The sequence below is a fragment of the Ranitomeya variabilis genome, chromosome 8 (assembly GCF_051348905.1).
Source record: "Ranitomeya variabilis isolate aRanVar5 chromosome 8, aRanVar5.hap1, whole genome shotgun sequence".
NCBI lineage: Eukaryota > Metazoa > Chordata > Amphibia > Anura > Dendrobatidae > Ranitomeya > Ranitomeya variabilis.
The window spans coordinates 35,954,887-36,197,011 of NC_135239.1; the positions used below are offsets into that span (position 1 = coordinate 35,954,887).

Consider the following 242,125-nt stretch of genomic DNA (forward strand, 5'->3'; position numbering starts at 1 on the left):
ATGTTGTGCACGTGTGATCTCTGCTCTGTTCACTCCTATGGGCCTAACGACTAAATTGGTTTAGTCCGTTCCATAAACGAGATTGAAGAATTGGTTACACATTCCCAATACTACTTATTACTACATTCATTAAGGAAGCTTAGGATTTCCATTCTCTGGATTAGGGTCCCTTTCCACTTGCGAGAGAAAAAACGGTCCGTAATCTGGACTGAAAAAACGGATGTAACGTATGCGATTGTCATGCGAGTGTCATGCGAGTGCAATGCGATTTTTAATCGCATCATCCGTTTTTTGTAATCGCATCATCCGTATGACATCCGTATTACTGTCCGATTTGTACGCACCGGTGTCCTTTGAAAAGCCGGCTGGCTGTCCTCATGAACAGCAGCCTGGGAACTTTTTCCCACGCTCGAGGTCATATGAGGACAACCAGCAGGGGGCGCATCACCGCGACTGAAGGTAACTATAGGTCATTGACCTACATTTCCTTCATTCCCCAGGCCTTACAAGCACGAGCACAGCTGCATTAGCAGGGCTCCTGCTTGTAAAATATTTTAACCCCTTCAGATGGATTACCTCGTGGGACGTGACAGGTCATCTGAAGGTATGTATATTGTTGGTTTATTATTTTTCCAAGCGAGGGTCTTCACATGGATTGAGAGAGCAATAAAATATTAAAACAACCTGTGTGTTTATTTCATTAAAATACTTTTTAATAATGTGTGTGTGATTCTTGAACCCTTTCATACAATTGGATTAATAATGGATAGGTGACATAATTGACGCCTCTCCATTATTAATCTGGCTTAATGTCACCTTACAATAGCAAGGTGGCATTAACCCTTCATTACCCCATATCCCACCGCTACATGGGAATGGGAAGAGAGTGGCCAAGTGCCAGAATAGGCGCATCTTCCAGATGTGCCTTTTCTGGGGTGGCTGGGGGCAGATGTTTTTAGCCACGGGGGGGCCAATAACCATGGACCCTCTCTAGGCTATTAATATCTGCCCTCAGTCACTGGCTTTACCGCTCTGGCGGAGAAAATTGCGTGGGAGCCCACGCCAATTTTTTCCGCCATTTAACCCTTTATTTTTGCAGCTACAGCACCCAAATTTTGCACATACACACATACACACTACTAACATTAGTAGTGTGGAATATGCAAAAAAAAGGGGATATGAGATGGTTTACTGTATGTAATCATGTCTCATATCCTGTCGGGTTGGGGAAGGAGAAATGAAAAGCCGGCAATTGAATTACCGGCTTGTCACAAATAACGCGCTTAATTAAATCTAAATACAGAATATATATATATGTGTCTCAATGACATATATATATATATATATACACATATATACATACTGTATATATGTTTTACCGAACATTTGAGCACATAAATCCATTAGATGTCGGTTTTGCAAGCCTGCGAGAAAATATCGCCGTACGGATGCCATACGGATTACATACGGAGGATGCCATGCGCAAAATACGCTGCCACACCCTGACTACGGATGACATACGGATCCCTATTTTGGGAACATTTCTCCGTATTACGGCCGTAAAAAACGGACCGTATTGTCTTACGCTGAGTGTGACGCCGGCCTTTCAAAGGACACCGGTGCGTAAAAATCGGACAGAACTCGCATGGTGCGAGTGCTGTGCGATTTTTTTCTCGCACCCATTGACTTGCATTGGCGAGTCTCGTCCGAGAATCGCAGCAATACGCAGCATTAGGGTTGAGCGAAACGGGTCGATCATTTTCAAAAGTCGCCGACTTTTGGCTAAGTCGGCGTCTCATGAAACCCGATCCGACCCCTGTGCTTGTCGGCCATGCGGTACGCGACTTTCGCGCCAAAGTCGCGTTTCAATGACGCGAAAAGCGCCATTTCTCAGCCAATGAAGGTGAACGCAGAGTGTGGGCAGCGTGATGACATAGATCCTGGTCCCCACCATCTTAGAGAAGGGCATTGCAGTGATTGGCTTGCTGTCTGCGGCGTCACAGGGGCTATAAAGGGGCGTTCCCGCCGACCGCCATCTTACTGCTGCTGATCTGAGCTTAGGGACAGGTTGCTGCCGCTTCGTCAGAAGCAGGGAGAGCGTTAGGCAGGGTCCACTAACCACCAAACCGCTTGTGCTGCAGCGATTTCCACTGTCCAACACCACCTTCGGTGTGCAGGGACTGTGGAAGCTATTTTATTTTTTTTTTCCCCTCAGCGCTGTAGCTCATTGGGCTGCCCTAGAAGGCTCCGTGATAGCTGTATTGCTGTGTGTACGCCACTGTGGAAACCAACTGCTTTTTTCAAAGCACATATCCTCTTGTTCCTTCCTTTCTGCACAGCTATCTTTTTTGTTTGTCCACACTTTTTATTTAATTTGTGCATCAGTCCACTCCTATTGCTGCCTGCCATACCTGGCTTAGATTACTGCAGGGAGATAGTAATTGTAGGACAGTCCCTGTTTTTTTTTTGTTTTTTTTTGTGGGAGATTAAGATTGGCATTTCTGCTACAGTGCCATCCCTGTGTGTGCCATCTCTCACTGAGTGGGCCATAGAAAGCCTATTTATTTTTTCCGTGATTTGTGTTCTAAATTCTACCTCAACACAAAAACACTACATCAATCAGTGGGAGAAAAATATTGGCCTCAGTCAGGGCTTGTGTGCCACTGCTGTGTGTGCTATCTCTCATTCAGTGGGCTATAGCAAGCCTTTTTTTTTTTTTTTTTTTTTAATATTATTTGGTTTCTAAAGTCTCCCTGAAAAAAAAAAAAAAACCTAAAAAAACAGTGGGAGAGTAATATTGCCCTTTCAGCTTGTGTGCCAGTCTTGACTCCTGGGTGTGCCACCTCTCTCCCTCTCATTCAGTGGGCCATAGAAAGCCTATTTATTTTTTTTTTAAAATATTATTGGGTTTCTAAAGTCTCCCTTAAAAAACAAAAAATACATAAAAAAACAGTGGGAAAGTAATATTGCCCTTTCAGCTTGTGTGCCAGTCTTGACTCCTGGGTGTGCCACCTCTCTCTCTCATTCAGTGGGCCATAGAAAGGCTATTTTTTTTTTGTTTTTTTTAATATTATTTGGTTTCTAAAGTCTCCCTGAAAAAAAAAAAAAAACATACAAAAAACAGTGGGAGAGTAATATTGCCCTTTCAGCTTGTGTGCCAGTCTTGACTCCTGGGTGTGCCACCTCTCTCCCTTTCATTCAGTGGGCCATAGAAAGCCTATTTATTTATTTTTTTAAATATTATTGGGTTTCTAAAGTCTCCCTTAAAAAACAAAAAATACATAAAAAAACAGTGGGAGAGTAATATTGCCCTTTCAGCTTGTGTGCCAGTCTTGACTCCTGGGTGTGCCACCTCTCTCTCTCATTCAGTGGGCCATAGAAAGGCTATTTTTTTTTTGTTTTTTTTAATATTATTTGGTTTCTAAAGTCTCCCTTAAAAAAAAAAAAAAACATAAAAAAACAGTGGGAGAGTAATATTGCCCTTTCAGCTTGTGTGCCAGGCTTGACTCCTGGGTGTGCCACCTCTCTCCCTCTCATTCAGTGGGCCATAGAAAGCCTATTTATTTATTTTTTTAAATATTATTGGGTTTCTAAAGTCTCCCTTAAAAAAAAAAAAAAACATAAAAAAACAGTGGGAGAGTAATATTGCCCTTTCAGCTTGTGTGCCAGGCTTGACTCCTGGGTGTGCCACCTCTCTCTCTCATTCAGTGGGCTATAGAAAGCCTATTTTTTTTTTTTTTTTTTTTTTTTTTTTTTTTATATTATTTGGTTTCTAAAGTCTCCCTGAAATAAAAAAAAACTTAAAAAAACAGTGGGAGAGTAATATTGCCCTTTCAGCTTGTGCGCCAGTCTTGACTCCTGGGTGTGCCACCTCTCTCTCTCTAATTGTGGGCCATAGAAAGCCTTTTTTTTTTTTTTTTTTAATATTATTTGGTTTCTAAAGTCTCCCTGAGAAAAAAAAAATAAAAAATTAGGTGGGAGATTAATATTGACATTAGTGCTTGAGTGACAGTCCTGCGTGTGTGTCATCTCTGTGATTTTGTGCCACAGAAAACAGAGTGTGTAACATTGTGCCTGATTTTCCTTGTGGTCTCACCAACCTGTTAAGGGATATTGAAATCATACTGAAGTTATAGCTCACCGTGTAAGTTGTTTGACAGCAACAAATAAAGTTACTTTGGTTAAGATTTTAAAACAATGAGGAAGTCTGGTGCAAGAGGTCGTCGTGGGCGTTCATTGTCAGCTGGTAATGATGGTAGTGGTAGTGGAGCATCAGGTGGTCGTGGGGATAAAAATATTCCACCTAAGTCTGGAGCTGTGGAGCCAGTTTCGTCGTCAGGCTACACAAGGCCTCGAACGCTCTCTTTTCTGGGAGTAGGAAAACCGCTTTTAAAGGCGGAGCAGCAACAGCAAGTTTTGGCTTACATTGCAGACTCAGCCTCTAGCTCTTTTGCCTCCTCTTCCGAAACTGGTAAATGTAAAAGCAGCGCGTCGCTTGTGGATGTTCACGGTCAGGGACAAGTCGCTTCCTTGTCCTCCTCAGCAAAAACTACAACAAGAGAGAAGGATGCAGCAGGCGACACAACGGGTCACTCCATGGAGCTCTTTACACATACCGTCCCTGGCTTAGAAAGTGAAACATTTAACAGGCCATGCCCATTACAAGTATATTCTGACATGGAGTGCACTGATGCACAGCCACAGCCAGAGTACTATGCTGCTCCTTTGACTCAGACCACCACATTGCCCTCTCAGGGTACAGATCCACAATCAGACCCTGATGAGACTATGTTGCCCCGCCACGAACGCTATACCACCGACCGACACAGTGACACAGACGAAGTTGCACACGAGCTCGAAGAGGAGGTAATAGATGACCCAGTTATTGACCCCGATTGGCAGCCATTGGGGGAACAGGGTGCAGGCGGCAGTAGTTCAGAAGCGGAGGTGGAGGAGGGGCCGCAGCAGGCATCAACATCGCAACAGGTTCCATCTGCCGGGCCCGTATCTGGCCCAAAACGCGTGTCAAAGCCAAAACCTGTTGGAGCACAGCGTTGCCATCCGGTTAAAGCTCAGTCTGCAATCCCTGAAAAGGGATCCGAGTCTAGGAAGAGTGCAGTCTGGCATTTTTTTAAACAACATCCAACTGATCAGCGCAAAGTCATCTGTCAAAAATGTTCAACTAGCTTAAGCAGAGGTCAGAATCTGAAAAGTCTAAATACTAGTTGCATGCATAGACACTTAACCACCATGCATTTTCAAGCCTGGACTAACTACCAAACGTCCCTCAAGGTTGTAGCACCCTCGGCCAATGAAGCTAGTCAGCAACGCAACATCCCTTCCGTCACTGTAAGGCCACCATTTTCCGCACCACCGGCAGTATCTGTGCAGGTTTCTTTGCCAGCCAAAAGCAGTCAGGGTCAGGGAATCACCAGTTTTGTAGGAGGAAATATTGCATCTAGGGCACCGGCGGAAACAATACCGTCTCCAACCGTCTCTCAGTCTGCCATGTACACCGGCACACCCGAAAGTTCCACGATCTCCAGCTCTCCAGTCCAGCTCACCCTACATGAGACTCTGGTTAGAAAAAGGAAGTACTTATCCTCGCATCCGCGTACACAGGGTTTTAACGCCCACATAGCTAGACTAATCTCGTTAGAGATGATGCCCTACCGGTTAGTTGAAAGCGAAGCTTTCAAAGCCCTGATGGAGTACGCTGAACCACGATACGAGCTACCCAGTCGACACTTTTTTTCCAGAAAAGCCATCCCAGCCCTGCACCAGCATGTTAAACAGCGCATCGTCCATGCACTCAGGCAATCTGTGAGTACAAAGGTGCACCTGACTACAGATGCATGGACCAGTAGGCATGGCCAGGGACGTTATGTGTCCATCACGGCACACTGGGTGAATGTGGTGGATGCAGGGTCCACAGGCGACATCAATTTAGGGACAGTTGTGCCTAGCCCACGGTCTAGGAAACAGTTGGCTGTAGGCGTTCGCACCCCCTCCTCCTCCTCCTCGTCCTCCTGCAGAAGCTACAGCTCTTCCACAGAACGCAGTCTGCCAACCACTCCATCGGCAGATGACACTGTTGCACACCAGTTGTCCCATTATGGGCCAGCTACTGCCAAGCGTCAGCAGGCTGTATTGGCTATGAAGTGCTTGGGCGACAACAGACACACCGCGGAAGTTCTGTCCGAGTTCTTGCAACAAGAAACACAGTCGTGGCTGGGCACAGTAGATCTTGAGGCAGGCAAGGTAGTGAGTGATAACGGAAGGAATTTCATGGCTGCCATCTCCCTTTCCCAACTGAAACACATTCCTTGCCTGGCTCACACCTTAAACCTGGTGGTGCAGTGCTTATTGAAAACTTATCCTGGGTTCTCCGACCTGCTCCTCAAAGTGCGTGCACTTTGCTCACATATCCGACGTTCGCCTGTACACGCCAGCCGTATGCAGACCTATCAGCGGTCTTTGAACCTTCCCCAGCATCGCCTAATCATAGACGTTGCAACAAGGTGGAACTCAACACTGCACATGCTTCAGAGACTGTGCGAACAGAGGCGTGCTGTTATTTATTTGTGGGAGGATACACGGGCAGGCAGTAGGATGGCAGACATGGAGTTGTCAGGTGTGCAGTGGTCTAAGATAGAAGACATGTGTCAAGTCCTTCAGTGTTTTGAGGAATGCACACGGCTGGTTAGTGCAGACAACGCCGTAATAAGCATGAGCATCCCCCTAATGCGTCTGCTGATGCAAAGTTTGACGCACATAAAGGAGCAGGCGTCTGCACCAGAGGAAGAGGAAAGCCTTGATGACAGTCAGCCATTGTCTGGTCAGGGCAGTGTACAGGACGAGGTAGCGGGCGAAGAGGAGGTGGAGGACGAGGAGGATGATGGGGATGAGTATATTTTTAATGCCGAACCTTTCCCGGGGGCACAGGAAATTGGTTGCGTGTCACGGCCGGGTTCTGGTTTTTTGAGGGACACAAGTGACGTAGATTTGCCTGCAACTGCCCCTCAACCAATCACAACCGGAGATTTGACAACTGGAACTTTGGCCCACATGGCGGATTATGCCTTACGTATCCTAAAAAGGGACACACGCATTACGAAAATGATGAACGATGACGATTACTGGTTGGCCTGCCTCCTTGATCCACGCTATAAAGGCAAATTGCAAAATATTATGCCACATGAGAGCTTGGAACTAATATTAGCAACCAAACAATCAACTCTTGTTGACCGTTTGCTTCAGGCATTCCCAGCACACAGCGCACGTGATCGTTCTCACACGAGCTCCAGGGGGCAGCAGACTAGGAGTGTTAGGGGTGCACACATCAGAAGTGGCGTTGGACAGAGGGGTTTTCTGACCAGGTTGTGGAGTGATTTTGCTATGACCGCAGACAGGACAGGTACTGCTGCATCAATTGAAAGTGACAGGAGACAACATTTGTCCAGTATGGTTACTAACTATTTTTCATCCCTTATCGATGTTCTCCCTCAACCGTCATTCCCATTTGATTACTGGGCCTCCAAATTAGACACCTGGCCAGAATTGGCAGAATATGCATTGCAGGAGCTTGCTTGCCCGGCAGCAAGTGTCCTATCAGAAAGAGTATTCAGTGCTGCAGGTTCAATATTAACCGAAAAAAGGACTCGTCTGGCTACCCAAAATGTTGACGATCTAACATTCATTAAAATGAACCACAACTGGATTTCGAAATCTTTTGCCCCACCTTGCCCGGCCGACACCTAGCTTTCCTATGAAAAGCTCTTGCCTGTGAATTACTTTTCTAATGTCTAATTTGCTGCAGCTGATTGTACAGCATACGACATGTTTACACCTCCCTAAATGGCAAAACTCCCCACACGGGGCCGTGGTATCGCGACTTGGCGCAAGCACCCGTGAGACTGCTGTTTGTCTGAAGAGGTGGGTGTGCTCGCTTTTGGTTGACGGCATTGCTACTGGGTCCCTCATAGTACAATGTAGTGTCTCTGGCGGTGGTGGTGCGCACCCAACGTCAGACACACCGTTGTAACATGAGGGGCCCTGGGGCGGTCCCGCCGGCCTCAAGAGAGTTCCCCCCTACCCCAGCTCAAAATGTGCTCTACCACGTCCAAAATTATGTCGCACAGCTCCACCAATCTTTAGTCTATTCGCTGACATCATTCAATGTCTGGCACTGACAATACAAATTTGTAGACATCTATGATGCAACTTAAAGTAGTCTGTGTCTGTGTCCTATATTGGCACCATTAAATAGTTACTGCCAAATTACTATGTCAGAAACTCAGTAGATGAGCCCACCCCTGTACCTAAGTATGCCACCTTTTTTTTTGTTTTGGTTGTTTTGCGAGACATTAACATCTATTTATATTTTGGGAGTACTGGGACAGACACTCCTTGCACTACTCCTCCACTCACCACCAAGCTGCCTGTGTATCCATGTAACCGCTGTAAAGCTGCCATGAGCCTATTGTTTGTTATTTTAGGCCTTTGATAGCCTGTCTGCGGTCCCTACTTTAAATACTCCTCCACTGACCACCAAGCTGCCTGCCCGTGTATCCATGTAACCGCTGTAAAACTGCCATGAGCCTATTGTTTGTTATTTTAGGCCTTTGATAGCCTGTCTGCGGTCCCTACTTTAAATACTCCTCCACTCACCACCACCAAGCTGCCTGCCCGTGTATCCATGTAACCGCTGTAAAACTGCCATAAGCCTATTGTTTGTTATTTTAGGCCTTTGATAGCCTGTCTGCGGTCCCTACTTTAAATACTCCTCCACTGACCACCAAGCTGCCTGCCCGTGTATCCATGTAACCGCTGTAAAACTGCCATGAGCCTATTGTTTGTTATTTTAGGCCTTTGATAGCCTGTCTGCGGTCCCTACTTTAAATACTCCTCCACTCACCACCACCAAGCTGCCTGCCCGTGTATCCATGTAACCGATGTAAAACTGCCATGAGCCTATTGTTTGTTATGTTAGGCCTTTGATAGCCTGTCTGCGGTCCCTACTTTAAATACTCCTCCACTGACCACCAAGCTGCCTGCCCATGTATCCATGTAACCGCTGTAAAACTGCCATAAGCCTATTGTTTGTTATTTTAGGCCTTTGATAGCCTGTCTGCGGTCCCTACTTTAAATACTCCTCCACTGACCACCAAGCTGCCTGCCCGTGTATCCATGTAACCGATGTAAAACAGCCATGAGCCTATTGTTTGTTATTTTAGGCCTTTGATAGCCTGTCTGCGGTCCCTACTTTAAATACTCCTCCACTCACCACCACCAAGCTGCCTGCCCGTGTATCCATGTAACCGCTGTAAAACTGCCATGAGCCTATTGTTTGTTATTTTAGGCCTTTGATAGCCTGTCTGCGGTCCCTACTTTAAATACTCCTCCACTCACCACCACCAAGCTGCCTGCCCGTGTATCCATGTAACCGCTGTAAAACTGCCATAAGCCTATTGTTTGTTATTTTAGACCTTTGATAGCCTGTCTGCGGTCCCTACTTTAAATACTCCTCCACTCACCACCAAGCTGCCTGCCCGTGTATCCATGTAACCGCTGTAAAACTGCCATGAGCCTATTGTTTGTTATTTTAGGCCTTTGATAGCCTGTCTGCGGTCCCTACTTTAAATACTCCTCCACTCACCACCACCAAGCTGCCTGCCCGTGTATCCATGTAACCGCTGTAAAACTGCCATGAGCCTATTGTTTGTTATGTTAGGCCTTTGATAGCCTGTCTGCGGTCCCTACTTTAAATACTCCTCCACTGACCACCAAGCTGCCTGCCCGTGTATCCATGTAACCGCTGTAAAGCTGCCATGAGCCTATTGTTTGTTATTTTAGGCCTTTGATAGCCTGTCTGCGGTCCCTACTTTAAATACTCCTCCACTGACCACCAAGCTGCCTGCCCGTGTATCCATGTAACCGCTGTAAAACTGCCATGAGCCTATTGTTTGTTATTTTAGGCCTTTGATAGCCTGTCTGCGGTCCCTACTTTAAATACTCCTCCACTCACCACCACCAAGCTGCCTGCCCGTGTATCCATGTAACCGCTGTAAAACTGCCATGAGCCTATTGTTTGTTATGTTAGGCCTTTGATAGCCTGTCTGCGGTCCCTACTTTAAATACTCCTCCACTCACCACCAAGCTGCCTGCCCGTGTATCCATGTAACCGCTGTAAAACTGCCATAAGCCTATTGTTTGTTATTTTAGGCCTTTGATAGCCTGTCTGCGGTCCCTACTTTAAATACTCCTCCACTGACCAGACCACTGCTGCCCGTGTACCCCTGGAACCAATTATAAAGTGCCTACAGCCAGCCCATTTTCTTATGTTAGGCCTTTGAAGCCTGTCTGCGGTCCCTACTTTAAATACTCCTCCACTGACCACCAAGCTGCCTGCCCGTGTATCCATGTAACCGCTGTAAAACTGCCATGAGCCTATTGTTTGTTATTTTAGGCCTTTGATAGCCTGTCTGCGGTCCCTACTTTAAATACTCCTCCACTCACCACCACCAAGCTGCCTGCCCGTGTATCCATGTAACCGCTGTAAAACTGCCATGAGCCTATTGTTTGTTATGTTAGGCCTTTGATAGCCTGTCTGCGGTCCCTACTTTAAATACTCCTCCACTCACCACCAAGCTGCCTGCCCGTCTATCCATGTAACCGCTGTAAAACTGCAATGAGCCTATTGTTTGTTATTTTAGGCCTTTGATAGCCTGTCTGCGGCCCCTACTTGCAATACTCCTCCACTGACCACAATGCTGCCTGGAGTGCCTGCCTGTGTATCCATGTAACCGATGTAAAACTGCCATGACTGCCTACTGTTTGTTATTTTAGGCCTTTGATAGCCTGTCTGCAGCCCCTACTTGCAATACTCCTCCACTGACCACACCAATGCTGCCCGTGTACCCCTGGAACCTATTTAAAAGTTCATAGAGCCTAGTTATATATTTTATTTACTATTAATAAGGCCATGATGGACTACGCTGTACCACGCTACAAGCTAACCAGTCGACACTTCTTTTGCGAGAAAAGCCATCCCAACCCTCCACCAGCATGTAGAAGACCGCATTGTCCATGCACTCTGGCAATCTGTGAGTACAAAGGTGCACCTGACAACAGACGCATGGACCTGTAGGCATGGCCACGGAAGATTACGTGTCCATTACGGCGCAATGGGTTAATGTGGTGGATGCATGGTCCACAGGGGACAGCCTACTAAGTCTGTCTGCAGTCCCTAATTCAAATTGTCCTCCACTGTCTAAATCGGAGCTTCCACCTTCTGGCTTTCGGCCTATAGTATCAGAAATTAAACTGCATTTGGCCTTCAACTTTGGTTAGGGCCTACTAACGGCTTCTGCCCCTCCCTGGTGTTGCCCTCAACTAAATAAAGCTGAGCTTCAACCTTCTGCTCCAAATTACCATTTTAAAAAATGCAATAGGCTTTTCCGGCCTACTAAAGGTGTCTGTCTGTGTGCCCCTGCCTGGTGTTGTCCTCAACTAAATAAAGCTGAGCTTCAACCTTCCGGCTCTCATTAAGTGGTTTAAAAAAAAAAAATGGTGGTTAGGGCCTACTAACGGCTTCTGCCCCTGCCTGGTGTTGCCCTCAACTAAATAAAGCTGAGCTTCAACCTTCTGCTCCAAATTACCATTTTAAAAAATGCAATAGGCTTTTCCGGCCTACTAAAGGTGTCTGTCTGTGTGCCCCTGCCTGGTGTTGCCCTCAACTAAATAAAGCTGAGCTTCAACCTTCTGCTCCAAATTACCATTTTGAAAAATGCAATAGGCTTTTCCGGCCTACTAAAGGTGTCTGTCTGTGTGCCCCTGCCTGGTGTTGCCCTCAACTAAATAAAGCTGAGCTTCAACCTTCTGCTCCAAATTACCATTTTGAAAAATGCAATAGGCTTTTCCGGCCTACTAAAGGTGTCTGTCTGTGTGCCCCTGCCTGGTGTTGTCCTCAACTAAATAAAGCTGAGCTTCAACCTTCCGGCTCTCATTAAGTGGTTTTAAAAAAAAAAAATGGTGGTTAGGGCCTACTAATGGCTTCTGCCCCTCCCTGGTGTTGCCCTCAACTAAATAAAGCTGAGCTTCAACCTTCTGCTCCAAATTACCATTTTAAAAAATGCAATAGGCTTTTCCGGCCTACTAAAGGTGTCTGTCTGTGTGCCCCTGCCTGGTGTTGCCCTCAACTAAATAAAGCTGAGCTTCAACCTTCTGCTCCAAATTACCATTTTGAAAAATGCAATAGGCTTTTCCGGCCTACTAAAGGTGTCTGTCTGTGTGCCCCTGCCTGGTGTTGCCCTCAACTAAATAAAGCTGAGCTTCAACCTTCTGCTCCAAATTACCATTTTAAAAAATGCAATAGGCTTTTCCGGCCTACTAAAGGTGTCTGTCTGTGTGCCCCTGCCTGGTGTTGCCCTCAACTAAATAAAGCTGAGCTTCAACCTTCTGCTCCAAATTACCATTTTGAAAAATGCAATAGGCTTTTCCGGCCTACTAAAGGTGTCTGTCTGTGTGCCCCTGCCTGGTGTTGCCCTCAACTAAATAAAGCTGAGCTTCAACCTTCTGCTCCAAATTACCATTTTGAAAAATGCAATAGGCTTTTCCGGCCTACTAAAGGTGTCTGTCTGTGTGCCCCTGCCTGGTGTTGTCCTCAACTAAATAAAGCTGAGCTTCAACCTTCCGGCTCTCATTAAGTGGTTTTAAAAAAAAAAATGGTGGTTAGGGCCTACTAACGGCTTCTGCCCCTCCCTGGTGTTGTCCTCAACTAAATAAAGCTGAGCTTCAACCTTCCGGCTCTCATTAAGTGGTTTTAAAAAAAAAAATGGTGGTTAGGGCCTACTAACGGCTTCTGCCCCTCCCTGGTGTTGCCCTCAACTAAATAAAGCTGAGCTTCAACCTTCTGCTCCAAATTACCATTTTGAAAAATGCAATAGGCTTTTCCGGCCTACTAAAGGTGTCTGTCTGTGTGCCCCTGCCTGGTGTTGTCCTCAACTAAATAAAGCTGAGCTTCAACCTTCTGCTCCAAATTACCATTTTAAAAAATGCAATAGGCTTTTCCGGCCTACTAAAGGTGTCTGTCTGTGTGCCCCTGCCTGGTGTTGCCCTCAACTAAATAAAGCTGAGCTTCAACCTTCTGCTCCAAATTACCATTTTGAAAAATGCAATAGGCTTTTCCGGCCTACTAAAGGTGTCTGTCTGTGTGCCCCTGCCTGGTGTTGTCCTCAACTAAATAAAGCTGAGCTTCAACCTTCCGGCTCTCATTAAGTGGTTTTAAAAAAAAATGGTGGTTAGGGCCTACTAACGGCTTCTGCCCCTCCCTGGTGTTGCCCTCAACTAAATAAAGCTGAGCTTCAACCTTCTGCTCCAAATTACCATTTTAAAAAATGCAATAGGCTTTTCCGGCCTACTAAAGGTGTCTGTCTGTGTGCCCCTGCCTGGTGTTGTCCTCAACTAAATAAAGCTGAGCTTCAACCTTCCGGCTCTCATTAAGTGGTTTTAAAAAAAAAAATGGTGGTTAGGGCCTACTAACGGCTTCTGCCCCTCCCTGGTGTTGCCCTCAACTAAATAAAGCTGAGCTTCAACCTTCTGCTCCAAATTACCATTTTAAAAAATGCAATAGGCTTTTCCGGCCTACTAAAGGTGTCTGCCCCTCCCTGGTGTTGTCCTCAACTGAACAAAGCTGAGCTTCCACATTCTGGATTTCGCCCTATACTATCAGATATTAAACTGCATTTGGCCTACTAGTGTGGTTAGGCCCTTGAAACAGTGTCTGCTGCTCATGGGTTTGCTACTCCACTGAACAAAGCAATGCCGCCTGTTTAGTCCTGTTACCAATTTTGAACTGCATTTAGCCTACTTTATTCTTTGGCCCTATATCTGTTTCCTCCTCATCCTGCCCATTGCCCAGCCACTGCTAAATGAGTCTGCTGGTACATTGACCTAGACCACTACATTCCCCTTGTACTCTACACAGCCAGAATCTGTCCCTGCTGAAAGTAAGGTTCCCCTTCCCGCATGTTATACCACCTTACACAGGGACAAAGAGGAAGGTGCAGATGAAAGTGCAGGTTCCTTCATCAGGTGGGGGGGCATACTCGTTGGCGACGTCACTGGCACAGGGCCCCTCAGAGTACGCAAAAGTGTCGCTGCTGGTGGGAGGCGCCCCCGCCATGCAAACACACCGCCGTACTTTGAGGGGCCCTGTGCCAGTGGCAATGCGAACGAGTGGGCCCCCCCCTGCTTGCTCAGGATCACAGCACTTGCAACTTTTAAATACTTACCTTTCCCTGCAACACCGCCGTGACGTAGTCCGCATTTCCTGGGCCCACGAAAAACTTGAGCCAGCCCTACTCCCCCCACAACTTTCCCCCAATTCCCTATGCCCAACTATTATTATACAGTTAATTAAGATTGGCAAGCTTCAGAAACAAGAATGGATGTTTTTGGCATTAAAATGGGCATAGGTGTTTTCCTGGCCTCCACTCACTGCCGACTATGCTTCCCCATTGACTTGCATTGGGTTTCGTGTTTCGGTCGATCCCCGACTTTTAGCGATAATCGGCCGACTGCACTCGACTCGACTCTGGACAAAATCGGGTTTCCCAAAACCCTACTCGATCTTAAAAAAATGAAAGTCGCTCAACCCTACGCAGCATGCTGCGATATTTTTCTCAGCCGATCTAGATTTTTCTCAGTCCGATTTCAGCTGAGAAAAAAATCGCAAATGAAAAGACACCTATTGAATAACATTGGTCCGAGTGCAATCCGATTTTTTATCGGATTGCACTCGTCTGTTTTCCTCGCAAGTGGAAATGAGCCCTTAGTTGCGGTTCAGGCGGTCCCAGAGAGCCTACATTTGTCATTGATTCTGTGAATAGGAGATAAATGTATTTAGTGGGACAACTCCTCTAAATTGAGAATATCACTTTGCATCCAAAGATATATATGTCACTGAAATCTCACGGGCACTGACAAAATCTGAAAAATTGGGAAATGTAACACACTGCCACGTTCCAGATGCAACAGCTGAAAATATTTAGGGAGTTGCCCAACAAGTAATAATTTAGGGTCTGATTCATCATTTGCATTTTTTCCCCCCAAGTCCTTTTCTTTAAATTGTCTTGTGTCATATATTGGTTTTGTCATATATTGTCATATATTGTGTTCCTGAATTTGGTGGAAAAAAAAAAAGTTCTTTATTTTTGTTTTAAACCTTTTTTGTGACTTTTTAGCACAAAAAAATCCCATGCTCCACTAAAATTTCACAAAAAATGCAGAAAAAATTACAGTCGTACATAAAATCACAGAAGGATGGGGAGGAATGGGTGGCTGGAGTACATTTGCAGAAACATATGGGGACTTTAAAGGGACTCTGTCACCTGAATTTGGCGGCCCCTGTTTACGGTCCGATAGGCGGTGTTTTCTGTTCTTTCATTCACCCCTTCCTTTCCCGCTGGCCGCAATATTGTCTTGATTTTGATTAGGTTTCCTCCGTAGAACACAATGCAATCTTGCCTTGCGCACGCGCAGTATGCTTTGCCCGACTGTCGGCAAAGCCGAAAAGCATTAGTGCGCATGCGCCGGCGCACTATTTCCCGGAAGTATTTCGCTGTGTTCCGGGACATAGTGTGCCGGCGCATGCGCACTAATGCGTTTCGGCTTTGCCAGCAGTTGGGCAAAGCATACTGTGCATGCGCAAGGCAACATTGCGTTGCGCACACGTGTTCTACGGAGGAAACCTAATCAAATTCAAGACAATATTGCGGCCAGCGGGAAAGGAAGGAGTGAATGAAAGAACAGAAAACACCGCCCATCGGACCGTAAACAGGGGCCGCCAAATTCAGGTGACAGAGTCCCTTTAAAAAAAATAAAATCACATTTGATTAATTAGCCCAAAACATCTGGAAACACCAAACCATGGCGACAATGACAAATGCATAAAAAAAAACAAAAAACAGGCGACCATAAGAAATTGACATTAAGATAAGGAGCAAATAAAAAAAAAGTTGCAAATTAAAATAGGAAAGAAACACCAGAAGGTAGACAGGAAAAAAGGTGCAAAATGATCAATCAGGCTCTTAGTCGGTTGGGTCTGCGAAGCTGAAATAGCTTTTAATAAGAATAATTTAATCCCTTCACAATCGATTTACGACATTGGACGTGTACCTGCCTTTGATGCGAGATCCGACACAGAGCCCACACCTTTCCCCGCACCTGATGGCTTAGTCAAGCTGAATCACTTCTATGTATAGCACAGGCGATCGGACGATTGTAGCTTCAAGTCTCCAAAGGGGACTACTTAAAGGGAACCTGTCACCCCCCTCAGGCGTTTGTAACTAAAAGAGCCACCTTGTGCAGCACAAATGCAGCATTCTGACAATGTGGCTCTTTTAGTTATGCTCCTTGCACACGCTGAAATAATCACTTATAAATTGTGCCCCCTCATACCCTGAAATCGCCACGGAGGCGGGTCTTTCCTTCCTAATCAGACGCAGCACAGCCGTCACTCCGGGCGCCTCCTCTTGCTGTATTATCGTCCCCGGCGCCTGCGCTGTAAGTACAAAGGGCAGCGCAACTGCGCACACCCGGAAAAAAAACAACTTAATGCGCAGGCACCGGGGACGATAATGCTGCAAGAGGAGGCGGCGCCCGGCGCACAGGCCCGGAGTGACGGCTGTGCTGCGTCTGATTAGGAAGGAAAAGCCCGCCTCCCTGGCGATTTCAGGGTATGAGGGTTCACAATTTATAAGTGATTATTTCAGCGTGTGCAGGCATAATAACTAAAAGAGCCACCTTGTCAGAATGCAGCATTTGTGCTGCACAAGATGGCTCTTTTAGTTACAAACGCCTGAGGGGGGTGACAGGTTCCCTTTAAGTCATAAAAAAAAAAAGTTTAAAAGAAAACTATAAAAGTTTAAATCACCCCTTTTTTTGGTCACCACAACATTGCAATAAAATGCAACGAAAGGCGATGAAAAGATCGTATCTACCTCAAAATGGTATCAAGTAAAATGTCGGCTCAGTGTGCAAAAATAAGCCCTCACCCAACCCTAGATCCCGAAAAATTAGAATGTTTCAAGTCTTGGAAAATGGCGACCAATGAGAAAACCTTTTTCATACAAATTTGTGGTTAATTTAAATTGGTGAAAAACGCTTTACTGACACGCTGCAGGTTTGCAAAAACGTTCTGATGGTTCAGATCTGCAAAGAAAAAAATCAGCGGCGTGTGCACGAGGTTTCAGAAATCTCCTTCGCATTGGTGGGGCTGTAAAACGCTGCATTTTTTACCCTTGAAAAACAAAGTGTGAACAAAGCCAAAGAGTAAATTCTGAGGTGGAGTAACTTTACATTGTGAATTTGCAGAAAGCCACAAAATCCATGTAAAAGGTTAAAAAAATCACATTCTATCATTTTTTTTTATCCATAACACATAGCTGTAACCCCTCTAAGGAATAATTTGGACAGACTTGTTCAGTGCTCACAACTTTTTATATGAGGTGAATGTTTATGATTACGCTTCATATCTAATTGGTGACTCCCAGCGCACTCAGAGCCTGTTCTATAGTAATACTCCTCTGCACAGTGATTCTGGGACTTGTAGTACATTCCCTACAGGAGGTTGCAGCTGGGTTTCACAGTCACGTGACCAAGATCCGGCTTCTGCACAGCATCATCTATCACTTCCGGGAGGCGCGGCAGCCTAACAACCGCTATGATTGGCTATACGGCGACCACGTGATTAATTGCGCGCTGACTTCCGGCAACAGCTGCATCGTCACGTGATCTGGACTGTAAGTGGCTCCTTCTGTGTGTTCTATGTATCTGCTCCCTAGTCATGTGACCAGTGCCTTGCTGAGACTTGTGGTGCTGTGTGAGCCGGTGGAGATGCCGCCTTGTTACAGACCGTGCACTGTGTGAGTGCCTAGTCACTGAGCACGCCCCACTAGTGTCTGTGGGCTGCAATGGCTTTGTGTCTGCAAGTGGTAGAATTGGAAATCTCCAGACTAGAGATCTTGTAATCCTCCTGTATCTGTTGGAAAACCACAGCTCCCAGCATGCCTTCCACGACCAGGCTGTCAGGGCATGCTGGGAGGTGTAGTTTGCAGCCAGGAATTATATTGCAGCACCAGTCAGGACAAGTTTGGACCTTCTGTCAACCAGCGACTCCCACATTTAGGAAGATTTTGCCAAATTCACAATTTTATCCCCTTCTCATGAGATCCTACCAGTCAGACCCTCAGCAATCAGTAAGTCATCCCCTGTCCTATTGATGTAGGATAACCTGCAATTTTGGGAAAACTCTTAAAGGAATTGTCCATTTCTTAATAATTTTTATTTATTTACATTTCTTAATGTATAACAGCAGGTAATGTAATATAAATAAAACAACCAGTACTCACCAGCTAGTTGCTCCAGCACTAACGCTGTGACACCCCATCTTCCCCAATCTTAGTTTACTACGACATCGCTGCTCTCCATGTGACTGCTGCAGCCAATCACTGCTCTCCATGTGACTGCTGCAGCCAATCACTGCTCTCCATGTGACTGCTGCAGCCAATCACTGCTCTCCATGTGACTGCTGCAGCCAATCACTGCTCTCCATGTGACTGCTGCAGCCAATCACTGCTCTCCATGTGACTGCTGCAGCCAATCACTGCTCTCCATGTGACTGCTGCAGCCAATCACTGCTCTCCATGTGACTGCTGCAGCCAATCACTGGCCACAGTGGTGATGCATGTATGGTATAAGACCACTATAAACAGTGATTGATCCTTAAGGGCAGGTTCAGAGTTTCATCCAGAAACCTGACTATTTTTTTTCTCACTTGTCCTCCGTATACAATCCGTTTTTTAATGCAGCAGCCATTAATCATTTATAAGGCTAAGTTCACATTTGCGTATATGTGCGCAGCGCATCATCTGCATGTGCAGTGCATGCAGACCCAGCGTTTTTTATCCGTATCCACTTATGCATGATGGCAAAAAAACGCTGCATGTGCATGCGTTTTTTGTTTGCGTTGTTTATGCGCATGCGTTTGATATTTCCAGGAGGGAGTGTCTCAGTGGGCATGTTCCTGGACATGCACAGTCCGAAGTACACAAGCGCATCGAACGCATACATACGCATGTCCTTGCGTACGCATGCGTTCCCATAGACCAAAGCAAAACACAGTCCAGCTCACCATAGTCGACATCCCTGGAAACTCGGAGCACGGAACCGCTGTGTCAGGGCGTAGACAAAACAGGAATAAAAGGAGGAGATCCAGCTCAACGATGTAGTGAAAAAATCCGTAACTTTATTCACTTCGAATCATATAATGTGGAGGATAAAAACATCAGCAGCAATAACAATAAAAACAAGATCAACGCGTTTCTGGTGGCAAAGCACCCTTAATCATGATGTCACATGATATCATGATTAAGGGTGCTTTGCCACCAGAAACGCGTTGATCTTGTTTTTATTGTTATTGCTGCTGATGTTTTTATCCTCCACATTATCTGATTCGAAGTGAATAAAGTTACGGATTTTTTCACTACATCGTTGAGCTGGATCTCCTCCTTTTTTTCCTGTTCCCATAGACCGCAGTGTTGTTTTTTTTTTAACGCACTCATCCGCATGCCTGTGCATATTTGACGCCTCCAAAAATGCAACATATTGCGTTCGCCGTGCCCAGCCGCACACCGCGTAACGACACATGCGTACACAAAAGCAAGCAAACACATGTCCATGCGTACACCATGTTAAATATATGGACGCATGACGCATGCGGATCAAATGCTGTGCACAAAGACGCAAATGTGAAACCAGCCTAAGACTCTTTTGTTTCCTATGTTACAGAATTGCAATGTATCCATAAATATTGGATGCTATACTGTTCCTCCTTATAGGATCAGATTTTTTTTTTATTTGTGCACCCATAGACTTGAATGGGGGAGTGTCAGATATACAGAAGAAGATAGTGCACTAGTCAGTCAGTGAAAAAAACAACTGGTCTGAGTTTTTTCAGGCTGAAAATCTGCTCATGTGAACGAGCCTATAGGCAGGGAAAGCAATGAGACGTGATAACGTGTGAGTGATAACGACAGTCCTATTATTGTTTTGGTTATTGTAGGTTCAACAAAGTGAATGAATGGAGGCCCGAGATGACCTTAAGTTTCAAGGTAAGACAACACGTTCCAGAAACTCACAAACTTTTTTTTTCCCCCCCGATACTGAACATGTAAACGTGACCAAAGGCTGGATTCAGACCGCCACATTTCGCTAATCGCAATGTCTGGACTGACAGAGGGTCTCCTGACCCAAATTTACCACCTCAGGCTTCGGTCAAACGGCCATAGAGTCCCTCATCCGAGAGAATCGGACCAATTATGCTAATGATACTGATGAAACTCTTGTCTCTTGGATGAGAGAACTGGAGCACACTGGGAGGAGAAGATGAAGAACAACATTTCTCCATCTTTTCCATTCTGTGAGTCTGTGGAAATCAGACTGCACTCCGCTGTCATGTGAGTGCAGTCCGATATTTTCCAAGCACCCATAGACTTGAAAGGGTAAGTGTCTTCCGATTGTAAAATGAAATCATAGCATACTGAGATTTGTTTTCACTGACAGATTCTGTTACTGAAAAAAAAAATCGGGCATCAACAATGCTCCATTGAATAACATTGGTCTGAGTCCTATTCGATAAAAAATCGATTAGCACGCGTCCGATGTATATGCCGGTGTGAGTGTGCCCGGAAAGGCATAAAACGAGGCTGAAAGCTTGGAGGAGACCCATAGTCAGTTCAGACATTGTTGTCTGTATATAGCTATATACATCCCAGCCTTAAGCAAAATTAAGGAATAAAGGAGCGGCACCTGATGAAACGTTCTTATTCCTAAGAGTACTGTACAGCTAAGCTGCAGTCACAGTTTATAGCAGCTTTTTGGCTCCGCTTAATTAGCATAGAGCTAACACTAAACGAGAAATTGGATCAACTATCCTACTAGTGGCTTAAAGGGAGTCTGTCGGCTGTTTTAACTCCTCTAACATTTTTTTGTACCCTTCTCCTGACTGATGACTTTCAATAATGAGATCCCTTTGCTGTGTTGTAAGCTGTTTTCGGACCATGGCGTTTGCTGTAAAATGCAACTAAGAAACTGTCAGGAAAATCCTTGTAGAACTTCTAAACTTAATATGGATTTAACCTGAATCTTTGTAAATGATGGCGGTCGTTCACGGACTACTACGTAACATGAGTGCAATGTGATTGGCTAATTCTGAACAGAAACTCATCCCTAATTATAAGAGGGTGTTCACACTTATGCAACCACATTATTTTAGTTTTATATTCACTGTACAAGGCTGCATATCAGAAGTTAGAATGGACTTTTATTTGTTTGTATATAAAATTATTACCAAATCTACATTTATTTATTCTTTTAATTGATTTTCTGCTCTCTTTTTATTTTAGAATTTGATGATGCAACTAATCTATTAGCTGCAAACCCTGACGCCACTACTGTTAGTATTGGTGATCCAGAGGAGACTCCAGGTGACCAGCAGGGACACCGATCCAGAGAAGAAGAAGATGATCTCGTAGAAGATTCTGATAAAACAGAGGTAATGACTAGTGAGTGAATGTCCTCAGATAAGGTGTTATCCGAGCATGCTTGAGTGGTAACCACATGTCTTTGGCGTGCTCGAACACTACGTTCGAGTCCCCGCGGCTTTTCGACAGCTGCAACACATGCAGGGATTACCTAACAAACAGGAAATCCCTGCATGTGTTGCAGCTGATGATTCAAACTTATTTTTCGAGCATATCGAAGACACTTGGTTAGCACCCGAGTATGCTCAGATAACACCTTACCTAAGCACGTTCGCTCATCACTAGTAATAACAGATATTAGCCTGAGTCCTAAAGAATTCATTTTGCCTGATCTGTCTGATGACACACAGATCTACATCTCTGGACCAGATATCACCTCCCTACTAACCAGAATCCCTCAATGTCTGTCCACTATTTCATCCTTCTTCTCCGCTAGATTTCTGAAACTTAACATGGACAAAACAGAATTCATCATCTTTCCCCCATCTCACGTGACCCCCCCAACGAACCTATCCATTACAGTAAATGGCTGCCCACTCTCCCCAGTCCCACAAGCTCGCTGCCTCGGGGTAATCCTTGACGCTGATCTCTCCTTCAAACCACATATCCAAGCCCTTTCCACTTCCTGCCGACTTCAACTCAAAAATATTGCACGAATCCGTTCATTCCTCAACCAAGAATCTGCAAAAACCCTAGTCCATGCCCTCATCATCTCTCGCCTTGACTACTGCAACCTTCTGCTCTGTGGCCTCCCCTCAAACACTCTCGCACCCCTCCAATCTATTCTAAACTCTGCTGCCCGACTAATCCACCTGTCCCCCCGCTATTCTCCGGCCTCTCCCCTCTGTCAATCCCTTCACTGGCTCCCCATTGCCCAGAGACTCCAGTACAAAACCCTAACCATGACGTACAAAGCCATCCACAACCTGTCTCCTCCATACATCTGTGACCTCGTCTCCCGGTACTTTCCTACACGCAACCTCCGATCCTCACAAGATCTCCTTCTCTACTCCCCTCTTATCTCCTCTTCCCACAATCGCATACAAGATTTCTCTCGCGTATCACCCCTACTCTGGAACCCTCTACCACAACACATCAGACTCTCGCCCACCATCGAAACCTTCAAAAAGAATCTGAAGACCCACCTCTTCCGACAAGCCTACAACCTGCAGTAACCACCGATCGACCAAACCGCTGCATGACCAGCTCTACCCTCACCTACTGTATTCTCACCCATCCCTTGTAGATTGTGAGCCTTCGCGGGCAGGGTCCTCTCTCCTACTGTACCAGTTATGACTTGTATTGTTCAAGATTATTGTACTTGTTATTATGTATACCCCTCCTCACTTGTAAAGTGCCATGGAATAAATGGCGCTATAACAATAAATAATAATAATAATAATAATAATAATTTTGCCAGTATCGTGCCAAGGCTTCCACAGCACTGTCAGATTATACATTGCAATGTGTGAATGGAGTAGTGACATTAAAGGGATTGACACAAAGCATACAAATCAGTAAGCGATGTTCTCCTACTAAAAGAAGTAGTAAGTCCTGATCTCAGATTGGTCCATGGCTTTAAAGAGAAATTCCTATAATTAACATTCATGGTGTATTTCAGCAATGGACATGTATAGATTGCTGAGCAGGTATCATAGAAACCTAGTTCTCCCGATAGGTTGGGCTCCAGATGTGGGCTATGGATATCGCATACATTTCCTTGTGGTTGATACCACTTTAATGAATAACTAGGAGTTTTGGAAATAGAAAAAAACAGTGCGCACTATAGTGATTAATAAACTGGGGTCCCTTGGTTCGGAAACCAGGGGTAATGTATGCTTTCTCACAGCTGTGCTCTCCAGTATCCCCCATGAGTAAGGCCTGGAAGCTGCTTAGTAATATTTACTTAAGTTCCATCCTATGCCGGCACACCATCGCAACTTTCTGCTTGAGGGTATTCACTTTATTCTGTATAACAATATCTTTGAGTTTAATTCTTCATTTTTCAAACAAACCAGAGGCTGCTTCGTAGGGAGAAGGTTCCCATTTACATACATAAACCTATAGATGGGGTTATTCTAAGAATACTTCATATACAACAACCCACATACAATATAACACTGTACCGTCGCTACATCGACGATTTATTCTTCTTATGGAAATGTAATTAGACAGAGCCTGGGGACTTTATTGGACGGTCTCAATGGCAATTAGTTCAGATTTATTCTCACTTACCATTTCTCTGCAGCTAAATCAAATTTTTAGCTCTGTTGATATTTTTTGATATTGATAGGATGATACAACTTGTACCTTTGTCAAGAAGATTGAGGTCAATAGGTACCTGGACTTTGGGGGTGCACGTGGCATGGCTGAGGAACATCCCAGTTCAACAGAATCCGAACATCGGCAGTAGTTTTACAATTCAAGTTTTCAGAAAATCCGGCACTCCATAAAATCAATTTCTTAATTTGAAGAAATGAAAATTGGTACATGTCATATGCGATTCAGGGTTACCGCCCTTATTAATAGGGTAACAGTTCAAGGGCAAGTACCGAGACTTGTCATTGACGCACTGAAAAATGCACTGAGCATCTGTTTCACCTTTTCCTAGGACCTTTATGCTGCTTTGCTAAGTGCAGTTTTGCCAATCATGTTTCTGATTTTCTGCAGTTAAATCTTATCTATTATATTCTTATATTTATGTGTTCATACAGATGAACTGTGACCCTGGGTTCTGGCTTACTGGCACAATGGTCAATGATTGAGGAATTACAAATACTAAAGTTCCGGATCCATATTCCCCCAGGGTGCTTTATAGATTATATCTTTTATTTTTTATCCTCTGTGGTATTGTGACTCTTGACCCACATGCATAACGTCATTTCCTTTACCTGTGTTATCTGTACATAAATCCCTTTGTTTGCTACTACATTATGGCCGGAGAAAGGCACTGGCGGAACGATGCACCTTTTTTTTTATATGAATGTACAAATAAATACTTTGAAGTGAAACCTATTCTTTCCGCTATCTGCTGGCAAGTCCAGATAAAGCACATAAAAATCATGGCAAACGACAGCTAGTCAGTATCGCCTTGCAAGCCCCATATGAACCCCCAGCCTAACTATCGTCATACCTTATACATCCGGTGTGTTTATTTCACAGCTGCTTGCAGGACAGAAGAAGGTCGCCCCATTCTGGACATTCGAGTATTATCAGACATTTTTTGATGTTGACACCTACCAGGTGAGTAAGAAAAGTATTGGTTGTCAGGACATTTTATTATTTTCCCAGCCTTTATTGCAATATCTATTGGTAATTGCAGGTTCTTGACAGAATAAAAGGTTCTGTTTTACCCATCCCAGGAAGGAACTTTGTAAGGCTGTATGTACGGAGTAACCCAGATCTTTATGGTATGTATGAAAGGATATCGACACTTTTGAGAAAAATATATGTATTTCTCTATCGCCTTTCATTGGGGGACACAGGAACCATGGGTGTATGCTGCTGCCACTAGGAGGCTGACACTATGCAAATAAAAAAGTTAGCTCCTCCTCTGCAGTGTACACCCTACCGACAGGAAGTAGGATATTCAGTTTAGCTTAGTGTCAGTAGGAGCCGACACGGGTCTTTCATTAGACCCTTATCTACCTCAATGTGCGTCGTTTCTTTTCAGGTTTTTCCAGAGGGATACAGGGTGAACAGTCACACCTGTAGTCCCACAATACGGACTATGAGTACGGCGTGTACTGCCACCCCGTATCCTCATAGATCCCACAGCAGGACCAAGATCCTAGCACACAAGCGTGCTCAGAAGTCCGGTCCTGGCTCCGTCCCCCACCCACTCACCCACCAGAGCCTGTTGGTTGGAGGAGACGAGGACATCCATCAGCTCCCTGGACGTCTGGTATTTTCCCCCGGATGGAGGTTAGTAAGGACGGCGTGGGATGTTATAGGTGAGTATTCCTACCCTCGAGTGCCCCTAGGTCCCTCCTCAGTTCCAGGGTGGTCGTTTGGGGGTCCCCTGGGATTTCTTTTTCCAGGCTGCCTTGGCCTGGTCGGCGTTTCCCGTCCCTTTCATTGTGTATCGGCCGCCGGGGACACGTGGGGCGGGGGCTGTCGCTCCATTCGCGTGGCCGCCGCGCTTCGGCGGCTGCTCTGTTCTCCGGTGCGGTGGCCTTGCAGATGATCGCGCTGCCTTTGTTCCCCGGCTGCACTGTGTTCTGGCCCGGCGCGGCGGCCGTGCAGGCAGCCGTGCCGCTTCCCCGTGGCCGCACTCTCTCTGCCCGGCGCGGCTACCTTACGGTAGCCGCGCCGCTTTTCCCATGCCTACGGCCGCACTATCCCTTTCTGACTCGGCGCTGCTGCCTCGCAGGCAGCCGCACCGCTTTCTCCTCCGGCCGCACTGTGCCTTTTTATCGTGGCGCGGCGGCCTCGCCGCCTTTTCCCGGCGTCCGCACTTCACCCACCGCCGCGGCCCTTCCCGGCGTCCGCTGGCCTCAAATTTAGGCCCCGGCTTCTACCGGGTCCTACTTCCGGCGACGTAACTCCTCCCACTTCCTTTCCCTCAAGCGAGCTTTTCTCCCGCCCGACAATCATTGGTGAGCTCGCCCACCGGCGCCATCTTGGTGCTCCTGATGCGCAGCCGCAGTTCAGCGCCAGGAACGTTTTTCTTTGCAGCTTATGACCGCGTTTTTTTCCGGCGTCCTCGCATGCAGCAAGCTTCGGACGAAGGGGTGCCCCAGATGTGACTGCCTGTTCTCCTAGGGGCTATAGTTCTGGAGGAACATCTTCCAAGCCAGGCAGCCTTCCATCTGGAAACCGCAGCGTCTGCCACGAGTAGCCCTGCATTGCAGACTGACACTCTCCCCTGCCCCCCTGTCGACTAACCTTCAGACATTTTTCTAATGTGCCTTAGTGAAACACTTTGCGTGTTCTTCTTATAACCGCAGCTTCCCTCAGGCAGGCCTGCAGCAACCCACATTATGTTCACCGCCCAGGACCCCCCCGCTGCTCCGCATCAGAGCGAAGTCCCCACCTCAGGCTGGGCCTCCTCTCTGTCTCTATCAATAGCGGATCTCACACGGGTGTCCCAGACCCTTGTGTCCGTGCTCGATCAGTTGCCCCTGCAGACTTCCGTAGTAGCCAGCGGGTCGCAAGAAGCTCCGTCCGAGACTTCCAATACAGGCCGCGAAAGATCCAGACAGGAACGCCGGTCTGAGTTCTCTTCTCGGTCCATCTCGCCTCACGGTCCTTCTCTGTGGTCGACTTCCCCCTGGTCCTTTCCCCCGGAGTCAGGCGAGGCTTTCTCTGATGCACCTTCGGAGGATAATTTGGGGCCGGATTCGAACCAAATCGCTAACAAGAGGGATATGGTTCAAAGCCTCATTGGAGCGACCAATCTGTCCTGTGGCATCAAAGATTCCTCTACGGAACCCGCAGATCAGGCGGTTTCGTTTAGACGGTCTAAACTACCTCCCAAGGTATTCGCTCCTCATCCTGAATTCGAGGAGCTTCTGACCAGAGAAAGAGAGAGTTCGACCAGACGTTCTCAATGAGGCAAGCGTCTTGGAGTCTCATATCTCTTTCCTCCGGATCTCATCGCCAACCGGAATGAGAGGCGATAGAGAACTCCCTCTCCCTCTGTGGACCCGCCGGCTGCTAGACTTGCCACCGACACAGTCCTCACGCTGTCCGGTGGGGCGGCTCTGAAAGATCCCATCAAGAGGATCATGGAATCCTTCATGAAGTTCGGCTTTCGAAGCTGCCGCATCATTCCTATGCCCGGTTTTTTCGCTTCCACTTGGGTTTCGAAGTCTGTATCCGAAGGGGCTAAAGCCGGATTCAAGCCGGAGCTCCACCAGACCGGCTGGCGGAACTTGCCACCCAGCTTACTCACGCCGGGGTATAATTTGTTCCCTGGACGTGGCGTTTTCTGCTGCTCAAGCGCCCACGCATTGTTCGGCTCAAGAGTCATCAAAGAAGTCCCTTACGAGCCTGCCTTTTCAAGGATCACGTCTTTTCGGTTCCAAGCTGGACCAAATTATTAAGGATTCCACTGGCGGCACCAGTTCCTTTCTCCAGACCTCGCCTACTTCCCATTAGGCGGCAACTTCGGTCTGTTCAGCCTTTTTCGTCATTTCACGGCATCAGATTCCTCTTCGCAATAGCAGAGGCCACAGGCACGTTCAGAGAAGAAGGTATTCTTCGGACTCACTCCTTCCTGGCGTTCCCGCTACTCCTAAGGTGGATTCTGAAGGGCTAGGACTGGAAGTTCCACCTAGGCACGACTTCCAACTAGACCCCAGCCCGTTTTCCCAGGCTGGGCAGTCGTCTCCTCTTCCTCAGAGACGTCTGGGTCTCCTCAGTAGAAGACGCGTGGGTCAGGGAACTTGTATCCTCTGGATACAAAATAGATTCACTTCACGGTCCCGGGATTGTTTTCTTCGAATCCCAACCTCCAAGAGACCCCGCTCCAGTCCCGGGTTTCTTTGCAGCCATCGTTTCCCCCCTTAAATCCGGGGTAATCGTTCCCGTCCCAGAACAGGAACGGTTCACAGGCTTCTCTTCGAATCTCTTTGTACCGAAAAAGGACAACAAGGTTCGTCCCAGTCTGGATCTCAAAATTCTGTACAGGAAGTTTTGTCTGAGACACTTCAGGATGAAATCCCCTCGTTCAAGTAATCGCTTCCATGGAGGCTCAGGAATTTCGGTTTCAGGCTCCCGAAAGTCTATCCATCCTCCCCGACACTCTAGCCATGGCGGGTGGCTCATCAACAGGAAGAAGTCCCGTCTTATCCTTTCTCAGCGACTCGTATTTCCGGGCATGTTCTTCGACACTTGTCGGTCCAGAGTCTTCCTTCCCGAAGACAAGATATCCCTCCTTCGTCGGGAAGTTTCAAGCTCCAGGGTTCTCGGCTTCCCTCCTTTCCGATGGGCCATGATGGTCCTGGTGAGGTTGGTTGCAACATCGGAAGCGTTTTCCCTTCGCCCGTTTCATTCAAGACTTCTTCAGCAGGCTATTCTATCACAGGGGGACAGGCCTGTCTTCTCCCTGCATCGTCCGATCCGGTTTTCTCCCGGGTCAAACAGTTCCTCGACTGGTGGCCGAGGTCACGTCTCTTATCCCAGAGCAGATCCATCACAGCAGATCCTTCCTTCCAGTTCTCTGGTAGGTGGTGACGACGGATGCCAGCCTGCTCGGCTGAGGCGCGGGGCTTTGTCACCTGTTTTTTTCAGGGTTGTTGATCGGCGCAGGAGTCCTGTCGATCAATGTTCTCGAGGTCCGGATCATCTTTCTGTTTTTCCTTCACTGGATAAGGTTTTTCAGGAGCCTGCCAATTTGGATCCAGACAGACAATGCACAGCTGTGGCATATGTCAACCACCAGGGGTGGACTCGGAGTTTCTCTGGCCTTGGCCGAGGTTTCCAGGATCCTCCTTTGGGCAGAGGCAACGGTCCTGGTGCGGCCCGCAGTGCAGGTCCCCAGCGTGGACAATTAGGCCGCCGTCTTCCTCAGCCACGAGGGTCTCGCGGCAGGGGAATGGCCCTTACTTCAGGAGGTCTCCATTCGGATTGCTCTTCGTTGGGGGACTCCGGAGGTGGACCTCACGTTGTCCCGATTGAACAGGAAGGTCCCTCGGGTCGTCCCAAGGTCTTGACGCTCTGGCCATTCCTTGGTTGCAGTTCGTGCTCCCCTATCGGTTCCCACCCCTTCCCTTGCCTTTCAAGCTGTTGAAAAGGATCAAAGCGGAAGGGGTGCCGGTCATTCTGATCGCCCCGGATCGGCCCAGGAGTTCTTGGTTTGCGGAGACCGTCAAACCCGATCTGCTGTCTCAGTGTCCGATCGGCCATCCGAATTATCGGTCGCTCAATTTAACGGCGTGGCTGTGGACACCACAGTTCTAAGAGTGTCCGGCCTTTTGGCCCAGATGAGTCACACTATAATCCAGGCTAGGAAGCCTTCGTATTCCAGGATCTACTATTGTACCCGGAATGCTTACTTTCGTTGGTGCGAGTCCAACCGCTTTTCACCTATGTCCTTTTCCCTGCCTTCCATTTTGGTTTTCCTTCAGGCAGGACTGGATTCGGGCTTCGCTCTTAGTTCCCTAAAGGGACAGGTTTTTTGCGCTCTTCTTCCCTTTCAGAAGACGTTATCTTCTCAGCCACAGGTTAAGACCTTCCTTCAAGGAGTAGCGCACAATGTCCCTCCGTACAGGGCCTCTGTGGATTCAGGGGATTGAAAGCTTGTGCTGGACGTTCATAGGGGTTCTCCCCTTTGAGCCTCTCAGGGAGTTTTCCCTGTCAGTTCTATCTCGGAAGGTGGCTTTACTTGTGCCCATCACTGCGATCTGCCGCGTTTCCGAGTTGGTGGCCTTTTCTTGCCAACCTCCTTTCTTGATTTTCCACCAGGAAAAGGTGGTCCTAGTCCTCCGCCTTCCTCCTTCCCGAGGTGGTTTTCACCTTTCCACCTCAACGAGGACATCGTTCTACCTTCTCTTTGTCCAGCTCCGACTAAGGTTCTGGAGCGATCGTTGAACAGGCTGGACCTCGTCAGGGCAGGGAGGATCTCCCTGGCTAGCATGGCCGCTTTCCGAAAGATGGACTCTCTTTTCGCCATCCCTGATGGCGCACGTAGAGGCCTGCCGGCTTCCGAGGCAACTATTGCTCGCTGGATCAGAACGGCAATTTTGGAAGCTTACCGGGTCAAGAACAGAGTGCCCCCTCCTGAGATTAAGGCTCACTCTACCCGGGCAGTCGGCGCTTCCTGTGCGGAACGCCACAGGGCTTTCGCTCTACCGCTTTGCTAAGCGGCGCCTGGTCTTCCATCATCACGTTTCGCTGAACTTTACAAGGTCCATACTTATGCTTCGGCGGACGCCAGCCTGGGCAGGAGGATCCTGCAGGCGGCAGTGGTGAGTCCTCTGACCTGATGGAAGTCTGTTTTTCCCACCCCAGGGACTGCTTTGGGACGTCCCATGGTTCCTGTGTCCCCCAATGAAAGGCGATAGAGAAAACAGGATTTTTGGTTGCTTACCGTAAAATCTGTTTCTCGGAGCCTTCATTGGGGGACACAGCTCCCTCCCAGGTTGAACAGCTCTGTTTATTGTGTTATACTGTTTACGTTTGAGTTCTTTGCATACTCTGAGTGTTTGAAGCTGTTGATCTGTGGAGCGCTGCGGAATTTGTTGGCGCTATATAGATGCAGTTTATTATTATAATATTATTCTTTCTCTTTTACACGTTGCTTCTCCTACTGCTTTCTCACTAACTGAATATCCTACTTCCTGTCGGTAGGGTGTACACTGCAGAGGAGGAGCTAACTTTTTTATTTGCATAGTGTCAGCCTCCTAGTGGCAGCAGCATACACCCATGGTTCCTGTGTCCCCCAATGAGGGCTCCGAGAAACAGATTTTACGGTAAGCAACCAAAAATCCTGTTATTTTTCCTTGAAAACAATTACTTTTTATTTACTAAAATGTCAGTCTGCAATCTTCATTCCTTCATTAATTTTTCAGACCCCTTTAAATGTAGTTTGCAGTCTGATTCAAGTTTCAGATTTATCTGATGTGGGAGTGTCTTTCTCAGTAATATAGGCTGGATGTGAGCTCTCTGTGTATGCAGGGTGCTGCTGTCTTTCCTTGCTTTCATAAATCTGCCCTGCTTCAATGCTGTTCTTTCCCCTTTATGCGCTTTCCTCCTTGTCTTTGTCCTCTGAGTCACTTTCTCCCCTCTCCACTGCAGATGTGTCTACAAACCCACTTTCCCCTTTTCCTGCTATCACTAATAGATACAGAAGCTCTGAAGAATTTCTTGCATTTTTTTTTTCAGAGCACACGGCTGGATAAAGGTCTTACATACACTGTGAAGCAGCAAAATGATAGAAAATGTGTGATGAAAACTATTTAGAAAGTTGCTTATCTTTGTATTTAGGAAGCAGATAATACAGCAAATTCTGTGAAAATGTGTACATAGCCTTTTAAATTCATTGAGATGTCAGTGTCACTACTGTACACTGTAAAGCAATTCAGGAAAAGCACATTATGAACAAGGAGAGATTTTTTGGAATATCGCTAATTTACGTTCACCGTACCCCTTTTATTGTTATTTGATTTCCCCTGTAACTGGGGCTGGCATAGTAACTCCCTTTACAGGGAAAATTCATCCTCCTGGCTGCAGAGCTGATTTAGTCTAGTAGCAGCCAGCAGCTTCTGTTTTTTGATCCCTGGGTCCGGAGGAGGAAGCACTGTCAGCACTTGCTATTACTGTATACATACCGTTTGTTCAGGGCTGTGTATACAGCGATCAGGAACATAGGGATGGTTTTAAACCCTCTCTGCCTTTTCTATGGTGAGTCTGGCTGTGTCTGACAGCCGGCTCCTCGCTCGATTGCATGCATTTGCTTTACTATACAGTGGCATTTTAGAACATCACTGCAGCAACAATGCAGACCACCCAGTCTCTTATAGTATATGGGTGGTTCTAGAAGTAGCTCATAACATACATTTTTAAATTCTTTAAGAATTTTCTTGTTAAATTTCTGACACATTAGGCAACTTACATTACTGTATCTTTCTTTATAAGGTCCCATCTGGATTTGTGCCACACTAATTTTTACCATCACAATCAGTGGGAATCTGTCCAATTTCTTTCTCCACTGGGGAAAACCTCAATACCACTATGTGCCAGAGTTTAGAAAAGGTGAGTTTCAACTAAATAAAATCCAACGTGGACTGGACTTCAAAACTGAGAATTGGAAATGGAAGATAGTAATATGATATTTGTGTAAGAAAAAACCTGCTAGGTAGTTTATTATTGGACTTAAAATCCATGATTCTATCTAGGACATTTGTTGAAGTGTCATTAATGGAAATATAAAGATTTTCCAATTTGGTAAAGTAAAGACTGAATATAGTAGAGTTTGGCTTAAATGGTATTGGCTGGAGTACCCCTTTATCACCTATTCATTGGTGAGGTGATAAATGCAAGCTATTGGGGTCTGCAGCTCCATTGAGGTCTGCAGCTCCATTGGGGTCTGCAGCTCCATTGAGGTCTGCGGCTCCACTGAGGTCTGCATCTCCATTGAGGTCTGCATCTCCATTGAGGTCTGCAGCTCCATTGAGGTCTGCGGCTCCATTGAGGTCTGCGGCTCCATTGAGGTCTGCGGCTCCATTGAGGTCTGCATCTCCATTGAGGTCTGCATCTCCATTGAGGTCTGCATCTCCATTGAGGTCTGCAGCTCCATTGAGGTCTGCAGCTCCATTGGGGTCTGCAGCTCCATTGAGATCTGCATCTCCATTGAGATCTGCATCTCCATTGAGGTCTGCGGCTCCATTGAGGTCTGCAGTGCTATATTTATAGTCAATAGTTTCTTCAAAATCAGAGACAATGGCGGATTTGACGTTTTCCACCGCTGCTCTACACTACTCTTTACAAATGGGGTATTCTTGAGTATGTTGCCCATCTATTAATGATATTAACAAATCATCTGCCTTTGCCTAAGGTGGGTCCTCATCGAGGAAAAGAAAGCCCCCTATGTCGTCGATATGCCCTAACAGGATATAAAATATGTCTATGTGAGACATCTTTAAAAATATGATAGATGGGGGTGGAACAAACATAACAAGTGAGTCCTTAAAATTTCACATGAAAATCAAGGGACCAGAGTGAGTCTTATTTTGGACATGATATAGAGTTATATAACTAGGGAATAACTTATACTCTTGGTCCAAACCTTTTAAGGGTAAGAGAGGAAGATGAGAACCATCAACAAGACCGGAAAATACAATCACAAAATCTTTCAATGGGTTATTCCCATCTCAAGAAGTTATCACTCATGATTGCATATCGGTGAGGGACCTACTCCCTAGAATGGGTGTTTTCGCAGCTGGGTCGAGATGAATCGGTGGCCGGATATGTGCATTCAGTCTCATTCTCTATGTGACTGCTGAAAAAAAGTTGAGCGAGCGTTATACTTGGCTGTCTACAACAGACCCAAAGAGAATGAATGGAGCAGTGGTGTGCATGTCCGGCCATCGCTTTATTCATTGTGGGGTCCCTGCGGTCAGACTCCTGTTGATCAGCAAGGTATCACCTATCCTAAGGTTAAAGGATACGTTTTTCAGATAGGAATAACCCTTTAATATGTCACTGGCAAGACTAAAAACCAAAACCGAGAACGGTTATTACTGACATCAGGGGCAGAACCGGCCTGACTATAATATTAATAACATCGGCACTGGAGAATCTGCTCTCCAACCATCCACAGTCCTATACAACCTGTGCTCTTAATCATCGGGATACTCATGTGATGTTTGTCTTTTACGGGGTTTACTATGGCTCTATTCATAGGGAGAAGGATTGCATAGTGGTGCATTGTTCGGCCGGAGAGGTCATTGTGGCAGTATCTGGCACCCTATGGTGCACTGTTTATAAGGACCTTGCTTGTTGCACCCAAATATTACTGACAGATATCCTATCTATTGTGGCGCTAACGAGAAAGGATCTGCCAGGTACTCTAAGGAAGGTAAACGGGCCTTATTGTATGTTATTGTCATTTCCTGGTGTTCGGATTAAAACGCGCTGTGCAGTAACAGCTGAGAGGAGGGGGTGTTCAGAGATGGATCCCCCATTGATCTAATACTGATGGCCTATGTTAAAGATGAGCCATCCATTTTAAAAACCTTGGTGGGGCTCTTAAATTAATTCTTCTGCAAACTGCGCACTACATTCACTTTAGTAAGGGGGTAGAGTAATAGAAGAACAGAGAGGGACAGCTAACATAAGAGGAAAGCACGATCTGCCCGTGTCTCTATAGCGGGAGCTTTCTGGTTCAGACCTGTGATCACAGCAGCATTAACCCTTACTTAGTCTTTCTATATCGGTGTGTGACGGGAGACATGTGTAACGTTAGCTAGGAGGGTGGAAGATGGAGCGACTGGGAGGAAGTTCCAATGTGTTGTTAACATGGCAGACAACGATAACATCTTTATTTTAGGTCTGCTGCACAGATTGTCTAACTTTGAAGGAAAAGACTCTACATACGTATTGTATGTAAGAATCTAAGAGCGATGGGAAGATTTATTTATTTTTTTCAATAGGAGTATGCTTTAAATGAAGCTTGTCAACACAAAATGACTGTTCAAACTAAGCGTAGATGCTAGGAGCACCCTTGGCGTGGCTGAGCAGTTCAGTGCACCTTCCCAACTATTTGTTTTTCATCTGTCTGTGCCCTTCTCTGACTACTGGAAAGTTAGAGGTGTCAATCATGGAAGAGGAGGGTGGAACGGTACACTGAACTGCACGGTCAGTCCAAGGTGCAACGAGCGTCTGCGTTTGGTTTGAACATTCGTTTTGTTCTGACAATCTCCCTTTAACAGTTTGATTTCAAGGTATTGTTTGTAACTCAACTAATATGACTGGCCATGCAGAGCCGGAATCAGTCGGTGACTAGTCACCTGTTGCCAACCTGTTCTGCCTTTTTTTTCTTGCAGTATCCATTGCTGCCACTGCCATCTATGCCTATGCCTGGCTGGTGCCACTGGCTCTCTGGGGTTTCTTATCCTGGCGACACAGTAAAGTAATGAGCATGGTGTCGTATTCCTTCCTGGAGATTGTGTGTGTCTATGGCTACTCCCTCTTCATCTACATCCCCACTTCTGTGAGTGAACACTAGTACTGAGTAAGCCGTACCGTAACTGGTTAACCAGATCTGCACTATTTAATTACACAAGCGAAGCCCCCAGGCAAAAAGATGACGACGTAAACTCTGCAGAGATCGTCGCCTTACAGTGGGAGCAGGTACTACAGAGCTGCCCACACCGTAGGGTGCAGCCGCTGCAACAGTCATTACCTGCAGCCGTAAATGTGAGACTATATAATAGGAATATACCGAGGTGCAGACTACAGAACGGACAATACTGCGTCACAGGACACAACGTAAAATCTATTTTGACGTTAATTACTGGATCTATCCTTGCTCTGTACCATTCTGGTTTATTCCAATTCATCCGTTCTCTTTCTTTCACATAGATATTGTGGATTGCCCCTTCTGAAATTCTACGCTGGGTCCTCATGTCTTTAGCCATGTGTCTGTCTGGGGCTGTCTTGATGCTGACCTTCTGGCCGGCTGTGCGCGAAGATAATCGAAAGATTGCCATCTCCACACTTGTGGCCATCATGAGTCTTCATGTGCTGCTGGCGGTTGGTTGTGGGGTAAGACAACACAACAAATTCAGGATTGATGTGGCTAAAGCAAGTATTTGAAGGACTTCGAGCTCCTGGCCACGTGTGCCGATAATGGTTTCTTCATAGGAGCACAGTAAGAGCACACTTATCGCCTGCAGATTGGCTATGACTAGTATGTATAGGTAATTTATCTAGGGATGCCTCTACTAAGGAGGTTAATAGTGAACTAATGCCTCCCATATAAATTAGATTGCTGTTGGATAGCTTTTCTGAATCTCCCACACACGAATGCTTGTGTTATGATAGTGTAGCAACTCACATGGGAAAATGGGTAAAGCTAAAAACTGCAAGACCCTGACGGTTCCTGTATAGACTAGATATCCTGACCCCGCAGTCCCTAGTGGTTCCTGCGTGAGCTGAGATAGCTCTAACCACAGACTAGAAGATGCCAACTCTAACCTATGCTGCCTAAAAGGCCGTCAAGCTTTTCACATTCCTCCTAAAGAACAGAAGGGCAAAGCAGAGTGTTACTCCATGTGCACACTTTGCGGTGTGCTCTGCGGGTTCTCCCGCAGCGGAATTGATAAATCTGCAGGGCAAACCCGCTGCGGTTATCCCTGCAGATTTATCGCGGCTTGTTCCGCGGTTTCCGCTGCGGGTTTCCGCCTATACTATTGATGCTGCATATGCAGCAATATGCAGCATCAATAGTATAATGTTAAAATAATAAAAATTGGTTATACTCACCCTCTCTGACGTTTCGATCTCCTCGGCGCTGCACTCGGCGGTCCGCTTCCAAAGATGATGTGCGATAAGGACCCTTCGTGACGTCACGGTCATGTGACCGCGGCGTCATCACGGTCATGTGACCGCGACGTCACCGCAGGTCCTGTTCGCACATCAACCCAGACCGGACGCCGCGGGCAGCGCTGAGAGGTGAGTATAACATGATTTTTTATTTTAATTCTTTTTATTACACCCAAATATGCTTCCCAGGGCCTGGAGGAGAGTCTCCTCTCCTCCACCCCGGGTACCACCCGCACATTAACCGCTTACTTCCCGCAACGTGGGCACAGCCCCATGCGGGAAGTAAGCGGTTCAATGCATTCCTATGGGTGCAGAATCGCAGCGATTCTGCACAAAGAAGTGACATGCTGCGGGTTGTAAACCGCTGCGTTTCTGCGCGGTTTTTCCCGCAGCATGTGCACTGCGATTTGCGGTTTCCATAGGGTTTACATGTTAATGTAAACGCTATGGAAACTGCTGCGGACCCGCAGCATCAAAATCGCGGCGGTTCCGCGGTAAAAACCGCAAAGTGTGAACATGGCCTAAATGACCTACATAAGGGAAAGTGTGCTGAAAAAGGAAAAGATCCCAGAGTGAGTAGAATAAACCGCAAAATACAAAATAAAGAATTAAATATGTATTGTTAGAGAATACGCCATCTGCTTCCTAAAAAGAAACAGAAGATAGGTGCAGATTATAGAACAAAAATAGCAAAGAGATAGGTGCAGATTATAGAACAAAAATAGCAAAGAGAGAACCTATCTAGCTGGTTTTTCACTGACTGGCTTAAACTACAGCAGTATGGCTGGACATCCAAATGAGACTATCACCAGCAGGAAATACCAGCAAGGGGAAAGTATATGAAAGGTGATAGGGCAGACAAATCAGCAAATGAAAACAGATGTTCCTCTTAACAGACTGCAGGAAGGATAACAGAAACTAAATATCCGGAGAAATTGTGTATCTGCTGTGGCTCGGTGGACAGAGAAGCCGACCACAAAGCATAGTCTCAAGGGTTTGAACCCAGAATCGTGACAGCTTGGCTCAGCCAAACACTTCAGAGCTGCCAGATTCCCCTGGTAGCGGCTAAGCTCCCAACCAAGCAAAATGACCAGGCGATTGAATTCCGACCACCTGATGGGACAGTCAGGAAGCCACCATAAACAGTAGATAGTCCGCCAATTGTGCCCAAATTGTTTGGTTTGGTTGACTTTTATCTATTGTTTAAAGGGGATATCTGGGATTTTTTTTTAAAGTTATGTAGTTGCTAACAGAGGCGACTACCTGTCTGTTACACCCGGCGCCGCTCCTGCCAGAGATTCAGCTACTCCCTGTCAACAGAGCAGAGGTTTCACTTCCTGTTGACAGAGAGGGACTACTGGTGTCATGTCATGCTGATTGACAGCCTTCTTTCTGCGCCTAATTGGAGGAAGCCAGCTGTCAAACAGCATGATGGAGGAGGATGCTGAATCTAGCGTAGGCATAACAAGACGGAGAGGGGGTGAAACTCAGTTTGAAGCATGGTCATGGCCGCTGGAGCTAGCGCTGGCTTAGTTTTATAAGTAATAAGGTCCTCAGGATCACCAGAAGATGTAGCTGTTAAAAGGGGATGATGTGCTGTGACATGGAGGAGAAGGCAGGAATGGACATACCATTGGTGCAACCTGTGTACCCGCACAGGGCCCCAAGAGGTAAGGGGGCCCCTCTCCACCTCCAAAACGTGAAAGTGTGCATTCTGATGAGCTATTGGACTGGACAGGACCCATATATTGTTCTTGCACAGGGGCCCTTTTCTGTCTGTCTTTCAGTGAGAGAAGGGTAAGCACAGTGCAAAGAATTTTTAAAAAATGGAGATATTACAGAGCTATTTTGACAACTAAAATTGGGTTTTTAAAGAATTACTTTGTTTCAGACAACCCCTTTAAATGTTATATTCTTCATGCGTGCTATTTTCCACTGTACAATTATAATATATATCTTTTTTTATTCTTTTTAAAGCAATATTTCTTCGATCGGCCACAAAGTGAGCATGTACAACACCCTGTGATATCTATAATCAACGTGACCAAAGCGACCCCCCAGAGTCGCTGATAGAAGGTATTGAAGCTCTGTCGTTTTCTAATTACACCATTATAGTGTGCACTTTTGCTACCTATTATTCCTAAGAACAAATGAAGCTGCTTTGCAAATATTCTTGATAGAAAATTCCTTACTGTTTTGGGCATTCAGCTCCTATGCAGACAAATGCAACACTGTGGTTACAGACTATAATCAAATTACGTATAATCCCTTTTATCTGATCATCCTACTTCATGCAGATCTGCCTATGGTATGTTGGCAAAAAGGTTTGCCCAATCAATCTTTATTCACTTCCATGCAAACCACACAGGTCGGAAACGCAGCAGATTTTCTGTTCTGCTATATCAGCACGATGAAATGTCATCCATATGCTGCCGATTCAACATCCAGAACCTGTCAATTTAGCCCTTTGAAATCCAGTGGTTGAAATCTAGGTAAAAACTGCAGCATTTTTGTAAAGGATTGTCTGGATTTCGATGCAGGGGATTGGGCCTGATGAATTCCTGGACAGTGGGAATGCTCCTTACTCACCCGATGGTAGGAAAGATCCGTGGACCATTATCTAAGTTGTATGGCCAGAGATGACACGGCTTATAGACGTGCATATAGTATAATCATGGTGCATTGAATAAATGCGGTTTTCTTTCCAAAAAATTGTCTTACACTTCTGTTTTCATTTTCATTTTCAGGTGTCATCACAGTCTCTTCACAGTGGGAAAAGTTGGGTCGGAACTTCGGTCTTATTTGGTGGAGGGATGCTCTATGCTGGGTCTCCCGTCTGTCACATGATGAGCTGCTATGGGTTCTCCTTGTGCTTTTCAGCATTTTAAATAACAATTTATTGTGTTTTTTTATTAAATATGATCCAGAAGGAGAATAACAATGGAACACACTACAAGCATGTAATTTTTCATCATGTTTTCTTTTGTGCCGAGAGTGTACGGAGGTGTGATTTGCATAGGGTGATAATGACTGTATTTTTACTTTTCATTTACTTATTTATTTTTTATTTTTTTTGTTATGTAATTAGCAAGCATTGGTATCTATTCCAAATATTAAAGTGGTTTTCCTTGACTATACATATTTAGAATAAGCTATGGATTTGTGATCGATGGGGGTCCTATCTTGGCACTCTCACTGACCTGAGTTGAATGTGTGTACATACAAATGATGGGGTTACATGTCGTATTTTGCCAGCGACATGGGTTTATGTGCTATATTCCTCTGCTACATCGCAAAATGATGCCGGTGGATAAGATTCTTCGTCTGCAAAGTCACAATAAAAATCTAACTTTTTGCAACTTGCTTGTCGCGGTGTCTTGCAGGTCGCTCTGCGAGCCGATTCATGCTGCGATATAATAGCTGCATAGAGCGATCATTGATCGCGTGACCGTTCGCATCCAAGGTCGCCACGTAGCCCATTCATAGGGATCAGCACGGACCATTTAGTCATAGTCGAACCTTAGACTCTTCAATGATTACCAGCACATTGATGGCTTATACTAAGTATATCCATCAATGTACATTTCCAGAAAACTGTTACAAAGGACATTTATATAATATGTCACATATTTATTACTATATGTCAATTAGTTTAATTTTTTTCTTCTAAGCAGGCCTAAAAAATTAAACCTGTGATCGGACTCTTTCCTGAAAATTTTTCTTATAGGAGGCCCAGTGAGTCTCCACCAATATTAATTTAGACTTGAGAGCAGCTGAGGAAGATAGGCTCAATGTATCGACAGCCGTGATGGATGTCCTCAGAAGATCGCTATAATTATATTGAGAGTGTCTGTTGAATCTGATCGTATATTAGGTCAATGTAACTTGTCTAATAATCATATAATAAAACAATATTCTATCCTGAATGAAGGGACTCTGTTGTTTCATTTCATAAGACATAGATCTCCCTGAGAATCTGCCTTCAGATGATGAAAAGTGGCTGACAGTGTCAGTCAGTACATGTCTCACAATGGTAACTCTCCTCTATTAATAATAATTACTGGAGGCAGATTCTCGGGAAGATCTATGTCCGGCCCATAGATCTTAACTGCTCATTTACATATTAAGAAAAACTTGGATTTCTCTGGGGTAAAACATCAGATCGCAGATATCAAGGTATCATTTTATTCAACTTTGCACTTCTATATAGATGACTTAGTAGGGTTGATCATACTGACAGATTCCCTTTAAGTGATAATAGTCCTACTCAACTTTTAGACTTTGCAGCAGGTAGTGAAGAGGCTGGTTGGCATCCATTACTCGTCAGAATAGTCTGCATTCATGCAATTATTTGTCTGTGCGGTGTGCTGACGCGGCGTCATTAATCACCAATGTCTCTATACTGGGAAATGTACGCAAGAAACCAGAATCCGGTAACTGTAGGCAGCTCTCAAGTCTCCCATCAAGATGTAAGCATGCATCAATTAGTGTGATGTCTGCAGAGTCCCTGTAACCAGGAGGGTCTCTTCTTAGTTAATGACAGTAACTCTACACAGCAGCTGTAAGCGAAGCTGTCAGCCGGGATGAGGTTTCGCTTCCACAATCCTCCAGGTGTAATTATCCAGCTCCTGTGCTCCAATACCTGCACACAAGATTTCTATAGACTCCTATGAAATGAGTTCAGTGACTGGCAGGTAAGATACGGTCTTATATATTTATATATGGTGTATGGAGAAAAATAGTTAAAAAGTTGCATAAACAACTTCCTAAACTTTCACCATTTGCAGAATAGACATTTTCCATTGTTACCCTTCCACCATTTTCAGCCCTAGTAAATCCCATGACCGGCGGAGAATTTACATCCAATGTATTGTCATATCGCTCCATATTAGTATTGTTTGTGCAATTTTATATTATTTTGTTTGAGACTAGATTATATTTCCGTAGCTATGAAATATTTGCTTACATTTATAATAGCTTAAAATTGGTGTATGGTTTTGATCCACGGAGAGAGACACCAATTAGCAAGTTTTAAAGGGCCGTAAAATGTTATTTGACCGATCTGAAGGAAAAAAAGGGAAAATTATTGAATTTAGTAATATACATTAATTATGAAATCGGCACACATGTCTTAATTTTAGTGGCCCTTTTTCTGCCTTGGCCGCTCCACCCTCTCGTTGGTTGTGACACAAGTTTCGTCACGTGATGAAGGGGCGAAGCTTATCTAATGTACTGACCCTGACAACCAACCTCCTGACATTACTGACACAGAGAGGAGGGAAGCTGCCAGGACGCTGGGACTTTGATGCAGATTTTATAATTAAAGTATATTAGTAAGTTTATTTTATTTCTATTTGCACAACGTTAAAATAGCTTTTTATGTCCCTACGCGTCTACGTAAATATATACTGAATGTACAGAGTAACCTGCATCAAATGGAGCTGATTGTCATATATATAATTTAATTAGGATATATTCTTTTGTAATCTCTGCTTCTGCTAAATTCCACATGACATGCATGTCTATATAATTGCATTATCAGACTCTTTGGATCATAGATTAACGCATTTTTACTGTATAGTTCTACACTTAAAAAAACAAACATGTCGTACGTATAAGGAAAAATTCACACGCCTTTGAAGTGTGGACCATCTTCGGATTGCAATGCTCCTCTCAACCGGCAGCTCTGCTGACCTGGAGCTAACTGCCTCATAGTGTACACTATATAGAGAATAGTATTGGGACATTTTAATAACTGAATTAATGCTTTACATTCAGTCCATTGTCCCCTTTGTATAGCATCCAGCCCCTCGCCCCCCCTCCAGTGTATAACATCCATTTGGGGAAGACCCTTTGCTTTTCCCCATGACTGCCCTAAGTGCACAAGGTCCATACAGACATGGTTGGGAGGGTTAGGTGGAAAAAACATCCAGCAGAGCTCAGCCCCATCCAACAGTTTTGGGATAACCTAGATCGCAGATTTTGAGCCCGGCCTCTTCCCAACATCAGGGTCTGACCACACAAATGCTTTTTTAGATGAAGCGGCAAAAATTCCCACAGGAGCCTCCAAAATTTTGTAGTAAGTCTTCCCAAATATTAGGAGCTGTTGTAACTGCGAAGGAGCCAACTCCATATTATTGTCTAAGAATATAACATGGGGGGTAGTAAAAGCTCCTATGGGTGTAAGGCCTCCTTCACATGTCCTGGTGATGGGTGAGTTCCGTGGTTCGTGTCAGTGTGCCATCTGTGTGTCCGGGTGCTGCCAGTATGACATGTATGGAATCAAATTCAGCATAGAAATTAACTAGTTTTATGTATTAAAAATGTTCAAAGATAGACAGCGATGAGGAACATGATATATAGAAATATGTTTGTGTGATTTCTAATCAGTGCTTAGTGTGCTTATTTTTCTGCACTTCTATTTATTTAAATAAATAAAAATGGTGTGGGATCCCCTTTAATTTTCATAACCAGCTGAGGGAAAGCCGATATCTGGGGGTGATGTTAATATTCTAGGAAGGGGACAATAGCTATAAAGGTTGCAAGGCTATTAATATAAGCTTACAATTGTTTGCTTAGCCTTTACTGGTAATTACAAGGGGACCCCATAAAGTAACGTGGGTCTCCCCATATTTATTAACCTGCAAAGACTAAACAGACAGCTGCTGTCTGATATTAATATCCTAAGAATGGGCCATGGATGTTGGCCCCCTCTCAGACTAAGAACATCAGCCCTCAGCTGGCCAAGAAATGATGCTTTCATTAGATGCGCCAATTCTGGTGCTTAGCCTCTGATCTTCCCACTTGCCCTGGTGCAGTGGCAAGTGGGGTAATAGTTGTGGGGTCGATGTCAGCTGTTTTTTTACATCAATGTTGCGACCGCATGCCAGCCAGAACACAATGAGCTGAGCATGAGAGCGCAGATGCGTGTGACCGGCGGTGACATCATTAAGGATACCGACGGTCACAGGCAGCGGTTCTTATGCTCAGCTCAGTGTGTTCTGGCTGGCGTCGTAAGCTGTCCCATCACTGATGGGACCGCTCAGCAAACCATCTGGATCATTGCGGAACATGAACATTAGTGGATTATCGGAGGAAAGGTAAATATTAGTGATGAGCGAGTATGCTCGTTACTCGGGTTTTCCGAGCATGCTCGGGTGTTCTCCGAGTATTTTGGGAGTGCTTAGAGATTTAGTTTTTGTCTCCGCAGCTACATGATTTGCGGCTGCTAGACAGGCTGAATACATGTAGGGATTCCCTAACAAATAGGCAATCCCTGCATGTGTTCAGGCTGTCTAGCTACTGCAAATCATGTAGCTGTGGAGACAAAAACTAAATCTCCGAGCTCTCCCAAAATACTCGGAAAACCCGAGTAAGGAGCATACTCGCTCATCACTAATATTTTCCTTTCCTCCGATAGTAAATATACCTTTGCTTTTTTATTGTTTGGTGAATAAATGGGTAAAAGGTCGGGGAGTGTTTATTTCAATCAAAGGATTTTGTGTTTATTTCTATTAAAGGACTTTACTCTCTGTGTCTTTATTAAATTTGACTATGGTGTTAGTAATGGGGGTGTCTTATAGATGCCTCTCCATTACTAACCCATGGGCTTGGTCAGCGAACACAAAAATGCTGACATCAAACCCAGAACTATTACCCCACTTGCCAAATCATCAGGCAAGTGGGAAGAGCGAAGGCTAAGCACCAGAATTGGCACATCAAATGGAAGGACCATTTCTGGGGAGGCTAAGGGCTGATGTTTTTGGTCTGGAAGGGGCCAATATCCATGGCCCTTCCTAGGCTATTAATATCCCACAGCTGCCTGTTTAGCCTTAGCTGGTTACCAAATATAGGGGGACCCCAAGTCATTTTTTTCTCATGGGGTCATCCCTATAATAACCAGTAAAGGCTAAGCAAACAGCTGTGAGCTGATATTAATAGCCATAACCGTTATGGCTATTGGCCCCTTCCCAGAATATTAACATCAGCCCCCAGCTGTTGACTTTCCCTTAGCTGGTTAGGAAAATTAAGGAGGACCGCACTCCATTTTTTTTTCTTTAATACGCGCTACACAGCGGGTGATACAAGTCTAATCAGCGTTGCCTGGTCGCACTGATTGCAGGGACAATAAGAGAGTAGCACTTTGTGACTATTACAAGATAATCTACTATAAAACGTAGATAGATCTGTATAAATCTGCAGTCACAAATATAAGTATAGTTTATTTTGATAGTGTTATATATATGTAGGATAACATGTTTTCATGATTGTGTTTACATTGTTTGCAGTAAGCCTAAAACAGTGTTCAAAATAATGTTCAGCTCTTTAGGGTATGTGCACACGTTGCGGATTCTGCTGCAGATTTTTCCGCAGCGGATTTGGAAAATCCGCAGTGCAAAACCACTGCGGTTTTCACTGCGGATTTTCTCGCGGTTTCTTCTGCGGATTCCTCTGCGGGTTTTCAACTGCACTTTCCTATTGGTGCAGGTTGAAAACCGCTGTGGAATCTGCACAAAGAATTGACATGCTGCGGAAAATAATCTGCTGCGTTTCTGCGCTGATTTTTCCGCAGCATGTGCATAGCGTTTTTTTTTTCCCATAGGTTTATATGGTACTGTAAACTTGGGGAAAACTGCGGCGGATCCGCAGCGTGTGAAAAATCCGCAGCGTGTGCACATACCCTCAGGGCACAACCAGTGTGACTAAAAACCTGCATCAGCAAAGATTTTTGCCCTGTGTACTGTGAAAGGTGAAAGCCACTATGCAGCATAAATTAACATAAAATCCACACTACATGTCAGTTCCTGGTGCAGATCTTTTTCACAGCATGTGCATGAGATTTCGTAAAACTGACATCCATTTTGCTAGTGCTGAAATAAGCATCTGCATGCAAATCCACCATGTATGGGTTTCTTAACACGTTGCATATTTTTCTGTGTATCAATCCAGCTGAAAAAAATGAAGCATTTGACGGTACCAGCAAAAAGAATAAGATTTCTAAAATCTCATGCACACGAAGCTTATTATTTCCTTGCAGATTTGATCCACCAGTGCTTTTTTAAAAAAAATAAAAATCTGCAGCATGCCAATACTTTCAGTGGTTTCACAGCGTGTTTCGCCCATTCAAAAACACATCAAAACACCTGCAGAAATACAGAAAAAAATGCTTCTTTTATGCAAGGTTTTTGCTGACAATACTTTTTTTTTTTGCATTCGAAAAACCTGTTGCAAATACTGAATGTGTGCACATACCCTATTGGTTCTGGGTGGACTATGGTTTACATTTATGAAACTGATTTGGTGCAGGAATTTTGCCCTGACAAAATCAGCACCAAATTTTGCAGATTTTGTTGTAGAAATACTGATTATTTGCCACTGTTTTTACCCTCTGCGTTGCAAAGCTACGTTCCCACGATGAGTAATTCCAGACTTTTTGATGTTGCAGTGCGGCGCCCCCGCACCGCCGCAGGGCCGAGGGGTACCCGGAGCCGGGCCTCTAGTTCTCAGTCTCAGGGTTGTCACGGTGGCTAGACCCGGTCCGTGGCCCTGTCTGTCAGTGGGGGACGTCCGTTGCAAATAGGTGCTGTTAACGGTGGTATAGCGGTGCAGTTGTGGGGTGCAGGTCGCGGTAAATAACGAGGACACCAGGTTGCAGTCTCTTTACCTCTTTACTGGAGATCTCTGAGTCCTCAGTCCAGAACACGGTTCACCAGGCTACGCAAGTCCGGCCGGTCCAATGGCACCTCCAGAGTTCTCCTCTCAGGTGGAAATCTGTGCCTTCCTTCTAGCGCTATGTGTTGTAGTCCTTCCCTGCTGTGCTCACGGAAAGTAACCCCACAACGGTTGTGTCTGTTTCTTAAGTTCCCTCACAACTCGATTTGATGTTCCTCTGTAATCCACCCCTTCCCTGTATTCAGGTTGGAATGGCACCCGTTTGTCAGGTAGGCCTGGAGTTCTTCCGGGACCCTAGAGTCGCCCCTCTCCCGCAATTGCCCCCCAAGACTTCATAGGTGATATGTGGTAGACAGCCCGCCTGAGACCGACTGTCCTGCCGCTGTTTGGAGTATGGCTTGAAGCTGTATTCTAATCCACTCCCTCGGCGTTCCGGCCACCGGTATTGCGCCTCAGCAGGGTGCTGCCTCTTTCAACAAAACCCCTGCTGGTATTCTCCTTCTGCTTGATCTCGTTTCTCACTCAGCACAATCTATCTCGCTTCTAGTCCTTTCTTGAGTCCCGCCGCTTCCAGGAGCCTGCGCGGACCCGTTACGTTCTTTCAATGCCAAGCCTCTGCCAGGATCCCACCCCTGGCAGAGACCCTACAGTCTCTCCCTTCACAACACCCCCTGCCACAGGGTGTTGCTCCGTTCAATCCCGTCAGCGTTCTGTCTAACTTCCTGCCTGACCCCCAGTTTACCCACTATGGTGGGGAGTGGCCTAATGAATAGCACCCTTAGCTCCCCCCGGAGGCCCAGCTGTGAAACATATTGGTGTCTGTGATACCTGATTGGAGGAACTCCTTCGGTGCCATCGAACGTACCATGGCTCCCCTTAGCGGCGAAGCCACAGCACTGCAACGACCAGGACTCTGGGGCGCTGCAGCAGCATTTCTGCATCTATAAAGCAAAAATTATTTGCATTTTTTTCGTTGCGTTTTTAATGCGCTTTAACACGTGTTTTTATCTTTACAGTTTTTGTCTCTTTTTGCTATGTTATACTTTAAATAAAGCTGCTTCGTTTTTTATATTGCTGATATTCGGCTTTGGCAAACTTTACTGATATAGTCTTGTGCGAATTATACATCTTTTTAGTGCATTTCAGCAGGGGAGTCGCACTTGATTACCTGCGGATTTTCCGCATCTAATGCAATTTGATGGGGAATATCTTCACATAAAACTCTGTATACTCACAAGAGAAATTGACATTTTGTGGATTTGAAACAAGCACTGTGGGTCGATTTACACTGCGAAAAAAAAAACATAAAACACATCCACTTTGCTGAAACTGTAAGACACAGATTTTTGTAAAGCGAAAATATGTAGCATCCAAAAGTCACCAAAAACTTGTGGGAACACATCCTCGGGCCGGTTTCACACATCCGTCTTTTCTGGTACTAGAGATCATAGTGTGTGTGTCTGTGTGTGATACTTGCACACATGTGCCGCATCAGTACCACACGGATGGGTGCCAGAGAAGCAGCGGTACAGCAAGCGCTGTTCCCCGCTGCCGGGAGCTGAAGTCAGCTCTCATCATTTTCCCATGCTCTGCATATTTGCAGGGTTGAGGTCACCTTTGTATTGTTAGATGACATCAAGCCCACGGATTAGTAATGGAGATGTGTCTGTAAGACACCTATCCATTACTAATCCTATAGTTGTATGGTAAATAATGACACAGCCAGAATAAAGTCCTTTTTATTCTGGTCGTGTCTTTATTTAACAGATAACTATAGGATTAGTAATGGATAGGTGTCTTATAGACTCCTCCTTATGACTAATCCGTGGGCTTGATGTCACCTGACAATACAAAGGTGACATTGACCTCACAAATATAAATCCAACTTGCCACCACTACAGGGCAAGTGGGAAGTGCTGGGCAAAGAGCCAGAATTGGCACAGCTAATTGACGTGGCTTTTCGGGGCGGCTGCGGGCTGCTGTTTTTAGGCTGGGGGGTCAATATCCATGGCTCCTTACCACCCTGAGAATATCAGCCCCAAGCTGTCTGCTTTAGCAAGGCTGCTTGTAATTTAAATAATTAAAAAAAAAAAAAACAGCGTGGGGACACCTCTATTCTTGACAACCAGCCTTGCTAACACTGACAGCTGAGGATTGCAGCCCCCAGCTGTCAGTTTTCCCTGGCTGGTTATCAAAAACACGGGGGAACCCAAGCCGTTTTTTTCATTTATTTACAGTGCAGGCAGTGGGTGAGGAATACTCCCATCACCCGCCTGCGGCCACTGTTATTAGGGGCAGCCGGTGTAGGCTGATGGGAGTAATAGCCCCATCAGCCGTCGCCTGATGTCATTGTTCTCACTTGAATATAACTCTCATCATTCTCCCCTGTTCGCGCTGATTGCCGGCAGAGCAGGGAAGAATGATGAGAGCTGTCTTCAGCACCTGAGAACAGTGATTACTGTACCGATGCTTCCCTAGTGTCTCTGTGTGTCATACGGATGACATCTCAGTGTGTCATTCGTGTGCATGACGTTTTGTGGCCTGTGCTGGCGGTAAAAACGGACATTTCTATGTGTGGGTCACACGGTCCATGAAAACACACGGACATGTGCACAGCAATGTAGATTTCAGTTGGTCTACGTGTGTCACACGTGCACATGGATGGCACACTGGGATGTCATCAATGAGACGTGTCCTGGTGCCTGAGAAGCAGCGGTACAGTTAACGCTGTTGCCCGTCGCCAGGTGCTGAGGACGGCTCATCATTCTCCCCTGCTCTGTCAGCGACCAGCGTGAGTAGGGGAGAATGATGAGTTATATTAAAGTGATAACAATGAGAGCAAGCGGCGGCTGATGGGACTATTACTCCCATCAGCCTACACCTGCTGCCACTAGTAAGCGACAGCAGGAGTAGCTGATGGGAGTATTCATCACCCGCTGCCTGCACTATAAATAAATAAAAAATCCAGCGTGGGTTCCCTTGTATTTTCTATAACCAGCTAGGCAAAACTCACAGCTGGGGGCTGCAAATCTCAGCTGTCAGTTTCAGCAAGGTTGGTTATCATGAATAGAGGAGTACCAATGCTGTATTTTTTAATTATTTAAATAAATTTAAAAAAAATGATTGGGTTCCCCCCATTTTTGACAACCAGCCTTGCTAACGCTGACAGCTGAGTTGCAGCGCCCAGCTGTAAATTTTGCCTGGCTGGTTATAGTAGATCAGGGGAACCCACGCCATTTTTTTTTCATTTATTTATAGCGCAGGCAGTGGGTGAGAAATACTCCCATCAGCTGCTCCTGCTGTCACTTATTAACGGCAGCAGGTGTAGGCTGATGGGAGTAATAGTCCCACAGTTGCCACACCACATGTGTGCCGCAAGTATTACATACACAGACACTGACATCTCCAGAATCGTTTTTCTGGAACCGGAAATGTCAGGACATTTGAAACCGGCCTCAAAGGGTGAAATCTGGAACCTTACTTGCTGGAAATTTACAATTCTCACCATGGATTAAGTTACACTGCAGAGTTTTCACCCAGTGCATGAATGAGATTCAGTAAAATATGTAATTCTACTGTGATGTTTAGCAGATGACTTGATATCTTTTTTTCTTAGATCCTCCTCAGACGTCAGCCTCTCCGATCCATCCAGGCACCCTCTGGTTAGGTCCTACATGTCGTCATATGAAGTAAGTCGAATTGTGCTGAAGTGTCAGAAGGAAAGAGATGATGCCCTCCGAAGAGAGGAATCAGCCAGAGACAAGCTGAAGCTACTTGAGGTGTCTTCACGTTCCCAGATACAGGAATTGAAAGCCAAGCTTAAAGAAGTGACCAACGAAAACAAGAATCTTCACCGAACTGTGAAGAAACTTAGATTAGACCTGGGCCTAGAAGGGAATCCAAGATTTAAAGGCAAAATGACCAAGGACATCATCAAGGAGCTATATGAGCAGGAAGACCAGTGTTCTCATCTGAAAGAGGACAACCACCTTCTCTCCGTGCAGCTCCGAGAAATGGTTCCTATCATTGTACAGACACAGCAGCAAAAATCCGAGATGCAGACTCAACTCAAGGACATGGAGAGAAAAATGCGAGATCTATCAAAAGAAAACACCCAGCTGGCTCAATTTTTGCAGGAAAGCAAAAAAGAAAGAGAGGACTTGGAAAGGGCTCACTTGAGGCTCAAGAAATCTATCGAAGATGCCAAGACGGTTACGAGCCGGTCTATACAAACAACCACGACCATTCCCGTCACTTTACCGACCACTTACAAGAAAGTCTCCAGAGAATCCAGCAGCTCGCAAGCTTCACAAGTTACACAGGAGAAAAGAAAAGTTTCATTAGAAGCAAGTATCTCGCCACCGATATCTGCGGGAAACGCCCAGAAACCATACTACAGGACTTTACATAATCAATCCTGACAAACAGATTCTGAAAGGTTCTTCCGTTTTTAAGATATTGTCTGGAATTGGAAAAACATGGCTGCCTTTTTCCAGATACAATGCCAGCCATACCTACAGGTTGTGCCTGGTATTGCTGCTCTACAACATTCACTTCAATGGAGCGCAGCCTCAATATAACCAATAAAACAGACATAACTTGAGTTGTGCTGTTTTTCTAAGAATTCAGATATGTATTTCTAGAGAGGTAGACATCCCTTATACGTTTTGAAATTAATAAAATGTACTTAAAATGAACTTTATCAAACTTTGTATTTTGCATATATTAAAAAACAGAATTGAACAAAACGATTTATGCTGCCTTGGTCCGGTGTCCAGGCATTGGTGACAGTAGGACAGGACAGACTTCACTTCTGAGGTCGGCATACTGGACCTGGGATTCTTCAAGACTCTGACGATTACTAAGCCCACCATCTTATGAGGCATTATCATGATGCACATCATGGCATCACGTGAGCTTAGAGAAGATTAGAGATGCCCAGAATGATGGGTTAAGGATGCCAGCCGCAGAGGTGAATAATGTTTTGATACGACTGTCACAGAGGACTAGACTGGACACTGGACCAGGGCAGTGAGATTGTTTTTAATAAACTAATGCCTTTTCATCATTTCCAACCAACAGATTTATGGCGTATATACAAGGTATGCCAAAATGTGTAACAGATCAGAACTCAATTCTGAAAGACAGAGGATCTCATGACTGCCATGCATTAAGTCACATTGACCATTCTACTGAAATTCAAGGGAGTTACAGAAAAAGCCAACTACTACTGTACACCCGACACTTCCTAACTAAATTAAATGGGGGAGGGCAGAATTTGTGAGTGGTGGTATGAGAGCCGTTAGACCCCATTCTCCTTATCGGTGAGGATCTCTCGACCTTTGAGATGTCAGCAAATAACATAGTCTAAAGGTACCTTCACACTCAGCAACTTTGCAATGAGAACGACAACGATCCGTGACGTTGCAGCGTCCTGGATAGCGATCTCGTTGTGCTTGACACGCAGCAGCGATCAGGATCCTGCTGTGATATCGCTGGTCGGAGCTAGAAGTCCAGAACTTTATTTCGTCATCAGGTCGGCGTGTATCGCCATGTTTGACATGAAAAGCAACGATGTCAGCAATGTTTTACATGGAGCTAACAACCAGCGAGAACGAGAAGTGAGTCGCCATTACGTCACAGGATCGCTCCTGCATCATTCTGGAGCTGCTGTGTTTGACGTCTCTACAGCGACCTAAACAGCGACGCTCCAGCGATCGGCTCGTTGTATATATCGCTGCAGCGTCGCTGAGTGTGACGGTACCTTAAGAGGATATCATAGAAATGTACTTAACTGTTATCTTTTTTTAAAGACATCTACGACCTGTCTAGAATATGCAACTTTTTTTTTTGCGACTTATGTAGAATTACATTTTAAGAATGTCGTACTTCACGACAATAAAAGGTAGACCATGCCCCATTTTATCTTCAATGTTAAATTTTGGCATAGGTACTAAAAGAACGTTGATAATTTCGTTTAAGGCATTTACAATAAAGACATGTCACAATTTGCATTAAAAAAATTCCCCCAAACACGATAATAAATGTCCCTCTTTAGGCTTTCTCTTCAAAGGGTGTTTGGTACCTTTCTGTGGATCAGCTGGTTCATAAACGTGAAGAATTAATTCAATGGACAGATAGGGTCCGATTTATTAAGACTTGCATTTCACACGCACATGCTACACCAATCCTACTGGGCAACAAGGCGTCAAATTCATTAAAAGGCGCATGCCACTCAAAGACTTTGGTGGCATGTGCCTAGGTGCACCTCTCCAGAAATGCAACTCCAGTCATGACTGGAGTGGCATATCCGGGGTATAAAACACCGTCACTTTTAATTAATTGGACAGGCAGGTGTAGCCACAACCTGTTTGCTTCCCAGCATCACCTATTTTAGTAAAGCGGATTCTAACTGGTGCCAAAATTTTCAAAATTTTTGCCCAACTCAGCGTGAGACAAAAATTAGGTGACTTTTCAATCGTGTAATGACAATTTTGTGGTGTAAAAGCTTTGATGCATCGGCCACAATGAATCAAACCTTTCATTTGTTCTCAATGACACATGTACAACACGCCATCCATCCCCAGTAATTACGGTACATTTGTAGGTCATCATACCACAATTAAATGGTTGTGTCCTAGTGACTAACATAATGTAACTTCCAGTCTGTGATATTATTTTCCTCCTCTACAAGCTACCAACTTGAAAAGTTATGAACTAATTACAGACCATATTTTGGTTCATATGAGACCGCCCTAATCTACATATAAGTTTGCCTGGAGGCCAGCAGATGGCTCTTCAAATGTTCCGTCTTGTTCCTAAAACTTCAGATGATTTGCCAAAACCGATACATGAGAATCGTGTTTCTGTGATTGTCCCACGATAGACAGTTGCTGACGATAATCTGCTGGTGGGATCAGATCCTCCGAGTACAAGTACTAGCATAAGACATGTTAATTATTGATGCAGCTGCCTGGAAAGAGATGAGCGGAGCTAATAGGAGCTGAAGAGACGCAGTGATGAGACAACCCACCTGGAAACATTACACATAGCTACTGACCTAAAATAGTAGGACAAGAATAAAACAAATAGACTAATGAGAATGGACAGGGGTTTAGCAAAAATTAGGTTAAGTGCACACTGTCTTTAAAGGGACCCTGTCACCCCCAAAATCGAGGGTGAGGTAAGCCCACCGGCATCAGGGGCTTATCTACAGCATTCTGGAATGCTGTAGATAAGCCCCCGATGTATCCTAAAAGATGAGAAAAAGAGGTTAGATTATACTCACCCAGGGGCGGTCCCGGTCCGATGGGTGTCTCGGTCGGTCCGGGGCCTCCTATCTTCATCAGATGACGTTCTCTTCAGGTCTTCATGCTGTGGCTCCGGCTCCGGCGTACTTTGTCTGCCCTGTTGCGGGCAGAGCAAAGTACTGCAATGCGCAAACGCCGAGAAAGGTCAGAGAGGCCCAGCGCCTGCGCACTGCAGTACTTTGCGATGCCCTCAACAGAGCAGACAAAGTGCGCCGGAGCCGCAGAGCGAAGACCAGAAGAGGACGTCATCGTAAGAAGATGGGAGACCCCGGACCGGGACGCCCATCGGATCGAACCGCCCGCCCAGGAGAGTATAATCTAACCTCTTTTTCTCATCTTTTAGGTTACATCGGGGGCTTATCTACAGCATTCCAGAATGCTGTAGATAAGCCCCTGATGCCGGTGGGCTTAGCTCACCGTCGATTTTGGGGGTGACAGGTTCCCTTTAACAGATAGGCAGAGAAAAAGTTGCTGGAGCAGCGGCGGACATACCATTGGTGCAACCTGTGCAGCCATCCAGATAAGAACAGGTGAGCGCTACCATGAGTCCTGTGTCATGTCAGCAGTAAAGCCTCCTGACACCATGCATGTGTGGGGTTGTTTTTCATCACTGGAGGGGGCTCACTCCAAATTTTGCCTAAAACACTGTAATGAATGAAATCTAAATATCTTCCAAGAGCAACTTCTCCCACCGATCCATGAGGAATGTGATGATGAATAATGCTTTCTCCAACATGATGGAGACCGTGTTACAAGTCAAAAAGGGACAATCACGTGGCTTGGAGAGCAAAACATTACAGTTTTGAGTCCATGTCCTGAAAAAAACCCAGATTTCAATACCATTTGGACTACCAAAATCACAAAGATTGTGATTAACTCCAAGCACTGATTAGGCAAAAGATTGTGTCGCCATCAGTCGGGATAGCCGATATCCAGCTGTCAGAGCAAATTGTATAATATAAGTATAATAGAAACACGTCACCACTTCCGTATTTATCACCCACTCCTGGTTTTGGCTTACAAATACTGAACGTGTGAACGTGGCCTTAGAATTTGGCTTTGCTTGCTGAATATCACCTGGCCATATGTCTGCAAATTACACAGGAGCAGTTATAAGAAAGCAAACAAAACTGAATCCTAAGACCATGTTCACACTTTGCGTTTTTGCTGCATTTTTTGTTTGCTGCTTTTTTTATGCATCTTTTAAGCTGTTGACCACCCTCTCCTACTCTCTAGGGTCCAGTCACTTGGTATTAAGGACACTGCTCTCTCCTGGCTCTCTTCCTATCTTTCTGACCGCTCCTTCAGTGTTCTGTTCTCCGGCTCCACTTCGTCTCCTCTTCCTCTCACTGTCGGGGTACCTAAGGGCTCAGTCCTTGGCCCCCTTCTCTTCTCGCTCTACACGGCCCCAATTGCACAGACCATCAGCAGATTTGGCTTTCAGTACCATCTTTATGACGATGACACACAACTATACACGTCATCCCCTGACTTTACCCCCGCTGTACTACAGAACGCCACTGACTGTCTGTCCGCAGTCTCCAACATCATGTCCGCCCTCTATCTGAAACTCAACCTCTCCAAAACCGAACTTCTTCTGCTCCCGCCATCTACTAACCTCTCTAAATCTGACATTTCCCTCTCCGTGGGTGGCACCATAATAATAACACCCCGGCAGCAGGCACGCTGTCTGGGTGTTATGTTTGACTCTGATCTCTCCTTCACATCCCATATACAATCTATTGCCCGCTCATGCCGCTTACACCTAAAGAACATCTCTAGAATGCATCCTTTTCTCACCATGGAAACAACAAAAACCCTCACTGTCGACCTGATCCACTCCAAACTGGACTACTGTAACGCTCCATTAATTGGCCTCCCCCTCACTCGACTTTCCCCTCTCCAGTCCATCCTTAATGCAGCAGCCAGGGTTGTCTATCTAGCTAATCGTTACTCGTACGTGTCCGCTCTTTATCTTTATCAAGCGGTGCGGGAAGCACGCGAAACGCGCGTCGGGGCTGTTTGGGGGCCAACTAACACCCCACCTGGGGTCTTCATTCTTCTGCCTGCTGGTAACTCCTCTCTGTATAACCGCTCTGAATGTAACGGCATTACTTATCAGAAAGGGGATCTTACCTCAGTAATATGATGCACTTTTGCACAGGCACCTTAAATGTATATGGATCTACTTATTTAATCAGGCAGTAGTAATGAATTACCCCTTTATTTGTTACCGTTTGTCTCCTTTTTCTGTATTTGTTCTTATTTGGCTTTTGACTGATTGTGGTGATCTATTGGGCCTTTGAACTTTCAATAAAATTTGTATTTATTAATTGCACCTGATTACTCTTGTTCCTCTTGTTTGTATATGACTTTCTGAGTGGGCACTCTGCTTTTGCTTCTCTGATGGGCTACTTATAGCTCGACCTTGAGACAAGAATATGTCAGAGGTATTTGTATTTAATAAAGATTATTATTATTATTAGCTGTGTTTTACAGTACCAGCAAATGCGCACACATTGGTTTTATTTTGACTGATTTGGAAAACTGCTGCGTTTTTGCAAACTGCAGCATGTCTCTTCTTTCAGTGTTTTTTCACTCATAGGAAACAAAGAGCAAGTGCAAAAATGCAGCAAAAAACTCAGGTATCAATTTTTGCTGCATTTTTGGTGCAAACAACTAAGGCTACTTTCACACATCAGGTTTTTTGTTTCAGGTAGAATCCGGCTAATGTTCCAAAAACCGGATCCGTTGCAAATAGTGAAAAAACTAATCCGGTTTGTATTTTTAACATGGAGTTTACGAGAGAGAGAGAGAGACTCTGCATGATTTCACTGTGCTCTTTTTTCGCCGGACAAAAAACGTTCCTCTGGACATTTTCTCCGTCCGCCAGAAACGACTATTTGGACGTATCCGGAAAAAAACAGATGAAACGTCTGGCCATCAGGCGCAATCCGGCGCTAATACAACTCTATGACAAAAAAACGGATCCGTTTTTTCAAAACTTGCCGGATTGTGCCTGAAAGAAAAAACCTGAGGTGTGAAAGTAGCCTAAGGGTATGTGCACATGTTGCGGATTCTGCTGCGGATTTTTCCGCAGCGGATTTTGAAAATCCGCAGTGCAAAACTGCGGTTTTCACTGCGGATTTTATCGCGGTTTCTTCTGCGGATTCCTCTGCGGGTTTTCAACTGCACTTTCCTATTGGTGCATGTTGAAAACCGCTGCAGAATCCGCAGAAAGAAGTGACATGCTGCAGAAAATAATCCGCTGCGTTTCCGCGCTGATTTTTCCGCAGCATGTGCACAGCGGTTTTTTTTCCCATAGGTTTACATGGTACTGTAAACTTTGGGAAAACTGCTGCAGATCTGCAGCGCCAAATCCGCTGCGGATCCGCAGCAAAATCCGCAGCGTGTGCACATACCCTAAGGCAGTTAAATCAGGCTTTTTTTTACCCACTAAACTTTATCAGCAAGCACGACAAACAGCAAAAACGCAGCAAAACCTGCTTTTTGTAAGCAGGTTCTTTTAGGGTATGTGCACACGTTGCGGATTTCCTGCGGATCCGCGTTTTTTGAGGTGCAGAAACGCTACAGATCCACAATTGATTTACAGTACAATGTAAATCAATGAGAAAAAAAACCCGCAGTGCTAATGGTGCGGAAAATTCAGTGCGGAAACGATGCGGATTAAAAGAAGCAGCATGTCACTTCTTTTTTGCGGATCTGCAGCGTTTTTGTACCCATTCCATTATAGATATCTGCAGGGGTAAAAAACGCTGGAAAACTGCTAAAAATCCGCAGCAAAACCACACCAAAAACACTGCGGATCTGCACAAAAAACGTGACAAATCCGCAGCTGCGTTTTCTGCCAAGAGATGCAGAATCCACACCAGAAATTCCTAAGGCTAATCCGCAACATACATACATAGCCTTACTGTCAAGAGAGCAGGAAAAAGAATACAGCAGAAACGCAACGTGTGAACATAGTCTTACAGTGAGTGCTTTACACATTGTTAGGAGTCAGTCAGCAGCAGCGTCTAAAGATTTCTCCAGGGGTGGACAACCCCTTTAAGAGGTTAAATGCAGCTCATTATTACCAAATATATAACTCAAAGACAAACTCCACAGTGTTGTGTCTTGTAAAACAACTGGGCCTTCAAGAAAAAGATACTCGCAGAATGTCACTAGTTTCCTCGTGGCTGTGTTACATAAAGTTTTGCTTGTTCAAATCATCAAGTCGGCGGATAGGGAGGTCCTAACGTTCTATCAGGCACGTCGTTGGACAGCCCTGTGGGAGGTTTTCACGCAGGCAGTGCTGAGGACAGACCCCCGGGAGGACCTTTCTACTTTCATGCCGCGCTGACTGTTTGAATGTGAGAAGCAGCAGAAACATGAATGTGACCGGGGAGAGAAAGGTAACAGAGGCGCGTCCTCAGGGTGTGCGGGCCGGTAGGAGAACTGCAAGTCCCAGCCACGCCATAGAAGCTGATGCTCGGACACAGCTCCTGCAGGCTGTACAATGCCGACTGTGTCTTCCCTGTCTGTAGTGACAGCCATTGTGAAGAACTATAGGGAAGTGGTACCACGTGACCTACCAGGGGTCAGCACCCCAGCTGTCAGGGCATGCTGGGAGTTGTAGTGCTACAACAGCTGGAGAGCTTCCAGTTGCTGACCCTATTTAGACTATAGCTGGTCCTCAAGAGCCACCAACAGGTCATGTTTTCAGGATTTCCTTAGTATTGCACAGGTGATTGAATGCTTGCATGTACAGGTGATGCAATTATCACCTGTGCAATACTAAGGAAATCCTGAAAACATGACCTGTTGGTGGCTCTTGAGGACCGGAGTTGGGGAACTAGTGGCACTAATCTGTCAGACAGTGGTGTGAATCTGGACCCGGGGAACAGATGTGTTGTAAATCTGGACCTGGGGAACCGATGTGGTGTGATCTATTGAGTTCTTTCCTCTGAGCCATAAGTAGACTTGTTTCCATATTGCACAATGCAATCTGCATACATTATTATATAAATCTTTTAGGCCTCTTTCACACTTCCGTGTTTTTCCTCCCGTCGAAATCCGTCGAGTTTTGAAAAAACAAGATCCTGCAAATTTTTGTGCAGGATCCTGGGTTTTTTTCCCCATAGACTTGTATTAGCGATGGATGGCCATCCGTTTCATCCATCGTGCACTGGATCCGTCAAACACTGGAGTCCAGCATGCCCAGAAGGATTTTTAAGTCAGGCAAAAAAACTCTCTTTCTCTTTCTCTCTCTGATAAAAAAAAAAAAGGACTCCTCTCCTGGATCAGCAGTGTGGGTGCAGCGACTCCAGGTAGTCACATGACCAAATGTCGGACCTGTGAAAGCTGCGTCAGTCACGTGATGTAACTAGTGGGAAACACCGTGCCGGTCCAGGAGATGAGTTAATGGTTAGAACTTTAGCATTTAAGGAGTTGTCTTATAGTGGACAGTCCTTTTAAGATGAGTATTTTAATATCTGGCATGAAAACGTTTCAAAAGTTTATTATACAGGGTTCCTGAAATGGGTTTTCATAGTAAGTCCACCAGCCTCACCAGGACTAAGATTAATAATGTATGCGGTTGTATTGTGAAATCTGATGATGGATTGAAGGAGTAGTGACTGTTTCCACCATTACATTAAAATGGAGGAAAGGGAAGAACCCGGAGGAAACCCATGCAAATGCATACAAACTTCTTGCAGATGTCGTCCTTGGTGGGATTTGGACACAGGACCCCAGCGCTGCAAGGCTACAGGTGCTAACCACTGAGCCATCATACAGTGCTAGCCACTGAGCCACCGTGCTGCCCAATAACAGCTGTGGACCCCTTCCAATGAATTATTCCGGTTCTTCGCATCTAATCCTATCACTGCTTGTTTCCATCGCAGGTGTTGAGATGGAGAGTGGCCGCCAGCCTTGCCTGGGCCGTTATCTTGTTACCACTTTGCTGTTTGGCCTTCATCTGTCTTAGCAAATTCCACATTTTCCATCCGGCACAATGTCTAACAGGTAAGTGATTCGTGTGTAGACAAGTCAAGGAGGAAAATTATCAGACTAAATGTGGCAGAAAACAAGCCCTATATTATGTGTTTTACACACTTTTTATCCCTGGTCCTTCAAGGGGGAATGGGTTAAAGGCATATTTGAAGACTATCTAGTCTAAGAAGACTACAACAGTGTTGGTAAACATGACCTGTTATTTCATAGGATGCTGATATCTCTTTTCTCCAGAAGAAGGTGACTTATCCATCCTTGATGAATGGCAGATTCTTCTTGATTGATTTTGTTTCCTGTTGCCTCATGACGGCCCCTCCAGATTTTGATTGCACCAATTAGATTTTTTGGGCTCGTAGTTATTGATTAGGCACTTCCTGTTAGGTTTGAAGAGACGACAGATATCGGACCTATGATTAGATTTTTATCAGCTGCCATTCTAGTTGTTATGATGTAGATCTATTGTTTTTGAACACCTTTAAATGGTTTCCCTACAATTACTACTTGTATTAAGGATGAGCAAAAAAAAAAAGAAGCAAAATATACATTTATTTTTTTTGTCGTTCGCTTCCATGACTTTATGCGGTGTGCTTTGCTCAGGAACTGTATGACCTTTGCCTCATGATGACTGTTGATCACTGCATTGGATTTGCAAGTCTGTCAAGAAAGTTTCATTTTCAGTAGAGGGATGTCATGATGAGACAATTCCTTTAAGCTGCTATATGATACATTATTTTTCTTTCTTTAGTGAAATCGTTTCCTTTGTAAAAATTCCTTCCATGCAGGGAGAGTTATGAAGTAATATAAATGGTGGTGTTCTATTTACTATTCTTACGGTAAAAGGGTTGTCTTTTATTAAATAGGTAAATTTGTAAAAACAAGCACTCTACCTTTTATGAAAAATCCTTCCCGTTTTAATGAATCGAGGGATTTTTAATTCTACGGTAAGGAGCGCCTGGTTGCACACTCTTTGCTATAGAACTTGCAATCACTGCCCTGAAGCTGATCAGATCGCTGGGTCCAGCAGCTTCTGTGCCCCTGCGCTCGACCTCCATGCTGCTCTCCAAACTGTCAGTCATTAGGAGCGCACATCTTCCTTTTTACTGGCGAGCAGAAAGCAAGGACGCTGGACACCTCAGAGTATGAGAAGACTAACTGTCGCATGGTTTGTTTTCCTTTAGACTCTATAAAGGACGCTCTCAGTAGTTCCACGTTCTTTTGTCTGCTGCTCCTGTGCATACTGCAGACTGTTCAGTGCACTTTCAGCGTGCAGTTCCATTCAGGTGAGACAATGGGGCATCATATCATACTTCTATTGGGAATCTAAATGAGTGATTGCATTTCATAAAACTTATCACACACCATAGAGACAGTTTGGAAATGTTGTTTGCTGGGTCTCTGGGGGCTGAACCCTACAATGATCGCACAAATAATGGCGCTGCAGCGTTCAGCACTGGATTTTGTGCCTTTATCTGTGATCGGTTCTATTTGGGTTGACATGATTAGCTCCATACTCCCTATCCCTGCCTACCTGAAGAGGATCAAGCGGCGATGATCAGTCACCACCTTTATTTAGGCTACTGGTAAAACTTATGAGCAGAACTACATAGTTTTATATACAAAAAATGTCTCCTGCCTGCTGTTTCTTTACACATGATGCCTTTGTGCACTGTGTGATTCATGTTTGAGCTTCGGGCAGTCTGCGTCTTCCTATATGATTTATATATATAAGGTTGCTCTCATCCGCAGTGGTGCCTATCATCCCCAGTTCTCGACTCTCCCTTATTGGACTCATCCTGCTTCCACAACACATGCTTCACTCCGTCGTGCACGCCACTATGGGGGTTCTGGTGTTTTGGTGCTGCACTGTCCTGGGTCAAACTCAATATCGGGGCCTGACTGTTCCTTGCAATTCGGACCCCAGGTGAGTTAGGAAATTATGGAATTAATACGTGTTAGAAATGAGCGAGCGTGCTCAGATAAGGCGTTATCTGAGTATGCATGAGTGCTAACCAAGTATCTTCTGCGTGCTCGAAAAATATGCTTGAGTCCCCTGCGGCTGCATGTCTCGCGGCTGTTCGACAGCCTCAACACATGCAGGGATTTCCTGATTGTTAGGCAATAACTGCATGTGTTGCCACGGTCTAAGAGCCGCGAGACATGCAGCGGGGACTCGGAACATATTTTTCGAGCACACTATATACACTCGGTTTGCACACATTTGCCTGCTCGGAGAAGACCTTATCCGAGCTCTTTTGCTTGTCACTAATACCGTAGATGTATATTTAGGATATTTTGTTGTATGTTTTTGTTTCTTTTTATCCCTTTCAGTGGTCATGAAGATAAAAGTCAAGCAATGTGTCTGAATGAGCGATACCTCTTCCTGTTGCTGACTGGAGGGTTTATGGGATACAGTTACAGCCTGCTGTGTTTTAGGCACAATATGAACTGCTTGTCTTTTCCTTCTGTGCAGGTAAGAACTAACACGAGGCGTCTGTAGCACCCCAAGCTGTAAAATTATCATGTTATTTGACCTGTACATGTAGAATAGCACCAATGAGAATGTCGGCTCATTCCACAATGTGCAAGCCGCTAACAGTAAAATAATGTTATGACTTTCAGGATTGTGATAATGCAAAAATTTGATGTCACCGTAATTCTAATGACCCAAATAATTCTTTTTTCCCATATCCTCTCACTAAATGATGCTATACAAAAAAACAACCATGTTGAATTATTCATAAATTATTTAATAACTATATATTCTATTCTTTTTTAGCAATTCAAGTATTTGCAGTTCCGCCAGAGTGTCCCGAATCTTCTTAAACACAGCTGTGTCCAGTCTTTGTACCTGGCGCGGAATTTCACAGCCGTCTATTTTTTCTTGGGTATGTTTTGCAATGTAATCCCATATATATTTCTCTATCGCTTCATTGAGGGACACAGGAACCGGGGGTGTATGCTGCTGCCACTAGGAGGCTATGCCCCAAAAAGTTAGCTCCTCCTCTGGCAGTGTAATCCCATATATATTTTACTTGCATACATTTCACATAAATTTGGTCTTTTATTCTAGGTTATATTCCACGGAAATGGATTCAATCATTCTTAAACCTCCAAATGGATCAGTGAGTATTTTTTTTGTTTTGCTTTGTTTTGTTCTGGCTTTAAAGGGTCATTCCCAAAAAGTAAATGATCTGCTATTTGATATGGGATAACGTTCTGCTCGCTGGGGATCTGGACCTCCAGGGATACTGACAATAGGGCTGTGCAGTCCCATCCATCAGTAATGGAGCTGAGGTTCTCATACTTGACCCAACGCTCCATTTTTTTTTTTTATATGGGACAGATGGAAATACTTGAGCGAAAATAAAGCCCGAACATTCAGACTTCGCTCCACGAAGGGGTCTAACTGCTGGGACCCCCAGTGATGAGCAAATTGTTCCTGATCTTGGTGATAGGAGATAACTTGTGTTTGTTTGTTTTGTAATAACTTCTATGTCTACAGATAGTTTTGACATAGGGGTGCGCAATTTATTATTATGAGGGGTGCGCAATTTATTATTATTATTATTTATTTTTATTTATTTATGTTTTGTTAAGGGGGGTGCAATTGTACTGCTCCAAAGGGCGCAGTAAAACTTAGAGGGGACATTTAAGGCTACATTCACCCCCCCCGTTCAAACATTCTGTTTGGAAAGAAAAGACTAATTGCATTGTTGTCCAAGATGGAGCTGTTGCATAGGGAAGCAGAGGAACCCCATTGATTATTATGGGATCTTTATGGATTCTGTTTTGTGTCACGTTTTAAAATGGAATAAATTCTGCAGGATACACTTTATTTTTTTTCTGTTCCAAAAATGAACACAAAACAGCCCAGATGGACCCCTAATATCAGTGAGGTCCCACTGCTTTCCCTTTGTGTCATTTAAGCAACCAATTTGTTTTGTGCATTCATTCTGTGTCTGTCCCTCAAAATGGAAGAGGCAAACGGAAATGTGAACATAGCCCAAGCCATTTTTGGCTTATAGACTGTGTATAATAGATGAGGGGGTTTTCATTTTTGGAATTTCTATTTATGATAATGACACTGGTGAGAGTAGACATTAAAGGTGGCCGCACATAAGTGCCATCTCCTTTTGTAGAGTTACAGGAGTTATGGAAATAGCTGAGCATTTCACACCTGGCATAGACTACAATGGTCAGAGCCGGTCGCCTGCGCAGCCACCTCCCCACCTTGTTTGCTTTGTATATGGAGTGCAGAATTGAAAAAAGACCCGAAATATTGAGATTATGAAGATGGCCCCTCTGGCGACCTTTGACTTTTCTCTTTATTTTTTCTACAGACATTTGCCCCCACTGGATACTATTCGTGGACTCCTTGACGTGTCGCTGTTTTACCAGATTTGGCTTTCTGGAGTGTTTCTGCTCACCACCTGGTATATCGTGTGGCTGCTCTTCCAGATCTACGCCACAGAGGTCAGCAGGGTCTATGTGATGAATTATTATGATGAAATGCGTGTCATTTTATGTAGATAACCTCCATGGGTCCCTTCGCTATTTTGTGAATATTGGGCCTCCTTTATCTGCACCAGCATATGGGAAAAACCAACCTTGTGCTACTCAGTACAGCAAAATAGTAATTTTGCTTGTCATGGGCAATAAGGACATTTTTTTTTTTTTTTTCAGTTCAATAGTTTTGCTATTGAGCCCCACAGAGCGGCATTTCTGTAAAGCAGAGGTCCCCAACCGCCGGTCCGTTGGGGTTTTTCAGCCGGTCCGCGGCGCCCCTGTTCAGCGGTCACGTGGGACCGCTCATTAGAGAAATGAATAGGCGGCTCCACCTCCCATAGGGGCGGAGCCGCATAATTCATTTCTCTAATCAGCGGTGCCGGTGACCGCTGATAGAGGAAGAGGCTGCGGCACCGAAGACCAGCTGTCCGGGGGAAGGAGCGGGACGCCGGGAGCAGGTAAGTATCGCATATTCACCTGTCCTCGTTCCACACGCCGGGCGCTGTCTCCATCTTCCCGGCGTCTCTCTCTCCGCACTGACTGCAGGCAGAGGGCGCGATGACGCATATAGTGTGCGCGCCGCCCTCTGCCTGATCAGTCAGTGCAGGGAGACGCCGGGAAGATGGCGCCGAGGAGCTGCAAGCAAGAGAGGTGAGTATGTGTTTTATTATTTTATTGCAGCAGCACAGCTATGGGGCAATAATGGTGCAGAGCACTATATGGCACAGCTATGGGGCAATAATGGTGCAGAGCACTATATGGCACAGCTATGGGGCAATGGTGCAGAGCACTATATGGCACAGCTATGGGGCAATAATGGTGCAGAGCACTGTATGGCACAGCTATGGGGCAATAATGGTGCAGAGCACTATATGGCACAGCTATGGGGCAATAATGGACGGTGCAGAGCACTATATGGCACAGCTATGGGGCAATAATGGACGGTGCAGAGCACTATATGGCACAGCTATGGGGCAATAATGGTGCAGAGCACTATATGGCACAGCTATGGGGCAGTAATGGTGCAGAGCACTATATGGCACAGCTATGGGGCAATAATGGTGCAGAGCACTGTATGGCACAGCTATGGGGCAATGGTGCAGAGCACTATATGGCACAGCTATGGGGCAATAATGGTGCAGAGCACTGTATGGCACAGCTATGGGGCAATAATGGTGCAGAGCACTGTATGGCACAGCTATGGGGCAATGGTGCAGAGCACTATATGGCACAGCTATGGGGCAATGGTGCAGAGCACTATATGGCACAGCTATGGGGCAATAATAAACGGTGCAGAGCACTATATGGCACAGCTATGGGGCAATAATGGACGGTGCAGAGCACTATATGGCACAGCTATGGGGCAATAATGGTGCAGAGCACTATATGGCACAGCTATGGGGCAATAATGGTGCAGAGCACTATATGGCACAGCTATGGGGTAATTATGAACGGTGCAGAGCACTGTATGGCACAGCTATGGGGCAATAATAAACGGTGCAGAGCACTGTATGGCACAGCTATGGGGCAATAATAAACAGTGCAGAGCACTGTATGGCACAGCTATGGGGCAATAATAAACGGTGCAGAGCACTGTATGGCACAGCTATGGGGCAATAATGGTGCAGAGCACCAGGGAAACAAGCATGGTGCTCCCACTCATTCTGAACCTATGGTAAGTTGAATCACATTCTCATTATAAATGTCATAATTATATGATAAGTATGCACTAAGCTCCATCCCTCCATAACCCCACCCCCATATGACCAAAGCCCCGCCCCTGCCCCACCCCCACCGGGCCATGGAAAACTGGTCTTGCTTAAAGCCGGTCCCTGGTGCAAAAAAGGTTGGGGACCTCTGCTGTAAAGTAAACGCTCCAAGTTAATACAGTAAATGTTCTTGTTTTTATTCAGTATATATCTTATATCGGCTTATTTTGAAACTCATCAAAACCAATTCAGGATAAATGTATTTAATAAAATAGAATTTCTATAATTATATTGTCTCAACTTTTCTAGGCTCGCAGGTTTCCTGTGCAGACAGCCTTTCCTGAAGAAGCAGAAAAATGTCTTCCCAACATGTTGAGCTGTAATTCTCCTCTACTAAAAGTGAGTTTTTCTTGTGACGTTGCTAAAATATTCACATGCACAGTCACACGCAAACACGACAGGCATTTGGGGTGGGGGGCAAACTGGTCAATTGCCCAGGGCCCCCACTCTCTTAGGGATCCCCAGCATGTCTATTCTTATGTTAAAACTTCTTAATTACCTTTGGTGACCTGACGGTTATGTGACCATGATGTCACCAACGGTACATTACCTGCAGGAGTCTAGAGGAACTAAAGAGGAGACAGGCTGGTGTTAGTGGGAACAGGGAGAAAACTGGGGAATTTCTCAGGGCCTCTACTCTCTTAGGTCCTCCCGCAGGATTTCTATTCTGAGGTTAAGACTTCTTAAGAACCTTTGGTGACATCACGGTTATTTGTCCATGATGTCACCAAAGGTCCTTTTAACTGCAGGAGTTTAGGGGAACTGAAGAGGAGACAGGGCAATATGTACCATATGTGCAGTGTTTGTATATACGTGTGTGTGATATTAGGTTTGAGTAAATGCTGATTATTTTTTTTTTTTATTTTTTTTTGTTCAAGAATAAATATTGATTGTTGTTCAGTGGAAAAAAATAAGACATCCCCCTGAAAATAAGCCCTAACTCATCATTCATAGCAATAAATAATATAAGACACGGTCTTATTTTCTGAGAAACACAGTATACACACATATATCTATAGCGTATGCACGTCATCACAGGAGGTTGCCACTTGTAAATCTGATGTACAGTGACTCCTTTCTGGCTAATGGCCACTTGGAATCTGTATATAATACTACAGTAGCTATGTAATGTCACGGTTATTGGACACTTTCCCTGTCATTGACTCCTCAAAAATATCTGGATTTCAATACATGGACATCCATGTTCCATTCCACATTGTTGCATGCCAACACATGCCTAAGATGCACATTCTTGCGATCGGAGGCTGGTTACTTGCAGCTTACTGACGGCTGCAGTATGCCTCCGATTCCAGAAACGGATGTAGGTTGGCCGTCGATATGACCATCGCTGTGCCGCCTGATAGAAGCGCTCTGACTGCTTTTGCAAATAGAGATGGACATCAGTGATGCAATCTAGGGTCAAATGGAAGCAAAGAAATTTTATGAAGTGGGAAAAAAGTCCCCTTGATGAACTTGTAATCAAGTTTTGGTGTAGGCCCTAAATATCTATTATTAACTGAAGTGCTCATTATGTAATTTGTCTTCACTGCCTCTTCTGTACTGACTCCTAGGAGAAGCACTTTAATTCCTGTTATACATTTTTCTTGTCCTCTCCAGTATCTGGCCTTCCAAGATTTAATGCTCCTTTCTCAATATTCTCCATCTCGACGACAAGAAGTGTTCAGCCTCAGTCAGCCCGGTATGTGCTTCGTTCTTACATTTTTTTAAAGCCATCTTACTTTCTCTCCTCATTAGAATTACTGACAACCAGACTCTTATTTGACAGGAGGCCATCCTCACAATTGGACCGCCATCTCTAAAGAGTGCTTGAGCGTCTTAACCAATTTGACATCAAGACTTGTCGCTTACCAGGAGGCTGCTGCAAGCAATGGACGTGTTCGACTCTCATCATCCTCTTTAGAGACCAGGAAATCTTCCAGCAGCTCGGGTATGTCCTCAGATGTACACGCTACATTGTTTGCTAAAGCCATTGCTTCTCATTTAAGTGACCATAGGTTATGCTATGATTAACCATAAGATATACTATAAGTGTCCGATAGATGGAAGTCCCACCTTTCCCCAGAATAGTGAGGCGAATAAATAGAGGCGACTTTTTCTCCATTCTCATCTATAGAACTTGGGGAAACATCTGTAACTTTCCTAGAACTATGTAGAAAGAGCTGCGGTTTGGATACGGCAAAATCTCTAAAGTTGGAATCCCCTTTTTAAAAATGTGCCCTATATGTCTTGGGGATAAATATTTCACATTGTAAACTCACCCATTTTTTCTTTTCTGAATGTTTCTACTTCTGCATATTTGGTTTATTTGATTGGATCTTAATTCATTTTTAAGGCACCTCTTTCATCAGTGACACTGTTGACCCTTCTCCAAACATTGTTCCAACTCCTCGCACCCCTATACCCTCACTTCTGAAGCCGGGTGCTTCTCTCAAAGCAGCGTGGGAGCCCGGTAGTCCTTTTGCCTCCCCTGCGATTGGTCACATCACTGGTGTCATAGACCAAAACTCTCCATGGCATGGATCCGTACAGAGCCCACAAGTTATGAGAAGAGGCGCAAAGCTATGGACTTGTGGCCCAGGTGGGGTACACCTACTTTGTGGTTTGCATACGCAGTCTTGGTCCTAGGTCTTCACAAGTATTTTGTATCTCTTTAAAGACCTCAAAAGCATCAGCTCAGAAGTTTCTCCAGCCTCTAAAGCCAGCAGTAGCCCTACTGGAAGTGACAGTCAGCGTGTCCTCTATGCATGGCTCCAGAACATAAAGGAGCAGGTAGGTACCAGACGTGTTATGCTGAGCATACAAGCCGCAGGTTCCCTGACTACACGATGGGTACAACCAGCTAGTGAACGCTTGTAAAAAGCAGGGGCATATGATATTACACAGGTGGAGGGGACACATCTTTGGGGCAAAGCGCACACCATGTATACCAGGCAATATGGTTTTCTGTTTTTTTTTTTGGAGAATTAGTTCTTGATGTCCACTCTTGACAACCTCTCCATACACACCCCTCCTAGCTTGGATTGTGTGGTTGGTGGTAATGGATGAACTCATCCCAGAAGTTGGTTGTCCTTTCGGTAGGATGCCAATCAGTCTAATAAATGTGGCCCTATAAATCTTTATTTTTAAGCGGTTATGTCTCAAAGGTGTACCCTTCTTTAAAGAGCGCGGCTCATGCTTTTCTACCTGCAGTGACCAAGCTTCAAATGATTGCCCGTCTATGTAATTCATAGACTTGACAGGTCTGCCAAAACACAAGCCTCTGTTACAGGGCAGCTTTCTGTTTTGGCTCATAGAGGGGGTGGGTCCCAGTGATGGCATTCCCTGTTATGAAGTCCATATCCTGTAATGTGACTGTTTGTAAATGCTTATGGGAGTAACATTTGTATGTTTATCATCTACAGTTCTGTTTGTATATTGTGTAATGCATTTTCATTTTATTTTTTTTTCTTAGATCAAGCATTTTTTGGCAAAACGAGTTTTGTTCACTTATTTGTTCAGAAAGGTAAGCAGGATGGGGGTGAGTGGGGGGATCTGCTGTTGACACTGTTATAGGGGTAATGTCCCCCAACTCTGTACTAATACATCCCACCCCCCATACATAAATATTCACTGCTCCACAACCCATCGTCCCTCCAACCTCTCAGTGCCGACTTCAGTACATAGAGGTGGACGGGACTATGGGCGTAGGGCGCAGTGAATATCCATTTTCTTTAGCAGCGGGCACAGTGTTAGCTGCATCCGCTGACTCCTGTGACCTGCTCCTCTGCCACTCTGACTCCCCCACCTCCCCACCACAGACAGACTATAAGATAAGGTATATCTGGACTAGAAGACCCCCCCCCCCCCCCCTTCCTTGCACACCCCACTTTCCTTCAACATTTTGGAAGAAAAAAGTGTGTCTAAGGCTGCTTTCACGCAAGCGTTGGCACGGGGCCGACGCGCGTTGTGAAAGTGATGCCCGACGTGGGCAGCGGAAGCAGTCTTATGATGCTTCCGCTGCCCCATTGTAAGGTCCGGGGAGGAGGGGGTGGAGTTACATGTAAAGTTTTTTTGTGCCGATGGTCCGCCAAAACACGACGCAACCGTCGCACGACGGTTGCGACGTGTGGCCATATGTCGCAATGCGTCGCTAATGTAAATCTATGGGGAAAACGGCATCCTGCAGACAACTTTGCAGGATGCGTTTTTTTTCTCCTAAACGACGCATTGCAACGTACAGCAAACAACGCTAGTGTGAAAGTAGCCTTATAGTCAGAAAAATACAGTATATTTTTAGTAGTGTGTCATAATCTGAAGCAACTACCACAAACCCCCTTTTGAGTTTACATAAGTATGTCCTCCAAAACTCTTAAGTGGTGGTCTTGACGGGGGTTTAGTATTTTGTGCTAGTTCTGACATACCGCAGAAACCTGTAAAGTGTATCTGTTATTTATATGTCGGCTCAACTTTTTTTTTCTCTCTCCCCTATACAGCATCCAGAAGCCTCTAGCCAAGAAGTGTTCGCTGATTCACAAATCCACATTTGGGCTTTGGAAGGTCAGAGAGATAATCTTATACTCCATTATTTTATTCTGTCTGCTCGTCAGAAATGTCTGTTTTAATAAATAATTATGGAGGACACTTTGCTCCAGATTGCATCTTGTGCCTTTCCTCTGTTACTGCTAAAAGGTTACGAATAAATTGACATCTGGGTGTTGCCAGTTTGGGGCGTGCTCCTACTTTGAGACTGTCCAATCAGTGCCTACTTTAAAGACACCTCCTTTGACAAGGGGAATGGTTTCCCCCCCTCCCAGTTGTCAGTTTATTTAAAGGGAACCTGTCACCCCCAAAATGGAAGTTGAGCTAAGCCCACCGGCATCAGGGGCTTATCTACAGCATCCTGAAAGATGAGAAAAAGAGGTTAGATTATACTCACCCAGGGGCGGTCCCGCTGCGGTCCGGGTCCAATGGGCATCGCCGTCTGGGGCCTCCCATCTTCTTACGATGACGTCCTCTTTTGTCTTCACGCTGCCGTTCTGGCTCAGGCGTACTTTGTCTGCCCTGTTGAGGGCAGAGCAAAGTACTGCAGTGCACAGGTGCTGGGCCTCTCTGGCCTTTCCTGGCGCCTGCGCACTGCAGTACTTTGCTCTCTCCTCAACAGGGTAGACAAAGTACGCCTGCGCCGGAGCCACAGCGTGAAGACAAGAAGAGGACATCATCTGATGAAGATGGTAGGCCCCAGACCGCGACGCCCTTCGGACCAGACCGCCCGCCCAGGTGAGTATAGTCTAACCTCTTTTTCTCATCTTTCAGGATACATCGGGGGCTTATCTACGGCATTCCAGAATGCTGTAGATAAGCCCGTGATGCTGGTGGGCTTAGCTCACCTTCCATTTTGGGGGTGACAGGTTCCCTTTAAACATTTCTAGGAATAATAACTGGAACAGCGCCACATAGTGGTATGAAAAGGATGTTCAAGAGTTGCTGTTTCATGAAGAATGCAAGTATTTATTACAATATATAAATCAGGACTCGTCAGGTCCTCGTTAAACCTTGGGTATATGGGAACCATTGCAGTCTGTTTCCATGTTGGCGATCTTGCATGGGTTTAGTATCGCTCCTACATGTGCTCCTTATTTTCTATGCGACATAAAGCACGATCATAAATGTATATGAAGTACAGATCTGTTACATAATCCCTCGTGCGGTATAGTAACCCCCTGTTTCTGGTCTTTTTCAGCCATGTCTAATCTGGTGGTAGCATCCTTCTCAGAAGACAGAATGGGGGTTGTGCAGACCACCCTCTCCACCATACTCTCCACGCTTCTTGCTCTACAGGAGGTGAGGTTGTCACTAGTGCTGCTGCCTAAGAATTAAAAATGCAGAGGGAAGAAGTATAGTTATAGAACGTATAGCTGCTAAAAAGGCAGAGTTCTCACCTTGTGAGTTGTGTGCGTCATAACAATCAATTTTTAAAGGGTTGTCCCCCAAAATAACATCATATTCCAAGGATGGGGGATAATTTGGTAATTGCTGGGGGTTTGACAATTTGGACTCTCAGCATTTCAGAGATTGGACTCTCAGCATTTCAGAGAATGGACTCTACTGACCCCTGTCCTGAATGAAATCTAAGCAAGCATTCTCTGCCTCTTCTCCTTTCATGGGTTTGGAAGTAAAATACAATGATTGATTATTTCTGCCAGTCTCATAGACAATGAATGAAGCGGAGGTCGAACATGTGCACCTTCACCCCGTTGAAGACAGGACTCGTCAGACATCGGTTACGGGATCATTGGATGTCAAAGTGGTTGCACCTCTAACGATCAGCAAATTATTGTGACAGACTATTGTCATACACTCTTTAAAGAGGACTGTGGGCTATGCTTATGTATCTGTTTTAATTAATATTTCTAATTCTCATGAATTAACAAATTAGATCTTTGCAATGTGCCTTTCCTCCGTACTAGAGATGAGCGAACGTGCTTGGATAAGGTGTTATCTGAGCATGCTCGTGTGCTAAGAGTGTCTTCAGCGTGCTCTAATATTATTTTCAAGTCCCTTTGGCTGCATGTCTCGTGTCTTTCACAGCTGCAACACATGCATGGATTACCTAACGGTAATCCCTGCATGTGTTGTGGGTGTCGAACATCCGTGAGACATGCAGCCACAGGGACTTGAACATAAGAGTATCTTCAGCATGCTCTAATACTATCTGCACTCGAGCATGCTCAGATAACACCTTATCCGAGCACACTTGCTCATCACTACGGAGTACATCGAGTGTTGCAGTACTATGCACGTGCTGCTTATCACATACATCTTGTTACAGCCTGTGAAGAAGGAAAAATGTATCTCCCAAGTTGTCAAATTATAAAAGATTTGCTCTGGCACCTCTTACTTCTGAATCGGGAGGTGAGCACTGATGATCTGCCTCCTACAGGTGCTGCTTCTAATAGATGGGACAGGTGTATGATTCCTTCCTGGCAGCCATCAGCGCCGCTTATCTGTCAATATGGAAGTGAGCAGTGTCAGAGCTACCCTTTAATACATTTCCAAAGATAGTGTTAGTGGAGTAATACAAAAAGCTAAAACTGGACTCTAGAATTGCTGCTATAACTGTCAGACTCTTCTAACAATGTGCTGCTATTTAGTGATCTGTTTTATTCCAGGCTGTAGAAAAGCATTTTAAACTTCCATATGCCTCCAGCAAACCAACCAGATTCACTTGGAGCCTAGTAGATTCCTCCTACAAGACGCTAAGGTTCGCGGTCAGATCCACTCTGAAGACTGCAATCTACAGGATCACCACTACATTCGGAGAGCACCTACAGTAAGTATCCGATATGGCAGATGGGCTGTTGGTATAGACTTTCACTGGATTAAACCCGGACCTGTTTCCCCTCTCCAGCGCTGTTCCTGTATCTTCAGAACATCGGAAAAAACTGCAGCAATTTCTTGACTTCAAGGAATAACAAAGTGACATGTGTGATATCCTGCACATCCGCCAAGTTACCTGACCGCATCTGACATCACAATAAAAGTATTCCCTGTAAAATATACCACCAGCAATTCTTATTGTGACCTTTATTTATTTGTCATGTTCTGTCTGAATCCTCATGTTTCCTATCGGTCTTTTTGAACTGTTTTAGTCTAAGTCTTGTTACTTTTAAAAAATAAAGTGCCATGAACTTTTCAATATTAAAAGTGAACAGTTTTGAAGCTTATGATGTGTTTTATATTATTATTATTTATTATTATAGCGCCATTTATTCCATGGCGCTTTACATGTGCCGAGGGGTATACATAATAAAAACAAGTACAATATTCTTAAACAATACAAGTCATATCTGGTACAGGAGGAGAGAGGACCCTGCCCGCGAAGGCTTACAATCTACAAGGGATGGGTGAGAATACAGTAGGTGAGGATAGAGCTGGTCATGCAGCGGTTTGGTGGATCGGTGGTTACTGCAGGTTGTAGGCTTGTCGGAAGAGGTGGGTCTTCAGGCTCTTTTTGAAGGTTTCGATGGTAGGCGAGAGTCTGATGTGTTGTGGTAGAGGGTTCCAGAGTAGGGGTGATACGCGAGAGAAATCTTGTATACGATTGTGGGAAGAGGAGATAAGAGGGGAGTAGAGAAGGAGATCTTGTGAGGATCGGAGGTTGCGTGTAGGTAAGTACCGGGAGATGAGGTCACAGATGTATGGAGGAGACAGGTTGTGGATGGCTTTGTATGTCATGGTTAGGGTTTTGTACTGGAGTCTCTGGGCAATGGGGAGCCAGTGAAGGGATTGACAGAGGGGAGAGGCCGGGGAATAGCGGGGGGACAGGTGGATTATTCGGGCAGCAGAGTTTAGAATAGATTGGAGGGGTGCGAGAGTGTTAGAGGGGAGGTCACAGAGCAGGAGGTTGCAGTAGTGAAGGCGAGAGATGATGAGGGCATGGACTAGGGTTTTTGCAGATTCTTGGTTGAGGAATGAACGGATTCGTGAAATGTTTTTGAGTTGAAGGCGGCAGGAAGTGGAAAGGGCTTGGATATGTGGTTTGAAGGAGAGATCAGCGTCAAGGATTACCCCGAGGCAGCGAGCTTGTGGGACTGGGGAGAGTGGGCAGCCATGTACTGTAATGGATAGGTTCGTTGGGGGAAAGATGATGAATTCTGTTTTGTCCATGTTAAGTTTCAGAAATCTAGTGGAGAAGGATGAAATAGTGGACAGACATTGAGGGATTCTGGTTAGTAGGGAGGTGATATCTGGTCCAGAGATGTAGATCTGTGTGTCATCAGCATAGAGGTGATACTGAAAGCCGTGAGATTCTATGAGCTGTCCCAGGCCAAAGGTGTAAATGGAGAAGAGCAGGGGCCCTAGAACTGAACCTTGTGGGACTCCGACAGATAGGGGGCGAGGTGAGGAGGTGGTGTGTGAGTGGGAGACGCTGAATGTCCGGTCTGTTGGGTATGAAGAGATCTAGGATAGGGCCAAGTCTGTGATGCCAAGGGATGAGAGGGTCTGTAATAATAGGGAATGGTCCACTGTGTCAAAGGCAGCCGACAGGTCGAGGAGGAGGAGGACAGAGTAGTGTCGCTTGCTCTTTTATTCTTTTTTTCTTCTATTTATCTGTAATCCAGTGTATAATCCACAGCAGTGTCTTCTGTGGTGTAGCAGTTTAGTGTGGAGAAGAGTTGACCTAGCGTCCTGACTAGTGATGAGCGAATGTGCTCAGATAGGTGTTATCTGAGCATGCTCAGGTGCTAACTGAGTGTCTTCGGCGAGCCTGAAAAATATGTTGAGTCCCCGTGGCTGTATGTCTGCTGTTAGATGGCCAAAACACATGCAGGATTGCCTAATAGCCGCGAGACATGCAGCCCGGGACTCAAACATATTTCTTTATCGCTTCATTGGGGGACACAGGACAACCATGGGTGTATGCTGCTGCTGCTAGGAGGCTGACACTATGCAAAAAAAAAAAAAAAAAAGGAAAAGGCGTAGCTCCTCCCCGGCAGTATACACCCACCGACGGGCACCAAGCACCTCAGTTTGTGCTTAGTGTCTGTAGGAGGCGGACCTGGATCTTCAGATCCGCTGCTAATCTTGATTCCTTTACAGGTTTTGTTGTTTTTATTAACCTTTTGGCTTTCTTTTTCAGATCACAGCATTCAGGGATTCAGGGTGCAATCTTCCACCCTGCCTCCCCAGGAGGGCGGCTGAGCGAGCAGTGTGGTGTCGTCCGCATCGCAGCTCTCAGACGGCCGGCAGGACATTATCCCCTGTCACCCTCCCAGGTGCTCCAGGGTCTTTATGGTGGCGGTCCTTGCCAAACAGTCCCCCTCACCCCTCTCCTCGGAGAGGGCTGAGAGGAAGACGGTGGTCACCAGCGGTGACCCTCCCCCTTGTCTTTGGGGTCGAGGCCGTCTATTGGACGAAGGATTCCGTTTCCAGCGACCCCTCTCTCATTGGGCCCCTGGACGATCCTCTCTCCCTCTACAACCGGAACATGCAGGTACAGCGCTTCAGCAGCCGCTCCCCCTGTGTAGATGTGCAGCGCTCTCACACAGAGTCCTGGCCGTTTTATTTTCACTTTCACCGCTGCGGCCGGCCACGCTCCCTCCCATAGGCCACGCCCCCTCCTCGGGCACGCTTTTTCGGCGCTCTCTTCCTCCTCCATTCAGGAGGGCTCTTACATCTCGGGCACGCCCTTTCCTTTCGGTGCGACCCTATCCGGAGCCTTGGCTTATTCCTCGCAGCACAGCACCGCCCCTTCTTCACCGCTGGCACTTCCTGCCTCAGCAGCTCCGTACACAGGAGAATCGTGCTTTGGGGGACACAGATTGCTCTGCGGTGCGGTAGGATTGCGACGCTATATTTGCCCCCTCTGTATTATCCAAGCCACTGTAGGCCCTTTAGTCTTTCCTATAGTATAGTGCGACAGAATATCCTTATGTCCAACTCTTCTGGAGCCGTCCATACCAAACCTACCATAACTCACTACGCCTGTGCTCGTAAGATAAAGTGGTCAGTAGGCCAATCGTCGCCTCTCTGCCAGTCCTGCAGGCCTCCTGCCATGTCTGCCCCACAGGAAGCTTCTGACTCTCGGGATGGGGGCCATTGCTATCTCGCAGTCGGTCTCTGATTTGACTAAGGGTGCGTTGACATTTGCGTTGTTGGGCGCAGCGTCGTCGACGGATACCGACGCATGCGTCATGCGCCCCTAACTTTAACATGGGGGGGCGCATGGACATGCGCCGGTATGCGTTGTCAAGCGTTTTGTGACGCATGCGTCATTTGGGCGCAACAGTCAGGCCGCAGCCGACGCTACATGATGCAGTTTTTTGAGCGTCAAATTTCATGTAACTGTCGGACGCATGCATCACAAAATGCTGCGTTGTGCATGCATTTTGCGTTGCGTCGCCGACACTGCGCCCAACAACGCAAATGTGAACGAAGCCTTAGGTATCTCAGTCCCTGGTCCAGGCGCTTGAACATCTTCCACAGCTTCCTTCAGCCACCAGTGCTCCGACCGTCTCCCGTGGCGAGTCGGCCGCACCTGACCCTGAACCACAGGGAGACAAATCAGCCAGCCGCTCCAGAAAGAGGACTCTGTCTGGCTCTTCGTCTGGTTCTCCGGGTCCCTCTGCAGCGCTCAAACTGCTCTCCTCCACCCAATTCCCCTCTTCGGAGGAGGACATTGGGTCTGATGTGGATTCCCAGTCCGGTTCTGACTCCGATTCAGACCAGGTTTCTAGCATGCAGGCTGTCGTAGATAGTCTTATTTCGGCTATATCGCAAACCCTCAAACTAAAACAAGACGAGGCTTCCTCCCAGGATTCCTCTGTCTCTTTTAAGCGGGTGAAGCGTCCCTCTCGCTCCTTTCCTACCCATGAGGAGTTTGAGTCTACCCTGTCTAAACACTGGGAACATCCTGAAAAACGTTTTTCGGGTAGAAAACATCTGGACGTGCTCTATCCCTTTAGCGCCGATCTTCTCTCCAAGTGGGCTGAATCTCCCAAGGTCGGTCCACCGATCTCCCGCCTTTCCTCCAAGACGGTTCTCTCCTTACCGGACGGCGCGTCGCTTAAGGACGCATCGGACAGACAAATTGAGGCACTGGCCAAATCAGCTTTCGAGGCAACGGGTGCTTCCCTCTGCCCCAGCTTCGCTTCCACCTGGGTGGCTAAGGCCATCTCTGCCTGGGCCAAAATTCTCCGTCGGGGCATTTTGGCTACGGCGTCCCCTTCCGAGCTGGCTGACCTCGCAGACCAGTTTAACCACGCAGGGAAATACCTTCTCACTGCCTCCCTAGATGCAGCAGCCTGTTCGGCCAGGGCAAGCAGCAACATTGTCGCTATTCGCCGTATTCTTTGGCTCAAAGCATGGAATGCAGATGCTACTTCCAAAAAGTCTCTCACCAACTTGGCGTTTCAAGGTTCCAGGCTTTTTGGCGCTCGTCTGGATCAAATTATCTCAGACGCTACTGGGGGCAAGAGTACCTCTCTCCCCCAGTCCAAGCCAAAACGCTTCTTTAACCCAAAGGGTCCTCGAACGTTTCGCCCCTTTCGTCCGTTTGCAGCCTCAGATTCCTGATCGCAACAAGAGCGACCCGCTACCACGGGCGAACGTAGAAAACCCTCTTACAAGCCAGCTCCCATGTGGAGATCCAGGGCTCCACCTCCCAGGTCTTCCAGACCTCGTTCCAACAGATACCGTTCCAAGTGACGGGTCGCCCCCACCTGGGAGTCTTTCCAGGGTGGGAGGCAGGCTTCTTCTCTTCAAAGACACCTGGCTGTCAGTGATCAGCGACGCCTGGGTCAGAGAGATTATTACCTCCGGGTACACGATCGAATTTTCTACCCTCCCGGAAAATCGCTTCTTTCTCTCTCGTCCCCCAAAGCAACCGTCCCATTTACCCGGCTTGCTTCAAGCCGTAACGTCTCTGGTCACCGCCGGGGTCGTAGTTCCCGTTCCTTCCGAAGAACGTTTTTCCGGGTTCTACTCGACCCTTTTTGTAGTCCCGAAGAAGGACGGGTCTCCTCGCCCTATCCTGGATTTGAAGCTTCTGAACCGCCACGTTCGACCTCGCCACTTCAGAATGGAATCCCTGCGGTCAGTGATCGCCGCCATGGAACAGGGGAGTTCCTCTGCTCGGTCGACATTCAAGATGCGTACCTTCATGTCCCCATATGCGTACGGCATCAGAGATTCCTTCGGTTTGCAATCGAGAACAATCACTACCAATTCACGGCTCTTCCCTTCGGTTTAGTGTCTGCCCCCAGGGTTTTCACCAAAATCATGGTGGCGGTCATGGCTCTCCTTCGTTCCAGGGGGATCCTCGTTATCCCCTACCTGGACGATCTGTTGATCAAGGGGTCCTCTCGTCTAGACTGTGCCCACAGTCTCCAGGTCTCCCTGGACACCCTGACCCGTCTCGGCTGGATTATCAACCAGACCAAGTTATCAACCAGACCAAGTCCTCTCTGATTCTATCCCAACGACTGTCCTTCATGGGCATGGTGTTCGACACGAACTTAGCTCGGGTCTTCCTCCCAGAGGACAATTTCTCAGTACTCCTCAAAGCGGTCCGCCTTCTCAAACGTCCAGCTCCTCAGTCACTTCGTTTCTGCATGGGAGTCCTGGGAAAGATGGTGGCCTCCATGGAGGCTGTTCCTTTCACCCAGTTCCACACCCGCCCCCTCCAACTATTCCTCCTATCCACCTGGAACAGGTCCTTGGACTCCCTGGACCATCCCGTCCACCTTCCTCTCCAGGTCCGTCAGTCCCTAACCTGGTGGACGCTGTCCTCCTCTCTCCTGAGAGGAAGATCTTTTCTTCCCCTTCAGTGGCAGGTCATCACCACTGATGCCAGCCTTCTCGGGTGGGGAGCAGTCTTCCGACAACACACGGCTCAGAGCCGTTGGACCACCCAGGAAGCTCTCCTTCCCATTAACCTTCTGGAGATCAGGGCAATCTTCCTTGCGTTAATCCGCTGGCAGTCTCTTCTGACGAATCTTCCCGTCCGCATCCAGTCGGACAACGCCACGGCCGTGGCGTACTTAAACCACCAGGGCGGGACTCGCAGTGGCCAAGCAATGGCAGAAGTGGCAAAGATTCTTCGGTGGGCAGAACGCCACGTTCCGGCCATATCAGCCGTTCATATCCCCGGGGTCAAAAACTGGGCAGCCTACTTTCTCAGTCGCCAGGGCCTAGCAGCGGGCGAGTGGTCTCTCCACCCTGCAGTCTTCGATCAAATTTGCCTCCGCTGGGGTACGCCAGACGTCGATCTTATGGTGTCCCGGATGAATCACAAGGTCCCTCAGTTTGTCGCCAGGTCCCGGGACCCTCTTGCCGTCGGCCTCGACGCTCTGGTAATTCCATGGTCCCAGTTTGTTTCCCTACCTGTTCCCACCCCTCCCCTTAATTCCAAGGGTGGTAAAGAAGATCAAGTTGGAAGGGATTCCAGTCATACTGATAGCGCCGGACTGGCCAAGGCGGCCGTGGTACGCTGAGCTCGTAAACATGCTCGCGGACACTCCTTGGAGACTCCCGGATCGGCCAGACCTCCTCTCGCAGGGACCTCTCGACCACCAAAGTTCTCAGTCGCTGAGTTTAATGGCATGGCCTTTGAGGCCGCAGTCTTGAAAAACTCTGGTCTTTCTCCCCAGGTCATACAGATCATGCTCAGAGCCAGAAAACTGGCTTCTTCCCCTATCTACCATAGGTACTGGAAAGCGTTCTTCCGGTGGTGTGAAACTAATGAAGTTTTTCCAATGTCCTTTTCTCTTCCGGATCTTCTCGGTTTCCTCCAGTCTGGTCTCGATTCGGGCTTATCCCTCAGCACACTCAAGGGACAAGTGTCCGCTCTGTCGATTCTCTTCCAGAGTGACCTTTCCTCCATTCACCAGGTTCGGACTTTTCTACAGGGAGTGGCGCATATCGCCCCTCCTTTCCGTCCTCCCTTGGGACCTTAACCTGGTCCTTGGTGCTCTTCAGGCTGCTCCCTTTGAGCCTCTACATGACTTGCCTTTTTCCCTTCTCTCTTGGAAGGTCGCCTTCCTCATTGCCATTACATCTATCATGATGGTCTCCGAGTTGGCAGCCCTGTCATGTCGTTCCCCCTTCCTGATTCTTCATCAGGATAAGGTCGTTCTTAGACCGGTTCCCGAATTCCTTCCCGAGGTGGTCTCGGCTTTCCACATCAACGAGGACATTGTCCTTCCATCTTTTTGCCCTTCTCCGGTTCATCCCTTGGAGAAGTCCCTTCACAAGCTTGACGTGGTCAGGGCCATTCGGGTCTATCTTTCTAGAACCGCTCCTTTTCGTCTATCCGATTCTCTCCTTGTCGTTTCTGAGGGTCATCAGAAGGGCTTTCAAGCGTCTAAATCCACTATATCGCTCTGGATTCGCTCGGCAATTTCAGAATCGTACAGTGTTCATGAGGCACGTCCTCCTCCAGGGGTGCGAGCTCACTCCACCAGAGCTGTCGGAGCTTCTTGGGCTGTTCGCCACCAGGCCTCCGCCTTACAAGTTTGCAAGGCCGCAACCTGGTCGTCTTTGCACACGTTTACGAGGTTCTATCGGGTTCATACCCAAGCCTCGTCCGATGCAGGTCTTGGTAGGAAGGTACTGCAGGCGGCGGTCGCACACCGGCCGACCCGGGACCTTTTCTCTTTTCCTTTCTACCCACCCTTTTCCGGGGCTGCTTTTGGACGTCCCATGGTTGTACTGTGTCCCCCAATGAAGCGATAAAGAAAGAGGGATTTTTGGTACTTACCGTAAAATCTCTTTCTTGGAGCCTTCATAGGGGGACACAGCACCCTCCCTACTTGTTTGTTCTAGTACTGTGTTTGGGGCCTGGAGGCCCTAGTTGAGTTGGTACTTTACTATTTTAGTTCTGTCGTTTCTCCTACTGCTTTTTGCACTAACTGAGGTGCTTGGTGCCTGTCGGTGGGTGTATACTGCCAGGGAGGAGCTACGCCTTTTCCTCTTTTTGCATAGTGTCAGCCTCCTAGCCGCAGCAGCATACACCCATGGTTGTCCTGTGTCCCCCAATGAAGGCTCCAAGAAAGAGATTTTATGGTAAGTACCAAAAATCCCTCTTTTTCGAGCTTGCCGAAGACTCTCCGCACCTGAGCGTGCTCGGATAATACCTTATTTAATCATCACTAGTTTTTATCAATGTGCTGGATCAGATTTTCATCAGTCTTCGTTTAGCGTATATTTTTTACCATCAATGTTTCATCAGTGATTTTCTCATACGCAAAAAAAAAAAAAAAAAATTTTCAAAAGTTCTATCCATTACAGTTTTTAAAAATGGATGGTACCTGTGTGCTGTCTGTGTTTTTCACCGGTCCCTAGGCTTGCATTGGTAACTTTTACTTTGTGACTTAGATAAAACACGGACACCTCTCTAGTCAAAGAAAAACCACGACCGTGTGAAAAGTACCATAGGCTATGATGGGTTCATGTTCTACCTGTGAAAAACACAGGACATATAGAAGAAAAATGGGCAGCTGAATGAGGACTTGCAATTGATTTTTGACTTGCATAAAAGATATGATCTCCATACAAATTTATGGGTTTTTTTTGTTTGTTTTTTTGCACTGTTCAATAATTGGCAACGAACATTCTGATATTTAGGAGATGAACGTTCTGGAGGAGGCTGTATTTGGACAGAAGAGTGGAAGTCAGTTTTGTTTCTATCGTTTCAAAGAGTTGTCTAATAATCATGGTTGGGTAGGACTCTTGAAGCTGTACTTGGAGTTTTACTCACCCTCCCCAGGTCCATCCCTGAGAGTCCGTCCGTTGCTCCTTATCTGTTATTGTCTGCAGCGCTGACGTCACATTGACAGCGATGCAACCAATCTGTGCCATCATCTTGGGCAGAGCCGCTGAACTCTGCCTGCGTGGACAACAACAGAGGCCAGGAGCAGCGGCTGAGACTCGGTGCAGAACCTGAGGAAGGTAAGTAAACCAAAGATGTTTTTTTTTGTTTTTTTAAAACCAGACACAGACTGGTTTTCTGGAAACTGAAAACTTATTTAAATAGATATTGACCTATTGAGGCTGGTATACTTACTTTACTAATCCATGTCAGATTGGTTGGATAATCCTGATTTTTAAAATGAGTATTTTGAGTCCAGCACTGTTAAAAAGGAGCTAATCGCCATCCTGACATGGGTTTTAAAAGATCTCTTTTAAATATTGTATGTAGTTTTGTATTGTGAGGCCTGGCAACAGGTCAGCTTTAACACAATTCTCTCTATCCCTCTTGACATCATGTCATCACTGTATTATTAGCTGGTCTTATTGGCACACCTTGGGGCGCTATGACCAAAGCCTCATTCAGACGTCTGTTTATCAAGTATATGTTTTTAAAGTCATTTTTATAGTTAGAAAATGTAATAGTCTATAAAGCTGTCCATGTTTTTAAGGACTGCTTGTTCCCAAAAAAATTATGATGACTTCAGTTTTTGACCGAAATCTCAGACCAAATTTACATTCAAGTCTATAGGTTCGTGAAAATCAAGGACAGTTCATGGATAGCGGTCCCTGATTAGATAGAATAAGCGTTGTAATTTATATGTACATGTGTGAAAAATACTTATAAAACACTGATTGTAAAACTATAAGGCCACGTGCACATGGTCAGTATTTTACACCAGTATTTGCAACCAAAAAACCAGGAGTGGGTGGTAAATACAGAAGTGGTGTATATGTGTCTATTAGGTCGGGATCACATATACGCGAGATACGGCCGAGTCTCGCAGGTGAAAACCCAGCTCTGGCGCCGGCACTCTGGAGCGGAGCGTGCAGCGGCACAGCAATACATGGAGCTGCACGCTCTGCTCCGGAGTGCCGGCGCCATAGCTGGGTTTTCACCTGCGAGACTCTGCAATATCTCGCGTATGTGTGATCCCGGCCTTATTCTTTTCCTCTGATTGTTCCACTCCTGGTTTTGGCTTACAAATACTGATGTAAAAATACTGAACGTGGCCTTGCAGGGACCACACCCTGAAGATACCTGGACCATTTTTTTTGCATACTTGAAAAATAACTACATGAATCTTTTGAGATCCCATAAACAAAAGCCGTGTTAACCTAAATTTGGCACTTTTTTTTTTTTTTTTTTAAATGTGAGTTTTTGAAATACAAAATTTGAGTTTTGGGGTATGTTCACACTTTTTTTATTTTATTTTTTTAAAATAGGATTCCCAGTAAAGCCCATAGTGCACATATCGCTATTGTGTTATTGACTTTTTTTTTCAGCATGTCCATTCTAGAGACACTTCTGCTTAAAAGAAATTGCTATTTGAATGAATTGAAAGCAGAAAACAAAGCACAAAAACAGTGTAAAAGACAAAAACGCACCAAAAAAAAAAAAATGCTTCAGGCTTGTAAGACATATTTTCAGGCCGTAAAATCTTTAGCAAAATACTGTACTAGGTATTTAAGCCTGGAATTATACCTGTAGTTTTCATTGCAGTGTTTAATATGGGGCTTTTTTTAGGAGAAGCTAAGATTCCAAAGAACAAGTTCAATTTTGGCTTTAGCATACAAAACTGCATCAAAACTAAACTTTAAAATGCCGTGAAAACTAAGGCTACGTTCTTATGTTGAGATTTTGGTGAGGTTTTATTATGCTGTGAATTTTGTGGAAAAAATGCAAATAGACCATTTTACTTAATGGGTGCAGAAAATCTGTAACATCACAAACTCATGCAAACCACAAACTGAGTAGTTGTCTTGCAGTACTGCATAATGTGTACTAGGGGGCGCAGGTATTCTTCTAAAAAAAAATCGTATGAGCACTCTTACGGTTTTTGTAAATACAGGGCACACAGAGGGGAATGTATAAGTAGGAAAGATGTAGAGAAGGAAGGAGGATGATCCATTAGTGAAAAGCCGGGAACAAACTGCCTTTTATACAGCAAAGGTAGGATTTTATGTATTGTTTTAATTTATCGTGAGACTATGGGATTAAACCCTGCACAGGGATCAGAACTGAACTAATACTACATTATGTAAGCTGTATCTGAAAATACACAGCACGGCAGCAATTCTAACGGCACAGTTTTGCCATGTATCCTACTCTCACACAGTCCTGTAGAGACGTACGGGGCAGTATAATGTCACATTTGTATAAAAAGTACATATAAAGTCACAAACTCTACTTTTCATATAACACATCTATAATAAATGTCATTGGTGTAACTTTTGTGCGGTGATATAAAATAATTGCACTCCAGAACTCAATGGGAATGTTGCAAAGACTGTCCATGTCATACCACAGCCATGACTACAGGTGCTACTCACGAAATTAGAATATCATCAAAAAGTTAATTTATTTCAGTTCCTCAATATAAAAAGTGAAACTCATAGAGTCATTACAAACAGACTGATCTATTTCAAGTGTTTATTTCTGTTAATGTTGATGATTATGGGTTACAGACAATGAAAACCTAAAAGTCATTATGTCAGTAAATGAGAATAATTAACAAAAAACACCTGCAAAGACTTCCTAAGCATTTAAAAATGTCCCTTAGGCCGGGGTCACACATGCGTGTTTTACGGACGTAAGAGCGCAGAAACTACGTCCGTAAAACTCGCATTACATACGGCACAATTATTCTCAATGGGGCTGCTCCTATCAGCCGTATATTACGGATCCGTAATATACGGCTTTCTACGGCCGTACAAAATCGCAGCATGCTGCGTTTGTCAGCGTATTGCGCAAATAATACGCCAATGAAAGTCTATGGGGGCGAGAAAAATACGGATTCCACACGGACCAGCAGTGTGACTTGCGAGAAATACGCAGCGGTGTTAGTGAAAAGTCGGTAATTCAATTGCCGGCTTTTCATTTCTCCTGCACAAACCCGACAGGATATGAGACATGATTACATACAGTAAACCATCTCATATCCCGATTTTTTTTGCATATTCCACGCTACTAATGTTAGTAGTGTGTATGTGCAAAATTTCAGCGCTGTAGCTGCTAAAATAAAGGGTTAAATGGCAGAAAAAATTGGCGTGGGCTCCCGCGCAATTTTCTCCGCCAGAATGGTAAAGCCAGTGACTGAGGGCAGATATTAATAGCCAGGAGAGGGTCCATGGTTATTGGCCCCCCCGTGGCTACAAACATCTGCCCCCAGCCACCCCAGAAAAGGCACATCTGGAAGATGCGCCTATTCTGGCACTTGGCCACTCTCTTCCCACTCCCTGTAGCGGTGGGATGTGGGGTAATGAAGGGTTAATGCCACCTTGCTATTGTAAGGTGACATTAAGCCAGATTAATAATGGAGAGGCGTCAATTATGTCACCTATCCATTATTAATCCAATTGTATGAAAGGGTTAAAAAACACACACACACACACACACACACGATTAAAAAGTATTTTAATGAAATAAACACAGCGGTTGCTTTAATAATTTATTGCTCTCTCAATCCATCCGGAACACCCTCGCTTGGCAAAATAATAAACGCACAAGATACATACCTTCTGATGTCCTATCACGTCCAACGAGGTAATCCATCTGAAGGGGTTAACTAATATTACAGGCACGAGCTGCGATAAACCACTCGCTCGTGCCTGTAATCCCCGGGTGCTGAAAGGAAAGCTAGATCTGTACTTACATTGAGTCGCGGTGATGCGCCCCTGCTGGATGTTCTCATGAACTGCAGCCTGGGAACTTTTTCCCACGCTCCAGGTCATATGAGGACATCCACCAGGGGGCGCATCACCGCGACTGTAGGAAATGTAGGTCAATGACCTACATTTCATTCATTCGCCGGGGATTACAGGCACGGAGCACAGCTGCATTAGCAGGGCTCCTGCTTGTAAAATATTTTAACCCCTTCAGATCATGGATTACCTCGTGGGACGTGACGGTTCAGCTGAGGGTATGTATCTTGTGCGTTTATTATTTTGCCAAGCGAGGGTGTTGCTGATGGATTGAGAGAGCAATAAATTATTAAAACAACCGCTGTGTTTATTTCATTAAAATACTTTTAAATCATGTGTGTGTGTGTTTTTTAACCCTTTCATACAATTGGATTAATAATGGATAGGTGTCATAATTGACGCCTCTCCATTATTAATCTGGCTTAATGTCACCTTACAATAGCAAGGTGGCATTAACCCTTCATTACCCCATATCCCACCGCTACAGGGAGTGGGAAGAGAGTGGCCAAGTGCCAGAATAGGCGCATCTTCCAGATGTGCCTTTTCTGGGGTGGCTGGGGGCAGATGTTTTTAGCCACGGGGGGGCCAATAACCATGGACCCTCTCCTGGCTATTAATATCTGCCCTCAGTCACTGGCTTTACCACTCTGGCGGAGAAAATTGCGCGGGAGCCCACGCCAATTTTTTCTGCCATTTAACCCTTTATTTTAGCAGCTACAGCGCTGAAATTTTGCACATACACACTACTAACATTAGTAGTGTGGAATATGCAAAAAAAATGGGGATATGAGATGGTTTACTGTATGTAAACCATGTCTCATATCATGTCGGGTATGGGAAGGAGAAATGAAAAGCCGGCAATTGAATTACCGACTTTTCACAGATATCGCGCTGAATGAAATCTAAATACAGAATATATATATATGTGTCTCAATGACATATATATATATATATATATATATATATATATATATATATATATATACTGTATATATGTTTTAATGAACATTTGAGCACATAAATCCATTAGATGTCGGTTTTGCAAGCCTGCGCAAAAATCTCGCAGTACGGATGCCATACGGATTACATACGGAGGATGCCATGCGCAAAATACGCTGACACACCCTGACTACGGATCAATATTTTGGGAACATTTCTCCGTATTACGGCCGTAGTACGGACGTATAATACGTGGCGTATTGTCTTACGCCAAGTGTGACCCCAGCCTTAGTCTGTTTCAGTAGCTCCACAATCATGGGGAAGATTGCTGACGTGACAGATGTCCAGAAGGCAGTCATTGACACACTCCACAAGGAGGGGAAGCCACAAAAGGTCATTGCTAAAGAAGCCGGCTGTTCACAGAGTGCTGTATCCAAGCATATTAATGGAAAGTTGAGTGCAAGGAAAAAGTGTGGTAGAAAAAGGTGCACAAGCAACCGGGATAACCGCAACCTTGAAAGCATTGTTAAGAAAAGGCCATTCAAAAATGTGGGGGAGATTCACAAGGAGTGGACTGCTGCTGGAGTCATTGCTTCAACAGCCGCCACACGCAGACGTATCCAGGACATGGGCTACAAGTGTCACATTCCTTGTGTCAAGCCACTCATGACCAATAGACAACGCCAGAAGCGTCTTACCTGGGCCAAGGAGGAAAAGAACCGGACTGTTGTCAGTGGTCCAAGGTGTTGTTTTCATATGAAAGTAAATTTTGCATTTCATTTGGAAATCAAGGTCCCAGAGTCTGGAGGAAGAGTGGAGAGGCCACAATCCAAGCTGCTGGAGGTCTAGTGTGAAGTTTCCACAATCAGTGATGGTTTGGGGAGCCATGTCATCTGCTGGTGTAGGTCCACTGTGTTTTATCAAGACCAAAATCAGTGCAGCCGTCTACTAGGAAATTTTAGAGCACTTCATGCTTCCCTCTGCTGACAAGCTTTTTGGAGATGGAAATGTCATTCTCTAGCAGGACTTGGCACCTGTCCACACTGCCAAATGGGCCAATACAAACAACAGTATCACTGAGCTTGACTGGCAGCAAACTCGCCTGACCTTAACCGGGTATTGTCAAGAGGAAGATGAGACACCAGATCCAACTATGCAGACGAGCTGAAGGCTGCTGTCAAAGAAACCTGGGCTTCCATAACACCTCAGCAGTGCCATAGCCTGATCGCCTTCATGCCACACCGCATTGATGTAGTAATTGATGCCAAAGGAGCCAAGACCAAGTATTGAGTGCATTTACCGATCATACATTTCAGTAGGCCAACATTTCGGATTTTAAAATCATTTTTCAAGCTGGTGTTATAAAGTATTCTAATTTACTGAAACAATGACTTTTGGGTTTTCATTGGCTGTAAGCCATAATCATCAACATTAACAGAAATAAACACGTGAAATAGATCACTCTGTAATGACTCTATAATATATGAGTTTCACTTTTTGTATTGAAGAACTGAAATAAATTAACTTTTTAATTATCTAATTTAGTGAGAAGCACCTGTAATTTCAAGGCTAACACAATTGACATCTTGAAATGAGAAATGTGACTTGTGTAGAAAGACTTCTAACTATTTTATAGGGGCTTTTATGGTCTTCATTAGTGATGAGTAGTGATGAGCGAATATACTCGTTGCTCGGGTTTTCTCGAGCACGCTCAGGTGGTCGCCAAGTATTTGTTAGTGTTCGGAGATTTAGTTTTCATCGCGGCAGCTGAATGATTTACAGCTACTAGCCAGCTTGATTACATGTGGGGATTCCCAGGCAACCCCCACATGTACTCAGGCTGGCTAATAGCTGCAAATCACTGAGTTGAGGCGATGAAAATTAAATCTCCGAACACTAACAAATACTCGGCGACCACCCAAGTTTGTGTGGGAAAACCCGAGCAACGAGTATATTCACTAGTGATGGGCGAATGTGCTCAGATAAGGTGTTATCTGAGCATGCTCTGGTGCTGAGTGTCTTCGGTGTGCTCGAAAAATATGTTTGAGTCCCTGCACGTGCATCGGATTTCCTAACAAGCAGACAATCCCTGCGTGTGTTGCGGCTGTCAAACAGCCGCGGGGACTCGAGCATATTTTTCAAGCACACCAAAGTCACTCGGTTAGCACTCGAGCATGCTCACTCATCACTTGTAAGTATCCCTCCAGTGGGTGAATTGAGGCTAAATATTTTCCTGGAGGCAGACATAGTGCCTGATATTGCTGTTATTGTCATCCCACCATCACCCCATCTTTATTAAATAGCTAAATTAGTAACCTTGCAATTGTCACACTGCTGACTTGGGCTATTTCAGAATTTTACCTCCTGTCCTTCCAATAAGAGTTTTTCAGCAGGTTCCTTATCATCAGAGCCAGGAATACAATAACAGGTAACACCTCTATATACAGCTGATAATTCAGTACCCACTGATTATAATAGGCCATGTCACAGCTGCCCCTGTTATCCCTCCTTCCCCAATGATCTCTTCATTAGACATTTCAATGCAAAATATTCATTGCTGCTAATCTGCATGTGAATTTCCTGAAAAAAAACAAAACATAAAGTTGGAGTCTAAAAGACCTCTGTGGCCGGCGTGAAAATGGCAAGATTTCAATTTTTATTTTTAATACAAATTGTGATATGGGAAAAAAATCTAAAACAATCCATTTAAAAAAAAAAAAAGTGATTTCAAATTATATATTTTATTCTGTTTTCTCTACATTACTATCGAGTAGCCATCTTGTGGAAAGTATAGCAAGTCCAAATGCACTTCAGTGCTCTCTATTTGAATCCAGTGCCCCATTCACTTCTATGGTAAAATTAAAAAAAAGTCAGGTCCATTTTTGCTTTACAGGGTAACTGTCTCCACTATTCCAAAGCAGACATCTAAAAAAAAATTCCTGTAGAATTCAGTGCTGCTGTTTTTTCTATCAAATCAATGAATCTAAATAACATAAAGACAGTGTGATCATTGACTAACAGACATATTGATGAGATCTCAGGTACTGTAGTGTGAATGGTACCCTACTGCCGCATCTATGTACCATTTGTAGGTGAGCAAGAAATATTGGACAGATAAAAAAAGGCGTGTGACTACAGGATCTGACTACACGGGATTTGTTTGTAGTCTGTTACCATGGAGACGCAAAGGCCTGTTAGCAGCTATAATAAGATATTTGCTTAATTCTTTTATTTAGATTTCCATTGGAGGAATACAAAATGTCACTGAACTCTTAGCCTAGGGTCTAATTACCTGGAATAGCTTGTTGGCACTCCTACGACATATACTACCAACCAAGTCCCTGATTTTTTGGATTCAAAGTTTACATGGAAGACTATATTCTGTACATTTAGCAGCAGTTGGAGAAACCTCCTTCAGTATAATAATGGGGTCCAGTGTCTCTCATTATTGGGTGTGGGCTATGGATGGAGGGGTGTGTGCATAATTCTGCTGATGATGAAAGGGGTCCTCCTTCAGTCCCTACTCCCACCATCTGCAGACCCTTCTTTCTGCGTATGTGCTGTGCATTCGAACCTGGTAAAGGAGGGTTCTCTCACAAGACATGGAAGTTTCCTGCTATTAGGGTGAGGATCATATTATCACAGGACCAGTAACACTACTGCGCTGCATCACTACAGTAGCATGAAGGGTAAGTCGGAACCAGTGGGATTCTCCTCGAATTGCATTTGCGCAGATATATTGTTTGTTTCAAGTTGCAGTCAGTTTCCCTGCAGTCCCATGCAAAACAGGAGATAACAGTTGTGTAATGTCATGATGGGTTATGTCAAATGGCAACCACAATTCAGCTCTAGGAAATATAAAGATGTATCAGTGCTGAAATGCTAATGGAAACCATCACTCAGATGTAGTGTATATATACAGATGTGGCCGTGCTGAATTTGTTGGTAATCTGTTTCATGTGTACATTGAGATAACTCACTGATTTAGAATAGTGAGTTATGTATGAAATAAAAATGTAAAAAAAAAGCAGCAAAAAAATGCAAACCTAAAAAAAACACAGAACATGGATTGTAAATCTAAAACATCACGTACAAGAGGTGAATAAACATTTTCTTCTCAAGTCCAGATGCTGTAACTTTTTTTGGCGTCTTTTAGATTAATGTGTATTTGCTCATAAGATTAATACAGTATGTGCAACATAAAAAGAAAATATAGAAAAAAAATGAAAAAAAAAAACATTAGCCACATACTAAAGCCTCGTTCAGACATCTGGGAATCACGTACATGTTTGTTTGTTTTTTGCAGAAAGAACACGTACGCATCAAAGTCTATGCTACTATACACGCATCCGTGTCTTTTTTGTAGACCCTGTGTTTGCAAAAATAAAAATCATAGGCACGTGTCTGTTTTTGATTGGAGTCACAGATCAGAATTATACATACAGGGCTATAGGTCTGGGAAAATCACAGATGGCGTCACATCCGTGATTTACATTGTAAGGTTTAAGAGAAACTTTGCAGTTTATTTCTTTTTTAATGCGTCAATATCTCTGATGGTAATAACTAAAACATGATAAAACTTAGTTTTCTGCATGCGTGAAAACTCTGGGACGTCTGAATAATGCAGTATTTTGGCTAGATTCAGCTCGCGTCTGATTTGCAGATGTATTTGGGACATTTTGTGAAATTGATGAAAGTGTGTTGAATTTGAATCATTTTTTAAGATGAAACTGTCGGCAAAATAAAATAGCGCAGTCCGATTTTTTTTCACAGACTTGCATTGCCAATTTAGATCCCACCCTCATTTTGCATAGACTAATTGGTTCACAAAAAATCACGGATATGAACAGCCGCCATAGACTATCATAGGCTTGAAAAACACGAATAGCACTCACTCGAGAAAAACTGACTTTTTAATGAGTACTTATTTGTGATGTTACAAGCCCTGCAGTACCTCAGAGTCCATGGCTAAAATAAACCCCTGCGCCTTGGGTTCCTTAAAATTTATGTCCCTGAAAAAAATAAGTAAGTGCTTCTCAAATGCATTTAATTTGTCTAAATGAAGTGTATCGTGGGCTAAAGTGGTTGGTAAGTGTCCATGACCTATAATGGCCAGGGTCCCAGTTTCCTCTAAATTTGCTCAATCTACAGCATTCTATGTAAGAATATTTTCCACTTTATAAGGTAATGCCTTTTAACCCCTTCCTGACATCCGCCATACATATACAGTGCAAATCGGAATTGGGTGCATAAAGCTGGTGGCTCAGGAGCTGAGACCGCTTCGTAAATAGTTGCTGTTGGCTCTGTTACAAATCCAGTTCCTGCCTTTGATAGCAGCGACTGGAGCTAGCTCTGAGTACTGCCATTTAACCACTTAGATGCCACTGTCAGTCTCTGATATGAGGCATGTAAGTGGTATTAATCCTGGTGACACACCAGTGTCAAGTTGTTTACTTATGGCCGCCATCTTTGTACTCCAAAAAACTAAAAAGAGAATTTTTTAAACAAACAAAAACAAAGTTTAAATAACTTCCTTCTTACAGTACAAAAATATTATATTATTATATAATATATCTATAAATGTGCTGTGCATATATATATATTTATGCTATTGGTATCACTGTATCAATGTATAATCTAGCAAAATATAAAATTACTCAACCCATATAGTAAATGCCATAAAGAAAAAAAAATCTTAAAGCTAGACTTGACATTTTTCTGATGCCACACCGCCTAAAACATGCTGTAAAAGCAGTCAAAACATCATATATAGCCCTAAATCATACCTATAAAAACTACAGCTCACCGCACATGTTCTCACAAGGCTCCGTCAATGGAAAAATAAGAAAAAGTTCAGAAAACAGCAACACACACCATTTTTCTATTTTGCAAAGTTTTTTTTTAACCATGAAAATATAAAAAAAAAAAAAAACAGACTTTGGTTTGTCACCATTTCAATGTCCATGTAATTTTTTCCCTGTTTTTTCTTACTACATTATATGTATACAAAACAATTGGTGTCATTGAAAACTACATAGGGCTATGACAACAGGAAAAAAAAGTAACAACCCTTTGAATAAGAGATGGAAAAGATAAAAAATGCCCCAAAAAAGGTCACTTCAACGGTAAGAGGTTAATAGCTTATAAAGACCAGGCAAAGATCTGTACCCGGGCCTTGGCGCACCATTGCTATAGTATGTTGCCTCAGTGAGGCACCATTTTCTCCACCAGGAAGATTCTTGGTGAATTAATCACAATAATAAAACATGCCTCAAGTATGGCATAGTGTCATATCCTCATATATCCAGTATAAATGTGTATAAAATCAGAGGCACATGTCGCCATAATGCCCTATTCACAATATAGATGTGTAGGCGCCATTTTACATCTATGTACAGCACAGATAAGTAACGCAGCAATGTGCATGAGGCCTTAGTCTTTGTATCACCTTTTGTTACACTGCTATGTATATATTTTGGCAATAACCAGAATTTGACTTAGGTCAAACTCAGAGGTCCATGTCTCTCCGTCCCGAGTGCGTTCACATACCGGCCACATGTACCTATGAGGCCACCATGGCCTCTGAGGCCGTCAAGCTTAGGTCAGGAGACCCATGGCCAGTCCACGCATTTCGGTCCGTACTCGGACTATGGTACATGGATTTCTGGATTTGGCCTTTATTACTAGATAGTTGCTTGAATAGCAATTCTTAAACACTACGCATATGTTTTACCACAGCACAAAGGGGAAAGAGAGCGCTATTTCCAAGGACAGCTTGTTCTAAAACAATTGTAATATTTTCTGAGGTCCAATTTGTGAAAAAATAATGGAGATAGATTTCTAAGTTGCCTAGCAACCAATCAGATCCTGGCTTTCATTTTTCAAAGGGCCACTGTAAAATGTAAGCAGGTCTCTGATTGGTTGCTAGGGACAACTGCTTCATTTTTCTGCTTTGATAAATCTTCCCCGTATCCATAGTCTTAAGCTACGTACACATCACAGTTTAGGTGTACATTTACATATACGCTCGGACATGTATGATTATTATATTTATATATTTGCTATCTATCCCCATATTTATATCATGTGGGGACTATAATCTATATCACCGGTCCTTGTCTCGTTTGGTTCGGTGTGGCGGCCATTTTGTATATTTTTATCGTTGGCAGTTTTTGTCGGGTAATAAAGAGATTAGAAAATAAAGTACAGCGCAGCATGACGGATAAATAATGTACAGATTTGGGGCTTTATGATATTTTTCGGCAGCTGCAGCTCTACAATTATGGCTTCTCCTGATGCTTTTTAATATGACGCAACGCTGCGGAGACACAGAGAGAGGGGTTTATAAAGCTGTTTATTTACAATATGAGCTCATTGATTCCGTCGGTCTCCGGAGAGCCGCCACGGTCAGGAATCTGTGTGCAGAGTCCCCGTGTCTGCTTCCTTTGTTTGTTAGGTTGTCAATCGGGGGTCCTGCTAAAATGAGGACATTAATTCAAATCACTTTTCCCTTTAGTATAAAATAGAGCAATATCGCATATTGGAATTTTACACCAATGCTTATTTGCCAAAATTAAAGGGAACTTCAAAAATCTGGCATCAAGGGTGCTGGATTAATAAATGTTCTGGATTAACTGACAGTTATTGAAAAGTCTATAATTCTTCCTCCAAGCCCAAAATAAAATCATGATGTAAAATCTGCTCTTATTTTATGTTTTTTTTTGTATATTTTTTTAATTTTGTTTTATTAAAGGGGTTGCTGGTTAAAACAAGTTATCACCTATCCACATAATAGGTGACTGTGGAGGTCCGACTGCAGGCACCGGCACCGATTAGCAGAACAGGGAATTATTATTCTGGATGGGGCATTAGAACGGAGATGCCCGACCACTGCTCCTTTCGTTCTCTGTGGGGCTGATCGAAAAAGCCAAGCTCAGCGCTCGATAGCCCCATAGAGAGTGAATGGAGCACACGTTGCATCTGCTCACTGCTGCTCCATTCTTACAGGGATAAAAGTGTCACATTCTGCCAAAAAGGTGCTGGTCTCAAGGGTCGGACCCCTACTGATCAGCAAGTTATCACTAGTGATGAGCGAATGTGCTCAGATAAGATGTTATCTGAGCATGCTCGTGTGCTCGAGTGTCTTTGGCGTGCTCGAAAAATAGGTTTGAGTCCCCGCGGCTGCATGTCTCGCGGCTGTTAGACAGACTCAACACATGCAGGGATTTCCTGTTTCTAAGACAATCCCCGCATGTGTTGCGGCAGTTGAACAGCTGTGAGACATGCAGCCGTGGGGACTCAAACCTATTTTTCAAGCACGCTGAAGACACTCGGTTAGCACTCGAGCATGGCGGATAACACCTTATTCGAGCACGTTCGTTCATCCATAGTTATCACCTATCCTTTTGGGTAGGTGATAACTTGTTTTCTCTGGCCAACCCCTTTAGTGTCAAAGAAGTCTCATATTTGGTTATCTTTGTGACCTAGCAGAATTTTTGGACTCTTGGATTGATGGTTAAAGGAATGTTACTCTACATTGGTATTAAAAGTTTTAATAGGATAGATTCAAAAAGATTTACAGTATTTTTGCACTTCTTCTTTTACATATAAATTACAATGCAGAGACAAGATGTCAGGGCTAATAGACTGTCTACCAGTATAAGGTTAAATGGCGACATGTGTCACGCGACATTAACATCGCAATGCGACATCTCATCTAATTTTTTTATGGTTTAGCATTGCCACCTACAGTGGCTGTGACACTGAGTTCTGTATGTTTCCAAATATGTTGGAATTTCTGTTTAGAGGCGACTTACTTGCCATAGACTTCAATGTAAGTTGCATGCAACTTCGACGTGCATTTGACTTGTCTGCGATTTGTCCTTTTTTTCACAGCTCTAAATTAGTTGCGTGAGAGCAAGTTGTAGACAATTTGGAGATATGTTTTTTGGCTGCATATCTTCTCTGAGAATTGCCACCACATGACACGCTGCTGTGTAGCCCCTGCCTAAGGCCATGTTCACACTCTCAGTATTTGGTCAGTATTTTACATCAGTTTTTGTAAGCCAAAACCAGGAGTTGGTGAAAAATTAATAAGTGGTGACTATTATACTTTTCCTATTAATGAAAAAATGAAATGAATGCTGTCACCTCAAAAATATTATTTAAATGAACTTCTTAGCCCCTATAAAAATCACACCTCTGGTTTATGAAACATTGCCTTTAATGCGAATAAAAGCAGAACATCGGATATATTAACGAGGGTTCTCAGTGCACCCTTGGTGTGACCACAAGCTCTGAGTGCACCCCTCAATTACCATGCTCCGCCACATCTCCCTTTGTGGATTGACAGCACTAAGCCAGAGTGTATGCAAAAAATAGCGGGCACCACAAAGACAATTTTAGTCAGGGATCAACCATATGCATATATAGAGAACAATTAAGATCAGACAGAAGAAAAGATATGCATATCAATGGGATCAACCATAAAAAAATAATAACTTTATTGATACGAACAGTAGGGTAAGACAAACATTTAAAAACATTTAAAAAACAAAAGGCAGACACATAGCTGATAAGCTATGTGTACCCCCCAGAAAAATTGAAACAAATACCCTCAAGCACTTGACAATTTATAGTGTGCCAAACATAGAAAATACACATGTGCAAATAAAGCAATACATATTCATCTGCGTCCAAATCTTTATTTGTTTGGGGCTATCTGTTTTTGATGCCTGTATAGTATAGCTATGAAGGAACAGATGAATGACCTCGGGGAGACCAAAACATCCAACACTGCGGAGACACCATCACGTGTTTCTCAACGCAGTGATCCAGGATCACTGCGTTGAGAAACACGTGATGGTGTCTCCGCAGTGTTGGATGTTTTGGTCTCCCCGAGGTCATTCATCTGTTCCTTCATAGCCTTTCACCAGGCACTGCTCCTAATAGCCAGTTTCCTACTCCACACTGATGAGGGGCAAAAACCCCGAAACAGCTGTTTGTGGATGGATACCATGCTTGGCATAGGTGGTCTTCCTTTATTGGATATTCTCCTTTATTGGATGCTGCCCTTCCCGTGGTTGTTCCTTCCCGGAGAAAGGCCTGGCTATTCATTGCTTGCGTTGAGAAACACGTGATGGTGTCTCCGCAGCTTACTTTACATGTTTAGTATAGCTGGTAGCAGATGAATATGTATTGCTTTATTTGCACATGTGTATTTTCTATGTTTGGCACACTATAAATTGTCAGGTGCTTGAGGGTACCGTATTTTTCGGACTATAAGATGCACCGGACCATAAGGCGCACCCCAAATTTGGGGTGAAAATTGCAGAAAAAAAGATTTTTTACAAGATGGGGGTCCGTCTTATTGTCCGAATTTACAGTATCTTACCTGAGGGCTGGTGGTGGCAGAGCAGGGTCACAGGAGGCATGGTGGCAGCAGAGGTGGGGTGATGCGGTACGGCGTGCACCTGAGTAGGGTCCCTTCCTGCTTAGGTGGGCGACGCCACGGCCTGGTGTCCATGGGAGGGTGGCAGCAGTGGTTACCGACAGAGGTGCTGGGATGAGGAGGCACAGTGAGAGGTATGGCGTGAGAGGGGTCCCTTTCCCCGGTGAGGTGATGGAAGGATCTCGTGGGCACATGGACTGGAGATGATGGAGGTAGTGGTGTACATTGTGAAGCGAGTATTCCACAGGAGCTCAGATGTCTGAGTCCTTGCCGCTTCCCGGCGCTCCTCAGCGCAATAATTATTTCAGAAGCCGATAATAAGTGAGGAGCTCCGCTACCGAGACACAGCCGCCATGACCGGACACTGCAGGAAAAGCGCCTCTGTACTGCTGCAAGCCCTGCTGGAGGCGGAGTTCGCATCTCGGCTTCAGGAAAATGGCCGCCGCGATCCCCATCTGCGCACGCGCGGCATCCCGCGGCCATTTTCCTGAAGCCCCGGGCAGCAGAGCGCTCTATCTGCACACGCGCGGCCTCAGGAAGATGGCCGCGCCCACCGATAACAACAGGATTCACCCGGCTCTGCTGCCTTACCGGGCTGCTGCATCACCTCACCGGGAAAAGGGACCCCGCTCACTGCGCCTCCTTATCTCCGCACCTCTGCTGCCACACCTCTGCCGCCTCACCTCTGCCACCGCACCTCTGCCACCACGGTAAGCCTGCATTGCGACTATTAGACGCACCCCCCATTTTCCCCCCTTTTTTGTGGGGGAAAAAGTGCGTCTTGTAGTCCGCAAAATACGGTATTTGTTTCCATTTTTCTGGGGGGTACACGTAGCTTATCAGCTATGTGTCTGCCTTTTGGTTTTTAAATGTTTTTAAATGTTTGTCTTACCCTACTGTTCGTATCAATAAAGTTATTATTTTTTGATGGTTGATCCCATTGATATGCATATCTTTTCTTCTGTCTGACCTTAACACTTAGCCAGAGTGAACGCTGCCGGAAAGTGACAGTATTACTGTAGTAGCCAGCACAGGACTCTTTCATCTCTGCCACAGTCGCTCGCTGTCAGTGTATCAGTGTCTGCAGATTTATGCTAGAGGGATTGTGACAAGCAGACAGCAGATGGTGGTGTGTTAGGAATGAATTAGTGTAGAGGAGAGAAGGAGGTCTTAGGAGGACCAGAGATTACGTGAGGGAAGATATCGGGAGATTAGTTCAGAGATATGCGGAGGAGACAGGTTACGGATGGCTTTGTAGGTTAGTATTAGTAATTTGAACTGGATACGTTGAGGGAATGGGAGCCAGTGAAGAGATTTGCAGAGGTGGAAGCAGAGGAGTAGCGAGGAGAGAGATGAATTAGTCAGCTGGCATAGTTGAGGATGGACTGGAGAGGTGCAAGGGTGTTCGTGTGACGCCCCAGGGTCCTGGTTGTCACAGTAACATTGCTTTCCTCACGGGGAGAATGATGTCATGCTTGGAAGCGATGAAAGATCTCTTTCATTAAGTAATCACATACACACAACATGTTCATACTCCAGGCCAAAAGGGGGAGCTCTGAACCCGGATTAAGGGGAACTTCCCTATATTCTGGTCTGGAGGGAAAGGAATTGAGTCAGTCTGTCAGAGGACAGAGAAGAGAGCAGTCAGACCTTGAGTGTCAGAAAGACTGAAGAGGCCATGTAGCCAGAGCTGCTGCAGCTCCTGGACAAAGAGAACTATGAAGAAAAGGACAGTTTGTAGAAAGTGTGCCGGAGAGAAAAACACAGGAGTGAGACACCAGGGGAGGAGAGCTGCGACTGGGCTACCTTCCTGGAGAGCGCAGATACTGATAGCCGGAAGACCGAGGTTGTGTCGGACTCTAGGAGGCACAGCAGAAACTGGCAGGACAGCTAGATTATAAATCACCTGTTCGCCTTAATACCCAGGAGGCACAGTGGCACATAGAGCCCGGGTCGTGATAGAGACCCTATAAAAAGGCTCGAGTCTCCTGTCATACGGGTTGTGTCCTAACCTATATGGGGGACAGAGGAAAACTGTGAGGACCTTATTAGAAGCCATAAGCAGTAAGGGACTACAACACCACCACGTTTTGAAGAAGACTTTTATCTCCACCTGGTAAAGGGGACTCTGGATTCGCTTCAATGCCGGCTGGACCCTGACTGTACCTGTGATCTGGTGCCCTGGACTGTGGTTGCCTGAAGCTACAGTAAACCAGGTAAAGAGACTGCAAACCTGTGTCCTCGTTCTTTCCCCAGAGGACCCCTTTAAGCAGCGTTGGTCCCTACTGACCAAATACCACAGGTGGCGTCACGAACACAAACTTTATTCTAACCCCCTTTAAAGACCATCCCTTTAACATGGGCACCCAGGGCCACGGACCAGGTTGCCGCCACCATGACATCCCCCTTTGAGTCGACCAGACCCGGTACTGAGTACCCCACGGCCCTGGCGAGTGACTCATTAGCAGGGAGGCCACAGAAAAGGATGTTGCAGTAGTCGAGGCAGGAAATGATGAGGGCATGCACAAGCATTTTAGTAGATTGAAGGTTGAGGAAAGGACGGATTCTGGAGATATTTTTGAGCTGAAGGCGACAGGAGGTTAAAAGAGCTTGGATGTGCAGTTTGAAGAACAGGGCAGAGTCAAAGGTTACTCCGAGGCAGCGGACTTCCGGTACGGGGAAAGCGTGATGTCATTTATTGTGATAGATCAGGTAAGGAAGATCTGTGAGATGGAGGAAAGATGATAAGTTCAGATTTGTCATTGAGTTTGAGGAAGGGAAAGGAGAAGAAGGAGAATATGGCTGATAGACACTCTGGGATTATATGACCTTACCATTTTGTTTGCCAAAAGTAAAAGAGGGAAAGAAGGAAAAGGAAATTGCGATTAAGGCTGTTTGCTGAAACGCATTGGTTGGTCCATCCAGGTGGTGGTTGGTGTTCAGTTTTTATGTCTTTGCAAAAAGCTCTAATAAAGTTTCTACATTTTCGAATGTCGGTTTCACTGGTTTTCATCGCTGGAGGATCCCCCTTTTCCTTTTTTCCCTATACTATTTTGTTTGTGCCAATACTTCTCTTTAATTCTACATGTTGTGGTGATGAAAATAATGGTTCTTGTATGCGCCAAGTAATACAATTCATTCTCTTACAAAATCTGAGTGCTGGTGATTCTGCTGGAAGCCTAAATCTGCAACAGTATTTATGCTTTTTCAATTAAAGGGGTTCAATTAAGGATGGGAACTGCATTAATCTGAAGAACTTGGCCATGTCTCATACATTTAGAAATGCGTAGCCACAGGCGAGGCACTGTTCTTTTCCTGTCACGCCCCAGCACAGAATGAGTCCTGACTGGGTGTTGGTGCTGGTGCTGTGAGGGTATTGCACCTGTGAAGGCTGCCTTTTGCAGATGGTATTGGCTGGCCAGGATCACAAATTTAACAGAATAATAAAGGAGACTTATGTTCTAACATGGGGACTTTACTGAACTTGATAAGGGTTATATACAGGGGATAGCAGGTACACAAACCACGGTCTTCCCCTGTCACTAGCCCCTCCCTCTGTGGACTAGTCCCAACTCTTAACTTTCACTTACCCTGCTGTCTGTTGCTGGGCAGAACTCCCTTATACTACACACTTCATTAACAATACTTATATTATGCCTTTCTCTATCACATCCCACATTAGTATACATTATGTGTATTACACTTCAACAGTTATCACACTCTATGTCTTAATACATCAAACTGGAACATATCACATAACATAATACATACGGTATATATATAAAATGTACAAAACTATTCATTTAACGCGTTTGGTGTCTTCAGGGGTAGGAAAGAAATAGTTCAGTCCACACCCCTTACAAATGGAAAGGTGGCTAAACAAGTGCACCTTCTTATATAGCTTGTAAGGGAGTTCCAAACGTTACCAAGCACAAGTGTGTATGCCTTAAGTTTCTAAGATGGTGCAACTCCATTAAGGTTTAGTCTGGGAATATCAGATTTGGAGTTCATAATGTAATATTGCTGTACTCCCCTTTAACAGTGTTGATCTTCAGGTAGATGGGTAACGCACCAAGGTATACATACCATAGAAGCCTTTGATGAGAAGGGGCTCTGCCCTTGTTAAATATTAAGGGGTTCTCTGCTCAATAGGCAAAACATTAAAAAGACAGTAAACTCAACCCAATACTCCAGGTTCTGCCTTGGAACTACCTCTTTTGAGGACTTTGCTAGTCCGGGAGCAATGACACCAGGAATCCAGAACCACCAGAACTTGTAACGCTGCAGACAATCATCTGGCATCAGGTCAATGTTGGTTGTTGACATCACTGCTCTTGGGGTGGCTGTGACTGTTGCATCAGGGAGTGGAGTGCAGGGATCAGTATGTTTTAACCCCATGGATGCCCACAGGGAAATGTACCTATTAAGCTGAGAACCCCTATAAAATCAGAAGCAGTTACACCAAATAAACCCTTTAAATTTGCCACACATGTCTAAAATGAGAGCAATGTATTAAATATATTGTGTAGAAGACATAATGTCAATGGTTTTTTTTATATATTTTATTGCTCTCCAGCCTAGCTCTCCTTTATTAAAAAGCCTTTGCCTCCAAATCTAGGGGAGCTTTTCTTGGGCTAAACTTTCTCTCTTAAAATGTTGTGAGATGTTATTATTGATGACAGCCAGGGAGATCTGGACAATGTTAAAGTACATGGCCTTTAATTTTGTCTCTACAATTGTCATAAAGCGAAAATTGTTCTTGTGTGATTTGTTCTGTACCGAATTGCATGTTCTTTTTTATTTTTTTGAGAAATCTTCCCTAATGTATTTAATAACACATCTTATTGAGAATGTCGAAATGTAAGAAATCTGCTGTTAATTTCTGCCTGTTGTTTTATAAAATTGAGATCAGACTGTATTTACATTTTACGAGCGCTGCTCTAATCCTGTCCTTACAATTTTCTCCACATTGAAATCAAAGTTTCGGGTTTATGTTTTAAATTAAACTGAACAAAAGTTTCATTTATTTGTAGATGGAGCTAATGATTTGTTTGGACGATGTGTGATTTTTTAATTTTACTAAAATATATAATTTGAAAAAAAAGTTACATTTTCATGTCTTCGATCACAATGATTCTTTTGTGTTAACTCTGATGACGTTTTTTCCTGGAATTTTTTTTTTAACTGGTTAAAAAAAAATGAATTTGTCACCTAGGTTGGAATTTGTCACATACATGGGCAGTCAGACTTGTTAGATCATGTTGACTTGTGGTTAGGTCAAAACTAGAGCACAAGAGACCTGAATATTGCATCGAGGCTTTCGCCATGATTATATAATTAGTAGGTATTTCCTGCAGTATAGTGGTTTCAGAGCCTCATCTTGACCAAATAAAATGGGGCACTGGGCAAAATAAAATAAAAAAAATCCTAAAGTTTTATTCTAAGACACTGATACACTGTACATTGGCCGCACAATACTGCCATTGGGTATCAAAATTATTTAATTATATAATTCCTAAAAAGTGACAGGGTTAATGATGGAGTAAGGCAGTAAAGGTTTAAATCCTCCACTCCTAGGTTGCTTCTTTGAGTTGAGTTTTTGGGGTGTCCCTAGGAAATGGAAGCACTGAGCAATTTCCTGGTTCTCCTCTCGATAAAACCAACAACTCTATAGTCAACCCTCCCAAGCTAGATAAGATGGGGCTCAATAGCAAATATCAAAAATGATTTTCTATGAAGGCACCAGGTCTTGGTAGCCAACAAGGTCAAAGGGGCCAGTGTTTGTTTTCCACATTCTTGGATACTAGGTCTGCATTTGTTATGAAGAAGCAAGTATTTTACTGCTTTTCTCCAGCTAGGGCTGAGCCCATTAGACTTCTATGGTGTGTACACCCTGGTGCGTAACCCATCTACTGGTACTCTTCCATTGCCTCCTTCTCAATTATCCAACACAAAGATCAACACTGTTAAAAAGGAATAAATTCAGTTTAGTCCAAATGTAAGATTCCAAGATTAAATCTTATAAGGGTTGTACCATCTCGGACATTTAAGACATATTCACTTGTGCTTGGTAACGTTCTGAACTCCCATACCAGTTATTGGAGAGAGTTACACATGTTCAGTCACCTCTCCATTAACAAAAGCATGAGACAAGGCCAAGTTCGTCCTATAAATGCAGGTACCATCTATCAGACACCTGGCACATAACCTTTGGGTTATCTCTTGAAATTGCTCTAGAAAATGAAGTATTTCTCCCAGAAAATTATTGCAATTAAACATGTTTTGTTATACACATGTCTATTTCCTTTGTGTGTATTGAAAAAAGCAAAACAAAATGCTAATGTTGCCATCTTACCAAATTTGTTTCCAAACTTTGTTACAAGTCCATCTCCAGAGACCTTGATGTTTCTTTGTCCACAGTGCATATCATAGGCTACGTTCACATTTGCGTTGTGCGCCGCAGCGTCGGCGCCGCAGCGCACAACGCAAACAAAAACGCAGCAAAACGCATGCACAACGCTGCGTTTTGCGCCGCATGCGTCGTTTTTTTCATTGAATTTGGACGCAGCAAAAATGCAACTTGCTGCGTCCTCTGCGCCTGGACGCGGGCGCCGCAGCGACGCATGCGGCGCAAAACGCAAGTGCGCCGCATGTCCATGCGCCCCCATGTTAAATATAGGGGCGCATGACGCATGCGGCGCCGCTGCGGCGCCCGACGCTGCGGCGCTGGCCGCAAATGTGAACGTAGCCATAATGAAGAAGTTTACAACCCATGGCATTGTAGCCAATCCACGTGGACGGCACGGCAGAGTAAAATTGATGAAAGATTGCAATGCAGAATAGTCTAGATGTTGGATAAGCAGCCCCAATTAAGTTCTAAAGAAATTCAAGCTGTTTTGCAGGCTCAAGGTGCATCAGTGTACAAATTATCCATCCACATTTGAATGATATGAAACACTATGACAGGAGACCAAGGAGGCCCCCACTGCTGCCACAGAGACATAAGAAAGGTAGACAGAATAAGGCCTAGAAAGAAAAAAACACAGTGCCTACAGTCAAATATGGTGGAGGTTCAAAGATGTTTTGGGGTGGTTTTGCTACCTCTGGCACTGGGTGCTTTGACTTTGTGCAAGGCATCATGAAATCTGAAGATTACCAAAGGATTTTGGGTCGCAGCTGAGGCAAAGAAAACTAAATCTCCGAGCAGTCACAAATACTCGGAGACCACCCGAGCGCGCTCGGGAAAACCTGAGGAGCGAGTATATTCGCTCATCACTAATAACAATCTATGTGTGATTGCATTAATTTTCTGCAAGAAATAAATCATTTTCTGAAACAATTTCAAGGGTGCCAACACTTTTGGCCATGACTGTATGTTGGTACATACAGATTACATAATGCATAGTTACATAGGTTGAAAAAATACCTAGGTCCATCAATTTCAACCTTTCTCCACCAATTATTTATGTGTGTTACTTTATGTATTTATTCTTTAAGGTACACTGTATATAGAAATTGGCTGCAAAAGTATTTACACTTTTAAAAAATTTGGCGTCATGAATCTATTAAAAAATAGTACTGAGTCTCTGGTTTTATAGCTCAAGATCATATCTGTAATGTGAAAATGCCATACGTCATCGCTTAGGGCTATGCAAGTTTTGCCAGTTGTTTGTGTGAAGTCACTTCTTTACCATTTAATTTACTAGATCTCGGTTTGTACTTTCTCTACTTGTTATTTATTTAGTTATTTTTGTTGTTGAGATTTTCTGCTAATTTGATTTATATTTAAACTTTCTATTAATGGGCTCATTATGGAAAAGAGCTCTCGTAAAATCTAAAAATGGGTATACATACTTGTGCCTTGGGCTAAAAGTTTCCAGACTAATTCTGAAGGACTCCTTCAAATATCCTTGGAAAAAGTATCTAGCAAATTGGTAAAAGCTACAAGCTGGTGTAGTACACGTCAAAAAGTGAATGTATAGCTACCAAGCACGAGACTGAGAAAGTACGGTGCCTTTAAGTGACGATCCCTTTGTATTGAACAACCAGGATATTAAATTCTGGAATAACCCAGTTATATGCTGGAAATACATAAGACGGTTACTGGTGTTAGAATATGCATGGGCAGTGATGTAATGTCAATGAATGTGTCAGAATTTTAATATTGTTATTTCTGGAAAACAAACAAACATCACAAAAAAATGCTTTTAGTAATGGAGCTCAAATTATGATTTCATGAGAAGGAGAATTCTAATGTCAAACTGCAAAACAGAATGGGGGGATGGAGAATTTTCCTTTCATGGTGCAATAAAGAATGAAAGGGAGACCTTCCCTGCCTTGGTGTATTTGGCACATGTACTAGGCAAAGTTCTGACATTAATAGCTTATTCTCAAACCTTCCAACATTTGAAACCCAAATGGTCCACTGTCCCCATGAAAGAACAATTCTGGATTTTTCATTAAAACACTCTATCATTCTATTCCTTTTGTATTCCTCCTGGAAGTGCGTCGATAAATTATATACCTCCCTGTCATCAGTGTTTGTCCCTGCACAGTCTGTCACTGACCAGTCTGTGGGTGGATGTACCCTATTATCAAGGTAAATGATGATACCCAGTTGTCAACATAACCCTACATTACCAAAAGGAATAAAAGAAGAACAGCACAAAACAAATTGTGATTAATGGCTGGCAAAAAATCTGTGAGCTCCCCTGATACTGACGCTCTTTTCCGTTTTTCTTTGAGTGATTCAGTTGCAAAGATAATGAAATCCCCTGCTTCTCCAGTACTGGTTAACTGGTGGTCTGAACAGTCTATCCCAGCAGTCCTGATGATTTGAAGCATTCGTGTGACCACTGCAGCCAATCACCGTTTTTAGCTGTCATGGTAGAATGGTCAGAATGTGACGGATGATGTCATGATTGGTTGCAGTGGTTACCGAGGGTATTCATAATGTTATAACGTCTTCAATGAAGGACAGCTAAAATCTACGCAACTACTGAGGTGGTGGCTGATGATCATTAGGAGATTTACCAGGTGAGTATGTTATTTTGATACTTTAATGCATCCCCTGTTTTCTGGCAAATTTTAAAACATTTTGTTCAATTCTCACCTTTTGTACACTATGTGGACATTGCGGATAATTTTTTTTCTTACTTAAATGCATGCAATTGGGCCTAAAAATCATTTTTTCCCTGTAACTCATTCTGCAGCCAGCAATAGACAGAAGATATAGAAGGCAAACAGCGCAATTTGTTTAATTAAAACCAATTGCAATAATGATTTTTTTGGCCCCAATAGAATGCATTTACTGTAAGTAAGAAAAAAAAGTCTATAAAGTTGAACAACCCCTTAAAGTTGGGTTTGGACACTCTTGATCTCTATCTTTAATCCCCTAATGCACTTGACCAATGGTCAGTCCTTTGTTACATTGAGTCAGCATCTCTCCCTGAAGACACTGATCACAGCATATTGTATATTTCTCTTCTCGGCTCTTCCATTCGGACAATGCATTAGCATCATGAAGTCCTAAAAAATAATTTTAAGTCCTAAAAAGTAAGTTTTTTTTTATCAAATACCATTAACTGGACATATGTTGATGGTGGTCAAGGTTGAGAATAAAACCTAAATGCCATCGTCACCACTTCCGTCTCATATGACAATGATGAAATTGAATTGTGTCATCCTATTTTTGTGCAAATCTGAGAAGGCAGAAAAGACCAGTGACATTTTGGAAAAGGGATATATGACGAGTTTAAATAATGTTAACGAGGAACAGATGAGAGGGATGTGTATGTTCTGAGGTGTGGGCTCCTCGAGAGCCGTGTTTGATCCCATGCCTGTTCCAACACTTTTACAATTAAACGCACAAAATGAATAGCATGCATTGGCTTTATGACCTTCCTATTAATAACAGCACTTAGCACCCTGCTAACCTTTCTACCACTTTTACTGGAAGATCCCTCGTAAGCCCATGACATAAACCCAGAAGCAGCAGTCTCCTATTAACAGGTGCCTTGAAGGCACCAAAGCCTTTTGATCATTGCATACAAATCAGCATCCAGTACAGTAAAATTGTTTTTGTACGCAATTAATTATGAGCATTTGAAGGATTCTGGAATGCAGAAGATAATACCTGAAGTCCCCTTTTAGTAAGACTATCTCGGTCAGAGGCCACACGTGGTTTGATTTTCCCCGTGAACGATCTAATGTTTTCAAGGCACATTCATGACAAAGTGTCTGCCCATGGACTTGTAGTTGTAAGCGTGAGTCTAATACAGTTTGACAGCCAATATTCATGAGCCATGTGTTCTTGATTAAGTCATTTGGGGCATTAAAAGCTGATAAAAGTGGCATATTTTACAAAGCCTGACCGAACCAAATACAAGGCAGCACTTAGAGAGTAACCCAAGCAATTTGTAGAGCAAAAACAAAACACCGCAGATTACGAATATGGTTTTTGTGCCAACAGAGCATAGGGCAATGTGGTTTTCTGATTTCAATTTTTACTATGGCTACTCTAGTGACCTGGCTCATCAAAATCGACATTTTTTAAATTAGTCGAAAAATATACCATATTTACATAAATTTGTACAGTATAGGTAATATTGCTGTCTATACACGTGACTGACATAAGGGGCGATATTAATGGTTTATTGTTTGTATTAGAAATAAGTGGACAGCAAAGTTTCTAATAAATATTAATGGTGGAAATATAAAAAAAAAATGTTTTACATTAGTTTGACAAACGTTCCAATATTTTTTGCTATTAGGACATCCAGCGATAAACGAGTCAAGATCATTCCAAGCGTAGCAAAGAGCAGAACGATCGGGAATTGCCTAACATTGGGAATACTATGTAATACTATGATTATTGTCGTAATAATACTTTGCCAAAAAAAATTGGTAAGGATACAATCTCCAGCTAATGCAATAGACTTTTATAGAGGGGGATGATTGTTTTATGCACCATGGACATGGCCTAAATTAAATGTTCACACAGCATATAATAAAGGCTGGATCTTCATTTTATACCAAGGGCAGAATACTAGAAGTGCAAATGTCAGTCATCTCTTCCCAATTCATCAGTGATCTCCCATTCACAACTGCAGCCATTTTGCTTCTGGCCACTTACTCGTTGTGATGACCTTGGGTTGGCGTTAGCATTGAGGAGGAATCTTGCCGTTGACCACTGACTGTATAACTTATTGATACTTACAGTGTCAACCAAAAGTTTTCCTTTTTAAAAACAAAAAGTGTGATTACTTCTGTCTGGTTGTTGTGATACCATTTTTCTGGTGATGAATTGAAAGTGAACGAAGTTGTCATCGTGCAAGACTTTAATTTTAACCAAAATGCTTTAGATTATAGGTATGGTCATTTAATTAAAGGGGAACCTGACAGCCAAATGTTTTGCATATACTATTTATTGATAACAACATACAGAGTAATTCATTGTTTACAATGCCATAACTTAGTGTTTTGTAGCATAACCTCTTGCTTTAATTACTGCACCGCACCGACGGGTACTGAAGCCACTCGGGTATTCAAGACATCCTGAGTGATCTTCCTCCATTTCATTATTGCTTTGGGTACGGGCCCCAACTCATCGCCCAAACTCATCCCAAAGGTGCTCTATATTATTTAAATCATGTGATCGGCTTGGCCATTGCAATGGGTGAACGTTTTTCTTTGCTAACCAATTTTTTACTAAATTGGATGTGTTCTTAGGATCATTGTCTTGCACGAATTTCCAGCCCCTGCCTACCTTGGTTTTACCATGTGGCAGCATTACATTCTCCAGTGTATCCTTATACATAATAGCATTCATATTTCCAACAATTCTTTGCAGAGGGCCAATAGCAGATGCAGAAAAACAGCCCCAAATCATGACATTGCCACCACCATGTTTCACTGTAGGTGTTTGGTACCTTACATCATTACGTTTTCCAGTTGGGCGGTATATAGTGCTTACCATCACTATTAAACAGACTGAACTTGAAATCAACCAACCACAACACCTTCGACCAATATTTCTCTTTCCATTGGCTATGTTCTTTGGCAAACTCAAGTTGGACTTTCTGGTTCTATGCAGAGAAGAAAGGCTTCTTGACTTGAACTCTTGCATTCAACCCTACAGCTCTTAGCCGTTGTGCCACAGTTTGGTGACTCACTTCGAACCCATAGTCTTCGTTCATTTTATGCGAAATCTGTACAGCACTTTTATGGACATCAGATACTGACTTTTTCTTAATAATGTGATCAACTTTGGGGAAGTTTTCCCGTGGTCATCCACTTCTATGTTTGTCAGCTGTTTCATAATCTTCTTTTTCTTTCTGTATTATATGTGACACTTGACTCTGAGCACAGTTCAATCCCATAGCTCCTCTTTTTGGCTTTTGCCTGACTTCACTCTCAGAATAATTAGCTTCCTGACATCTGGTGATAAATTTGGCTTTGTCTTTGCCATGTTTTCACTGAAAAACACTCGCACAAAAAATTTTGTTAGCCAATATTCCACTACCCATTGCAAAATATGCAAAACATTTGGCCCAGCAAATGTTGAAAACTAACACATAAAGGGATAAACAATGACAAATACAATTTTTATCCTTATAGCTGATAACAACTTGTTTCCGGTTTGCTAAATCACCAGGAAAATGGCATTACAACAACCGGATAGAAGTAATCACACTTTAAAAAAAATGCAAAACTCTTGGTAGCCGCTGTATATCTATAGCCTTTGTTTCTTCTGCCATAAATTATGCACAGATATCAGACACATCTCAACATCAACTATCCAAAGAAGACTACAAGTTGAAGGGCTTTATGGTTTAATTTCTGCAAAGAAGCCACTACTGTGGACTGCAAAGAAGAAATAGAGACTTCTTTTAGCCATACCACAAAAGGACAGGATATTAGATCAGTGGAAATCTGTACGATGGTTTGACAAGTCAAAATTTGCGATTTTTTTACACCAACCGTAAGAGAAAGGGAATATCCACCTCACTCTCAAAGTCAATATATTCAAGATACATTATTGACTGGTAAACATCAAAGAAGCTTGAACCAGTTGAAAACATATTAGCTACAAAATAAAGGTCGTAGTATATCTCAATCACTGAAATGCAGGATATGAAGGCATGAGTTTATTATATAGGGAGAAGTTAGAGGGGTCCATCAATCTGGGGAATAACAAGGAGTAACGCAGGCACATCCCATGCCATCCTCCAGCACCTCCATTTTATTTGTGAATCCAGACCAATTATTAACTTTGATGTCTTCGTGAAGTGCAGAAAAGGTGAGCGGATGGTTTCAACATGTGTGTGAGGCACAGAGGGGGAGGTGCAATAGTGTGAAGATGATATGCTGGTGACAGTGTTGTTAATTTATTCCAAATCCAAGGCTCACTTACTCAGCATGGCTACCACGTTACTCTGCAATGACCACCTTTCCATCTGGTTTGCACTTAGTCTGCCCATCATTTGTGTTGTGACAATGACCCAAAACATACCTTGAAGCTATGTAAGGGTTATGTGACAAAGAGGGAGAGGGATGGAGTGCTGTGACAGTGTTATGCACTCTGCTCCACGTCAGGTTTTACAAGTGGCCTAGTATGCTCCCATGACATCATGCCACACACAGTGTGGGAAAGACTAAGTGCAACACGAATGGATGAGGGGAAGGAAGCCTAAATGCTGGGGAATGGGGGAGTGGAGACCCCTAGGCAGATCTTATAACACCCTGCCTGCCCTACCGTCCCTACATGGGTTCCACACCAATCGCCGAGCAGGAAACCTAAGCCCTGAATATCCCTAGAGCTAGGCCCTGGATAATGAGGAGGTGATGAGCACTGGTCAGTCTCCACTGATAACTAAAGACAAAAAGGGAGACAAACAAGGAGAGAGAAAGTTAGCTTGAGCAGACTCCAGAGAGATAACACCAAACGTCCTCAAAGAGCAACTGAGAGGAAGTTAGCCAACAGCTACAGCTCCCAGCCTTCACATGGTAAAAGTGAATATCGCCGGCGACTCCCTGAAGCAGACTGGGAATTTATAAACACCAAGATCCAAGTGTGTCAATTAAAGCCAGAAGGAGGTTGCCGCTGGGTCCAACAGTCAGAAGGATTAAGAAGGTGTCTGCAATGCCAAAGGCAGAGACCTTCTGCAGCCAGATGTAGAGTGACTGTCTGTTGCATCCGATACAGGAAAGATATATATCTTTGTACCGTGTTAGCCAGTAGATTTAAAAATATTTAGAATTCCGAGTCCTCAGTGGTCGATACCTTTTAATGGCTAACTGAAAAGATGGTAACTGCAAGCTTTCGAGACTACTCAGGTCTCTTCATCAGGCATTTTTCTAGGCTATTTAAGGCCCACTAAGACATACACCTGTGTCTTGTATTAAGACTCTTAATCCTGTTTATCTTGCTGTGCACTTCTATCTGCTCCTGGCTTGCATCTGCTTTGGACTTTTTTGCATCCCGTCAGTCTGTGGCCTCCAGTGCTCCAAGTCCTCTCTGCCCATGTGCCTTCCTGAGCATGCATGAGTGTTGCTATGTATGTTGTGAGTGTGCATTTGAATACATGAATATATCATAAGCAGGGCCGTATTTAGAGTTTCTGCTGCCCTAGGCACTTTTAGTGCTGCCTCCCCCTTTGGTGAGTATGACACTATCGGCAGTGACATTGGCAAGAATCGCTGATGTGAAAGTCGCCTTTTGCAGCAGATCCGGCAGTTTTTCTGCATCTTCTGCGTAATGGATGACTTACAACAACACTGCGTTCGGCCTCATTCATTCCCTATAGGATTTGCGGCACTTGTCGTGATCTGGCAAATGCGGTACTATACCCCCCCAACTTTTGATGAAGGGAAGGAGGTCTAAAATTTGCGGCGCACGTAGTGTGCCGCGGCAAATTTTAGGCCACGCCTCTGACCACACCCATTTCACAACTAGTCACACCCATATCCACGTCCCAACTACAGCCATTTAGCACTGCTGATCACGCTGCTTCATATACAATAATTATAAACAAAAAAACATGGCCACACAGTGCTCCATACTGTATAATGGCCACACATGATGCTCCATACTGTATAATGGCCCCACATGATGCTCCATACCGTATAATGGCTACACATGATGCTCCATACTGTATAACGGCCACACATGATGCTCAATACTGTATAATGGCTACACACAGTTCTCCATACTGTATAATGATCCCACATGATGCTCAATACTGTATAATGGCCACACATGATGCTCCATACTGTATAATGGCCACACAGTGCTCCATACTGAATAACGGCCACACATGATGCTCCATAATGTATAATGGCCACACACAGTTCTCCATACTGTATAATGATCCCACATGATGCTCAATACTATATGATGGCCACACATGATGCGCCATAATAATCTTTAATCTTTATTTTTATATAGCGCTAACATATTCCGCAGCGCTTTACAGTTTGCACACATTATCATCACTGTCCCCAATGGGGCTCACAATCTAAATTCCCTATCAGTATGTCTTTGGAATGTGGGAGGAAACCGGAGTACCCGGAGGAAACCGACGTAAACACGGAGAGAACATACAAACTCTTTGCAGATGTTGTCCTTGGTGGGGTTTGAACCCAGGACTCCAGCGCTGCAAGGCTGCTGTGCTAACCACTGCGCCACCGTGCTGCCCTAACGGCCACACATGATGCTCCATACTGTATAATGGCCACACATGATTCTCAATACTGTATAATGGCCACACACAGTTCTCCATACTGTATAATGATCCCACATGATGCTCAATACTGTATAATGGCCATACATGATGCTCCATACTGTATAATGACCCCCCCCTGTATGCATGGCTCATCTCCCTCCCATCCCATATGCATGGCTCATATCCCCCCTCCTGTATGCATGGCTCATATCCCCCCTCCTGTATGCATGGCTCATATTCCCCCTCCTGTATGCATGGCTCATATTCCCCTCCTGTATGCATGGCTCATATTCCCCCCTGTATGCATGGCTCATATTCCCCCCCCCTGTATGCATGGCTCATATTCCCCCCCTCCTGTATGCATGGCTGATGTTCCCCCCCTGTATGCATGGCTCATATTCCCCCCCTCCTGTATGCATGGCTCATATTCCCCCCCGTATGCATGGCTCATATCGGTCGGGAGATGACCCACGACTTAAATTAAAAAAAAAAAAAAACAACCTTGCTCAGGTGCCGCCCCCCGCATTGTCCCGCCCTAGGCACGTGCCCTCAAGTGCCTAGTGGCAAATACGGCCCTGATCATAAGAGTATCTAAATGTCATATTTGCCAACTCTCCCCAAAGGTCCATGTGTCTCAGAGAAAAAGAGAGGAGTTAGAAAAACTCTTCTGTGCTGCAAAAAGAACCCAGAAAGCACCACTATTAAAAATTGTCTGTGAATGGTGCTGATCAGACTCAGCCCTGAGTCCAGACTCACAATCACACAATGGAAATGGGGTGCAGAAGCGGTGTGGCTTCTAAAAGGGCATGTTTATGCTTTAAATAAAATTAGTGACACTAGTAGAGCGCCAATTCTTCTGAAAGTATTATTTCTAAAAGTTGTTAAGTTTGGCAAATGTGTTTCCAAAATAAATGTAAGAGTGATAAAATTTTACGGAAGATTTAGTGCTTTTTTATGTATATTAGGCACATTTATATGTTTGTGTTTATATATTTATATATATATATATTTATTCGCATAGATATAACTAATACAATCTGTTTATTCTCAGAAGCTTGGCCTGTCTCCGGCAATATGTGCACTCATCATCACGATCTTTTATATTCTGCAATAACGTTTGTTGGACAGGATTACTTAATATTTTCTATTTGAAACATATTATCTTTTTCTGTTTGAGTTTATCACTATAGGGAATTAAATGGGCAATTTTATGTTTAGAGTAAAATAACTTTAACCGAGATAAATTCTTTGAAACCCAGAAGTATTGAAGTTTATGTAATCCAACACAAACAGAAAAGACAAGCTTTCAGTGGTAATAGGCATAAATGATATCCACATGCCGGTATCCAAGACAAGGTACACATATACAACCCTGCTTCATGAATCAGACCATGCAGAGCTCTGGAACTGGTAGGAATGCTGGCGACTCGAGGAGTTCTGAGGCCAGCCGAGGATTTACAGCCAAAACGAGCTCCATTTTTATACTTGCATGAGTGGTCGTGAGGATAAATGTTGAGTAAAATCAATGAATAGACAATAGAGAAATAGGAAACATGCAACAAATTGTCAGCAAGTTGGCTTTGTGGTTTTTATAGACTCACATCTCACAGGGTCATCACCTCTATCTACCATTTTCCCATGGTTGTGTAGCTTTTTCTCTGACACATCCAAAATTGTCACTTAGAATTTATGTGCAGACTGGACGTATGATATTGATACTATTAGGTAGGTACTATGTGTGCAGCCATATGTCACACCTATGGTAGTGATAACAGTGGAAGTATGCCAGATCTCTGGAAGACCATGCCACTTGATTCCTCCTTGACTGTGGTATTTCCTGATGAAGGAGTTCTTTGAAACTCAGAAACGAGTTGAATAAAGACCACTTTTAATAATACCTTTGGACTACATGATTCAGCAGCTCAGAATTTGACCACGTTCTCTTACATTGTATTATCACTTGACTCCTCATGGCATATGTGGAACGAACATATCCTGCAGGGCTGTACACAATTTGGAAGCATTCTCATCAATTTAATCCCTAGTGGGGCTCACAAATTCCCATAAAAGTGAAAAAAACACTAAGACCAATTTGTTAGAAACCCAGTAAACCAATGACTCTGTATTTATATAAGTTGAAAAAAAAACACAGGCCCATCAAGTTCAACCTTCTTTACCCAGTTTTACATTCTCTATCGCCAGACGCCATTTGTTGCGAGAAAGGTATCCAGCCCTTTTTTAAATGTTGATATAGTAACTGTCATTACTATCTCTTGCGGTCAACAGTCCGACTGGTCTAAGGGTACCGTCACACAGTGCCATTTTCATCGCTACGACGGCACGATTCGTGACGTTGCAGCGTCGTATGATTATCGCTCCAGCGCCGTAGACTGCGGTCGCACGTTGCAATACACGGCGCTGGAGCGATAATTTCATGACATATTTGCGATGTAGAAGCCGTTGGTTACTGTGCGCACATCGTATACAACCTGTGTCACACGATGCAATCATGCCGCCACAGCGGGACACTAGACGACGAAAGAAAGTTTCAAACGATCTGCTACGACGTACGATTCTCAGCGGGGTTCCGGATCGCAGTAGCGTGTCAGACACAACGATATCGTAACGATATCGCTAATACGTCACGAATCGTGCCGTCGTAGCGATGAAAATGGCACTGTGTGACGGTACCCTAACTGTAAAGAACCCTTTCCTATATAGCTGCCAGAATCGCCTTTCCTCCGCAAATAATGAATGCCCCCCGGCCCTTTGTAAGGTCTTTGGAAGTAATGTCACATGCCAATCCTTTGTATTGACCACACATGTATTTATACATATAAATGAGATCTGGTCTGAGACATCTTTTTTTCTAAGCTAAATAAGTCCAACTTTTCCAACTTCTCATTACAGGAGAGGCCTCCATCCCTTGTAATAATCTAGTTGCCGTCTTTGAACTGACTATGACTTTTGAATTTCCTTTTTAAAATGTGGAGTCCAAAACTGGATCCCATATTCTAGATGTGGCCTCACCAGTGATTTATAGAGAAATGTATAGTATGAAAGTCTTGAGGGTACTGTTTCTCCCGGTGGAGATGACCAGCTTCCAATTTAACATTAATATGAATTCATGTTTGTATAAAAATAAATGACATTTTGGTTCACTATGGAAGATATCTATAATTTTTGGTGACTTTACAAGTTTATACTCAACAAATGTCCTGCAGATCAGCTTCTATTAACCTGATAGGAGCTGATCTGCAGTACCCGGCAGTGACCGCTACGCATTAAACAGACCTCTGCTGTTCAGCTCCTTTCAGTGTTAACATCTGGCCACCGTCAGAGCTAATATTAGCAGATTGCTATGGGTGTTGGGTTTTGGACCAATCTGATATGGTTGATCTATCCTAAGGCTGGGTCACTAGTGTGTTTTGCCTGGACAACCTCTTTAACTATAGGGGATACAGAAGTTGCACACACCTGGTCCTTAGGTAATGCCAATGTTTCTTCTCTGTATGTCTTCACTGCTGTTTATTATCCCTATTCTGTGTGATTGCCATATGCATTATTTCCCTATGGTGATATCACTGTGTGCATTATTTCCCTATGGTGATATCACTGTGTGCATTATTTCCCTATGGTGATATTACTGTGTGCAGTATTTCCCTATGGTGATATCACTGTGTGTATTATTTCCCTATCGTGAGATCACTGTGTGCACTATTTCCCTATGGTGATATCACTGTGTGCATTATTTCCCAATGGTGATATCACTGTGTGCATTATTTCCCAATGGTGATATCACTGTGTGCATTATTTCCCTATGGTGATTTCACTGTGTGCATTATTTCCCTCTGGTGATATCACTGTGTGCATTAATCCTTTACTGTGAACTCACAGTGTCTAATACCCATATACTGTGGCATCACTGTCTGTTATTCCTGTTTTGAGGATTTTCACTGTTTAGGGATCAACTATTGTACTATGTAATGATCCCTATATGGTTATTTAATATTTAGGTAATTCATTAGTTCATTTGACTCCGTCCTGTGACTTTTTTAGGATATTATTGTTGGATATCATTGTATTTTTGCAAAGGAACTTAAATTTATGCCTCTGGGTTTATATATATAATTATGGTGCAAAGAGAAATAACGTTCTTGACCAAGTAAAATTATTAGTGCCGGACACGGGAACTCCAATTAATATTTTCTGATGTTTAAGGTTGAAATACACATTAGGTGTCAGATGTATACCCACTTATGTAGTATAATGTTTAGAAACTGTTGAGCTGCCATGTTGGCCATTCTTGGTTGTTATGCTTGGCATTACCATACCCAAAAAGCCTTTCAGTTGACGTAAGCACCTTGAGTCTTGGCTCTAGGTTACGGCCAATATTTCTAATCAGTCTGCACTTCTTGAAATCTGTTTTAATCCAATGATGATGAGGATGATGATGAAAGGTTACGATCAAAATTAAAAGGTTCTATCCAATTTCAGGGATTATTAAGGCACAATGATTTACCCTGTGGAAAAGTAAACAAGCGATTCATGGAAATCTGACCCTTACGTTATTTTTATGCTCGTGGAGTGACCATGACATGCAAATCTTTGTACTGTATACCTTAGAGAACTTGCTGTTTTACTCCCTTTGATAATGCATGTTCCTTCTGAATGGAAGGTGACGGATCAAGAACATCAACACCCACCGGACCGGACTTCCCCGCAGGTGAGTATAATAAAAGTTATTTTTCTTCTCTTACAGGTCGGGTTGAGGCTTATATACAGCATTATAGAATGCTGTATATAAGCCCTGAAAGGTGATGGCTGTATCTTCTGTTGGCCAAACCTGGTGCCAGATTTGCTTTAAGTAACATGTTGCGTTGACTCCTTAGAAGAACCTTCTGCCTGCCTAATCTCCTCTAACACTGTAGATCTATGCAAAATAAAGTTGCCAGGGGTCCATAGATACGAATACACATTAAAGGTTCCATGGAGATTCATTATCTAGAACTAGAAAACTTTTTATCCATGGGAGAAAGAAAAACGGACTATTGAGTGCATTAGTGCGTAATTACCGGGCTGTTTGAGGGATTCATTCTGATCAATTACAAGCAGTTTCTCTGACTCTGTTGTACATTAGTTCACTCTGTGCGGTTGCTGTGTGTTTCTTATTAATGCAGTGATTGTTCGAGTCGAGCAGAGCCAGTTCGTTGGGCACTGATTCTCGCTGTTTGATGCTGTGTGGCTTTAGCCAGTTTCACTCTATTAAAAACATATTTTTTTAATCAGGTTTCATTTAACTTGAAACATTAAAGTCTCTAAGCTCATTCTTCTCTTCAGTGGAGATTGGGAAAAATTTAAGAGAATGGTATCCAAAATCACACAGAAAAACCTGGAGTTTATAAGTTGTGCTTGCTCATACCCCTATCATGCCCATTCCAAACTGGAGCATTGTCTCTGAATTCCTTTCTTCTCTTTAGTCTTTAGTGTTTTCTTTCGATTGTTTCTGATGCGTAAATAAGACTTTTCAGCATCATATAATGATCGAGTGGAGAATGTGGGTGTAAATACAACAATCTTAGATTGTTAGTGTTGCAAAGAAATGTTTAAGTGTGTTGGGAAGAGCTTTCCTTATCAGAAGGACATATAGAAGCTTCAGACCATAGTTCACACGTCTGTGTTTCATAGTCTGAGCACGGACCATGATATCTATACTTAATGACAAAAGACTGACCTTCACTTCCAAACAAAACTGGTGTGTACGGGTACATACTAAGAGTAGCCATCTCTATACATAACTAACAAATAAAGTTGCACTATGTAGTTCTATATTATGTAAACATGAAATATATGACATATGAATTGAATTACTGACCTAGATAATAGGAAAAAATATAGATACTTAGCACATAATTTGGCCAATTCATGCATGCCCAGCAGCCACCGACAAGGCAATCCCATTTTACTCCGCATGTGCTAAGTATCTTCATTTTTTTCCCATCGCCTGCAGCAGTAATGCAATAAAAATGTCATATATTTCATGTTTACCTGCTCTAACATCCTCTTATATCTAAGGCTTAACTTTACTTGTGACGTCTGGCCCTTAAAATTACCTAAAGAGACACAAACAGGTCTTGTACCCTTTTATTGAATTATGAGTTATGAAAATCTGTCTACATTTCCCTTCAATTATATGATGTAACAGATGGACAGAGGTTTACGTATTTTACCAATTAAAACCATGACATTTTACTGTCCTACTTAACTTGTATGGGGACAAGTCCACTCTCCTTAAGTCCAAAAGCAAGAAAAAAAATTGTGCTTTTTGGCTAAAAGGAGCAATCAAAGTGTATCAAAGACTCATAGTTAAAGGGGTTATCTCAATATCATAAATGGTTAAAACTACAAAGTACTTGGAAAAACAAGGAAAATTGCAATTTACTTATTAAAAATCCTCTCCATTCTCAAGAACAGAGGTTCTTTAATTCTTTTGCTTAGGTTGCCATCCGCCTCTGCAGTATAACAGTGGTGGATGGCGTTCTAGACAAAGAGGACAGCACTTACAAGGTCTTTGCCCTAGAGCTTGTAAATGATGTCCTGAAGCTGACCACATTGCTGGATCAAGCTAGCTTCACTGCCCCTGAGCTGCAGGACAAAGTTGTGCTCTTCTGATGATTGAAGATGATACAACCCCTTAAAGGGAACGTTCTCTCCTGACATCCCAGCAGCTATGTTACCGCATATGTACACATAATCCATCAATCACTGGGGAGCATGGTGGAGGAGCAATTTCAGTTGGGATTTGCCATGAGAACTAATAGGACATTGGACTTGTCCCTATATTATGCTGCCCTCATATAACGCAGCGCAGTATGAAGACAGATCCTCTATAACAGTATTCTGGACAACACGACATTTCCTGCATGCCGTAGCTTTGAGTGTATGTTTTGTGATAGGACTAATTGAGATCTAAATATGCCCATTTTATGTCCAATCTCTCAAAGTGGAGAAGAATTTTACGCAATTTCAATCTCTACTAATCATCCTCCCTCTTACCAAACTCTCCCCGCTCCAATCTGTTCTGAATGCTGCCGCCAGGATCATATTCCTCACCAACCGTTACACCGATGCCTCTACCTTGTGCCAGTCATTACACTGGTTACCCATCCACTCCAGAATCCAGTACAAAACTATTACCCTCATCCACAAAGCGCTCCATGGCTCAGCACCACCCTACATCTCCTCCCTGGTCTCAGTCTACCAACCTACCCGTGCCCTCCGTTCTGCTAATGACCTGAGGTTAACATTCTCAATAATCAGAACCTCCCACTCCCGTCTCCAAGACTTTACACGTGCTTCACCAATTCTTTGGAATGCACTGCCCAGGTTAATACGATTAATCCCCAATCCCCAGAGTTTTAAGCGTGCCCTAAAAACGCATTTGTTCAGACTGGCCTACCGCCTCAACGCATTAACCTAACTATCCCTGTGTGGCTCATTAAAAAACTTAAACCATAATCAGGTTCCTCGCATCATGTTCTCATACACTTTATGCATTTAATAGCACTCTGTGTCTGTACTGTTACATATTTAAGCTGTTAACTAGTTCATGCAGCATTACATGAACACCCTAAGCTGTGTCCAATATGGAAGTGAGCATGTATGATAGAGGAATACCAAATGGGCTTTAAGTGGGAACCCTTGAATGTAAGGATACTGCCTATATGGGACGAGGGCAAAACATCAGTTTGTTTTCTGTGGGAATGCTTTGACTATCATCACACTGGTCATGGTGGGTTCTGAGTGTCATTACAATGGAGGTGAAGGGGCACTAGATGTGGCTCGCGACCATCTCTTACAGTTAAATATGGCTCTCAAGGTAAAAAAGGTTGGGGACCACTGCTCTATATTGTAGATATATCTTACTCTCCTTTGTGATTACCCCAAATTACCTTTGTGCACGACTAGGTTATAGCAGGAATGTATTTGTTTTATCACATATACAGTGGGTACGGAAAGTATTCAGACCCTTTTAAATTTTTTACTCTTTGCTTCATTGCAGCCATTTGGTAAATTAAAAAAAGTTCATTTTTTCTCATTAATGTACACTCTGCACCCCTTCTTGACAGAAAAAAACAGAAATGTAAAAATTTTTGCAAATTTATTAAAAAATAAAAACTGAAATATCACATGGTCATAAGTATTCAGACCCTTTCCTCAGACACTCATATTTAAGTCACTTGCTGTCCATTTCCTTGTGATTCTCCTTGAGATAGTTCTACTCCTTCATTGGTGTCCAGCTGTGTTTAATTAAACTGATAGGACTTGATTTGGAAAGGCGCACACCTGTCTAAATAAGACCTAACAGCTCACAGCGCATGTCAGACCAAATGAGAATCATGAGGTCAAAGGAACTGGCCAAGGAGCTCAGAGACAGAATTTTGGCAAGGCACACATCTGGCCAAGGTTACAAAAGAAATTCTGCAGTACTCAAGGTTCCTAAGAGCACAGTGGCCTTCATAATCTTTAAATGGAAGAAGTTTGGGACCACCAGAAGTCTTCCTAGACCTGGCCGTCCAGCCAAACTAAGCAATTGTGGGAGAAGAGCCTTGGTGAGAGAGGTAAAGAAGAACCCCAAGATCACTGTGGCTGAGATGAGGTAGGGAGATGGGAGAAAGTTCCTTGAAGTCAACTATCACTGCAGCCCTCCACCAGTCAGGCCTTTATGGCAGAGTGGACCGATGGAAGCCTCTCCTCAGTGCAAGACATATGAAAGCCCACATAGAATTTGCTATACATGAAGGACTCCCAGACTATGAGAAATAAGATTCTCTGGTCTCATGAGACGAAGATAGACCTTTTTGGTGATAATTCTAAGTGGTATGTGTGGAGAAAACCAGACACTGCTCATCACCTGCCCAATAGAATCCCAACAGTGAAACATGGTGGTGGCAGCATCATGCTATGGGGGTGTTTTTCAGCTGCAGGGACAGGATAACTGGTTGCCATTGAAGGAAACATGAATGCGGCCAAGTACAGAGATATCCTGGATGAAAATCTCTTCCAGAGTGCTCTGAACCTCAGACTTGGCTGAAGGTTCACCTTCCAACAAGACAATGACCCTAAGCACACAGCTAAAATAACACAGGAGAGGCTTCAGAACTACTCTGTGACCATTCTTGACTGGCCCAGACAGGGCCCTGACCTAAACCCAATTGAGCATCTCTGGAGAGACCTGAAAATGGCTGTCCACCAACGTTCACCATCCAACCTGATGGAACTGGAGAGGATCTGCAAGGAAGAATGGCAGAGGATCCCCAAATCCAGGTGTGAAAGCTTGTTACATCATTCCCAAGAAGACTCATGGCTGTACTAGCTCAAAAGGTGCTTCTCAATACTGAACAAAGGGTCTGAATACTTATGACCATGTGATATTTCAGTTTTTATTTTTTAATAAATTTGCAAAAATGACTACATTTCTTTTTTTTCAGTCAAGATGGGGTGCAGAGTGTACATTAACCCCTTCCCGACCCATGACGCCACGTAGGCGTCATGAAAACCCGTGCCAATCCGACCCATGACGCCTATGTGGCGTCATGGAATGATCGCGTCCCTGCAGATCGGGTGAAGGGGTTAACTCCTATTTTACCCGATCTGCAGGGAGAGGGGGAGTGGTGCTTCAGCCCAGGGGGGGTGGCGTCACCCCCCCGTGGCTACGATCGCTCTGATTGGCTGTTGAAAGTGAAACTGCCAATCAGAGCGATTTGTAATATTTCACCTAAAAAACTGGTGAAATATTACAATCCAGCCATGGCCGATGCTGCAATATCATCGGCCATGGCTGGAAATACTGAAGTGCCCCCCCCCACGCCCACCGATCGCCCCCCCCGTCCTCCGTTATGGGGTCCGGTCCCCTCCGTCCGCCTGCCGGCTCCCCCGTCCTCCTGTCCGCTCCCTCCTTGTGTGAATAAAGCCCCCCTGTGGTCCGATCACCCCCCCTGTGCTCCGACACCCCCCCCCCCCACCACCCCTTCATACTTACCGATCCTCCCGGTGTCCGGCCGTCTCCTCGCTGGGCGCCGCCATCTTGGAAAATGGCCGGCGCATGCTCAGTGCGCCCGCCGAATCTGCCAGTCGGCAGATTCCTTACAGGTACATTTTGATCGCTGTGGTAGGTTCTATCACAGCGATCAAAATAAAAAAAATAATAAATAACCCCCCCCCCCTTTATCACCCCCATAGGGACAATAATAAAATAAAGAATTTTTTTTTTTTTTTTTTCCACTAGGGTTAGGGTTAGAACTAGGGTTAGAACTAGGGGTAGGGTTAGGGGTAGGGTTAGGGTTACGGGTAGGGTTAGGGATAGGGTTATGGCATGTGCACACAGAGCGGATCGGCCGCGGATCCGCATCGGATCGGCCGCAGATCCGCAGCGGATCGGCAGCGGATCGGCCGCGGATCCGGAGCGGATCCGCAGCGGATCCGCAGCGGATCGGCAGCGGATCCGCAGCGGATCGGCCGCGGATTGGCAGCGGATCCGCAGCGGATCGGCAGCGGATCGGCAGCGGATCCGCAGCGGATCGGCAGCGGATCGGCCGCGGATCCGCAGCGGATCGACAGCGGATCCGCAGCGGAACGGCCGCGGATCCGCAGCGGATCGGCAGCGGATTGGCCGCGGATCCGCAGCGGATTGGCCGCGGATCCGCAGCGGATTGGCCGCGGATCCGCAGCGGATTGGCCGCGGATCCGCAGCGGATTGGCCGCTGCGAATTCGAAGCAGTTTTCCATCAGGTTTACAGTACCATGTACACCTAAGGAAAACCAAATCCGCTGTGCCCATGGTGCGGAAAATTCCGTGCAGAAACGCTGCGTTGTATTTTCCGCAGCATGTCAATTCTTTGTGCAGATTCCGCAGCGTTTTACACCTGTTCCTCAATAGGAATCCGCAGGTGAAATCCGCACAAAAAAACACTGGAAATCTGCTGTAAATCCGCAGGTAAAACGCAGTGCCTTTTACCTGCAGATTTTTCAAAAATCGTGCGGAAAAATCTCACACGAATCCGCAACGTGGGCACATAGCCTTAGGGTTAGGGTTGGAATTAGAGTTAGGGTTGGAATTAGGGCTAGGGTTTGAAATAGGGTTAAGATTAGGCTTGTGGTTAGGGTTACGGATAGGGTTAGGGGTGTGTTGGGGTTACAGTTGTGGTTAGGGTTGGGATTAGGGCTACGGTTGGGATTAGGGTTAGGATTAGGGTTGGAATTAGGGTTACGGGTGTGTTGGGGTTAGGGTTGTGGTTAGGGGTGTGTTGGGGTTAGGGTTGTGATTAGGGTTATGGCTACAGTTGGGATTAGGATTAGGGGTGTGTTGGGGTTAGTGTTGAAGTTAGAATTGAGGGGTTTCCACTGTTTAGGCACATCAGGGGTCTCCAAACGCAACATGGCGCCACCATTGATTCCAGCCAATCTTGCATTCAAAAAGTCAAATGGTGCTCCCTCCCTTCCAAGCCCCGACGTGCGCCCAAACAGTGGTTTACCCCCACATTTGGGGTACCAGCGTACTCAGGACAAACTGGGCAACAACTGTTGGGGTCCAATTTCTCCTGTTACCCTTGCAAAAATAAAAAATTACTTGCTAAAACATAATTTTTGAGGAAAGAACAATTATTTTTTATTTTCACGGCTCTGCGTTATAAACTTCTGTGAAGCACTTGGGGGTTGAAAGTGCTCACCACACATCTAGATAAGTTCCTTCGGGGGTCTAGTTTCCAAAATGGGGTCACTTGTGGGGTGTTTCTACTGTTTAGGCACATCAGGGGCTCTGCAAATGCAATGTGACGCCCGCAGACCATTCCATCAAAGTCTGCATTTCAAATGTCACTACTTCCCTTCCGAGCCCTGACGTGCGCCCAAACAGTGGTTTACCCCCACATATGGGGTATCAGCATACTCACAACAAACTGGGCAACAAATATTGGGGTCCAAATTCTCCTGTTACCCTTGTGAAAATAAAAAATTGCTTGCTAAAACATCTTTTTTGAGGAAAGAAAAATGATTTTTTATTTTCACGGCTCTGCGTTGTAAACTTCTGTGAAGCACTTGGGGGTTGAACGTGCTCACCACACATCTAGATAAGTTCCTTGGGGGGTCTAGTTTCCAAAATGGGGTCACTTGTGGGGTGTTTCTACTGTTTAGGCATATCAGGGGCTCTGCAAACGTAACATGATGCCCGCAGACCATTCCATCAAAGTCTGCATTCCAAAACGTCACTACTTCCCTTCCGAGCCCCGACATGTGCCCAAACAGTGGTTTACCCCCACATATGGGGTATCAGCGTACTCAGGAGAAACTGGACAACAACTTTTGGGGTCCAATTTCTCCTGTTACTCTTGCAAAAATAAAAAATTCTGGGCTAAAAAAATATTTTTGAGGAAAGGAAACACATTTATTATTTTCACGGCTCTGCGTTATAAACTTCTGTGAAGCATTTGGGGGTTCAAAGTGCTCACCACACATCTAGATAAGTTCCCTTGGGGGTCTAGTTTCCAAAATGGAGTCACTTGTGGGGAGTTCCTACTGTTTAGACACATCAGGGGCTCTGCAAACGCAACCTGATGCCCGCAGAGCATTCCATCAAAGTCTGCATTTCAAAACGTCACTACTTCCCTTACGAACCCCGACGTGTGCCAAAACAGTGGTTTACCCCCACATATGGGGTATCAGCGTACTCAGGAGAAACTGGACAACAACTTTTGGGGTCCAATTTCTCCTGTTACTCTTGCAAAAATAAAAAAATTCTGGGCTAAAAAATATTTTTGAGGAAAGGAAACACATTTATTATTTTCACGGCTCTGCGTTATAAACTTCTGTGAAGCATTTGGGGGTTCAAAGTGCTCACCACACATCTAGATAAGTTCCCTTGGGGGTCTAGTTTCCAAAATGGAGTCACTTGTGGGGAGTTCCTACTGTTTAGACACATCAGGGGCTCTGCAAACGCAACCTGATGCCCGCAGAGCATTCCATCAAAGTCTGCATTTCAAAACGTCACTACTTCCCTTCCGAACCCCGACGTGTGCCAAAACAGTGGTTTACCCCCACATATGGGGTATCAGCGTACTCAGGAGAAACTGGACAACAACTTTTGGGGTCCAATTTCTCCTGTTACTCTTGCAAAAATAAAAAAATTCTGGGCTAAAAAATATTTTTGAGGAAAGGAAACACATTTTTTATTTTCACGGCTCTGCGTTATAAACTTCTGTGAAGCACTTGGGGGTTCAAAGTGCTCACCACACATCTAGATTAGTTCCTTGGGAGGTCTAGTTTCCAAAATGGGGTCACTTGTGCGGGAGCTCCAATGTTTAGGCACACAGGGGCTCTCCAAACGCGACATGGTGTCCGCTAATGATTGGAGCTAATTTTCCATTCAAAAAGCCAAATGGCGTGCCTTCCCTTCCGAGCCCTGCCGTGCGCCCAAACAGTGGTTTACCCCCACATATGGGGTATCACCGTACTCAGGACAAACTGGACAACAAAATTTGGGGTCCAATTTCTCCTATTACCCTTGGGAAAATAAAAAATTCTGGGCTAAAAATCATTTTTGAGGAAAGAAAAATTATTTTTTTATTTTCACGGCTCTGCGTTATAAACTTCTGTGAAGCACCTGGGGGTTATAAGTGCTCACTATGCATCTAGATAAGTTCCTTGGGGGGTCTAGTTTCCAAAATGGGGTAACTTGTAGGGGAGCTCCAATGTTTAGGCACACAGGGGCTCTCCAAATGCGACATGGTGTCCGCTAACGATTGGAGCTAATTTTCCATTCAAAAAGTCAAATGGCACGCCTCCCCTTCCGAGCCTTGCCGTGCACCCAAACAGTGGTTTACCCCCACATATGAGGTATCGGCATACTCAGGAGAAATTGCCCAACAAATTTTAGGATCCATTTTATCCTGTTGCCCATGTGAAAATGAAAGAATTGAGGCTAAAAGAAATTTTGTGTGAAAAAAAAGTACTTTTTCATTTTTGCGGATCAATTTGTGAAGCACCTGGGGGTTTAAAGTGCTCACTATGCCTCTAGATGAGTTCCTTGGGGGGTCTAGTTTCCAAAATGGGGTCACTTGTGGGGGAGCTCCAATGTTTAGGCACACAGGGGCTTTCCAAACGCGACATGGTGTCCGCTAACGATGGAGATAATTTTTCATTCAAAAAGTCAAATGGCGCTCCTTCCCTTCCGAGCCTTACCATGTGCCCAAACAGTGGTTTACCCCCACATGTGAGGTATTGGTGTACTCAGGAGAAATTGCCCAACAAAATTTAGGATCCATTTTATCCTGTTGCCCATGTGAAAATGAAAAAATTGAGGCTAAAATAATTTTTTTGTGAAAAAAAAGTACTTTTTCATTTTTACGGATCAATTTGTGAAGCACCTGGGGGTTTAAAGTGCTCACTATGCTTCTAGATAAGTTCCTTGGGGGGTCTAGTTTCCAAAATGGGGTCACTTGTGGGGGAGCTCCAATGTTTAGGCACACGGGGGCTCTCCAAACGTGACATGGTGTCCGCTAAAGATTGGAGCCAATTTTTCATTCAAAAAGTCAAATGGCGCTCCTTCCCTTCCGAGCCCTGCCGTGCGCCCAAACAGTGGTTTACCCCCACATATGAGGTATCAGCGTACTCAGGACAAATTGGACAACAACGTCCGTGGTCCAGTTTCTCCTTTTACCGCTGGGAAAATAAAAAAATTGTTGCTAAAAGATCATTTTTGTGACTAAAAAGTTAAATGTTCATTTTTTACTTCCATGTTGCTTCTGCTGCTGTGAAACACCTGAAGGGTTAATAAACTTCTTGAATGTGGTTTTGAGCACCTTGAGGGGTGCAGTTTTTAGAATGGTGTCACTTTTGGGTATTTTCAGCCATATAGAACCCTCAAAATGACTTCAAATGTGAGGTGGTCCCTAAAAAAAATGGTTTTGTAAATTTTGTTGTAAAAATGAGAAATCACTGGTCAAATTTTAACCCTTATAACTTCCTAGCAAAAAAAAAAATTGTTTCCAAAATTGTGCTGATGTAAAGTAGACATGTGGGAAACGTTATTTATTAACTATTTTGTGTCACATAACTCTCTGGTTTAACAGAATAAAAATTCAAAATGTGAAAATTGCGAAATTTTCAAATTTTTTGCCAAATTTCCCTTTTTTTCACAAATAAACTCAGAAATTATCGACCTAAATTTACCACTAACATGAAGCCCAATATGTCACGAAAAAACAATCTCAGAATCGCTAGGATCCGTTGAAGCGTTCCTGAGTTATTACCTCATAAAGGGACACTGGTCAGAATTTCAAAAAACGGCAAGGTCATTAAGGCCAAAATAGGCTGGGTCATGAAGGGGTTAATGAGAAAAAATGAACTTTTTTGAATTTACCAAATGGCTGCAATGAAGCAAAGAGTGAAAAATTTCAAGGGGTCTGAATACTTTCAGTACCCACTGTAATTGCCTAATTTTAGACTTTCAATTTAAAATCTAAAAGTTTTAGATCTCGACTGAATATTGGATTTCAAACAGTGATGCAACTTATAAAAGGCTTTTTTTTGCAGAAGCTTTAAGTTATAAAAAATCTTTTAAGACCAGAAGCCCAAAGACCACTAGTTTTACATGAGCAATATATTACCATCTGGATCCTATAATACAACGTCGTGTGCACAGAAATTGTTTGCAAATCAGGATTCAGTTGGTCAAATCCTAAAGATCCAGCTGAATCTAATTTTTGCTTTAATTTCTAATTCGTAGCAGGATCCTGGGTTTTGTATATTCCTAAAAATGGTAAAATGTGCAATTTCAGATGGTAAGAGCAATTGATTTTGCATCTGTAGCGGAGTAGCCTCTATGTCAATATTTACCCAGCATTTACCGGAGGCACTTATTTTTAATACAATTTTTTCAAAAGTACAAATAGTTGCATAGAAGCTGAGAATAAAGGCCCCCATCCACATTAGACTAATGTCAGCTGAACTCGACAATATCGACTGATCTGGCCGACAGTTTAATGTGTAATGGGGTGCTGGCTGATAAGTGGTTGGGAGAGTTGTCGATCGGACAAATCCTATTTCAGACTGCCTTTTGCATTGTTCTCCCGAGATAGCTAGATCAGCTTTGTAGGGCAAGCAGGGGGTTATATAGTCTGTCTCTACATAGGTGGGTGCATAATTAGTTGGGTCAAAAGGGATGGTAATATGGGGGTGATTTATAGAAAGATGGAGGTGGGGTTTGGGAGGCCCTTAATCAATACGGGGGGGATGTAGTACCGCAAAAGGTTCCACCTGCCCAACCCTTTTTATTTTGGCTTTCTATTTTACTAAAAAAAAGTGAAAGAAAAAAAATTATCTTGGTAACAAGCGACATAAGTAGAGTTGCTTTTGATGTCATTTCGACTTGGCAGGGCGAAGGGGTTCTTGGAGTTGGTGGAAAATTGCGGTGGGGGTTGTACATCAAGTAGATGACACCCTTCAGTTGTGTTTGGAAGTTGGTAATGGAGGTTTGAGTTTTGTGACTCTTAAGGGTGAGGTCCCTGGGGAGTACATGGCATGGAGAAGGTTTTCCGGCGATAGAGGTGCCCCCAAGTTGGCGATCGCGGCTGGGGGTAATGCCGAAGACTTAAATATTCGGGTACCGACAGGCCTTTGGAGCTCCAATAACCTCCTTTAACCTAAAGTGATTATTGTTATGTTTGGTATACTAAAGGCCGACTTGGCCAATTTGATCCAAAATGTTGAGTTTGGTTTTATTTCGGGAAAAACTGGGAGTTAAATAGCAAGGTATTTTATAGAAGGTGATTGAAGAACAGCCTCTATAATACTTAAGTGAAGGGATTCTCCACTTTTGATCGATTCCTTTTTGATAAAGACTCTCCAGCTACTAAGCTGATCATATGCAGAGGGCTGGTCTTGAGATCTCTAGAAATCAGCTATCATTGGTGTTGGACCCCAGAAGCATGTGTCCAGTTCTCTGGTAGCTCCACCAATGGTGTAATGATGGCGATGATAATGTGTGCAAACTGTAAAGCGCTGCGGAATATGTTAGCGCAATATAAAAATAAAGATTATAATAGAATTGATCAGGTGTATATAATAGAATTTCTTGTAGACGTTGACATTTTGTGAATCCTACCCATTAGTCTAGTCGGCAAAAAGCCCTTCAAGCCATGTTATCAAAGAGAAATCTTAATATAACCAGATAACTCTGGTTATTATAAACTTAACAGTCATGGACACCACTGGGGACATTTTTTTACTTAAATGGATGTATTTTGGAGTAACAATAATTTTTGCCATCAGCTTTCACTAAAAATGTTGCCCTTTTTAACTTTTTCAGGCTTTTTGTTTACCTGTACGTTGCTTGCTGCAGAAAGAGTTAGCTGGGACTTTTTTAGTGAGCTCCTTCTGATAGTAGAGTTTGTTAATGCTTCATTTGTCTTTTTCTTTTTCTGGGCTCCTCTTCACTTTGATGTAGTCTGTGGTCATAAATTATCTGAAAGGAGCTCAATAAAAGTTAGATAAAAGAGTTATTATTATTATTTATTTATATAGCACCATTGATTCCATGGTGCTGTACATGAGAAGGGGTTACATACAAGTTACAGATATCACTTACAGTAAACAAACTAACAATGACAGACTGATACAGAGGGGCGAGGACCCTGCCCTTGTGGGCTTACATTCTACAGGATTATGGGGAAGGAGACAATAGGTTGAGGGTTGCTGCAGCTCCGGCGTTGGTTAGGCGGTAGCTTCAGTAGTGGTGAGGAGGCAGCGGGGTCAGTGCAGGCTGTAGGCTTTCCTGAAGAGATGGGTTTTCAGGTTCCGTCTGAAGGATCCGAATGTGGTTGATAGTCGGACGTGTTGGGGCAAAGAATTCCAGAGGATGGGGGATATTTGTGAGAAGTCTTGGAGGCGATTGGATGAGGAGCGAATAAGTGTGGAGGAGAGAAGGAGGTCTTGGGAGGACCGGAGATTATATGAGGGAAGATATCGGGAGATTAGTTCAGAGATATATGGAGGAGACAGGTTATGGATGGCCTTGTAGGTCAGTATTAGTAATTTGAACTGGATACGCTGAGGGAATGGGAGCCAGTGAAGAGATCTGCAGAGGGGGCAAGCGGAGGAGTAGCGAGGAGAGAGATGAATTAGTCGGGCAGCAGAGTTAAGGATGGACTGGAGAGCTGAAAGGGTGTTAGCAGGGAGGCCGCAGAAAAGGATGTTGCAGTAGTCAAGGTGGGAGATGATGAGGGCATGCACAAGCATTTTAGTAGATTGACGGTTGAGGAAAGGACGGATTCTGGAGATGTTTTTGAGCTGGAGGCGACAGGAGGTGGAAAGAGCTTGGATGTGCGGTTTGAAGGACAGGGCAGAGTCGAAGGTTACTCCGAAGCAGCGGACTTCCAGTACGGGGGAAAGCATGATGTCATTGATTGCGATAGATAGGTCAGGTAAAGAAGATCTATGGGATGGAGGAAAGATGATGAGTTCAGATTTGTCCACATTGAGTTTGAGGAAGTGAGAGGAGAAGAAGGAGGATATGGCTGATAGTCACTCTGGGATTCTGGGCAGCAGAGCGGTGACGTCTGGGCCAGAGAGGTAGATCTGAGTGTCGTCAGCATAGAGGTGGTACTGGAATCCATGGGACTTTATGAGTTGTCCCAAGCCAAGTGTATAGATTGAGAAGAGTAGGGGTCCTAGAACAGAGCCTTGGGGGACTCCAACAGAGAGAGGATGGGATGAGGAGATAGTGTGGGAGTGGGAGACGCCGAATGTGCGGTTGTAAAGGTACAAGGAGATCCAAACAAACTCCCATCAGAATGAGCTCATTTACGGATCCTCAGTTAACTCATTCTGCAGCGCAACATTTTGAATTAGAATTAAACCAATTGCAAAAATATTTTTTATCCTGATATACTTGTTAGCAAGTAAAAAAAAAAAAAAAATCAGTTTATATCCCTTTTTAATATATATGCTGATAATACATTTGGATATACTATCCCATACATTTAGTTATTTATAAAGTATACTATTTTAAATTGATTTTTGCCCATTTATTTGTCTTATATCAGTTGATGTGATCCCATAAAATTAATCAATCCTCCCAAAAATTCTAAGAATCTCTATTATATGTAGATTGCTAAACATTCTCACATTGGTGCTCTACTAATTATATTTCTAGTCCGAGATGTATGGCCATGTAATTAACAAATTTAATGCTGCACGTTTTAGAGCAGTGCTGACAGATCGAGCACAGGGCTGAAGCGTTAAAGGTACGTCATTCATTCGGGACACAGAAAATGCTACCAAGTATGAAGAGCTGAATGCTATAAGGAAATTCTGAGCTCATCTGGCAGATTCTAGAACGGTACTTTAGAAGTTTTCTCTGTTAAGGTGAAGAAAACATCTTAATTAGAGAACTTCGGTTCTGATTCTTACTGAAAGTTCCCTTGATATATGACTTGCAATTAGTGCGTAGACAGTTTTCTGTATTTCGATTGCTGATTTATGACATGTAGATCATGGGAAAATAAATATATAAAGCACAAAAATCTGAATAAAACAACAGCAAATGTTTTTAATGTTCCTTTCTAAGAAAAATAGATAGTTGTGGAGAAACCGAGTTAGTGACTGCCATCTAGGCACCAAATATCAAGAAGGTCCAAAGGATGAATGTTTGGACTCCATTTGACTTTGTTTTTGGATATGTTCATCTTTTACCTAACTCAATAGCCTTCTTGTCTCTCCACTCAGCACTCCATTAAAGGCTTCCATCTGAATACACGAAAGACGGTGTTCAGAATTTCCTCTTAACGAGACCATTCAATGCCAGAAAGGAGGCAAACTGCATTTGGACTCCATTTAATCTTCTTTCCATGTGTCCATGTTTCAGGCTACAATCCCCCGATGAGTTTTTGGTGAGTTTTTTTAAACTATGTATTTCCGAAAAAATGCAAGTAACCTATTTTACTTAATGGGTTCAGAAATGCTGCAACATAAAAAACTCACCAAAAGCTGATCGTGGGAACGTAGCCTGAAAAGATGGACACATAGAAAGGAGATGAAATGGAGTCCAAATGGAGTTTGCCTCCTTTCTGGCATTGAATGGTCTTGTTAAGAGGAACTTCAGAACACTGCTTATTGGCTATTCAGACGGAAGTCTTTAATGGTGTGCTGAGTGGAGAGACAAGAAACATGTAAGCTTCTTCTTGATGATGATGTTTTGGGTTTTTTCAATGCTCTTATTCTGAAGTAATACATTTTGATGAAACTAGATACCGAATGTTTTCAATTCAAGACATAATTTGCCAAACCCTCCATACCTTCCAATAGCTCTGACGTTGCTCCAACATAAGGATGTTTTTATAGAGCAACAATGCCGAAGATTCAGCCTAAGTAGAAAAAAAGGTAAGTACCAAGAGCAGTTCATGCTCAAAAAACATAGACCCGTGTCCTTTTATTATTCTATGTTTTCTTTTTTCTTTTGATTTTTCAATTTTTTTATTTTTAACTATGTCGCCAATAAAATAATGTTTTAATATACTTACCTTTTTACTGCGGATGCTGGATCTTTATCATTGTTGCTATATCTTCACCCAGAAGTTGGTCTGGAGCCTCCATGCACCACATCTCCCATCTAAGGCATTTTTTCTACAGTTGGTGAGCCAATATACCTTTTTTAATTTTTTTGTACAATGTTTTTATAGAGCCCAAATGAAGACCTCAAGCCAAGATAGAAATGCGTTGCTCTTGCATCAATAAAAGTCCATGCACTAATTCACATTGCTCGTCTGGTGAATTGAGGTTCCTATGCCATTGTGTCACGAGTGTGTCACGTCATCCTGGGAGATCTAGGGTTAGAAGATCACTACGTACTGTGAATCGCAGATCTTCCATATAACCTGTGTGTGTGTTTGTGTCCCATAATAAATGGATTTGGTTTCCTTTGGTTACCAACATTTTCTATGCTGGTCAGAAACTTGCAGCTCCATTTCAGCTACTTCTGATCTGGTCATTACCTCTCCCTATAAAACCTGGTCAGACTTTCTCTGCTTTGCCAGTGAAAAATTGCTTCCTTGCTCCTTGGAGGATATGTGCTGAATTGGAGATTGTTGTTGCTATTGATGATTGTTGCATGCTGTATTTGGGTGCATGCTTTCCTTAGTGTCCTAGTCCCATCGGGTTGATTCATTCCTATCTTTCCTATATACCTCTCTACCTTTGGTGAGAGTTTGTATGTTTGTTGCTTTGTTATCCCTGTTTTGTCTTTGTGTCTTGTCTACCTAACATTTCTGTCCCATGCCTCATGGAGTGAGGGAAGAGACAGATCAGAGTTTAACAGGAGCATAGTAAGGTTGGAGACTCAGGCCTCTCTACCTTCAAGAGTACCCCCGGGACAGGGATAGTTAGGGTCCCAGTTCCAGAGACAGACAGTTTGAGGCCCAACTTCCTTACTGAAGACCATCACTGTGTGACACATTGTTTCCTCTGTGAGCCTATACAATTCCTCCTAGAACTGATCCTCCTATTTTTACCTTCCATTAAGAAATACCAGGGTACCTTTTTATCTATTTTAACTACACTGGAACCATGCTGTGTATGCCTCAAAATTTGATGCTACCATAAGTCCCATTATTGAAGTACAGTCTTTTTGGTTCCTTCCAATACAGAACCCATTTCTTGAGCCGCTCCCTTCAGGATGAAATTCACTAATTGGATTTTCTGAATTCTTTTCACAGTTCAACCAACTTGTGTAGCTTTAGTATTGCTACTACTGACTACTGACATGTATAAAGCATATGGCAGGGTCATATATTATTCTTTTTTTTGCATTCAATAGATCTTGATCTATATGGTGCCAACAAGACCACAATAACGAAAAAATTAATTCCCTTACATCCCAGGTTGTGGTGAGTTGTAGCTGTCATATTTGCCAACGGCTGCCATTCAATTAATTTGTCGCCAACCCCTGTCTGTGAAGATGTCTTACACAGTCTGGTTTATTTGGATTCTCACGTTCCAGAAGTGCTCCGTCATGTTTCCATATTACGGGGGAACTGTGGCACTGTCAGACACCATGCTGCCAATATCACTTCATGCAATAGTACAAAGTCCTCTGGCGGACCACAAATAGAAATCACTACCTTCGTAAGCCATGAAAAACTCAAAACATGGGATCACACTTGGCAGCGCCGTATATATTAAAGAAACAACCTCTAATTTATGGCTCCCTGCACTGGACCTATAGAGCTAGTAAATCAGAATAACTGCGTATGTGGAGGTTTTATGAGGCAATACGTTAGTTTTCTGTACAGTAAAATTAAGAGTGCTCCTGTTTTATATTCATGCACTTAGGTCATTTCTTCTCTTTGGCTTCTTGTACACAAGGCTGATGATTGAGCTTTAGCTGGTGAACAGGTAAACTGGCACGATAGGAGAGATTATTATTATTTTTTCATTGGAGGTGCAAGTCAAAGTAATTTTGATAGACCTCACAGGAGCTAAGTGAAAAGTTCCTTTAACGTTGTATTATCTTTTTCATGGTTGTATCAGTAGAAGTGTCGTAAAACAAAAAAAAATCCACGGCACTCAAGAACCGATCAAATGTAAACAAAATATATTGTTGCGCTTTAAACATGGTTTGTGATTTGATGGGTTAAGAAGTCTATACTTGCCAACAGTGCTGATTTTTCCAGAATGACCCTTAAACGGAACCTGTCACCATCATATCGGCCAGACCTGGTGACAGGTTGCCTTTAAAGGGGTTATCCAGGACTAAACTATTTTTTTTAATATGTACCAAAAAACGAACAGGCAGGTAGTTACTAACTAGTTAGCAACTACCTGCCTGTTATTCTGGCGCCAGCTCAGAGTGGTTACTGACCGCTCCTGCCACTGATGCAGCTGCTCCATGTCAACAGAGCAACTCTTTGTCACGAATTTACAGCGACAGAGAGAAGCCAGAAGCCCGCAGCGTCTGCTTTCTCCTGCACTGATTAGAAGCACTTCACCTTCATACCTGTTTCTTTTAGCAGTGCAGGGGTTAATCTGCTCAGTTGAGAGCTCCTCTAAGCTTTCCTGCATTAAGGCTCTCAGCTGTCCACTGTTAGCCGCTCCCATCTCCTATATAATCTGGGCCCTGGCAAGCACTCATTACCAGAGTTAGCTCAGTCTTGAACAACATATAGCCCCTATAAAAAAAATTGCACCTTTAGTGTTCTAATTGCTGCCTCTGTTCTGCAGAAAAGGTGCACCTTGGTGTGTCCAATAGGCTCAGTGCACCGTTCCCCCCACTGGTTTTAGTGCTTGCTCCAGGCAAGACAGAATGGTCAATCACTAGTGAGGAAGGTGGGGAAATGTAAAACCAGTGTATGAAACGCTGAACTGAGCCTTTTGGCAATGCCCATACAATGCTTATGCATCAGTTTCTGCAAAGCACTTGCATTTGCCATATGGGGAAAGTGCAGCCCTGCTACACAGAGTGGGGTCACATTTTTAGCAATGTCAGTCACTCTTGTGTCTTTTACCACCCAACCATTTACCTGGTGTAAATTTCACTGTTCTCCTAAATCTGGCATAGTTTATTTAATGTTCCTGTGACACTCAGTTCCTGAGATATGACCTTCACCACCCTGAATATAAATGAACACTTTTTATCCACCTGGGTGTGGTCACCAAGATGATGCCTACATAGAAAATTAACACCTACACCAATAAGATTTACAGTACTTAAAGGGAAGAGGAGACATATTCTCAGGAACGGAGAGGCAAGGGAACGTAAGAAAATTAACATCTGATTCAGAAGAACACTGGCATTTACAGCTTCTAAAATGTCTTTTTTAATGGCAAGTGACAAGTTCTTTTTAATTTAAAATTGTACATATTTTGTTTTCAAGGAGTTGGAACATAACATTGGCTTGCAGGTTGTTGAGTGCTTCACTTTCTTTGCTGTTATACTTTTATGGTGCTATGCCCCTATGTACATCCTTCTGAATCTATACGCTCTTTGCTCTGGGAATAGCAGACAATGACAATGAGAACGCTCCTTCCATACGTTCACGTCACTCTCGTTGGCATGTGAGTGGAAAATGGGACAAACTGCTCACAACTTTTTAATTTATTCCACTGGAAAGAAAACACATACAGAAAATTCGGTTTTGACAGTGAAACCTTGACACACCCAAATCTAAGAGAGAAGAACTCAAACTAATGGAAGAAGTGAGGCAGCGTGTGACCTGTTGAAAGCCAAAGATGGCACTCTCTAAAGGGGCATTTAGTGGGTCAATCAAGACAATCAGGGGCATTTATTAAGCTAAGTGGGCCATTTTTGCACCACCAAACCTATCGTACATGCCATGCACCAGATTAATTAGGTGTTTCAGACACTTTTTGTACATCACTAGACAGTTTTATACGGTCTACAAAAGGGGACAAAAATAATACTTTTATACTTGGAAAGTTGAATACAGAGCAGATACTTAACCTCCCCGAGTACAGCATCGGCTGTCCACAATTCTACAGTGTTTGTTTGGTCTGCAGCGCACATCACTGCTGCAGACAATCAATGAACTCAGTGGCTCGTTCCACTTACAACAGCAGAGCTGCTGAGTTTAGTGATTGGCTGCAGCCAAAACATGAAGGCCAGAGTAGCTGAGGAGAGCCAACATTGGACCTGTTGAGGGTGAGCACCTACCCTGTTTGTTATTTTACAGTATAGGGAGTCATTCAGATGTCCATGAAATACAGTCCTTGTATGAACTGTGATGCACGGACAGGACGCAGGTCTCCTGATGTAGATTCAGCAGTCCCATATATGCCTTTGAGGCTGTCAAGTTCCGTTCAGGTTACCCACAGCTAATCTATGCATTGTGGCCTGTACTTGGCCCATATTTCAAAGACATCTGAATTTTTGGCTTAAAGGGTTTGTCCAAGTTTGGAATAAAAAACTTGCACTGCACACTGTCAGGATTCTCCGGTGCTGGCAGCATGAGTGCATAGTCATATGACCGCAAATATGCGATTTGGATAAATGTGGTCCCATACTGTATCCTCACCCATCCCTTGTAGATTGTGAGCCCTCGCGGGCAGGGTCCTCTCTCCTCCTGTTTCAGTTGTGACTTGTATTGTTCAAGATTATTGTACCTGTTTTTATTATGTATAACCCTCCTCACATGTAAAGCTCCATGGAATAAATGGCGCTATAATAATAAATAATAATAATAATGCCGACTCGATTTGCTCAGCTTCGCTCAATTCATTTGTATTGTAAGTCTAGATGGAATGTGGCCAGAAGAATACATACCATATACTTGCGGTCACGTGGCTGCCCAGTCTTACCGCCAGCATCAGAGAATCCTGACAGCATGCGATGCACGCGTTATGAAGATTCAGCAGGAGAGCTGTAAGTACAGGGCCCGCCTACTGAACTTGCAACTCATTAGCATACAATTTCAACTATGGATTTCTCTAAAACAGCAAAACGGATTTCTACAAGAAATGTAGGATTTTACTCAGCTTCAAAGCGTCTTTACATACATGTTCTTTTTAGGGGATAAAACCCTGATGACAGGTTCTCTTTTTAAAAAAAAAGTGTCCCCTTGCAGGAGCCAAAACTATCATCTGTTATCTGTTTTCAAAATTTGTAAGCAATGGTATGTGCACAGGATGTCTTTTTCAGGAACATACCTCCTGGACCCTACTAAAATTGTGCTCCATAAACATTAAAAATAATGGACATAAGCACAGCAATCTAAAAACGATGTACATGTTCCATCTTTTGTAACTTCTTTGGGCATCAAAAGTTGTGAAAACTGACCTGACCATTCTTCGGGCAGAGGCCGACGCAATCTTATATATTTATGACTAACTATTGAACCTATTCTACACATGGGTGGCTGGCGAACAATTTTATTGGAACATTTTTGTCTCTCTCCTCATGCTCTCTCTATCCCTCCTTACCGTCTCTCTTTCTCCCTTTCTCTTCTCACTCTCTCTTTCACTTTCCTCACCCTCTTTTTCTCTCTCCACACCCTCTCTCTATCTCTTCTAACCCTCTATCTCGCTCTTGCTCTTCTCCCTCTCTTCTTCCTCACCCACTCTCTTCCTCCTCTCTCCTCACTCTCTCCATCTCTCTCTACTAACCCTCTCTCCTCACCCCCTGTCTCTCCTCACCCTCTCTCTCCAAACCCTCTCTCTCCTCACCCTCTCTCTCTCCAAATCCTCTCTCTCCTCGCCCCTATCTCTCTCCTCACCCTCTCTCTCCTCGCCACCTCTCTCCTCGCCACCTCTGTCTCCTCACTCTCTCTAATTCTCTCTCCTCACCCCTCTCTCTCTCTCCAAACCCTCTCTCTCCTCACCGAATCTCTCTCTCTCGTTATCATCTGTCTCTCTCCTAACTCTCTTTCTTCACCCCCTCTCTCCTCACGTGCTGTCTCCTCACCCGCTCTCTCCTCACCCTCTCTCTTCACCCTCTCTCTCTACTAACTCTCTCTCCTCATCCCCTCTCTCTCTCCTCTCCCTCTCTTTCTCTCTCCTTACCCTCTCTCTCCTCACTGCCAGTGAAGCTGCTCCAACCAACGTCCTGGAGATAATGATGCCGTTGTGTGCATGAACCAGAGGCTTTGGTCAGAAAGACACATCTCCGGTTATATTATAGATGTTTTAAATAAGGTGTCGGCAGCAAAGCTGCCACAAAAATTACAAAAAGACACTTCAGTAAAAAACTGAGTTTTCTGTTTAAAAAAAGATGCAGGGACGCCGGCGTCTATGTCCTAGGTGTTCCGTTTGCCTACAGCATCACCACAGGGGAAATTAGGGATTACCCAGAGCCCATGTAAATCAGTGGGTTGTCTATGTGATGCAGGACAGGACGAAGGCGGCCATATACGTTAGATAGAAGTAGGATCATTTTGCTGGTACTCTAATACGCTGCCAATTAACCATAATCTCGGCCAACGTCTCTGCGGATGAAATTACAATATGTCTTATTACCTTGAAACCTTTAATATAAGTTATTAGAGTAGAACTTATATTAACACTTACAGAGGGCATCAGTGATTATCTACTTGGAGTATTACCATCTGTATGTGTTTGATTATCGAAGGTATAAAGCAACCACAAAGGAAAAGCAAGTGATTCTCTTTCCTTGTGCGTCTGATATTGTCGGAGCCGATTATAAACTTCATTGGTGTTGCGGTTTTGGCAACTGTGGAAGCGGCTTTCAGCTGTTTGACATGTCTTGTAGCCGTGTTATATTCTAGAAACATAGTTGTGGAATGATCGGCCTGGCACATCTGCTTTCTATTTCATGCTCATTCTGACGTGAAAACCTCTTATTGCCTCTGTGCTCTAGGTAGAAAGCGAGTGTGGAATCATTACAGAGGATTTTTCTCTGAATTGGAAAAAAAAAAGAAAAGAAACAAACTTCTGATTGTGACCAGTTCCAGGTAGTGACGCATGGTAATAATATGAAGCCAGGGGGGTCGGATACTTTTGCATATCATATCTTTATGTTGTGGAGGAGGTAACTGGCGTTGGATGTGATCTTCATTCCTGCAAGTCTAAAGGGAAAGGTACGGTCGTAACCGTTTAATAACTATACAATGCATATATTCAGGTTTTTTTTAATTGGGGACAATAAGTGCCCGATTAGCCAATGTTCTGCATAATAGGATGGTCATAGAAATCTGTACATGATGTTGAAAAATAGAAATTATTTATTTTAAAGAAATGCTTTTAGAAATCGTGCGGCTCGCTTTCCTAATCGTTTTTATCTGCTTTGACTTCTGCTAATAATCTGAAAAAAAAAAAAAAAATCCAGATTGTTATTTTGCGGCAGAAATATCTTCCAAATTATCGGAATCTTCTTATGACACTGATGCCATAAACATGATTTAAAATTAATAAACATCGTATATAGTTTCACTCAGACGTCCATTTTTCACATCTTTCAGGGATGCCACACATCCCCTTATAGTCTATGGGGCTATTCAGATAAGTTCTGGTCAATTAGACATTAAAACAGGTATTGACAAAAAATGTAAATGCATCTGTTATGTAAAATATTGAAATCTAAACCAATTGCACCGTCGTTACTTAAAAAAAAAAAAGAATAGGACAAGAAAAGCTTGTTAGTTTCTTATCGTTAAAATGATAACATGCAATGGGTCATTGTATTTGGGTGGCATGTACATGTCTAATATTGAACTACTACAAGAAAAAAAGGATATAAATTGTCCCAATGCAAAACAGATCAAATGCAGACGGGAGACAAACCAATGCAAGTCAATGGTGTCATTCACATGAAATCACGCAAGGTGACTGTTGTGGGCTTCTATGGCAAAAAAACACATCCTAACTGACTTTTCTGACCCTTTATGTTTTTTTTTGCAAAAGTAAAACCTTGTGGCCAAGCAACAACTTTATCACGACTTACTCGAAATTGCAAATTGCCATGTAGCCGGCAACTAATTTTAGCGCTAAGGCAGAAACATAAGTTCTTTGCGGGAAATCGCTGTTGTGATGTCATCATCACAGTACCATGATGATGTAATGGCAGAGCCCATACAGTGGCACACTGAATCCATACCTGTGTGATATCTCCGACTCCTTGTTACGATGATCATTCTCCATAGAGTCAATGCTAATGTGGTTTGATACGTTTACCCTACAGCATCTGATGAAGCTTGCCAAAATTTATTTTTTGTCTTGTTTCCATTAAAGTCCTACAGTAAAAACATGACTTTTATGAGTTCAGTAGTACAACTATAAACAACTTGAAGATTGCACAATATCACCATACAAAAATATATACAGTACATATGTATATGTTAGAGATGAGTGAAACTTCAAATTCACCGACAAATTTTCCCTGAACGTTTGATTTGCGGGGAATAAATTTGCCACAAATCTCAATACTGCAAAGCCTGTAATTACCCTTAAAATAGGTGTATAAACACAAGGTGCAAGCTGGGTGCACTGCTTGTGGTCGAGAAGAATTCCTTGTGCTAGAGGAGCTAGCAAGCTGTAAGGCTGGGTTCACATTGTGCTAGTGGCGTCCGTTAGACGGACTACGTTACACCGCAGCATAACGCGGTGTAACGTAGTTCGTTAACGCCGCCATTACTTCCTATGTTGGACGCATCGCTAGCGCACGCCCATAATGGGCGTGCGCTAGCCATGTGCCGTCATTGAGTGACGGACCTTGGACCGCGGGCTGCAGAGTTTCCGGGTCCGTCACTGCTAGCGCAGATAGAGCTAGCAGATGCTCTATCTGCGCTAGCGATGTGACAAGTCGGCACTTGTGTTAACAGCAGCCCGTTAACGTATGTGCTGAACGGGCTGCTGTTAACGCAGTGTGAACCTAGCCTAACTCATTGGGCCCTATCCTATATGCTTCACTGAAATGACTGTAAGCTGCCAAGTAAAAGTTTGACTGTTTTAGCGTATTCAGTGTCCCCTGGAATGTTTGCTGCAAAGGTTCTAGAAGATGAAAGCCTGGAGCCAGTGGAGGCCTATGGGCCACAAGTAAGTGTGATGCACCCAACACATAGCAGCACGATGGACTAAGACACAATTTTCCTGTAGGGTTGCAGAGCATGCAGAAGCAGCAGCTCACCCACAACTACCTCACTCAAGCACCTTACATGCGTACAGGTCTAATATTAAATTACTACAGCAAAGAAGTGTGCAAAAAAATTAAAAATAAATAAAATGTATAACAACACGCACACTTTGCGAGGTAGACAGTTGGATTACAATTTCTGGATTCTGGAGATTTGGGATTTGTATTTTAAAAAAAATGTATTCCGTGCCTGTGACACACAAGCCTAGGTTTCAAGATTCGTCCTTACTAAAAACATAAGGACAGAGTATTAAACTTCCCTCCTGGTTTATAATTGCAGTGTGTGAAAATAGAAAAAATGCTTTTATTCAGGAGCTGTGCAGTTACTGCGGTAAATCACAGATCAATTAATCTGCAGTCACACTGACTCTGCAGCTACAGAACTTCCCTATCTCACTTGAATCTTTGGATTATTATTCACACACTGACTACTATTCCCATTTTTAATGTGCTTCACTATTGCAGTAGAACAACGTAATCCAATTTTTCCCTTATTTTTGTCCCTATGTAGAATGAGCTGTGTGCTCTGACCCCTATTCCTATGGTATAAAAGCATAAAATGGCGCTGTCTGGCCGGCCCTTATCTTTTATACTGTTATACTGGCTGTGATAGTCCCCCCAGTTGAGTGCGCTAGACTATGTGATAAGCTGTATTTAGCTATAAGGCATCTGTGACATTTCAGCTTTGCGTGAACTGGCACTGGGCTTTTTTTTTGGGTTGATTCGCCTGAAATGAATAGACTTTTTTAATTTCAAAGTGACCTGCGAATATCAAAACATTTGACTCTAAGTTAGTTCTCCTTGGATTGGTTTTATCATCTCTAGTACATATATTGTACATTTTTATTGTATATTTATATATGAATACATATATATATTAGCTGCCTGAGGAATGAGGAAAAGTTAGGTATACAGCTGTAGCACATAGTAATACAATGTTTTTGCAATCAAAAAGTTGGCAGACTGTTAGTATTAAAGCCTGGTAGGGAAGCCGCATATTTTAATTAAAATGTAATAAATAGAGGACATCTCATAAAGCAGTTTCTTTTGTACATATTGATTTAATAAATATATTTTATATTAGTTGGTAAGCAAAATGTAACTTCAGGCAAAAACTAAAAATGTAGGCTTCATGTTTTATCCTCAATATATTATCTGGTCTGTCTGTAAGGAGGGTGCGTATGGCACATTGGTGAACTTGGGCTGACCGTTGCTAGTCTGCCAGAGAAGTCAGATATCATTTGTGATGTGCCTATGTTATGGTCGATGTGCAGGGACAGTCATGCTATTACCATGTTTCACGTGCCAGTCACAGTCCCTTTAAAAGTATGGATTACTGTCTGATTATAGAGGCCAAGAGGTCTCTATAGTCAGTGATTATGGGTGACACTGTATGTTTCTGTTGCAGGAAAAATCCAACTTTTTGTATTACGCTGTGTTTCGGCACATTTGGCACAACTGCAAAGAGCATATGTGATCCTGCCAACTTTATGGCAACTGTGTTCTAGGGCTAACTGGCATTTGCAGGAAGTCAGAATGCAAACCTAACCAGAAAGAGAGAGCGAGACTGAGCCCCTGCCCTCCGAGTGTCTGAGCAGTGGCATAGCAAGGGTTACCAATGCCAAGAGCAAGGCAAATATTGTGCCCCGTAACCCACTAATGCCCTGAGTGCCTCCTTAAAACAAATAAAAGTCGCAAGTGCCCCCATGATAAAAATATTAATACCCCTGTATGCCCCTCTTAAAAAGTAATAATGCCCCCTTTGCAGCACAGGTGATGCAATACAGTGAAGTCACTGCCCAACCTGCTTCTGGACGCTGATACTTTGATCAGCCTCCATCCTGTAATCCACAGACTGCTGAAGGGCGACTGAGAGGTCAGTGAGATCAAAGTCAAGCTTGCAAGAAGACCTGAGACACCCGGAAAGTAGTTCTGGACATATGTAATGACGCTAGCGATAACACCCCTACTTCTTTTTTTATTTTCTTTTGCCTCTGTCTCTCCCCACCATGCCATGCCGCTGTTACATCCTTAAGTCTGTGTTCCCAAGTGTTATCCAATTGTGTTGCAATCGGTTACCAGTGATAGCTAAATTGTGTACCAAATACTATAACCATCAAGCGGTGTACCCCAGACTGCAACTGTCAAGTTACAGTAAGTGCGCATTCTGTGTAAACACTAAGATTTGTTACCCATTCTGACTATTTTGTTGAAATAAGTCTTCTTACAGTGCCACGCTTGTGTGGGGCACTGTGCTAGGCCGAAAGACTTTAAACCTAATTTTTTTACATGTTTTTCTGATACCAAGAGAAAAACATCAGGAATTATGTCCTTACCCATCCAGGCCTTCGAATATTCAAAGTGAATGTGCCATTGTATCCTGTGACACAGACAGGCAAACACTGAATGTTTCTATTTCCTTCATTCATTGTTTTTCCCAATTTATTTAACTTAAAAATACGGATTTAAAATATCTACCAAAATACCCAAGTGTGAATAAGGCCTAAGGTCATGTTTAGATGTGGCTGATTTGTTATAGATTTTCAGTCTGGAATCAGAAAAATTTTAAGGGAACCTGTCAGTAGGATCAACCCTCCTAAGTTGTCTATATGGGCACACAGGTCATAGAACGTTGAATAAAATGATACATTGATATCTGCAATCCGGTGTCTTATTCCAGAAAAATCCACAATTTTATTATATGTAAATGAGCTGTTAAGATTTATGGGTCGGACATAGATCTCTCTGAGAATCTGCCTCCAAAACCTACACTGACGAGCAGAAGGGTAACAATGTTTTGAACTTTTGATTTTCAGGCTCCATATCTCACCATCCACTGCTGCTTGGAATGTGAGACCACCAAAACTTTATAGATAATCATCTTGGCTATCTCATAAGTAAATTTGACTTGCAACTATTTAGCATATGATTAGTTATGCAGATTCGTGTCATGTCACTACATTGTTACTGTTTTGCTCCTGGTGATGGAAAAATCTTTTTCTTCCTATATACTACAAATTACAACCTGTTCTCACGTTCCCTAATAGCTCAGTGTGTTATTAGGTTGATTTCCAAGCTAACTGTCACTGGTTCAAATAGAGGAGCAGCCATGAAGATGATTTCCCAAGAAAAGAGAAACCGCATCATCCAGCTCATCGATAGCGGTTTCTAGGCCAATAAAATTGCCAACTTGTGTCATGTGAGTGCCATGACAATTAGAAGAATACGAAATGAAGTGTGTCCATCTATTCAAAAGCCAAAAGGTGAATGTCCTGGCAAAATTTTGGAGTCAACAAGTCACCTCATCATAAGGCCTATGAGATCTGGCGTGATAAACATGGCAGTGGAGGTGGCTCGTATGGTTCGTAATAGTGAAATCACAGACGTCCATGCAAGCACCGTGCGACGCATGTTACACAAGTCTGGAATGGTGGCCCGAAAAAAAGGTGCAGAATCCTCAACTTCAATATCATCGTAAGAAGCGCTGTCTCACGTTTGCAAAAAAGTACGAAAATTGGACAGTAGAAGATTGGAAACGGGTGATTTGGAGCGATGAGATGTAATTCAATAGACTAGGCTCTGATGGGTGCAAATGGGTCTCGAAGAAACAAGGGAAAAAGGGGTTTATGGATCAAAAAATTTAAGGAACTGTCAAGTTAGATGGAGGAAGCCTGATGATATGGTGTTGATTCACAGCCAAAGACGTTGGATACTTGACCAGGTTCGATGGCAGTCTCAATGCTGAGCTATATGTGAGTATCCTACAAGATGAGTTACTTCGTACACTCAAGTACTATAGGTATGAAAAGGGCAATATAGTGTTCCAACAGGACAATGACCCGAAGCATACGTCGAGATTGGCGAAGAAAAGACAATGAAGCAGAAGTGCTGGAATGGCTCCCACAGTCCCCAGACCTCAACCCAATTGAACACTTGAGGGTAGAGTTGAATAAAAGCTGTATACATACCCAAGTGAGTGGACCAGTATGCACCAACTTTGAGAACGTGTAGAAGAGACCTAGGATCAGATTTCAGTCGGTGTTAAAAGCCAAATTTTGTAGATTTACAAAATACTAACAAAATAATAAAAATGTAAATTTAGTTTTTGGGAGCAAAACAGTAACAATGCAGTGACATGACAATAATATGCATAATTAATCATATGCAAAATAGTTGAAAGTGAAATTTCTGTATGGGATAGCCAAGATGATTATCTATAAAGTGATGGTAGTCTCACTTTGGAAGCAGAAGTGGATAATGAGATATAGAGCCTGAAAGTCAAAAGTTCAAAACATTGTTACACTTTTGAGCATAAGTGTATTTTAAATGAAGGGGGATGTTACCAGTGTGAGCCATGTAATAACTGACAGTCTACTCTCCTAATCTACATTTCTTCCATGACCCCTATTATTTAAAATAAACAATATGGAGAAATTCTCAGTGGGATCTATATCAAGCCCACAGAGCCTAAAGGCTCATTTATATATTAAAAAAACAACTTTGATGTCTCTGGAATAAGACACTGGATCGCAGATATCAAGGTATCATGTTATTCAGCTTACTATGACATGCATGCCGGTCTAGACGGCTTAAGAGGGTTGATCCTACTGACAGATATCCTTTAAAGTACAAGACATAAAAATAAGATTTTTATAGCCCTACCCATCTGAACAAGAAAAAATAAATTACACAAATTTCAATGCAGCATAATTTCTTTATCTCTCTTTGGATTTGCGACAAAACCTAATAATTCTTTTTTGTTTGTCATGTTTGTACTTCAACTTAGGAGATTAGTTATTAAATATTGATCAATGATAGTTTGAAGCCCAGCACATGGTGGGTTAAAATCCAAGAATCTTTATTGTAAATCCATCAAATTATAGACAGTACACAAGAGTTTTTATGACGCGTTTCTAGTCGATACAACTCTTGAAGGAGTTGTCCACTAGTAGTACAACCCCTTCTTAAACCAGATGTTCGGCCCCAATAAAATAATAAAAGCTATACTCACCTCCCGTGCCGACTCCATTCCAGCAGTGTCGGCACTCGCAGTACCAGGGCTGTGATGCGGTGGAATGACATGTGATGCCCAGCGCCCAGTCAGCCCTGGCGTCACTGTCTCCGCCTTTGGACAAACTGAACATGAAGATGAAGTTCGGGATGAGCTGCAGCCCTGACTTCCTCTTCCTGCTCAGTTTGTCTGAAGGTGGAGACATTGACGCCAGCGCTGATTGTTCGCCAACGTCATAACTTGCAACACCGCATCACAGCACCGAGGAGAGCGAGCGCCGACAATGTGGGAACGGCGTCGGCAAGGGAGGTGAGTATAGCTTTTATTATTTTATAGGGGCTGAACATTTAGCATAAGAAGGGGTTGTCCTAATAGTGGACAACCCCTTTAGTCATAGATCTATCATATGCTTTTCAGAGAGGAAAAGTTTAATTACCCTAATTGATGAAAAAAGTTACAGCCACAGTATAAATTGTAGATAATAGTAAAACCTTTGACTTAATGTATAGTTTAGATCAGTGCTATACTGAACACGCATGAAGGTTGGGGGTCATGTAACAAATTTTGCTTTGTGGCCCAAGACTGGCCACTGCCCAACATTCTTCTGGTTCTTAAATCCTCAATATTATAAATTTAGGAATGGGCTGGAACGGCGAGGGGGTGTTTTTCCATTGCTAAATATCTATTTAATGGTAATGAGACACGTAAGATTTTCCTTTTAACATTGAGCCTCTAGGATTCATCATTCTCTTACCACCACTCAATGCTAAGAATGTTTCCAGCTTTATAAGCATATAAAATTATAGGCCAAATTAATAAAATAAATTAATCGGATGATGCTAGCCTTAAACTTTGTTGAGGATGCCAAAACTTATATTGTGATACTGGACAGTCTTCCTGGCAATGAAGGATTGATACAATTCTCTTAACATGATCTAGAGAACATTAGGTGGCACACACAACCGATAAATTCACTCTGGACAGTTATGTCTTATGACAGAATCATCTCATATAGCAGTGATGTTTTTTTTATATAGTGGGATAAGTTATTCCCAAATTATCAGGGTCATCAGACATCAGTGGAATATTTAGTTTGAGATAACGGGAGTCTGTTACACAAAAAAAAAATATTAAAGACGAAGTTTCACTAGATTTTTGAAATTTAAACTGAGTATTGTCGCTACTCCACTGATTCTGGAACAGTTTATCTTTTTCTTCTGTTCCCCTCCATTCCAAAGTTATACCTTGTTCACTGCAGTGATAAAGGTGCAAACATTCCCTTCCACTGACTGAGTGTAGTGACCACAGAAATTCTCTGTGGGCGTGGCCATGTTCTGATTGGCCAGTGTCAGAGGAAAAAGGAAACGCCCCCAACAGAGAAGTTCTGTGGTTCATGCCCCCAGTCAGTTTAAAGAAAAGTTTGCACCATTATTACATAACTTCGGAATGGAGGGGCACACAAGAAGAAGAAAAACTGTTCTAGAACCAGAGAAGAATGAATTGGAGGAGGTATTCACTTAAAATAAACAAAAGAAAATTCAATGAAATGTTCTCTTTAAACTGCCCACATAGTCATATAATGGACTTAGCTCCTACAAAAATCATACCATCATATGCCCACTGTTTTCTACCCTATCTGCTGTGGCCCCTCCACTATACGGAAACAGCACTGGCTAGGGTCAAGATAGCCCTGTCAATATCCATAAAGGACTACAGAGGTATCCAAATACAGGGGATAGAATAGTGCACTGTAGCCGCTCAGCCGTGCATTGAACACCCATGTAGAGCATTTTTTAATAATGGAGGGATACATACAATTGTATTTTTATAGGGCTAAATCCCCTAAATGACTAAGTTTAGTTTAAATTGTATTTTAGGAGTGATGGACGCCCTTCAAGATTATGTTGCAGCTACAATAGATGAAGGCTATTTATTTCAAAACATTTCTGTTGTGGACCTAAGATTAGGATCAGCAGCCTAATATATAATGTCCAAATAACATGGCCATACTATGTCCTAATACTCAAGATTACTTGTCCACGAAGTCCCCACGGAAAAAAGGGAGACCATATGAACTGTTGGAAGACTTGGCAGTGCAGAAGCCTCCTAAGAAGTAGCACATTTAGAGGGCATGATCGGTCTTTCAGTCTGCCGCTCAGACACTCAAATACCCGTCCTATGTTTTGTTTCCTCTTCTGTAATTATTTTTAGCTGTGTAAAGCGGCCATGATCTGTGACAAATGGGCATGTTTTTGCATAAGAAAATACACACTCGAGTCTCCTGGAAGACATTTTATAAAAAATGGCAAGTATGTTAATAATACTGCCAGATAACTGCTTACAGTCTGAAATTGGACATGCTGGTCTTTTACCTCCTCCGACATCATCTGTAGGGGGCACCCATACACATTAGACTATTGACTGAATTCATCGATATTGGCAGGTTTGGCAGACGTTAATGTAATGTGTATGGAGGTCTTAAGACAGATACACTGAAGCCAATGAGACCAGTATGGATGGATCCAGGAGTCCCTCTTATATATAATTAGGTTTATGATGTTCATCTTTGTTCTTACAGGAGAGGTTTCAGATTATTGAAATTTATTGCAGCCATCATGGCAGATCTTCCTATATCAGTAGATTGCTCAAGTAGTGAACCGTTAGTCGGCGGGCCAGGAATCCATTGGCACTCACCACTCTATTATTCTTTGATCCATGCCCTGTCATCATATCAGTAAGATGAATAGTCTTCTCCAGCAGAGTCTTGCAAGTTAAAGTCAGTATTTAGGTGTCATGGGAATACCGCGACAGTGAGGAGCCAGAAGATAGCAGTGTCTGGTTTCACGAACTCCTGCACTGATTAGAAGCACTTCACCCTCTTATTAAACAGTGCAGGTTTTTTTACTTGCTGGCAGTGCAAGAGTTAATCTGTTCAGTTGAAGATCCTGGAGCTTTCCTACCTGGATTGTCTCAGCTGTTCAGTGTTGCACACTCCCCTGTGCTATATATGCTTGCCTCTAGCACTTAAGAATTGCCAGTGTTAGTTCTTACTTCCTGGTTCGGAGTTCGAGGTGTAGATTGTGGTTGGAGTTGGTGTTTGGAGATTTGTTCAGAAGTCTGTTGCTGGGAGTTTTGTTTGTGTGCACATCCTCATCCTCTCCTACTTGGTTTCTCCTTCCTGTAACTCCCCTGGGTTCCACTCTGTTGTCTGTTGAGTGTATTTTGTATGATTGTTATTTTCATTTATCTCTGTCCATCTTCCCTTGTTTGTCTGCTTAGTGTTATCGTATACATTCAGCTTCTGACCTCCCAGGGAGGGGGAGGGGACAGATCAGGACTTCAACCCAGCATCTGCAACTTCAGGAGTAATCCAGGAGACAGGGATAGACTAGGGCACCCCAAGTTCTAGGGACCTGGTTAGCGCCCACAGTCCCAAGGCATTGCGTGACATTATGTATCTACTGCCAGATCCAAAATAAAAACTGATGACACTCATATAAGTCTCATATGAGACTGTGGAGCTTTCTTTAGCACTTTTGGAGCACAATTATCATGTAACACATGCAATATGTAAAGTACCATATTCTCAACATGTAGAGAGGAGTATTTGGTATCCATACTTGGGATGCTTTAGTATTAAAAGCAAAAATCCTTTTACCCCATTAGAGCATACCTGTCATTTCCAATAAAAATACATTTTCTTTTATCTGGCGTAAATGCTGCTGTTCTTCTGAGTCTGGAATTGTTTTACTTTTGACTTGCACTTCTCTGTTCCTGATATATGGATCTGTATTTCCTGAATGAAAATTTTGTCTTTTTGGCCAATGGGCATGGTCATTAAGAAGACATCCACAGGGAAGAGTTGATGACCATACCCACTCAGCTGAAAAAAAAAAAAGACTTAAATAGAGGGTGAGGGGACCATATCTCAGGAAAGGAAAGAACAAAACAAAAACAGGGCCAGATTCAGGAGAACAGCAGAATATGTATGGCAAGTGATAAGTTATTTATAAGCCACATATTGTGACATATCAGGAAAAGTAAAACAAATGAGTCCTGTAGCTAACATTTTCTTTCCATTTTCCATAAAAACAGAAAAGAGACACACATATAAACAAAGCCTTATTGTATTTGGTTGAATAGCAACAATATATTCTATTTTTTTTAACCGTGATTTACGATTACAATGTTGGCTTGATTGACCATAAAGCAAAGATTTTGGGCTCAACAGTATCCTTATTGTGTTGCAGTGAATGGAGGATTTGCTCAGTACAATCTGAAGAAGAGCTTGCTAGGAATCGAAGGGATGACCAGCACGGTCTTTGAAGACAGAGACACTTTCCTTGGCCATGTGAGGAATCCATCATCTTCTGATGAGCTCATGGGTTATTACGACACTGCGACTGATCCGGAGTACACAAATGCCAGGTAATGAATGTATGTGCTCTAACGAGAGGTCTGTAATAATAAGATAATGTCAAACAAATGACCACGTAGTCAGTTACACTATACAGTATGTGCTCTTGGCGTTGAGGTATCATTCAGGTTAGATGTCATACCTTCTTATCTAAGAATAAAAAAAACGAGAGTAGCGTAATTATGTCGTCTCATCTTCTGTCAGTGAGGGCAATTATAAGACAATAGTAATTAGGAGGGAGAGTATAAAGCACAGGTTAAGGGTCAGGTCGGATACTTGTTACCATATTGTACTTCCCATAATGAAGGGATGAGAGATGCTCATACATCAGAAATCCGACCCTTCTCTCCATCTCATCCCTAATGTTTTTCCCAGGACGAAGAGACACATTACACAGGAGCAGGTTCATTGTCCTTGTCACATGGTCCTCTCGTAATCTCACCAATCAGGTTGCACATCAAAGACTTAATCTACACAATGTAGCTCACCATGGATCCATCTAAACTGTAGCATTGAATGGTGCGATATTGACGAGAGACATAGTGTGGTAGATAGACATACTCCTGGTGGGGTGATCCAGGTAAGGCGATGTTTGCTGCTTTTATATATAAGTTTTACACTGGACAGCTATCAATTGAAAGCTATAGTTAAATATTTATATGTAAACATTCACTAAACAGATATATTGTATGAGGAGAGTTATGGGAGGAAAGTTATTAAACTTTGAAACTCACTTTATTAAGTAATTAGTTTTCATTTCTATAAAAAAAAATTGTATGCAAGTGTCTTCCAAACTCCCTGGTTTTCCCCAGTCTATTTGCTTGCATTGATATTAGAACTGGAGTACAGATGATGGCAGTGAAATTATCAGTTCAGCACCTGTGTCTCGCTAACTCTGGGGATAAACTTCTGCATTAGATTGTTCTTATCAACATGACACTCATCGGAGGAGGAGGAGACCGTGCTGATCCTCTCACTGCCAACATCTGTACTCCACATGAGGACTTTCTGATATCAATACAGCTAAAGGCAGGTAAATAGACAAAGGAAAAGCTGGGGTTTGGTAGCCACTAACATGCAATTATTTTTACATGAATGAACATAAATTCCCTAATAAAGTGATTTGCAAAATGTTATGACTTTCCATACTGGACAAAATTATAAAAAAAAAAATTAATTAATTAAAAAAAATAAAAGTTTAGATACTCATTCCGAAGTTTGATGGGTAGAGGCAAAGACTATTATAAGAGTCAATGATGGACATATGGATAAATTATACATCATGAAATTATGGAAAATTTCTGAAATGTTGCAGCTTTGATCAGTGGTACTACATTTAGATGAACTTTTTTTATCAAGAAAGTTTTGAATAACAATATGATCCTTTATTTTTGGAAGAACACATTCAAGATTTTCTATCACACGGATGCATTTTAATGACTGTAGTATGGCAGTATATTAATGACTGTAGTAGGCAGTATATTAATGACTGTAGTATGGCAGTACATTAATGACTGTAGTATGCCATTTTAATGACTGTAGTATGGCAGTATATTAATGACTATAGTATGGCAGCATTTAATGACTGTAGTATGGCAGTACATTAATGACTGTAGTATGGCATTTTAATGACTGTAGTTTGGCTACAATTTAATCACTGTGGTAGGCAGTATTTTAATGACTGTAGTAGGCAGTATATTAATTACTGTAGTTTGGCTACATTTTAATGACTGTAGTAGGCTGTATATTAATGACTGTAGTATGGCAGTATTTTAATTACTGTAGTATGGCAGTATATTAATGAGTGTAGTATGGCATTTTAATGACTGTAGTTTGGCTACATTTTAATGACTGTGGTAGGCAGTATATTAATGACTGTAGTATGGCAGCATTTTAATGACTGTAGTATGGATGCATTTTAATGACTGTAGTAGGCAGTACATTAATGACTGTAGTTTGGCAGCATTTTAATGACTGTAGTATGGCTGCATTTTAATGACTGTGGTAAGCAGTATATTAATGACTGTAGCAGGCAGTATATTAATGACTGTAGTAGGCAGTATATTAATGACTGTAGTATGGCATTTTAATGACTGTAGTTTGGCTGCATTTTAATGACCGTAGTTTGGCTACATTTTAATGACTGTGGTAGGCAGTATATTAATGACTGTGGTAGGCAGTATTTTAATGACTGTAGTGCGGCTACATTTTAATGACTGTGGTAGGCAGTATATTAATGACTGTAGTAGGCAGTATATTAATGACTGTAGTTTGGCAGTATTTTAATGACTGTAGTTTGGCTACATTTTAATGACTATAGTAGGCAGTATATTAATGACTGTAGTAGGCAGTACATTAATGACTGTAGTTTGGCAGCATTTTAATGACTGTAGTATGGCTGCATTTTAATGACTGTGGTAGTCAGTATATTAATGACTGTAGTTGGCAGTATATTAATGACTGAAGTATGGCAGCATTTTAATGACTGTAGATTGGCTACATTTTCTGGCCCTATATACATGAGGCTGTTAGTTCAGGTCATGAGACCCATAGTCAGAATATGACTACATTATGGTTGCCTGAAGACCAAAGAAGGACTTATCAAAATCGGCCCATTTGCCCAGACATTTTGCATGGGTCTTGGCTCTATACCGTAAATAACCATATTGAAAATTGGGTGTCCTGTTGCATCAAAGATAAATAATAGTTTTCTTTAAGGTAAGAAATGTCGGCTATGTAAGATGCAGTCAGAAAATTGAGGCTTTGAGAGACCAGTTTAGTTATACTTAGGTTTAGTGTCTTTGTTCCTTTTTTCCCTGCAGGTCTTCCCGTTATTGCACCTCTATATCTTTTTGCCTGAATGGGGCGCGCTCTGCCAGTCGAATCAAACAAGAAGGTTCCTGCGACTTCTCCCATCTATCGGCAGGATCGCGGCACTCGGGCATCTCAGAGTTAAGAGCATCTCTGCTTCCCGACACAGCGGTGACACACAATGGATTGAAACAGTGTCTGTCATCATACTTTTTAGACTCCACACACAGCACTTTCCCAAGCTCATTGACAGCCAGTAGCAATTCTACCTCTGCCCAGCACCAGTCTGGTGGAAGACGAGGATGTTCCACCGATAGCGTTGAAATAGTGGGAATTATTCACTCCTCTCACACGTCATTGCCACCTTGCATGAATGGGATTTGCGTTTCACCTCCTCGTACACAATTTAATTCCGGGGGTGTTCCTAATTGTAGCCCACCAAAGGCATCCCAACCTGAGGGTGTTTGTACATTGCCTTCTTCTGCTCAGTGCCTGCTTCCTAGTGCCGGAGGGTATGAAATGAAATCTCCCGAGCAAGTGAATGTGCCCTGTTCAGAGGGCAGTGCCAATCTATTTCTAAACACAATTCCTAATGACTGTAGTAAGCTCAACTTTCTGAAGCAAGAACCAGAAGACAACTATCCGCAAGGACTTCTTTCTCCCCTTCATCTTACGCTTGCCATGCCGCCAAAGGCAAATTCAATGGATGAACGGGACGATCTTGCCACAGAGAGGAGACAGCTGTGCCGCTGGATAGATTGTAGCGCCTTTTATGATCAGCAGGAGGAATTAGTGAGACACATTGAGAAGACGCACATTGACCAGCGCACGGGGGAGGATTTCACCTGTTTCTGGGCTGGTTGTACAAGACGTTTCAAACCTTTCAATGCCCGGTATAAACTGCTCATCCACATGAGGGTGCACTCTGGGGAAAAGCCAAATAAGTGTATGGTGAGTTCTTATCTTCTTACAATCACTCTTAGAGTTACCATAAATGTATTATTATTTATTATTTATTTTTAAAGTCCCATTTATTCCATGGCGCTTTACATGTGAGGAGGGGTATACATAAAATGAATCTCTGCCTTTTAGCACTATGCTATGTGTAGATACAGAGGTCGGGACTTGTCATTCTGGCACAGGACTCCACATTTCCATCATAGATATTGCACTATATGAGGATAATTCACACAGCGATGTCACAGTACAGAGATAAGGCTACTTTCACACTAGCGTCGTACGACGCACGTCGCAATGCGACGTTGCGACGTACCAACGCATACTGTGAAAGCGCCGCACAACGAGGGCAGCGGATGCAGTTTTTCAACGCATCCGCTGCCCCATTGTGAGCTCCGGGGAGGAGGGGGCGGAGGTCCGGCCACGCATGCGCGGTCGGAAATGCTGGACACAATGCACCAAAAAACTTTACATGCAACGTTTTTTTGTCCCGACGGTCCGACGCAACATGACGCAACCGTCGCACGACGGTTGTGACGTGTTGCAATGCGTCGCAATGCGTCGCTAATGTTAGTCTATGGAGAAAAAACGCATCCTGCAAGCAATTTTGCATGATGCGTTATTTTCCAAAATGAAGCATTGCAACGTGCGTCGTACGACGCTAGTGTGAAAGAGGCCTAATAATCAAAGTGATGTCACAGTGCAAAGATGATAAACACAGTGATAGTAGAAAATAGCGTGTGCACTACTGGTCAAATGGTGCTAAGGTAGGTTCCCACACCTTAATCCAAATAAAGAAAAAACCTAGCACTCAACTGATGCTTATGTGCAAATTTTATTGTAGTACCCAAAAACGTTTCGGTCCCTCAAGCGGACCTTCATCAGTTACGTACTAAACTGAAGCTCGGGCATAAGAGACAATATTGTCTCAGGGCACTTGTACCTGCAGCGTCTTGGCAGAACGCTGTACTGGATAGAATGCTGTGGAGGATCAGGCGTGATGTGCTGCTGTCAGACGCGGTGTCCACATAAGCATCAGTTGAGTGCTAGATAAACACAGTGATGTCACAGTACATTGATAATACACACAGTGATGTCACAGTACATTGATAATACAGTGATGTCACAGTACATTGATAATACACACAGTAATGTCATGGTACAAGGAACCGAGGAATGGCCAAAACTTTATGGGACTCTCAACTTTTGGAGTTTACATAAACATATGTCCCTTTCTGACCTTTCCCAGACCCCAAATTTGCTGGGTTTGAACATTTTAGACAGTTCCAGCAAAACAGTTCCAGCAGACTTTTAGAAAATGGGCAGCACGGTGGCGCAGTGGTTAGCACAGCAGCCTTGCAGCGCTGGAGTCCTGGGTTCAAACCCCACCAAGGACAACATCTGCAAAGAGTTTGTATGTTCTCTCCGTGTTTGCGTGGGTTTCCTCTGGTTCTCCGGGTTTCCTCCCACATTCCAAAGACATACTGATAGGGAATTTAGATTGTGAGCCCCATCAGGGACAGCGATGATAATGTGTGTAAAGCGCTGCGGAATATGTTAGCACTATATAAAAATAAAGATTATAAAAAATAAAGATTATAAAAATACTGTATGCACCGAACGTTAACAGGAAATGTCATACAAATGGGCACAAAAAGCAAAATAAGGTTTCATGGGAAGACTTAGAACAGGACCCTACTCAATTTTTCACTCCCAGTTCTTTATTCACATCCATCCATAGACATCAATTACTACACCTTACCCTTAAAGGGAACTTGTCAGGTGATTTAAGCTGCCTGAACCACAGACAGGATGATTCAGAGACAGGCTCCATCTTTACAGGCATACATATATTGAGCAAACAAGCTGGAGTTAGGTGATTGGGATGGCAAGTCACAGGATACGTCCCCGGCGGCTTCTTTTTGCTTGGCTCTGCCTGACTGATGGGTCTCTCCTTATGCACACATTCGGGGCACCTTCCCCCGTGACTAGTCATCCCAGTCACCTCGTTTTTGACTGATCAAGGAGTTTCCAATTTTATCATAAAAATTTGTATTAATGCAGTGCAGATTCCCTGCTGTGCCGGCTTCCCTGATACTGATAGCCGTACTCATGCTTTACAGTACCCCAAATCCCTACAACTGCAAGGAAAGAAGAACGTCTTAAAAAGTGTAACAGACTGAAAAAACAAACAAAATTAAATTGTTATGGTTGTTTGTAACTTAAGATACTTGCACAAAAAGATGAGTCTAGAATGCTGGAAATGTGATTTAGTGCTGTTGTTAGAAGAACATAGCTTCTAATAATGTTTTTTCTCCACTGCTGTTGACTAGCAGCTAGAATTTATTGGGTCACCTTGGAAAGATAGTCGGAATCTGAGGCTGAGGCTGCACGCAATGTGGCATGTAACAAGCAGCAGCTTGTACGGTTGCATCCTCTGAAGTACATCGAGTCACATCTATCAGCGATCATGAAAGGCTGCAATTTCCAAAACTTGTCATCAATCCTTAAGCTTCAGAGAACAAAAAGATATTCCCTCGCCCAGAGCAGATATTCAGTTTGCTGCGTTAGCACTGTATCTAAATGCCAGAATTGCTAACCTGATTTTTTTAAAAGGATAACTTATACAAATATCACAGACCATCAATATCCTTACGCCAGAAATCTTACTCCAGTCCCTGACTGACATCTGTGGCAAGGCTCACACCACTTGTCAGATGTTTCTGATTCAGTAAAGAAGCACTCCTCCTCCTCCCCTCACAGTTTTCATCCTCTTAATATATTGTAGTCATCATACTATACAGCACTGTGTCCTTATAATTGCTCATTTTGCCTTTCTACCCAGTTAATTCTTCTCTTTTCCATTAGGTCTACATCACGTGATTAAAAACCGACTAGCTGAATCCATCTAAGCTCTATGTAGAAACAAGAGGTCAATTTTCCCTGCATGAGTCATCTCTGTTGTGAACTATACTTTTTGGCTCCCTCTTGTGGTCACTAGCGGTATGGCATTTGGATATTCTTTCCCCAGGTTGGTAGTCACCTGGTTCGTTAGACCCTGGGTGTTCCTATTTAAACTTCCTGGATTCTTAGTCCATTGCCTGGCATCAATGTAATCAGTCCTTGTCTGGTTGCTCCTGTCTACTGGTCCTGATTTTTGCATGATAAGCTAAGTTCTGCTTTCTTATTTTGTTTATTTGTATTGCTCTGTTTTTTGTTCAGCTTGTTCATAATGTGATTCCTGTTTTTTGCTGGAAGCTCTAAGGGGGCTGATATTCTCCCCCCACACCGTTAGTCGGCGCGGGGGTTCTTGGATATTCAGCGTGGATATTTTTGTAGGGTTTTTCGCTGACCGCATAAGTCCGCTTTCTATATTTCTGCTATTATATAGTGGGCCTCTCTTTGCTGAATCTAGTTCATACTTACGTTTGTCCTTTCTTCTTACCTCACCGTTATTATTTGTTGGGGGCCTGTCTTTTCTTTGGGGTACCTTTCTCTTGAGGCAAGTGAGGTCTGATTTTCTCTGAAAGGGTTAGTTAGTTCTCCGGCTGGCGCGAGACGTCTAGAACCAACGTAGGTACGTTCCCCGGCTGCTATTAGTAGTGGGCTAGGATCAGGTATGCGGTCAGCTCAGTTACCACCTCCCTATGAGCTGGTTTTTTATGTTTGCAGACTTTGCTGAAAACCCTGAGATCCTCTACCATTGGGATCATAACAGAATGCCAGGCCGAGTGAATAGTTAATGCATTGCAGAAGTGGGACTAAAAGAAAAGAAGTTCTGAGTTTTTTTTTTTTTTTTCTCTTCCTCCCCTTTATCTCTGAGTGGCTTGAAGTTCTGCTGCAGACATTAATGTTCAGACTCTGATTACTAGTGTGGATCAGCTTGCTGCACGAGTGCAGGGCATTCAGGATTTTGTTACTAGCAGTCCTATGTTAGAGCCTAAGATACCTATTCCTGAGCTGTTCTCTGGAGATCGATTTAAATTTAGGAATTTTAGGAATAATTGTAAATTGTTTCTATCTTTGAAACCTCGTTCGTCTGGAGACTCAGCTCAGCAAGTTAAAATTGTTATCTCCTTCTTGCGGGGCGACCCTCAGGATTGGGCTTTCTCATTGGCGCCAGGAGATCCGGCATTGGCAAATATTGATGCGTTTTTTCTGGCGCTCGGATTGCTTTATGAGGAGCCCAATCTTGAAATTCAGGCAGAAAAGGCTTTGCTGGCTATCTCTCAGGGCCAGGATGAAGCTGAAGTGTATTGCCAAAAATTTCGAAAATGGTCCGTGCTTACTCAGTGGAATGAGTGTGCTCTGGCCGCAAATTTCAGAAATGGCCTTTCTGAAACCATTAAGAATGTGATGGTGGGCTTCCCCATTCCCACAGGTCTGAATGATTCTATGACGCTGGCCATTCAGATTGATCGGCGTTTGCGGGAGCGCAAATCCGCTAATCCTCTGGCGGTGTTGTCTGAACAGACACCTGATTTAATGCAATGTGATAGAATTCAGACTAGAACTGAACGGCAAAATCATAGACGTCAGAATGGGTTGTGTTTTTACTGTGGTGATTCTACACATGTTATATCAGCATGCTCTAAACGCCTAACAAAGTTTGTTAGTCCTGTCGCCATTGGTAACTTGCAGCCCAAATTTATTTTGTCTGTGACTTTAATTTGCTCATTGTCTTCCTACCCTGTTATGGCGTTTGTGGATTCAGGTGCTGCCCTGAGTCTTATGGACTTGTCGTTTGCCAAGCGCTGTGGTTTTGTCCTGGAGCCTTTAGAAAATCCTATTCCTCTTAGAGGAATTGATGCTACGCCATTGGCGGAGAATAAACCGCAGTATTGGACACAAGTGACCATGTGCATGACTCCTGAACATCGGGAGGTGATTCGTTTTCTTGTTCTGCATAAGATGCATGATTTGGTCGTTTTGGGTCTGCCGTGGTTACAGGCCCATAATCCAGTTTTGGATTGGAGGGCTATGTCTGTGTCAAGTTGGGGTGTCAGGGAATTCATTGCGATTCCTCGTCGGTGTCTATTGCTTCTTCTACTCCTTCTGAAGTCCCTGAGTATTTGTTGGACTATCAGGATGTATTCAGTGAGTCCAGGTCCAGTGCTCTTCCTCCTCATAGGGACTGTGACTGCACTATAGATTTGATTCCTGGTAGTAAGTTTCCTAAGGGACGATTATTTAATCTGTCGGTACCTGAGCATGCCGCGATGCGTTCTTATATAAAGGAGTCTTTGGAGAAAGGACATATTCGTCCATCCTCTTCCCCTCTTGGTGCGGGATTCTTTTTTGTGGCCAAGAAAGACGGATCTTTGAGACCTTGTATAGACTATCGGCTTCTGAATAAAATCACGGTTAAATTTCAATATCCTTTGCCACTATTGTCGGACTTGTTTGCTCGGATTAAGGGTGCCTGTTGGTTCACCAAGATAGATCTTTGTGGTGCGTACAACCTTGTGCGCATTAAGCAGGGAGATGAATGGAAAACTGCATTTAATACGCCCGAAGGTCATTTTGAGTACTTGGTGATGCCTTTTGGGCTCTCTAATGCTCCTTCAGTGTTTCAGTCCTTTATGCATGACATCTTCCGGAAGTATCTAGATAAATTTGCGATTGTTTATCTGGATGACATTTTGTTTTTTTCTGATGATTGGGATTCTCATGTAAAGCAGGTCAGGATGGTGTTCCAGGTTTTGCGCGATAATGCTTTGTTTGTGAAGGGCTCAAAGTGTCTCTTTGGAGTGCAGAAGGTTTCCTTTTTGGGTTTTTTTTTTTCCCCTTCTGCTGTGGAGATGGACCCAGTCAAGGTCCGAGCTATTCATGATTGGACTCAACCCACGTCCATTAAGAGTCTTCAGAAGTTCTTGGGTTTTGCTAATTTCTACCGTCGTTTTATTGCTAACTTTTCTAGCTTTGTTAAACCTCTGACGGATATGACCAAGAAAGGTTCTGATGTTGCTAATTGGGCTCCTGCGGCCATGGAGGCATTCCGGGAGCTGAAGCGCCGGTTTACTTCGGCGCCTGTTTTGTGCCAGCCTGATGTCTCACTTCCCTTTCAGGTTGAAGTAGATGCTTCTGAGATCGGTGCAGGGGCTGTTTTGTCACAGAGAGGCTCTGGTTGCTCTGTGATGAGACCACGTGCTTTCTTTTCCAGGAAGTTTTCGCCTGCTGAGCGGAACTATGATGTTGGTAATCGGGAGTTGTTGGCCATGAAGTGGGCATTTGAGGAGTGGCGTCATTGGCTCGAGGGAGCTAAGCATCGTGTGGTGGTCTTGACTGATCACAAAAATCTGATGTCTCTCGAGTCTGCTAAGCGCCTGAATCCTAGACAGGCTCGATGGTCATTGTTTTTCTCCCGTTTTGACTTTGTGGTCTCATACCTGCCTGGTTCGAAAAATGTGAAGGCTGATGCTCTCTCTAGGAGCTTTGTGCCTGACTCTCCTGGAGTCTCAGAGCCGGCTGGTATTCTTAAAGAGGCAGTAATCTTGTCGGCCATTTCTCCTGATTTGCGACGTGTGTTGCAGAGATTTCAGGCTGGTAGACCTGACCCTTGTCCACCTGACAGACTGTTTGTTCCTGATAAATGGACCAGCAGAGTTATTTCCGAGGTTCATTCCTCGGTGTTGGCAGGGTATCCTGGGATTTTTGGTACCAGAGATTTGGTGGCTAGGTCCTTTTGGTGGCCTTCCTTGTCACGGGATGTGCGTTCTTTTGTGCAGTCCTGTGGGACTTGTGCTCGGGCTAAGCCTTGCTGTTCTCGTGCCAGCGGGTTGCTTTTGCCCTTGCCCGTCCCGAAGAGGCCTTGGACACACATTTCCATGGATTTCATTTCAGATCTTCCGGTGTCTCAGGGAATGTCTGTCATCTGGGTGGTGTGTGATCGTTTTTCCAAGATGGTCCATTTGGTGCCCTTGCCTAAGTTGCCTTCCTCTTCCGATCTGGTTCCTTTGTTTTTTTAGAATGTGGTTCGTTTGCACGGCATTCCTGAGAATATCGTGTCTGACAGAGGATCCCAGTTTGTGTCCAGATTCTGGCGATCTTTTTGTGCTAAGATGGGCATTGATCTGTCGTTCTCGTCTGCCTTTCATCCTCAGACTAATGGCCAAACGGAGCGAACTAATCAGACGCTGGAGGCTTATTTGAGATGTTTGGTTTCTGCGGATCAGGATGATTGGGTGACCTTCTTGCCATTGGCTGAGTTTGCCCTCAATAATCGGACTAGTTCCGCTACTTTGGTTTTGCCATTTTTCTGCAACTCTGGTTTTCATCCTCGTTTCTCCTCAGGTCATGTTGAGCCTTCTGACTGTCCTGGGGTGGATTCCGTGGTTGATAGGTTGCAGCGGACTTGGAATCATGTGGTGGACAACTTGAAGTTGTCACAGGAGAAGGCTCAGCGTTTTGCCAACCGCCGCCGCGGTGTGGGTCCCCGACTTCGTGTTGGGGATTTGGTTTGGTTGTCTTCTCGGTATGTCCCTCTGAAGGTTTCCTCTCCTAAGTTTAAGCCTCGCTTTATTGGTCCTTATAGAATATTGGAGGTCCTTAATCCGGTGTCTTTTCGTTTGGATCTTCCTGTGTCGTTTGCCATTCACAATGTGTTCCATAGGTCTTTGTTGCGGCGGTACATTGTACCTGTGGTTCCTGCTGTTGACCCTCCTGCTCCGGTCTTGGTTGAGGGCGAGTTGGAGTACGTGGTGGAGAAGATCTTAGATTCTCGTCTCTCTAGACGGAGGCTTCAGTATCTGGTCAAATGGAAGGGCTATGGTCAGGAGGATAATTCCTGGGTGGTCGCCTCTGATGTTCATGCGGCCAATTTGGTTCGTGCCTTTCACGCTGCCCATCCTGATCGCCCTGGTGGTCGTGGTGAGGGTTCGGTGACCCCTCCTTAAAGGGGGGGTACTGTTGTGAACTATACTTTTTGGCTCCCTCTTGTGGTCACTAGCGGTATGGCATTTGGATATTCTTTCCCCAGGTTGGTAGTCACCTGGTTCGTTAGACCCTGGGTGTTCCTATTTAAACTTCCTGGATTCTTAGTCCATTGCCTGGCATCAATGTAATCAGTCCTTGTCTGGTTGCTCCTGTCTACTGGTCCTGATTTTTGCATGATAAGCTAAGTTCTGCTTTCTTATTTTGTTTATTTGTATTGCTCTGTTTTTTGTCCAGCTTGTTCATAATGTGATTCCTGTTTTTTGCTGGAAGCTCTAAGGGGGCTGATATTCTCCCCCCACACCGTTAGTCGGCGCGGGGGTTCTTGGATATTCAGCGTGGATATTTTTGTAGGGTTTTTCGCTGACCGCATAAGTCCGCTTTCTATATTTCTGCTATTATATAGTGGGCCTCTCTTTGCTGAATCTAGTTCATACTTACGTTTGTCCTTTCTTCTTACCTCACCGTTATTATTTGTTGGGGGCCTGTCTTTTCTTTGGGGTACCTTTCTCTTGAGGCAAGTGAGGTCTGATTTTCTCTGAAAGGGTTAGTTAGTTCTCCGGCTGGCGCGAGACGTCTAGAACCAACGTAGGTACGTTCCCCGGCTGCTATTAGTTGTGGGCTAGGATCAGGTATGCGGTCAGCTCAGTTACCACCTCCCTATGAGCTGGTTTTTTATGTTTGCAGACTTTGCTGAAAACCCTGAGATCCTCTACCATTGGGATCATAACACATCTCCCTCTTCAACTCTACAACACTGCAAAGTCCCTGGCATCCCAGCTCCACGTCCTCCTCACCTCCTCCCCCTGTCAGGGACGTTTGCAGTGACTTATGACTCATACAGGGAAAATTAACCTCCTTTTTCTACGTAGAGCTTAAAAGGATCCAGCTAGTCAGTTATTAAGCATGTGATGTCATAGACCGAATGAAAAAGAGAAGAATTTACTGAGTAGAAAGGCAAAATGAGCAATTGTAAGTACACAGTGCTATGTAATGTGATGACTGCAATATGTTCAGAGGATAAAAACTTTGATGGGAGCGATTCTCTAAGAGGTGTGCGCCTCTTAATGAATCAAAAGGGTCTGACTTCTGTACACTTCCTCATCAAGACCGGCAAGAAAATCATCGGCCTTGATGAATCGGGGCCAATATGACTGACTGTTTAGATAAAGGATTGCAGACTCTTTAAAAACAGGAAATAAATGAGACAATTTATTGTGGTCTTTCAAAATGCCACTTAATCCCTTTCTGATAGTTCCAAAAAAGAGTGATCACAAGGTAATTCCTTGTAGTAAAAAGCTCATCTTTCCATCTGATCTCAATTACTGTGTTCCTCCTCATCTGGATGTTCAAGGTTTGCCGGGCTAGTCTATGACTGCCAGATCCTACATTCACCCCCTACTTTCATATTGTCTTCTTCTCACCAGGTCCATTGACTTGGGCCATGCAGTAGTAAGAGGAAACCGTCTAATCTCCCCGCAATATCCTGTTATGTTTCATACTTAGTGCGTGTTATTTTAGTTTTATTGCATTTGAGATTTATCTGCATTATAATCAGAATAGTGTCCAACCAAAATAATGAGGCAATGCCTTCTAGACCTTCATGTTTGAAGATTAATTTTCCTGCTTTCTTAGATTCAGTGTTCCAGACAACTGGAATTTTGATTGTCTGAGACAAGAGAAATTAGCAAATCTAATATGCTTTTACATGGAAGCAGAATAACCTCCTTCTTCTCAACCGGCGCTTACATACATTATCCAGACTTTTCGGTCTATACACTCCATCCGAGTGTGAGCCGTGAAATTGATGTGTGGACTTTACTTCCAAAACAAATGATCTGCTCCATAAGGCAAGGGGTTCACGAAGTTACATCTCAATCCTTATGAGGAGAAATGGAGATTGCAGTCGGGACAGAAGGTTCAGCCAACTGAATATGGATGGACTTTGTCACAGTGTTAAAATTAGGGACCATGAGGCATCAACTCCAAAGGCATTTTCATATAAGGTTAAAAATATATATGGTGGGATCAAATGCACTGGGTATCTACATAATCCAATTCAATGGGTCTACAAATTTTGGAAAAGTAAATGATCTTTAAGGGAACTGGCATTTTTTTATTTTGTGCTATATCTAAGATATAAAATGCATTCTAAATGTAAAAATGTAAAGGGGATTTTGAGGAATTAAACAATGAAGGACTATCATTAGGAAACGCAACCAATGTTTAATCAGCGGTCGTCTGTCTCCGGGTCAATGGCTAACAAGTAGAAACAAGGGGAATAAATTCTTTTATTTTTTTGCACAACCACAACAGCTCATATGTGTACCTGTATAGATCGCTGGGCCTGGTACTCTCATCAATCAAATCTCAATTCTAGGGATGGGAGATCAATGTTTTAACCGTCAATATGCCCTTTACTTAAAAAAAATTAAATTGACCTACCGGACGCCTTCCCACCAAAACCATATTTACTGAACATTCAATTTCTAAGTCCAAGCTGCCATTTTTCCTTCTCTGGGAACCAGGACATAAAGATCTAATTATTATATGAATGCATTTCTTGTATGGAGAGTGACACTCCTCAGTTTTGTACTTATTGGTAATATTTTACAAGCAGTAGAATTGTTTTTAATACATTTTTAAAGGCTAGGGTCACCTTTGGTATGGAGACAATATTTTGACAATATGTTAGTGGATACCTTTAGTTGTGAAAATTGTAGACTGAGACGTAGTGCAATTATTATTTCTTCATTAATTTCAGACCCCCTGATATGCAGTTTGTAGCTTGATCCAAGTTTCCATTTTTTCTTTTGAGGGAGTTCCCCTCCCAGTAATACATGCTGGATATGAGCTCTGTGTGTATCCAAGGTGCTGCTGTTTTTACTTACTTTCATTCTATTGGGGCCATTTACATGTCCGTGATTTTCTGTGGACCGAGTGGTCTGTGCAAAATCGCGGAGACATGTCCGATTTTAATACGAGTGTCAGATCAAATTCAGCAATGTAAATCTATGGGCCTATGAAAAAATTTGACAACAGTCTGATTTTCACGGACTGCCACACAGGAAAAGATGAGTAAACTTTTGTTTTTCCATGCACGAGAAAAGCCAATGACACTCCGACCACTCTTTATCAAATCTGATTAAACTAATCCGTTCTTTTTTCTTGTACGTGAGAAAAACAGACGTCTGAATGAGGCCTAACACTGAGAAAAGAGAGGGGCAAGGAGAGACCCTCACCGATCTGCTATGAATGACCTATCCTGTAGATAGGTCAAGAATATCTATGCCCAGACAACCTCTTTAAGTATATGAAAAGAGTAAAATTATGCCGGTTCGCTTTTATTTCTCAAATTGTATAACAGCCCTCACTTTGATGACTAATATTTTTGTTTATTAGCATCAATTCTCTTTATAATTTTATTTTAACTTTTTTATATTTTGAAGTTTCAAAATTTCAGTAAAGATATAAAAGTTGGACCAGATGAATTAAGCTTAACTTATAAAAGACCCTTTTAAGTAGTCCTTAAAGAGGTTGTCTACTTGTTGATTACCTGATCACATGTGGTCCAGTATAACATGGAGTCAGGGGAATTCTATGATAGGTACAAGGGTTGCAATCGCATCTGGGCCATGGAAACTAGAGGGTCCCGAAGGTCCCTTTGTCCTATATGAAAAGACTAATACTATTAAAAAGCTGTGTTAGTTAAGGCCCCGTTGGAGATTTTGCACTGGGGCCCAAAAGCTTCAAGTTACACCACTACATGGAGTCAATTCAGATTAAAGGGAGACCATGTTAATATATTGTATATCAATGTTGTCCCTCATGGGCGGGGATTCAAGTATATCCATATCCCCAATTGGACATATGGTAAAGGTCTGTGCAGGCAGAACAACTCCTTTAAGTGGTTAGCACTGATAACTAAGGCATTTGGTAGATAGGTAATAATCACTAATAAGTTAATTAGATGATGTTTATGTTTATTGTATATGTTATATTAAGAGCATTAAAGATCATTGATAAATATTCCACATCTATCTGTCAGAAGATGAAAATGGAATCCAAATGTAACATTCCCCAAACTTTTCTAACTGTAAATCTCACCTCAGCCTGCAAATAATTACAACCAGCCGCATGATGTGGAATGAATACATCTGGACGGTACCCAGCCTACAGGTCAAAATTTATTGCCTCGGGGAATGCTTTCACAGTCATGGAGTTTATGAGTGGACCAAGGGGGTTTATTCTTCAGTGATGTAATGGCATTTCATGTACGCGCTGCGGAGAACATTGTGTACACGATGCTACTGTACATTGCACAATTCTGCTACATCCGATCCTGCATGGCCATCCTCCGTAATCATCTTTCATTGCCTATTCTGGTTTTTTTGTACTATAATTGAACATTATTTTCATTTCTATTGCCTATGGAAATAAGAATTACTCGCTAACTGGTAAAGGTGTTTTCATAAATTGCTGATTTACTCTGGATTTTACATAGTGCTGCAAAATCTGTTATGTGAGGATTGAGTTGTTGATTTGCCAAAGATTTCTACTTAAACAAAGGGTGAAATACGCACTGAAAATCCCTAGAAAAAATTGACATGCTGCAGATTTCAGAATTGTAAGTTTGGACATTTCCCATAACGTGTAGGTACTATACTGTATTTATGTTGTAGATTTTCTGCTCAGAAATCCATGCGGAAAATCCTCAGCAAAAGTACTACGTGTGTTTTTGACCTAGCGTCATATTCAGGTTTGCAGAAGATGCAGTGAAATTTTTAATGTAAACCCTAATAACAAATGTAGGCCATGCACCATAGCAATAGTCCTCGATTGGCAATGCTGTTGGAAATTTCTTCATGAACAGTGTCAGCAAAGTGCTCCTTACATAGATAGCGTCATCGATTTCCCCTCCTAAATAACAGTGTCACACATAAACAGTTCAAGCTGCCTGGATCCAATGCAAAATCCCTCAAAGTATAAAATAATGAACTCAAATTTGTCTTCAGACCCCCATACCAGACTGAGTCCATGTTTGCACAGGCAAAGTATTAAGGGAAATGTAGTTGGGGCTATAAACAATGTAAACAGGAAGTAAAATCAACAACAGAAGAAGAATCAACACCTTTCAGTTCCTGTGACCTGCGGTGGATACCGCATCCGTCTCCTCTCTCCACAGCCTCCTCTAAGGCTCGATCGGCTGGTTTAGAGCCCTCTATTTCAGGATCCCTTGTTTATCCTACTATCTTGATGCAATATTACTCCTAAAGGTACCTTCACACTAAACGATATCGCTAGCGATCCGTGACGTTGCAGCGTCCTGGCTAGCGATATCGTTTAGTTTGACACGCAGCAGCGATCAGGATCCTGCTGTGATATCGCTGGTCGTTGAACAAAGTTCAGAACTTTATTTGGTCGTCAGACCGGCGTGTATCGTCATGTTTGACACCAAAAGCAACGATGCCAGCGATGTTTTACGCTGGTAACCAGGGTAAATATCGGGTTACTAAGCGCAGGGCCGCGCTTAGTAACCCGATGTTTACCCTGGTTACCAGTGTAAAAGTAAAAAAAACAAACAGTACATACTCACCTGCGCGTCCCCTGCCGTCCGCTTCCTGCTCTGACTGAGCGCCGTAAAGTGAAAGCACAGCACAGCGGTGACGTCACCGCTCTGCTGTTAGGGCCGGCGCTCAGTCAGGGTGGGAAGCGGACGCCGGGGGACGCGCAGGTGAGTATGTACTGTTTTTTTTTTTTACTTTTACGCTGGTAACCATTGTAAACATCGGGTTACTAAGCGCGGCCCTGCGCTTAGCAACCCGATGTTTACCCTGGTTACCCGGGGACCTCGGCATCGTTGGTCGCTGGAGAGCGGTCTGTGTGACAGCTCTCCAGCGATCAAACAGCGACGCTGCAGCGATCGGCATCGTTGTCGCTATCGCTGCAGCGTCGCTTAATGTGAAGGTACCTTAAGGGTCTATGCTTTATACCCTTTTTCTAGCTCTCCATAGAGCACACTGATGAAGGTCCTTGGTAGACCGAAACGTTTGAATACTGTATGTATATAAAAAACACTTTTTGCATCAGACCCATACGAGTGTGCCAAGTATATCCTATACTACCCTTCAAGGTCTGGGCACCTACTTCTTCGGCACCTGCACCCTCGGGCTGTGCTTATCATCTACTCTACAGCATCTAGATAATAGACACAATGATATCCCACCACAGGGATAATAAGCCCAGTGATGCCACAAAACAGAGGTAATAAACAGTGATGATGTCATAGTCGAAGAGATTACATTGAAGTCACATTATAGTAATAACATGCACTGGGATAATGCACACAGTGATGTCACAGTACAGAGCTTACAAACACTGGTACTTGCTTAAGCTATTTATTGCACAGCAATGTACAGATATTGTCGTCGCTCACATTGTTTTCTGTGCCCATTGTGGCTCACCACCTAAATTTCACTTATCAATACTTATTTGGTGTGTCAAAGGAAACTGAAGGACACATATGAATTGGGAAGAATATGCCAATATTGCCCTTGTTTCCATTCATTCCTGGAACCAGAGAACTGAAAAGCAACAGTGCTAACCACTGAGCTAACTCCTTACATCTGTTAATCTCTTATACAAGAGCTGTAGGCTTATGTTGTGGAGGAGCTGTGTTGAGTAGACAGCAGATGGTGTTGTTATTTGTTTTAGTCTTTGTGCTTGTAGTTCCTGCCGAGTCTATATTATACGGCCTCTTGGTTCTTGTGTGTGTTAGTTCTCTTTCTGTAATCCAACATGGTGTGATGAAGAATCACAATGGTTACTCTATGTCCCAAGTAAAACAGATCATTTACACACAATGTCTAAATGTTGGTGATTCTGCTGAAAGCTGAAATCTGCAACAAGATCATTATAGATTCTTAGGATGCAATTCTGGTTGAGAAGAACTGGGGATGACCTGCTATTGTAACCCAAATACTGGACTAATTAGGCACCCCATTGCGGGTATCTGAAAGTGACATAGAAAATAAGGATATACTGTAGAGCCCAATTTTTGAGATCGTGCCAATCAACAGTTTTAAATTAAGTACATTTCATAGTTCTTTACTATTTAAGTTTCACGAGTGAATGCCTGATATTTGCAGACGTGTTTTAATTTGTGTATGGTATAACGATTCAGATAGTACACATTCTCGCTACTATCGTTTGTCCGCTCTCTGCAAAAGAATAATTTGTTAATACCAAAATAAAACCCTCAAAAGAGCTGAGAAAGAGTGGTGCCTGGCCTGGCTGAATAGGATCTTTGTTTGGAGCTGACGTAATGTATACTCTAATTGTATATCTTGCATTAAGTTTGTAATGGCCGGGGCGGCATCACTTAATCAAAACACGGCCTGATGGCAGAAGGCTTAATTAGCTGCTTCAGTGGGAGCGCAGCTAGTTAAATATTGTGATTAGATTAATTAGAAGGGATTATGGTTACGTTTCTCGCTTCTGTACACTGTGAATTTTCCATGGTGGTCTGAGGCTTCACTTTTCTAAAGCATAGCTTAACCCATAAATTGCCAGGAGTGTTTCAATTTTGGTAACAGCCATACAGGGGCTTTTCTGAAATTTCAGACTAACATGATATCCATTGGGGAATAATGCAAAACATATCAAATTGTTTCTCATTTACAAATATCAACTGATAAGCTTGTACTGATGACGTATCCATAGGGTAAAGGCCCCGTCTCACATAGCGAGATCGCTAGCGAGATCGCTGCTGAGTCACAAGTTTTGTGACGCAACAGCGACCTCAGTAGCGATCTCGCTATGTGTGACACGTACCAGCGATCAGGCCCCTGCTGCGAGATCGCTGGTCGTGTCGGAATGGCCTGGACCTTTTTTTGGTCGTTGAGGCCCCGCTGACATCGCTGAATCGGTGTGTGTGACACCGATCCAGCGATGTCTTCACTGGTAACCAGGGTAAACATCGGGTTACTAAGCGCAGGGCCGCGCTTAGTAACCCGATGTTTACCCTGGTTACCAGCGTAAATGTAAAAAAAAACAAACAGTACATACTCGCCTTTCGGTGTCCAGGTCCCTTGCCGTCTGCTTCCTGCTCTCACTGACTGCCGCCGTACAGTGAGAAGTGAGAGCACAGCAGTGACGTCACCGCTGCGCTCTGCTCTCACTGTACGGCCGGATCTCAGTCAGAGCAGGAAGCAGACGGCAAGGGACCTGGACACCGAAAGGCGAGTATGTACTGTTTGTTTTTTTTACTTTTACGCTGGTAACCAGGGTAAACATCGGGTTACTAAGCGCGGCCCTGCGCTTAGTAACCCGATGTTTACCCTGGTTACCAGTGTAAAACATCGCTGGTATCGTTGCTTTTGGTGTCAAACACAACGATACACGGCGATCGGACGACCAAATAAAGTTCTGGACTTTATTCAGCGACCAGCGACATCACAGCAGGATCCTGATCGCTGCTGCGTGTCAAACTAAACGATATCGCTAGCGAGGACGCTGCAACGTCACGGATCGCTAGCGATATCATTTAGTGTGACGGTACCTTAAGACCTAACATAAAAACAAAATTAGAAAACATCCTGTAGTAAGTAAATAAAAAAAATAGTAATAGTGCATGTAAATGACATAGATGACTTAGTTGATACTGTTTTAATCAAAAAAGTGTAAAAGCCATTTCACCGCGACAATGTGAACCCAATCGCTGGTATTAAACCTCACCATGTTTCAGAGGATCCCATTATTGATGAGGGAAGAGCAGGACTCAGGTCGTCTTGTACCCTATGTTGTTTGCATGTTCCGGCTCATTTCTTTGGTTTTGCTTTAGTTTCCTGTACTTTATAGAAACAGAGAAGTTGTTCCTCCTTTTTGAGCTTGGCATTTCTTCTATATAGCTTCCCATGGGCAGGAGTCTGAACAGTCGGTCCTGAATCCTGCTTTGCCCCATCTATATTGATGTCTCCTAACACATGATGAAGTTTAATGCTAGTGATAGGATTGTCCCAATTGGGTACACATTGTCGCAATTGGATGGTTTTTACTGTATTTTATCAAAATAATGTCAACTACTGTATTTTTTGGACTATAAGACGCACTTATTTCCTCAAAAATGTGGAGGAAAATGGTGGGTGCGTCTTATAGACCAGATGTACCAGCTCTGGCTGTGGTGGGGAGGTGGGAGAGCAGCAGCGGCGAGGCAGCGGGTCACAGAGGCAGGAGCCGGACTGCGGTTAACTCCTGTGCCAGCTGCCAAAGAGAAATGAATATTCACTGCATTCCACGCCCATTAGGGGCCTTGAGAGAATTCTTCTCTGTGTTTCATGGCCTCTATACATTAAATAGATGTGTACCGAGGTGTGAGCATGGGGACAGAAGCCAAGGAGCAAATAGTAAATGGGTGAAGTGGGGGTTCAGATATCACTGGAAATAAACTACATATGGACAAATGTAATGGGCCACACATCTTAATGATTGAATTCAAATTTTTTATTCAGTCCCATTGTCCCCCGGAGTATAACATCCAGTACCTAACCTCGATGTATAACCTCCGACCCCCTCCGCTATGCTGTCAGCTTTTACTAACATGTGACAGAAGGCCCGGCGGTGCAGAGCTCACTGATACCAGTGCGGTCCACCGGGGTAACAAGTCCGTTCATGACATTTCTTCCTCCTAAATCTTCCCCCCATTACCTGTGACTGATATTATTGAGAAGTGGAAGGAACGGCAGCAACTCAGCCATGAAGTGGAGACCCCATAATGTTACAGAGCGGGGGCCGAGTGCTGAGGAACAGAAAAGTCACCGACGCTCTGCTGACTCCATAATGGCAGAGTCTAGACCTGGACTTAACTCTGGACTTAACATCAGTTCAAAGACTGCGCCCCCTCCGAGAGCTTCATGGCTGTGCAGCTGCATGTAGCCTTACATCACCAAGTACAATGTTGGTTGGATTGGTATAAAGCTGCCACCACTGGACTCTGGAGGAAATGTGTTCTGTGCAGTGATGGATCACACTTCTCTATCTGACGGAGGAGTCTGGTTTTGGTAATTTCCAGGACAGCGTCTGTACAGTTTGGTGGAAGAGGGAAAATACTACGGAATTGCTTCTCAGGGGTCGGCCGTAGGCCCTTAGATTCAGTGAAGGGATATCTTAATACTTTTGCACACCAGACACTTTGGATGATTGTAGCTTCCATCTTTGCGGGAACAGTTTGGGAAGGCACTTTTCTGTTCCCCGTGACTGTGCCAGTGTAATGAGCTGGCCGGCTCTGACTGTTCTGTGATCATTGACATAGAAGAATCTGTGACAGACACTGCCCCCGTGTGGCCAGAAGTTATACCTATGCCGAATGTGATTACAGAGAAACAAACTGTATTGGCTAAGCTCCCCCCTGTTGTGTCATGTGACCAGGAAGGAGAGAGAGAAGGAGAGCCCGGGAAACTTCTCTGTGCAGAGAGAAGTCTGTGTATGCTGGTGCCCTCCTGTAGATGCGACATAGGAGATTGCCTGGACGATTCCCCTCTCTTGAAAGCTGACTTCCAGATCCTGAACCCACGAACTGTAAGCGGGTCCTCTGTTGAGAGGCCGAATATTCACTCAGCGGTGACATCTCCACAGATCCTGAGCCCACGAACTGTAAGCGGGTCCTCTGTTGAGAGGCCGAATATTCCACCCCTACCTGCCGTACCCCAAGGACTACAGTCTGGACCTGAGAGACGGAGCTTTGTTTAATCCCTGCAGAGACAGACAGGCCTGCGGCGTGGGAAGATAACCTTCTGGAGCAAAGAGACTGGTAACGTGTGGATAGGGCCAGTGAGGGACAGTTTGTTATTACACGTTAATTCTGTGAATAGGTATATTTTGCATTGTTTATTACTGTGTTCCGCTGTGTTAAGGAAAAATGTATAACAGTAAAGATATGTTTGTTAAAATGGAATCTGGGTGTGGAAGTTTTGCTGAGCCAGATCATGGATATACATGGGCGAACTTGCCCTCGGTCACTTCATCAGTATGAAAGGTCCATAAATTCATGGTTGGGGGAGTTTTGTGTGGAAAAACATGACCAGCCACACAGAGCCCGAACCTCAACTGCATCCAACACCTTTGGGATGACCTAGATCGGAGATTGTGAGCCCAGCCTCTCCTCTCCTCTTAACTCACAAACGCTCTACTGGATAAATAGGCAAAATTCCAACAGGCACCACCAAAATCTTGTAGAAAACCTTCCTATGGGAGCAAGACCTGTTACAGCTAGAAAGGGATCTACTCCACATTAATTCCTGAGGCTGTAGACTGAGAGGCCATAAAAGCTCCTGTAGTGTAATGTGTAGTGTTCTAATACTTCTGTCCATATAGTGTATATAGGTATATAGTAGTGTAAAACTGCAATGTAATTTTATGATAAAAATACATATAATTTATAAACTATTCAGTGTATTTCTTACCCAAATACATGAAATATTTTTGCAGCATGTAAAATGAACGCTCATAAGATCAAAATAATTCAACAGCACAAATACTAATTCAAACATTGCCTTTTTTAGGAATCTTCATAAAGAAGACTGTGAAATTCCCAAATGGGTTTAATTAAAAGTTTCTTAATATAGCGATGCATGTCCCTGCACTCAGCTAACTATCGCCAATAAATCTTGAAATGCAAATCAGGCAAAAGTGGATATTTTACATTCTAAGCTCTTGTAGTAATAGTTATTTAACTCACATATAAAGAAGTTATTTTTAAGGCTCGCTGGAATCACTACTTATTTATTAAAATCACAACCGAATTGCAGAACTGGGTGATTGCCAAATTCCAATCTGGTTCTTCTGCTATCAACCACTGACAGCCACGTATAAGTGAAAAGCTGCAGATTATCAGGTGTAGGGGATCCACTCCCTGTCTGGCCACTGAAATCAGACATCTCTTCTGCTTTGCTCTGAATCCTGCCAGTCTGAGGTATGCTGGCTCATTGGCTATTCAGATGGGCACTGACTAACAATATTCATTTGGACACTGTTTGTTAGTATTACTATATTCAAAACGTGTGACACTGGTAATGGCAGGCCACTATTAGTCTGAGCACTATATGTTAATATTTATATGGGCACAGTTTGGCACTTCTATTAATGCGGGCACTGTATGGTACTTTTTATATTTGCACTTTTTCGTACTATTAATGCAGGCAATGTACGGTACTTTTTGGAAGGCAGAAACTTTAACAGTGAGTCACAGGCTGCACATATGTGTATGAGGATTTTTCTCAGCCTAAAACCTTTACTTTCCTGCATTTAACTCATAATAAAAGTTGATATAAAAGTAACGTTAACATATGTGTAAAAATGGAACCTAAAACAAACCATAGCTTTATACAAAATTCTTCTAGCCATCAAATGCATCACCAAAATTTCCAATATTAAAGGGAATCTGTCATCTGAATTTGACAGGCTATGCAAATGCCCTGTGTCCGGTCCGATGGCGGTGTTTCTTCTTTTTGCCTCCACCCCATCCTTCCCCACTGTCCGCCAATATTTTCCGGAATTGGAGTAGGTGTCCTCCATAGTTCGCGCTTGCGCAATGCAATCTTGTCTCGCGCACGCGCAGTATGCTTTGCCCATCTGCGGGGAAAGCCGAAAAGCATTACTGCGCATGCGCCGGCGCACTATGTTCCTGAAGTATTTCTCTGTGTTCCGGGACATAGTGCGCCGGCGCATGTGCAGTAATGCTTTTTGGCTTTGCCCGCAGATGGGCAAAGCATACTGCGCATGCGCGAGACAAGATTGGAGGACACCTACTCCAATTCCGGAAAATATTGCGGACATCGGGGAAGGATGGGGTGGAGGAAAAAAGAAGAAACACCGCCCATCGGACCGAAAACAGGGCATTTACATAGCCCGCCAAATTCAGGTGACAGATTCCCTTTAAAAGATTAAATGAGAAACTTAGTGTCATACAGCTATGTCTCACTTTTTAATTTTTTGGGGGGCACATGTGTGTGTAATATACGGTATATGAGTCTACTTCGTATAAAAAGTTATTTGGCAATATTAATAAATCAATCAACATTACATCTACCTGTTATAAGTGGACCAGGCTGACATTTCTTACACACACCGAACCAGGTTAAGACTGTTTTCAGCATCTGACTGCAAGCATGACATTTTTCCATTCACTAGTAAAATATTGGGCATTGCACCAATTTCTTGTGTATGGCCAGAATAACCGAGGACAATTACTTTCCCCACATTTACTCCTATCTCCTCAGATTTAAAATACTGTATATATTAAATTCTTGCTGTTTTTCTAAAGATAAAGTATTATAATTTTTTTTGCAGTTTGAAGGATGCAATAAAGCATTTTCCAGGCTGGAAAACTTGAAAATTCACTTACGTAGCCACACTGGAGAAAGGCCGTATGTGTGTCAACATCCCGGCTGTCAAAAAGCCTTCAGCAACTCCAGTGACAGAGCCAAGCACCAGAGGACCCACCAGGACACAGTAAGAAATGTAGACAAGAAGAACACAAGATGCTTACACGCATGTTATAAATATGTTACCAGTATGCATTCTTACAGGGAACCGGTCACGTCATGTTTAGTAACTAAACTGTCCCCAGTACGTTGTTAGTGATGCAATGTGCATCACTAACTGCACCGTAATCATCTCCCAAAATACTGTGTGTAGTTATATAGTACCTTCTCATTCAGTCAAAGGGGTGGGCTTTATTTTCTTTCAAACACGGGATGATCATATTGTCGAAGGCCATGTACTCTGATTGATGTTCCGGGGTGCGCCGATGTCACAGGAATCTGCTCTAAAATGCCATGCTTGTGCAGTGTCTACCCAGTACACCCTCATTTTTTCTTAAGGGGTTGTTCATGCAACAAACTAGATTCCTGCTTTATACTGATGAAGGGTTCCAACCCTGAAACAGTTGTTTGCAAATGGGTGTTGTTTCCTTTTGGCTAAATATCCTTACTACCATCTATCTTCAATAAATTGGACTATGAAGCCTGCATTGTACATGTGGCACCCCAGGAGTTTGGGTACCACAGGAGTGCTGCCTTCCTCTTGGGGAGGGTAGTGCTATGTCTGGAGACAAGTGAGATTCCCTTTGGCAGGTTATCACACACACACAACACCTTCCAAATCCAGGCCAGGGCGGGGAGCTCAGAACCCTGTTTTAGGGCAGCTTCCCTGGATAAAGATCCTGGTTTGGAGGTGGAGTTAGTTCAGTTAGTGCAGACAGTCTGTGAGCGAGACAGACAGGGACGGAACACAGTGCAGATACAGGACTCCAGGAGGGGACTAAGAAGACCTCCAGGGAGTCAGAGCACAGTAGCCGGGTACCGGGAGCCCGAGGCTTTTGTGGACTATAAGACACAGAGCAGAATCGGAGGGCATTGAATTACATGGACTTTGCCCATATTTACCTGTGGCACAGCAGCACCTTGGAGCCTGGAGTCACAGAGTAAGGACCCCAGTAGGCACGGCTCAAGCTGCCTGCCATACAGGTACCTGTCCCTGGACAGGAGAACGAATAAGGACTTTGCTTAGGACCCTTAGTGGCAGCAGGGATCTAGGAGACAGTAAGCGCATAGTGGAAGGCTCCTACCTGACCTGCCAAGGGGATTCCACTTGTCTCTGGACTATCCAGACTTCTAATTCACCTGTTGCCGGTGCCCTGGACTGTGGCCTGTCACCCACAAGTAAACCAGGTAAAGACTTACAATCTGTCTCCTCCATTTATTCACCGGCCTTACCATCTATGCCACACACCATAGGACCCCTGTGGACCCCGCTTCACCTGTGGGAAGTGTAACATCTGGGCTGCCACAACATCCCCCAGGGGACCCTTCTAATGTAGCGTCGGTCCCCCTAATGACCGAACTCCACAGGTGGCGTCACGACAAACTTTGAACATTTAACCCCCTTTAACGTTGATGCCCAGGGCCACGGACCGGGTCGCAGCCACCGTGACATCCCTCTTTGTGACCGTACCCAGTACCAAGTACCCCACTGCCCTATGGGAGTGTCATACATCCTAAAGTAAAGTTAATTTGCCTGTTCTTACTCCATGAGGCATTGCCTGGCCTATAAGTCCCGACTATTTATACAGTTTGTGTACTGATCAGTGGGTTAAAGGTTGCATAGGTTACAGTTGGCAACAGATTTCCTCCAAAGGCACATAATGCACACAAAGGCACCCCAGACACCTGTCTTTTTTGCTTACCTATTCATTAGGGGGTAACAATACATCTGTCTCCAATGTCTAAATCAAAACTGTAACTTCTTACATGAATGCATGGGATGACTAATCATTCATTAGGGTATGGCAGAGTGTCCATGCTCCTTGATCAATTAAAATGGGTTGTCTACTATTTGGACAACCCTTTCTCAATCCATATGCTTACCAGCAGTAAAATATCAACACCTATACTCACCTCCGGTGCCGGCGCTTTGCATAACATTATTGTGTCACGCGATCCCTGAAGCCAATCAGAGCTGGCTTCACTCTCCTCTCTTATGGATGAAATTGACATCTTGGGGGAGGTGAGAGAAGCCACAGCTTGACCTTAGGATGTATGGTTTGTCCGAAGGAGGGGAGAGTGAAGTCAGCGTGATTGGCTGCATTGATCAAGTGATATAACAATGTCACGTTAGCCCCGGGGAGAGCCAATGCTGACTCCAGTGGAATGGCACCGTCACCGAAGCTGAGTATAGGTGTTGTTTTTTGACTGAGGGGAAACATGGGGATTGAGAATGGGTTGTCCGAGTATTGGACAACCCCTTGAAGTCATTATTGAAGGGATTTGTCACTCCCAAAATGCAATTTAACATTTAGGAGTGACAAATGTTAAATTGCATGTTGTTATTTTAACATTCTGCCCCCCCTCAATTACCAGGCTTCTCTGCCTTCCTCTGTTGATTGACAGTGCTCTCTTGCTCACACACACACAGTGACAGTACTCGAGAAGAGCATGCTCACACACAGTGTCAGTGCAGGAGCCGAGCGTATGCTCACATCCCTCTCTTCGACAGTGCACTGACTTAATTTCTGGGTGTATCAGTGTAGCGAGCGACCACAGCAGACCGGCGAGAGCGATGTGTGCATAGCTTTTGCTTGTGCGCTTTTTCCTACACTGTCAGTGTGGGCTTACATGGCAAAGAACTCAGCTCAGACAGCGCTCGCTCTGGTGAAGTGAGCACTGTCAATCAACATAGAATGAAATGATGAGGCATAAAGACAGACTACATAGCCGCACCGAGCATTCTAGTTTGCATATTGAATAAAGATTATTTTCTGGCCAACAAGAGCTAAGGGAAACTAAACTATAGCTATGATTTTTATAGAACTGATGTCCCTTATTTTATCTGCTAATTTCAAAATGAGTTTTGGGGGTGAAAGACTCCCTTTGAATTTTAAGTACAGAGTCTGCAAAAATGAAAATGACAATTAGTGCTCTTGAAATGCATTTTATTAATAAAAATCAAATATATCATGACTATAGTGACTGCTGGGGTCTCGTAAGCTTTAGTTCCCCATCCCAAATCACTCCCAGTCCACCCCTGCATATGTGTATTATGCCCACACAGACCATATTTATTAGTCACATTAGTCTCATAATTAAGCCAAAATTTGTTCCCACGACACACCCACTTAGTTCCTTGGCCTGAATATTAATCTCGAATACTATGAGAGCATGTCATGTCATACTGCCCAAAATGCAAAGTACGGAAAACAAAGCAATAAAAAATGTGAATATAATCAAATGTTATACATTTATTCATTCCATAAATTAGACTAAAAGGATTATTGGGAACGTAGAATTGTAGCATTACCGTATATGGTGCTAGAGCCAAAGCAAAAAATAGCCCCAAACCATAGAATGATCTATATTTAATGGGATATCTATGACTTAATAACCGCTGGCACTGATCACTGGTAAACAGTCATGTGTAATGCAATATTGTGGGCTTGTGTGCCAGCGAGTATAACAACGTATAGGCTGCTGTGCTAAGTGACACTTTACTGACAGTAATGCATTAAGGTTTAATAAAGCCTCATATAAACTTTATATAAAGCTTTTTACATACAGTAAACACATGAAAAAAACTTGGTGATAGCTGATTAAAGAACAGAATACAACAGATAACAGATATGGGGGAGTAGAGAAACAAAGTAAGTGCAAACCATACAGGCAGCCACTGCACCAACTGTGGGGCCCTCAGAGAGAAGGAGTCCAGCCCCAGTTGGTCTCCACCCCAAAACTACAGAGTGGTGAGGCCCTCTACAAGACTCCCCGCCCTAGAAGAACATCACTGCAAGCAACCATGAGGTAGGAAAGGGAAATAGAAAGGACCATGTTGGGTGAACGGAACAATAGCATCTTCTGTTGGGGTTGGTGGGGATTGGGTTGGAGGCTCCATCATGGGAACTTATTTTGATCCTTGATGTGCGGCCTTTATAATTCGGATCTTATTCAGATCTTTGCTATAAGAAGTGGCGTAACTTGGGTTCAAAAGCTCCAATGGGACTCACAACTATTGCAAGTATTTAATAATAGTGGTCTTTTCATATCAGCCATAGGCACAATTGGGACCCCATGGGTTCCATTATCTGGGTGCGACTGCAACTCGGGCACCTACTATAGTTATTACCCTGGCTATGAGTCCTCCTCTTTCTCGTTCCTAGTGACAAATTTGCACCATTATTACCTCCTCTAACCAATTCAGCACTATCATCAATAGCGTCAGGCTCCAAAAAGTTTCCTGGCGAATAAAAATGCACTTAAAAAAGGCTCAGAGTGGTTTAAAAGAATAAAAAAGCTATATACATCAATCTCCTGCCTTTCATATTCTGCCTGATGATTCTTTAACACAAGGACATACATACTTGAAAACATATAAGGGAATATTTAAGTTCCATCCCCAACCCCACCCTACCTTGGAAAACTCGCCAGGTCAAACTCAAGAATCCCACTTTTATGTAAAGTCACCCCATTTCTGCCCAGGTATCCCAGAATATCTGAGACAGTTGTCAAATATGAGGAACACGTAATGTAACCACACCAACAATGTAGCCGGAATTAGGTGAAACATTTGTAGCTCCATGACTTCAATATAAAACCTGTACCAAGGCCCATAAACATCATGTACTTTTCATGCTACCCTTGTCATCCTCTGTAGTACAAGGGACACCGGGTCCCAAACAGGGTGAGGCCTTGATGTGATTGCAGCCTCTTAATTCTGCATCGTTGTACCCCAATGTTAGAGATGGGCAATTCAATTTGCGTTACCCTGCTCCGGCATCCCGTCTAGTCCTCTGTGGCAGCCAGTATTCACGTTTGTGCCCAACATCCTGGGTGCCTCTAATGTTTGTTAGGCCCTGCAACATCATGATTATGACTAGGCCTCACATGAATAAAAAAAATATATAAAAATGAATGTAATATATGCAAAATGTTGTTTAAGTTTTCTATTTACTGACTATGAAACCAATGTAAATTATAGGCAGAGTTTCACTTTATTGCATGCTGCTTTTATGACCTGTACTTTCTGACTTTACTGACATAATCTATCTTTTTCTTTTCTTTCTCTGAAATATAACATATTGTATCTGCAGAAAGGTAAAGTAAAACATTGCTTATAACCGTTGTTGTATCTGTAACATACACTACACCTGTAGTAAATGTATTACACTTGGATATCACATCACATCTTTACTCTTACAGAGTTATTCCTAAAACAAAATCAAGTTATCCTCTATCCATATGGGAGGGGATAACTTGCGGATCGCTGTGCGCTCAACCTTCTCCCCTACAATCTAGAGCCCTGAAAATGGGGCTCTGCAGCCCCGTCAGGAATGGAGCAGAGGTGAGCATGCTTTATTGTTAACAAGGCTCTAGTGAAAGCAGAGAAAAGGGCTCTTTTTTTCTCCAGCAGTCCCATAGACAATGAATGGTGCAGAGGTCAAGCATGCACATCTCTGCTCTATTCCCAACTGGACTGCAGAGCCACAATCTCTAGGGCTTCCCCCAATTATTGATACACACATTTTGGTCTTTTTTTATTACAATACTGCAAATCTGTTGTTTTAATTTGTTTCTCTTTAAGTTATCATAATTAATTTTACATTTTGATCTTACTTTTATAGATGCAGCCACATATACAAAATATGTTATTATTTTTATTTTTTTTTAAGTTGAGAAAAGGAGTATTTGAAACATATTTTTCTACGTTACTTTTTAGTTCCTTTAGGGAAATAGAACCTGTGATCGTTTCATTGCTTGTTCTATATCGTGCAATACGGCACCGGTAACCCAGCCATTTAATGCCAGCGGTATTTAAATGGTTAAAGTGCAGCGATCGGAGCTCGGGTCTGGTCACTGCTGTCACAGGGTACGGTGGGGGCTCAGCTCCTGATGTTCTACATCCTATGTCCGGAAAGGGTTTTAATAATGAACACTGTAAATTCCCCCGAATTAACCTCATTATTTTGCTTTGTTGTTTGCATAGATAGGAATAATTTTGCCAAGTCATTTTTATTGAAAAAAAATAAAATGTCTACTATTTTTCTAATTCCTTCCACAGAAGCCGTATGCCTGTCAGATACCTGGCTGCTGTAAACGCTACACAGACCCAAGCTCACTACGGAAGCACGTGAAGGCGCACACCGTAAAAGAGCAGCAGCTACGTAATAAGGTACCAGAGCTACAGGAAAAGTGCATGGAAAGTGCTGATACAATGATATCCCATCAGTCAGGAGGACTAGAGAACTCACGTTATACATTTCCATACACAAAACCGTTAAGCTATGATCAAAAATGGTAATTTCCTGTACAAATTTCTGAGACTGGAAAACCCCTTCATCTCACTGCTGCTAATTTTGCAATATGTGCATGGATTTCTGCAAACTCCAATAGGAGAAATAGGACGGAAATAAAAATTGCAACAATTCTGCAGCATGTGAACACACTCTAAGGACTGTTTTATAGGGATGTTTTCAAGGTTTTCCCCTTAGACATTTAAAGTGAACCTGTAAGAAGATTTGTGCTATTTAAATCATGGACAGCACAAATTATCTACAAGCTCACTCATTAGAAACAACTATGTTGTAGGGATCATTCAGAAGTCTGATTTTCAAAGATAAGACTCGTACCTATCGTCACATAACTAATTTTTTTGTCGGACCAAGCGGTTAGTACCACAAAATCGCAGACTGTCTAGTATTGATTCGAGTGTCAGATTAAAAATGCCAATGCAAATCTATGTGACAAAAATCGGACCGCAATCGTATGCCATCCAAATGCTGTCCATTTTTTAGGAAAAGTGGAGAAACTTTTTTTTTTTCCATTGGAAAAAAGCTGATGAAACTCAGACCAAACTCTGCTGACACTCTACTGGAATTCTGATCAAAAACACTGATGAAACTTGGTCCGTTTTTCTTATTTATGAAAAAAAAAATGTTTAAATGAGTCCTTAGGCGGCAAAGAGACGGCTGTATTTCTCGTGCGAGGATCACATCGCAATCCTTGGACTGGCCCGGCACCTCTCCTGACCTGAGCCTGACAGCTGCATAGAAATACATCAATCTGTCAGGCTCAGGCCAGGAGACGCGCCGGGACAGTCCGTGCATTGCAATGTGATCCTCGCATGGGAAATATGGCCGTCTGTCTGCGCCCGTACACTAAAATGCTGAAATTTGAAGAATGAGCCATGCATCAATTGATTGATAGAGTTCTCCTTATCTGAGTATAGTGATAGACATGTTCTTCAAGTCAAGCCCAACAAAGAGAAGTTAGAAGAAGCCTCTGAATGAACACTTCTTCCCCTACCCAGTTTTCTCTAAAGGGAACCTGTCAGCATATTTTTACACCAGCGCTTAGTGGGAGGAAGTCAGGCCACCCACAGCCTGATACGTTTTCAATAACTGAGTCCAGAAATTGGTGGACATCACAGTGGAAATATCTGACAGCTCATAGCTCGGGTAGATTTGGGGTTTTGCTGAAGAAGTGACAACTCTGTTAAGGCACGCGCCCTGTAAACAAATTTGGCACGGTTTATGCCAACACTCCTTTGATTAAGATGGGCATATGAATTATCTGGTAATAAATAAATGTCCCCTCTAAGTGTTTGCTACCAGGGAGCCTGCCTGTAATCTAACAGGTTGCCTTTTGGAAAATTTGCATTATGCTGGCTGCCCTGTGACTCCACAAATTTTGCTGACCCCATACTACCGGTGGCCTTACAACAATATCATAAGAAACAGTATCCTGACATCCAAAGCGCAAGTGTACAAGACCAAAATAAGCACGGGACTGGAAACTTTAATGGCCATGGGAAGCAATTGAGGACCATAGAGAAGAAAACTACTGGCTTCTTGTTAAGGAGAGGGTAAAGGCTAAATAAATTACTCCTCTAAACCAAGCAGGAAAGACTTGTGTACCTCATTGGAGGAACCAAAGGTTGAATAGGATTGGAGTATCCCAGTAGGGTTTTCAGTGGCCATTCCATGCAGTTTGGAGACTTTGTCTATATGGCCCAGTGTCAACCAGAAATGACAAAAGGGAATACAGACCATAGTTACAATTACATTACTGAGTCTTTATGAAAGTGGTTTCCAGTCTGTGACTCTTAGCTGTTCTAAAAGTAAAACTCTGAACATAACACTGGGAGTTGTAATTTTGTCTCGAGGGTCAGATGCCTTCAGATCTGTGTACACTTAAATACCATCCATTTCCAGAAGCTGAACTGACACATATTGTGGATATTTTCTTGCTGATATCCATATTTTTCCTATTTCTCTTTCATTTTACTTCGTTTGTCATTCTTATCCCTTTTGCATTAACTGCCCAGATGTAAAACATCTGCTGGCGCATTGCCTGACCACATACAAATAGAGAGAAACTCTGAAGCGGACTTATTTGTAGGTTTTAGCAGGGATTTAAAGTTAAGGGTGAAAGAATTGAGTTTAGCTAGGTCTTAGATTTGCCATTTTCTAAAAAAGAATGCTATCATCTGAAAACATATTATCCAGTGATTTAAGGGCTAAGGGTACAGTCTTTATCTTTGGCTTGATCCTTAGGGTATGTGTCCACTTTTAGGATGGCCGGCGGTTTGGACGGAGCGGCAAACCCACTCCCTTCTGTGACGCGAGGATGCCGGATGTGTTCATTGCACACATCCGGCATCATCGCACCCCACACATAGGGCCCTGTGATATACCTTGCGGCGGCGCAGCGTCGCCGCCAGGTACACGGACATGCTGCGATCTTAAAAGACGCGCAGCATGTCCGGAATCGCAGAGCCGACGGATGCGTATTACCACGCATAGTGGAGACGGGATTTCATAAAATCCCCTCCACTATGCTGTAACATCTGCACGCTGCGTGTTTGTCGCTGCGGCTCTGCGCAGCATCAAACAAACAGCGTTTCCTGCACGTGGACACATACCCTAATTTAAATGTTTTACTTAATATTCGATGTCACAAACTTTTCTTCAAAGCATATCTGACTTCTTCACTCTCTTAGATCAGGGATCACAAAGTAGCAAAATTATACAGAATGTATTTACAACTTTAAGGCTGTGTGCACACATTATGTTTTTGCTGCGTTTTTTTCAGTGTAGATTGACACAAATTCTGGAGGGTTTCCTGATGCCAGTAAAGTTAATGAGCATCCTGAAGTTTCATGCACACGTTCCTTATTTGTGACTTGCAGATTTAAATCTGCAGCATGTCAATTCTTTCAATGTTTTTGCTGCAGATTTGAATCCATAGTAAAGAGCGGGGAAAAAATCTGCACCAAAAATACAAGCAAAAATACAGCAAAAACTTGCATTTTTTACGCTATTTTTTTTCTGCCAAGAGATGTAGAAATGGTGCAGAAATTTCTGCACCAAATACCGTACTTAACATGTGCACAAACCTTTTTGTTTGCAGAGTCACTAGTGCTTCACAGCAAGGCACATATTCTGCTTTCCTTACTTTTCCTGCTTCTTTTAAAATTTACTGTGATTTATAATCAGACTTTGATATGAACTAATCACCATTACATTGAAACCATCTACGAAATATTGTGTAGCATGTATTGTGCAATCAAAACAGTTCGATGGACTCCACAAAACATCTGAAGGTGACAAGGAGTTAGCAGCAGATCCTTTAAGTCCTATAACATATGAGCTGTGTTCTCCATGGAGCAGACTTATTTTTCCAGCACATAGAAATCATGAGGCCCCATAGCAGAAGTCCTAAGTGCCCACTCCCGTCCCCCGCCAAAAATTGGCGGAGTCATGGTGCTTAGACACAGTCACATAGGGGCGCATCTCCCAACTTTTAAAGATAGTGAGAGGGACATTTATTGTGCTTACAAAGTAATTTTGCCCCAACTGAAGCCCCTTAGTGTTGTCACCCATTATGATATCTCTTTCATGTCCTCCATAAAGTATGACGCCAACAAAAATGCCCGCCAAACACAATATGTGGTGAATTCCTCCACCACCGTTCCCACCAACCTCACAGTATGGGGCCACCACAGAACTCCCCCATCCCCACAAAGTATTATGCCCCAAACAGTACTCCTCCCCACAGAATATGATGCACCCAACGCACTGATGTCCCCACAGTTCACCCACTCATATTATGAGTCCCCAAGTGACCCAAACATAGTATAATGGCCCCCATAGTCGTAAAACACAGTATCTTGTCCACCACAGTCCAAACAACACAGTAGTATGATGGCCACTACACATTATAAAGCACCCACAGCTCTCCACACTGTATGTTGGCCCCCACAGAGTATAATAGCCACCTCACAGCCCCTTTGCCACCCCCTCTGTGAGCAGCATGATGTAGAGGCAGAGAACCTGATTACAGTGATGTGTCATTTACTGGGCTGCTTGCTGCAGTTTTGATAAAAATCAGATCTACCAGTTCTTTGAATGATAAATTCTGTATACCAACCCCACCCCCCACACACCACTGATTGGCAGCTTTCTGTGTGCATAGGCAGAAAGCAGCCAATCAGTGCTGGCGGCGAGGTTACACGGAAATTATGAATATGGAGGTCTACATGGAACAGATTTACTAGTCATCTAGTAATAATCTCCTTCTGATAAAACTGTGATTTTATCAAAACTACAACAAGCTGCCCAGTAAGTGACACATCCCTGGAATCAGAGTCTCTGTTTCTACATATTACTGCTCACAGATCAGGTGAAAAAAAAGCTGTTGACAGATTCCCTTTACCAGAGTATATTAACAGGCTATGAGACAAACGCTTTCACTCCCCTAGATACAATTTTCTTTGACATATAAAACTCCAAAAATGTTTTGAAGCTATTATGGAGTTTTGAGACTTGTTTCATACTAATTATAAACAATTAGCAATGTAGATGTGATATGGGAGGACATCATACCTGCCTGAATACTCATTTTTTTCCTATTTGTGGATTAGTCTTTTACAAAATGTTTTTTGTTACAGGCGCAACATACACTGGATGGAAAATGGACAAAAGCCTTGACACATGAGATTATGAATGGCACGAGACCATGCGACATGCTGACAGGTATAATCCTATTCCTACAGTATGCTAGATGCCGATCACATCATGTGCCAGAACATCGTCCGTCACTGACCATGTGGCAGCCTGCAAACAGTTAATTACATACAGATGGGTAATCATTTATTTTCTGGCCATTAATCATAGTGGTAAATACCAGGCTATCCTGGGAATAATAAGCCAGTTAACCCTTTACTATCCGGGAGTCAGCGGTAAAGTCTCTGGGCTCTAATCAGTAGACCGCAGGTTTTTACTTGGGATAAGGGTCATTGTTATAGATGAAATCACGTATTTCATATTTTATTTCTAAGGAGTCGCACTGTTACCAGGCCGAGAGCTCAAGAAACCTTATATATATTTACCAATATCCAAAGCATCTTCTGGAGTAGGAGTTTTCATATATAACTTACATAGTGAGAGGACAGGTGGATGAGTTGGGCAGCAGACTTTAGGAATAGATTGGAGGGGTGTGAGAGTGTTAGAAGGGAGGCCACAGAGTAGGAGGTTGCAGCAGAGGCACTGTCCTACACCTGGTGGAACCCAGGGCACACTGCACCAGCGTAAAATCTAACAATGAGGTATGTATCTCAGTATCTATCAGCAGTTAGGTCACCACTGCCTATCACATGGTGATTTGTGTGACCCTCCAAGGATACACCTCCCCACACTATCCAACCCACTGTCAAATCAGTCATGCTGTATGCATACCTCCCAACCTTCCCGGATCTGTCGGGGCAGCTCCGATTTTGACAGTCTTCCCCGCGGTCACAGGCAGGACAGCAGTTTTCCCGCACTGAATCTCAGCCTCATCGGGACTGCCCCGCTGGATCCGGGACGGTTGGGAGGGCTGTATGATATTGCAGGCAGCATAACATTCACCATGGCATTTTGAGACTTTCACGTTTGTCACATGGTCAGTGTGAACTGTGAAAAGATCTCAGAATCAATGGTGGACATGCCAATTCTGCTGTTTTTCGCTGATCCGTGGCATGCCAGTCGAGCAGCATCGCACTGAGCTGTGAGAACAGATCTCTCCTAAGGACATAGGGCCCCAATGCCACCCTCATGTAGTCTATTTTTGACAATCTGGTCAGAAACATGCACACCAGCAGCCCACTGAAGGTCATTTTGTAGGGCTCTGGCAATGATCCTACTTGCACATGGCAGTATATACCGGTCCTGCTACTGCATTTATGCCCTTCTACATACTGGTCTGGCTCTCCTCATTTAACAGTTAGTGTCATGGTATCTGCTCCATGCGCTTGAGACTGTGCTGGGAGATACAGCGTTATTTCGACGGCACATATGAATGTGCTGGGCTTGCTGTGCAACCTAAATGGGCTGCAGGTACGGCCCCAGTAATCACAGATACAGTAGCAATTAGCAAAACTAGAGAAGAATTGGGAAGGGAGGATAAGGAGACGGTAGCTATTTGTGGCCATCACCTAAACCATTCCCTTTCTGCGTTGTCTTGCTGTTGCTTCCCGAGTGCCCCTTTTGTCACTCTGAATTGCACCAAAGCAGGAGACAATGATTCACAATGACTTATCCTTCCTAACTGGACAGATTGATATTCTTACAGATAAATTGTCATATGGTTATACTGTGTTGTGCAAGTGTTCCCAAAGTTGTATTGAGCAGTGTATATGCCACGTTGCTGCTGGGGCACCTGTTGTAGATTTAGCATTTGGGTCCAGGAGCTTTATTTTACACCTTTGCTTGCAATGCTCAGTATGATAAAAGCGGTCAGAGGGCATAAGATCTCCAGGAACCAATTTAGAACATTTTTTCATAGCAGACCATCTTTACATATTACTCTATATTGATAGTTTTTTTATTTCTTGGTTTATACTCCAGGGTTATATAGTCTGTGCTCCAATAACCAGAACATGGAAAGTCCTGGTTTAATGTCTCCGGCCTCTGCAGTTTCGTCACGATGTCCTGCGTTGGATTCACCGACCAACTGTCTACTATCTGTTGCCGAGAGCGCTCTAGAGAGGTACTGTTTACACAATCACATATGAATGTGCAATATATTAAGGCCACATTCAGACACGGCAGAATTGTCACGAGTTCAGCACAGAAAAAACTGTGGCAGTTTACAGTACAATACAAGTAGACACATCTATTAAAACACCTCTTAGGCTGCCGTCACACTAGCAGTATTTGGTCAGTATTTGACATCAGTATGTGTAAGCCAAAACCAGGAGAGGAACAATTAGAAGAAAAGTATAATAGAAACATATGCTCCACTTCTGCATTTATCACCCACTCCTGGTTTTGGCTTACAAATACTGATGTAAAATACTGACCAAATACTGCTAGTGTGACGGCAGCCTTAGACGAAAAATCTTGTGCGGAAATAGGAGCATGCTGTGGATTTTAAAACCTGCAGCAGGTTTGTTATGTTGCACAGGAACAACATATTTTTCACAGAATGTTTCACTCTTATGTTCCCACATTGTGTACAGTAAATTCAGATTTTTTCCGCTGTATTTTTTTTTCATGAAAAAAATCTACTGCGTTTAATAGTAAAATCAAAGTGGCTGTGATTTTGTGAAAATTTATGACCACTGTGAGTTTAAAAACGCTGTTGAACTTGTGTTTTTTTTATGATGCATTTTTTTCTCTAGTGGCTTCTCTGGGAAGTCTGAAAAACTAATGTAATAAAAACAATTGCATAAACCGCTGCATCAAATATGACCAATGACCAAAAAAGCATTAAATAAAGGGAAAAATGCATGAAACAAAATGCAAAATAAAATGCAATGTTCGGTGTACATTGCTATTCTGTATTTTGGTGCAGACACCTGCAGGAAAAAAAAAAATACAAATGGAAAAAAAGTGCAAGATTTTCGCAACATGTAGATTCAGCCTAATTGCCGTTTAATATATATTACATACTGATAATTTAAAGTATTATTTCTAAAATAGTAAGTTATTCCTTTTATCTACAGGACAGGGGACTTATTCAAAAGTCAGTGACTTTCTTGTACTAGAAAATTAGTCTGAGCTTCGTCAATGTTTTTTTTTTTTATCAGTTTCATCCGTGTGTCAGTTTTACTATTAAAGTTTGGTCTGAGTTTTATTAGTTTTTCTTGGGTTGAAAAAATAATAATTTTTCTCAATATTTTCATATGAAACAGTCCATCAAAAACAGACAGAACATGACTGCGTTTATTTTTTTTCTATGGATCCATAAATTGATTGATCCACGATTTCTATCAAAGTCAGACAAGACCCCGCAATTTTGTATGGACCTCTCAGACATCAAAAATACAATGGGAGTGTGAACAGCCCGATAGACTAAAATAGGTATGAGTTCTATCCATGAAAATCACTGATAGAAGTTGTACAAGAAAAACGGACGTCTTCATGAGTCCTAAAGCCAAGTGCGCACTATGTCTGCACGCTCAGAGCAGAGATGACGCACGCTCAACCCCCTCTCCTTTCATTGTCTACGGTACTGTTGAAAATAAAGGTAGCTTGCATGGCTAGGTGCTTGATTTTATACACCTGTGACCAGAGGTGTCAAACTGCATTCCTCAAGGGCCGCCAACAGGTCATGTTTTCAGGATTTCCTTGTATGGCACAGGTGATAATTTAATCACCTGCACAGAATGATTCCAGCACCTTGTGGAATGCTAAGGAAAGCCTGAAAACATGACCTGTTGGCAGCCCTCGAGGAATGCAGTTTGACACCTCTGCCTGTGACTATGCAGCACCTCTTGTCCATTTAGTGCAGTGTTTTCCAACTCCAGTCCTCAAGAGCCACCAACAGGTCATGTTTTCAGGATTTCCTTAGCATTGTCCAGGTGATAATTGCAGTACCTGGAAAAGCAAGAATTCCATCACCTGTGCAATACAACCTGACCTGTTGGTGGCTCTTGAGCACCGGAGTTGGGGAGCACTGATTAGTGTGTCTAAATTTATATTCACAGGTTACCTATGTCCATCAATCAGTTTTCAGCACTAAGAACAAGGTTAATTTTTGGACATTATTGCCTTTTCTAGTGTTAATTTATACATTCATTTAGAAACCTAAATAGCATGCCACTAATTTTATCTGAGTTCGCCAAAAGCTATGTGCAAGATTTAAAGGGTTAATAAATTTGTGCATCATGTTCTGAGCCAAAATAAGCGCAATCCCCTCCTTCCCTCGTAACTGTAGACATTTAAATATTTCTGTAAAATTACCTACTAATTTACTTGCAAATGTTCAGGCAGGATGTGACAGCATCAGGAGCGCTGTTTACTCTGGGGGGAGGGAGACCAGTGGCCGGAGTTGTGGAGAGTGGTCAGTTTGTTACAGTTTTCGTCTTAATGATTGAAGACCATGAGGTAGAATATATTCAGGGACCTGCGGTGATTAATGTCTGAGCAGCTCAGGAAACATGCAGCTTACAGCGCTAACATTCAGTATGGAGTGTCGAGGCCTGACAATTTTTATAGGCATGATTTACAAACCAGTCGGTAAATCGTTACATTACTGCATTCGCTTATAGCACGTACACCAGTTAATGTATTAATGTCAATGCTCTCAAAGTAGCTAATGAATTAGATAGTGTCTATCACCCCCCAGCTCCACCGGTTTGGGTGGCGCAGTACCAACTTTGGACTATATGGCCCGATTTGCTCCCTGAATACAAGAAGCTTGATGAACTTGACATATTGAAATCTAGTGTGCAGTTACCATTGAGGGCAGAAGGGTAATTGCCCAGGAACCTCCACCACTCAGACCCCCATGGCACTTCCCAGCCACCAAAAAGTTTCAACATAACTAATTATAAGTCATTGTTGTGTGCGTGCACAGGATTCATGGGACTGAGAAGAAAACCAGCATGGAAAATGTCAATCACGCCCAAAGGGGTGTTTGCAGCAACTAAGGCTGGACTAGTCTGGGTGAATAGATGTCCCACTGGACTAGTTTTGCTTAATGTTCACCTGGTGAGCAGCACTGTATAATACCAGCCGCAGATGACAGTATGAAAAATCTGATGTTCCTCTGATTTTCATCCATATTTCATCCATGTGTCCGCTTTTTACGTCTGTGTGATGTCCACATGTTTTCATACATCTACATGATGAAATATAGTTTCCTAGGTTTATAATGGAAATGTATCTTTAAAAATCAGTTGCCACACAGATGTTCTGTATGGGATCCGCTTTTTTTTTACGCACTCATACACTTCAGTGTGAAGAAAGTATTGCACACCGCGATTGACACTCCTCACGGGCTAAGAGAAACACTCCCACGAACACTGACATGTCTCCGTGTTTTGCACATGGACACATGGTCCCTGAAAACACGCTCACATCTGCAGAGACACATTTATTTTAATGTGTCTACGTGTGTCAGTGTCTGCGGTACGTGAGGAAACTGTCACCACACGTACCGGAGCCACTGACGTGTGAACCGGCCTAAAACATAATGTTGGTGATATCAAAACGTTGGGACCTGACAGGTTCCCTTTAATCAATACAGGAAAATCTGAATATGGGTTACCCCCAGTTGATCGTCCTTATCCATCCAGGGAAGAGAAGAAAATACATTTTTAGCTTAAAAGTTTTTAAAGATGCATTTTCACGATAGCGACAACCACTGCGTTTATACAGATTGCAATATTCTTATCAGAGGAAGATCTAGGAGACTTTTCAACAAGCAGATCTAGTACCTGGACTAGAGCCATGAAGCTGCCCCACATAATGAGACATTCCAATATATTGATCCACAAGAACATGGGGAACCAATTAACACTTACAATCTAAGCATGACATGAAGTACAAGTATGCCAGCCACCTGGGAGATAGCAAATGAAGTGATTCATAGCCAAAGTAAAGTGATTCATGTCAGAGGGATTTGCAAATGATCAGTTCTGTAACCACTTTATATACAAGACCACAACTGTTATAAACGCCAAGGTAGATGATGTCCATGTATAAATAGGTGTCACGGGGAGACTAGGTGGGCAAGAGCTAATAACCTGGGCCCCTGCAATTTCCCTCAGACTAGGGAAATCCTGACTGACCCTCTACCTAGAGTTTACACTGATGGTGTGCATGTCTAGGCCTCGACCCTCGCCCTGTCTCCTGTTTCAACCCTAGGCTGAAACCACCGCCCACCACCCAGTGAAAAGATCATACACTAATACCCACAGTTAGAACAGACAAGGATAACGGAAAATATACACCACGCCGCAGTCACTCAGGAATACACTATAAATGCGCAGGGCAAAATAAATACAAATATAGGAAGGAGTAAATAAGACTAAGGAAAATACACCACCAGCAACGATACTCCAACCTCTAGCTCACCACTCCAGACCGAGATAACAACGCACAAGACAGAAGCTATAATCGGCGACGCCCAATGTTCAGGAGAACTATTTAAAGGCAATGGGCATGGCCCAGCTTCCAATCCGAGCATCAGGTAAATTAACCCCGGACCAGCTAGATAAAATCTAGCCGACGCCAATGAGCACATAGTGGTCAAAAGCGGAATTACCGCTGTCTGTCGAACGACCTGGTCTGAACAGCGTCCGACATGACAGTACCCCGCCTTCTACGAGGGACCCCAGGGCCCTCACGGCTTATAGGACCCGGCTTGTCCGGATGGCGACGGTGAAAAAACCTGACCAGCCGATCCGCATGAATGTCCGAGGCTGGTACCCAGGACCTCTCCTCAGGCCCATAACCACGCCAGTGTACCAAGTACTGTAAAGTGTGGCGCACTACATGAGAGTCAACCACCTTGGAGACTTCAAACTCCAAATTACCATCCAAAAAGACTGGAGCTGGCATAGGCACCGCGTCCACAGAACCCACCACCTTCTTTAAAAGAGACCTGTGGAACACGTTGTGTATCTTATACACCGTAGGAAGCTCCAATCGGTACGCTACTGGGTTAATGACGGCGGTGACCCTAAATGGACCAATAAACCGTGGACCCAATTTAAGGGATGGTATTTTGAGTCTTATGTTTTTTGTGGATAACCACACCCAGTCATCCACACTCAGGTCCGGACCTGGCACACGCCTGTCAGCCACACGTTTGTACCTAGCACCCACACTCAACAGGCGCTGTTTAACTCTCCTCCAGACTGATGACAATTGTGCTCCTAACTGGTCCTCCTCCGGAACGCCGGAAGAGCCCCCCTGACTCAAAGTACAAAATTGAGGATGTAGCCCGTAAACACAAAAAAATGGAGACTCCCCAGATGACTCCTGGCGGTGATTATTGATTGCAAACTCAGCCAAAGGAAGGAATGTAGACCACTCCTCCTGGTTATCAAAGACAAAGCAGCGTAAGTACTGTTCCAAATTTTGGTTCATACGCTCAGTCTGACCATTTGACTGAGGATGAAACGCCGAAGAATGAGACAACTTGATCCCCAGCCGTGAGCAAAATGCTTTCCAAAATTTTGCCACAAACTGAGTACCCCTATCAGACACGATGTCAGACTGAACCCCATGAAGTCTGACCACCTCCTGCACGAATACCTGAGCCAGAGTTTTAGCGTTAGGCAACGAAGGCAAAGACACAAAGTGCGACATTTTTGAAAACCGATCAACAATCACCAAGATGACCGTGTTCCCAGCTGAGGAGGGCAAATCAGTGATGAAATCCATGGAGATTTCCGTCCATGGCTTACTAGGTACCTCAAGAGGAAGTAATGTGCCAACAGGATGGGAGCGGGGCGTCTTAGCCCTAGCGCACGTGGTACAAGCTGACACGTATGAGACCACGTCCTGTCGGATCTTGGGCCACCAAAACCGACGTGACACCAACTCCAAGGTACCTCTAACCCCTGGGTGGCCAGCCAGGACAGCATCATGATGCTCTGCCAAAACCTTTAGGCGGAGATGAAGCGGTACAAAAGATTTGTTGATGGGAAGCTCAGATGGTACCTCCTCCTGAGCCTCGGCAATCTCAGCCTCAACCTCGGTAGTGAGAGCCGAAACCACAACACCCTTTTGGAGGATGGGTACTGGATCCTCCCGAGGTTCTCCCCCCGGAAAACACCTGGATAGAGCATCCGCCTTAGTGTTTTTAGACCCTGGTCTGTAAGTGACAACAAAATTGAACCGCGTGAAAAACAATGCCCAGCGAGCCTGCCTGGGGGACAGACGCTTGGCTGACTCCAAATACAGCAGATTCTTATGATCGGTAATAATAGTAACCTGATGTACCGACTCCTGTCATGATCTCTGCAGGCAGAGATCATAGCAAGCCTATAGAGGGACAAGCTCTCGGAAGATGGAACTATACTGACCATGAACTAAGCCTGCCGCGCAACTAGAAATAGCCAGGTAGCATTTCCTATTTATCGCTAGATGCCCAGCTCTGGCCTAAGACCTAAATAGCTAGCAGAGGGAAATATAAGACCTGGCTCACCTCTAGAGAAATATTCCAAAGAAGACAGTAGCCCCCCACATATAATGACGGTGAGTTCAGATGAAACAACAAACGCAGCAGGAAAATAGTCTTAGCAAATTTGAGGTCCGCTTACTAGATAGCAGAAGACAGATAGTATACTTTCATGGTCAGCAGAAAAACACTAACAAAACACCATCCAGAGATTACCTTAAACTCTGGCATTAACTCATAACGCCAGAGTAGCAATCCCTGATCAACGAGAGCTTTCCAGACACAGTAACAAAACTTCAGCTGTGAACTGGAACAAATAGGCAAAACAAAACATGGACAAAAGTCCAACTTATCTAGTAGTTGTCTAGAAGCAGGAACAAGCACTGAGAGGCATCAGATAACATTGTTGACCGGCAAGAAACCACCAGAGAAATGAGCTTAAATAGCGACACCCACTACTGATGGAACCAGGTGAAACAGGAAAGAGGATGACAAGTCCAATTCCACAAGCGGCCACCGGGGGAGCCCAGAATCCAAATTCACAACAGTACCCCCCCCTCAAGGAGGGGGCACCGAACCCTCACCAGATCCACCAGGGCGACCAGGATGAGCCCTATGGAAGGCACGAACAAGATCAGAAGCATGAACATCAGATGCATTGACCCAAGAATTATCCTCCTGGCCGTAACCCTTCCAGTTGACCAGATACTGGAGTTTCCGTCTGGAAACACGAGAGTCCAAAATTTTCTCCACAACGTACTCCAACTCACCCTCAACCAACACCGGAGCAGGAGGCTCAACTGAAGGTACAACAGGTACCTCATACCTGCGCAATAACGACCGATGAAAAACGTTATGAATGGAAAAGGACGCAGGGAGGTCCAAACGGAAAGAAACAGGATTAAGAATCTCCAATATTCTATAAGGGCCGATGAACCGAGGTTTAAACTTAGGAGAAGAGACCCTCATAGGGACAAAACGAGAAGACAACCACACTAAATCTCCAACACAAAGCCGAGAACCAACACGACGATGACGGTTGGCAAAACGCTGAGTCTTCTCCTGGGACAACTTCAAATTGTCCATAACCTGCCCCCAGATGTGATGCAATCTCTCCACCACCGCATCCACTCCAGGACAATCCGAGGATTCCACCTGACCGGAGGAAAATCGAGGGTGAAACCCCGAATTACAGAAAAACGGGGACACCAAGGTGGAAGAACTGGCCCGATTATTGAGGGCGAACTCTGCCAATGGCAAAAAAGCAACCCAATCATCCTGGTCAGCAGAGACAAAACACCTCAGATATGTCTCAAGGGTCTGATTAGTCCGCTCGGTCTGGCCATTAGTCTGAGGGTGAAAAGCAGATGAAAAAGACAAATCTATGCCCATCCTAGCACAGAATGCCCGCCAAAATCTAGACACAAATTGGGTACCTCTGTCAGAAACAATATTCTCAGGAATACCGTGCAATCGGACAACATTCTGAAAAAACAGAGGAACCAACTCAGAAGAAGAAGGCAACTTGGGCAGAGGAACCAAATGGACCATTTTAGAGAAACGGTCACAGACCACCCAGATGACAGACATCTTCTGGGAAACAGGCAGATCTGAAATAAAATCCATCGAGATGTGTGTCCAAGGCCTCTTAGGAATAGGCAAGGGCAACAGCAGTCCGCTAGCCCGAGAACTACAAGACTTGGCCCGAGCACAAACGTCACATGACTGCACAAAGACTCGCACATCTCGTGACAGGGAAGGCCACCAGAAGGATCTTGCCACCAAATCCCTGGTACCAAAAATTCCGGGATGACCTGCCAATGCAGAAGAATGTACCTCAGAGATGACTCTGCTGGTCCAATCATCCGGAACAAACAGTCTATCAGGCGGACAACGATCCGGTCTATCCGCCTGAAACTCTTGCAAGGACCGCCGCAGATCAGGAGAAACGGCCGACAAAATTACTCCCTCCCTAAGGATACCTGTGGGTTCAGAATTACCAGGAGAGTCCGGGTCAAAACTCCTAGAAAGGGCATCTGCCTTAACATTCTTAGAACCCGGTAGGTATGACACCACAAAATTAAAGCGAGAAAAAAATAAAGACCAGCGCGCCTGTCTAGGATTCAGGCGTCTGGCAGTCTCAAGATAAATCAAATTTTTGTGGTCAGTCAATACCACCACCTGATGCCTAGCCCCCTCGAGCCAATGGCGCCACTCCTCAAACGCCCACTTCATGGCCAAAAGCTCCCGATTCCCAACATCATAATTCCGCTCTGCGGGCGAAAATTTGCGAGAAAAGAAGGCACAAGGCCTAATGACGGAGCAGTCGGAACCTTTCTGCGACAACACTGCCCCAGCTCCGATCTCAGAAGCGTCAACCTCAACCTGAAAAGGCAGATTCACATCAGGCTGACGCAACACAGGGGCAGAGGCAAAACGGCGCTTAAGCTCCTGAAAGGCCTCTACAGCATGAGGGGACCAATTAGCAACATCAGCGCCTTGTCTGGTCAAATCAGTCAGTGGTTTAACGACATCCGAAAAACCAGCAATAAATCGGCGGTAAAAGTTGGCAAAGCCCAAAAATCTCTGAAGACCCTTAAGAGAGGAGGGCTGAGTCCAGTCACAAATAGCTTGCACCTTGACGGGATCCATCTCAATGGAAGAGGGAGAAAAAATATACCCCAAAAAGGAAATTTTCTGGACCCCAAAAACGCACTTAGACCCCTTCACACATAAAGAATTAGACCGCAGAACCTGAAAAACTCTCCTGACCTGCTGGACATGAGAGTCCCAGTCCTCAGAAAAAATCAGAATATCATCCAGATATATTATCATAAATTTATCCAGAAAATCGCGGAAAATATCATGCATAAAAGACTGGAAAACTGAAGGGGCATTAGAAAGACCAAAAGGCATGACCAAATACTCAAAGTGGCCCTCGGGCGTATTAAATGCGGTCTTCCACTCATCCCCCTGCCTGATCCGCACCAAATTATACGCCCCACGAAGATCAATTTTAGAGAACCACTTAGCACCCTCTATACGAGCAAACAAATCAGTAAGCAATGGCAATGGGTATTGATACTTAACAGTGATCTTATTCAGAAGCCGATAATCAATACATGGTCTCAAAGAGCCGTCTTTTTTTGAGACAAAGAAAAACCCAGCTCCCAAGGGAGAAGAAGATGGACGAATATGTCCCTTTTCCAAAGACTCCTTTATATATTCCCGCATAGCAGCATGTTCCGGCACAGACAAATTAAACAAACGACCCTTTGGATATTTACAACCCGGTATCAAATCTATGGCACAATCGCACTCACGGTGCGGAGGTAACGACCCAAGCTTGGGTTCGTCAAAGACGTCTTGATAATCAGAGAGGAACTCAGGGACTTCAGAGGGAATGGACGACGAAATAGAAACCAAAGGTACGTCCCCATGAATACCCTTACATCCCCAGCTCAACACAGACATTGCTCTCCAGTCCAAGACTGGGTTGTGAGACTGCAACCATGGCAATCCCAGTACCAAATCGTCATGTAAATTATACAGCACCAGGAAACGAATAATCTCCTGGTGATCCGGATTGATACGCATGGTTACTTGTGTCCAGTATTGTGGTTTATTATTAGCCAATGGGGTGGAGTCAATCCCCTTCAGAGGAATAAGAGTCTCCAAAGGCTCTAAATCAAAACCACAACGATTGGCAAAGGACCAATCCATAAGACTCAGAGCGGCGCCAGAGTCAACATAGGCGTCCGTGGCAATGGATGACAAAGAGCAAATCAGGGTTACAGACAAAATAAACTTAGACTGAATGGTGCCAATGGAAACAGACTTATCAAGCTTCTTTGTACGCCTAGAGCATGCTGATATAACATGAGTAGAATCCCCACAATAGAAACACAATCCATTCTTCCGTCTAAAATTCTGTCGCTCGCTCCTGGACAGAATTCTATCACACTGCATACTTTCTGGCGTCTTTTCCATAGACACCGCCAGATGGTGCACCGGTTTGCGCTCCCGCAGACGCCTATCAATCTGAATAGCCATTGTCATGGACTCATTCAGACCTGCAGGCAAAGGGAACCCCACCATAACATCCTTAACGGCATCAGAGAGACCTTCTCTGAAAGTTGCCGCCAAGGCGCACTCATTCCACTGAGTAAGCACAGACCATTTACGGAATTTTTGGCAGAAAACTTCAGCTTCGTCTTGCCCCTGAGATAGTGCCATCAAAGTTTTTTCTGCCTGAAGTTCCAAATGAGGTTCCTCATAAAGCAAGCCCAAGGCCAGAAAAAACGCATCCACATCGCGTAACGCAGGATCCCCTGCTGGCAATGAGAAGGCCCAATCTTGAGGGTCACCCCTGAGCAAGGAAATCACAATCCTAACCTGCTGAGCAGGGTCTCCAGCTGAACGAGACTTCAGGGACAAATAAAGCTTACAATTATTTCGGAAATTCTGGAAGCTAGCTCTATTCCCTGTGAAGAACTCCGGCAAAGGAATTCTCGGCTCAGATACCGGAGCATGTACCACAAAATCTTGTAAATTTTGTACTTTCGTGATGAGATTATTCAAACCCGCAGTTACACTCTGGAGATCCATTATTGTCAGGTGCACACAGAGCATACAGAGATTAGGAGGAGAGAGAGAAAAAAGACTGCAGCAAGGCAGACTGGAGGAAAAAAAAAAAAAAAAAATTCCAGCAGACTTCTTATAACTCTCCTTTCTCAACCTGGGTCTTTAACACTTTAGAGGCCGGTCAAACTGTCATGATCTCTGCAGGCAGAGATCATAGCAAGCCTATAGAGGGACAAGCTCTCGGAAGATGGAACTATACTGACCATGAACTAAGCCTGCCGCGCAACTAGAAATAGCCAGGTAGCATTTCCTATTTATCGCTAGATGCCCAGCTCTGGCCTAAGACCTAAATAGCTAGCAGAGGGAAATATAAGACCTGGCTCACCTCTAGAGAAATATTCCAAAGAAGACAGTAGCCCCCCACATATAATGACGGTGAGTTCAGATGAAACAACAAACGCAGCAGGAAAATAGTCTTAGCAAATTTGAGGTCCGCTTACTAGATAGCAGAAGACAGATAGTATACTTTCATGGTCAGCAGAAAAACACTAACAAAACACCATCCAGAGATTACCTTAAACTCTGGCATTAACTCATAACGCCAGAGTAGCAATCCCTGATCAACGAGAGCTTTCCAGACACAGTAACAAAACTTCAGCTGTGAACTGGAACAAATAGGCAAAACAAAACATGGACAAAAGTCCAACTTATCTAGTAGTTGTCTAGAAGCAGGAACAAGCACTGAGAGGCATCAGATAACATTGTTGACCGGCAAGAAACCACCAGAGAAATGAGCTTAAATAGCGACACCCACTACTGATGGAACCAGGTGAAACAGGAAAGAGGATGACAAGTCCAATTCCACAAGCGGCCACCGGGGGAGCCCAGAATCCAAATTCACAACAGACTCCTCCAAGAAGTGTCGCCATTCCTCAAAGGCCAACTTGATTGCCAACAACTCCCTGTTGCCGATATCGTAGTTACGTTCGGCGGACGACAGTTTCTTGGAGAAATAGGCGCATGGACGCAAATCACTCAAAGATGAGCCTTGTGACAGCACCGCCCCCACACCAACCTCAGACGCGTCGACCTCCACAACAAAAGGCTTCGACACGTCTGGCTGCACAAGAATGGGGGCCGAAACAAAACTGTTCTTAAGAAATTCAAATGCGCGCACAGCAGCCTCAGGCCAAACGGAGAAATTGGTACCCTTTTTAGTCATGTCAGTTAGCGGTTTAGCAATGATGGAAAAATCCTTGATAAATTTCCTATAGTAGTTAGAAAACCCAAGGAACCTAAAAGCACTTCAGCGGTTATCAGGCCGTTCCAATGCAGCACCGCTTGCACCTTAGCGGCGTCCATTTTAAAACCAGAAGCAGACACAATATAACCCAAGAAAGGCAACTCTTGAACAGAAAATACACATTTCTCAAGTTTAGCATACAGCTTATTCTCTCTGAGAAGCTGTAACACCTGCCTGACATGATCTAAATGAGTATCACGGCCGCAAGAATATATGAGAATGTCATCTAGGTACACGATAACGAATTTCCCCAAAACATGCGAAAACACATCATTAATGAAATGTTGGAACACTGCAGGTGCGTTAGTCAACCCAAATGGCATCACCAAATTTTCAAAATTACCCTCAGGGGTATTAAAAGCCATCTTCCACTCATCACCTTGACGGACTCTTATGAGGTTGTACGCCCCCCTGAGGTCAAGCTTGGCAAACCACTTAGCACCTGCCACCTGGTTGAACAAATCTGGTATTAGTGGCATAGGGTATGGATCACGAACTGTAATCTGGTTCAATTCCCTGAAATCCAAACACGGGCGTAATCCGCCATCTTTCTTCTTCATGAAGAAGAACCCTGCTGCCACAGGCGAGGATGAAGGCCTGATGTGCCCTTTGCTCAAACTTTCAGCAATGTAATCCTTTAATGCTTGTCTCTCCGGACCGGAGATGTTAAACATCCTTGCTTTAGGCAATTTGGCCCCTGGTTTAAATCTAATAGTACAGCCATAGGGGCGATGTGGCGGCAACTCTGAACAACCCTTCTCAGAGAACACATCCACAAAATCCAGAAGTGACTCCGGAACGCTTGAAGTCACAGCAGACACACATGTGGCCAGGCAATTCTCCTGGCAGAACTCGCTCCACCGAATTATGTCCTGAGTTTTCCAGTCAATTACCGGGTTGTGCATAGACAACCATGGAAAACCCAAAACCACCTGAGCAGGAAGATTCCTGAGTACCTTACATGTAACCTGCTCGGAATGTAGAACCCCAATGTGGAGTTTCACCTCAGCCACAAATTCAGTAATCTCCCCCTGTGAGAGAGGAGCAGCATTGATGGTGACCACACGGATAGGATAAGGCAGTTTTTCAATCCTAAAACCTGCTGTGCGCGCAAACTCCTCATCAATGAGATTTGTGGCTGAACCACTATCCACAAACACAGTAATTGGCAGCTCACTGCCAGCTATTATAACCTTAGCAGGGAGCATGCATTGAGAAACCACCATGGAGGATATACATAAGCTCAGATTGGTCTCCTCCACACCCTCTGAGCTTAGAAGTTTTCCGCCGTTGCGTCTTTCTTAGACAGTAGAGGACAGATGTTAAAAAAATGACCAGTCTTACCGCAGTAAAAACAGGCTCCATGCTTCCTGAGCTCAGGGGCTCGATGCTTCACATGTGACACCCCTGCGATTTGCATAGGCTCCGTGGGCTCACCTGCAGCAACCACACGTGAACCTAAACCCTCTCCCATAGGCGGTGTCTCATGCTCCCCCTGACGCAAACGGTGATCAATGCGGACAACCAGACTCATAGCGGAATCTAGAGAAGTAGGAGTCTCATACATCAGAAGGGCTTTTTTAACCCTTCCAGAAACCCCATGAATAAGCTGACTCCGCAGCGCTGGATCATTCCACTGTGTATCGATCGCCCAGCGACTAAATTCAAAACAGTAATCCTCTGCTACTCTCTCCCCCTGGCGAATAGTGCGTATCTTAGATTCTGCTAGAGCCATTCTGTCTGGCTCATCGTAAATATTTCCAAGAAAGGAAAAAAAAACTCTCCACAGAGTCAAATGCAGCAGAATCAGATGGCAAAGAAAACGCCCATGCTTGGGGATCCCCGCTTACCAATGACAACACCAGGCCCACACGCTGAGCCTCATTACCTGAGGAGATCTGGCGCATACGGAAATATAGTTTGCAAGCTTCACGAAAAGAAACAAATTTACTGCGTTCCCCAGCAAATTTTTCAGGCAATGGAAACTTAGGCTCAGCAACTCTACCTGTCGCTCCAGCTTGCACATTAGATACTGCTAGTCCCTGTTGCTGCACTGCCCCCCTCAACTCAGTGACCTGTAGGGACAGCGCCTCCAACTGGCGGGTTATGGAAGTCATGGGATCCATGACAAAACAAAAAAAAGGAAACCCCCTTTTTTTTTTTTTTTTTAAAGGCCGATTATAATGTCACAGGGAGACTAGGTGGGCAAGAGCTAATAACCCGGGCCCCTGCAATTTCCCTCAGACTAGGGAAATCCTGACTGAACCTCTACCTAGAGTTTACACTGATGGTGTGCATGTCTAGGCCTCGACCCTCACCCTGTCTCCTGTTTCAACCCTAGGCTGAAACCACCGCCCACCACCCAGTGAAAAGATCATACACCAATACCCACAGTTAGAACAGACAAGGATAACGGAAAATATACACCACGCCGCAGTCACTCAGGAATACACTATAAATGCGCAGGGCAAAATAAATACAAATATAGGAAGGAGTAAATAAGACTAAGGAAAATACACCACCAGCAACGATACTCCAACTTCTAGCTAACCACTCCAGACCGAGATAACAACGCACAAGACAGAAGCTATAATCGGCGACGCCCAATGTTCAGGAGAACTATTTAAAGGCAATGGGCATGGCCCAGCTTCCAATCCGAGCATCAGGTAAATTAACCCCGGACCAGCTAGATAAAATCTAGCCGACGCCAATGAGCACATAGTGGTCAAAAGCGGAATTACCGCTGTCTGTCGAACGACCTGGTCTGAACAGCGTCCGACATGACAATAGGACAGGAACTGGTACAGAATTCATTTTTTATGAAGAACATGGGCAATGATTATGAAATATGTGGCACCGCACCTTCTAGAATGACGCTGTGGTCTCTTATATGTGTCTCGCAGAATGTCTCCCCATGTTCTTGGTCATCTCGCCGGCCCTATGAAGTCTACAGTCTCATCTTCATTACCACACCGAGGATCCTCTACCAGCTCCCACCAAAAATCTCACCATGGAGAGCAATGTTTAGTGGGGAAACATTACCGCACATTTCAGAGTCCTACAGCTCCCCAAATCCAAGGTATAAAACGTGTTATAATCTGTAAATTTAATTTATTTCTACTTTTTACTTTTTCTTTTATATTTTCCAGTGAGATTCCTGAAACTAAAATTAAATTATTGAAAGTGTAGTAATATTGCAGACACACTCCTCCACACATTGTTCCAGGAGCACATGTGAGCAGATGGATTGGTTTCCATAAGTAGGTTTGGCCCTATAATATTGGGGCTACACAGCGATTTTTTTTTTTACCATCAGACAGGTTGTGTAATCAATGTTTGCTCTATGCTGCTGCCACATTGTAGTGCAATGCAAATCAATGTGGTTGCATTAAGACCCATAAAGGTACTGTGGCCGTGACAAGCAAGTCACAAAAAATCCATCTATTTCTATTTAAAGGGAATTGGTCACCAGGTTTTTACTACCCCATCTGAAGGCAGCATAATGTAGGGCCAGAAACCCTGATTCCAGTGATGTGTCACTTACTTTAATGGGTGCTGCAGCTTTGAAAAAATCCCTGCTTCATTTGCTGCAGATCTAGCAGAGCTCTGAATGCTGAGCCCTGTATAACCCCGCCCACATCACTGATTGGCAGCTTTCTGTGTACACTGTGCATAGGCAGAAAGTTGCAAATCAGTTGCGGGGGGGCATGTTTTTTCTTAAACCATGAACATGTATTGTGTTTTATAATAAAAATCAATTGTGACCTATAGAACTGATGAGACTTAAATAATTTGATCAGGTAAAAAATATTGGGGTAGGGGTCTGACACGCCGCACCTCCACTGATCAGCTGTGGCGGCGCTGGATATAAACTCATAGAGCCTGACTGACCAAGGTGCTTTCGCCAAAATTAGGGTGGAGACAAATACGAACCTGATAAAGTCATCAAAATTTATGCCACTTTAGTGGTGTAAATTATGCTATAAATGTAGGTCAGTCACTACCTGGAGTAACATTTCTGGAGGAGGCAAATCTTACTCCAGCACTCCTTTCATTAAGACTGGCGCGCACAATGCCAGCCTTAATGAATTGCAATATCCGCAGTGGTTGCTGCCGTGTCCTGCAAATCATTTCCTATTTAGAATTCTTGTTATAGGACGTTTAATGTTGTTTAACACCGTTCACTTTTTACATACGGCTACCGCCGGACCTAATAACAACTGATCAGTGGATGTTTTTGGTGTTGGGCCCCAAAAATCTGATATATATGCCTTATCTTATGGTTTGGTCACAAATATGATATACCCAGACAATCTTTTCAATGTATCAAAAGTTAGAAAAAAAAAGAATGGATTGACTCAAGACCTGAAATTTGTAATGTATTTAGTGCTGAAGATAAGACTTTTTTTTATTTGTTTAGAGTTTCAAGGTAGTTTTGCGCAGTACCCAGAATGCTACAGAGAAGCGATGGAGCCAGATCGGTACCATGGCCAAGGCACACCAAACACAGGTACAGATGTTAGAGCCCCTCGCCTCAGCTCCACATGGTCTACAGTCTACGTAACCTGCTCTACTATAATGAATTGTTTCTTGTAGAATTGTTTGCATGCTATAGTATTACATTATCATCGTCTGCAGTTTTTGTCATTTTATGGGACAAAGTTACAACTTAAGGCACTTTGAAAATTGTACTTTATATAAAGATATATCTATGCACAATATATTTTAATGTACAGTGGCATGTAAACGTTTTGGCACCCCTGGTCAAAATTACTGTTCTTGTGAACAACTTTTACATTTTAAAAATATAAAAAAGGAAAATGGGCCAATGTCAACGTTTGGGCACCCTGCATGTTTAGTACTTAGTAGCACCCCTTTTGCAAGTATTACAGCTTGTAAACTCTTTTTGTAGCCAAGAGTCTTTCAATTCTTGTTTGAGGGATTTTCATCCATTCTTCCTTGGAAAATTCTTTCAGTTCTGTAAGATTCCTGGGTCGTCTTACATCCTCTGCTATTTTGAGGTCTACCACAGATTTTCAATGATGTTCAGATCAGGGGACTGTGAGGGCCATTGTAAAACCTTCAGCTTGAGCCTTTTGAGGTCATCTATTGTGGATTTTTATGTGTTATTAGGATCATTACCCATTTGTAGAAGCCATCCTCTTTTCAACTTGTTTGTTTTTACAGATGATATGTTTGCATCATGAATTTGTTGAAATTCCATTGAATCCATTCTTCTCTCTACCCGTTTAATGTTCCCTGTGCCACTGGCTGCAACACAACCCCAAAGCATGATTGATCCACCTCCCATGCTTACTGGTTGGCGAGATGTTCTTTTCCTGAAATTCTGTGCCTTTTTTTCTCCACACACACCTATGATCATTGTGATCCTTATCTTGACCTCCACTGCTCCTGTTATCTGCCATTTCTTAATTACATTTCAAACTGAGGAAAAGGCAGCTCGAAAACACTTTGCTATCTTCTTATAGCCTTCTCCTACTTTGTAGGTCTCCACCATTTTCATTTTCAGAGATCTAGGCAGCTGCTTAGAAGAACCCATGGCTGCTGTTTTTGGCACAAGGTTAGAGGAGGTTGGGTTTTCATAAAGCTGGGAAATTTGCATTACCTGGCCTTCTCTAACAATGATACTGAACAAGCCATAACTCAAAGAGGCTAGTTAAGGTCTGAAACCTTGGTCAAAGTTATCTGAGCATAAAAATCTCAAAGGGCGCCCAAACATTTGCATTGACCAATTTTCCTTTTTGTAATTTTTAAAATTTAAAAGATGAAAATGTATATATTTTTTTGTCTAAAATACAAAGGAAATGTGCCATCTTTAATTTTACGCCTTTTAGAGATAATTTCATCTTCAACTTTCTGAAAAGGAAGCTGTCAGGTCCCCCATGCTGTCATGTCGGACGCTGTTCAGACCAGGTCGTTCGACAGACAGCGGTAATTTCGCTTTTGACCACTATTTGCTCATTGGCGTCGGCTAGATTTTATCTAGCTGTTCCTGGGTTAATTTACCTGATCCTCGGATTGGAAGCTGGGCCATGCCCATTGCCTTTAAATAGTTCTCCTGATCATTGGGCGTCGCCGATTATAGCTTCTGTCTTGTGCGTTGTTATCTCGGTCTGGAGTGGAGAGCTGGTTGTTGGAGATTCGTTGCTGGTGGTGTATTTTCCTTAGTCTTATTTACTCCTTCCTATATTTGTATTTATTTTGCCCTGCACATTTATAGTGTATTCCTGAGTGACTGCGGCGTGGTGTATATTTTCCTTTATCCTTGTCTGTGCTAACTGTGGGTATTGGTGTATTACCTCTTCACTGGGTGGTGGGCGAAGGTTTCAGCCTAGGGTTGAAACAGGAGACAGGGTGAGGTTCGAGGCCTGGACATGCACACCATCAGTGTAAACTCCAGGTAGAGGGTCAGTCAGGATTTCCCTAGTCTGAGGGAAATTGCAGGGGCCCGGGTTATTAGCTCTCGCTCACCTAGTCTCCCCGTGACATTATAATCGGCCCAACAAAAAAAAAAAAAGGGGGGGTTTCTTTTTTTTCTTTTGTCATGGATCCCATGACTTCCATAACCCGCCAGTTGGAGGCGCTGTCCCTACAGGTCACTGAGTTGAGGGGGGAAGTTCAGCAACAGGGACTAGCAGTATCTAATGTGCAAGCTGGAGCGACACGAAGAGTTGCTGAGCCTAAACTCCCTTTGCCTGAAAAATTTGCTGGGGAACACAGTAAATTTGTTTCTTTTCGTGAAGCTTGCAAACTATATTTCCGTATGCGCCCGATCTCATCAGGTAATGAGGCTCAGCGTGTGGGCCTGGTGTTGTCATTGTTAAGCGGGGATCCCCAAGCATGGGCGTTTTCTTTTCCATCTGATTCTGCTGCATTTGACTCTGTGGAGTTTTTTTTTCCTCTCTTGGAAAAATCTACGAAGAACCTGACAGAATGGCTCTAGCAGAATCTAAGATACGCACTATTCGCCAGGGGGAGCGAGTTGCAGAGGATTACTGTTCTGAATTTCGTCGCTGGGCGATCGATACACAATGGAATGATCCAGCATTGCAGAGTCAGTTTATTCATGGGGTTTCTGGAAGGGTTAAAAAAGCCCTTCTGATGTACGAGACTCCTGCTTCTCTAGATTCCGCTATGAGTCTGGTTGTCCTCATTGATCACCGTTTGCGTCAGGGGGAGCATGAGACACCGCCTATGGGAGAGGGTTTAGGTTCACGTGAGGTTGCTGCAGGTGAGCCCACGGAGCCTATGCAAATCGCAGGGGTGTCACAAGTGAAGCGTCGAGCCCCTGAGCTCAGGAAGCAGGGAGCCTGTTTTTACTGTGGTAAAACTGGTAATTTTATTAACATCTGTCCTCTGCTGTCTAAGAAAAACACAACGGCGGAAAACTTCTAAGCTCAGAGGGTGTGGAGGAGACCAATCTGAGCTTATGTATATCCTCCATGGTGGTTTCTCAATGCATGCTCCCTGCTAAGGTTTTTATCGCTGGCAGTGAGCTGCCAATTACTGTTTTTGTGGATAGTGGTTCAGCCACAAATCTCATTGATGAGGAGTTTGCGCGCACAGCAGGTTTTAGGATTGAAAAACTGTCTCATCCTATCCGCGTGGTCACCATCAATGCTGCTCCTCTCTCTCAGGGGGAGATTACTGAATTTGTGGCTGAGGTGAAACTCCACATTGGGGTTCTACATTCCAAGCGGGTTACATGTAAGTTGCTCAGGAATCTTCCTGCTCAGGTGGTTTTCGGTTTTCCTTGGTTGTCCATGCACAACCCGGTAATTGACTGGAAAACTCAGGACATAATTCAGTGGAGCGAGTTCTGCCAGGAGAATTGCCTGGCCACATGTGTGGCTGCGGTGACTTCAAGCGTTCCGGAGTCACTTCTGGATTTTGTGGATGTGTTCTCTGAGAAGGGTTGTTCAGAGTTGCCACCACATCATCCCTATGACTGTTCTATCAGGTTTAAACCAGGGGCCAAGTTGCCTAAAGCAAGGATGTTTAACATCTCCGGTCCGGAGAGACAAGCGTTAAAAGATTATATTGCTGAAAGCTTGAGCAAAGGGCACATCAGGCCGTCATCCTCGCCGGTGGCAGCAGGGTTCTTCTTCGTGAAGAAGAAAGATGGCGGATTACGCCCGTGTTTGGATTTCAGGGAGTTGAGCCAGATTACGGTTCGTGATCCATACCCGATGCCACTGATACCAGATTTGTTCAACCAGGTGGCGGGTGCTAAGTGGTTTACCAAGCTTGACCTCAGGGGGGCGTACAACCTCATAAGAGTCCGTCAAGGTGATGAGTGGAAGACGGCTTTTAATACCCCTGAGGGTCATTTTGAAAATTTGGTGATGCCTTTTGGGTTGACTAATGCACCTGCAGTGTTCCAACATTTCATCAATGATGTGTTCTCGCATGTTTTGGGGAAATTCGTTATCGTGTACCTAGATGACATTCTCATATATTCTTGCGACCGTGATGCTCATTTAGATCATGTCAGGCAGGTGTTACAGCTTCTCAGAGAGAATAAGCTGTATGCTAAACTTGAGAAATGTGTATTTTCTGTTCAAGAGTTGCCTTTCTTGGGTTATATTGTGTCTGCTTCTGGTTTTAAAATGGACGCCACTAAGGTGCAAGTGGTGCTGCATTGGGAACGTCCTGATAACCTGAAAGCACTTCAGCGGTTCCTTGGGTTTTCTAACTACTATAGGAAATGTATCAAGGATTTTTCCATCATTGCTAAACCGCTAACTGACATGACTAAAAAGGGTACCAATTTCTCCGTTTGGCCTGAGGCTGCTGTGCGCGCATTTGAATTTCTTAAGAACAGTTTTGTTTCAGCCCCCATTCTTGTGCAGCCAGACGTATCAAAACCTTTTGTTGTGGAAGTCGATGCGTCTGAGGTTGGTGTGGGGGCGGTACTATCACAAGGCTCATCTTTGAGTGGTTTGCGTCCGTGCGCCTATTTCTCCAAGAAACTGTCGTCCGCCGAACATAACTACGATATCGGCAACAGGGAGTTGTTGGCAATCAAGTTGGCCTTTGAGGAATGGCGACACTTCTTGGAGGGGTCGGTACATCAGGTTACTGTTATTACCGATCATAAGAATCTGCTGTATTTGGAGTCAGCCAAGCGTCTGTCCCCCAGGCAGGCTCGCTGGGCAGTTTTTCACGCTGTTCAATTTTGTTGTCACATACAGACCGGGGTCTAAAAACACTAAGGCGGATGCTCTGTCCAGGTGTTTTCCGGGGGGTGAACCTCGGGAAGATCCAGTACCCATCCTCCAAAATGGTGTTGTGGTTTCGGCTCTCACTACCGAGGTTGAGGCTGAGATTGCCGAGGCTCAGGAGGAGGTACCATCTGAGCTTCCCATCAACAAATCTTTTGTACCGCTTCATCTCCGCTTAAATTTTTTGGCGGAGCATCATGATGCTGTCCTGGCTGGCCACCCAGGGGTTAGAGGTACCTTGGAGTTGGTGTCACGTCGGTTTTGGTGGCCCAAGATGCGTCAGGACGTGGTCTCATACGTGTCAGCTTGTACCACGTGCGCTAGGGCTAAGACGCCCCGCTCACGTCCTGTTGGCACACTACTTCCTCTTGAAGTACCTAGTAAGCCATGGACAGAAATCTCCATGGATTTCATCACTGATTTGCCCTCATCAGCTGGGAACACGGTCATCTTGGTGATTGTTGATCGGTTTTCTAAAATGTCGCACTTTGTGTCTTTGCCTTCGTTGCCTAACGCTAAGACTCTGGCTCAGGTATTTGTGCAGGAGGTGGTCAGACTTCATGGGGTTCCGTCTGACATCGTGTCTGATAGGGGTACTCAGTTTGTGGCAAAATTTTGGAAAGCATTTTGCTCACGGCTGGGGATCAAGTTGTCTCATTCTTCGGCGTTTCATCCTCAGTCAAATGGTCAGACTGAGCGTATGAACCAAAATTTGGAACAGTACTTACGCTGCTTTGTCTTTGATAACCAGGAGGAGTGGTCTACGTTCCTTCCTTTGGCTGAGTTTGCAATCAATAATCACCGCCAGGAGTCATCTGGGGAGTCTCCGTTTTTTTGTGTTTACGAGCTACATCCTCAATTTTGTACCTTGAGTCAGAGGGGCTCGTCTGGCGTTCCGGAGGAGGACCAGTTAGGAACACAATTGTCATCAGTCTGGAGGAGAGTTAAACAGCGCCTGTTGAGTTTGGGTGCTAGGTACAAACGTGTGGCTGACAGTAGGCGTGTGCCAGGTCCGGACCTGAGTGTGGATGACTGGGTGTGGTTATCCACAAAAAAACATAAGACTCAAAATACCGTCCCTTAAATTGGGTCCACGGTTTATTGGTCCATTTAGGGTCACCGCCGTCATTATCCCAGTAGCGTACCGATTGGAGTTCCCTACGGTGTATAAGATACACAACGTGTTCCACAGGTCTCTTCTAAAGGTGGTGGGTTCTGTGGACACGGCGCCTATGCCACCACCAGTCTTTGGAGTTTGAAGTCTCCAAGGTGGTTGACTCTCGTGTAGTGCGTCGCACTTTACAGTACTTGGTACACTGGCGTGGTTATGGGCCTGAGGAGAGGTCCTGGGTACCAGCCTCGGATATTCATGTGGATAGGCTGGTCAGGTTTTTTCATCGTCGCCATCCAGACAAGCCGGGTCCTATAAGCCGTGAGGGCCCTGGGGTCCCTCGTAGAAGGCAGGGTACTGTCATGTCGGACGCTGTTCAGACCAGGTCGTTCGACAGACAGCGGTAATTCCGCTTTTGACCACTATTTGCTCATTGGCGTCGGCTAGATTTTATCTAGCTATTCCGGGGTTAATTTACCTGATCCTCGGATTGGAAGCTGGGCCATGCCCATTGCCTTTAAATAGTTCTCCTGATCATTGGGCGTTGCCGATTATAGCTTCTGTCTTGTGCATTGTTATCTCTGTCTGGAGTGGAGAGCTGGTTGTTGGAGATTCGTTGCTGGTGGTGTTTTTTCCTTAGTCTTATTTACTCCTTCCTATATTTGTATTTATTTTGCCCTGCACATTTATAGTGTATTCCTGAGTGACTGCGGCGTGGTGTATATTTTCTTTTATCCTTGTCTGTGCTAACTGTGGGTATTGGTGTATTACCTCTTCACTGGGTGGTGGGCCGAGGTTTCAGCCTAGGGTTGAAACAGGAGACAGGGTGAGGTTCGAGGCCTGGACATGCACACCATCAGTGTAAACTCCAGGTAGAGGGTCAGTCAGGATTTCCCTAGTCTGAGGGAAATTGCAGGGGCCCGGGTTATTAGCTCTCGCTCACCTAGTCTCCCTGTGACACGTGCCCCCAGAACCACCAGCAGTTGTGTCTGTATATGTAGACACACTGCCTAACAGTCCCAGTGTAATATTACATACATAAACAGATCTTTAGAAAAAGGATTTCTAGAGTCCGTTTATGATCTGTAAATGAGGGCTTTGACTATTTGATTAGTCAAGGGGGTGTTAGTGTCCTCAGACTAGTCGGCCCACTAAGCATGTTATCATGCCTCTTTTGGTGTGATAACATAACCCACAAGCGCTGGCGACTTCGCAAGAGTCATACTCATCATTGATCCTCTGAAGTCGAGACACATACAAGCACATGCGCATGATTGGAAGGCTCTGCAAAGTCAAAAAGTAGACTCCTTTATATGGTTTTTGGAGGTGGATTTTTCAGCCAGGAAAGTCAATGTTAAAAAACTTTTTTTAGGCCTCATTCAGACGTCTGTGAATTGCATACATGTTCTATTAGTGACATGCTACTTACATAGTGGTTTTTGCAGACCGTGTGCTCGCAAAAGTAAAGAACGGACACATGTCCGAGTCATGGATCAAAATTATCCATTCAAGTCTATGGGTCCGTAAAAAAAGCACATAAGTCTGAATGAGGCCTTAGTGTAGATTTCTGTTCACATTTTTAGGAAAGCTTTGGAAAATAAAAGCAATGTAACTCATCATGTGCAATTCATTCATTTATTGTATTTTTTCTAAGTACAGTTTTATTTTTCCTTTCCAAAGGGTATGATGGACATTGTGTCCCTGAAAGCGGCAGGACCAACTGCTCCCAAGAAAGAGACTTCTTTCCGAATGCAGCCTTTGACCACTGTCTCCCCCAGATTCCATCCATTTACACGGACACTTAGAGACCCTCAGCTCTGCCCCACACTGTCTACAGTCTACATAACCTGCTCTAATTTAATGAATCTTTTCTTGTATAATTGTTTGTATGTTATAGTATTATATTATCATCTGCAGTTTTTGTCATTTTATGTGACAAAGTTCGAACTTAAGGCACTTTGAAAATTGTACTTTATATATAGATATATCTATACACAATATATTTTAATGTAGGTATTAATAACACTTAGTAATTCCAGCACAGACCTCATGTATATATGATTTATAACCCTTGTATTCTGTTTTATAAGTTCCACTCCTATGTGAGAACATTAAAACTGGATGTACTGTAAAATGCAATGTTTTTGTATTCTATTGATTTAAAAAGAGACAATTGACGTCACTTTCGGGGGCGGCGCTGATCTCTGCTTGCCGCATTCTCACCTTACAATGTGCACTGACAGTGCGCTCTCTTGCCAGCTCATCACTTCTCATTGGAGCTGGTGAGGGAGCTCACTGTCACTGTACACTGAGAATATTGCACTGTAAGAAGGGATTTCGTATTGAGCACACATCAGAAGTGACAGCTGGTGCATGCTCAGTGCAGCAGGGACTAGTCCAGCCTCTGAAACTAACGTTACTGATAATACTTCTTTTCAGGGTGGGGACTGCAGCCTTTGCCCCCTGATGACGTCCTGTTTGAGTATCCCAGCTTGCACTGGGGATTCTCAAAAAAAGCTTCATCAAAATGGAAATAGGTTAAAAAAAAGTAAAATAAAGAACTTAGATTACAGAGGGAAGGGTGATGACTTTTTAATTGAACAATATAAAAAAACCCTATTATTAATAAAAAGAGAAATTTAACAAGAAAATCAATATTACTTTTGGTTTACCCATTTAAAGGGGTTTATCCCCGCAAAATAACTCCTGGTATTACACCCTATTAGGGCATATGAAACATGACATATAAGGTGGGTCCTACAGATAATCCTATGGATCACAATGAGAAAAGCAGTGATCTCTTTGTTGGTCCATAAATAGGCAGAAAAAGTTACAGTTCTTCCTCACTAATTATTGAGTCATATTTTCTAATCCATATGCTGGTAACTTTTCTAATCCACCTAACATCACTATTTCCAGAGGAATAAGGCTACTTTCACACTAGCGTTAACTGCAATACGTCGCAAATGCGTCGTTTTGCCGAAAATACGCATCCAGCAAAAGTTCTTGCTGGATACGTTTTTTCGTCAGAGACTAACATTAGCGACGCATTTGCGACGCATTGCCAAACGTCGCGTCCGTTTTGCGACGCTTGGGCGTGTGGTAGCGGACCGTCGGGAGAAAAAAACGTTACATGTAACGTTTTTTACTCACGACGGTCCGCTTTTTCCGACCGCGCATGCGCGGCCGGAACTCCGCCCCCACCTCCCCGCACTTCCCCGCACCTCACAATGGGGCAGCGGATGCGTTGGAAAAATACATCCGCTGCCCCCGTTGTGCGGCGGAGACCACGCTAGCGTCGGGAACGTCGGCCCGACGCACAGCGACGGGTCTTTCCCGACGCTAGTGTGAAAGTAGCCTAAGCCTTCATTCTTAAATTTAATCAGCCCTCAAATGTCATAAAAGTGTACAGCAGACAAAGGTCACAAGGACATCATGAACATGATACGAGAGATCTGGGTAGAACCGAATTATTGTTGTTCTGTGATATTTAAAAGCAAGAACCTGTTGACAAAAACATATTGTACCAATTACGCTGTTATTTTTCTCTTCTGACCTGCATGAGACAAGTGACAGAGACAGGAGACAGCTGCTGTAATGGCTCTATGTATCACAATCACGCCGTAAACATCAAAATGTCAACAACAGCGGCCTGTGGCCCCAGGTTTGTGTATACAAAACGGCTGCCATTAAATAATTTGTACGGCAGACATAATTCGGTAAAGAAAGCCTTTCAGCAGTCCATTACTTAACATGCCTTGGTCCCATAGTAACCATGTTATGGGGCGGCATCAGAAAAGTGTCGTTATTCCACCCAATCTGAAAGTGGTGCCTTGCAGCGAGATATCATGTTCCCACAAAACCTGAATATTCAGGGTTATTTGCGGTGAGAAGCTGAGCTGATAGTACTGTCCTAAGGGTCCCTTTCCACTTGCGAGAGAAAAAACGGTCCGTAATCTGGACCGAAAAAACGGATGTAACGTATGCGATTGTCATGCGAGTGTCATGCGAGTGCAATGCGATTTTTAATCGCATCATCCGTTTTTTGTAATTGCATCATCCGTATGACATCCGTATTACTGTCCGATTTGTACGCACCGGTGTCCTTTGAAAAGCCAGCAAATCAGTGCTGTGTACAGTAAAATCACACTGACAGGTTAGAAGAGTAGATATATACACATAGAATAGGTATATATACATATATATATATATGTCAGTGAGACACCTATATATGTATATTTAATGCAGCGCTAGATAGCATTAAAGCCGCTAATTCAATTGCCGGCTTTTGCCCTCTCCTTCCCAAACCCGACAGGATATGAGACATGGTTTACATACAGTAAACCATCTCATATCCCTTCTTTTATTACATATTCCTCTTCACTCATGTAAGAAGTGTCTGTGTGTCAAATTTGGGGGCTCTAGCTATGAAATTAAAGGGTTAAATCGCGGAAAAAATTGGCGTGGGCTCCCGCGCAATTTTCTCCGCCAGAGCGGTAAAGCCAGTGACTGAGGGCAGATATTAATAGCCTAGAGAGGGTCCATGGTTATTGGCCCCCCCTGGCTACAAACATCTGCCCCCAGCCACCCCAGAAAAGGCACATCTGGAAGATGCGCCTATTCTGGCACTTGGCCACTCTCTTCCCACTCCCGTGTAGCGGTGGGATATAGGGTAATGAGGGGTTAATGTCACCTTGCTATTGTAAGGTGACATTAAGCCAGATTAATAATGGAGAGGCGTCACTTATGACACCTATCCATTATTAATCCAATTGTATGATATGGTTAAAAAAAACACACACACACAATATTGCAAAGTATTTTAATGAAATAAACACACAGGTTGTTGTAATATTTTATTGCTCTCTCAATCCACCTGAAGACCATCGTTCTGTAACAAATTAAAAATAATAAACCAACAATATACATACCTTCCGTAGATCTGTGACGTCCCACGATGTAAATCCATCTGAAGGGGTTAAAATATTTTACAGGCAGGAGCTCTGCTATAATGCAGCTGTGCTCGTACCTGTAAACCCCGGGGAATGAAGGTAATGTAGGTCAATGACCTATAGTTACCTTCAGTCGCGGTGATGCGCCCCCTGCTGGATGTCCTCATATGATGTCGAGCGTGGGAAAAAGTTCCCAGGCTGCAGATCATGAGGACATCCAGCAGAGGGCGCATCACCGCGACTGAAGGTAACTATAGGTCATTGACCTACATTACCTTCATTCCCTGGGTTTTACAGGCACAAATATTTTAACCCCTTCAGATGGATTTACATCGTGGGACGTCACAGATCTACGGAAGGTATGTATATTGTTGGTTTATTATTTTTAATTTGTTACAGAACGATGGTCTTCAGGTGGATTGAGAGAGCAATACAATATTACAACAACCTGTGTGTTTATTTCATTAAAATACTTTGCAATATTGTGTGTGTGTGTGTGTGTGTGTGTGTGTGTGTTTTTTAACCATATCATACAATTGGATTAATAATGGATAGGTGTCATAATTGACGCCTCTCCATTATTAATCTGGCTTAATGTCACCTTACAATAGCAAGGTGACATTAACCCTTCATTACCCTATATCCCACTGCTACACGGGAGTGGGAAGAGAGTGGCCAAGTGCCAGAATAGGCGCATCTTCCAGATGTGCCTTTTCTGGGGTGGCTGGGGGCAGATGTTTGTAGCCAGGGGGGGCCAATAACCGTGGACCCTCTCCTGGCTATTAATATCTGCCCTCAGTCACTGGCTTTACCGCTCTGGCGGAGAAAATTGCGCGGGAGCCCACGCCAATTTTTTCCGCGATTTAACCCTTTAATTTCATAGCTAGAGCCCCCAAATTTGACACACAGACACTTCTTACATTAGTGAAGAGGAATATGTAATAAAAGAAGGGATATGAGATGGTTTACTGTATGTAAACCATGTCTCATATCCTGTCGGGTTTGGGAAGGAGAGGGCAAAAGCCGGCAATTGAATTAGCGGCTTTAATGCTATCTAGCGCTGCATTAAATATACATATATAGGTGTCTCACTGACATATATATGTATATATACCTATTCTATGTGTATATATCTACTCTATTCTAACCTGTCAGTGTGATTTTACTGTACACCGCGCTGAATTACCGTCTTTTCAAAGGACACCGGTGCGTAAAAATCGGACAGAACTCGCATGGTGCGAGTGCTGTGCGATTTTTTTCTCGCACCCATTGATTTGCATTGGCGAGTCTCGTCCGAGAATCGCAGCAGTACGCAGCATGCTGCGATTTTTTTCTCAGCCGATCCAGATTTTTCTCAGTCCGATTTCGGCTGAGAAAAAAAATCGCAAATGAAAAGACACCTATTGAACAACATTGGTCCGAGTGCAATCCGATTTTTTTATCGGATTGCACTCGTCCGTTTTCCTCGCAAGGGGAAAGGGGCCCTAAGACTGATTTCAGCTTTAGTAAAATGTCCAATATTTGGAAATACAAATTGGTTGAATAATTTTCCAATGGGGATAAAAATTGCAAAAACTATACTGAAGCTACAGTAGTTACTGGGGATAATGTCTGAGGCCGAAATCAGCTGTTTGACAGGTACCTAATTCTGAAAGGGTGTCTTTTATAAGGCAACCCCTTAAAACAGAAATCTATAAAGCCCTTTATGTGCCAAATAAATACCGTAGTTGAATTGTATTAAGACTAGTGGCTAATGTACTTCACTTACTTAAAGGGGCTATCTAAACAGAGCGCTTCAGGAGTGCACTGCTCCTCAGCTTCCTGTCTGCTAGGGGGGCGTGCGCTCCTGATGACTGACAGGTCATGCTGGCGGCATGGCTGCGCCGCTGACCTAAAGTGAGCATCCTACCATTCTGTTGTAGTATCTGAGGAGCGAGTAATAACTGAGTTCCAGCAATCCAGAGAGCTTCAGAGCATTGCTTACAAACTCTATGGCAAAGTGCTTGTAAGCACTGCGCTCCTTGCCTTGGAGACCGGTCACTGCTGATACACTGCAGAAGTAACTGGTAACTTAGGACATTTAATAAGAGACAAGTTGCAAAGTTGTTTGTCTTTACAGCCACTTTGCAATTTCAACCTTTTATGATGTTGAGACAAGTCCTTCACATGGAGTCTTTCCACAACAGACATTTTTTCACCTAGCCAGTCACGATATGTGATAGATGTCAAAATGCTAAGGGCTCTTTTTGCACCAATCACTGTGCGACCAGTGTTCAATCACATGCAGTGCCGTGCTATAATAAGTCTATCCAAGGGGTTACGTTTCTCCTTGTGGAGTGACATGTTAAGGATGCCGAGATGAGGAGACTTAAGCCACAATGCTCCTCTGGGAAGTATGCAAACTGTATCTTCAGAGAAGAAGAAGACTAGAACTGTAGTGCCACCTATAGGAAGTAGCAATCCTAAAAGTAAATGTTGACGCTTTAACGAGCTTTATCCTAAGTCATATGACAAGGCTTGTTAAATGGAGACAGCAGAGTAACCTGCAGACACAGATGCATACTCCATCATTGTTTCATTCAATCTCCTCCCATCTCCAGTCATGCATTGAAAATGTGCTCAGGACCCTCAGTTTAATGTTTGTTGGGGTGAGTCCTGAGTTACATAGGACCTACCGTAAGTCATTTTTCAACCTATCACCCATTCTTTAAATAGGCGTTAACTATCAGTAGGGTCCTGCGAAGTTAATTGTCAATTGTGATTTTTATCCAATTAAATATGAAAGAATTTGAGACAGAGACTCCAACACAGATGTGAACAAAGCATAAATTGTATATACTGTTCATCTTGTGATAGTTTTTGCCCTGTGATCAGCACGACAAGTCCATGGATCCTTTCTTATAACTGTAGCAGGGGTTTACCTGCTGAAGATGACGTTATAAGTCACATTTACAGTCTTTATAAGTGAGGTGTCACTAATGTGACAAAGGTGTTTTTATAACTGAGCTAATGAGTTTTTTTTTTAAACTTTTTAACTAAACTTCACAACGGCAGCCGTGGTTCTCAGACAGCTTACAGAGACATTGATGCATTCTCCTCTCTGTGAAGCTGGGTTTAATTAGCGAGGCCATAAAAGAGACGAAACGCTTTCAGACCAATGGCTCCGGGCAGAACACTAAATCTTATTGTTAGCACAGTAATAACATTCAAATACAAGTAATTGAGTTAATAATTAAAAGTTACGGGGAAATTAAATAAGGAGGGCTGGCCATATGGATTAAATTAGCGAACATTTCCAAGTCCAGTTTTATGTGTAGGTAATGAGAGTTGTGTAATTCGTGGAATTTGTCAGAGTACGCTAGTGATTGCATTACAGAGAGGTAGAAGTAGCTGTAGAAGTAGGAACAAAAGGAAAAAAAATCTCTTATCCCAAAAAATCCTCTCCGATTCACACAAGGCCCCCGAACCATGATTGCATTTATGTTGTTTTAGGCCTGTTTCACACGTCAGTGGCTCCGGTACGTGAGGTGACAGTTTCCTCACGTACAGGAGACACTGACACACGTAGACCCATAAAAATCAATGCATCTGTTCAGATGTCATTGATTTTTTGCGGACCGTGTCTCCGTGTGCCAAACACGGAGACATGTCAGTGTTCGTGGGAGCGCATGTATTACACGGACCCAATAGAGTCAATGGGTCCGTGTAAAACACGGACCTCACACGGACGTTCTCCGTCTGGGGTCCGTGTGCGTGCAGGAGACAGCGCTACAGTAAGCGTTGTCCCCCCCCACATGGTGCTGAAGCCGCGATTCATATGTTCCCTGCAGCAGCGTTTGCTGCAGAGAAAATATGAATAGTGTTTAAAATAAAGATCTATGTGTCCCCCGCCCCCCCACCCCCTGTGCGCCCCCCCCGCTGTCCTGAAAATACTCACCCGCTCCCACGTTGGCTGTCACTCCTTCCTCTCTGCCCCGCGCCTCCTACTGTATGCGGTCACGTGGGGCCGCTCATTTACAATCATGAATAGTCGGCTCCACCCCTATGGGAGGTGGAGCCACATATTCATGACTGTAAATGATCGGCCCCACGTGACCGCATACACTAGAAGCCGCGGCCAGACCAGGAAGCAGCGAGGGAGGCGGGTAAGTATTTTCAGAACAGCGGGGGGGGGGCTGGGCGCACAGGGGGTGGGAGGGCGGCGGACACATAGATCTTTATTTTAAACACTGTTATTCATATTTTCTCTGCAGCAAACGCTGCTGCAGGGAACATATGAATCGCGGCTTCAGCACGATGCAGGGTACCACACGCTCCGTGTGGTACCCACTCGCCATACGGGCGGCATACGTGTGCCGCACGTATGGCCTACGTGAGTTCCCAGGCACACGGACACGGATAACTCCGGTACCGATTTATTCCGGTACCGGAATTATCTGGACGTGTGGGACAGCCCTTGTTGTCAAGATTTTGGTGTTTTAGTTTGCCATTATGGTTGGATTTTAGGGTTCCACATGTTTTTGCCTTATTCATCATTTTCGACTTTTCAAAAAATTGCTAAATTTGTTGCAAGTGTACTGCAGACCCCCTCAGGGAGTGATTTCATGTATGCTTGAAACTACACCCGAAATTTTGCGCATATTTTGGAGGAACATACAACTTTTTGAGCTAAAAAGTTGCAAGACAAGTTAAAAGATAGAAAACACTTTTTATTTTGTGAAAATTTAATGCACTGTGATCGCCATTTTTAAGAATTGTTTGCAAAAAATGTTAGTGAACACTTCAAGACAAAAGTAAGCAATAAATTGGCCCCAAGGTGTTTAGTTTCTATTAGATGATAAAATGTTATATCTGTATTTGCATCTTCACCAAAGGCCTCATGCAGTAAAAACAGCCTTGATATCCCGAGCAATCAATCAAGGCTCAGCTTAAGTTTCATAAACTGCCATGTTGCTATAAGCTGCGCTATGATTGGCTATCACACCTTAAGTGTTAGATGTGCGTTTTTCAGACATGTGTTTTTTCCCCCCAAGTCATCCTGTATTATTTTGCTATTCAATACCACAGCTTGCATTATATGCCCTCTATGTCACATTTTTGTGAGGTTTTGCCCTCACTGACATGAAAGAGAATAAAATGGAACAGAAAAAAAAAGTATGAAAAATATTATTTACTACAAGTACTTTAATAAAAAAAAAAACACATGGCTGACGATCACCAAAAAACCTTGTCTGGTCATCGTTTAAATCTATGGGGTCAATTCATCACCCAGTATGTTCCAGAATTCTGCCGTAAAACTTGTTGCAATTTTTTTTTTTGCAAGTGGTATCTACACATATTTTATCAACTTTTAATTTTTACAATAGTCTACTGGATTTAAAAGAAAAAAAAGCATGTGGTTTAGCCAGTGGGGGCATGACCAAGTGCGACAAACAAATTTATCATAATTTGTAAATTACGACAGACATGTTCTCTAGTTCCTGAATGACTCTGGTGCAAGCCTCCGAATGAATTTGGCTTCAGTGGGCTCTGCATCAAGTCTGATATTCATATTTGTTTACAGTTTGGTACAATTGTACATGCATTTGTATTTCTTTTTAGCATAGCCACACATTAAAAAGTTATGTAAAATAGGTACTGGCCCAATGATGTCACTCCCGAGCCACCCTATGTACAGTGCCTTGCGAAAGTATTCGGCCCCCTGGAAATTTTCAACCTTTTCCCACATATCATGCTTCAAACATAAAGATAACAAATGTAAATTTTTGGTGAAGAATCAACAACAAGTGGAACACAATTGTGAAGTTGAACTAAATTTATTGGTTATTTTAAATTTTTGTGGAAAATAAAAAACTGAAAAGTGGGCCGTGCAGTATTATTCGGCCCCTTTACTTTCAGTGCAGCAAGCTCACTCCAGAAGTTCATTGTGGATCTCTGAATGATCCAATGTTGTCCTAAATGCCTAATGATGATAAATAGAATCCACCTATGTGTAATCAAGTCTCCGTATGAATGCACCTGCTCTCTGATAGTCTCAGGGTTCTGTTTGAAGCACAGAGCATCATGAAGACCAAGGAACACAACAGGTAGGTCCGTGATACTGTTGTGGAGAAGTTTAAAGCCGGATTTGGATACAAAATGATTTCCATAACTTTAAACATCCCAAAGAGAACTGTGCAAGCGATCATATTGAAGTGGAAGGAGTATCATACCACTGCAAATCTACCAAGACCCAGCCGTCCCTCTAAACTTTCATCTCAAACAAGGAGAAGACTGATCAGAGATGCAGCCAAGAGGCCCATGATCACTCTGGATGAACTGCAGAGATCCACAGCTGAGGTGGGACAGTCTGTTCATAGGACAACAATCAGTCGTACTCTGCACAAATCTGGCCTTTATGGAAGAGTGGCAAGAAGAAAGCCATTTCTCAAAGATATCCATAAAAAGTGTTGCTTAAAATTTGCAACAAACCACCTGGGAGACACACCAAACATGTAGAAGAAGGTCCAAACATGTAGAAGAAGGTGCTCTGGTCAGATGAAATCAAAATTGAACTTTTTGGCAACAATGCCAAACGATATGTTTGACGTAAAGGCAACACAGCTCATCACCCTGACCACACCATCCCTACTGTCAAACATGGTGATAGCAGCACCATGGTTTGGGCCTGCTTTTCTTCAGCAGGGACAGGGAAGATGGTTAAAATTGATGGGAAGATGGATGGAGCCAAATACAGGACCATTCTTGAAGAAAACCTGTTGGGAGTCTGCAAAAGACCAAGAGACTGGGACGGAGATTTGTCTTCCAACAAGACAGCACGGGTGGCGCAGTGGGCAGCACGGTGGCGCAGTGGTTAGCACAGCAGCCTTGCAGCGCTGGAGTCCTGGGTTCTAATCCCACCTTGGACAACATCTGCAAAGAGTTTGTATGTTCTCTCCGTGTTTGCGTGGGTTTCCTCCGGGCACTCCGGTTTCCTCCCACATTCCAAAGACATACTGATAGGGAAATTAGATTGTGAGCCCCATCGGGGACAGCGATGATAATGTGTACAAACTGTAAAGCGCTGCGTAATATGTTAGCGCTATATAAAAATAAAGATTATTATTATTATTAAGACAATGATCCCAAACATAATGCAAAATCTACAAAGTAATGGTTCACAAATAAACGTATCCAGGTGTTAGAATGGCCAAGTCAAAGTCCAGACCTCAATCCAATCGAGAATCTGAGGAAAGAGCTGAAAACTGCTGTTCACAAACGATCTCCACCAAACCTCACTGAACTCGAGCTGTTTGCCAAGGCAGAGTGGGCAAGAATTTCAGTCTCTCAATGTACAAAACTGATAGAGACATATCCCAAGTGACTTGCAGCTGTAAATGCAGCAAAAGGTGGCGCAACAAAGTATTAAGTTAAAGGGGCCGAATAATATTGCATGCCCCACTTTTCAGTTTTTGAATTTCCATAAAAATTTAAAATAACCAATAAATTTAGTTCAATTTCACAATTGTGTTACACTTGTTGTTGATTCTTCACCAAAAATTTACATTTAGTATCTTTATGTCTGAAGCATGATATGTGGGGAAAAGGTTGAAAAGTTCCAGTTGGCCGAATACTTTCGCAAAGCACTGTATATACCCATGCACACTGTGTACAGAACAGACAATAATTCATAGACGTATAGCAGCTTATGGGAGGCATGCAACCAAATTTAGGAAAAAATAATTTGTGATCTGCTGCCCCCTTCTGGATAAACATCAGAAAATATTACATAAGTAAGAGATTAGCTTGTGTCTGATATTGTTTTACAAAGACATATCTTCTATATGGCAAGTATTTAATCTACTAGATTTTATATGTAGTCATTAAAGAGATAAATTTGCTGTTGATTTGCGTTTGCAGGATAAAGAAATAGATGCTAGAAAATGGCACTTTCAACTTTTATTTGCCAAATGAATTTAATAATTTTGTTAAATTGCAAATGAACAACTGCATATTGGTAAAGTAAATAAGACAAAAACTGCATAAATCATCTCTTATGTAACAATTATAAGTGAAAACAGGTATGTATAGAGATGCTTTTTTATTCCCAATTCAGTATTTCTAAGATTTCATCTTATGAATTCATAAGCCATTTCATTGGTCCTAAAAGATTCGTCAGAATGCAGTATACAAATACAATAGTAATGACGTAGCTGACTAACGGACATGTCAGGGTTATTGTCCAGCCCATGTGCACTGCAAATCTGTATTATCATGAATACTGGGCTGTCCTCACAGGGACCACTTTAAGCTGCAGTTATGCTGCAAGATAACTGTGAACAAGCGCTCGTTTTGCGATTATCTTGCAGTGTAAACTGACTATCGATCACTCAATAAACATGCCAAACACTCGTTCATCAAGTGACATTATATTTTGTGCAGTGTAAAAGATGATCGTTCTTGGTGGTATATCGAACTGTGTAATAAACAGGACTCCCACTGCCGAGAACTATGTCAGCCTATGTGCACCGAACTAGTAAAGATTTATCAGTGTCCATTGGACTTTGGGCTGATTGTGTAATGCACATTCAAATAGCCAATAGGTTTTTACCTTTACACCGATCGGCCGTAGTATTGTGTCGCTGGCCAGTCCATGTAAACCAGTGCTTCCCAAACTCCAAATCTCATGCTCCCCACACATCATGTTTTTAGGATTTCCTTAGTATTGCACAGGTTAGAGAACCTGTGGCAACCTCTAATGCCTTGATAATAATTTCATCACCTGTGCAATACTAAGGAAAACCTGAAAACATGATACGTTGTGGGCCATGAGGACTGGAGTTTGGGAAACACTTATGTAAACGGACCCTTAGCCCCATAACTGGTGCTGTGGGAGATTTTCCTCTTATCTACATACCTATAGAGAAGGATAAAGAAGCCGAGCAGCATACGAAAATCCCTGTCAGCAGCTCTCGGCAAATCAACATCTACAACAGATCTCTGGGTGCTGCAGATTTTTCCAGATATGAAAGTGCTTCACGTAGTGACCCCTGCAGTAGGAGCCTTTAACATCCTCTAGGTCCTTTTGCTTATCTGTGCTTCGGTTTAATGTGAACTGGACACTTAAAGGGAACCTGTGCCACCGTACATGCAGTTCGATCTGTAGGCAGCACAGTATAGAGAAGGAAAGGTGAAGCAAAAAGATATGCAATTCTGTTAGGAAAGATTCCCTAGAACTTATATTTTATTCATTGAGATCCTTGGTGTTTGTATGTAGAAGTCCAGTGGGCGGTCCTACCAGTGATTGACAGCTATCTCTGCATGCAGTAATACAGGGAAAACTGTCAATCACTGACTAGGACTGCCCACTGGACTCATATACAGAGAAATACCAGAGATTTATATGAATATGATCAGCTCCTCCTGTTCTATAACGTCCTGCCTGCAGGTAACAGGCCATATTGACCATGACAGGTTCCCTTAAAGACAGGTTCCCACAGGGTGTGTAAAAAAGTTGCTGCTTACTACTGTTATATCTCGTTCACAAGCTGCACACAAAATTCACAGCTTGAGTTGATCACCACTGCGGATGTCACTGCAGAATGTATCAGTATAAATAAGAAGGATCAGGACCTTTACTAACTGAACAGTATCCACAGACTTCTTTGTTGAGCTAACGTGTTACCTTTTGGAATATGTTCAGCGGGTTTATTTTTACAGTTCTGAAAAGTGCAGGTAATGTTTTTTCTTTAACTTCTGCCATGTACTGACATCTTGTTTTTTTCTTCACCCTACACTGTATGGCTTAGACCCAGCATGAAGATAGCCTCACTTTAATATGAATTTCAGATATAAATTAATTTCCTGGGCACCTCTACTGGAGTGTGCTAATCCATACATGGACCCAGACATATATTAAACTGTTCTCGAAGATCTTACAGTTGTCTTCCATTTCAATTAAACTGTTCAGCCCCTTTCAGTCCATGCAAGTGTTGAGGGTATAACAACAAATAAACCTAAAAATATCAATACATACATACAGTATGTCAGCAATGCTACAAATTATTAGGTAGTTTTGCCCCTGGCTGGTGTCTCGCTCCTCTCTGATGCAATCCTAAGTATCTGGCTATCTGCAACAGCCTGACCTAAAACAGAAAATACCTCTGCATTAACACAGTGTTGCCATTTAACCATTAGGATTAGAATTGTTTTTAGCGGCTTACGTTAATCATGAATAATGTTAATAGGTTGCTTTAAACATCCCATAAAATTAAGAAGCTTGGGAGAGTTGATAAATGTTTTGCCAGATCAGGATGTATTTCTAAATTCACTTGCTAAAGTCAAGCTAGAATCAATCTAAGTAAATTGCCATCGGCAAATAGGCCCACGGTAAATAGAAGGTTGTGAGAAACTGGCGCTGTTCTAGCAATGTTATTACCAGGTCTCGAGTGACATTTTTATGCCATGTGAACTCTGCAGTCTATCAGAGCTATTGGGCTGCAGCGCATTCTCTTCCCTCAAAGCCCAGCCAAGCGGTAGCAGTGAGAGTGCAGCAGCCTAAGGCCGGCCTCACACTTGGCGTAAGACAATACGCCACGTATTATACGTCCGTACTACGGCCGTAATACGGAGAAATGTTCCCAAAATATTGATCCGTAGGCAGGGTGTGTCAGCGTATTTTGCGCATGGCATCCTCCGTATGTAATCCGTATGGCATCCGTACTGCGAGATTTTCGCGCAGGCTTGCAAAACCGACATCTAATGGATTTATGTGCTCAAATGTTCGGGAAAACATATATACAGTATATATATATATATATATATATATGTCATTGAGACACATATATATATATAGTCTGTATTTATATTTACTTCAGCGCGATATCTGTGAAAAGCCGGTAATTCAATTGCCGGCTTCTCATTTCTCCTTCCCAAACCCGACAGGATATGAGACATGGTTTACATACAGTAAACCATCTCATATCCCCTTTTTTTTTTGCATATTCCACACTACTAATGTTAGTAGTGTGTATGTGCAAAATTTCAGCGCTGTAGCTGCTGAAATAAAGGGTTAAATTGCGGAAAAAATTGGCGTGGGCTCCCGCGCAATTTTCTCTGCCAGAATGGTAAAGCCAGTGACTGAGGGCAGATATTAATAGCCAGGAGAGGGTCCATGGTTATTGGCCCCCCGTGGCTAAAAACATCTGCCCCCAGCCACCCCAGAAAAGGCACATCTGGAAGATGTTTTTTAACCCTTTCCAACAATTGGATTAATAATGGATAGATGTCATAATTGACGCCTCTCCATTATTAATCTGGCTTAATGTCACCTTACAGTAGCAAGGTGGCATTAACCCTTCATTACCCCATATCCCACCACTACAGGGAGTGGGAGGAGAGTGGCCAAGTGCCAGAATAGGCGCATCTTCCAGATGTGCCTTTTCTGGGGTGGCTGGGGGCAGATGTTTTTAGCCACGGGGGGGCCAATAACCATGGACCCTCTCCTGGCTATTAATATCTGCCCTCAGTCACTGGCTTTACCATTCTGGCGGAGAAAATTGCGCGGGAGCCCACGCCAATTTTTTCCGCCATTTAACCCTTTATTTCAGCAGCTACAGCGCTGAAATTTTGCACATACACACTACTAACATTAGTAGTGTGGAATATGCAAAAAAAAAGGGGATATGAGATGGTTTACTGTATGTAAACCAAGTCTCATATCCTGTTGGGTTTGTGCAGGAGAAATGAAAAGCTGGCAATTGAATTACCGACTTTTCACTAACAGCGCTGCATATTTCTCGCAAGTCACACTGCAGGTCCGTGTGGAATCCGTATTTTTCTCGCCCCCATAGACTTTCATTAGCGATTTTTTTGCGCAATACGCTGACAAACGCAGCATGCTGCGATTTTGTACGGCCGTAGAAAGCCGTATAATACTGAACCGTAATATACGGCTAATAGGAGCAGCCCCATTGAGAATAATTGTGCCATTTATTTTGCGAGTTTTACGGACGTAATTTCTGCGCTCTTACGTCCGTAAAACTCGCTAGTGTGAGGCCGGCCTAAAAGCGGCCGATGAGTGGCTGCAGGGCTCACATGGCATAAAAATGCTAAATGAGTTCCGCTGCTGATATCACTGGAATGGTACCAGTGCAGGAGGAGACTATGTGATTTTTATTTTACAAGGGGACAAAGTATTTTATTTAAAAAGGGTTGTCCAGATAGTGCCCAACCCGTTTAACAGGTGAAACCAATGAGTAAGTGATAACTTGCATTGTCGGGATTATTCTTTTAAGATTGGACTTCTAGAACATGGCCAAACATGTTCTTTCTAGTTGATGTTGCAGGGATAGTTAATGTATCTAGGTCTCTACCAGTCAAAATGTGTCAATCCCTGTAGTAGTGGTGCCATTGCAGGATATACTGTATGTTACTGGTCTCCAATTTTACATGGATTTCTAGCAGTCTGACGTGGGCTTATCAGATAGTATATATGCCTGCAACTGCATGAAGTGATGGTGGTTATCTAAGCTGCCGTACTATTTTAAGGCTCCTTTCTATAAAAACTAGTGATGTAACCCTGGATCTAATCACTTTTGCAAAAAGAAATATTGGCCCAATTCATTAAGGCTGGCGTTTTATGGTGGGCATAAAACTCTGAAAGTAGCAACATTTTGCGCATCCTCACGTTGTGCGTAAATTTTTGCGACATGTCAAAGTGTTTTACGCCAGCATTCTGGTGAATATGCCATGATGAATTTAGCCAATATGTTTGTCCCTTACCAGATAAGATTTTCTTAGGTTCTGCCATGAAATTAACATTCACAGGCACAGTAGGAGGCATGTAGTGCAGGCCTGGCAGAAAAACAGGTGGCATGCACTGAGGTATTGGAGGGTAATAGCTTGGACGGAAATCTCCTCTTCCATCTTGAAACTGCAAGAACGAAGCAAATCATTAAAAGTGGATATGCATATATATGTACACACACACACAAAGATTATACCACTATACTACTACACAAATTAACAAATTAGTATTCTGCAGCATACTTAATACTTTCCCTATATTCTCTATGTACCATAAATAATTATTAGATTTTAATCCTCACAACCACATTTAAGACTTATCCAATACATCAAATATTTATGTGCTCAATCTTGTTTTTCATAATTACCTACGTAACTTGTTTTCATACATCCATGCTGTGTATAATCCTACCCAGCAGATGGATGAAGTCAGGTGCTCTGTTGCAAATGGTTATACAGGTACAACCAGCACCATTGCAGACTGTAATATTAGGCATTATCCTCCTGACACGGTGTCTGGCCTCAGCCATCTAACCCCTTGCATTCAATGGCAATTAAAAACTGCAGCATATTGTGCTGTTGAAGAAAATGAATCAGCGCAAATGATTGTGAGATTTTAATAAAGTTTATTTTTTAAAAGTTCAGTTTTGTCGTACAGTGTTGAAAACCCACATACATATGCTGCCACTGCAAGTGTAATGACTCGTGTAACTACGTTAACACATTCGTAAAGCTGCTATAGCTGCAATCAGAACTGCTTGGTACAACTATAGGATTATTTTTGGGTCCTTATCCACCTTCATTTAGATAGGCGATTATGTGACTGTTCCACTTCAGACCATTATTCATCATTTACCAATGTACAATGTGTAACCATTTACTCTCCTGTACTCACTGGGTAGCATGGTCGTAAGCCTCTCAATGGAATAACAGGAGATGTAGGAGAGGTAGAAGGATGGATGAATGCATTCCCAAATCCTGATGGAGGTAAGCCTATGGGGAAGGCAGGGTAGTGATAGAAAGGAGGACAGCTAAGATACATCCTTGTAGTCTCTCTTTCAAAGTAATCCAAGGTTGGTGCATAATCTGAGGGGTACATTGGAGGTCCTGAAAAAAAAGAAGTGAACTTACCGATTTATTTATTGGTCTGGATTTACTTAACTATAATAAACTAAATGCTTGCACACGACAAAGCAGACATTTTCAGCAAAACCAACAAAAAAACAAACTATAACTTAAAAATCGTATAATTATGGCTGGTTTCACACTTGCGTAGTGCAGAGCTGCGGAGGGCTGAGTAGTTACTCAGTTAAGCCCCGCCCACTGCCACACCTCTTCCATTCAGCTCCGCCTACGTCGGCCTGCGTACCTATCTTTAACATTGGGTACGCAGGCCATGCGAATGTATGCGGATGCCTCCGCACGCGTCAATTTGACACTGCACCGACCGCAACAAAATGCAACACGATGCGTTCAGCGCAGCATCATGGTTTTGGCTTACAAATTCTGATGTAAAATACTGATCTAATACTGATAGTGTGAAAGTGGCCTAATGGGTAGGAGATTTCTTGTACCTTTGTGTCTTTTTTCATCTCTATCTGCCCCTGTGAATCCAGCTCCACAGAGCGAAGAGGGAAGTCCTATTATTCCCTAAAACTAGATTTCAGAGCAGCGTCATCTCCTGTGCTCAAGACTAGCCCTCTGAGCTATCATTAAAGGGAACCTGTCATGTCCGATTTCGCAATTAACCTGCAGACATGGGGTTAATCTGCAGAATATTAGCATTGTCAGTGCACTTGATCAACCAAGAACACTGGGACTACAGCAAGAAGGATCCAATGGCAACTGGACGGTAGAGACTGGGGGCTAGAGACTGGGGAGGGTAGAGACTGATGGGGTAGATACAGGGAGGGTAGAGGCAGGGGGTAGAGACTGGGGAGGGTAGAGACAGGGGGTAGAGACTGGGGAGGGTACAGACTGGGGAGGGTACAGACTGGGGGTAGAGAATGGAGGGGTAGACACTGGAAGTTCATCCTTTGGGGGGGTGACAAGTGGAAAACAGGGAAGATCTAAAGGAAAGAGTTATACTGGCACAAATGAATACATATCTGTGTACATTATTATAAGACCACATTGTGTTCAAATGAATAAATATACATGTACATAATAATAATAATTTTTATCTCTATAGCGCCAACATATTCCGCAGCACTTTATTGCAAGACCACATTATGTTTTTGGGGAAAACTCTTTAACTCCTTAACGACCACCGATACGCCTTTTAACGGAGGTAGTTAAGGGTACTTAAACCACAGCGCCGTTAATTAATGACGCTTTGGAAAAAGTGCATAGCGCCCCCCAGAGTCGGATTTTCTCCGAGGTCCCGGCTGGTAGCCGAGACCCCAGAGAACATGATTTGGGTCGGTTTTTACCGATCCCAGGGTTGCGATCGCCGGTAATTAACGGTTTAACGTCGACAGCAAAAAGTCCGATTTGCCATTTAATTTTTCTCTCCTCTGATATGATCGCACATCAGAGGAGAGAGAAATAGGGTCCCCGAAATCCCCCCCGGTGTCTCCCGATGTCCCTGGGTCCTCCTGCTTCCTCCCCCCATGGGAAGAAATAGGGTCCCTGATCCCCCCGTACCTCCCAGTCCTCCTGCTTCCTCCGATGGGCACCGCCATCTTCATCCGGGAAAAAAAATGGCGGGCGCATGCGCAGTGTGCCCACCGAGATCTGCCGGCCCGGCACCCGGCAACAATATGAAGATTTTTCCTATTGGCTCATTTTGGTTTTGGAAATTTTGTTGTAAAAATGAGAAATCGCTGGTCAACTTTTAACCCTTTAAGGGCATAAAAATTAAAAGTTTGAAAATTGCAAAATTTTCGCCATATTTCCATTTTTTTTCCATAAATAAACGCAAGTTTACCACTAAGGCCAGTCTCACACGTCCAGATAATTCCAGTACCGGAAAAATTGGTACCGGAATTATCCGTGTCCGTGTGCCCGTGCGTTTCTGTGGCACATCAGTGTGGCACACGTGCGGCACACGTGTGCCGCCCGTGTGCCGACTGGGTACCACACGCACCGTGCAGGAGACAGCGCTAGAGATAAGCGCTGTCCCCCCCACGTGGTGTTGAAGCCGCCATTCATATCTTCTCTGCAGCAGCGTTTGCTGTAGAGAAGATGTGAATAATCCTTTTTTTGTTTGTTTCTCGTGTTTAACATAAAGATCCCTGTCCCCACCCCCTGTGCGCCCGCCCGCTGTTATTAAAATACTCACCCGCCTCCCTCGCAGCGTCCTGTCCTGGCCGCACCTTCTACGGTCACGTGGGGCCGCCGATTACAGTCATGAATATGCGGCTCCACCTCCCATAGGGAGGACACTGCGAGGGAGGCGGGTGAGTATTTTAATAACAGCGGGCGGGCGCACAGGGGGTGGGAGGGGGGTTTGACAGGGATCTTTATGCTAAACACGAGAAACAAACAAAAAAAAGGATTATTCATATCTTCTCTACAGCAAACGCTGCTGCAGAGAAGATATGAATGGCGGCTTCAGCACCATGTGGGGGGGACAGCGCTTACTGTAGCGCTGTCTCCTGCACGGCACACGGACTGCAAACGGACAACGTCCGTGTGCGGTACGTGTTTTACACGGACCCATTGACTTTAATGGGTCCGTGTAATCCGTGCGCTCCCCCGAACACTGACACGTCTCCGTGTTTGGCACACGGAGACACGGTCCGCAAAAAATCAATGACATCTGCACAGATGCATTGATTTCAATGTGTCTACGTGTGTCAGTGGCTCCGGTACGTGAGGAAACTGTCACCTCACGTACCGGAGCCACTGACGTGTGAAACCGGCCTAACATGAAGTACAATATGTCACGAAAAAATAAACTCAGAATCAGCGGGATTCGTTAAAGCATTTCAGAGTTATAACCTCATAAAGTGACAGTGGTCAGAAATGTAAAATTTGGCTTGGTCATTAAGTACCAAATTGGCTCTGTCACTAAGGGGTTAAATGTTCCCTCTTGGTAAAGTTCAGCAGACATATCTAAAAAGAAAAAAAAGGGGGAAATGGAGTTGAATTCAAAATATTTTTTGTTTTTTTATTAATTTTTCTTACATTTTCACAGACAGAAAGGTTCACCTCACACCTTTCATTCCCCAGTAAAGAAAAATAATAATAAAGAACATTGATAATTCTACATATAAAGGATTTGAAACAAATCATGAATTTCATATCAACATACAGAGCTAAAAATAAAACGTGTAAATATATTGCAGTAACAGATAAATTCAGCAATAGATGCATATAACCACATTGACAAAGGAGCAGGGCACTGGGGCAGATCTCATGGAGACAGATGTAGGTTTATTGCACTTGGTGAATAATTTATGAAGTGACTGGAGCCACGTATTACACAACTAAGGGAAGGGGGAGATACATCAAGACTGGCCTTATACACACTGGTTTTGGTCAGCTGGAGTAAGACATAAGAAATGTATTAAAGGGGTTGTCTACTACTGGATCAAGCCCTGCTTAATCACTTCAATCTCCTGTGTAAAAACAATGGATACTCACCCTGCAGGGGGCGCTGTTCCTGCCACATCAGCTCTGTTCCTCTCAGTGGATCACGTGACACTGTTGTGTAGTTGACCTCTGTGGCCAACCCCTTTAAGAAGTGCACACCTCTTGATGAATTCGGCATATCTATCAGCTGCCATGCACATATATTCCGGTCATGAGCTGGATTACATTTATGCAATCATTTCTGACACTTTCTGGCATAATTTATAGTGGATCTGTCAGACTGTGCTAGATCACCCCCCCCCCCCCTCATGCTAAGCGCCACCCACGTCAGATAAAGTGCCAGATCTGGCGTGAAAACACCAAAAGTCGCAAATTCTCTAAACAACTGCTCATTGTGTAAACAGTTGCACCTTTTGTACCCCAGTTCTCTGGTGTAAACTGATAGATTCGCCCCTCCCTAAAATGTCTTGTTTATAGGATTTATTCCGCTACATCAAGACATTTTATTATATGGGCACAGGGTGGTCACAAAGTAAATAAAATAAGTTACTCACCTACCAGGGCGATGCCAATGGCCATGGCAATCTGCTGACTTCCTTTTCTGGCAAGGGTAGGGATAAGGAGGGTCAGGTGACTGCTTTAGTCAGTTAAGGGCTGTCCCACACGTCCAGATAATTCCGGTACCGGAAAAAATCGGTACCGGAGTTATCCGTGTCCATGTGCCCGTGAGCTCACGTAGGCCATACGTGCGGCACACGTGTGCCGCCGGTGTGCCGAGTGGGTACCACACGGAGCGTGTGGTACCCACGCGTGTGGTACACTGCATCGTGCTGAAGCCGCGATTCATATCTTCTGTGCAGCAGCGTTTGCTGCATAGAAGATATGAATAATAGTGTTTAAAAGAAAGATCTATGTGTCCGCCGCCCCCCCACCCCCTGTGCGCCCCCCCGCTGTTCTGAAAATACTCACCCGCTTCCCTCGTTGGCTGTCGATGCTTCCTGGTCTGACCGCGCCTTCTACTGTATGCGGTCACGTGGGGCCGCTCATTTACAGTCATGAATAGGCGGCTCCACCCCTATGGGAAGTGGAGCCACCTATTCATGACTCTAATCGGCGGCCCCACGTGACCGCATACAGTAGAAGGGGCGGCCAGCACAGAACACTGCGAGGGAGGCGGGTGAGTATTTTCAGAACAGCGGGGGGGCGCACAGGGGGTGGGAGGGCGGCGGACACATAGATCTTTCTTTTAAACACTATTATTCATATCTTCTATGCAGCAAACACTGCTGCAGAGAAGATATGAATGGCGGCTTCAGCACCATGTTAGGGGGACAGCGCTTACTGTAGCGCTGTCTCCTGCATGCCACACGGACTGCACACGGAGAAGGTCCGTGTGTGGTCTGTGTTTTACACGGACCCATTGACTTTAATGGGTCCGTGTAATACGTGCGCTCCCACGAACACTGACATGTCTCCGTGTTTGGCACACGGAGACACGGTCCACAAAAAATCAATGACATCTGCACAGATGCATTGATTTTAATGGGTCTACGTGTGTCAGTGGCTCCGGTACGTGAGGAAACTGTCACCTCACGTACCGGAGCCACTGACGTGTGAAACCGGCCTAAGACAGTGATTGCCTGCAGTGGTGCGCAGAGAGGAAGACAACCAACGGCCGAGGTGCAAGAGGTGAGTATTCTTTTTTTTTTTTTTACTTTTTGACCATCATGGGCCCATTAATAAAATGTTGACAGCCCCATTCTCAGAATGGGAGAATCTGAGTGTTCTTCTAATATATGGACCCGAAAAGTGGCTAAAGGGACACTTTTGGTCTCTCTCAAGTGAATAAAGCCCCATGGATACAATTGCTGAGTACATCAAAAGGACATCCATAATGTGAAAATCATTCATCTCCTCGAGAGACACGATAAAACAAGGAGTTACAAGATAAATGTGAATAAAAACGTGGGTATAAAATTCAATAATGCTATTCTGCGTGTAAACCTCAGAACCGATGATACCTGTCAGTATGGAGGCCGCTCTTTTTTTCACACTTTCAAAAGCTGAAATTCTGGGCGGTGACGTTTTCTTTCTTTTTAAATCTAAAATGTGAAAGTGATGACAGGGTTAACAATCGCACAAATAAGGCTACGTTCACATTTGCGTTTTGCGCCGCATGCGTCCTTTTTGGCCGAAAGTTGGACGCAAAAAAAAAATGCAACTTGAAGCGTTTCTTGCGTCCAACGCTTGCGGCCATGCGGCGCAAAACGCAGCACAACGCATGTCCATGCGCCCCCATGTTAAATATAGGGGCGCATGACGCATGCGGCGCCGCTGCGGCGCCCGACGCTGCGGCGCTGACCGCAAATGTGAACGTAGCCTAAACTTATGGTGGTGTATAAAACTACACTCCATTCCAGTGTTTATATCGCTGCATCTGTTGGTGATGGCACATTATAGTAGTCAGATATGCTAGATTTTACTGGGTAAATGCCACTGACAATCAGTAACAGCAGCATATTAATGGCACAATTGTTGCAGCGCCCATCAGCCCTCCCAGCGTGCGTGTTGGGAGCCCATGGCAGCCAGGGCCCTGCTGAAAGACCTTTTTGCTGCTTCCATCTTGGTACTACTGTGAAGCCCACCCACAAGTCAGGCTGTATAGGAGACTGTGATTTTTTTCGCTGTATAGTACAAGCTGGTTCAAGTCCCCTAGAGAGGCTAATAATGTAATAGTTAAAAAAAAATAAAAAATTAACCCCTTCGCAACCTTGCGATTTTCCAGTTTTGCAATTTCGTTTTTTTGCTCCCCTTCTTCCCAGAGCCTTAAGTCTTTATTTTTATTTTTAGTCAATATAGAAGTACGAGGGCTTGTTTTTTGTGGGATGAGTTGTACTTTTGAACGACACCATTCATTTTACCATATAGTGCACTGGAAACCGGGTGCAGAGAAATTGAAAAAAAGCACAATTCCACAACTGATTTTTCATATTTACCAATGTTCACTAAATGCAAAAACTGACCTGCCATCATGATTCCCCAAGTCAGTACGAGTACGAAGATACCAAATGTCTATAGATTTTTTTTTTTATTTAAGTGGTGAAAAACAAAATCTCAAATTCATAAGAAAAAAAGATTCGCTTATGTCGACATTTTCCGAGACCCGTAGCGTCTCCATTTTGCGGGATCTGGGGTTGGGTGAGGGCTTATTTTTTTGCATCTAAAGCTGACGTTTTTATTGATACCATTTTGGGGTAGATAAGATGTTTTGATCGCCTATTATTGCAATTTTAAGGTGGACAAAAAATATTTATTCTATTTTCTTCCATTAAACCATTCACCGATTGGATCAATTTTATTTATATTTTGATAGATCGGACATTTCTGAATGCAGCGATACCAAATATGTGAATTTTCTATTTTTTCTTGTTTTATTTTTAATGGGGCAAAAGGGGGGTGATTTTAACTTTTAAAAAAAACCAACAACCTTTTTTTAAAAAACTTTTTAAAAGTCCCCTTAGGACACTTGAAGCTGCGATTATCCGATCGCCTGTTCTGTACATATAGTGCTTCAGCTCTGCTATGTGTAGCAGAAAGCATGATCTCCTATTAACGCTGGCAATTGCCTAAATAAATAAAAAGCAACAATGGTGAAATTGCATTATTTTTTTTCACCATTTCATCGCACTTGGATCATTTTTCCCCAGTTTTTCTGTACATTATATATTAAGAACCATGGTGTCATTCAAATCTACAACTACTCCGGCAAGAAACAAGTCTACAATGTAGAAACATAAAAACCAGTGGTTCTTAGAAAGGAGGAATGAAAATTGTGAGAGATGGGACGCGATTAAAGGGATATTTTCGGCGCAGCCTTTAATTATCGCCATCTACCAAAGCTATGTAAATGGCTGACTGGCATAGGAATTGCTGCTTTTACGCCATTTCCTACTGTTTTCAGTGGCTTTTATCACTTCTGTGCACCAATATGGCCACATAGTAACATATCTGTCCTCATAATGCAGCAGAATATCAGTAAACCCGCCATGACGTCACGGCAATCATGGAATGACGTCACGCCCTTGCCTCAGCCATGACGTCACTAGTGTGGTTACCGGTGGACAGGTCGAGCACGGAGTTCCCGGTTCTCTCGGGGGTCCCGGCCTTCCCACGTCCGTCCTCCGGGGCTGGCTCCTCGCTCCACGGTTTGCGGAGCACGTCGTGCGCCGACAGGATCTTGTGTCTCTCGGTGATGAGGGCACATTTGGGGCAATTGCAAAGTTTCCACTCGCAATGCCCTGAGTGACCCCGCACCGGTACCAAAATGCCGTGATTTCGGCAGCGGGTACATTTTGGGGTCCGAGGGGGTCGAATATGAGAGGCAGAATCACTGGAAATGGCCGACATGTTTGTGGTCGTGTGATGACGGAGCCTCAGCGCACTCAGTCTGCCACCAACTGTCAGAGAAAGAACGGGGCACGGAGAGAGGGAGGGACTGACAACTTGTTACAACCGTCAGCACGCAGGGCTGAGGAAAGTAACAACCGGCTTCATGTAGCAGCAGCCATTACGTGACACCACACACCTGCATCTGTGTGGGAAAACATGACACAAAGTACTGAGCTAATAAACAGCCCCGCAAAAATAAAGCGTGTAACTAAGCGCCTCTATGTAAATGTGAGGTAAAAATGGCGACATTACCTCACAAGCACCCTCATAGTATACGCATTTTAACTATCAGGAAACAAGGGACGTTTACCCCTTTGTCCTGATGTTTACATATGGAGAATTTTCAGTTACATTTTGGACCTCGTCTATAAAACTCACTGCAGTGACAACAAAAAAAATAAAAATGGAGGGGTTGCCAATAGCAAGCAACCCAGGTTACGAGAGGTATGGAGTGGTTGCGGGCCTTGGATACTGACATTTTGTGCTTTACACCTGCATCTGTGTGGGAAAACATGACACAAAGTACTGAGATAATAACCACGAAAAAATAAAGTGCGTAAATAAGCGCCTCTATGTACCTGTGAGGTAAAATGGCGCCATTACATCAAAAACACCTCACGGTATAACTATCAGGCCCCTAGGGACGTTTATTACCCCTTTGTCCTGATGTTTCGTTAAGGTGAATTTTCAGTCACATTTGATTTTGGGTCTCCTCTGTAAAACTGCAGTAACAAAACAAAAATAATCAAAATGGAGGGGATACCCATAGCAATCCAGGTTAAGGAAGGAATGGAGAGTGGTTGCCAAGGGGGTAACTATATTGGGTGCGGGGCATTGGAAGCTGTCATTTGGTCCTTATGAAAAGATCAATGCTTTTACACCAACATCTGTGTGGGAAACCATGACACAAAGTACTGAGATAATAAACAGCCCCGCAAAAATCAACACGTAAATAAGCGCCCCATGAATCTGTGAGGTAAAATGGCTAGTGATGAGCGAATATACTAGTTACTCGTGAGTTTCCGAGCACGCTCGGGTGACCTCCGAGTATTTTTTAGTGCTTGGAGATTTAGTTTTTCTTGCCGCAGCTGAATGATTTACATCTGTTAGCCAGCATAAGTACATGTGGGGGTTGCCTGGTTGCTAGGGAATCCCCACATGTAATCAAGATGGCTAAGAGATGTAAATCATTCAGCTGCGGCAAGAAAAACTAAATCTCCGAGCACTAAAAAATACTCGGAGGACCCCCGAGCGTGCTCGGAAATCTCGAGTAATGAGTATATTCGCTCATCACTAAAAATGGCGCCATTACCTCACAAACACCTCATGTTAGCATAGCAACCCAGGTTAGGTAAGGTAATCCACTTGCTCAACCACCTTTCCATTCATTTTCTATTGGCTGCCTCCGCTGCGTTCAGCTTTTTCCGGTGCTCCACAGAGACTGAGGCGTTTTCCCTGAGGCTCCATTTTGTGCTCAATCAGGGATATAAATTCTCTGTTCTGCTGATCGGTGACAGTCACAGCGGTCTGACCCCACCGATCAGCAAGTTATCACCTATCCTGAGGGTAGGTAATAACTTGTATTTATTGGGCAATCCCTTTAAAGACCTGTGATAATTGGGGGCCATGTTGGAAATTTTACATTGGGGCCACAAGCTTCAAGTTATGCCACTGGTCCATTTTTTTTTTGTATGCATTCAAAAACTGGTAGAAATGGCTGTTTTCCGTTTTTTGTTTTTGTTTTTCACTTTTGTTTTTCCATTCCCTTCTTACAACAGCTATAATGTTGTGGGAGGTTTTTTTTGTATTCTGAGTTATGCGCTAAAAGAACAAACATAAGAAAAAATCCTATTGAGATGGAAGACAAACTTAAAATGTTGAAGTTGTTTTTTTGGGTTTTGTTTTGAGGATGCTCCCTGTGTGGTTAAAATTACATGATAACTTTGGTCTACAGGTCTGTATAGTTATGGTGGTGCCAGGTTTAAATACAGTAGGGTTTTTTTTTGTTTCACTAGTCAATCAAAATGTTTAAAAAAACATACAAAAAAAGGAGTCTTCAGTCACCATAATTTGGTGTTTAAACTATTTTATTTTTTGATCGACAGTTTTTTATCGAGATTTTTTTTTTTTTTGCAGCATGAGCTGTATTTTATATCATCAACAATTTGCCATCTGTAAGACTTTCTGATTTCTTTTTACACCATATTTCTAAGGATACACAGTAACAAAAAAAAAACAAGAAAAACCCACCAGCTATTTTGCCATTTCGATTTTATCTGTTTTGGTAT

The 242,125-nt window shown here is 43.7% G+C and overlaps 5 protein-coding genes across 11 annotated transcripts; 4 read left to right on the plus strand and 1 right to left on the minus strand.

The window, feature by feature from the left end:
• Positions 1–17,705: 17,705 nt before the first annotated feature.
• Positions 17,706–40,522, plus strand: YIPF1 (Yip1 domain family member 1). 2 transcript variants are annotated; one of them, XM_077278028.1, is made up of 10 exons: positions 17,706–17,804; positions 20,126–20,174; positions 21,468–21,616; positions 24,768–24,848; positions 24,928–25,015; positions 32,187–32,303; positions 35,096–35,262; positions 35,634–35,816; positions 38,574–38,672; positions 39,344–40,522. In XM_077278028.1, exons 2-9 carry the CDS (start codon positions 20,144–20,146, stop codon positions 38,664–38,666), a joined length of 909 nt encoding a protein of 302 aa, XP_077134143.1. In that variant the 5' UTR covers positions 17,706–17,804; positions 20,126–20,143; the 3' UTR covers positions 38,667–38,672; positions 39,344–40,522. The 2 variants fall into 2 exon arrangements, with proteins under 2 accessions (XP_077134143.1, XP_077134144.1); XM_077278029.1 differs by having other exon boundaries at positions 17,795–17,927.
• Positions 40,523–41,021: 499 nt separating this feature from the next.
• Positions 41,022–50,949, plus strand: LOC143788657 (uncharacterized). Of its 2 annotated transcripts, none has more exons than XM_077278478.1 (2): positions 41,022–41,290; positions 49,885–50,949. In XM_077278478.1, exons 1-2 carry the CDS (start codon positions 41,271–41,273, stop codon positions 50,687–50,689), a joined length of 825 nt encoding a protein of 274 aa, XP_077134593.1. In that variant the 5' UTR covers positions 41,022–41,270; the 3' UTR covers positions 50,690–50,949. The 2 variants fall into 2 exon arrangements, with proteins under 2 accessions (XP_077134593.1, XP_077134594.1); XM_077278479.1 differs by lacking the exon at positions 41,022–41,290 and adding an exon at positions 48,713–49,059.
• A 6,865-nt stretch (positions 50,950–57,814) lies between these two features.
• Positions 57,815–73,592, plus strand: NDC1 (NDC1 transmembrane nucleoporin). The gene is made up of 18 exons (XM_077278026.1): positions 57,815–57,993; positions 59,485–59,605; positions 60,772–60,873; positions 61,340–61,514; positions 61,922–62,063; positions 62,370–62,478; positions 62,664–62,715; positions 63,934–64,066; positions 66,118–66,207; positions 67,486–67,567; positions 67,655–67,816; positions 68,222–68,467; positions 68,546–68,658; positions 69,341–69,391; positions 70,362–70,425; positions 71,609–71,709; positions 73,038–73,198; positions 73,277–73,592. The coding sequence occupies exons 1-18, from the start codon at positions 57,970–57,972 to the stop codon at positions 73,338–73,340; spliced, it is 1,992 nt and encodes a 663-aa protein (XP_077134141.1). The 5' UTR covers positions 57,815–57,969; the 3' UTR covers positions 73,341–73,592.
• A 10,637-nt stretch (positions 73,593–84,229) lies between these two features.
• On the plus strand, positions 84,230–215,223 carry GLIS1 (GLIS family zinc finger 1). 3 transcript variants are annotated; one of them, XM_077278653.1, is made up of 10 exons: positions 84,230–84,289; positions 152,063–152,240; positions 155,052–155,991; positions 177,274–177,435; positions 183,532–183,642; positions 188,422–188,506; positions 190,358–190,499; positions 205,659–205,834; positions 207,176–207,265; positions 214,792–215,223. In XM_077278653.1, the coding sequence occupies exons 2-10, from the start codon at positions 152,119–152,121 to the stop codon at positions 214,914–214,916; spliced, it is 1,953 nt and encodes a 650-aa protein (XP_077134768.1). In that variant the 5' UTR covers positions 84,230–84,289; positions 152,063–152,118; the 3' UTR covers positions 214,917–215,223. The 3 variants fall into 3 exon arrangements, with proteins under 3 accessions (XP_077134768.1, XP_077134766.1, XP_077134767.1); XM_077278651.1 differs by lacking the exon at positions 84,230–84,289 and adding an exon at positions 90,549–90,668; XM_077278652.1 differs by lacking the exon at positions 84,230–84,289 and adding an exon at positions 140,302–140,750.
• A 10,769-nt stretch (positions 215,224–225,992) lies between these two features.
• On the minus strand, positions 225,993–240,452 carry DMRTB1 (DMRT like family B with proline rich C-terminal 1). 3 transcript variants are annotated; one of them, XM_077278859.1, is made up of 5 exons: positions 240,416–240,452; positions 237,410–237,490; positions 231,745–231,956; positions 230,826–230,976; positions 225,993–228,187 (listed from the first exon to the last, which is right to left on the minus strand). In XM_077278859.1, the coding sequence occupies exons 1-5, from the start codon at positions 240,435–240,437 to the stop codon at positions 228,108–228,110; spliced, it is 546 nt and encodes a 181-aa protein (XP_077134974.1). In that variant the 5' UTR covers positions 240,438–240,452; the 3' UTR covers positions 225,993–228,107. The 3 variants fall into 3 exon arrangements, with proteins under 3 accessions (XP_077134974.1, XP_077134973.1, XP_077134972.1); XM_077278858.1 differs by lacking the exon at positions 240,416–240,452 and adding an exon at positions 239,974–240,021; XM_077278857.1 differs by lacking the exon at positions 240,416–240,452 and adding an exon at positions 239,504–239,966.
• Positions 240,453–242,125: the final 1,673 nt, after the last annotated feature.

Excerpts from the sequence above, each read along its gene's own strand:
- YIPF1 (XM_077278028.1), top strand. The coding sequence starts at position 20,144 with ATGGAGGCCCGAGATGACCTTAAGTTTCAAG. Across the intron at positions 21,617-24,767 it reads AAGATTCTGATAAAACAGAG|CTGCTTGCAGGACAGAAGAA; the intron begins GTAATGACTAGT and ends TTTATTTCACAG. Across the intron at positions 32,304-35,095 it reads TGTGCCAGAGTTTAGAAAAG|TATCCATTGCTGCCACTGCC; the intron begins GTGAGTTTCAAC and ends TTTTTCTTGCAG.
- LOC143788657 (XM_077278478.1), top strand. The coding sequence starts at position 41,271 with ATGAGTTCAGTGACTGGCAG. Across the intron at positions 41,291-49,884 it reads ATGAGTTCAGTGACTGGCAG|ATCCTCCTCAGACGTCAGCC; the intron begins GTAAGATACGGT and ends TTTTTTTCTTAG.
- NDC1 (XM_077278026.1), top strand. The coding sequence starts at position 57,970 with ATGAATGTGACCGGGGAGAGAAAG. Across the intron at positions 60,874-61,339 it reads CAGCGTGCAGTTCCATTCAG|TGGTGCCTATCATCCCCAGT; the intron begins GTGAGACAATGG and ends TCTCATCCGCAG. Across the intron at positions 67,568-67,654 it reads GTTCAGCCTCAGTCAGCCCG|GAGGCCATCCTCACAATTGG; the intron begins GTATGTGCTTCG and ends CTTATTTGACAG.
- GLIS1 (XM_077278651.1), top strand. Across the intron at positions 177,436-183,531 it reads AGAGGACCCACCAGGACACA|AAGCCGTATGCCTGTCAGAT; the intron begins GTAAGAAATGTA and ends TTCCTTCCACAG. Across the intron at positions 188,507-190,357 it reads ACCATGCGACATGCTGACAG|GGTTATATAGTCTGTGCTCC; the intron begins GTATAATCCTAT and ends TTTATACTCCAG.
- DMRTB1 (XM_077278857.1), bottom strand. The coding sequence starts at position 239,795 with ATGTCGGCCATTTCCAGTGATTCTGCCTCTCATATTCGACCCCCTCGG. Across the intron at positions 231,957-237,409 it reads AGCGGCCTCCATACTGACAG|GACCTCCAATGTACCCCTCA; the intron begins GTATCATCGGTT and ends CTTTTTTTTCAG. Across the intron at positions 228,188-230,825 it reads ACCTAAGAAAATCTTATCTG|GTCAGGCTGTTGCAGATAGC; the intron begins GTAAGGGACAAA and ends TTTCTGTTTTAG.